Source organism: Amphibalanus amphitrite, unplaced genomic scaffold, assembly GCF_019059575.1.
Source record: "Amphibalanus amphitrite isolate SeventyFive unplaced genomic scaffold, NRLGWU_Aamphi_draft 000035F_arrow, whole genome shotgun sequence".
Lineage (NCBI taxonomy): Eukaryota > Metazoa > Arthropoda > Thecostraca > Balanomorpha > Balanidae > Amphibalanus > Amphibalanus amphitrite.
This window is the reverse complement of record NW_024881531.1, coordinates 454,226-741,049: the sequence shown is the minus strand read 5'-3', so window position 1 is coordinate 741,049 and position 286,824 is coordinate 454,226. Positions and strand designations below refer to the sequence as shown.

General features: G+C 50.1%; 11 protein-coding genes and 1 long non-coding RNA gene across 27 annotated transcripts in view; 8 read left to right on the top strand and 4 right to left on the bottom strand.

The window, feature by feature from the left end:
- Positions 1-242, bottom strand: part of LOC122371002 (partitioning defective 6 homolog gamma-like) — a 6,595-nt gene extending 6,353 nt beyond the window's left edge. The window contains exon 1 of the mRNA XM_043347037.1: positions 198-242. The gene's annotated coding sequence lies outside the window, so the exon portion shown is untranslated. The remainder of the gene's footprint in view (positions 1-197) is intronic.
- A 30,225-nt stretch (positions 243-30,467) lies between these two features.
- Positions 30,468-42,602, top strand: LOC122370989. Of its 2 annotated transcripts, none has more exons than XM_043347018.1 (9): positions 30,468-30,643; positions 32,402-32,960; positions 34,555-34,732; positions 38,039-38,123; positions 39,786-39,849; positions 40,189-40,302; positions 40,649-40,807; positions 41,253-41,431; positions 41,980-42,602. In XM_043347018.1, exons 2-8 carry the CDS (start codon positions 32,406-32,408, stop codon positions 41,391-41,393), a joined length of 1,296 nt encoding a protein of 431 aa, XP_043202953.1. In that variant the 5' UTR covers positions 30,468-30,643; positions 32,402-32,405; the 3' UTR covers positions 41,394-41,431; positions 41,980-42,602. The 2 variants fall into 2 exon arrangements, with proteins under 2 accessions (XP_043202953.1, XP_043202962.1); XM_043347027.1 differs by lacking the exon at positions 30,468-30,643 and adding an exon at positions 31,847-32,230.
- A 14,321-nt stretch (positions 42,603-56,923) lies between these two features.
- On the bottom strand, positions 56,924-60,812 carry LOC122370981 (recQ-mediated genome instability protein 1-like). Its single transcript, XM_043347007.1, has 2 exons — positions 60,761-60,812; positions 56,924-59,019 (listed from the first exon to the last, which is right to left on the bottom strand). Exon 2 carries the CDS (start codon positions 58,912-58,914, stop codon positions 57,157-57,159), a length of 1,758 nt encoding a protein of 585 aa, XP_043202942.1. The 5' UTR covers positions 58,915-59,019; positions 60,761-60,812; the 3' UTR covers positions 56,924-57,156.
- A 190-nt stretch (positions 60,813-61,002) lies between these two features.
- On the top strand, positions 61,003-87,288 carry LOC122370977. Its single transcript, XR_006254647.1, has 3 exons — positions 61,003-61,234; positions 69,882-69,996; positions 84,449-87,288. It is a non-coding gene; the product is annotated as an uncharacterized LOC122370977 (long non-coding RNA).
- Positions 82,284-87,288, top strand: LOC122370972 (transcription factor MafA-like). The gene has a single exon (XM_043346985.1). The coding sequence runs from the start codon at positions 82,839-82,841 to the stop codon at positions 83,913-83,915; it is 1,077 nt and encodes a 358-aa protein (XP_043202920.1). The 5' UTR covers positions 82,284-82,838; the 3' UTR covers positions 83,916-87,288.
- A 22,347-nt stretch (positions 87,289-109,635) lies between these two features.
- Positions 109,636-203,582, top strand: LOC122370934 (kinase D-interacting substrate of 220 kDa-like). Of its 10 annotated transcripts, none has more exons than XM_043346912.1 (34): positions 109,636-110,354; positions 151,834-151,954; positions 158,520-158,618; positions 165,574-165,672; positions 166,660-166,857; positions 168,168-168,266; positions 169,558-169,749; positions 171,547-171,651; positions 172,309-172,407; positions 172,972-173,115; positions 173,388-173,520; positions 173,997-174,161; positions 175,059-175,266; positions 175,744-175,878; positions 176,279-176,427; positions 176,765-176,939; positions 177,378-177,542; positions 177,804-177,894; positions 178,179-178,358; positions 179,398-179,549; positions 179,924-179,975; positions 180,279-180,427; positions 181,302-181,423; positions 181,683-181,848; positions 182,174-182,352; positions 182,606-182,727; positions 183,039-183,095; positions 184,265-184,390; positions 184,755-184,928; positions 185,195-185,465; positions 186,991-187,088; positions 192,346-192,478; positions 197,931-198,063; positions 202,200-203,582. In XM_043346912.1, exons 1-34 carry the CDS (start codon positions 110,311-110,313, stop codon positions 202,672-202,674), a joined length of 5,010 nt encoding a protein of 1,669 aa, XP_043202847.1. In that variant the 5' UTR covers positions 109,636-110,310; the 3' UTR covers positions 202,675-203,582. The 10 variants fall into 10 exon arrangements, with proteins under 10 accessions (XP_043202847.1, XP_043202856.1, XP_043202890.1 ...); XM_043346921.1 differs by lacking the exon at positions 109,636-110,354 and adding an exon at positions 124,557-124,836; XM_043346892.1 differs by lacking the exon at positions 109,636-110,354 and adding an exon at positions 129,586-129,791.
- A 563-nt stretch (positions 203,583-204,145) lies between these two features.
- Positions 204,146-215,709, top strand: LOC122370908 (ribonuclease P protein subunit p29-like). 4 transcript variants are annotated; one of them, XM_043346871.1, is made up of 5 exons: positions 204,146-204,209; positions 213,198-213,378; positions 213,540-213,748; positions 215,187-215,374; positions 215,572-215,709. In XM_043346871.1, the coding sequence occupies exons 2-5, from the start codon at positions 213,295-213,297 to the stop codon at positions 215,706-215,708; spliced, it is 618 nt and encodes a 205-aa protein (XP_043202806.1). In that variant the 5' UTR covers positions 204,146-204,209; positions 213,198-213,294; the 3' UTR covers position 215,709. The 4 variants fall into 4 exon arrangements, with proteins under 4 accessions (XP_043202806.1, XP_043202815.1, XP_043202804.1 ...); XM_043346880.1 differs by lacking the exon at positions 204,146-204,209 and adding an exon at positions 204,229-204,256; XM_043346869.1 differs by lacking the exon at positions 204,146-204,209 and adding an exon at positions 207,322-207,365.
- An 857-nt stretch (positions 215,710-216,566) lies between these two features.
- Positions 216,567-219,827, top strand: LOC122370890. Its single transcript, XM_043346840.1, has 2 exons — positions 216,567-218,858; positions 218,889-219,827. The coding sequence occupies exons 1-2, from the start codon at positions 216,648-216,650 to the stop codon at positions 219,411-219,413; spliced, it is 2,736 nt and encodes a 911-aa protein (XP_043202775.1). The 5' UTR covers positions 216,567-216,647; the 3' UTR covers positions 219,414-219,827.
- LOC122370860 (vacuolar protein sorting-associated protein 8 homolog) lies at positions 219,745-242,073 on the bottom strand. The gene is made up of 26 exons (XM_043346815.1): positions 242,018-242,073; positions 240,423-240,558; positions 240,000-240,122; positions 239,308-239,424; positions 238,767-238,951; positions 238,434-238,548; positions 237,711-237,929; positions 237,189-237,368; positions 236,607-236,768; positions 236,306-236,392; positions 235,711-235,959; positions 235,345-235,460; positions 227,204-227,372; positions 226,354-226,534; positions 225,717-225,918; positions 225,081-225,231; positions 224,786-224,878; positions 224,305-224,444; positions 223,828-224,014; positions 223,482-223,621; positions 223,093-223,219; positions 222,814-222,927; positions 222,337-222,490; positions 221,930-222,067; positions 221,477-221,663; positions 219,745-221,201 (listed from the first exon to the last, which is right to left on the bottom strand). Exons 2-26 carry the CDS (start codon positions 240,507-240,509, stop codon positions 220,952-220,954), a joined length of 3,873 nt encoding a protein of 1,290 aa, XP_043202750.1. The 5' UTR covers positions 240,510-240,558; positions 242,018-242,073; the 3' UTR covers positions 219,745-220,951.
- Positions 229,419-233,541, top strand: LOC122370900 (2-acylglycerol O-acyltransferase 2-A-like). The gene is made up of 2 exons (XM_043346852.1): positions 229,419-230,732; positions 232,761-233,541. The coding sequence occupies exons 1-2, from the start codon at positions 230,016-230,018 to the stop codon at positions 233,061-233,063; spliced, it is 1,020 nt and encodes a 339-aa protein (XP_043202787.1). The 5' UTR covers positions 229,419-230,015; the 3' UTR covers positions 233,064-233,541.
- Positions 242,074-256,465: 14,392 nt separating the features above from the next.
- On the bottom strand, positions 256,466-283,179 carry LOC122370844 (DNA primase large subunit-like). Of its 3 annotated transcripts, none has more exons than XM_043346792.1 (11): positions 283,023-283,179; positions 262,001-262,187; positions 261,492-261,607; positions 261,119-261,276; positions 260,813-260,885; positions 260,448-260,681; positions 258,666-258,989; positions 258,372-258,558; positions 258,035-258,205; positions 257,568-257,729; positions 256,466-257,224 (listed from the first exon to the last, which is right to left on the bottom strand). In XM_043346792.1, exons 2-10 carry the CDS (start codon positions 262,170-262,172, stop codon positions 257,569-257,571), a joined length of 1,596 nt encoding a protein of 531 aa, XP_043202727.1. In that variant the 5' UTR covers positions 262,173-262,187; positions 283,023-283,179; the 3' UTR covers positions 256,466-257,224; position 257,568. The 3 variants fall into 3 exon arrangements, with proteins under 3 accessions (XP_043202727.1, XP_043202734.1, XP_043202743.1); XM_043346799.1 differs by lacking the exon at positions 283,023-283,179 and adding an exon at positions 262,526-262,632; XM_043346808.1 differs by lacking the exon at positions 283,023-283,179 and adding an exon at positions 262,396-262,576.
- Positions 268,625-280,205, top strand: LOC122370837 (cyclic nucleotide-gated cation channel beta-3-like). Its single transcript, XM_043346777.1, has 18 exons — positions 268,625-268,825; positions 271,435-271,856; positions 272,552-272,654; positions 272,855-273,003; positions 273,278-273,475; positions 273,721-273,819; positions 274,126-274,286; positions 274,449-274,535; positions 274,838-275,025; positions 275,173-275,314; positions 275,641-275,800; positions 276,089-276,270; positions 277,653-277,807; positions 277,947-278,048; positions 278,186-278,300; positions 278,538-278,735; positions 279,031-279,164; positions 279,541-280,205. The coding sequence occupies exons 2-18, from the start codon at positions 271,688-271,690 to the stop codon at positions 279,905-279,907; spliced, it is 2,709 nt and encodes a 902-aa protein (XP_043202712.1). The 5' UTR covers positions 268,625-268,825; positions 271,435-271,687; the 3' UTR covers positions 279,908-280,205.
- Positions 283,180-286,824: the final 3,645 nt, after the last annotated feature.

Below are 286,824 nucleotides of genomic sequence, written 5' to 3'. Positions count from 1 at the left end.
TCAGCACAAACCAATCAAATTTATGCAAAACTGAAACATTGGTCAAAAGTAGGCTGAAGTAGGAAGTAAGAAACCTACACAATTGAGCATAAAAGATAAGAAGTAAGTAGGCGCCACTGGAATTATTCTTCTTGAAATATCATGTGAAAATATCTAAGATGTTATAAAATCAGAAAAATATGTGAAACATGTCATACCAAAAAAAAAGTTGCTGCGACGCACACGCCGCAAACCTCACAAGAGCGCCAAATCTTTGACTTCAAGGATTTCACTATTGTAATCTACGGAATCGGGGAGTTGACCAAAGCATCATGACGTCATTAAAACAATTTTGAGAAATGGGAAGCAATCACAAATTTGCTACAGTGTGAAAGAACATGGGCGTCGAAAGCCAGGGGGACGGGGGGGGGGGACGCGTCCTCCCCAGTCGAAGATTCCGGCGGGGACGTCCCCTCCCCCGGAAAAGAAAACACCCGAAAATGCTTACAAGTTACAAAATGACTTCTTGCAGGCTGCAGCGATCATTAGGTACAGTCACCAGCACTTGCTACTAATCACCTCGTTTTTGTTCAGTAGTTTGAAGACCGATCAATTCTCAGTCGCGCAAGATACGTCAAACGAACCGTTTGGTCCTCCGATTTTCGAATATCTAACTTGTTTTTGTATATTCGAAGCATTTTGGGATGGGGAGCCAAAAAACCTCTTTTTTGCCCTTAAGTGTGCCCCAAGAAGTCGTAGAACCTAGCCCCGCCTCTGATCCACAGACCACTAGTGCCATCTCTTGTCAGCCGAACAAGCCGCAGACGTAAATAATGTCACGTGACCTTTGCACACGCTACAATTACTACGCAGCTGTAGTGGGGAAGCGGGGCGGAGGCGTGGAGAGGGACGCGATCGGTCGGCTGGGGTCAGGTCGCCGAGGCCAGAGGTCATCCGCCGGAGGGTGTTTGAGCGGTTGGGCCGTGTGGGCTGGGGCTTGCGGAGTGGGGAGCGCCTGGACCTGTCTGGAAACAAGCTCTACAACGCTGTGACGGTCGAGAATATTGTGAGGAAAGAGAGAGAGAGAGAGGGAGAAGGAGAGGGAGGGAGAGAGGGAGAGGAGAGAGAGAAAGAGAGAGGAGAGAGAGGGAGAGAGAGAAAGAGAGAGGGAGAAAGAGAGAGGGAGAGAGCAAGAGAGAGAAAGAGAGAGCGAGAGCGAGAGCGAGAGCGAGAGCGAGAGCGAGAGAGAGAGAGAGAGAGAGGGAGAGAGAGAGAGAGAGAGAGAGAGAGAGAGAGAGAGAGAGAGAGAGAGAGAGAGAGAGAGAGAGAGAGAGAGAGAGAGAGAGAGAGAGAGAGAGAGAGAGAGAGAGAGAGAGAGAGAGAGAGAGAGAGAGAGAGAGAGAGAGAGAGAGAGAGAGAGAAGAAGACTGGAGGGAATGGATAAGGACGGGAGGAGAGAAAAGAGAGAGAAAAAAACTGAAATGGAAAACCAGAGAGGGTTATATGAGAAAGAGGGCAAAATGGGTAAATCAGTGAGAGGGAGCGAGAGAGGAAACATCTAGTTGTGTCAGCTTGTTTCACATGTAAAATGTAAATTTGCTTTCCATCATTACAGCTTCGGATTGGAAATTAAATCTTAGCATCCTTAAATGATAAACCCACGTTGACGGGATGCAGTAGCGGCAGAACACCTACAATTAACCCTATTAGTGGCAGGGGGGTTGTTTTCATCCACCCCTCAGGTTTTTCGGGAATATCTCCGAAACCGCTGAAGCTACGATGCTGAAATTTTCTGACTTTTCCTAAAACTAAATTGGGCACATTCCCTGAAAATTTCAAGCTCATAACTTTACCAGGGGTGGCTCCAGAGCACTGGGAATTGAGGGGTCCTATTCGTGAAGCGAGTCATTTGGGCGAAGATCACGATGCTGATGTATTATATGTAACTGTATGCACCAGTTTTACGAACAGTGAATGAAAGGTATCATGTGATAACATATACAAAGTTATTGTGCATCCTCTTTTGACACGTTTTTGCTATAATAGGCGGATCCAGGCGTCCAAAAAGGGGGGTTATGTTTTAACTCCCAACATAGGTGCCCTGACAACGTCTATGCATGACCAATACAATTGTAGTCGTTCTCTCATAAGAAAATTGTAACATAACAAGACCATTACCACCCTTTTTAGAAACAGTACCAACAAAAACCTTATTTACTATACTTTTTGTGTACCCCCAATCTCAATGATCTGTATCCACCTATGATTTTTGAAAATGCATATTTTTAGGATCCATGTGAATTCCTGGTTCATTCTCTATCGATCGGCAAAAGTTGCGTTAAGATTGGTTCAGAAACCTGGCCGTGATAAACAGTCAAAAATGTATCTGCAATTTGCCCGTTTTTACCCCCCTCTACCCCCCTATTGACATTTTTTTAATTTTTATTTTTTAGAAATGTAGATCACGTTGAGCGAAATCGAATGCCGTTTGAATTTTGAAAATCGGCCCGTTAGATCTCGAGATATCAAGGGGGGGGTCGTAAACAGCCCCCCCTGCCACTAATAGGGGTAGCAAGGAGCCTGCCACTAATAGGGTTAAGGGGGGGGGGGGCACTGCCGACTTTTGGTCCTATTATTTCCATGCAACGCTCATAGGGCTAATGTTGAAATGCCAAAATCAAAGGGGGGCACGGTGCCCCGGTGCCCTCCCCCTTCCGCCGCCTATGACGGGATGGGGACGCTTTTATGGTCGTCGTTGGGAGCTCGGCACTAATAGGGTCTTGGGATGACTGTTGAAGGTTTCGCAAATGCTTCATGAATGAGATGCTATTTTTTGCGCAACCTATTAAACATTTTTTTTACCTTTGCTATGAAAATGTTAGGCCCAGTTCCTTCAAGATGAGGTTTACGACTCCACAGCTTACAACAGGAGCTAGCTAACATAACAATTAACCCGCGCCGTTTTGGTGGCATGCACTTTCCATCGAGTGCTGGGGGGGGGGGGTCACGCCCCTCCATCTAACTCGGCTCCTGGACCACGTAGCGACACGCAATAAGCAACAATCGAAAAAGCGTCAAAAATAAGGAGGAAAACACTCGGTCATTTTAAGGTCAAGGCAAAGGTCAGGTCACCAGGGTTCATCAAAGGTCATATTTTGTTGATTTCAACGATTCGGAACAACCGACGGCTAACTCGGGAACCAATATAGCTACAGCGCCGCGGAAAAGCGCATTCGATAGCTCTTTTAACGCTCTTTCGCCAACAAATTCTAAAATTTGATAGCTCATTTGATAGCTCAAATTTGATAGCGCATTCGATAGCTCTTTTAACGCTCTTTCGCCAACATGTCCTCAAATTTGACCTCAGATCAACGGTTTAGCCCCAGAGGGCACCTCTATGATTGATCTCAAATTTGACCTCAGATCAACAGTGTTTTCACCGCTCTAGCACGTCTCTGTCAAGAGTCAAAGAACTGCTGAAGACCGTTTATGTCCTAAAATGACCTCAAGGGCACACACAGGAATCACAGGTGCAATTTTCCGATTCAGTGTGTAATGTTTACCTATGAACCGATGTTTGAGAGGGTGTAGAACGAAATTCGTCCAAAAAAAGGCGCATTTCAATTTTCTCCCATTGACTTATACCTAATGTGGCAGTCGCAAAATTGACCTGACCTTAGGTCACAGACAGAAATCCGAGGTATCCATTTTATACATACTGTTACCCTAAGCAATTACTGAAAGTTTTTAAGTGATCGCCCAGTCGGTGTAGCTACAGCGAGCTTTCGAATTTCTTTCTGAGGTAAGGTCACTTGACGTTACCTGGTGACCCATGACCTTGAATGACGCTACGCGTCGCGTCGCCGTTTTTGAGATATTCGCGAAAAACCTGAGGGGGAAGGGCGTAAAAACGCCCCCCCCCCCCCGCACGGCGCGGGTGGTCGACATAGCGACTCTGACTGAACAAATGTCTTTAACGTTTCAACGGTTGAACAAGGTGAGAGGATTGAGGTAGGCTTCGGCTTGTATCGGATTTTCTTCTGCTTGTCGGTAGTTTAGGTTGAAGTTATTTTCGCGAGCTGTCCATAATCATTCAAGAGGGAAAATTCAGCTGCACATCGTTCGGGTCAAAGTAATACCAAACATTCTCAAATTTTGTAGTAAAGAGCCATTAGTCTACGAATATATTCAAAAAACAATTAGAAAAAGAATAAGCGGACCGGTTTCGTCTATCAAAGACTTCTTCAGCGCTTTTTCAAAAACGTATAAGAAGAAAACTAGCAGTGACAATCGTTTGAAATAAAATTGGATTCAGTAAGAACTAAGAACTTCATTGTCCGAAAACCGCTGACAGTTGATAGCTCAATGACACTTAGACCCGTGCATAAGGAGGCGTGAAAACACTCTCCTCATCTCATTCTATTACGAGAGGACCATGTCATGGCGTGAGAAAGGTGTTCTCAAAATAAATGACACCGTATGAGTGAATAAATATTCCGCGCCCCCTTGGGCTATTGGCGTTACCACCTGATCGGGTGGTGCAGCCGTTTCGCCCTCCACCTGAGATCTCGGAAAGTTACCAACCGATTTTAAACATTCAAAGAGCGTTCGATAGCCCCACCAGGAACTACCTTGTTACCAGGTTTCGTTGACCCAGGTGCAACACATGACGTCACAAGTCAGGTCAAAGGTCGCATTTTTTTCACCGATTTAGTCTAAGGAATGCGTTACAGTCAGTTAACACATCAAATAAAAGGCATGTTATCGAAAAACATCGATGGAGCGTTGGTTGTCTAACACATATGTTGGCTAAAGAGGTCATTGATGCCAGGTCAGTTCACAGAGGTCAGGTCACTAAGGGTCACAATATGAACCCAACTATGCTAGGGTCGTGTGATACATGTTTTATGGCCAATTTTACATTTAAAATTCAATGGTGGGGGCTAGACGGCCATTGGGGCCAGTTTATATTACATTCTGGTGGAGTTCAGGTCAAGGCCAGGTCAAAGAAGGTCAAATTTCAAAGTTGATATTTTGCATAAAAGGGGTATCTACTCGATGCAGCTCATCACAGGAAATCCAATGGTGGTCTTTGGCTTGCTTTGTGTGTTCTGTCTGTGACGGCTAAAAATTGAATTTGAAAATTTTACGTAATACATTTTAAGTAGTTCTTTTTTGCCATAACTTTGCTAAAAATGGAGCTATCGAGTTTAAGTTTGGCATTTCTAAAGCAGATAGTTATATAACATATATTTCAGTTTTAATTTTGAAAGCTGTTGGTATTTTTGGGGTGTTATACTTCTATAGTTTTGATGGTCAAAATCAATTTTTGTTTGGAAATAAGAGTTAACACTGTGGTAGCGCTGTTTATTTTACATCTTTTTGATCTTGAATATTTTTCGTTATCTTCAAAACTGTAAGCGTGACAACTGTTCCTGCTAAACCTTTTATTTGGGTCGAAAATGACAGAACATGACATCCCTCTGACGTCATTTGTGACTAACCTTTCATAAGAGCTCTGGAAAAATTTGGTCACAAGGTGTAAAAATGATGCCCGGAGGGGTCTTGAAAGTTTGGTGGCGACATTTGCTATACTTTAGGAGATATCGACTGAAAAGGAGAGAGGGGGCCGTTTCGCGCCGCCCTCCCCCCCCCCTCAACGGGGCTTTCAGTTGCTGTTCTCACAGAACTCTTGGTTATATTACAACGTAGTGGAATTGCAAGTATGTCCGTGAAGTTAGCGTCAGCAACAGCAACGAATACAGCGTCGGATTCAGAATCGCTTCAAAAACTGCCATCAGGTCAATTGGGGGACGGGGAACACGAATATGACATTTATTTTGCCCTAGCTCCCTTCCTTCATCCCTTAATCGTCCCTTAAAGGACGGGGCGCGTCAAAAGTGCCCCAAGGCTTCGTCTGATCGCCAAAATAATGGTCGCAATCGATTCCTCGGGTCAAAATCTAACCTCAGTCGAAGGTTCCAGACCTGTGGCTCCCATCCCTCATCCCTTAATCGTCCCTTAAAGGACGGGGCGCGTCAAAAGGGCCCCAAGGCTTCGTCTGATCGCCAAAATAATGGTCGCAATCGATTCTTCGGGTCAATATCTAACCCCAGTCGAAGGTTCCAGACCTGTAGCTCCTATCCCTCATCCCTTAATCGTCCCTTAAAGGACGGGGCGCGTCAAAAGTGCCCCAAGGCTTCGTCTGATCGCCAAAATAATGGTCGCAATCGATTCCTCGGGTCAATATCTAACCTCAGTCGAAGGTTCCAGACCTGTGGCTCCTATCCCTCATCCCTTAATCGTCCCTTAAAGGACGGGGCGCGTCAAAAGTGCCCCAAGGCTTCGTCTGATCGCCAAAATAATGGTCGCAATCGATTCCTCGGGTCAATATCTAACCTCAGTCGAAGGTTCCAGACCTGTGGCTCCTATCCCTCATCCCTTAATCGTCCCTTAAAGGACGGGGCGCGTCAAAAGTGCCCCAAGGCTTCGTCTGATCGTCAAAATAATGGTCGCAATCGATTCCTCAGGTCAATATCTAACCTCAGTCGAAGGTTCCAGACCTGTGGCTCCTATCCCTCATCCCTTAATCGTCCCTTAAAGGACGGGGCGCGTCAAAAGTGCCCCAAGGCTTCGTCTGATCGCCAAAATAAGGGTCGCAATCGATTCCTCGGGTCAATATCTAACCTCAGTCGAAGGTTCCAGACCTGTGGCTCCTCTCCCTCATCCCTTAATCGTCCCTTAAAGGACGGGGCGCGTCAAAAGTGCCCCAAGGCTTCGTCTGATCGCCAAAATAATGGTCGCAATCGATTCCTCGGGTCAATATCTAACCTCAGTCGAGGGTTCCAGACCTGTGGCTCCTATCCCTCATCCCTTAATCGTCCCTTAAAGGACGGGGCGCGTCAAAACTGCCCCAAGGCTTCGTCTGATCGCCAAAATAATGGTCGCAATCGATTCCTCGGGTCAATATCTAACCTCAGTCGAAGGTTCCAGACCTGTGGCTCCTATCCCTCATCCCTTAATCGTCCCTTAAAGGACGGGGCGCGTCAAAAGTGCCCCAAGGCTTCGTCTGATCGCCAAAATAATGGTCGCAATCGATTCCTCGGGTCAATATCTAACCTCAGTCGAAGGTTCCAGACCTGTGGCTTCTATCCCTCATCCCTTAATCGTCCCTTAAAGGACGGGGCGCGTCAAAAGTGCCCCAAGGCTTCGTCTGATCGCCAAAATAATGGTCGCAATCGATTCCTCGGGTCAATATCTAACCTCAGTCGAAGGTTCCAGACCTGTGGCTCCTATCCCTCATCCCTTAATCGTCCCTTAAAGGACGGGGCGCGTCAAAAGTGCCCCAAGGCTTCGTCTGATCGCCAAAATAATGGTCGCAATCGATTCTTCGGGTCAATATCTAACCTCAGTCAAAGGTTCCAGACCTGTGGCTCCTATCCCTCATCCCTTAATCGTCCCTTAAAGGACGGGGCGCGTCAAAAGTGCCCCAAGGCTTCGTCTGATCGCCAAAATAATGGTCGCAATCGATTCCTCGGGTCAATATCTAACCTCAGTCGAAGGTTCAAGACCTGTGGCTCCTATCCCTCATCCCTTAATCGTCCCTTAAAGGACAGGGCGCGTCAAAAGTGCCCCAAGGCTTCGTCTGATCGCCAAAATAATGGTCGCAATCGATTCATCGGGTCAATATCTAACCTCAGTCGAAGGTTCCAGACCTGTGGCTCCCATCCCTCATCCCTTAATCGTCCCTTAAAGGACGGGGCGCGTCAAAAGGGCCCCAAGGCTTCGTCTGATCGCCAAAATAATGGTCGCAATCGATTCTTCGGGTCAATATCTAACCTCAGTCGAAGGTTCCAGACCTGTAGCTCCTATCCCTCATCCCTTAATCGTCCCTTAAAGGACGGGGCGCGTCAAAAGTGCCCCAAGGCTTCGTCTGATCGCCAAAATAATGGTCGCAATCGATTCCTCGGGTCAATATCTAACCTCAGTCGAAGGTTCCAGACCTGTGGCTCCTATCCCTCATCCCTTAATCGTCCCTTAAAGGACGGGGCGCGTCAAAAGTGCCCCAAGGCTTCGTCTGATCGCCAAAATAATGGTCGCAATCGATTCCTCGGGTCAATATCTAACCTCAGTCGAAGGTTCCAGACCTGTGGCTTCTATCCCTCATCCCTTAATCGTCCCTTAAAGGACGGGGCGCGTCAAAAGTGCCCCAAGGCTTCGTCTGATCGCCGAAATAATGGTCGCAATCGATTCCTCGGGTCAATATCTAACCTCAGTCGAAGGTTCCAGACCTGTGGCTCCTATCCCTCATCCCTTAATCGTCCCTTAAAGGACGGGGCGCGTCAAAAGTGCCCCAAGGCTTCGTCTGATCGCCAAAATAATGGTCGCAATCGATTCTTCGGGTCAATATCTAACCTCAGTCGAAGGTTCCAGACCTGTGGCTCCTATCCCTCATCCCTTAATCGTCCCTTAAAGGACGGGGCGCGTCAAAAGTGCCCCAAGGCTTCGTCTGATCGCCAAAATAATGGTCGCAATCGATTCCTCGGGTCAATATCTAACCTCAGTCGAAGGTTCCAGACCTGTGGCTCCTATCCCTCATCCCTTAATCGTCCCTTAAAGGACGGGGCGCGTCAAAAGTGCCCCAAGGCTTCGTCTGATCGCCAAAATAATGGTCGCAATCGATTCCTCGGGTCAATATCTAACCTCAGTCGAAGGTTCCAGACCTGTGGCTCCCATCCCTCATCCCTTAATCGTCCCTTAAAGGACGGGGCGCGTCAAAAGGGCCCCAAGGCTTCGTCTGATCGCCAAAATAATGGTCGCAATCGATTCTTCGGGTCAATATCTAACCTCAGTCGAAGGTTCCAGACCTGTGGCTCCTATCCCTCATCCCTTAATCGTCCCTTAAAGGACGGGGCGCGTCAAAAGTGCCCCAAGGCTTCGTCTGATCGCCAAAATAATGGTCGCAATCGATTCTTCGGGTCAATATCTAACCTCAGTCGAAGGTTCCAGACCTGTGGCTCCCATCCCTCATCCCTTAATCGTCCCTTAAAGGACGGGGCGCGTCAAAAGGGCCCCAAGGCTTCGTCTGATCGCCAAAATAATGGTCGCAATCGATTCTTCGGGTCAATATCTAACCCCAGTCGAAGGTTCCAGACCTGTAGCTCCTATCCCTCATCCCTTAATCGTCCCTTAAAGGACGGGGCGCGTCAAAAGTGCCCCAAGGCTTCGTCTGATCGCCAAAATAATGGTCGCAATCGATTCCTCGGGTCAATATCTAACCTCAGTCGAAGGTTCCAGACCTGTGGCTCCTATCCCTCATCCCTTAATCGTCCCTTAAAGGACGGGGCGCGTCAAAAGTGCCCCAAGGCTTCGTCTGATCGCCAAAATAATGGTTGCAATCGATTCCTCGGGTCAATATCTAACCTCAGTCGAAGGTTCCAGACCTGTGGCTCCTATCCCTCATCCCTTAATCGTCCCTTAAAGGACGGGGCGCGTCAAAAGTGCCCCAAGGCTTCGTCTGATCGTCAAAATAATGGTCGCAATCGATTCCTCAGGTCAATATCTAACCTCAGTCGAAGGTTCCAGACCTGTTGCTCCTATCCCTCATCCCTTAATCGTCCCTTAATGGACGGGGCGCGTCAAAAGTGCCCCAAGGCTTCGTCTGATCGCCAAAATAAGGGTCGCAATCGATTCCTCGGGTCAATATCTAACCTCAGTCGAAGGTTCCAGACCTGTGGCTCCTCTCCCTCATCCCTTAATCGTCCCTTAAAGGACGGGGCGCGTCAAAAGTGCCCCAAGGCTTCGTCTGATCGCCAAAATAATGGTCGCAATCGATTCCTCGGGTCAATATCTAACCTCAGTCGAGGGTTCCAGACCTGTGGCTCCTATCCCTCATCCCTTAATCGTCCCTTAAAGGACGGGGCGCGTCAAAAGTGCCCCAAGGCTTCGTCTGATCGTCAAAATAATGGTCGCAATCGATTCCTCGGGTCAATATCTAACCTCAGTCGAAGGTTCCAGACCTGTGGCTCCTATCCCTCATCCCTTAATCGTCCCTTAAAGGACGGGGCGCGTCAAAAGTGCCCCAAGGCTTCGTCTGATCGCCAAAATAATGGTCGCAATCGATTCCTCAGGTCAATATCTAACCTCAGTCGAAGGTTCCAGACCTGTGGCTCCTATCCCTCATCCCTTAATCGTCCCTTAAAGGACGGGGCGCGTCAAAAGTGCCCCAAGGCTTCGTCTGATCGCCAAAATAATGGTCGCAATCGATTCCTCGGGTCAATATCTAACCTCAGTCGAGGGTTCCAGACCTGTGGCTCCTATCCCTCATCCCTTAATCGTCCCTTAAAGGACGGGGCGCGTCAAAACTGCCCCAAGGCTTCGTCTGATCGCCAAAATAATGGTCGCAATCGATTCTTCGGGTCAATATCCAACCTCAGTCGAAGGTTCCAGACCTGTGGCTCCTATCCCTCATCCCTTAATCGTCCCTTAAAGGACGGGGCGCGTCAAAAGTGCCCCAAGGCTTCGTCTGATCGCCAAAATAATGGTCGCAATCGATTCCTCGGGTCAATATCTAACCTCAGTCGAAGGTTCCAGACCTGTGGCTTCTATCCCTCATCCCTTAATCGTCCCTTAAAGGACAGGGCGCGTCAAAAGTGCCCCAAGGCTTCGTCTGATCGCCAAAATAATGGTTGCAATCGATTCATCGGGTCAATATCTAACCTCAGTCGAAGGTTCCAGACCTGTGGCTCCCATCCCTCATCCCTTAATCGTCCCTTAAAGGACGGGGCGCGTCAAAAGGGCCCCAAGGCTTCGTCTGATCGCCAAAATAATGGTCGCAATCGATTCTTCGGGTCAATATCTAACCTCAGTCGAAGGTTCCAGACCTGTAGCTCCTATCCCTCATCCCTTAATCGTCCCTTAAAGGACGGGGCGCGTCAAAAGTGCCCCAAGGCTTCGTCTGATCGCCAAAATAATGGTCGCAATCGATTCCTCGGGTCAATATCTAACCTCAGTCGAAGGTTCCAGACCTGTGGCTCCTATCCCTCATCCCTTAATCGTCCCTTAAAGGACGGGGCGCGTCAAAAGTGCCCCAAGGCTTCGTCTGATCGCCAAAATAATGGTCGCAATCGATTCCTCGGGTCAATATCTAACCTCAGTCGAAGGTTCCAGACCTGTGGCTTCTATCCCTCATCCCTTAATCGTCCCTTAAAGGACGGGGCGCGTCAAAAGTGCCCCAAGGCTTCGTCTGATCGCCAAAATAATGGTCGCAATCGATTCCTCGGGTCAATATCTAACCTCAGTCGAAGGTTCCAGACCTGTGGCTCCTATCCCTCATCCCTTAATCGTCCCTTAAAGGACGGGGCGCGTCAAAAGTGCCCCAAGGCTTCGTCTGATCGCCAAAATAATGGTCGCAATCGATTCTTCGGGTCAATATCTAACCTCAGTCGAAGGTTCCAGACCTGTGGCTCCTATCCCTCATCCCTTAATCGTCCCTTAAAGGACGGGGCGCGTCAAAAGTGCCCCAAGGCTTCGTCTGATCGCCAAAATAATGGTCGCAATCGATTCCTCGGGTCAATATCTAACCTCAGTCGAAGGTTCCAGACCTGTGGCTCCTATCCCTCATCCCTTAATCGTCCCTTAAAGGACGGGGCGCGTCAAAAGTGCCCCAAGGCTTCGTCTGATCGCCAAAATAATGGTCGCAATCGATTCCTCGGGTCAATATCTAACCTCAGTCGAAGGTTCCAGACCTGTGGCTCCCATCCCTCATCCCTTAATCGTCCCTTAAAGGACGGGGCGCGTCAAAAGGGCCCCAAGGCTTCGTCTGATCGCCAAAATAATGGTCGCAATCGATTCTTCGGGTCAATATCTAACCTCAGTCGAAGGTTCCAGACCTGTGGCTCCTATCCCTCATCCCTTAATCGTCCCTTAAAGGACGGGGCGCGTCAAAAGTGCCCCAAGGCTTCGTCTGATCGCCAAAATAATGGTCGCAATCGATTCCTCGGGTCAATATCTAACCTCAGTCGAAGGTTCCAGACCTGTGGCTCCTATCCCTCATCCCTTAATCGTCCCTTAAAGGACGGGGCGCGTCAAAAGTGCCCCAAGGCTTCGTCTGATCGCCAAAATAATGGTCGCAATCGATTCCTCGGGTCAATATCTAACCTCAGTCGAAGGTTCCAGACCTGTGGCTCCTATCCCTCATCCCTTAATCGTCCCTTAAAGGACGGGGCGCGTCAAAAGTGCCCCAAGGCTTCGTCTGATCGCCAAAATAAGGGTCGCAATCGATTCCTCGGGTCAATATCTAACCTCAGTCGAAGGTTCCAGACCTGTGGCTCCTATCCCTCATCCCTTAATCGTCCCTTAAAGGACGGGGCGCGTCAAAAGTGCCCCAAGGCTTCGTCTGATCGCCAAAATAAGGGTCGCAATCGATTCCTCGGGTCAATATCTAACCTCAGTCGAAGGTTCCAGACCTGTGGCCCCTATCCCTCATCCCTTAATCGTCCCTTAAAGGACGGGGCGCGACCATTATTTTGACCGAGGTCATTATTTTAGACCGAGGAATCGATTGCGACCATTATTTTGGCGATCAGACGAAGCCTTGGGGCACTTTTGACGCGTTTCGTCCTTTAAGGGACGATTAAGGGATGAGGGATAGGAGCCACAGGTCTGAAACCTTCGACTGAGGTTAGATATTGACCAGAGGAATCGATTGCGACCATTATTTTGGCGATCAGACGAAGCGTTGGGGCACTTTTGACGCGCCCCATCCTTTAAGGGACGATTAAGGGATGAGGGATAGGAGCCACACGTCTTGAACCTTCGACTGAGGTTAGATATTGACCCGAGGAATCGATTGCGACCATTATTTTGGCGATCAGACGAAGCCTTGGGGCACTTTTGACGCGCCCCGTCCTTTAAGGGACGATTAAGGGATGAGGAATAGGAGCCACAGGTCTGGAACCTTCGACTGAGGTTAGATATTGACCCGAGGAATCGATTGCGACCCTTATTTTGGCGATCAGACGGAGCCTTGGGGCACTTTTGACGCGACCCGTCCTTTAAGGGACGATTAAGGGATGAGGGATAGGAGCCACAGGTCTGGAACCTTGGACTGAGGTTAGATATTGACCCGAGGAATCGATTGCGACCATTATTTTGGCGATCAGACGAAGCCTTGGGGCACTTTTGACGCGCCCCGTCCTTTAAGGGACGATTAAGGGATGAGGGATAGGAGCCACAGGTCTGGAACCTTCGACTGAGGTTAGATATTGACCCGAGGAATCGATTGCGACCCTTATTTTGGCGATCAGACGAAGCCTTGGGGCACTTTTGACGCGCCCCGTCCTTTAAGGGACGATTAAGGGATGAGGGATGGGAGCCACAGGTCTGGAACCTTCGACTGAGGTTAGATATTGACCCGAGGAATCGATTGCGACCATTATTTTGGCGATCAGACGAAGCCTTGGGGCACTTTTGACGCGCCCCGTCCTTTAAGGGACGATTAAGGGATGAGGGATAGGAGCCACAGGTCTGGAACCTTCGACTGAGGTTAGATATTGACCCGAGGAATCGATTGCGACCATTATTTTGGCGATCAGACGAAGCCTTTGGGCACTTGTGACGCGCCCTGTCCTTTAAGGGACGATTAAGGGATGAGGGATAGGAGCCACAGGTCTGGAACCTTCGACTGAGGTTAGATATTGACCCGAGGAATCGATTGCGACCATTATTTTGGCGATCAGACGAAGCCTTGGGGCACTTTTGACGCGCCCCGTCCTTTAAGGGACGATTAAGGGATGAGGGATAGGAGCCACAGGTCTGGAACCTTCGACTGAGGTTAGATATTGACCCGAAGAATCGATTGCGACCATTATTTTGGCGATCAGACGAAGCCTTGGGGCACTTTTGACGCGCCCCGTCCTTTAAGGGACGATTAAGGGATGAGGGATAGGAGCCACAGGTCTGGAACCTTCGACTGAGGTTAGATATTGACCCGAGGAATCGATTGCGACCATTATTTTGGCGATCAGACGAAGCCTTGGGGCACTTTTGACGCGCCCCGTCCTTTAAGGGACGATTAAGGGATGAGGGATAGGAGCCACAGGTCTGGAACCTTCGACTGAGGTTAGATATTGACCCGAGGAATCGATTGCGACCATTATTTTGGCGATCAGACGAAGCCTTGGGGCACTTTTGACGCGCCCCGTCCTTTAAGGGACGATTAAGGGATGAGGGATAGGAGCCACAGGTCTGGAACCTTCGACTGAGGTTAGATATTGACCCGAAGAATCGATTGCGACCATTATTTTGGCGATCAGACGAAGCCTTGGGGCCCTTTTGACGCGCCCCGTCCTTTAAGGGACGATTAAGGGATGAGGGATGGGAGCCACAGGTCTGGAACCTTTGACTGAGGTTAGATATTGACCCGAGGAATCGATTGCGACCATTATTTTGGCGATCAGACGAAGCCTTGGGGCACTTTTGACGCGCCCCGTCCTTTAAGGGACGATTAAGGGATGAGGGATAGGAGTCACATGTCTGGAACCTTCGACTGAGCTTAGATATTGACCCGAGGAATCGATTGCGACCATTATTTTGGCGATCAGACGAAGCCTTGGGGCACTTTTGACGCGCCCCGTCCTTTAAGGGACGATTAAGGGATGAGGGATAGGAGCCACAGGTCTGGAACCTTCGACTGAGGTTAGATATTGACCCGAGGAATCGATTGCGACCATTATTTTGGCGATCAGACGAAGCCTTGGGGCACTTTTGACGCGCCCCGTCCTTTAAGGGACGATTAAGGGATGAGGGATAGGAGCCACAGGTCTGGAACCTTCGACTGAGGTTAGATATTGACCCGAGGAATCGATTGCGACCATTATTTTGGCGATCAGACGAAGCCTTGGGGCACTTTTGACGCGCCCCGTCCTTTAAGGGACGATTAAGGGATGAAGGAAGGGAGCTAGGGCAAAATAAATGTCATATTCGTGTTCCCCGTCCCCCAATTGACCTGATGGCAGTTTTTGAAGCGATTCTGAATCCGACGCTGTATTCGTTGCTGTTGCTGACGCTAACTTCACGGACATATTGCAAGTGGCAATATAAGCTTCCTGCCAGCGCCGGACCAGAGTTTAAACATACAGGCTGAATTTTAACATTTAACTTTTGAATTTTTAAACCGTTGAGCTTTTTAGAAGTTGTATGAACTGTTCAGCTCCTTTTTTGGTCCATCACAGCGGGCTTGTATGTCATTTGTCAACCAAAATCGAATTAAAAACTTTTTATTTGGTCTGGCTACCTCGCCAACTTCTTAACTGGATCGTTTAGTAGCTTTTGATTGGGCACTGCCCACGTTGTCTGTCTAGCTTTTCGTGTCATAGACACTGTCTATGACACGAGAAGAGGCTGCTGACATCGTTTGTCGCGGTTGGATAATACCAATCCACGTTCCAGTGGCTGCTCGATCGCACTTTCCCTGGCCCACCTCTCCCACCAGGCTAGACTTTGCCCGGCACAGCCGTCGCCTCAGTGCCTCGGGCGGTGACCCGTTCAAAGGGGCTCACAATTCGTATGGTGCCGTGGCTCTCAAACCAATACAGAACAATGAAACGCAAAGGCTCACTTTCCATATAAGGCGAACGGCTGATTCTGGCGCCGGGGCTTCATTCATGCTAAGGCGCCCAATCACAGCGCCGCATTTCAGTTAGTGTCGGGCGCAAAAGCTACTATGCTCCGCCCCTCCATCACGTGACCCTGCCCTCACGTGGCCTCAGTCACGTGGTGTTTCCACTTCTTGGCGCATGGCGGCGCTAGTCTCGCAGGGGCGGTGGTAGCTTGCTCCCCCGCCGTCCGGGGGTGATGGGTAGCAACTGCTGGTGACTGTACCTACTACCTACTCATTGGCAATAGAGCCTTGTTAGTTTAGTGGAAATGAGCCTTTAAAAGAATGGTGGTTGCTGATCGCTGATGCTGGCCAGTTCCACCGTAGGTACATACACGAAAAAGACCTCAGGTGAATGCAAATGTACCTGAGCAGCTTGTGAATTTCGGACCCTCCAGTCGCCAGAGACCGGTAGGCAAGGTTAGGGGGGTGTAATTTTATATCTCTTTGTGGGGGCAAATGCACCCACAATCCTGAAATATGCCCCCACAATGATGAAAATACACCCACAAGTCTTCTTTTACAAGCGCCCTTTGGAGAGCACGTCACCCTTCGCCTGCTCTAACGGCGTCCTCCTGACCGTCTCGCGTTCCTGGATAATAGGTATAACGTTTTTAATCCCTCAGCGCCCTTCTGGGAGAATGGCGCCCTTTTGACAGCACTGCGCCCTTCTCATGGTCTAACGGCGCCCTCCTGACCGTCTCGCGCTCTTACCTATGTCTCTGTTCACCGTGCATCCCTAGACTGTTCGGCGCCCTTCTGGCCTCTCAACGCCCCTGGACCACATAGCGACTACACCTTTTTGCACTCAAAATAGGCATCTTTTCATTCAATTTCGGCAAATTGCATTCAATTTCAGCGATCTCTCATTTGCTTTGAATAGAGAGATCGCTAAAATTGAATGCAATTCGCCGAAATTGAATGAAAAGATGCCTATTTTGAGTGCAAAAAGGTGTAGTGTTCTCAATCACTCGGCGCCTTTCTAGGAGAATGGCGCCCCTTTTCATGGTCTCACGGCGCCCTCGTAACCGTCTGGCGCCCCTACGTCCCCACCGACTTAGCACTACTGACTGTTCGGCACCCTTCTGACCTCTCTGCGCCCCTGGATCATATAGCATTTTTAATTACCTGGCGCCCTTCTGGGAGAATGGCGCCCTTTTGACAGCACTGCGCCCTTCTCATGGTCTAACAGCGCTCTCTTGACCATCTCGCGCCCTTATGTCTGTGTTTACCTTGCACTCTTGACTGTTCGGCGCCCTTCTGGCCTCTCAGCGCCCCTAGACCATTTAACGTTTTTAATCTCTTGACGCCCTTCTGGGAGAATGACGCCCCTTGTCATGGTATGGTCTCATGGTGCCCTCGTAACCTTCTCGCGCCCCTATGTCCCCACCTACTTAGCACTACCTACTGACTGTTCGGCGCCCTTCTGGCCTCTCAGCGCCCCTGGACCACGTAGCGTTTCCAATCATTCGGCGCCCTTCTAGGAGAATGACGCCCTTTTCATGGTCTCACGGCGCCCTTGTAACCGTCTGGCGCCCCTACGTCCCCACCAGCTTAGCATTACTGACTGTGCGGCGCCCTTCTGACCTCTCTGCGCCCCTGGATCATATAACATTTATCTTAATCACCTGGCGACTTTCTGGGAGAATGGCGCCCTTGTCATGGTCTCACGGCGCCCTCGTAACCTTCTGGCGACCCTACATCCCTTAAGCGGCCTGGCGCTCCTACAGCTGGGCACCCACAATCATTTTAGGAAAATTACACCCTTGTTAGGGTGGCGCCACAAGGAAGAGGGGACGGAGAGATTTCCGCTTCATAGCATCACCGGCGCATCAGCATTAGAAAATTCGTGGCATAACTAGATTTTAGTCACGTAAGTTGATGTAACTGACGTCTGACAAGTGACAAATGTACGAAGGGTGCTTTACCCTTCATTATTATTGGATGAACATAAGAATTTGTGTTGTGGCGGAGGGATCTTGCTTCGATAGCGGGTACCTAAAGGTCTGATCAGTCATCAGAGGGCGTAAATGCACATCCGATTATCCCGATGACTGACAGAAAAAAAGACTCGGAAAAGCCATCGACAGATCTGAACCAATAGGAATTTCCCCAACAAGGCTCCAACAAGGCAACAAGGCCAATTTTCGATAACCTGCCTACTGATCCATTGTCGCTTTTACTTCACATAAGATCGCATGGACATACAAATCCGCCTTATACGAACTGCTGGCACTGATCCCACTCACTGAGAGGGACCAGGAGGTTTTAACACTCAGTGTGACTATGGGCCTATACATTGGCCTGGTCCCTAAAACCGCCATGGCCAACAGAATCTCCAGCTCTTATCTCAGATATCGGTCTTTCAGAGGTTGGTGTTATTTCCATACCCAGAGCTGCAGTCTCTCATAGCACGTGCCGATTACCCCAAAACGGGTTAATTATATTTCAAGCGACCGATGCCAGCCGGTAGCTCCGCGATACGGGACCAAACGCTGAAAATGGCAAGAAATTCTACCGCGCCGTTTTCGAGGGATTCAAAATGACCCAATTTCCGGCAGAAACGCAAATGTCCCCCTAGAGAGGTAGTTCAGGTTGGGATTTTCAATAGAAAATCACAATTCTAAAGAATAGTGATTGTCTTAATTGAAAAGTCCCAACCTTCGGATATCACTGTTTGGAGAGAGTGTATGAATCCAATCCTATCGCACGGATTGGTGTTATCTCCATAACTACAGTTGCAGTCTCTCTATTAGGGGCATTGGCGCTATTTTCATACCGACAGTTGCAGTCTGCCAGGGACATGTGTTACAATGACTATTATCCACACACAGAGTTGCAGTTTCTCAAGGGATTGGTGCTATCTCCATACCCATTATCCATCATTGCCTTCCAGTCTCTCGAGGAATTGGTGCTTTTTCACACACACAGTTGGTCTTTATGGTGCTATCTTCCTGCCCATAGTTGCAGTCTCTCGAGGGGTTGCTGCTATCTTTATACACACAGTTGCAGTCTTTATGGTGCTATCTTCCTGCCCATAGTTGCAGTCTCTCGAGGGGTTGCTGCTATCTTCATACACACAGTTGCAGTCTCTACGGTGTTATCTTCCTGCCCTGAGTGCCCATAGTTGCAGTCTCTCGAGGGGTTGGTGCTATCTTCATACACACAGTTGCAGTCTCTACGGTGTTATCTTCCTGCCCTGAGTGCTCATAGTTGCAATCTCTCGAGGGGTTGGTGCTATCTTCATACACACAGTTGCAGTCTCTACGGTGTTATCTTCCTGCCCTGAGTGCCCATAGTTGCAATCTCTCGAGGGGTTGGTGCTATCTTTATACACACAGTTGCAGTCTTTATGGTGCTATCTTCCTGCCCATAGTTGCAGTCTCTCTAGGGGTTGGTGCTATCTTCATACATACAGTTGCAGTCTCTACGGTGTTATCTTCCTGCCCTGAGTGCCCATAGTTGCAGTCTCTCGAGGGGTTGGTGCTATCTTCATACACACAGTTGCAGTCTCTACGGTGTTATCTTCCTGCCCTGAGTGCCCATAGTTGCAGTCTCTCGAGGGGTTGGTGCTATCTTCATACACACAGTTGATGTCTCACAAGAAATCGGTGCTATCTTCATGTCAGTAGTTGCAGTCTCCGACGGATCGTTATTCGGTAGGTACTTGCATTTGTGCCTTACTGCCCACTGGGTAATAAGTGATTGCCAAAGCGTCCAGTGGGAGCTACTGACCGTCAATTTACTATGTCACTCAGCAATTGGTTAAGCGGTCGCAAACAGAGAGTTCATGAAGGTTCTCTTGCCCATGTAACCCACGGTGTGGTGCAAGGGTCCTTGCTCGGACCTGTACTCTACTTGCTGTACGCAAATGACTTTGCAGAGTACATAAGCGATGCTGAAGTCGTCATGTACGCAGATGACGTCCAGTTTCTGCATGCTCACTCCAGTGCCGACCTAGCTACTCTGCAGGCGCGGGTGGCGAACACCCTCAGTGAAGCGCAGTCCTGGTTCGTCAACAATAGTCTTAAAATTAATCCGAAGAAAACAGAAATCATATTGTTTAAGACACGCCAGCGTCGTCAGATTGAAGAGTTCTCTGTTGACTTAGACAGTGTTATCTTGCGTCCTTCCCCTTCAGCAAGAATTCTAGGGTTGGACATTGACGAACACTTATCATGGAAAGCGCAAGTTTCTCTTGTAGTGAAACGGTGCTATGCAACACTTCATGGGCTATCAAAATTCTGTCGTGGTCTATCAGCTGAAGTTAAAACATTTCTGATAGAGGCGCTTATTTTTCCGCACATTTTATACTGTTTGAGCGTCTGGGGTGGATGTGGTATCACCCAGAAGCGTCGCATTCAGCGTGTGATTAATCATTGTGCCCGTATCATCTTCTGCAGCCGGAAGTCAGAGCATGTCTCACCACTCCTGGCTTCGCTTGGTTGGTCCACCATTGACGATTTGATAAGCAAGAGAGACATGTCGTTCATCAGCAGACTGATGAGCCACCAACATGCACCACAGATCCTACAAGAGTCGCTTGTTTACCGGCACGATGTATCTGATAGAGGTACCCGTTCTACTTCAGCTGGCCTTCTACAATTGCCCCGCGTGCGTACGGAACTCGCAAAGCGTTTCTTCAACTACCGTGCAACGGCCCACTGGAACGCCAGTCGTAACGGGTAGCCGTGTGTGACTAATGACTATGCATGCATGCATTCATGATGTGTAATGGGCAATGTTAAATGTAGTATTTGTGTTTACAAATCCGTACATGCGCGGTCTGAAAAGCCATCACATGGAGACCGTACGCAAATAAATACAAATAAATAAATACAATCTGTCGGAGGACGAGCAAAAATAAGTAATAACAAAATGCTCATGAAAGAGGCTGTTACTAGCTCTCCTGTGTTTTACCATGAGCGGAAAAGGAGCATTTGAATGTTTTGTCCCGTCTATCGCCGATGCATGATTGCATACTCCAGCGCTTTTCACATCAACAACTTTGGTCCGGGTTTCATCATTATTTTCCCAAAGGCGTCTTTTAAAAGTTAAGAGCATTTTTTAGCAGGCTGGTATGTACAGGGTGTTTCTGAAAATACTGACACATTTATTTCTCCTATATCTCTCATGTGTATTGACGCACACACATTGTCATAGGCTACAACTAATCATTCATCATTGGAAATTCACATCCATCGCCAATGATCACTATTTGACCCCCTTCCCGGAACCTAGAGCAGGTGCTCGAAGTGACCACCACTTCTGGCCAAACAGCGTTCGGCCCGACGGCGGACTGCTTCCAGCACTCGGCGGCGCTCCTGGGGCGTCACCGCCCTCACGCACGCGCGGACCGCAGCCTTCAGCTCGGGAATGTCTCGGGGTTCACTCTTGTAGACTCTTTCCTTGATATGACCCCAGAGGTAGAAGTCCGCCGGCGTGAGGTCCGGAGACCTCGGTGGCCACCTGGTGGGGGTGCCTCGGGACATGAGCCCTCCCCCCCCCCCCCCGAAGCGCTCCTGTAGCCACTGGAGGGTCACAATGGCTGCAGGAGCGGGGGCACCGTCCTGCTGCAGTCACTGCTCGTTGATGGTGTCTACACACTTCCTCTGGAGCGCAGTCCAGAACTTCTTGAGCACGTCCTGCAGATAGCGCTCTACCGTCACCGTGAGGACGTCGCCCGCGTCATCTTCGATCCAGATTGGGCTGATAATGCCCGTGCTGCCCACAGTGCACCATGCAGTGCATCGGGGCGGGTGCAGCTGATCTTCTGCGACCTCGTCCTGGGCCTTCTCGCTCCAGATCCGGTTGTCCAAATCAGATCCAGATCCAGATCCAGATCAGCGTCTTTGTGTCAAAACAACTGAATTGGCTTCGAAATAGAAATGCACTATCTTAGCCTTTTCCTTCGTGTCAGTAAAACGGCGTGATTAATGAAAGCACCGATGCTGTCAAACAAATGTCCTAAAACTATTCTTTCCTCTCGTGTATTGAACACGAGCATTTAAATGCAGTAAATTCCTTCAAATATCAAAACAAATGTGTCAGTATTTTCAGAAACACCCTGTACAGGTCTCGCGGGTTTTAGCGGTAGGTTTTGCACCTAGAAAATTTAGTGTACTTCAGGCTATATCTTCGTCGTCTTAAGCTTTTAAGTGTTGAAGATGCGATCGACTTGTTGGGTAACAAGCCGGCCATGATCGTGTAAAATGGCTTCATCGTAGATCGATTAGTTTCTGAGATATAACCGGAAATGTAAAAGTGCAAAACCTACCGCTTAATCTCGCGAGACCTGTACCTACATAAAGGTACCAACAATATAAGTTATTACTAGGCTTATCACAAGTAACTATTACTCACATAGTGTGAGTCATACCATGAGCAACAGCCAGCGATTTCTCCGCGATTTATTTATATCACCCAGCATCGAAAACTCATGCTCCACAGATTCCAAGCAGAACAATCGAGTTCACGATAACCTAACCCAACTCTGCACGAAGCGATTCCGATTACTTGGTACGCCATTGGCGGTATTGCATATGACGTCACATTATGACGGCGCATTCAGCCGCCGTGCGCTTGGCCTTGGATGACGTCACACATGGTGACGTAACAAGTTGTGGGGCGGGTTGATGACGCATCGCGGCAATGCCGTATCTGGACGGTCTGAGCCGATACTTCATAGAGTTAGTGGTGATATTCACGGTCATAGATACTGGTGATATTGAGAGACAGCCGCGAAACGAGTCGAAATAGAGGAGGGGAGAGAGAGAGAGAGAGAGAGAGAGAGAGAGAGAGAGAGAGAGAGAGAGAGAGAGAGAGAGAGAGAGAGAGAGAGAGAGAGAGGAGGGAATGAGAAAGAGAGAGGGCTTAAAAGATAATGCGCTCGAATATAACTGACACCATTATACGGTATGAAAACTTCAAATCTTCTCCGTATTTGCAAATCTATCACTCTGACATCCATTCACCCAGCAGCCGCGCTCGAGTGTTCAGGCCGGCCGATGAATGCGCGACCCTTTCCACCCAACTATGCCGCCCACTGTGTGTGCTGATGAGTCCCCGGTGACTCTCAATGACTCCAATGACTCTGAATGGGTGTTCGGTAGCGCGGCAGTGTGTGAAGTACCTGTCGTCATTGTCGCCGCTACCTGAGACCCATCCGTGGTCCATCGGCCGGCCAATGACACCCCTAACCGTCCGTAGGGCCGCCGCGGCGCATTGTCGCCCCACTGCCCGCCGGACCCCGCGGGCGGCTCCCCATTGTTGGTCAGACCGTGAGGGCATCTCAGACCATAGTTCCGAGTCAATGAGACGGTGACTCTCTCCAACGAACGATCTTCAGGACAAGGATACTGGGTGGGTCCTGGGCCTGGGGGCCGGGGGGTGCAGTTTAAACCGGCAGAAGTCGCGAAGTGGTGCGGAGGATATCCTGTGCCAGTTTGGCTCATTGGAGCCGGCTGGCGACAGTGAACACGGAAAGAAACAGGCTTTTATTTGTCACTGTTTGCCGCTTATGGTGGATGTAAGTCATATCAAATGTGATATCTGACACTGATACCGAAGACAATGCACTATTCAGCATAAGCACATGTGATCGGTGCATCGTTCCTACAGACTCTCCGTCGTCCGATGCTGTTGAAACAAAACCGGAATTGGTTTTGCCGTGTGAAGACTTCGTGAAAAATATAAATCAGGTGCCTTCTTTTTGTTTGCGATTTAAGGAAGTGTCTGTAACCGACACTTCCACGACAGAAGACACCACGAGCTGGATATCTCATATTTTTCTTTGAGTTACCTACCGCTTCTATAGATGACGCTTGCCATAAAAACATATCTGGGTATAAGTACGTCTTCTACGGAATTGAAAAAAATCACATATACCTGTGATTTTTACCCGGTACCTATACCCGGTATTGTGTCTCGTCAACTGAACAACTGTTTTATCATCATCTTTAAATCCAAACGCATCTACCTCTTCTACACTGCGCCGCACCGTCACGAGATCCGGATCCGATAACCCCCGACACGTCTGCTCCGGCGCCATGTGACCTTGAACGGGTCACGTGAGCGCCGTCAGCTGGTTAGAGGTCACGACCCCTGCCACCCGGAGCTCATGCCGGCCGTGTTGGGCCGGAGATGATCCTGTTTACGGCAAGGGCGTGACAGAACCCGCGGATTCGAGTGTTGTTCGAGTGTTGAAGGGGAAGCAAAGCAAACCGGATCGCTGCTGGTCCGAACAACTGTAACGGACTCGCTATACTGGCCCTGTGGGGGAAACACTACACTCGGGCAGGGTTATGAAAAATGCAGCTCGTCTTTGACTGGAATGCTTTACAATGCCCGCGCGGATTGATCAGTAAAATCAGGCCTAGTCCAGCACCGTTAGATAGCGGGACCGGTTGTGGCCAAAGAAAATATCAAACGAGCGAGTTCGCTCACAATAGTGGTATGATCTGCGACTTAAAACGGGACTAAGCCGGATCGTGGCGTTGTAACTTTTTATGTCCATAACCATCAACAATGGGTTATTTTGAACTTGCACTGCCGACCCTCTCTGCAGGCGTCGTACGATGCTCGGCGTACGGCATATGTATGTACGCTGTTCGCTGGCCAGCTGTTTTTGTAGTTATGCTATATTACACTCAAAGATAAAATGGCACATATTGCTCAAAATCAATAATTGTTAGACTTTGAAAATGGTTACTAAGGTAAAAAGGGGGTTAAAATGGCATTGTTTATTTACAGCAAATATAAAATAGGTATCGGTTACATTCTCCATTCACTCAGGAACACTTCAAAGCTGAAAAACGCCTTTATTCCATGCCATGATATTTCAGCTGATTGAAGCATGACTCTGTGTTCCTCTTTGTTGGCATAGCAGCAAAATATGTAAGTGCCGAGTCACTGATCTTCTGTTCACGGCACTTCTGGGTGACTCGTGTTATTTATATCGACGCCAATTTATCTCGAGCACCCCCAGCATCTCTCCATCCGTGGTGATCAATTTACCTCTCTGACGACCCCAGAGCTGGTGCTGCGATCGTAAACTGATCGGCGATCAATCCGGCTATCATCTCTTTATCCTGGTAATCAATCCCATTATTCGCCAAAATATCTGTCAATAAAATATTATGTCTATGACTGAAGCATACTTGAGACCTAAAAGTTCACATCATGGAGCCGTCTGGACAAATCATGTTATGGAAACTATAGAAAATCTGCTGAGTGACCTGTCCAAAGCATCTACCTACTGCCTGTTGAACAATCAAAAGGAATTTCAGAACGATTGACAAAGGCCATTGACTATCTAAAGTAAACAGTCTTTCCGGTTTGCACCTGCCACGTTCGCTCAAATAACTCCTCCAAACAATCGCTCCATCCATCCAGCCATCAGCCCTGAGCCCAGTGATCCATCTACCACCTGCTCCCCGAGGTCACACCGGGTCACGGCAGGTCTCACAGTCGGAGCTCGCTGGTTTGACTCGGCTCATGGACCATTCAGGATGTCCCGTTACGTCAGGCACAGCAGTCATCTTTAGGAGGTCTGACTGGCGCTGGGTGAGGAGATCGATTTGTTAATGTGCGCGGGAGCTGGCATTTGATTCCGTGCCTGACTGTTGATGGCTTATTTTGAGGAGTCGACAGCTTGACCACAAGGAGTTTTAGTCGCATAGTTCGGCATAGCGGAACTTTAGAGCATAGTCGATCAACAGAGGCAAGGTTTATTATTATTCAATCGAGAAAGGGCTGGGCTTAATAAAATCTGAAAACAAGGCTTAGGTTTCGCTGACTCTCTTTTTTACAACAAAGAACACAAATCCAATTATTTCAACCATTGCGTTTGCGATTAAAAATATCTACAGCTGGATAAATACAATTGCTTTGAATCCATTGTCACACCCGTACCAATGATGATCCGGTTATAAATGAATCAGATATTGCAGCTTTGATATTGATAACGATACCGTATTATGCCTCGGATTACAGCCGTTCACCAAAGGAGACCGCTGGTAGGTTACATTGCATGAGCAATACAGCCCCACCGGACCGCACGCTCTAGGCCTTTATTCACTCTCCGTGTGAGCAGGCTCTCGTCTGCAGGTGAATCAACGCCATCGACCTCTGTCCGAATGAAAAGGAGCAAAGAATGATGACGAATTGAAGAAAGGTGGGTTCACGCTATTTTACTACACGTGAATGTCACACGAATCTGACAGTGTTTTGACTTCGGGCTGTCTGGCTTATGTCTAAAAATCTGATATGGTGTTGACAGTCATAAAGGATTATACGCTAACCCTGTAATCAAATTGCAGTTAATAGAATATAATTGGCGAACTTCCCAAAGGTGTATCATTCCATGCTCATGACACAAGTATAGGTAATGGCCTACGATTTGTGATTGACGCAGTTTCCGGTGAACAATCATTGCCGGAACACACAACAAGCTGTTATGGGCTGCAGTTACTCGTTGGCTTTAGTTTATGATTTGCTTGGTTGGACAGGAGGCATCGAAATTATCTAAGCCATCTACACACATCTGAAATCATCTACCTAAAGCTAAGCATGCAAACTTCCCAAACATGAATAACCCTTGACACGGAGGTGTAACAGCGTCATTTGTAACAGCGCCAACAGCGTCGACTGACGCCAAGAGTAAGACAGCTTACGTGAAACGCAAGTGAATCGTCTCAGTACTGTCCGTTATGCTCATTTGCTCTAAAAAAATCGAATGATTAACATTCTACCGCAGAGCCACTGAAGGCCACACACTGACCAAAAGGTCTGTCAAAAAGTGTGCGCGTCCAGCCGCAGTCTATTGTCCACGCATGCCCGGAAAATGTGCGCACCCAGTGACAACGCGTCGAGGATCCGGGACAGTTGGAGGACCGCTGGCACACCCCTCTCGCTCGCCCTTGCACCAATGGTGGTTGCTAACTGCAGCGCTAATGACGGACTATTTAGTCAGAGGGGAGGGGAAGGGGTGAGGGGCGAAATAGAGCACCTGGAGGAACATCGTTAGCAGAGGAATAAAATGTACAGCAGGGAAAACCCAGCGGCGCCTTAGATAGCTTCGACCGACGGCAAACGCCATTGTGCACGTACAAAAACTAATGGGAGCTACACGGGCGATATTTTCTGACGACAATAATTGCCAATTCGAAATGCGTTTTGAAAACTATATGACGAGCACGTATGCTATGAAGAAGTAAAAGTGGTACTTGATGTCTACCTACATATACTACCGACAGAGGTAAGTGCGTACCTATACATTGTCATGGTGGATATGGTCCACCATAACAAACATTTTTGTTATGAATTTACATCTGCTTTAAAGTTTTTAATACGAAATGTATTATCAAACTGCAGCTAGTTACAAGGACGTCCTCTTGTAATACAATGACCTCTTTTATCAATTCTGTATCCAAGAACCGGGCAGACGCCTTACTTAAGGACAAACATTTCCTGTTATTTGCGATTTTCTGTGGCAGTGTTGACACCTAGAGGGGCATTATTTATGTTTTGTTTTTGCGATCTGCCACGCGAGGTGCCGCGAGGACAGATCACTGTAAATATGTACCGAGTGTATATCCTACCGCTGACATGCAACGAGTGAGTAGCCATCTTATGTATGCACATATTGCACTTTGTCCTGTCAAAATGTCAGTCAGCGAAGGTAGATAAATGTGCTTAGCAGTTATTTGCCTGTTGCCATAAAAACATTCACCGCAGTCCCCCTGGTCTCTCGGTCTGAAATGCTACTGAATACTTTGCCTTTTGCCTACATTTTTTGGTCCAAATCTTTATCTGAGACGGCAAATAATACCTAGTTTCAGAACTCTTTAAGACGATATGTGATATACCGGGTGTCCCAAAAGTAAGGTCATGATTTAAAACTTAAATATCTCGAGAAGTAAGAGTCCGAATGACTTCCAATTTTAACACGTGCAATGTACATCCATAGAATTATTTTCTTGCATGCTTAAACCATTTTTGATCATAACTACACCGAGCAGTAGGCATAAAACTGAGAAGGTCGAAATTCAACTCTTAGAGAGGGTCCGTCATTAAAACAAAGGGTAAATACCGCCCAGTTTTCGGCCCTAAGCAGACCCTATCAGCTCGCCCTATCTCTGAACTCATGCATAGTTTCGCCTCAACCGGTAAAACGTCAGAAAAAAGGTATAATGTACGCACAGGGCATGTATACTTAGCCACGTGTGCTTCGAGGTCCTGAGGACGACAGCGGGAATCGGGTGACAATAAATCAAGTGAGGTGGCCGAAAGTCCTCCCACTGGTTCTTCCGCTCGTCGCAACGCAGCTGTGCCGACACCATCAGCCAGCAGTGGTTTCAGCAGGATGGAGACTATGCTTGCACCGTCCTGAAGATCATGCATTGTCTCCGAGAGTGGATGTGAGATCCCGTAATTTTCAGTCAGGGCAACGCCATTGAATGGCCTCCGCGGTCACCTGACGTTACACCTTCATATTTTTATTCTCTGGATACACAACAGAAAGATTGTCTTTAGGACAACCCAACGAGCCGGGAAGAACTAAAGGATGATCCCTTCGAGCAAACATAGGCGGCATCTCACCAGAGAATCGCTCCAGAATAGTGGAGGAAGTCAAACGTAGTCTATTCATGCACGCGGCCCAAAATGGTAGCCATGTAGAAAAGCAGCAAATGTGGGGCTACGAGCCAATGTATTGACTCATATGTATGTCAGAATAAAATTTTATAAAATGCTCTTTCATATGATGTCCTATTTATATCTATCCATCGCGTATTTTTGGCAGTGTGGCCAAAACAAATGATGACCTTACTTTTGGGACACCCGGTACTCAGTGAAATTAACTACCAGTGCCTGCAAGATTTTGAGGGAATTCAAGCAACGAATTAACAGTTTTTCACCCTTTTCCTATAGGTATATACTTATACCAGCCGTTTTCACGACGGCCATCTGGTACACATTCGGTGCAGATTTGGTCTAATTATACATTGTATATGTCGTAGGCATCGGGCGAAATCCGGCATTTCATGAAATGCCTAGGCATTACATGGAATGCCGGCAAAAACTGAAATCTTCGTAGAAATAGGGGCGTTACAGCGAATGCCTGAAAATTTTAGGCATTTCATGAAATGCCAGGCGGAGGCCAGGCACTCCCTGAAATATGGTCAAAATTAACTGAGTACACGCCTTGCCTAGGCATTACATGGATTGCCCAAAAGACGACCGGCACTCTCTGTAACAAAACTTTTCGTACGCGGACGGTTGTGTGCATATACACGCCGGCGATCGGGAGGGGGAGGGACGTTATCGTATTGGTGTAAAATGGGCTAACGCTACGAGATATTTCACGGATCGTGATACATAATCCACGGACACGAGACCAGCCAAACGCCCACCGATCGAAAATACCCCTTATTCGCGTTGCGGAGCAAGCGGGTCACCCTAGCGGGCCCCATTCAACCGGGGGCCCGGGCCCTATCCACACGGGGACCCGGGCCCCGTCCACTCGGGGCTCCGGGGCCCATCCACCAGGGGGCCCGGGCCTCATCCATCCGGGGGCCCGGGCCCCCTTCTCCCGGGGGCGCGGGCCCCATCCACTAGGGGTCCGGGCCCCGTCCACCCGGGGCCCGGGGCCCGCTCTCCCGGGGGCCCGCACCCATCTACGGGGTCCCGGGCCCCATCCACCCAGGGGGCCCGGGCCAGTTCTCCCGGGGGCCTGGGCCCGTTCTCCGGGAGGCCCGGGCCCGTTCTTTCGGGGCCCGGACCCATCCACGTGGGCCCGGGCCAGTTCTCCCGGGGGCCTGGGCCCGTTCTCCGGGAGGCCCGGTCCCGTTCTCCCGGAGGTCCGGGCCCCATCCAACCGGGGGTCCGGGGCCCGGGGTCCGTTCTCGCTGCGGTAATCGTTTCAGAAAGTGCCGGCCGTCAGTCGGGCATTTCATGTAATGCCTAGGCAACGAGTGAACTCAATTGGTTTTGACCATATTTCAGGGAGTGCCTGGCCTCCGCCTGGCACTTCATGAAAAGCCTAAAATTTTCAGACATTCGCTGTAACGCCCGTATTTCTACGAAGATTTCAGTTTTTGCCCGCATTCCATGCAATGCCTAGACATTTCATGAAATGCCGGATTTCACCCGATGCCTACGACAATGACATATACATACATTGTGATTCATTGTAGCCGTTTTCACGTTAGGATGTCTGGCGAATGCACCTAGTTTCACCAAATCTGCACCAAATCTCTTTTACAACAAATATTTTTAATCTTCATATTATAAATCTATTCCAGTGCTTCAATCCAAAATAATCCGAAAACTTAAAAAAATGGGGTCTATCATCTGCATTCTGCGCAACCCAAACTGACAACTTAAAGAAACACAAGCCGTTTTCACGACGGCTATAGCCCGTCGTGTAAACGGCTACTATGAACTCGCATGTGTTGGTACGATGACGAAACGAGACGGAATGTATGTCTCACCTTGTTACGACAGCGCTGCGCAGTAAAAACGCAAGCAAACATCAATTCACCCACTCGAAACATAGGGTTGAGAGCTGATCCGGTCGAATTTTGGGCTCGTCCCGCCCCGGATCTTCCGGTGGCTCCCGGTCTGTGACGTTACAGCCACCGGACGCACAGATCCGGTACCCGGGGCCACCGAAATCGCCGTCTCACCTGTGTGCGTGACGTCACGACCGGCGGCTGTGTGACGTCACACGCCGACTCCGGCGCCCGGCGCGGCCTGTGATTGGTCGGCGGGCGCGTGACGTCGGCGGAGTTCCAGAGCCGCTGCTCTGAGCGGCGCTGGGCGGCCGGCAGTGAGTATAGCCTTGCAGTGAGTCAGTGGCAGACCGGTGACGAGGGTGAGAGGTGAGCGCTGGGCTGGCGGTGAGAGTGCAGAGAGTGATACACACGAGAGCGAACCGAGGGCGGCGTGAGACAGGAGGCGACTTCTGCGTGGAGATTCGGGAGCCATCCGATCGGACGGTTAAAGGTGAGTTAATTTTTCTTTTTGTAGAATTGATATTATAATGCTTCGCGTCGTATGCTATATCCGCATAATTCAAGCATTCTACACTTATGTCAGTCAAGCATACTCATATAGGTAGAGCTGGTTTCTGAGGCATTTACGTGTCACGACATTTGCTTTACTGAAGAATTAAACATTTGGTTCATCGCTTGAATTCACTGTTTCACGCTTCTCCTTGCACTATAGGTATGTACCTATTTAGTGGAACCCTAATAATAGACACCAACCAAATGAATATTCCAACTTGGGGTCACCTTTCATTCATGATGGCAGCAAACGCATGCATGATATAACATTAGGTAATGGTAATGACCGATAATAATAATAACCGATGTTCAACCTGTCACGGCTTCGTCAAAACGACTGCAACGCGTCACATGACTACAACACCCACTCAACTGTCCAGTTCTCTGCTAGTCGTCCAATTTCTGTCTGACCAACCCGTCCGTCATTTCCATTTGACGCGGACCCGACATTGACCCCATTCAGAGGTGGTTCACAATGGGCTGCGCTTGCGCGGCTCGTCATCCATTCTCCTTGCAGAAATGCCGATCTATCGTGCGATACAAGTCGTATCATCTGCTGAAGAACGTCTCATCCAAAGGCGGCGTAACGATGCAGCGCGCCTGATAAATCCAGACACAATTGTGCGCCCGACTGGCGCGATGATCAATCATACCTTTGACGTCTCCGCTACGTTTGTGCCCCGGCGCCCGCTGCTCCTTCCGAGGTCATTTGTTGGCCATCAAAGGCGCGTGCCGAGCCGTTACCGAGTTTTCTTCAAAGGGTCCGAGAGGAGGTATTACAAAACCGCAGCGCCGGGCCATCGGTAATGATATGCATACGAGCTCCGAATATCTGCGTACTGAGCTGTGGAAACTTCGAGACAGCATTGTACCTCAGCTTACGTCATCTGGGAAGCGTGAGATACCCGTGAATGCACCACAAAAGGCGCCGTGAGATCCCGAGCTGATAACCGGAGTTCGATCGGCCGTCTATTTCATGTGCTTCCTTTTCTTCACTTTCACCTGCATTGAGAAGAGCAGGAAGTGGCCGGTTCGTTAGTGCCTTTCGCGCACAGGGCGTCACATCGATGGCGTAACGCACGTGGCGCGCAATTATATTTTTGATGCTGCTTTTCAAATTCGTGACGGACGCACAAAGAACGGGCCACTTTCTCGGGTGGAACTTCAGCCGTGCTAAATTTATGATTCATATGTGACTGAAGGCGTGGAAACTGGAAAATTAAAAATCCCGACAACTGTCTAAGTCGAAAGTGACAATGTTTACACAATAATTTACATCCTGACTATTGGCTCCAATTCATAAAATTGTATATTCCCACTGACTATGTTCACAATTACACAATGTTACATGTCGCTATCTGCTAAGATCCGAGGTATAATTGGACGGTGACAAGCGGTCTGAATGTGTAAACAAGCCATTGAAAACTTGGTGGTGCAATCCAAAATAGAACATAGGAGCTGTTAACAGTGTCGATGACGATCAAACAGGTCACCGGATAAAAATATGAAGATATCGGCGGCGCGGATAGTGTGATTATTTATGTTTCCGTATTATTTACTGTGTTGCACTGTAAACAACAATGCATGGAGGAAACAACAGTGCATGTATTTGTTACCCGTAGGCGCAAGATTAGTAGCTTATTAGATCAATCCTCACCCACCATCCAACTGATCATCGCCCTCTCCCCATTCGCAGGACAATGCTGAAGCACGTGCAGACGAGCCCGCGGCGCTCGACGCTGGCCCGCGCCGGCCGCACGGCAGACACCGTCAGCATCGACTCGGGGCGCAGCTACAGCCCGCTGCGCTCCACCCTGAGCCGCGCGCCGCGCGCTACCCCAGACACCTCCAGCACCGACTCCTCGCGCGGCCACAGCCCAGCACGCGGCTCCCTGGCCCACAAGTTCGACACCATCAGCGTGGGCTCCTCCCGCGACTTCAGTCCTCTGCGCGCCGCGCTGAAGGGGGACGTCGACTCGTTCCGCGGCGGGTTCAGCACGCTAAGGAGCTCCCGGGCGCGCTCCAGCCAGCGCTCGGACACTCCAAGTGTGTCCTCGTCCTCCTCGGGCAGTCTGAGTCCGCGCCGGTCGCCCCGTTCCCGCTCCACGCCGCGCGAGCTGGTCAGGGACGCGGTCAGGGCGCGCCAGGCGCTCGGACACTTCGAGGGCACCCTGTCGTCGCGCTCGTCATCCTACACGTCGCTGAATGATACACTGAGCAGCACGGGCAGCGCCAGCGTGCCCGACACACCCACGGTGAGTGCAGTTCGTCTTATTATGGAGTTGTGTTAACCAGCGAGCTGAGCTAGCCAGCAATTTGAGTTAATTATTGAGGTAACACTCACCGAGGTAACACTCAGGGCATGGATTTACTCCATCATTAACTCGACTTGGAGGGGATAGGTGTATCGGTGGGATGCATATACATGTGTGGCCTGTTGCTAAGCCCTAAAAACACACAGAAGTCAGCCATCGCTGACAGAATTCAAATGATTGGATAGTGATAGTTGGAGCTACCGCGGCTCCACAGGAAACGCTGCCTAAAAACAGCATCATTTGGGATGAACGCTTCTTGCCCACTGTTTTTGGGTGGTGACTTTTTGTTCGCCCACGGTCCGCCAGTATGCATGTGCTGTGTTTTGTGGTGTGCCTCTCAATTCATCATTACCCTTTCGACACTGACAGGACCACACGCAGTCATAGAGGCGAATGGAATTATTCCACAAGTAATTTGTTTCTATCAAAGGGCTTCATGGGTACATGTAATTTGGCCAGTCTGGCAAAAACGTAAACAAACCGGTGGAACTGCGCATAAATTTTCACAAATATTAGCTCCTTCCCTTTTATCTCCTTTTCGCATTTTTCGCTACAAGTGAGCACACATCCATGCGAGATGACTCAATTTTAATCCACCACGGCTCATTAATCCCACGAAGTACCACTCTGTCCAGCATTCCACGTCGGTCTGAGTCACTGGAAGGCACTCCCTGACAGAATCAGTCGTATATGCTGGCCTCACCTGCACTGTCTCACACCACTCCTCTCACAACGTGCGTCACACATAGACCACTGGACACACACCCCTGCATGTGGGAAAAGTTATCTCGGCGCTCCCATAGGCTGGGCTATCCAATATTAACGCACTCCCACTCCCTCTAGTCCGCTTCGCCGCGCCTAAACCATGACCCTTCCCAGGAGCTAACCAGCCCAGTCCTGCATCATACAAACTCACCCGACCGTCTAATCAACCCTTCCCTGCTCCTAATTGGGCGCTGGCCCTGTCCTGTATTTTATTGACACTTGCTATCCCGAGATGCGCCGAGCCACACACCTACCTAGTTAGCTGTAGTAGTTAGCCCCCACCAGACAAGCTAAAGTTGACGTTGCGTTGACAATACGACGTCGTCGTGTTGGCGCTCGGCGTTGCGTTACGGCCCGTTTGTTTGTCGCGCTATGGGAACAGCGCCGCGGCGTGCGGGGAGCGTGGAGCGCGTGGGAGCTTTCGAGGGGAGCGTGCCTCCCCGGGGACGCCGTGAGGCTCGAATGTCACGGTCGGTTAGGGCTCCAAACGCTCAGTGTGTGTGAGGGAATTAGGGATATTGTAAACACCACGGCCGCCTGGGAAGGTTTCCGTCGTCCGCTAACTGTAAATAAATGTCACGGTGAATGTAATTCGTTAGATAAATGACACAGTTCTTGCACGCACTCGACGTGGAACATCGCTGTGCTGAGTGACAGAGTGCTCTCACACGCCGCCAGACAGACTCGGTGTTTATTCCTGTCGCGTCGTCTGACGCCGGTCAGACCCTGTGGAACCCGTCATAACGCCCACCTCATCACCCTCCGCCAGGCCACGCTGCGGCTCTACACGCGCTGTATTCGGCCCGACCTCGAGTACCGCACCATGAGTGTCAAGTACACCACCACCTGCGGAGAGATCGTCCGCCAACTGCTGGCCAAGTACCGGCTCAAACACCGCGACCCGAAACTCTACAACATCAGTCTGGAGGTGGCCACACGAGGAGCAGGTCAGTTCGATCCCGCGGGCACACTGGCGGATGATATAGCTGAAACGGTAGCCTTGCGATAGTTCAGTACTTATTAACTCAGTCTTTGTTAATTATATTTTACCTACGGATCCTCTATCCTATAGGTACTACGGCAATGTTCTTGATAATTGTAACGAATGATGGTAATTGACCACGCATAAGTATCATAGGAAGTCACGAAAGTTCCGGGCTTTTACAATGTTGCGGCGTGGTGGTGTCTTTATTGTATACGGCCGCAGCTCAAACCTTCCTCGCCTCCGACCCTGGTAATGCATTCTCGGCTGTTCACCCCGGCAGTTGAAGTCGGCCTTGCACCTCCCCACACCCCGCACTCAGCCCCGAACACGACCCCTTTCCGTGACACCGGCTTTGGCGAGCGGCCTCGGCGGTGAACTGGCGGCCACTGCCCCCGGCACTGCCACAGACCCTGGTCCTGCACCACCCCCTGCAATCCGCCGTACCTGCACCGCCGGCGCACAGGGCGTGTGACGGGCGCAGCGCCGGAAGTAGTCTACTTCCGGTGCTCCGCTGGCCCACATATGTGGCTGCGCGCGCTACCCCTGCTGGCCAAATGACCGGAAGTTCACAGCTCTGGGTCAAAAGTCACGCGGGCGATGTTTTGCCGGTGAACGTCGGCCGGCCATTTCGCCGCTAATCTGTCTGTGAATGGTGCCAACAAACGGTGCCATGTTTTGCGAGCAGAAAGTTCGTAGCTTTCTACGCGCAGACGTGGTGTCTGTGCTGCTTATGAATGCAATTAGTACGTGCTGTCCGAGCGCTCCGATGTCATGAATCGGAGATACAAAAGAGCCATTGTACTTCGTGGACGAGCTGCAATTGAATTTTAGGTCAATCATCGATCCTTGCACGGATGGTTAGGCAGCAAGGCTAGAGATATTAGCAAGACAGGTGTTTTATATTCAGCATTGTTCCGATTTAATCAATGAGGCGTGTCGACAATGACCCAGATGTTTCCAATGAAAATTCGTACACGATCATATCTGACGGCTGGGATACCTAGCGAACTAATAACTGGAAGAGATGACGGACTTATGCCTCACCTAGGTCACCGGGGAGAGATGGAAAGGTCGACAGGTCATCGACGACTCATCGATTGGAGCTAGTTATGACGCACTGCTGGGGGGATGTCTCAGAGACGACGGCCGCCGATGGGAGCGGTCAGCCGAGACAGGGAGATGATAGACGCGCGTGCTGGCGCTGGGGACAGGTCAGCGGAACTGATGAGCAATACATTAATCATTGTCATAATCGTCTTGCATGGAAATCCGTCAAACAACCAGTAGGGTCGCGTCGGCGATGGAGAATAAGTAAAATAAACTGCTGGGCGACAGCGGTCTGGGCGGTCGTCCGACTCTTTATCACTTTCAGAGTGTCTTCTGAACATCTCGGAGAGGAACTTCTCCACCGGTCGACCCTGTGACCGCCACGCGGTGGGATGAGCTCACTGGATGACGTAGCTATCGAACATGTATCAGACGCGCCCGGGGGCATCGTTCGGCCTCTGCCGCCGCTCTGACGGACGGCCCCTGTCAGCCGGCAGCGGACCGACCGCAGTGGCCGCTACCGGTCCCCGCGTGGGGTTTCTCCCTGACCCCACTAAAGCCGCTCACCGCTGCCTGGAACGCTGGTGTCAGTTCGCAGAGCTCTGACACAGCACATGTCGAGTGTTGACACCGGCTGACACACCGTGAGGTGACACGGCACGAGGCACCGCTGGTATGCGACGGCAAATGAGATGCTGATTAGAAATGTCGCGGGGATCGATGCTGATATCATGTCGGTACTGGACGATGTTGTCGGACCGACCCTGGCATTTGAGCTGACCAGGAACATCGACCACAATAGCGGGAATCACTTACATGGAATGATGGAACGCTGAGGTTGACACAGGGGCCAGCGGCCGGACCCGTCTCGCATCCGTGTAACGCAATGCGCCGCGGCCTCTCCGCTCGCCGGAACTCAGCAGCGGAGCTGGGTCAGCCGCCGTCGCGACAGACAGCTCTGTCCGGTCGGAAACCGTTTCGTAACCGGAGTCAATTGAGTAACAAGGTGTGATGGAATTATCTTCGCTGCGGTTTTGTATAATTGTATGTGATGTGAAGGCTGGCGTGAGGCTGTCGGGTTTAAATAGCTATGAGCGGAAACGAATAAAGATGAGAAATATCACGCTCGGGTTATCTTCATTCAACGCATCGCCAACGTTGGTCAGGCGTTTTAATCATTCTTTTCGGAAATGGATATGAGTTATAAACTCGTTAATGGTGATAAACGACTTCACATGAGTGAAATCTCGGCATGGTGCTAAGTGGAAACTACCGCTGCGGGCAGTCATCATGCATATATTCAGAGGCGAGTATAGTGAAATTACGACGACCGCCACACCATCATGTATGCATTTCGTTTTCACTTTTTTCGCTTCACTCAAGTTACCTGGGCTTGGCTGGGTTGGGTTTCGGTAGACTTTTCTCCTCTCAACTACGCTCGATCCAACGCGACCCACTTGAGTTGATTGGACTCACTTAACTCCACTTGATCGATTCGACACCACTCGACAATCGACATCACTCGACTCAACTCTTCTTAACTCTACTCGACTCTCCTCAACACCACTCAACTCTTCTGGAACCTACTCGACCTGTTCATCGACCGCACACAGACAGCGGGTCAGACCGGTGACGAACCATGATTCAGCGTCCGTACCGCACCGCACCGCACTCGACTGCGGCCGCCAGCACGGCGCGGAATGCGGCCCTCGCCGCGAATGTAGGACTCCGCCCGCAAAACACCGGAACCCGTTTGTCACTCGGTGTGGCCGGTCGGGGCGGTACGGTTCACACACCGATCAGCGGTGACCTGGGGTCAGCCATGGGTCGGTCGCGGCTCACACAGAGGTCAGCCGCGGGCCGGCCGAGGATCCGCCGAGGCAGGCGGAAGGTCATTCTGGGGAGGCTTTATTTCAGTTGATGGCATCCTTGGGACGCTCCTACTAGGTCAGCAATGGACTACCTCCTGACCGGCCACAGTGAGCACCGCTCCGGCAGCGACCACCAGAAGCGGAAGTCAGCACCGCTCGTGCTACTTTTTCGCTAATGATGGGACTGACCTGACACCACCCTGACGCTGACCCGATGTTGACCTCACTATCTTTGACCTCAGTGGGACCACCGCGACCCAGACCGCTGACCCAAGACCAGCCTCTGATGAGACCAGTGACCGATTATCCCGCTGTGGTTCTATTGTGACCGTTGGTTTGTTCTTTTTCAGGTGCCACGGTACAGACGGTGCTGGATCTAGATGACGACGCGTGCCCGGCCCAGCTGCAGGCCTGCTACCCACGCGCTGACTCCAGGTTAGATGGGAACGATATAGAGAGACACAGGCGAAAACAATAGAACGCCGTCACAGCTGCATGTGGGAGGTCAGATAAAAGGCTATTGTAATAACGTTAAGAGCATAAATGACTCAAGTGTAGACGCAGTCGAAAAGAAACCATCTATTCAGCCCCAACGAATAAATAACGGCACTAAAAGCTAGAACTAGCATATAACCACCAGTTTAGTCTGTCAGTACACCTCAAAGTTACAAACCTGTGGTCTATACATGTACAGACCACAGGCGAATGCCGGTACACCTACACACCTCCAAAGAAAACCAGTGGAACAGACCACAGGAAAAGAGCCGCGGTGGAATGCATATCCGGGAGCCGATCCTCTCAGGGTGCCCGGCCATGAAGTCCGGACAGTGCCACACCAGGTGGCACAACAAGGCCTCATAATGCCGACATTCTAGTCGGTGTTTGTATCACTCCGGCTAAGCACAAGCTCCTGGTACTGAGTTACCCGGAGATTGTCAGATCGCTCTGCAACAAGGAGAAGTTCTCATTGGACTCTATGCCTACATAAGAAGTGACTCTCCATTGATCATGTAACCGGATAGGCAGAGATTCTGACAAAGGAAGGAGAGTCAGGGACGAGCGAATCACGCCAGAAAATCGTAAAGCAAAGCACGGAAACGTCTCCCGGCCACGCCCGTTTCCATAGTAACGGTGACCGTCTCTGCGTGCTGCCGTCGGTCGCCATTGCTCCTGACCGCTGAGCACGCTCCGTTCGACCGTGATACGTCACGTGTCTCCAAACAAAAACCGTGCAAAAAGTGACCGACCGGCGCGGCGGACGGCGCTGACCGGTACCGGAAGGCGGGCACACGGTGGCGTGACCACAGGTAGCTCCAGATTCGGCTTAGCCAGGTCAAAGTGCCCGCGTAAATCCCATGCCACGCCGGTATGAAGTTAAGTCGGGTGGGAAGGATCAGCAGCAATGCGGAACGTTCAAGACGGCGCTGAATTGGCTGTCGGGCTCACAGGTCGGGAGTTCTGAGATCTGAACAGTGTCCGCCGAGGGATGGACAGAACCGTTTAGCTCTGTGGCTCGGCTCGCCGGTACGTCCGGTAGGGAGATTTGGAGGATTCCCTGTGAGGAGTCGAGCGGCGTGGCACGACCGCGAGGATGATTCACCTTATTCCCATGCATGCTGCTACCACTGAGCCATTCAGCTAAGCGACCCGAGTCGCTCTCATGTATAAAAAAAAAATGACTGGGACTTTCTGGCATTCAAAGAAAATAAGTAGACTTGCCTTATTTTCTATCCTAAACTGCCTGATTACACTTGGTGGCCGCACACTAACATAGCCAATGATGCATAATTTTAGGTCACATATATATACCTATTATATGATGCATTTAATGTGGTACTGGAAAACCCACCGCTATTGAGCAAAAGGCGATTTGATAGACTTGCACCTGGTTGTCAACTATTAATTACATCGGCGTTTACATTCCCACGAAACTGTCAATATTTTCAACTGACAGCATCCGGCGCTTTTGTCTTGCAGTACTTATCGCCCGTCATCGCGTACACTCCTTATCAGATATTTCACTGCAGATCGTGTAGGTACCGCCATGTCTGCCGCCGATCCCTACCGCACGCAGCTGACGTTTTTCGTCTGTTGCAGGTTTATAGTGCGACCGCGCCCGGGCGGAGCGGTGAAGGTCATTGACAGCATCCTCATGGCCGGGGTAAGTATCTGCTCTGTCATACCACTTCTCTGAATATGATATTCCCATTCTATCCACAATAATCAGAACTCTCAGGCAGCCACGATTTTTCTGACTAATTCTCGATTTCCCCAGCATTGTACCGACGTTAAATTCTGATTGTTCTCGGTCACTAGCCGATCCCTATCTTAGCGTCGTGACCCACAGCCGCCTTAACCTGTCTCTGGTCACCATGGAATGGAACACAGACGTAAAACTTCCCCGAAATCCCGTCCCGACCGGGCACGACCGCCTCTGTCCACACCAGCGTCCAGCCACGGCCGTCTGCACCGGCTCTAATTGGACGTCGTTCTGTTGCAGTCGCTCTACAAAAGTCTGATGATTTCGGAGCGGACCACGGCCAGAGAGGTGATCCAGCTGCTGCTCAACTGTTACGACTCCGATGACAGCCCCAGCGGGTACTCGCTGTACGAGGTGAGTGGGCTGTCAGTTAAGTCTAAACATCGGATTTGTGATGGCGGCGTTATGGTTGTCGAATAACGGGCTATCAGATGCCAAACGAAGTCATCATATTGTGTAAGCGGATCACGGTATCTGATGATTTATTGCATAATTTCGCAATGATGCTATCGCGTGCCATAAGTTTTATAATTCGCAAAGTAAAACTGCAAGCTTTGAAACATCTCTTTTGGTGAGAGAGAAATATTACTTCTGGTGAGAAATGTGACCACAAAGGCAACACCTCATGTGCTGTTAGCACGGTCTCCTGTTACCCAATCACAGCCGGTCCAAATTATAACTCCACCCCATTCTCTCCCAGATGTGTAACAACCTCAAATACGAGCGGAAACTGCACGAGGACGACTGTCCGCTGGCGCTGCAGCGTGAGTTCCCCGACGTCTCCGACTACAGCCTCATCATGCGGAAGAAGGTGGCACTGACGCCGCGTACCGGCCGAGAGTTTCCCGTCCGGCAATCGGTGAGTAATCTGCTCGCGACAGTTGATATAAGGCGCGGGAGATTCCCGAACCCTTCCTATGGAAGTGATGAAGATCGTTCTTCCCTTTGTTGTTTCTTATATTAGGAAAAAAGGTTTATTGGATTTTTGCTCTCGGCCTGTCACTGGGCAGCCAACAGACCGCTTTTTCAGAGGCACAATACTTTCAATTTATTAATCGAAAAGTGGACATCTTTATGGTGCAGTTACAACATCCAATATACATTCAGCAAGTAGGTACACACTACACACTAATCTAAGATCCGATTTGCTCCCAAATGAGCTAATCAGGCACTCCTGTATCGTGAACTGATTGACCAGTGACCGTCTTGCTTCATCAACTGTCACTTCAAATCACTTGTCAAATGTCAAAAATCACTTCCATCCTGCCTCAGTTAACTGACCCCTCCCGTGTCTCTCGTCACAGTTTGTCCGCTGGAGTCGGAGTCGGCAGTCCCTCCGCCCCGTGGAGCACCAGCGGCGCAGTGCGCCACGTCTGCCGCCCACGCCACTCCTCTCCTGCGACAGCGAGAACGACAGCGACGACGACGACGTCTTCTACATCTGAGTCGGCGTCGTCGGCCGCACACACAGCTGGAACCAAAGGTGAGCCTCGCCGCTGTCCGCATGTATATCATTGGGTGTGTGGTTGAGATGGAATGACTGAGGAGATTTGTTCGGAGCGGAGTTGAGCTCGTTGTCCGCGTGAGAGAGATGTTATCAGAATAGATAGTGAGAGAAAAATGTTGTTTCTTGAGGCTCGTCTGTCTGAAAGAGAGTCGGCGTTTGTAGGCGTCTCAAGGTTTGCGCCGAGCTGCGAGTCTCGGTCGGTTTATTGTGTTGAGTGTCAGAATAGAGACGGCTGAACCGGCACGCAAATCTGTGAAAGATCGCATATGTAGTGCGCAAAGCTGACCGGAATTTTCCCGGGCGGTTTCATAGATGTGACGCGCTCGGGCGACGCATCAGTTCATCGGCTAGTAAACTGCTTTCAGGGTATCACCAACGTAACTCGTTTTCAACTAGACTAGGCGCGTTCCGAAAATTGGCGACTTGGGTCGAGTGTTAACTATCCGCGACCCGACACCACCGTTAATTCTTGAGACATTCTCGAGGAACCGTGCGTCACAGTTCTGCATTCCTGGCTGTTTCAGACAATCTTCTGGCGGCTCCGTTCACCATAATAAGGACGGACCCGCCACAGAGGATAAACCCAGGTCGCGCCGGGGCAAGATCTGACGCTGTGAAACACCAACACCTTGCCGGATTGAGGGGTAACTTCACGTCGGGTACAGCCGACCTGGCGGTTACCGAGCGTCAGAGCCGTTGGATCCCTGCTCCGACAGAAGACAGTCACGGATCCGTGGATCCGGACCCGGCACAGAACTGGCCGGATATAAGGCGGTAGCGATTCGGTCCCGTCTCTCTCGCTCTTAGAGAGAGGCATGGATCCGAAGTGATTTAGCTCGCCGAGTCTGACTACTTGACGAGTGTGGACCAGAATCTCGCGTCTGAAGTGCAGCGGTGGAGTGGGGCGGTATGAGCCAGTTGCTGATATTCAGGAGAGCACACAGGCTCAAATATGACTGGTTGGTTATTGTGTTAAAAGTGAAGGTGACCGGCAGACAGCCGCATATTATATTACCGAGAGGTGCTGATGATATATGCGCCTACAAGTGTTATGTAACGAGATTGAGGTGGATGTGTCTAGTCAGCTATTTGTTGCGGCTTGTTGTTGTGCGCTAGCTGTTCGCAAAATATAGCGAAAGTGACTTAATTGCTATTTTGCCCGGAGTATCTGCGCAGAGGGCAAGCCAGCGTGGTCGGAGCCGAGTCTGATCTTTCATTAGTCGTGACACCGGGTCGTTGGCTGCCGAGATTGTGCGATTCCTAGGTGCATCCGGCGAAGGAGAAAGTAATCCGAATCTCACGGCATTTTCATGTTCTTGACGTCTCTGGCAGATGCCTGCCAACACTGGCAGGTGGTGCGACATTAGCGCCTATACATGTGCGCAAACGATCCAGACGTACATTTTTTTCGGAACGTCCGAGCACTCCTTTTACTTCGCAGGAACCATTTATTACCAGAGCCTGGAACCATTAAAGGAACCATTAAATGGTAACCATTTATTACCATTTATTACCTCTGGCAAATACCAGAGGCAACATAAAATTACGGACTGAAGAAGGAGGAAGTCCGAAAACATTAGGTACCTGGCTATACCTGCTCGAAAACAGGCAGCATAAAAGGCACTTAAATCACATGCAACCCTTCTAAGCTCGGCTTAGCGGAGTATCGATGAGATCAAGGAAGTAAATAGTTATTTACACGAATATTAAGCGTCCTTGCGTGGCAAATGATCCTTCTATTACGCTCTTATTAGGTGCAGTTAAAGTTTTAAGTATCAATGAGCCATTTAGCAAATTGCTTGCTATGAACACCGTTTACTGCATGTCGAATTAAGGCCGTGGATACAAACAGTAGGTCAGTGGGTATATCTGGAACTGGGTCAGCTATCACGAGTACTGACTAAACATGACCGACCACCGGGAGCGCGGTCCGCTACTCCCCCGCCACCGTCCAGCCGAGGACGACGGGTTGGCCAACCCTGCGCGAGACGCCGGGCTCCTTGACGGTCAGGCGGCCCCTAGACAGCGCTCAGGTATTTTACTTGACGGCATTTTGCAACCTTCATCGCCAGCTCGCGAGCTTATCCCGAGAAACACGCGGTGGAAGGGGGAGGAGGCATTGCCTCATGCAGCCATGCTGCTGACCAGTCTGTGGCGTAGTTCTCCACCAGAGTCTTTCCCTGCTCGTGATCTACCGAAGAGCCCGCTGCAGGGGACGGGATTTTTGCGTCACGAGACTGCAATCAAGAACGGTGCAGCTGCGTTCTTTGCACTTCACGAGCAGGTCTCGACTCGGTGACACTAATTTCAGCTACCAGACCATGCAGCGGGACACGAATACGAAAAGGGACGGCATTGACCTTTCGATGGGGATAATGGATATTATGTGGCATGGAAACGAAATAGGGAGAGCTCGCTTAAGCGGTTGAATGCTCTTGTCGAGAAAAAATAATTACACACAGGTAAACTTAATTAGATTGGAGGAACCCGTGAGCCTCGTGGCATGGTAACGCTCTCAAGCCAGCAAAACGTTGAGGTGAAGTCGGGACAGGTGACAGCCCATTGGCCACTTCAATTCCCTCACCGAATCCCCGTTGGCTGCCTCTCATCTCTCAATCTTTCACGGATGCCGTATTTCAGTCGGGAGTGGGATAATTACTCCAATAACTCGCCAGTAGCGCCAGCAGTACCGACCCAGAAGTCGTGACGTCATCAGAGGCCACCGGGAGATTCCGGCTACCGATCAGCCACCCTCGCCCTGGTGACGTCATACAGCGAAGGTCGCGTTCACCTACAGCCAGTAGCTGTCCGTTATCAGACTGATTGCATTCCTGAGGGGAGTAGGTATGGTGTCGTGGGTTGGCGAGTGTTGGAATTCGGGCCGGTTCAACAATCGTGATTTGCATCTGAACCTTGCTCTAAACAAGGTGAAGGCAAGACATAACAGTTACGTGTTTACGAATGGCATGCTTTTGAGATGAACCAGGAATACTGAAGGTTGAGGGGTGAATATATGACTAGCTGCAGGCGGAGCGTAAATGCATTATCTGATTTCACTTCGGATGAATACCTGCGCACTGAGATCACTGACATGCTTCTCGGCATGCGAGATATAAGTATGCTGATAGGGCATGCGATATATAAGTATGCTGATAGCTATCTTCTCAATGCTCGGTTTATGTGAAGATTAACTTAGACTAGAGGTACAGGTTTACGCGATAACTGTATGTTTTGATTTATGTTATGTTACGGGTGCATTAGTTTGGGTGATTGACTTGTATTTTTATCTGTATTATTTGGGTAGATTTGGGTAGCTGTTTTTAATTAAACTGTAAGGCGGGCCCGGGCCTTGTCGAACAGCTCTGCGGATCCGAAGGTTGGGACTTGAATTGTGAAAAACCGCCCGCCCGCCGCAAAACGCAAACACCGCAAAACACGCAAAACGCCAACGCAAACTTCGCAAAAAAGAAACAATCGCCCGCCCGTCGAAAACCGCAGAAAAACGCAAAAAGCCGCAAAAAACGCCCGTCCGCCGCAAAACGCAAACACCGCAAAAAAAAACGCAAACACCGCCGCCGCAAAAAAAGCCCGCATCGCCCGCCGCCAACCGCGAAACGCCGCAAAAAACGGCCGCCCGCCGCAAACCGCAACACCGCAAATAACGGCCGGCCGCCGGCAACCGCAAAACGCCGCAAAAAAACGGCCGCCCGCCGCAAACCGCCGCAAAAAACGGCCGTCCGCCGCCAAACGCAGACACCGCAAAAACACCCGCAACGCCCGCCCGCCCGCCGCCAAACACAAACACCGCAAAAAACGCAAATACCGCCGCAAAAAAACGCCCGCAACGCACGCCCGCCCGCCTACCCTACCCTACCCTACCCTACTCTACCCTACCCTACCCTACACTACACTACCACCGACAGTCCAAGTTTCAGCTAAATCGGCCCAGAAACGGCTGAGATATTGCAAAAACAAATTAATAGTATTTACTGGCGAATCCCCTTGGCGAGCGGTGCCTTGTGTCGGCCTTCGTTGTCAAAGGTCAATGACCTGCCGGCTCTAATGCTTTTCACTCAGTTTTTTTTAAGCGAACAACTGAGCCTAAAGCACGTGCCCTCTGCTCGGCGCCGGTCGCGGCCCCACCACGTGCACACCGCTGAACCCGCACCCTTGAAAAGTTGATACGACAAATGGGTGCACGCATCCGACTTTCCGTGAAAATTTCACCCCCGTAGCCCTTACCGTTTCCGAGCAATAGCGTGTTTTTGCCAATTCTAATGTTAACCCTATGGGCGCGCGAGCACGCGCCGCGGGCGCACCCCCGGCCGCATCATGCCCAAAATTTAATATGACCTACGTGTAAAGGTGGCCCACATCGCTGTAAAATTTCACGGCCGTAGGTCAACGGACGCCGCCGCAATAAGCGCTACAAAGTGACTACGTCGCACACGGCGGCGGGGTACTTTTTAGGATTTATAATATAGACTAGAGGTACAGGTTTACGCGATAACTGTATGTTTTGATATGTATGATTAACGGATGCATTAGTTTGGGTGTAGAAACTTGCATTTTTATTGGTATGATTTTTGTAGAACTGGGTAACTGCTTTTAATTGAACTGTAAAGTATGATGGTGATGCATGCGAGTTGTTCGAGCCCTTTGTAAGTTAGGATGTTACTGAACGCAACCCTACCCTACCCTACCCTACCCTACCCTACCCTACCCTACCCCTACACTACCCTACCCTACCCTACCCTACCATACCCTACCCTACCCTACCCTACCCCTACACTACCCTACCCTACCCTACCTTACCACTACCCTACCTATCCTACCCTACCCTACCCTACCCTACCCTACCTACCCTACCCTACCCTACCCTACCCCTACCCTACCCTACCCCTACCCTACCCTACCCCACCCTACCCCACCCTACCCTACCCTTACCCTACCCTACTCCTACACTACCCTACCCTACCCTACCCTACCCTTACACTACCCTACCCTACCCTACCCTACCCTACCCTTACACTACCCTACCCTACCCTACCCTACCCTACCCTGGCCTACCCTACCCCTACCCTGGCCTACCCTACCCCTACCCTACTCCTACCCTACCCTACCCTACCCTACTCCTACCCTACCCTACCCTACCCTTACACTACCCTACCCTACCCTACCCTACCCTATCCTACCATACCCTACCCTTACACTACCCTACCCTACCCTACCCTCACCCTACCCTACCCTACCCTACCCTACCTCCCCTACCCTACCTAACTGTACCCTACTTAACTCTACCCTACCCTACCCTACACTACCCTACCCTACCCTACAATCCCCTACCCAACCCTACCCTACAATCCACTACCCTACCCTACCCTACCCCACCCTACAATCCCCTACCCTACCCTACAATCCCCTACCCAACCCTACCCTACAATCCCCTACCCTACCCTACCCTACCCTACCCTACACTACACTTCCACCGACAGTCCAAGTTTCAGCTAAATCGGCCCAGAAACGGCTGAGATATTGCAAAAACAAATTAATTGTATTTACTGGCGAATCCCCTTGGCGAGCGGTGCCTTGTGTCGGCCTTCGTTGGCTCTGATGCTTTTCACTCAGTTTTCTAAGCGAACAACTGAGCCTAAAGCACGTGCCCTCTGCTCGGCGCCGGTCGCGGCTCCACCACGTGCACACCGCTGAACCCACCCCCTCGAAAATTGAATACGACAAATGAGTGCACGCGTCCGACTTGGCTTGAAAATTTCACCCCCGTAGCCCTTACCGTTCCCGAGCAATAGCGTGTTTTTGCCTATTCTAATGTTAACCCTATGGGCACGCGAGCACGCGCCAAGGGCGCACCCCCGGCCGCATCATGCCCAAAAATTAATACGAGCTACGTGTAAAGGTGGCCCACATCGCTGTAAAATTTCACGGCCGTAGCTCAACGGACGCCGCCGCAATAAGCGCTACAAAGTGACTACGTCGCACACGGCGGCGGGGTACTTTTTAGGATTTATAATATAGATGAAATTCAAGCTCTTCCAATTTTGATAAACAACGCAAATAGCTCCCTTGCTATGCTCATCCCAATGCATTTCAAAGTCGTATTTGACGACTTCACGTGATGTTATAGCATAAAAACATCAGTATTAATTACAGAACGCGCAGAACTGTGTCAATTAGTCACGACTGCACCTTCTTCTAAAAGTCGACCTGCTGCAACACCAAAAAAGTTGACCTTTCATCGCCTCGGTATGCCAGGCGACGTGTTGCTGATACAATTAGATGCTTCACGCGCGTGCGTGCCACAGTCAATGTTTTCCTCCGGCCGGGCTGCGGCAGATGTTCGAAAACAGCCCGGGTTCATCACGAGCCGTAACATCACCGGAAATAACCCCGCACACGGCACGTGATGCAATGGTAACGACAGCCATTTCCGTAGCTCATCCGTCAATAACCCGGTGATGTCAGATGAATTTCTTTTTCCTTGGGAAACATGTTTACCTATATGATTGCTCAATGTCCATGCTTCGTAATCTTGCAAGGTGAAATTGAGCAACTGTTTAGGTACAGGGCAGAAGGTGGCAGAGAAATACCGAATACGTTTTTCAGTTGATAAATGCGAGCGTCTGTGAGCTTATTTTGCATACCTACCTCACTCACGTAAATTTCCACGTGTGTTACGCGCAATAGATAATTTAACTAATGCGGAAAAAATAAGCATATACCGGGTGGCCCAAAAAAAAACGTTCCCAACTTTGGAGGCCTATATCTCAAATTGGAGTGCAAATAACGAGCCAAAATTTTCATCAAGTTTGCATCACTTCTTTGCGCATTGGCATGCCAAATTGTAACACTGTATCATCATTTTCAAGCCAGCAATCTTATGTTGAATCAAGTAAGATGTTTTTGCTTTTTTTGCCGATGTTGAACGGAAGTGATGATGGGCTTAGACGTACTACGTTAGAAAGAGATAGAAAAATAGAACACGTGAATGAAACCAGCACGTATGTTGTTATTTTAAATATTTTTTTATCCCACTTATGTGCCAAATATTCAAATAATGAGCCAAAATGGTGTTATATGGATGCCATTCGTTTCAACGCTAAGTCCTGTTTCGAGCAGAAGGAGTGGCACGGTGCATGGGTTACTGCTCATCGCCCTCCCTTCAAGAAGATCAAACAGTAAATCGACCGAATAAAGAAAAAAGCTAGACAGAATGTATCACCCTGAGGCCTGAACCATCAATGAGTCTAGTTGCCAGTAGCAGTCATGGCTGCAGGCCGTGGTGCCGAGATGGAAGTGGCCCGTTCACTCACATTTTTTTAGTAAACATCTGAGCAAAAAAGTAATTTTTACATGGCATGCTAGAAACACGAACCGTTTAAAAAGTAATTGACCGAATAACATAAAAATCATACCATTCACTGAAAATATATGCCGCATTGACTATTGGAAGTTTCAGTGTTGCATCTTTATCACTTTCTGAGAATTATTGATTCAAAGTTGGGAACGTTTTTTCTGGGCCACCCGGTATGTAAGCTTTAATATTGACATACCTACATTTATCTTATGCAAAGGGCCATAACAAATATAAACAAACCAAAATAATTGCAGTGTCCGCTACCTATAAACATTAAGGTACCAATAATACGCACATGTCCCTCATTAGCGGTGACATCACCCATGACCGGAAGGAACGTGCGACCTAATAACAGCCCCCCCCCTGGCTCCATTTGTACCCCTATTGATCCCAGTGCAACTAATACCCCTAATGACGTCACGTCACGTCTACAGCAGCACCCGTTCATGCTGTGCTCGGCGCTTCTTTCAGCGTCTACGTCTTCAGCTCGGTTCGACCGTGCCATCACGACGACTAACGAGATCTCCGCTGCCGGTACAATTGACAGGCTGTCGGATCGGGGGAGGCCATTAGCCGGAGCCGACGGCCTTGGCAGTGACGATGTTACTCTGTGACCGGTGTTAGGACCCCCGGTGGTGTGTCAGGAGCTATTCGCGGCCGCTCAATGCACGGTTCGTCGGAAGGTCATCTCAGGCTCAAAAGAAACGGTATATACCATTCGAAAGCTGACGGTGAGCTGAATCCAAAAATGTATTTTTTATCAAAATCGATCGATGACCTTTTTTGAAAATTGCGTTTTTGTAAAAACTTTATAATTTTTTAATCAACGGGCTGTCCCGGGCATTCTTCAAAAAATACCTAAACATGTTTTTTTCGAGTTCTAGTGAAAGCTGAACGCCAAAAGAACAATATTTAGCGAAGCAATATTTCCTAGCATTAATATGCGTCTCCCACAGCCGACAATAAGGCGCAATCACACAGCTCAATGTCACGATGGACCAAAGCCAGCCACTCAGAATCGTGAAATGACCCTTATCGACTCACAGACCCGGCGCTCTCGGCCCGCCTGACCGGCCACGGAAAGAACGTTCGGCTCTCGTTCTACCTACTAAACAATTGTCATATTTGTCAGTTTAACTGTCCACATCGCTATTAAAGTTATTCAGGATACTTGTGATGAAAATTCATTGTTCTGCTTGATTTACAACATGCTTTAATCTACATTTTTCTTATACATGTTTTGTTCCATCCAGCTGCGATCAGTGCCCGCGCAGGGGAAGTGAGCGGGGTTTCACTGTCAGAGGCTGTACTGGTGACAGCTGCTCGGCCGTGCGACCGGTCAAAGGTTACCCTGCCCCACCGGGCGCTACCCCCACTCCACCGGAGCTGAGGCCGGTGCAACCTCTGACATTTCAGAGCGGCCAATTTTCCTTATATGGGCATGATACCAAGCTCAATTGAGCAAAGTAGACATGAACGAATGTAAATTAATGCATGATGTGAAGATGACAGGGCAATGAATTTTCTTCACAGGTATCCTGAATAACTTTACTAGCGATGTGGACAGTTAAACTGACAATTGGTCCATCGTGACACTGAGCTGTGTAATTGCGCCTTAATGTCGGCTGTGGGAGACGCAAATTAACCCTCGCCAGCACATGCCATTTTCCCATCCTAGAACGCACATGGGGGGGGGGGGGGGGGGGGTGGTGGTGGTGGTTGCCACCCCCACCCCCCGCGCCGTTTCGTTCCTGTTGGAGATAGAGCTTAGCGGTAAAGACCAAAAAGATTCTTTGGGAAGAGACGAATCCATTGATACCCGATTTTACCTTCTCAGGTCAGTCATTGACCTTCCAGGTCAGGTCAAACTAAAAAATATTGCTGTTTTGGGGGATATCAAGTGCGCTGCTTATCATATACCGATGATGATGCCGTTTTCTGGTGCCAAGCCAGCTAGAACCTCTTTGTCACACTACCCGACCAGATTTTTGCTGCTGAGGTCATTTCAGGTCAAGTTAGGTCAAGGTCAGTTATATGTGTTTGTATGTCTGTGTGTGTCTGTGTGTATACTGATGTGTGCACCGATTGTTTTTGTGTCCATATTACATGAAATCATGATCTGAGAAGCTTTTACCAAAAATGCAGTCAAAAAAACTTCACAAAAAGTAAATTCAGCTTGCCTAAAACGCAATTATCTTAGATGACCTAGGTTGACCTTGACCCTGACCTTGACCCCTGTACATCGTCGAACAACATGTTCCATGATAGGTGGGAGGTAAGACTGGCAAATAAGGTCGAAATCAAGGTGTCAAAAGCTCACAAGGCCCATGGCAAACGCAAGATGTTGAGAATTGGCCATTTGGGTCATGACATGACCTAACAAACAAGGTCATATCTCCGAAACCAAAAATCACAGAAACTTGAAATTTTCAGTGGACATCGAGAAAGGATAAAGGAGCAGCTATACCAAAAATCAGCCTTCTAGCTCTAAAAATGTTGAGTGCAGAGCAGAAAGACTACCTGGGGGGGGGGGGAGGGGCAACCACCCCCCCCCCCCATGTGCGGGCGAGGGTTAATGTTTGGAAATATTGCTCCACTAGATATTGTTCGTTTGGCATTCAGTTTTCGCTGGAACTCAAAAATGCATGTTTATATTTTCAAGAATGTCTGGGACAGCCCGTTGAATAAAAAATTATTAAGTTTTTACAAAAACGCAATTTTCAAAAAAGGCCATCGATCGATTTTGATAAAATTACATTTTCGGATTCAGCGCATCGTCAGCTTTCGAATGGTATCAATCGTGTCTTTTCAGCCTGAGATGACCTTCCGACGAACCGTGAATGCGCAGCACGTGCAGTGGAGAGGAGGGTCGGACGCATAGGCGCGGGAGCCGGGGGGGCAGTGGGGGCAGTTTGCCCCCCAACTCTTGGGCCGTGGGGGCGGTGCCCCCACAGCTTTGAGACGGAATACCACACTTTTTTTGCAAATGTTTTCTTTTTTTGTTGAAAAAGCCGAGGGGTGAAAAATAAGTGGCCTAAAACCGATGAGAAAACTAGATTTGGGGGTACCATAGGTTAATCTCTATTATGGTGTGCCCCCCCAGTCGGAAAGTAGTTCCCGCGCCCCTGGTCGGACGGATGAGGTGGGCTGAGGGGTGTGGATATATTATGGAGAAGCAACAATGCGGCATGCATAACGCCGGCAAACTGTAAAAAGAACGTGACAATTACGTTTACAACAAATCTTTTAGATACGACGAAGTGTTGAGCTGCTGCCTGCTAGTAGTGTCCATTTTTTTGTGACTTCTCACAGCATACCAATTACAATCACAGCCGGATCAATAGACATTTTTCATGATAACCACAGGTAATATCCGATGTAAGTACCTGCACCTATATTACCTACATGAAGATAATTGTCCGCACTCGAAGCACGGTCTGGCAATATCATTGGAAGGCATTAGACATTATTGAACAGATATCAACACGTCGGAGAAGCTTGCAAAAGGTTGGGTCGAGACTCGAGTGCAAGACATGTCACAACAAGGCAAGCCGTATTTTCGATGTAGATTTACCGGAGCTAACGTAGGTAATATTATAGGCATATCTACTGTGAACAGCTAGGTAGGTGTTACCAGCTTAACTGCGTAAGCCGAGCAATTAGAGGATATAATTTTCGGACCGAATTCCACTTATTAACACCGTAAAGTGTCACGCATTGCATTATTAGTTCCAATAGAAAAATCTATGTTCATGCACGATAACGTTTTCCAACGGAAATTGATTTCTTCATATCTCATTTCATACCTAAATCATGCGAACATTTGCGCTGTGCTATAAAGATTATGCACATTCGTGACGAATTGTTCGGCAATGCCTCTCGCAACAAAGAGCATGTTTCGCACGGTTCATCATGAGAATCATGGAGATAAGAGGCTCAGTTCGGAGAAGATGACCAAAGTCTCCAACTATAGGTAAATGCATCCTATGGCCTCATACACAAAGAAGACTCTTTGTTTCGGAAAGGCGTGCAATGCGGCATATGGCCATGAAACACCGCCACTATTAAACAAAGTGTAGTGACACTCACATGGTATCAGCCATCAGGGGGTGGTTGAACCTAACGGGCGGGGTGTGACATTGAGCTCCGGTGCTGGGGGATAAGTACGGCCAAAGCTGGGTGGGGCGGCGGGGCTTCCTAGCTCAGAGACCGGAACAAAGCCGCGTTCAGTTCCATCGGGGCCAGGGCCGGTCACCACGCGGCGATCCGGCTGGGGGACAGGGGAAGAGGATGGATTGTATGTGACATATAGGCATAGGGTTACCTACATATGTAGGTAGGTATAGCCTATCGGGTTCGAATGTAGCAGGGGGGGGGGGGGGGAGGCGTAAGTGCTAAGACGCGACCCGATGAAATAGCAATGTTTTCCTCCGGCCGGGCTGCAGCAGATGTAATAAAACAGCAAGACTGCGTTAGAGTTGGGTCCGTTCTTTCTTTTTACTATTACTTTCGCATTGAAATCAAATGCAGTGCCAGCATAGACCACAGCAATTGTAACATGACGAAGTATATGTACTGTACCGGTTTCGTCCATCATAAAATGAGCTAAAAGGTTGGGATGGAGGTTGGCGGAGTTAAATGCCCGACCATAACGCGCAGAAACAAATTAACGTAGGTACTTTTGAATAATAACGCGTGTTTTCAGGCAATTCGACGAGCTTGCAACAGTCTACTTTTTTGTTATTGATAATAGTCGCTTTTGCTACGTGGGGACCGTGGGGTCATTTTTGTGATTGTGATGGTGCTTTGATCTGCTTGACAAATGATGATAACATAACTTGTATCTCCTTAAGTTCCAACTCCAGTCCGAATGTCTCACTGAGCGCACCAGCCAACACGGGCAAGGACACGTGCTCACGTGTAGCGGCCACGGGGCAACGTGCTAAATCGACATGGGCTCGCAAGGAACAATGGGCCGATCGTCATCGCTTCACGCTCCAGTGAAAGATCAGCTTGCAATCATAGCGTACCTATCCATATCTTCATCGATGAATGCCTGCGAGTGTCTACCGACTGTGGCAGCAAGCACCTATCATTTCTAGCAGCAATATAATCCATAAAATGATCCTAATTAAGCACCGTATTTGTGGCTGCGACACTGAACTCTATATTGGCCTGCGATGTCTCTACGAACTTATTCACGTGGTTCGGAAACTGTAGGTATAGACAGTGCACTGTTACGGTTTTGGGAGCAGAGGGCCAGCCACACCATTCTAAACGCTTTTTGTTTCACAAACAAGTCAGTGCCGACTGCCGAGATTTGTAAAGTAATACGCGATTTAAAGATTTTCAAGGCTTTAGCTACCGCTCGTTCCATGCCAGCCAGTCTAATCTCACACCTCATGGAGTACAAACAATGATATGAACTATAGAAGTAATGGTTCGGTGGTACCTACCAATAATAAACGACATTCAAGACCCGTTGATCGACAGACAAATGCAGCTGGTCATGGTCCCCAAAAGTCACGTCTATTTGTATTACTGGTAATCACTCATACCCTGTAAAAAGGCGTCCAGACTGTCCGGATACAAGTCCCAGGAATGTCGGAAATTTCCTGTATCGCCTAAGTCTGGCAAAAAAGCAGTGCGCTCGCAGGAATCGTGCGGTCGTATAGTACGCGTGATCACGGGCTGATTTTTGTTTCGTGAATCACGTGCCCGCGTGGGCGGCAGGAATCACGATTCACAAACCACAGTGACGATGTTGGTTGGTCAGTCTGAGCGGAATGTATGCAGGTAACCCGCAGGTGGGCCGACGCCCCACACCGGGTGTGTCATATGCAGGGTATATTGAGTTACAGTGTCATATGCAGGCGGTTCACGATGGGTCGCATTGGTAATGGACAGGGAAGGATATGGTTGGTGTTACGACTCGTCAACTAGCCATGCTTATTATCAATAATATTTTCTTACGCTCTATTCCATTCGTGATCGCAACTCGCAAGCGACCTGGCATAGTTACCATCGATACTTCGTAATATGGTCTATGGATCGACAAAGACTTTGAAATGGGACCGGTAAGGCTCCGTTACCGGTGAGGCTCGAACCCACTACCGCGAGGTGACGGGGGTTACATAATGCTCGTAAGCGATGTTAAGGAAAACAAGTTACAATGCATCGGGAAACCCGCGCCTATTTATGCAATTATTTCTCTAAGAAGGTAGCGCCTATGTTTCCACAATCAGTAGCAATCGAGCATGACATGCTTGAGAGGTTAGACTGCAAAAAGTCTACTATCGGCGTTTTGTTAATGGCTGTAAGAACCGCTTCATTTGGGACAGTCCAGTCGTCTTTTCATAACATGACCGCAAAAACGCACAACATTCATTTCTCCACATGAAACAATTAGGCATGCTTACCGGCCTGAAATCCAGGGAATCTATTTAAACTGGATCATACAAGCACGCTCCACGACAAATTTCATACTTCAACCATCTGTAAGTAAATGGACCATCCCATCCTGATTCTCACGCACCATGCAGTCAGACGCAGTACCGTGGTCTACATTACTCACTACGTATGGCCAGAGAGACAGATTGAATGAAGTAAAATGTCGACCACTTTTATGCGGTTCTTTCCGCCATCCACGAAAATTGACAATTTACAGAAGAGGGATAGCTTGGCTCCAACGCAAAATGTTTGATCTAATCCGTCTAACCAGTTGGCTTGATAACATAGGTGCTGTATATGTAGAGCAAGAACCACACTCCAACCGCCCTCCCTAGCCCTCCAGCGAGATCCCTAAACTTCTGAGAAGCTTGGGACAGACCCAACACCGTCAAGCGTTCAAGCAGTCACTGGACACTGGAGTCTGTACAGTTACGTTGACAGTCGAGTCGCGGGGGTGAAGGTGTCAGGCCCATTTCTGTCCGATGCATCTCGTCGAGTCTCGATACCCTGAGTTAGACTAACGACTACAGCGCCACCAAATAAGCTAGGTGGCGCCGAGGTCGGAATGACGCCTTAGGTAGGCCGCTGTATACTGAGGTCTAACACGCTAGCTAGCTAATAATGCTGGGCAATCACGTCAAGCACACTTTATCGTGCTGTTATGCGATGATCCCAGCAGACCCATGACAAAACACTTCATAAGAAAGGAAAGGTTTGAGTGAGGAAGTAGCATGTCGTCAAGAGGCATTACCCGGCATTTAGGTCCAGACTTATCCAGTACTGACGCACAAAGCCAAACAGTAGACATAAATGCTATGATTTTTTCCCGCACGTTGCTGCTAAAAGAACATTGCATCACCGGAGCAATCTTTTCAAATTACTTTCACCAAAGCGAACTACCGCAAGGGCGAAATGTCACCGAATTTTACAACGTCCGCCTTTAGATATCTATCCTAGACTGTGGCAAGGGGAAGCGGCACCGCGTCGCACCGCTAAGCCGTCAACAAACTATTCCACTGAGCCTCGTGGTGACGGGCCATAGGGGTGCGCCGGGGACATCATGACGCGGCGAAAGACGCCCTTTGCATAACACATTAATCATGCATGCATTAGTGTCATGATAGCTAGAGCTCATGTTACCTACATGCGATAAGTCCCAAAAAATACCAGGAAGTTGGCAGAGAAAAATTTAGAACACTACCAAAGTCCCCAAAATATGCATTTGTCCCGGGATTTCGGCACTTATCTGTTGGATGGAGTATTTGTGTTTCAGAGAGTGCAGTTCCCGATTCCCTCCCCTTCTCCGTGCCTTACCACTCCTTGCGCTTCGGAACGAGGACAAGGGCTAGTTGTCTGTGTCTGAGCCAAATGCTTGGCTGATTTGGCTCACAGCAACTGTGATAATTTCACAGTTGTGATAATTTTACAGTTGTCGACCACATGACATCAACGAAACAAAATGTCACAGATGTAATGAATAAACTGCACTATTTTACAGCTAAAGGATACCAAAAATCCAGAATCAAAGTTAATCAATACTTCTAATCTAATAGTCAATCAATACTAATAGTACTTCTAATCAGAATCTAATAGTCAATCAATACTTCGCAGTTCACGTTAAGGGGTAAAAGGATAAACTATTTAAGTAGATACATCATAGCCATGTATTTTTACTGTCAAGCAATGGCGTACACATCAAAACAAGTTACTTTAGATCACTTCACTAGCCGTCGAGCTGTGCTCTTTCCTCTATCAACAAAACATCATTTCATGCCCCGCCTAAGGAGCACGAATTCCCCTCAGCTAACCCAGCCCAGCTCATATCACAGCCTCACAGACCCCTCCCACTCTCCCCGGCGTGCTCCCACCCTCTCCCCTCTCACCGGTGTGAGTCGACGCACGCTCGGAGCGCGCGCACCGTCTCCGGCCCCACCTCCGTCAGACGGGTGATGAGCGGCGGCCCGTCCGGATCCTCGCCCGGTTCCAGCCGCATCAGACAGCTCAGGCGAATGATGGCCGTCTGGGCTCTACAGAGAATTCCCCTCAGACGGTTACGGGAGGCCGGGTCCGTGCGACCGGCCGCGCGCATACGGTCCGCCTCGGCCAACGACAGACCGATGATATCGCTGAGAATTGCGTCGGTGAGGACGGCATCCGCCGAGCGCGTGCCGTCGTTGAGTTTCACCTCGAGTCGCCAGCGACCTCCACTGATGTTCAGGCTGCTCGTCATCGTCATGATGAAGGCTTTGACAGTCAGCGACTGTCCGGGCCGCCACTGGGAGAGGTAGCCGAACGGCGGCTCCGGCGGCGGAGCGGGCGGCTCGTCCGGCTCCAGCCACGAGGACAGGTCAAACGAGGGCGCCACGCGGACCGGAGAGGCCGTGTACCCGGAGCTGCGCTGTGGGTGATCAGGTCTGGACGCTGGAGCCGACACGGACGCAGGAGCAGCTTGTGATGACAGCGCACCGGAGCGGATGTATGTGTCTAGGCTCTGTTGACGTTGTGTGGGCTTTCCGCGGCCCGATGAGGCCGTGACACTGCTATCCAGACTGCGCGGTGCACGGTTCTGGGCCGGAGCTGGCCTGTCTGAGTCCCACGGTTCTGTTCGACGCCGCTTCACGGAGGCCGGCGCGGACTGGGGATCCGGAACGGCCACCGGCTCCGGCGCTACAGCACGCTCCACAGCAGAGTCCACTAAACTGTCCAGGTCCAGCGAGGCCAGCTCGGCGTCATCCACGTCATCGGCGTCATCGAACGCTGCCACGGCTGCCGCTGATGACGCGGGGTCGCCCGCACCCACAACGGCGTCCCCGTTCGGCATCTCCAGGGCGGCTAAATCGGCGTCATCGATGCCGTCATCCGGGATGTCTGGGATGGCGGCAAGGTCGGCGTCATCCAGTCCGTCATCGAACAGGTCGGGCTCTGGCGCGGGCCCGGCGCGCGCCACTCCCGCCTGGTCGCTGCGGTAGCCGCTGTCCTCGTCCGACGGGCCGGGAGGGAGGCCGCCGGCGGCGCGCAGCCGCTCCTCGAGCACACGCTGCTCGGCGCGCGGGTCCTGCAGCTCCTCCACAGCGCCACCGAGCACTGATACCGAGCCGGCCGAGAGCAGCAGCACGCCGCGCCGGCACTCGAGCGGCGGCCGCAGCAGCAGCTTCAGACCGGCCGGGGAGGCGGTACTGAGCGCCGGCAGTGGCTCGCACTCCAGCGCCGACACCTGCTGCACGCCGTCAGTGAGGGTGAGCCGCAGCGCGCGGCTGGCGCGCGGCTCCCAGGGCGCGCGCGGCTCGCCCACCTCCGTGTTGGAGCTGTCGACGCGGCGCAGTTTGAGCAGCTGACCGTGGGCCGGCTGGCTGACGTCGACGACGCTCAGCAGCTGCACGGCGCAAGGCTGGCGCAGCGTCACCAGCGGCTGCTGGGCCAGTCGCGGCGGCAGCACGGCCACCGCCAGCGCCGCCAGGTCAGTGTCCAGCCACTGGTCCAGCACCAGCCGCTGCAGCTGGGCAGTGGATGGTGTACCACCCACCGAGCCAGCCACATGCTCCAGACAGGCGGCCAGCCACTCGTCTGAGACAGCAGTGATGCCCTGGCCATGCAGCCATGCCCGCACTGCACCCAGCTGTCTGCCATTCGCCGCCATTGGACCAGCACAGGGTTCAGTGAATACAATCAGTAACCCTCACGGTACCAGTGAAGGCATGAGACTTTATAGCCCACCAAGGAGTCAGCCATTGATAAGCGATTTCTGAAAAAGACAGCAATGGTTTGGTTAGTAAATAGTAATCATGAAATGATTAATGGCATGTAAATGTAGCTGCAGACATGTCTCTGCTGCAGTGCACTGAACTGATAGAAAAGCCTGACCAATCACTTCAGCACTTCAGTCAGCTCTGTTTGCAAAAAAAAAAACTTTTAATAGTTTAATGAATGTTCTCCAGTTTCCACATTTCAGTTCCATCAAAGCTGTTATAAGCTGAGTGAGCTGGAACAGCCAAGACACCATAAATTAGCACATTTTGCTATTTGCTGTTGCTTTCAATTAGGCACAAAATAAATTCTAATTTAATATTCTAGCAATTAGTGAGCAATCAGTTTCAATCATTAAAGGAAAAAGTTCACTTTAAACATGGGATTTTGAACTGAAATAGCAGTTTTGTAGCTTGAGCTGAGACAAGCACAAATCAGGAGCTTTTACAACCCAACAATCACCCTAGACAAAAATATTCGATTTCTCGTTACGCAAAGAGTGCCTTGCAGCCCGACTGGAAAAAATGCCTCCACTACGCTGAAGTTCTCGGCGGAGGTGATGCGCCGAAATTTCGGCGCAAGGGTTTATGCGCCGAAATTATTTTACCAAGCCATGCTTCATGCGCCGAAAATTTTCCAGGCTTACTGATGGCTGCAGGCTGTAGCCACGCACTTTTCGTCGAGGGGGGTGGAGGGGGGGGGGCTGGCGTGTGTGTGTGACTGTCTTCCAGTGACTACTGTCTACAGACGGTTGTTGGCACGGTCGACGGGATCGGGCAGACAAAAGACATCAGCAGGCCATGCGGGACCGAGCACCAGGGTTCCCTATCACAAAATCTCCTGACTCACAAACTCACTGGCATGTTCCATAACGTAACCTTTATTTTGTTGCCCGGCTCTGATCAGCAGTAGTGCCCAGCCGGTGACTGACGCCTGACGGGGCCTTCAACAGGCGTGGTGCAAGCACGGCCGATGGGATCGGGCAGATACCAGGCCACGCGGGACCGATTGCCAGCGTCCGCTCACAAACCACACGCCGGAAATACAGGAATCACAACGGTCAATAGGTACGCACACGATAGCATACGTTATCTGAACTAGGGGATTCGACAATCCATAACCTCACTCTGGATCGGTGAACTGTTCCCGCCGTGGGAGAGTCGCAATCAGGTTCACTGAACATGACTTAAATACCCTGAGACGAACACGAGACAAGATAAGTGATATTTAAGATCTTTAACTCCCGAAGACATTTAACCCTCGCCGGCCGAGGGGGGTTGGTGCCACCCCCGGACGTTTTTTTCGCGATTTACGCCGAAGTACGCCGAAAATTTCAGCACAAGCCGTCGATTTACGCCGAAGTACGCCGAAAATTTTCGGCGCAAACGCCCAACTACGCTCGAGTTCTCGACGAAAGCGTGCATTTTTTCCAGTCGGGCCTTGCAGAGGAATGTTATGTGTGCCTTGCTGAGGAATGCAGCCACGTCATCATCAGCCATGAATCAGCATGCTGCTTGCAGCCAATGCAGCATGCATAGGTTTGAACTATGCAATGATTGGTTAATGCGTGAAAGCCTCTGCACCAAACATTACGAAAGTGAGCAAGACACTCGGACCCTTTTAGTTTTAGTCTTATCTTCCACCAGGCACCAAGACATGCACCAAGGTATGCTACACCTCAATCTCATAAGCATTTCATAAATATCTCAATTTGGCCAAATTTATCATCAAACACTAACCCAAAGCTTTCAAAACTCGGAAAATATACATATTTTCCTTTGAGGACTCCAAGGGAGCCGCATTACACCGCAGCTTACATAAAACTTTTCTAATTTGTCATAAAATATTTATATTATGAGCCAATCACCACGCACGTTAATTTGTTAGTGGCACTAACCACCAATCAAAGAACGTCTTTTTGCTCACGAATATAGGTCTTATGACGTCATTGAACTTTATTTGTCAATCAACAAATATATACAGTGAGTGAGGATTTGGTGGCGCGGGAGCGGCGGGGGCGGGAGGTTTGAGAAAACAAATTTTGTATAACAAATATATTGCAAAGTGCAATACGGATTGTCAATATGCACTCAAAGATTCACAACGTGCAGCAATCAACAGCTTAATTCGCCCATCGCCGTCGGCGTCCTCTCTTTTTCTATTCCCCGATGAAGACTAATGATGACGAGGCTTTTGACTGGATTGGGATCAAGGTAAGAGCAAAGGGAAGCTGCTCCGTAATGTATTGGCATGGATAACATCATTCGAATTCACCTTTTCAATGACCTTTTCACCTTTCACTTTGAGAGAACGAAAGACGATCATCCGCGCACGTAGATGCATCAGCTGGAAAAGTGCCAAAACAGCATTTCCCGAAAATTTGCATCTCCTCAAGCTTCTAGCGCCGCTACGCTCTGCCTTCTGAAACTATCATTTGTCGATTTGTCCGCTAGGCGGCACTGGCTGTCGGACGCCTGGATCGGCACGTGTTGGCAGGCGCGATTGAATGAGTTGATTTTGCGGAGCTTGCTACTAGGGCGCGGACGGCTACTACGTGATGGGTCAGCAGGAGGCGGCGGTGCCGATGGTGCCTCGCTGGCGTCTTCGGCAAGGTCAGGCGCCAAGACAGCGCCGGGGCCGCCGCGTCAGCTGCCGCCGGGCTGGACGCGCCGCCGGAAGGCCGCCGCCGGTGCCAGATCGGCTCGGCGAGGGCTGAGACGGCACCCGTCAGCTGGCCGACCTGGAGACCGGCCACGCGGCCCGGCTGGACGCTGCAGTCGGCGATTCGGTGGTCGCCGGTCGGTTCATCAGCGGAGACCGCTGGCTGTGCGTGAGCCGCCCGCCCCTGGATGGACGTGGTGAGGGGCTGGGGTCGCAGCTGGCAGAGCCCTGCGTCCCGCGGCGAGCAAAGGAGGCCACTGGACACGACGCTGACTTTGGATCGATGGTTCGATTGAGGACAACTGTCAGCTGGTACTCGGGCTGTTGATATATCGTGTGTAGTGTGCCTATAGTCGGTGGCGAGTGATGCACGAACTGAAGCAGCGACTTTGTCATAAAATGACCGGTTTACCGGTAAATAACCGTTTATTTGTTAAAGATTCTTACTTTCGCACAAACGGGCTCAACCAGGGCTGGAAGCCAGTGAGGTGTTCTGGTGAGGCCAGCATTTTGCAGTTCTTCCGCGAAACGTGCCGGCCCGCTGTTCCTGCTCGCGGCCGCCGAGTGCGGACATTTCCGCTATTGCTGACGCTGAGTTGAGATGAAATCTGTCAACTGTTCAAATCGGGGCGCACAGGAAGTTAGACAGGAGATCAAGTACTTCCGGGGATACGGAGCTGTGCCTTTGGGGCTGCCGGGTTCCTACATATAAATAGGTTAGCTTGATGTCTCTGATCTTCGCCCAAGAGAAGTGTCATTATCTGCTCTCATTTATAATACCCTTTCTTTTCGCATCCCTGGGCATACCGCTCTCCCTCAGTCTCAGCTCCCATTTGCCTCCGCTAACACTCCCCACCATTCGTCCCCTCGTCACCGTTCGGACACCCCACCCCTCCCCTGTCGTCCGACTGTATCTCTAACCGGTCGCCGTCGCTTATCAGAGGGCTGGGGCTGACCGCACCGGCGCGGCGCGGCGCCCGCTGCCTTCCGCACCGCCGCCCGCGTGACTACCGCACTCCGCACAGCCAGGAAATGGACTCCCGGATTGTGTGCGGAAATGAGCGGTGCGACCCGAATCCCGATGTCCGCCGAGCATGAGCCGGTGGGCCCGGCGGGTTCAATCACTCGCCGAGGGCCGTGCGGAGAGCAGAGGGGCGGATGGCGAGGAGGGAGAGGGTGAGCGACTAACGGGGCTGGTGTTTGGCTTGTGTTTGCATCAGTCGGTACGTAGATATGTGACTTATAATGTCATTGACTCCTATGGCCTGCTGAGCTGATATTTAGTCGGTTCATCATTCAAACTTTGACAGGGTCCAACCATAAACTTCTACCGTGAATGTGAATTGTGATGACAAATAACCTGGCTCAATCATGCCAGACATGTGAAAAAGCACGCGATCCATCGGGCCGACCTCTAGCAATGTCTAGGTCTCAGTAGGCTTCCTCTCTTGGGCGCAGTTCATCCCATTGCGGTCGTCAGAGGCCAGAGCTGTCAGGGTCACATGACCATATCAAATCGGCCGGTGAGTTATGGATATAAGGGTATATCTGTGTGATTGTGTTGTCTTCATGTGCTGCGGGGGAGGGGCTGCCGCCGTGCGTTTGGTGACCAGGGACCAGGGTGCACACAGTCCAGGGCGGTTTGGTCTGAGGGCGCCGGCCAGGGTGCTGGTCTGAGGGCGCCAACCAGGGGCGCCAGTTATAGAGGGTGGGGTCAGGGTAGATGGCACGGATAAATCACGTGAAGCAGCCGTCTGCCACAGGCAAGCAGACAGCAGCCGGCGGCGCATATTGCGCCGCTGACGTATTGCGGAGCATTGACTTGTTGATGGTACCTAACCATGACTTTGCTTGGGCCTATTTTAAATGGGGGAGGGGTGTATGTCCAATATATTATGTAAGGCATCTTAATTATTTTTTTAACTGAGATAAAATATGGACCTGACTAATCCCCGTCACACTATTAGATATATCGGACTCACATAGCATATACCTCTTAATCAGCAATCAGATGATCCTACACGGTCCAGCAGACCGCCTCCCTGTCTCCATTACACTGCTCCTTTGGACCACACCAATCGAGGAGGCTCAGGACCGATACGAAACATTTGTCACTAACTCTGCCATCTGTCCCAAACTGCCGCCTCTTGCTCTCCCTATACCTGCCGCAGTCAGTGAGCCCAAACACCCGTGAAAATACACTCATAAGAGTCTCACTTGCCGTAATGAGACCGACCACAAAAACTGGCGGCCATCTGTGAGCAGTGCCACTAATCCGCACGTGATTACCAGCAGCGGCGTCCCCCGCGGGGCCGATCGGCTCGGGCCGGGCTCATTGTGAACAGCGCCGGATCGGCTCGGCCCGGCGACAATAACGACAAGTGGTCCTGGTCCGAGGGGGGAGGGGGGGGGGGGCGCTCTGGGCAGAGCTGTGGTCAGACGCGGGCGCCGGTGGCGGCGATTACTAGAGGATTACACGACACGGGACCGGTGGCGGCGCGTGCGGGGACGGATGTGGTCACCGGCTATAAATGGACGACGGAAAGGACAATCTGGCGATGGGTCGCTGCTTTTAGAGAACGCATCGCTTCGTAGCTTGAACCTTCTAGGTATTAGCCGGACTTGGAGGGATGCCGATGGCTACATCTGCAAGGAGTTTAGGATTCGCCATTCAGGGAAGTTACTTTTTTTCGTTTACTCTGACACATATCAATATGTTCAATATGTTTCAGGTACTTTCCGACAGTAAAATCTATTTCCATTTTACATGTCGGCATATCAATCCGGTTCATGTCCAGGGAACGCACGATTTCGGTGCTAATGCCTACTACTACCGTTGACCTTCACGATCTTTCCAGTTTCTCACCGATCAGTGATCATTGAATGGAAGCTTGCCTGAATCAAATGGCAGCTGAATATGTTCAAATTGTTAATCGTGACTGCGTGTTTTTCCTGGTTGCTTTACATGAACGGATACCGTCATTGGCATCTGCATTCTGCATATAAAGAGTTGATCGACTAGGGTTACCCGCGTGCTCCGCAACGCGAAGAAGGGTTATTTTTGACCAGTGGGTATTGGGTTGGTCTGTGTCGATTTGGTTGGTATCCATTTCGTTCGATTTCTTTTTGACGGCCAAGCATTTTGTAATAAAACAAAAAAGATACATCGCATCGAGGTGCCCGTGTCGTATTATCATGCGTTCTACTTTAGAATGATTCGAAAACTGACGTGAAGTCTTTTGAGGGCCATCGATGAATTCCGGTAAAAATGACAATGTAATGGTTTGTAACATTTACATTTTTAAGAATACTGTTGATCATTATGCAAAAATGAAGGCTGAGCCTTGGACAGAATTGAATGCTCTATCCAATGGTACCATATTCAATTGCCAAAGGTATCAGGTTATGCAGCAAACCCCGTGTGATTAATAAAGTGGCACAAAATTGACAAACACCATTTTCTCCTGTGATTTGCACCACCTTGATTTGGATCAATCAGCTTTTCACAATTTTTATATGAGAGGCGGTACCTTTCTCTTGCAAATAGGCGTTGATTCAACTCGCTCCATTTAACGGTCACCTAAAAATAAAATTAATTCCAAAATCCCTCAAAAACCGCAATTTTTCAAATAAAAGTGCCCTCTCCGGTGCACGTGGCGCGTGCTATCCTCTGCATTGCACACCATTCAATAGCCCGTTCAATTCTGTACACGATGCTGTTTTCCCCGTGCCGGTCGGACCCCTGGTCACCAAGATATTGCACGGGAACTGGACCCATGTCGGCCAAAATTAGCCGTTTTCGCCCGATTTCGCACGCCGATTTATACATGTAAAGTCTATGACGCGAATTTGCACTTTTTGAGCATGCGCCACGCGCTCCCTATCAATCCGATCGAGCTGAGTCCCCTCAAAGGCACGTCGCGCATCCTTGATCTATAAGTTGTGCAAATTTCACCGGGCTAGGTGCAACGGTCTGGCCTGTAGTCCACGCAAAGCACCACCAAGTCGGGACCTCGGTAACGGACAGACGCACCCTCCTCAAATAGTAATATAGATTTCAGGAGGCATCATTCTAGATCGGTGACCGCTGCTGCAAGATTCAGGAATGAAGGTGAGTTAGCCGCATAATTGAGAGGTCTTTCTACGGCAATAGTAGTTTTATATCTCAATGATACGCGATTTGCTGCACTATATGGATATAAATAGGTGGCCATTTTATAGCATCTTGCTAATTGCTTTCCTAAGAACTTAAAGTCTTGTCATTCTATAAAAAAACTGCTGACCTCAATATGCATTGTTCTTTTTTTTTCATTCCAGCGAATCGTTCTGCTGGTTCTGCTGGCCCTGGCCGCTGGAGATCGGCCATCGGCTAATGGATACCAAGAAAACTTCAACGCTCCATCTGGTTCAAACGGAATCTCAAACGGAGGAGACTACGACATCCTCCCTCTCAGCTCCTATGAATTCTCCAGCGGTGGCGAGGGCGACTACAAAAGTGACTACACCGGCGACTACTTCTCCGTCCCCGACTACGTGGTCGAGTACGGCATCAGTGACCCCTACTCGGGTGTGTCGGTGACCTCCCGTGAGGACCGTCTCGGGGACCGGACCGAGGGCTCGTACGCCGCGCTGCTGCCCGACGGTCGGAAACAGGACGTCACCTACCGGGTCCAAGGACCGTCCGGGTTCGTCGCCGATGTACGGTACACGGACGACAATGGAAGATACGGTACTGAGGATAATGGCAACATAGAAGAAAGCTACGATTTCCCTGATGCTAGAAGCAATGGAGGAAGCTACGACACTCCTAATATAGGCAACGGTGGTGACTCCAATGGAGGAGGCTATGGTGTTCCTTCTGTTACTAGCAATGGAGGCTCCAATGGAAGAAGATACGGCGTCCCTTCTGTTACCGGCAACAATAGTGGCTACAATAGAGGAAGCTACGGGGTCCCTGCTGTCACCAGCAATGGAGGCTTCAATGGAGGAAGCTACGATGTCCCTGCAGTTACCAACAATGGTGGCTTAAATGGAGGAAGCTTCGGTGTCCCTCATGTTGACAACAATGGTGGCTCCAATGGAGGAAGCTACGGTGCCCCTGCTGTAGGCAACAATGGAGGCTCCAATGGAGGAAGCTACGGTGCCCCTGCTGTTATCAGAAATGGAGGCTCCAATGGAGGAAGCTTCGGTGTCCCTCCTGTTGACAACAATGGCGGCTCCAATGGAGGAAGCTACGGTGTCCCTGCTGTTACCAATAATGGAGGCTCCAATGGAGGAAGCTTCGGTGTCCCTCCTGTTGACAACAATGGAGGCTCCAATGGAGGAATCTACGGTGTCCCTGCCGTTACTAACAATGGTGGCTCCAATGGAGGAAGCTACGGTGTCCCTGATGTTACCAACAATGGTGGCTCCAATGGAGAAAGCTACGGTGTCCCTGCTGTTGCCAACAATGGTGGCTCCAATGGAGGAAGCTACGATGTCCCTGATGTCACCAACAATGGTGGCCCCAATGGAGGAACCTACGGTGTTCCTGCTGTTACCAACAATGGTGGCTTCAATGGAGGAAGCTATGCTGTTCCTTCTGTTACCAACAATGGCGGCTCCAATGGAGGTTCCTACGGTGTCCCTGCTGTAGGCAACACTAGTGGCTCTAGTGGAAGAAGCTACGATGTCCCTTCTTTTACCAACAATGGTGGTTCTAATGGAGTAATCTACGGTGTCCCTGCCAACAATGGTGGTTCCAGTGGAGAAAGCTACGGTGCCCCTGAATTTGGCAACAATGGCGACTCCAATGGAGGAAGATTCGGTGTCCCTCCTGTTGACAACAATGGTGGCTCCAATGGAGAAAGCTACGGCGTCCCTGCTGTAGGCAATAATGGAGGCTCCAATGGAGGAGGAAGCTTCGGTGTCCCTCCTGTTGACAACAATGGAGGCTCCAATGGAGAAAGTTACGGTGTCCTTGCTGTTACCAGCAATGGAGGCTCCAATGGAGGAAGCTACGGTGTCCCTGCTGTTACCAACAATGGAGGCTCCAATGGAGGAAGCTTCGGTGCCCCTCCTGTTGACAACAATGGAGGCTCCAATGGAAGAAGCTACGGTGTCCCTACTGTTACCAACAATGGTGGCTCCAATGGAGGAAGCTACGGTGTCCCTGCTGTTACCACCAATGGAGGCTCCAATGGAGGAAGCTTCGGTGCCCTTCCTGTTGACAGCAATGGAGACTCTAATGGGCGAAGCTACGGTGTCCCTGCCGTCACCAACAATGGTGGCTCCAATGGAGGAAGCTATAACGGTGTCCCTGCTGTTACCAACAATGGTGGCTCCAATGGAGGAAGTTACGGTGTCCCTGCTGTTACCAACAATGGAGGCTCCAATGGAGGAAGCTTCGGTGCCCCTCCTGTTGACAGCAATGGAGGCTCTAATGGGCGAAGCTACGGTGTCCCTGCCGTTACCAACAATGGTGGCTCCAATGGAGGAAGCTACGGTGTCTCTGGTGTTACCAACAAACAATGCTGGCTCCAATGGAGGAAGCTACGGTGTCCCTGCTGTTACCAACAATGGAGGCTCCAATGGAGGAAGCTTCGGTGTCCCTGATGTCACCAACAATGGTGGCTCCAATGGAGGAAGCTACGGTGTCCCTGCCGTTACCAACAATGATGGCTCCAATCGAGGAACCTATGATGTGCCTGCTATTACCAGAAATGGTGGCTCCAATGAAGGAAGCTACGGTGTCCCTATTGCTTACAGCAATAGTGGCTCCAATGGAGAAAGGTACGGTGTTCCTGCTGTTACCAACAACGGATTCTCCAAAGGAGGGAACGTCAGACTTATGTGCTCCTTCCGTGAACAATGATGGAGTGAGATATTTGTCATTGAATAGACCGTTATGCCCCTTTAGAAGCAGCAATACAGTTTGTCATTAAGTTTGTGGATTTAGTCGATTTACGGTTTACCTATACCTTTCCCTCACGATATATGTACTTACCTATGCTAGGTGTGTAAGTTGCCCTGTGTCATTTGGTGGCATAATTTATTTTGTGACTTGTGATTGCTTCATCCTTCAATAGCTTTAAATAGCAGCTGTCAACAGCTATGCAATTTGGTTGTCAGATTTATGGAGAAGTAGTCGATGTATTTTTAGTCATATCTATGTTTTGTCCATGATGTTTTATGTCTGTTTGTCTATAGCCCTTGCTTGTTTGTCTAGATGTGTGTTTACCAGCTGTAAATACATTATTTTATCTCAGCCCGTTAAGTTTTAGTGGAGGAAAACCCCCATGGTGCGGGAACTTTTGTTTGCTTTGTTGGGTTAGGCCCTTTCGGTCCCCAATGAGACCATTGCACAGCCGGGAGGATGATAGGAATTAGGAGGAGACATTCTGGGCAGGCACTCTAGTGAGTCGCTGGGGCTGAGCCCATCCGTTAGGACAGGCCGATCAGCCCCCCAAGCACTCATTGCACCCGGCTACGGGCGGGGTGGGCTCCCTTTGAAGCTGCGGTGCGCTCCAATGGGAGCCGCCCGCAAGCGATAAAATTGCCTGTCCAGAGAAGAGGTTGCGACGCAGAGGAGAAATATTTGAATATCCTGAGGATGGGAACGGCGGAACGGGTGTGCGGGAACAGTCAATTCGTATGCTTTCATCTCAGCCATGTCTGCCCGTCTTCCGCGTTCCGTTACGGTCAAACTCGGTTCGCCCGGAGCGGGGTGACTGACCTGATGGGGGTCAGGGGGCACCCGCGGTCACCGCCCCGGGGCGTGTGGCGCGCGCCGTTCGTGGCGCAGCGGCGGCAAACAATGGCCACTGCTGCGCCACGGACGGTCAGCGTGGCGCAGCGGCCGTCACGACCGCGGACGGTCACGTGATCGAGTCTGGGTCACGTCATTGGTCGGAGGGTAGGGACATGCGGGGGGGGGGGGTACGTTTAATCCTGTGCGGCTTGGCTCCCCGTAGGATGGAGGAACGTGGATTCATTGTAGGAGATAAAACTTGACCTTGTTTGCACGACGGCCTGACTGAATGATCAGATAAAAAAAAAACTGAACTTCGTCCCTTTACGTGAATATGTGCCTATTGTACGTACAGCAGCCTGCAGCAGCAATTGTCTCGCTGGTATTATTTGCTGCTATATTCGGGAAACACAGAAGGTGCGGTGTATCCTGTCAGGCTGCTTGATTGACGAGCGCTTACTGCATTTCAGGAATGGACCGGATACATCAAGCGACAAGATGCTATGTTGGAACTCACTGATTCGCCGTGCATCGTCTCGGTACAACATGTTGCGACAGAAGATGGGTTTTCCTACCACGAGAGAGGTCAGTCCTGTTTATTTTCCTAATTCCACTTTAGCATCACGTCCTATCTGGAGACACTCATCTCAAACCTTCATTTTAACTCTTGTTGTCCTCAACTTCTAGGATTTGCGGCTGCCCGTGACAGCCCTTGGACATCTCCATTTGTCGGCGGTCACGTTTACCCTTTCTCCGACCCGCCTTTTGGACACCTTACTTCCTTGTGGCGGACCGTTGGAAGTCGGTCGTCACACCAGCATTATACCATCAGCGATAACCACAAGTCCGGAGCCGGGGCTGGGCACTGGGCAGGTAGCCGATAGTTACTTCGATACCTAGTTACTACGATAGTTACTACATCTTTCACAGACTTCGTCGCTCTTCACTCCGCCATCGTGCTCCACGCCGTCGGGAGGCACGGCGCATTGCAGGGCGCCTAGCACAGGGCGGTCATTGACCAACCCGACCAACCCAGAGCGGTTTGCACCAACCGTGACAGAGCTCGATAAGGCAGTCGCTTTCGCCTCCGTCCGGCCTGGCTTCTGCCCGTCGGACGGAGGTGAGACCTCCGTCCGACTCCGTTCGGTCTCACTCCGCCCGTTAGCAGGCTGGATGTTTCAGGCAGTTTGCACGAAATCGAGCAGCGCGCCCTGTGACCGATCCATGGTGACCTCTAGGTGACCGACAGTGACCTCGACTTGATGTCCTTACAACTCAGTCACCTTAGGAACTCAATGATATTGTAGTGAACACAAGGTGACCACCGATGATCTTCAGGTGACCCCTAAAGATACCTGTGACCACAGGAGCCCCGGTGACTCAGTTTACTTCGGTTACCATCAGCCTGACCCTAGTCAGCAGTGGTTGAATATCAGATACCGGATGGGTCGCACCCAGTAACACCCCAAACATTGTCAGAAGACATCCGCCCAGACGCGCCCCTTGTGTCGGTCTACGGGCACTAAGGTGTCTCACATCCGTATCTGATATAACAGACCTTTTTAGTTGATAATTTCATCCTAACCCGTCGGTCTTTTCGCATATTCCCTCTGATATGCATGAGTTGAAACACACTTGATATTTCTATGACAATAATTAAACAATGTAACACAGCTATTTGCGCCCTTGTCTCCGGGTGAACCATTCGGACACGTTCATCGAAATGTTTTATAAACACTCCTATTGCGACATTTGGGTAACAGGCGAGCTGCTTGGCCCCGCCTCGTTGGTTGTGCTGTGGTGTTGACAAGTGAGGAGTCACGACCAGGCGATTCGGACGTGTCTAGTGATGTTAGAACAGAGGCGACAGCTCAGTCGTGACCTCCCTGAGACAAAGGACCTCAGGTTGATCACCATTGGCCAGTAGGGATGGGTGCAGCTGGGCGTAGCGGACACACGATAGATGAAAATCTCGCATACATATTGTGATGACCAAAAGGCAAAGGAAATTTGGTCCTCTGTCTTCGCCATATTTTTTCTTTTTGTTATTCGTTCTCTCACACCCGATTGTTTCCCAGTAGGGGAGAGTGGGGTAATTTGGCCGCTTTTTTACAAAACGATGTAACTAAAAATCGACAGCACATTTCTGCATTTTCTCAACGCTGACAGGTGTGGCATACAATTTACTTTCTTGGACAGTAAACTTGAAATGATAGAGTAACTACTTATATTGAAATTGTGGCGTATTACAAAGGTCTGCAAAGCGGCCAAATTGCCCCACTGGCAGGGTTATTTGGCCGGGGGTGTGGGGCAATTTGGCCGGTGTTAGTTTGAGGCCATGATTTTTGTTATAGGCGAGTCAGCTTCACATTCAGCAATGACGCGTGTCCTACGACGCATTTTAAGCATTTTGGAGGTTGACTCAGCCGTCACAGGGGTCGAAAATAGTCGAAATAGCGGCTCTAGATGCGATGACAGTTTTTTTACGAATAGCTTTTGAAGTAATCAAGCTAGGCCAAAACTAAAAGTGCCATCGCAATTCTCTCGTCATTCCGCATCGAAACATGTATGTGTTGACCTCGAGAGGTCAAGGTCAAAGGTTGACTTCAGGTCACGTTACCTCAGGTCGCTTGACCTCAAGGTTACGTGAGTTCAAGGTCATCATGTATATCATTCGATTCGCCTTGACGAGCTGAACACAATGACACCATTTGCGCGGCTGTATCTTTTTTCTGTACCTAAGCATATATTAGCAAAAAAGCGTTAGGTAACCTTTGATTGATGACGTCACATGCCCTTACAGCTGTCCAATAGGAAATATGGCATCAAGGTAGTCAAATTTGGTCATGAATTATGTCCTTTATGGTATAATTGACCATGACAACTCGGCCGTCCCAGCATAGTGACTCTGAGCGCACCGGCCAAGTTGCCCCGCTAGTCCCGGCCAAATAACCCCACATTGCCATTCTGAAAATTTTTGTCTATAAAGTCGTCATGGCTGTACAGAACTAGATGAAATTGTTCTTGGAACCGCTGAACACCCTCAAAAATGGCGCTATAATGTTGGAATTCGTTTACAGCCCAAATACTACATGTTATACAATTTTTTAAACGGAAGTAAAAGTTACCATTTTCTAACGAAATTCACCTTTTATTGATTTTGAATAAAACTAAGAGGGGGAAATTTTTGACATTTGTTCTCGAGTTAGTTCTGCCGACGACAAATGAATAGAGACTAAAAATATGTCATTCACTTTTATCAGCTTTCGTACAGGTGGGGGCGGCCAATTTACACCACCGGCCAAATTACCCCACTCTCCCCTAACTCTCCCGGTGTTTACCTCTTGCCGTCCCTCTGGCCGGCCGGCCGGCGGTGGTCTGATGGTCCGTGACCCCTCCCTCCCCGTGTGTCGGTGGGCGGGCTCAGGGCTGTTTAGCGCCCTGACTTGTCGGGTGGTCCCCCTCCTACCAACACTCACACCCGTCCAGTGACTGCTCTGAGCCGTCCACCGCTCCTGTCTGGACTCCATCGAACCGACACGTTTTTTACCCCTTCTGCGATCGGCCCAATAACGTTTAGGTTTTTACTGGTGTTCTTATCATTCGTTATGGCGCCTTTCAAACTACAAACCGTCAAATATAGACAGAAGGGTGGCATCTGGTGGTAGCTGTTATCGACATACGTGGTATGGCCTCGATGAAAGCGAGAAAAAGTGCGGGACATTTTCTAATATAAACGCCACGACTATCTATTCTTAATCTTCGTGTATATTAAGTCCATGTGCGTTGAACTCTGCTAGAATGTTATCTTTATTCTTTTATTGCATAACCGCCATAACATCGAATTAGTTCCTGTAGATTTGTTGTTTCTTTTCATTCTTTCCTGTCAAGCCATATCTTGTCCCTGCCCGCCTGTAAGATCCTACACGGTACACCATCCCGTCCCTCATCTTATCAAACTGCCCGATCCTGTCCCGTCCTATCCCGTCCCGTCTTATTCCTTACATTGCCGTCCCACCTCATCGTTTCATCCCGTCTGTCTCGCCCAATCCGTCTCCTCTCGTCTGTGCCATACCAAATCACACTCAGTCCCGTTTCGTGCCGTGCCGTGCCGCCCCCGCCCCCGCCCCCGCCGGGGCGGTCGGTCTGGGCGGCGGCCGCCGGACGACAGACTGCCACAATGCGCCCTGCTGCGGCGGCCTCCGCCTAATCCGCCCCGAGCTCTGATTGATTCGCTGGGAGCGTGAGCCGACTGGAAAAACGCTGATGATTGGAGGAAATAATCCCGCTTTGGTGAGCGACAGAGCTGGCGTGACCCCGCAGACTGGGCAGACACTGCCCGCCGCCCGCTATTCGCCCCTGGTCGGTCGCCGCCGTTATCCGCCTCTGACCGACCGCCGCCCTTGCGACCGCTACCGGTAGCGTCATCGCTTCCATCACCGCCCTCATCGCCGTCACCGTCACCGGCATCGCCACCGTCATCGTCATCGTTATCACCTCCGCCCTCCGTGGTCTGCGAAGAGATGAGCTCTGTGTGTGAGTCGCAGGGATGCCGGATAAGGATGCAAACTGAAAGCAGATTGGTACGGGATAAGACATCCTGATTGGGAATTGTATCTGAGGATCACGTGTCGGATAGAAAGGACCTCAGGGAGATGAGGAAAACTGTCAGAATAGTGGAGGCAGATATGTGTCTTGTCGTTGGGGACAAAACGGGGTGCAGCATAGATATTTGAATCTGTGTGTCGGTATACCTGATGATTTAGCTCTAAAACAAACCACGCGAGCCGAAAACAAACTATCGGTGATCTTTGACCTAGACTGTTCGGTAGTTGAGGCTAGCCACCGGGTCTGCTATCTGTTTCGTGTTTAGGCATTACATCAGCTGATCATTTTTCCCAGCGCCTCATGCTGGCTCAGGCTGAGAGCTATATGAGACTGAATGCATATCATAGCCACAATGTGCCGCATAGGCAAATGTCAGGATGTTTCCCGGCGGAAGGTTAGGTCGATTGAAACAAAATCCCAAGGATTACACGAGCCAGACTGGATCGGATCATATGCATTGGAGCCTGGATTGTGAACTAAATATGGCTCTGAAATATAACGCAGCGCAATGCCGGCGTTGCATGCGGATAGGTATATCGCTTTGGTTTTCACTGCATTTCGCTCCTCATTGGCATGTCAATTCAGAATGTTGCGTTGCACATCTTCACTTCGATGGGACAAATCTCATAAATCTTGCTGGACCTCATCGTTAAGACTCAAGACCAAGAGATGTCAGGCTGTAATGCGCTCATTGGTCACTTGACACCATGTTGTGATGGCGGTAATTCCGAATTCGCGAGGCGGGCATGTTGGTGGACTCGGCATTCATGTAACTGTGGAGCGAAATGCCCATTCCGATAATGTTTTTCATTCCTATAAATGTTGTCGGTTATTGGTCCCCCTACGTATTCACAGAGACTGCTATCCTACCAATATTGTTTTTTATACTGGTATTGGGCACTGCATCAATGACGTCACCACCGTCAACTGTCAGTGACGTCACTGGAAGGGACTGATGGGAAAGGCTTCCGCTGTCTGTGTGGGGACCGGCAAACAGCAGGCAATGACCCGTGATACAGACATGGGCACCGGGTAAAGTAATCTGGGGCGCTGGCAGCGGGGGTCATACCGCAGTGGTTGAGAGATTGGGCCCGGGATGCTGTCTGACTTAGCGGACGACTTCTGTACGGTTTGAAGTTATAGGTACTTCATTATTTTATGTTGGACTTTAGTTATTTGATACTGGATTTGAGTTATTAGAAAACGAGCTTCATCTTTCCTAAAAAGCTTAAGAAGTGTAGGAGTATAGAATATTTGTATGTCTTTCAATCTTTTCGTCTTTTATGTGACCTCTCATTGTAGTTATATAGGTACGTCCCGCATCTATAAAAAGTTACCCGATTTCAATGCTTCACTTTTGCGCAGAAAAAAAAACTGTCGCCTTTCTACTGGACCTTGTCAATGAATGCTATGTAATATGCTCCCATCACTAACAAATTGGCAGCATTTCGAAACTCCTTTTCCATGTCTCGCTGCCGCTCCCAGTGTTCCCTCAGGTCCAGCCCCGCGGCCGCTCGCCAGTCCGACTACCCCTATCGCGTCGCCACGCCTCTATGCAGATATACGACGCTAAACAAATCGAGATCGATCTGCGCGCGACGCCCGGCATTGCCGTCGCCGCTTCTATTAGCCCTCTGGCCAGCGGCGGCACCCCTCGGCGGCCAGATGACTGCAGCCAACACCGGAAATAATGCCCCTACCGGTCATTTGTATTGATATTCATCGGCATGATCGGGCGCGGCGCGGGCGGCGTTCGCGGCGCGGCCGAGCGGCGCGCGCGGCGTGTGACGGCGCAGAAGGCCAGATGCGATTAGCGTGGAATGTGCGTGTGGGGAGGGAGGGATGGAGGGAGGGTGGACAGCCAGTGACGCGTCTTTTGTGGACGGCTGCCGGCAACACGCAGACGAGGGGACACGTAGAAAAGAGGACTTACATACATATGTAAAATTACGAAGAGTTAGGGATCGTCAGCGCGTGTGCTAGGGGATCGGGAACACGCAGAACAGTTAGTTAGGAGGGTATATATCAGATTCCGAGCACACAGAACAGGAACTGGAACAGAACAAGGACCAGAGCCACGCAGGACAGGGCCAGAGAGAATACGGAAGTATTTATGCATCAATCAGCCCTTATTCACGGGACAAGGATTGGGAGCACGTAAAATAGGGATAACCTGCTGAGAAGATGCGGTGACTTATTGAAAAGTTTAAAAGGTTAAGTGGCGAAACTCAATTTAAATTGCAATATGCTTCATTCGATGAAGGTTTGCGTTCAACCAGCTAAACAGCTTAGCCCCTGGCTCAACTGTTTGGGGTCGGCTTTAGTATTTTGAGTTATGCCGTAAAGCTGACCCTCTCGCCACAGCAGACGGAGCGGCACCCCTCGCGGCCGAGCCACGCGGCACGTTAATTTTTCGCTTTGCTAAACGGACTCGTAAAGGCGCTCTCCGTCGTCTCGCCAGTTGGGTTTTACGCGCGTCCCCGCTGTCATCGATATCGACGATATGTCCGCCGATATCGCGACCAATCCTGGCCGGACGGAGGCCAGAGTTACGGCGCCGCGCGCTGATAGAAGCTGGCCGCTGTCCGGGCCCGTCCCGCTGGGCTCGGCCGCCTGCGGTCGCTGTTTTTTATCGCCGGAGGGCGCGTCTCGGGGTGGCTCGGTGCGTTGATTGTCGACAGGGGAAGGACCGGAGGGTGACCCTGGTCGCCCTCGGAGACGCCCCTCGAGGGTCCGTCTCCGTCCGGGGCCGTGTCTCGGTTCGACAGAGACAGTTCTGTCTCGACAGAGACAATTCCGCCCAGTTCCAGCGCCGGGACGGGACGGCCGACGCTGCCACGCGCGCCGCTCCCCAATCAGATTCAACTAGCAATCTGCCCCCATATTTTCATCTTTGATTTCTATGGGCCATAAATATAAGTCCCGATAAGCTTTGAGCTCGGATGAATCTAAATCAAATAGCGTGGGCTGGCGTTTGGCCCGGGAAGCGCGCCGGAAGCCGTGCCGTGGCTCGCCGTGGTGCGCACGACTGAGCTCGGGTCTTCTCAGGAGATGTGTGTCTGTTACGCCCCGGTCTGACGGGCAGTCGCCGGCTGCGCAACACCGTCCATTTCTGTGGTTTATTACCGTCTGGAGGAGAGAAGTGCGGGGAGTGAAGAAAGGTTTGGGGTTAATTTTTGGTGCCGTTTGAAGAACTATTTACATATAACCGTCCGTCGGGGAAAGGGCGCGTTTGTGCATGTTAACGTTGTTCCCACAAGTTTGCTTTGTTGGCTTCGGTTTATTCACATTTAATGGTTGCGTGAAAATACCAGCCCACGGTAATCTGCTCCCTAGTCGACGTTGATTGAACTACGGCCAATTTATCGGTAGAAGAAGAATCTTTGCATAAATGACAGCTATGATGTCTTCAGACATTTTTCGTCGTATGTCTTGTAATTTCACTCTGAACTTGACGATAATACGTTTGGCTTAACAAAATCACTTAACTTTTTACCGTCGTCTTTTTTGATGCCCTAGAACCTCACCATTAACGCCACTCTAAACCGTCAGCTCGCTCTCCTCTAAATCTCTTCACCAACTTTAACCAGCCCATTCTGCTCGGGATCGCAGCTCGTTATCTGCGTCACCTCCCACCGAGTCGGGCTCTCAGCTCGCCCTCACGGCCACTGCCGATCCGCCTGGCGCCGACATCTCTACCCCTTATGACGTCATAGCGAGCCAGCTGACTGCGCCGGCGATCAGTCCCGTCCAGGCGATGCATCGGTTTGTCCCGGCCGCTCTATCGTCATGCATAGTGCATACGGAAGGAGGATGGCCGGCTAAGAAGCTGTCCGGGAATTGGGCGATGCAGTTGGTGATATTGAGGGCCGCGGCTTAGCAGAGATGGAAATTTTATGGTGGATTGGTCTGATAGCGGTGGATTGGGCAGAGCTACCATTGCCAGCCGTGCATGGAAAATAAACGGATCTTCGGGAAAAAACGATAGTGTGCTAGCAAGGACTTGTTCTTATGGGAAAAGCAACGCTATATATATGTGATATGCATCATATTCATGCATCAAATTCGTTTTCGAAAATGCTACATATTAGGTAACCTGGGATAGGTTATCAGTTGTGATGCTGTGAAAAAAAAAATCAACCAAACAGGGGTTTATCCAAGTCGCCCATTGATATACATCTGAAGACATTACTATTTCCAGAGTGGCCTCTCGAGGCGACTGTCTCTTTTCTGGTGCGTTCTGGCTCTGTGTGTGTCCCGCGGCGATTGGCGGATGGCCAGGAGTGGACGTCGGAGCGTCATCGGCCTCGACGATCGGTCGACGTGACCGACGCGAGGGTCCGGGAGGGAGGGGATTTGCCTGTCCCCGCCCGCTCCGGCCCGCGCGGTCCCCGCATTGTCCACCTGAGAGGTATGCTGTCCCGCCGACACAGTGTGTACTCCGGGACAGTATACCAGCGCAGGTGAGAAGCTATTGTTTACGGCTCATCACAAAAGAGCGGAACGGTGGAAAAAAGGCTGGCTAGCCAGGGAAGTTTCCCGGGCAGTCGGGGTTGGTGGTGCGCAGCCTAGACACATTTGCATGCTTAAATTATTCTTTTGAGTTTTACTTATTGTTTTGACGTCTTTTGTTTATTAAACTCTCGACAATCCTACACACATAGGTAGCTTCATGACTGATTTGTAGAGCTTGAATTTACAATGTTTCCACAATGTTTAAACAATTGATTGTAACAGTAATCGGTGGAGTTATTGATTAGTTTCAGACCAAGCCTTGCCACGAGCCCCATCCGACCGTCACTTCCTCAAAGCCGGCATATCGAGTACCGCCCGCCCCTAGGCAGCCGAGGGACCGACACCCTCCGCGCACGGTCGCCACCCAGGCCGCCGGTAATGCTTCCTTCCTGACACACGATGGTGGCGGACGCTTCCGCCGCACTCGTCGGCTGTCGTTTGCCGGGCCGCAGACGCCGCGGGAGGGCGCGCACCGGCCCTCGACAGGGGTGAGAGCACCGAGTGTGTGCGTCCGCCGTCCTCCGGGAGCGCAGAGTCACACACCGAGGCTATATCTCGGTTTACGATCGCGGAACAGCCAGCATTGTGACCGCTCTGGGGACCGTGTTTTTAGCCGGGTCTACCCCCGGCGTTTTATCGCGCGTCTGGGATCGCTCATTTACCGTGATCGAAGTGCGGCGATCTCACGCGGCGGCCGCGCGCGGAATGTCTCGTGCCGCTGCGGCTGGGCGCAGTCCGGAGCTGGGCGTTAGTTAAATTCTGGCAGTGATTTAAGGGCGCCGCGCGGCTGTCATCCGCGCCACTAATGGCGCCGGTGATCTGCGCCGCGGTGTTCGCTAATGGTGTGACGCACACGGCGGCACGTGCCCGGCTCACCAGATAAACGGGCTGAGGGCGCCGGCACGGTGCGGGGCCGCGGACAGCTAGCAGCGAGACACAGGAGCGGCGAGCCGCCGCTCCGGATACCGCAGGGCGCAGGGCGGGGATAGGGACGCAATCAGGTGCGGGACGAAATCGAAACTCATTTAGCCTTTAGGGATCTGTTTTTTTTTTTGCTAACGTTTATTGTTCCATTTTGTGAATTAAAGGTGGAGATATTGTGCAATTTATATTGCTTTCCTGTCAACCATATGGTATAGCTTTTCGGTTCATTTTTTTTTTTTTATTCAGGCCTCCCTCCAACGGGCTCTTGTGTTGTCCCAATTATAGGAGGGCTCCATCTCCTCCCGGCCACTGTACCCCACCCCCCAGGCTACGGCTGAAGTGGGAGCCTACCCCACACCTGGTGACACAGCCGGGGACGACGCCCGCGGAACGGGCGGAACCGGGAATCGAACCCGAATCCGGCACCGCCCGCACCGCGGGTCGACGCCTTAACCGACTGCGCCACCAGGGCCGCTGAAATGAAATTAAACTTGAAATGGGCTCAACTGTCACGCAAATATCGTCTCATATTCGGACTATTCCAGACGGCCAGATCGTGCGCGAGGGCCGAGAACTATAGTAGCACCATTAATCACTGCATGAATCTCCCGTCCCCAATGCCAAATCAATGCCATATCTGGGCCGATATCGAATCGCTATGCATTGGAGACGATCGCCGTCGCATCTGTAGGGCTGTCAGGCCGTGCGTTCCTTCTGTCTTGAAGCGATCGGTCTGGGTCGAAAGATGAGCCCGTCTCAGTCGTGCTCAAAATCGAAAACAACCCTGTCATAGTCAGCGGAGGAACTGGACAGTGGACAGTCCTCTTTAGCTGGACCTGGATGCTAAAACCAAAACTGGACAACAAAACTACGTGAATTGCAGTCCAAACCGGACAGAAAGCTCGTGTCAGCTGTGGTGCCAATTTGCCGACACCGGATGGACTGCTGATTTTGAAGTTGTTGGGGTGGCGTAGCTTTACAATAATTTTCTGAAGTAGCTGTTGAAAAGTCGTGACATTTCTGAGCTGAAGCTGGCACAGTCGTTGACATCGTTCTGAAGTGAGGTTGCAGCTATATTTTAAGGTCATTATTGGTTGAAGTGAATGTCATAAAAGTAAAATTCGTGTGAACGTGTGTTGCCTTATTCCAAACAGTACACAAATACCAAATGTGCATGTTGGGAAAATGCTTACGCCGAAAGGCGATATCCCAATGCGTCACTTATACGCCACGTGACCATTAGAGCCTCGCCAATAGCCCGCAGGCAAAGAGCTCGGGGTTTGAAAAGACCCGCGGTTGGGTTCGCGATAGTTACAATGATCGCACCTGGCATTAGAAACAAACCCGGGAAATCGTGCCGACGGTTCGTTACGGCACGTTTAACGCTCGATCCAAATCCATACTGGCCATCATGGGGCGCGAGCTATGTGGTCGAATAGTGGATAGGTACGTGGTGCCACATACAAATGCCCCTTTCGGAAAAATGTGATACACTTTCCTGATTGATACTCTTTTCGTTACAGCAAAGCTTTGTTCTCAATAGCTCCAGCATGCCCGCTAGTTTTTAAGTACCATACAACAGCTATTTGCTATGACTTCCTTCATGAGACTCATCCTTTCCCTTCACAGGAGGCAGAGTTTCCCGTTCCACTCTCCCCACCCTGTCCCGTTTCCGACACCTTTCCTCCGCGGTGCAGCCCGCTCTCAGTACGTGCCGCCGCGCCCTGTTCGGTCGATCCCACAGCCCGCGGCGGTGGGACAACAGGCCGGTGCAGCTCTGCTGTGTCAGCGAGCTCAGTGCCGGCGGAGAGGGGCGACCGAGCCGACTCGCTCTGTGGGCCACCGGGTCTCTCCGATACTCTCCCTGAGGGTGTGGGATCTCTCTCTCTCTCTCTCTCTCTCTCTCTCTCTCTCTCTCTCTCTCTCTCTCTCTCTCTCTCTCACTTTCACCTTCCCTCTTTTTTATGAATTCATTTTTGCAGATGAAGTGCTGACATGGTTGTTATAAGGTGCCTCTTTTAACCTCATTATGAACGATGTCATTTTTCTCTTCGTTACTCCGTTTCGGGTGGTTTTCCTCAATTTTCTTGGACTTTTTTTTTAATATGTCACACAGAATGTTGGTACTTACATATTCTATTGTTTCATGTTGAAGTAATTTATGCAAAATGCACCAATTTGCAACGGAAAAGATCGGTTTTCTTCACATGCATTTCGCTTATTTTTCACACTAGAGAGGCTGGACTTTCTTAGTCCATGATTCGCTCCGAACCTATGAAGGCTGGTAGAGATTAAGGAAAAGTTTATAGGCCATCCGCTGCGCCTTCCGTACGTATGGGAAACTCGACTTGTTTTCTTCACCGACATGGAGGAGTGCAGGGAGTGGAGGAGCTTTTGCCCACGTTTGCTTTGTGGCTAAGACGAGGTGTGCCGTCATTAGATACCACCTTGTCCATACACGCGATCCTCAGTGGCCATGTACTCAGACATACATCTCTGTCGGTGCAGTGCAGACCGCTCTCCTGTCGTGTTGATCATGTTACCTCTGACCGTGGCGCCGGCCGGGAGCGGGGGCGGGGGCGGGCGTCGGCCATGGGCGGCCAGGCGCCGCCCCTGACCGGCTCGGTAGCCGTGGCGTCGGCGGCGCCCAGGTGAGCTCCGACCTGTATTGTCTGAGGGGCGCGATACACGCTCTGGTCACGGCGCCGGCCGCAGCCAATGGCCGGCCGCCGGCGCTGGAACGCCACGCCCCCCGTCCAGCCGGGCCGAGTCGATAGGCGCGGCGGCGGCCGGCGGCGGCCCGCCCCCGGCGCTCCGCCGCCGCCGCCGCCGCCGCCGCCCACAGCTGCAGACCGCCGCCGGCAGTGAGTGCACGCGCACAGACACCCGCGACGTCCGCGACGCGTGCCGTCCGACCGTCCGCCCGTCCGCTGCCGACGCGACGTCCGTCCGTCCTCGGCGCCGGGCCTCGCGACATTTGTCCTCTGACGTATCGGTCAGTGCGGGCACAGTGCCAGATCAACGCTGCCAAACTCGTATCCCGCCGTACGTCAAAACTACCCCAATAGTATGCAGATTAATGTGCCGACGCGCGCCGCGCTGAACAGTCCTCTCGAGGTGGGTGTGCGCGTCTGTGAACAGTGAGAGACCACCAGAGCCGGACAGTGGATGGTTCGCGAGCCGAGCCGGCTGTGACTGAGTCAGTGACTGCGTCTGTGACTGAGACTGTGGAGTGGTGCGGCGGTGCCGGGGTGGAGGGTGACTCTGTGAGGAGGACCCTCTGCGAGGAGGTGGCGTCCCGGTGGCGCGGGGGTGAGGTGGGCCGACCGGTGGCACCCCCCGCGGGCTATGTGCAGACGTCCGGCGCGCCCGCCCCAGTGATGGCAGACGAGTACGGAATGGACTACGGCTTCATGAACGAGCTGCAGATGTCGCACGCCGGCTTCGCCGAGCACGTGCAGCCGTCGGCCGTGCCGCAGGGCCACATGATGTACGGCGCCGACCCGGCGCTCGAGGAGATGATGTTTCTGGCGCACCCGGGACCGGCCAAGGGCGGTCAGCTGCACGCCGCTGCCAGCACGCCCGGCAGCCCGCCCGAGACGCCGCCGGGCAGCTCGCCGCAGGCCGGCCTCACGCCCTCGCCGTCGTACGCGTCGCTGCCGAGCCACGCGGCGCCGGCGCAGCTGCCGGCCGGCTACATGGCGCACCACTGCGCCGAGATGGAACCCAAGCCGCTGCGGCTGGACGAGCCCGGCTGGATGGGCGCCGGCGCCGGCCTGGCCTACCCGCTGCCCAAACAGCCGCTGGACCTGCGCGCCACCTGTGCCGGCGAGCTGGACCCGCGGTGGCTGCAGCACCAGCAGCAGCAGCATCAGCACCAACAGCAGCAACAGCAGCAGCAACAACAGCAGCAGCAGCAACAACAGCAGCAGCAGCAGCAGCAGCAGCATCACCACCCCCAGCAGCACGGCACAGTGAGTCCGGGCAGCGCGCAGCAGCGCGGGTTCGGAGTGGGACTGTCGGGCGGCCGTGTGTACCTTCCGCCAGCTCCGGGCGGCCGACACACACCCGAACACCTCATCATCGACGACGAGGAACTGGTCTGCATCACAGTTCGAGAGCTCAACAAACGGCTCAACGGCCTGCCCAAGGACACGGTGGTCAAAATGAAGCAGAAGCGACGCACCCTCAAGAACCGCGGCTACGCGCAGAGCTGCCGCCAGAAGCGGCTGAAGCGGCAGATCTCGCTCGAGTCCAACATCCACAGCCTGAAGGAGACGATAGCGCAGCTGTGCCACGAGCGCGATCACTACAAGAGTCTGGCCGAGCAGCGGGCCAAGGAGCTGACGGCGGCCGCCCTGCGGCCCGTCAAACACGAGCGGCCCGGCGAGGAGGCGCGCCCGTCCCCCGAGCGGCCGCCGCCGCCGGCGCCGGCCGACTTCTACCAGCCCAGATGATGGTAAGCGGCAGTGCGGCGGCCCATGCCGGACTGCCGGACCACCGTACAAACGGCCGGCGGGACGCGGCGGCGCCTCTCCGCCGCCCCTCCTGGCTGTCATAATGTAAATATACCTGGCGGCGACTCGACGGCCGCTGGCGAGACTTTAGTGTCGCGTGCCGCCGGCCGACGCGGCCCGTCGCGACCGGCGCGAGCTGTCAGCTGCGGTGAGGTGTCCACCAGACGGGGCGCCGCGGGCTCGGACTGACACAGAGGGTCACTGACGAGAGTGGGCGCTGCGGGGGCGTGTCGCCACTGACCTCCGTCAATGTCAGACGCGGCGAATTCGGAGGGCGTCCGTGGTATGTTTCGGGGCTGTAATTACGAATGCTCTGTCCCCCCAGATGTGAAACTAAATCGACAAAGACGGTCTCACTAATTTACCTTTTTTGCTGTCTGAGAGCATACTTTCTTGTCTCATCTCCTTTGCTTTCTTCTCCTTCATTTCCTCCTTTCATGTCTGAAATACCGAACTTATCTCTATCCTTCCAGCCTCCGCCACCGCCGTCGCCTCTCTGTCTGCCACCTTGTTTGTCCATCTGCCGCCGGGACCTGTCATGGACTCCGCTCGTGCCATGTCTCCCCGGGCGACCACCCGACAGGCCAGGCGTGTGGTCTGTCCGACGCGGACAGGGCGGGTTACATCATTCACTCGTCCCGGACCGCCGCGATCAGCCGGTGGACTCACATCGACACCCGCTCCTGTGTTTATCGAGGCCTTGGAGACGCGGCGCGGTAGCAATCCGGTAACACTCTTTTTTACCGTGTTCGATCACGCCCGGCGATCGTGGTGTGCGAACTCTGGGCTGATGAAGGGACACGAGGTCAATAGGGGAGCGCGACTGCCCCGGCCTCCGCGGTGGTGCAGGGTGGCGTGCGGATGCCGATACCAAACGGGCGAGCTTGCATAGCGCGCTTGTTAATGCCGGTGCCGATGTTTTGCGGAAATCTGGATAGCGTCACCGAATTAAATTCAACTGTTAATCCGGCTGGTAGTTTGATTGGCCAAAGGCTGTGGTTTTTTTACGGCAGCGTTTCGAGTTGTTTGCCTAACTTGATGCACTGGGCAGAGCTGGTAGCGCTTTGCGAATTCCCGAAATTCAGAGCCAGCTGAGGACCACTGTTAGTATAAACGTGGCTCGGTGGTTACGTGTTGTGTTTTCGGTCGATACTCGGACCAGAAACATCGTCGCGTCTGGCCAGCATCATGGCAATGACCTTGCAAGGTTCGGGCGTGCTTATTCAGCTTTCAAATATTGGCATTGTTTGCAAATTCCTCGAACGGCTGACGCGCATCGCGACAGCGATACTTTGAGGCTCATCCACTGAACGTTTGTAGTTTGGACGTTTGCTAAATCAATTTTCCAAAACTATCGCATAGCTGGATAGCTCAACACCTGTCATCGATTTCTTTGGTGCTTTGAAAGCATATTTACCTACCATTGGAGACCTAGCTGAAGTTGGCGTCAGTACCTATTAGCGCGAATCAAAAATGTTAATTATGTAACTATGTTGCTAGCGGCTGAACTTTGGCCGTACATATGCCACCCAGGGGCCTGTGGTCATTTTGGGAACTGCCAGGGTTTGACAAGCGCTCACATCAGTCAAGCTATCCCAAATCTGTCATTCGTATAACCTTTCTCGATAGGTACGTGCTGCCGCCATTTTTTAATACATATGTCTTTTATGAACGCTGCTCGACTGATAGCTTTGACGTTTGCTTTCAGCCATGACTGTTCGTTTTGTGCCAAAAATTAGACTGCAACAGCTAAACACTTGTTAAAAGAGTAGCAAATTAACGTCTAATGGTTTTTCTACCCGATGCTATCCAAACACACGCGCACTCCTCCCTAAAACATAGCACACTGCTGCTAAGCTCGCACTTCTCTGGCGCCTTCTAATCGTCGCTGACCCCCTAGCCGACCCCGGCTCCCCTCTCAGCCCGCGCTCTGCCCACTACTCGCTACCCTGTCCCATTCCCCTAATTAGCTGTGAAAACTGGCCGCGTCTCCCGTCACCACCCGTCACCACCTCGTAACGTCGACCATTGTGGCGGCCGTGACGATAACCGGCGCGGTGTTTGCGCGTCATGTGACACCGAGCAATGTCGGCAGTCGGTACTGTAACGTCGTCCGTTACGTCACGCTCGCTATATTGCTTTTTGTGGAGAGAGGGGTGAGCTGAGCTTCCGCTAGGTCAGGCGTAAGAGCTTACTGAGGGGAATTGTTATGTAGTAGTTATGCTGCTGTAATCTGCCTATTTATATGTCACAAGATGTTTGGCTTTAATGCACAGGAAAGCACCCGATATGTATCTGCCGTTATTGTATCGTAGGATTATCGAGCGAGCGACAGTTGCGGATATGCCGTGCGGGATAATGTGCAATGGCTGTCTTACGCAGATTGCAGTCGATGTGTGTTAATTATTTCCCGAACTTGCCGTCCGCACACCGTCAAAAAAGCGTTCTCTGTGTGTAGACCGTCCGTGTGATGTTTTTCGACCCGACTGAGCTAAGGGCTGGTTCGATTCCGCCCGGTCTCGACTTTTCGATCCGACCGGGCACGGTCTATGCTCGGCTCTGTCGCATCTGCTCATTGTATGTATAACGATCGCTGCGCCGTTTCATAGTCAGATTTGAAACGAACTTCTCTCGTGAGCGATGTTTGCGGTCGACGTGAGGCGCAGCCCCTCATGATAAGCTATAGGTACTACGCTGCAGCCAGTCATGTGCAAGCAGTTTGAGGCGGCCCAGAAGTGTCGCTGTGTGCTGTATCTACATATTATATATCTGACAGTGCGTGTAAACTGTGCTCTCTCGTCGTTTTGGAGGCTGCCGGGCGGTGACGGCTATTCGCCCGCTAAGTGTTGACGTGAGCTTTCGCCGGCGTCTGAGTTTTGACGAGAGCTGCGCAACACAATGTGTTGTCTATGAGCAACTAGTCTTATTTTGCAGACTATTCGTGATATATCTAGCCAGGCGAGCATTCCGAAGGGTGTCGAGAAGAGATCGCTCGCCCTGCCGCGGCGCCGGCGTCGGCGTCGACAGATATGTTGGCTTATTTTTTACTTTAGAGCCGTGCAGCAATCACTGGCAATTGTAAAGCTCGGTGTGAGGTTTCTTTCAATATTGATCCTGCTCGCTGGCCGCTGTTTCTGCCGTGTAACTGTGTGTGATGGAATTGTGACATACGAAAACAAAGTCGTGTAGGCAATATGTGAGGCGTGGAAAGCGACTTGCGCCAATGTAAAATGAATGTGTCAATAAATATAGGGCTATTATGAGGTAGTATGTTTAGACTGTTTAGAAGAAAATAAACGATACAGTTAATGTTGCTGCTGTTTTTTATTTATTTATTCTAAAGCATTATGTCGGAATGACTTGTTCAGTTACCTCTAGGAGATGTGCGAATCCCAACGAACAGAATGGACTTCCACGAAGTTCGCATGAATCGTCAAGGATGAAAAAGTATACTGTTTTCAGGTTGTTAGGTAGGTACAACATTTTCAGCTCTGTACTTATGTACTTGAGGTAAAAGCATCAAAGTCACTTAAGTCCACCGAGGAGTAGAGACGCAAAAGAAGTAATTAGGCTCATAGGCTACTATCTGGGAGTGAACAGCTACTTGGAAAGAACATAAACACTACTTTGAACTTTATTGGAGCCTGCTGTTTTTAAACGTTACACTTTTCAAGACGCGTCTTCTTATCATGATTCTCTTCTTGTTCCCTCGCTCCCTCAAACAGTTATTTTGATTTTCCAGTATTCGTATACGTATTCTACATCCTTTTTTGATTTCTTTCTTTCCATCCCTTCCTCTCTCTCTCTCTCCCTCTCTCTCTCTCTCCTCTCTCTCTCTCTCTCTCTTTCTCTCTCTCTCTCTCTCTCTCTCTCTCTCTCTCTCTCTCTCTCTCTCTCTCTCTCTCTCTCTCTCTCTCTCTCTCTCTCTCTCTCTCGACACACACACACACGGTGCCTTTCGCTAGCCCCGACCGCTCCACCGCTTCGTCGTTCTCGACGGCTACCCGCTCCGGTAGTCTGCAGAGCGGTGCTGAGTCGGCACCGACACTCCCGCCTCGACCCACCGTCGGAACCGTCGCTAGACCAAGTAGTTGGGCGGGAGTCGGAACTGTCGCTAGACCTAGTTCGGACGGAAGTCGAACCGCGTCGGATCGGAGTCAGACTGGGTCGGGTTGGGATTAGACGGAGCTGGCTACGAGTTGGATTGGCTGGTTCGGGGTCAGACTTGGTTAGACTTGAGTCGAACAAGTTGGTTTATCTCTTTGGGTGCTTGTCTCTTTTCGTCATGAAATTCGGACTTGGTAACATTTTTACACATCTGGCGATGCAAATTCTACAGACCAAAAATTCCGATCGCCCGCATATGCAACCCGTCAATCAATGCGTAATCACTTGTCACTTACCGGTAACATCAAAGCAGCGCTTACTCTATAACCGAGGCTGAGTCATACTCTTCGTGCACTGAAGGCTCGGGTTTTTGTTCGGCAGACCGGTGTCGCAAGCTGGCTTTTGTGACAATGCAGAAGTGATGATACCTTTGGCAAAAAGCACGCACGCTATTGTGTACGGTTTACAGCTTAGTGACGACAGGTGTGCCAACTTATTTCACATCAGCACAGCAAGAAAGCTCGGCAGTTATTTGACACCTGTAGTTAACGAATGGCAAATAAGGTAGAATGTTAGCTGTGTATTTAGGGCCTTGGTTAACTGAATCTTTCGATATTCAGTCATTGCGGATTGCTGAGTTTCAAGCTTTGATATTGTTAAGTGGCTAGTGCAATTGCTATTTATTTTGCGGGTGGATTTGGATTTTACTAATAAATTGATTATAGGAGTAGAGAAGCACTGGTCAACCCCTACAGCGTTCGTACCCCATGGACACCCCGGGCCGACTACTAATTACAATAAGAGCCGGGCCGTCGCGCCGCCGTCCTGCCGGGGGGACCGTCACTCTGCGCGATTCGCGGGGTGTCGATGACACTCGTCAGCTCCATTTTTCAGTGGAAGCGCCGCTCCTCAGCCAGCACACAGTGTCGTTTGTTTCCATCGTTTCCCGGTTACGGAGTCGTCCGTGCCGCGCGCGCTGCCGGCGCCCGCGGGGTGGGGCTCCGGGGACCCTGCCAGCTGGACGGCGGCCCAGAGCCGGCCCTCGGGCGGCGCTGCCCGGCTGGACGACCCGCGGCGGCTGACCGGCCGCCGGGGGCTGACACGGCACCGGACGACCTGTGGAGCGCTGCTGACGCCGCTGCCGCCTCACCAACTGACCACCTACCAACGGCCAGCGAGGAATTTTGCAACTAAGCGACCTTTTTCGCCGCCGATGCCGATCGATCGCCGCGCCTGCGGTATCTCGGACGATCGCGGCGCGAGAGGGACGAACGTGGCGCGGGGGTTAACGTGGCGTGGGGAAACTGAGGTGCACACTGCACAGGACAAGGGTGGCTACAGCGGGACGGCTAAAAGTTACATGTGAAGGGCCAAAAGCGGATGCCTTATGCCGACGCGATGTTCCAGTCTTGCACTTAAGTTATCTTTGAAATGAAGCGCTCCGAATCTCGCCCGTCTCTTGCATCTATTTTGGGCTTCAGAATTTGCGTAAGATACGGACACCACCTTTTATAGATTTGTCGTTGATCACCGCCTTAAAAAACTGTAAAACTTGGAAATACTGTAGGAAAAGAAAAAAGTGATTCCTTTAAAACAAAATCCTTTCACTCACTAATCCCACAGACGTCTGCGGCAACTATGGTTCATCCTGATCGATCGCCATTGAATCTACCATTGTCTGAGGCTGCTTTAGTCACCGTTCCGAAACCACTGGCTTGTATGTGTTGTTAGAGCCCGCCAATCAGCTCCATCCTATATAGTTTTGGAGCTCCCAACCTACTGCTCCGCCCCCACCACTTTGCACCCACCCTGCGCTCGTCTCACAGTGCACAGTCCAGATCTCGGCGGCCATACTGGCTCTCTCTCAGTTGTGAGTCACCCATCTGAACCGTGCAGCGCGGGTCACGAGGGCCCCTCTGAACAATGGCCGCCGTCCACTGGTGACGTCACGCCTGCTGTCCCGATGACGTCACCCCTGTACTCGGCCCGAGCGAACAACGTTCCGGCACGGCCCGACCGCAACGGGACACCACGCTCGTCCGGCCGCCTGACGCCGACAAATCGAGGCAATCTTTCTTGCTTTAATTGCATAATTTGGTGGAGATGAAGTGGCGTCTGTGGCTGGAACGAGCCGTGTTTTTCTCCGGGCTGTCGGGCACGCTTCGCGCTCGTGGTGTTCTCTGACCGAGGTGTGCCCCCGCTCAGCGCGCGGTGACTATGACTCACTCAACGCTGGCATTTAGTCCAGCGGGTCAGTTTAAACGACGCTCATTTTTTATGCTCGAAACAAGTGGGAGTGATGCAACGTCGCACATCACTCAGATATTTCTTCATGCAAAGTCTAATGACCTATGCCAACCAGAGCTCTTCTCCTCACTTTATAGTCGCTCGCACATTCCAGTCCTGACTCAGCCGTCATGATGCCAGTGCCGGCGGCGTCACAGACAGACTACAGCGCCTTTGTCACGTGCGTCACATCACACAGCACGTGTCACGCCTGTTGTTCCGCCGCCGCCGCGCCGCGTCTGACACCCGGATGACGTCCAATGACGCCTCGATGACGCTCGGATGACGCCGATGACGCCGCGGTGTGACACGGCACGCGCCGATGCCCGGCGGCGGCCTCCCAGCTGGAGCCGGCTCTGACAGAAGTCAGACGTGCCGCTGATCGGCGCAGCGGCGGCGGACGGTGGCGCAGCGGCAATTACGGCGCACATGCGGCCGGTGACGCCCCGGTGGCACAGTCAATGAGGCGACCGGAGCCCGTTTGGCGGCACGGTGGGAGTCGGAGGGGAGGGGGGAGGGGAACGGCTGCAGTCGTGATCGACAGGAAATGAAGTGGTACGTTTAAAACTGAATTAGTTAGGTATGCGGTGGGCCTAAAAAGCGAGATCAGTTTTTTATTCCCATCCAACATTTTCGAGACTTATAAATTGATGGCAATAAACTGTCGGCGCGTCGTACTCGTAAGCTCATGTGTGTTCTGCGATTGGCTGGCCGATATATTAAGCACTTCTGCATGTTATGATTTGCTTTGTTTTGTATTGGATGCCACATGTGAGGTGTTCATATATGCATGTGTTATACCTAACCTATTCTTCTCTTCACCAAATGTCAGCTGTCATGGGGCGTGAAACAGCTGTGTTCAACGCTCGCCCCGTCACACACACACAGCCAAACGCTCGCACACCCTAAACGCCACTCATCAATCACAAATTACCGACCTCGGCCGACGAGCCGGACCGCCCATTCAGACGTCCTTTGATCCGCGGCGGCGCAAATTACCGATCGACAATCACAAATTCAATCTGCGGCGGCGCTGGCGGCCCTCCACGGCCGCCGGCCCGTGTGTGTCGCGCCGCATTCCGTTCGGCCCCCCTCAGCTCACATTAGCAGACGGCTCGAGCGAACTCCGCGGCCGTAACGACCGTCTCCCGCCGCGGCCGAGCCCGACCCTCCGGGCCGCCGATCGCGCGCGCCGCTCGCTAAAGTCATCTATGAGCTGCCACAGCCCAATTTGTCGTAAAAGTGAGACATTTATATATGGCGGGCTCTGAAGTAATCCAGTCGTCCGGGCCGTACTGGGGTTGTCGGCCGGCGGCGGGGCGCGGCCGTGGGGTGAATTTTCCCGGCCATTAATTTCGTCATATCGCGTTATAACCGGGATCGGCCCGCTGTGAGGTTTGAGAAGTCGGATGTGTAACAGGTGGAAGGAAAAAGAGGGGAATCAGTGGGATTGTCCGCTGAAAAGAGTTGGTAATGACGCCGGCGAGGCCAGTTAGTAGACGGTTTATGATTAAACTGGCTAGTAATGAAATGAAATCAACTGATAACTGAGAGTCAACGTGCTTAAAAATCATATTGTTGTGACTTTCACGCTTGAAAAAGATTGCTCACGGCTCATTGTAAAGCGAAGCTCATCTCACATTCAGCAATAAAGGGACTGAAAAGGTTGATGATAACAGGAAAAGACATATCTCTTCTAAACCAAAGCATACTCTCCTTTATCCTTATTATGCCGGCCTCGCCGTATCCGTCACTGCCGGTGTGTCGCACTCAGCGGGTCCTGATCTCACAGAACAGTCGTTAGCTCCCTCCAGTCTACAGACAGCCGTTCGGGCCCGTCTGAGAGACGGGGAGGGAGGGGGTAATCGGTGCGTGGTCCGAGGAAGAGATGACCGATCGACCGCCCGCGGAAGGGGCGCCGCCTGTCGTCAGTGTCCGATCGGGCCCGGATGAGGCCCATCAGCCACTGCGAAATCGGCGACCGCTGGACACTGGACAGGATACCGCACATAGGGGTTGCCAGCCCTGTCGCCGTGTGTGCTGCGCTGCGGGCTGTGCGCAGCTGTCACACAGCTCAGTAGCCTGACCTTTTACATTTTATGAGATAAAAACAGCTCATATCATCACCTAAGTGCAGCTTGTCTGACATCCACACTGCTGTGACAAAAGCCCACCCCTGCCTTGCCGTCTGTGGGGGGCAGGGGTTGATAAAAATATCGATTAGATGGCGAGTGGCAAATAACTAGAAGAAAAACACGAATTGCTGCATAGCTCATATGATTTATTTTTTATTTTTGCATATATTTGATAACTCGATAAGTCACATCTCGCACAAGTAATGCTTTAATTTGCATGTGTATACGACAAGCTCCATTTTTGATCGAAAGAGGAGGCACTGCAAGCAAATAAGCGGCACTAAAATACGAACGCGCTCTTTTCATCATGACATTCCGCAAGAAGCCAGCCGAATGACATTCATCCTGCCTGCTATGCTGGCTAGGCTTGAGTTGCCGGGTCAAACGTTACCGATTAGTCAGTGCCCATAAATTCAGCCCTATTGAATAGGATATGATAATAATCCTATATGGGTGGGCACAGTCTCACTACCTTGCACTGGAGGTCCGTTAACCATTCACTCACTCTAGCCTCCGTACCGTGCCGCATGTCTCTCTCTCTCTCTCTCTCTCTCTCTCTCTCTCTCTCTCTCTCTCTCTCTCTCTCTCTCTCTCTCTCTCTCTCTCTCTCTCTCTCTCTCTCTCTCTCTCTCTCTCTCTCTCTCTCTCTCTCTCTCTCTCCCTCTCTCTCGCACACAGTTCCGCCCTTCTGTGCCATTCCCACTCACCGGCAGCCGTGCGACCCAATACCGCCGGCGGATTTCAAACGGCATCGATTCCTGACCCTGATCGATCACCAATAGCCGGGAAACAAAAACAGCCGCCACCTGGCGGCAGGTGCCTCTCTCGCGGCCGCACCCCCGTGGACCACCCCAGACGCCGGCAGTGAGCTGGGGGTATCCCCCTACCCCTCCCCCCACAGTCGAATCAACTCATCGGCCGTCAGACGGCTCCAAACGACCGTAAATGTCATCGAAGCGCCACAAAACTTTGCCGACTCCAATTACCCTAATTCGACAATGTCCGACATGCGGAGATCGGCGAACTTTTTCATAAAATCTGCCGACTGGTGCTGTCAGAGGATGAATATCCGACTCGGCCTCTCCCCTCCTCTCCCCTCCCCGCTAGGTCTCGTGCCGCCCGCGGACCTAATGAGGCTAATCTGGCGGCGGTGGGCCGACCGGTGTATCGCCGACGGCTATTTGCCGGGTCGGCTCTGGAGCTGGGGCCGGTGGCCGCCGTCCGCTGCCGTCCGTCCGCTGGTGTCGAGCTCTTCTCAGGCGGCGCACGTCGCAGGGGGAGAGTCGGTAACAATGAGCAAATCACGCGCCCGCGCCAAATAAAATCCGCGAATTGGCGCGCAACGCGGCGGCGGACCGGCGCGCTTTTTGCGAAACGAAAAATATTCGACGGCCCGATATGGTGGTGGTAGCAGTCTGTCTCGGTAGCTGTGATCCATCTAGTATTTTTGGGCGTTCCGATGATGTAAAATATATTCAACGCGAAATTGCACTATGCATATTCATTATTCCTTAAATACTGAAGACGAAAATATATGTTAAAATTAAATCATAAACCGATTGTGAGCGTGTAAAACAGCTACAGGTACATTGACCTAACCGTTTGTATTTTCATTGTGTTGCATGCCGCTGCCGCTGTCGGTGTGTCATTATCTGTTGAGCGAATGCACTGCACTAAACCGTGCGATTCCCGGTCTGCTCGCCGGCATCATCTGGCCTGCAAGTGCATAACGCCGCGACCGACCACTGCCACTGACTAGGAGAAATGGATAAATTAACACTGATATGATTCAAAACGAACTGGAACTTCCTACCGAGTACCAGCTCTTCTACCCCGGGTTTCCCAAGTCTAAAAAATCCCATTCTTTTGAACAAACGAGCATATTCCTTCCCACCGATGTCACTGGCACACTCCGCTGTATGTATGTACCTATCGACCTTCTGGTTCACTATGTCTGTCTCGCCGCGTCACATCACAAATCCGTCACGTCACGTCACAAATCCGTCGTGTCACGTCCGTCATCCACCGTGCCATATGCGCGTCGGTGCCGACACATGTTCGACGCTTCGGCGGCGGGGCGGCGGCGCAACGGGTTTCCACCATCGTGTCCGTCGGGCCACACACAATAGGTACGGCCGGGAAGACACCTGTGCTGCCTGTGGCACGGCGAGGCACAGCGTTTGCCCATCCGCGCACAGCCTTGACAGCTTGTGTCTGCTAACTGACTGCCACTAAACAAAGCCACCCAGGTGGAGGCCGCAGCTGCCGAATCCGCCCGAGTGAGTGTGAGGACTGGAGAGAAATATAGTCTGTCAGCATTAAATGATGTGCACCATTGAGAGGTTTGCGATCACCGGTTCGCGTATGACGCTGCTTTCTTGGAAATTATGTCTCAGTAGTCAATGGGGATGATCATTCAGTAGGTACACTGAAAACAATTTAACCCAAGGCCCGCGAGTAAACCGGTGTTTTGCGGGTACCCCTATCCGCAACCATTTTTAACCACCCTCCCAGGAGTACAGTAAGATCCCATTGCAGTGTAGTCGTCCCTGCTCTCAGCGGACTTGTTCGCTGACAGCGGTTATATCCGGTCAGAGTAAGTACGACTACACCGCAATGGGACCCAGCACTACTCCTGGGAGGGTGGTTAAAAATGGTTGCGGATAGGGGTACCCGTAAAACACCGGTTTACTCGCCAGCCTTGGGTTAAATTGTTTTCAGTGTATGGTAAAGGTCACCGCAGGTCAGACTCAGGACTTCGGGCTGCCGGGCTGAATGGATGGGACGCGGGCTAGACCGCCGATCGACCCTATGATTGTTTTACAGGAATAATGTTGCCTTTTACTATTTAGAAATGTTTTCATTGGAATGATGCAACTATATGATAAACGAATAACGCGACTTTTCGGTGGCTGATTAATCCGAGTCTCCAATGAAGCTATGCATTATATTTTTGGCGTGTGTTTAACCTTTGTGTTTTATTGTGTAAACGTTCTATTTACCATGAACATCGAAAAGTTAAATGACTGGGATGTATTAAAGTTTTGGGCATTATTCTATGTGTGCCTTAGGTCTTTTGCATTCTCTTTCACCATCTGACTGAGTTTCAGTGTCCGGTGTTGTGTTCCAGTATCCGATGTTCTATGTCCAGTTTTGTGTTCCAGTGTCCGGTGCTGTGTGTCCAGTTTTGTGTTCCAGTATCTGATGTTCTATGTCCAGTTTTGTGTTCCAGTGTCCGGGACTCCGGTGTTGTGTTCCAGTTTTGTGTTCCAGTGTCCGGTGCTCTGCAGAGGCCTCCCGCTCCATTAGTCCGCCGCGCCCGGCGCTGTTCCCCACTGCTGACGGCGCGCAATGCAGCCCGTGTCCGTCCCGGCAGCCCAAACAGGGCTCTCCGCTTCCCCGGAGGTACCGATAGGGGCGGTCCACCCGACCCGGGCCGGTGTCAGCTGCAGGGCCGGTCCAGTAGACCCCGCCCCCTCCGGTCCGGTCAGCCAAGGTCACCGAAAGACGGGGATGAGTCGAGTTATATGGGGGATTTTGGGCTTGGGGTTCGACGAGGAAAGATCATTATGAGTTAGCTTGCCGATCTAAATGTATGACGGGTCGATTGGCTTGAGGTCAGTCAATGGATACCTTGGAAGCCTTACTGTGTCATACTCATGACTATGAAAAAGATGCACTGGACTGCCTTAAGAAGCTCGATATTTTTTTAGACTGATTCTCGAATGCGTAGCCAAGAAAACAGGATTGACTTAAGAAGTGAATGGACTACCTATAACCTAAATGGTTTGCACGTAACCCTCATCTTAAACACCGCTTTTCCAGGTTTCATAATTTGACCTCTAGGCCATGATATCGTCCTCCTCCACACAATTGTCGCACCAGCGCCACACTCGTCACCAGTGCGGCGCGGCGCTGCGATTCGCCTCGGGCGTCATATTTCAAACGTGACGATCGCGCAGCGGTTGTCTCCCAGGTCACGTCTAAACCGACCCGCCATAAAATTTTGTTACCTTCAAATTGGTTCAAAGGGAGCATGGATCAGAGCTGCGTCGCCGGCGGCGCAAACACGCGCCACCCTCGCCGCGCTGTCGCCGCCGACGCGTCCTTTTTGTCCACCGGCGGCGGCCGAGTCGTGGCGGCGATATATTGAATCGCGGGTGTCAGCGAGAGGACCAGTGAAGGAGCAATAACGTCGGCCTGTCGCCGCACCATCTGCATAGATGCTGGTGGACATTATGGCTCTTGAGCGGCTCGGCGGGCCGATTTGGGCCGGATTTTATGGGCACTTGTTACCGACTCTGAATGGCCGGGACGGCGCGGCGCGCGTGCTGACTCGAACTGCCGCCGGCCGTTCAAAGGAATCGGACCGGCTCTGATCTGGGACCGTCGGCGGTGACGCCGTCACCGGCACGGGCCTGAACTGCCGCGGTTCGGACCGACTGCAATATGTCTGGGCAGTGTCACGGAACTGTCGATTGATTGTCATAACAAGTTTGTTTATGTCCATACCACTCGTAAAATGCAACACTCTCTCTGCAGTTAGTTATTTCTACTCCGAAAGAATAACGCTGCATATGAGACGTTGGCCGCTTAGTGACTATCTGGATGGGTTAAAACAATGAAATGTTTGAATTGAGTTTTATTCTCCAAATAAAATGAGCTTATTTCCAGGGAGCGACGGCTTTCCGTTTGGTTAGGAATGCAATGGTAATGTGAGAATTCATTTGTTAACAGCACATATTGGCCTTCCAATCAAATTATAGAGCACATCCCCGATGTTTGTTGTTAATGCCTTTTGTTCTTTACAAATGACATCATGTTTAGATACCACATGTTATGTGGCAGTCTCTCCTTCTACACTTTGATCTGCCATACTAAACCTTCTGATACCTGATACACCGTACTCATACCCATCCATAGCGCCATAGCAACACCATCCCTGCTCTACCCTCACCTACCATACCGCGCGTCACCATACCGCCGTGAAGCTGCAGCGTCGTCACTCCGATGAAAAACTCGGCCTGCTAACCTGCTCAGTCCATTCCGGCCAGCCGGCGCCCCGTCCGCCGGCAGACGGCCGATTTCATCAAACCCCTCCGCCGTCTCAATCGTCGACTTCGACGGCGCCGACGGGCCGATACCGGCTCGGGAATGTGTCGACGGAGTGGGAGAAACTACAGAAGTAAAGTGAGGAGGTGTATGCGTTTGCTATTGCGTGCGAGGGTAAATGTGACTTGTGAGAGGGTGCGAAGGGACGGTATAGCGCGTGGCTCGTAAGCTTGTTGAGTTCTGGCGCGCTGGGCTGTCGCCGGCCGGCGCTGCTTCTCTCTCGCCCTCGCCTGCCCCGGGAACCCAGGGGGGACAGCGAGGCTCGTCGAGTCCTCACCAGTGCGACACATTATGGAGATCCGGTCAGTTGATGGGGGCTGTTTTCGATAGGGTTAGCCAGCGGGAGAGAGTTAAACTTGTCACGCTGGATTAACTGCGCGGCCAGCGGCCAGCCTGCAGCGGGGGAGCGGGGGAATGGGAAATTAGGCGAGCGGCGAGGGGGCTGAGGGCTCCCCTGTCGGACGGGGTGCGGTCAGCGGCGGCAACTGTCCTCTCTGAGTGTGACAGCTCCCCCGGGGCTACTGCCGGGGACGGCCCGTGTCGCGAGCAGTGATTGACTGGACACGGTCCGCGATTGACTGGACACGGTCAACAATTGACTGTATATGCTCAGTGCTGTGGGAGACGAGTGCGTCTGCTGTGAATGGCTGCTCTGGTGCGGTGGGTTAATTCCAGTCCCGGTGCGTTTGACATGTGGTCTCCTCTGTAGCTCCTCTCCTCTGTGAAGTGGACTGTCCATTGCTATTGAAGCATCAGCTAGAGGATAGCTATTCATAAATTGAGCAGAGGCTTGGACATTTCTTTTTCACATTTACGGAGCTCTACTTAGTGCGTGCTCTTGTTCCTTCATTTCGTGTTGATATTCCAAAAATTAGGTGAAAGATTAGCAAATAAAACAATTGGACTTACGCACAGAATACCTATTTGAATTTAATTCACCTTTGCTCCACCTAAAAAAAAAAAAAACATTGTCGAGCTCTGTATATATTCGCACACCAGTCTGCCAACCCATCACTCCCAATCCAGTCCAGTGGCAACCCCCTGACTGTCAGTCTCGCCACACCGGGACACCGTCGCGTCGTCCGTGCCGATTTTCGTCAGTGTCCGCCGCCGCTGTCGAACCTCCTCGACCATCATCAATCGGTGTCCACAAACCCCCACTTGAAATCGAATTAGCCAACTACGGCGCCGGTCGGCCGGCCGCTCCTTTGCCGCCTAATCCAATCGCCACTAACAAGTGGAGGTTGATATTAATTTGCGTCAGGGGCGGCGCGCGGCGACGGACGGCGCGGCGGTGACGGTGACGGCGCGCCGAGACGGTCGCGGCGCGGGCGGGGCGATAAATGGCGCGATGACGCCCATTCTGACAGATGGAGGCAGCGCGGCGCAGTCAGCAGTTCCGCCGGCCGGCCTCTCGTTTTGGCGTCTTTCAGCGGCGGCTGTTGCTCGCGGGCGGACGGTCAATGGCGGTGATTTGCCGGACCTGCTCAGGGCCCAGGTGATGGCCAGGAGGGGCCTGCGCAGGCGCCCACACGCCATAGACATCAATGGATCAGCTGCTGGAGTGATGGGTAAATAAAGTAAATACATGCTTTTATGTTGATTATGTAAGGACATATTTGTGTTATGAGGTTATCGGTGGAGCCAACAAATTTTAGAGTGATTTAGAGTAATTTCATTTAGTTATTTGTTGGCTCCACCGATAACATCATAGCACAAATTATGTTGTAACAATTTTAGCAGTAATGTGCGAAGCATTCTATTCAGCGATGACCACTATTCCAATACCTACGCGAGTGCAAAACTGAGGATGATTCTCATTATACGTGATTTATAAAACCAGAAGAGTCTGGCTGACGATTTGATTTTCCCCCACAATCCACGAATAACACCGCTGTTTGCGATCGGCGTCTGGGCGACACCTCCCCGGCGACCGATCGTCTCGCTGTGCCCCTGTTTACATTTTGTCTCCATGTCACCCCCCCCCCCTCAGTAGAGTGAGGTGACCACCGCGGGGGCCCACCCCATACAGGGGCACCTCCGGTGGTGGCATTCTGTAACTGACCGCCTGTTCCTGACAGCCGGGCAGACATCAGACCGAAACGGCGACACCCCGGCATGGACCGCATGGACCACACTGTCCCAGCCTGTCACTGCCCTGGTCCGGTACATAGGGCGTCTGAGGTTATATCACAGAGCTCAAAGGTCGGCATCGCGGTTTGTTGTTCTTCGGCGAGACGAGATCCGTTTCCACAGCGGCGCGAAATGTGTTTTGATTTATTTCCTTTAAATGATTGTCGAAGACCGTTGGTTATGTTAAGTTTGTAATTCCCGAAGTCTGTGTTTGTCTTTTCCTTAGCATCCATGTTTCTAAGCCTTGTAAGTTGGTGCTGAGATAAACTTCCTGCCTTCGTGACTTCATGCTTGCACACAGATGCAAGTAGTTCCATTCTAAAGAAAAAGAAAAAGAAAAAGGGTAAGTAAAGATCACAATTGACGGCATCATGGTCATAGCCCCTGTTACCGCAGGAACACACACACTAGACACACAGCCTTATGTAAACGACCGCCCCCTTCGCTTCTACCTGCACATTCGTCCCCTACATTCCACCTCTCCTTCCACCTCCCTCCCCGTTCACCACTGTCTCCTCCGTTATCGGCCCCACAGCCGCCCGGCCGGCTGGCTGTCGCGCTGTATATCGATGTCTGGCCGGTGGCCGCGGGCACGACGCCCTAACTACATCGCCGCCAACTGGGATGGTAACGACGCGACCGGCACGAATACCGATCAGACTGTGGCTGGACGGTTTTAATGCGACACCACACCGCTGCTGCCCGCTGGCGAGGCAAGGGACGGTGGACAGCGGGCGCGGCTGCCGGACTTACGAATAAATACTCGGCGACCTGCAGTGTGAAAGTCCGGAGGAATGGTTGTTCAGTAGGTTAATTATCATTTGAACTCTGCATGGTGCGACATATGTAAGTTGCTTTAACAATAACGGGGAACGTCAGACGTTCATGAGGATAATAATCTTCCTCAAATGGTGGATAAACCTATAGCACAAATTCATTACCGCAATTTATTTTCCCGTCCAAATTCCTGTCATTGTCCGACTACATTGTGTCGTGAAACCGCCTTAACATGCATCATCTCCTTTTTTCGTGGGAGGTAGCAACTTTAGTCCCGTGGGCTGCTCTGCTGCCGGAGTAGCTGTTGACTGTCTCTCTGTATATTTCCGCCGTCCTGTCTTCTCTCTCTGCCGTTCCAGCGCTGCGTCTCGGCCAACAATTCCAAACTCTGTTTTGCGCCATCAAAGTCAGTCGCTCATCTAGGGACTCGTGCCTCATTTTCCGGATTTTTAGCGGCGCGTTTTCCGTCTGGCTGCTCCGGTCTCTCGCAGCGGAAAAATCCCTCTGATTACGACAAGCCTGGCTGATGACCAAATTGAATCTGGCCCCAACGATGATTTCTTGTATCCTTTAATTACCGCGCGGCCGGATCCCACTTAATCGCATGTGGCATGCTTAATTTGGCGCTCGCTGCGGCGGCGGGCTGCCGGCTCCCAGCTGCCGTCTAACGGCTTCTTCAGCAGGTCTTCTAGCGTCTCGTCCCGGCAATATTGACGGTCGGAGCCGCGGCCGGGGGCGGGCCGGCGTCGAAAGGAGAATTACAGGGCTTGGCCAGCTCATATCGTCTGGATTAGGGCGCCGCAAAGGGCCCAACGACCACGGTGACACAGATTTAACGCATGTATTACACGGGGGCGGCTCAGCGATAGTGGCAATTCGTTTCATCTGCGCCTGGAAGCCGCCTCGATGAGACCGAACGGAAGAAAGCGCCCTCGAGGATCTCGGGATGGGAGCTGAACGGGGGAGGGGAGGGCCGGACATCGCGAAGGAGTCTCAAGTTCTTGCGCGAGCCAGTTCGACGAGCTCCCATTTTCCTATGAATTATGATTTTTCCAGCCATCCGGCACCTCTGTCGATTTCTAACTGTCCTCGATCCCCGTCTGAAGAGCGCTCTGAGAACAAAAACTGAGCAGCAGGGCCGGGCGCTCCGGCCGGCTGCGCCGTGCCATTCAGGCACGCACGTCCCTGCACAAAGCGCCGCCAGCTCTTCATTAGCCCCTCGTGGTGCCGAGAGCCGCCGAGAGTCCCCGAGAGTCGCCGAGAGTCGGCGGGCCGGTGCGGACGATCGTCATCACATTATCCGCGCTATCGGGCCGACCGGCGCGGCGGCCGAGCGGGCATTGTGGAGCGCCGCTCTGGCCCAGATAGGGCGCGTCGACGTGACCTATCCGCCGGCAGCCATCAGCGGCACAACAATGCGCCCCCCGACCGGCCGACCGGCAGGTCCGCCGAGCGGTCGGCGCGACACCGGCCGATCGGCGGTGACTCCATGGTCTACCACCATTGCACGCACTGCGTGGTGTGGCATTTACATGCTTATAGGTTGCAGAGCTGTACTGAAGACGGTGAAGCGGCATGACATGTAGTCGGTGGACGCAGCATCAATTTAAGTTCCATGAACCTGGCTCATGAGCACTTCAATAGTTAGATGATTTTACACGTCCGATTTTACCGCAGTTTACGTGGAATATTCATATTATTTACTGAAATGAAACAAAAATGTAATGGTGTTTTGCTTTCAAAATTATTCATCATGAGCCATTTTATTCATGCAAGCTGCAATGCAATCGGTGAATTCTTAAGATTCTGATGTGGTCATTCCTTAAAACAGCATCGTCTACTCTCGCCATTTGATGTCTATTGAATTCCAGTTTCGTTTCGAATCTCTCTGAATACCTCCATTTACATTCTAATTATCGATATTCAATGCACACAGCTCCACTTGGACTCGATTCCTGATGGACCCTCCCGACTTCCAACAATCCCAAACGGACGCCGCACCCGTCACAGGCCTGTCCAACATCCTGAGCCGCGTGACTGACCACCGGGCTCAACAATGGCGGCGGCCGGGGCGGCGGCGGGGGCAGGGCGGCGGACCCAGGCTCCCTTCCGGTCGACAGCGCCCGGGGCATTCAGTCGACCCGTGTACCGTCCGGCCGGCCGGACGCCGGCGCCGCTAGTGAGGTGTGAACGCACCCCCGCCGACTCTGGCCACCGGAATGGGGCGCTACGGATGTTTCCGGTCACTTCGACCGGGGAGAGGGGCTGGGAGGGTGGTTTGTGTAGCTTGTAGGTAAAGTGACTTCCGAAATCCGAGGGCACTCGTATAGTAGCTGTATTTTGATTTGTCCTAAGCGCTGGGGTCCGAGGTGGCATTCACCATTATTGGATGCCGTGACACAAGAAGCTGGCTCATGGTTGAACAATAAGCGCAAACGGAGATTGCAGGCGTAACTTGATACTCATTTTTACCTCATATCTTGACTTTGCTGGCAGAAAACTGACAATTTTCCGTTTTAAGGTGTAACGTTATAGGACTACGAGGATGAATCATCTACCTACGCAAGGCAAGGCGTCCATCTACGAAGGTTCGCTGTCGTGAATCACTCGATGCACTGTGGCTCTTGCATCAGCAATGTTTCCGTTGGATTGACGTCGCATAAAGACACTTAAGCTAAACATTTGCAGCTTTAGACACCTATTACTGCGAAGTGCGATGTTGTTACGTGCCTACACACATTTAATTCGTAGGTAACTTGGCATGCATTTTTCAAAGACCACTTCAACCTGTTGAGACTAAGACCATTGGATACCACTGAGGGTTTAGAACATTTTAATGCAATTTTAGGGCAAAAAAGGCAAGAACTGGCATATTAGGGAAGCTGGTGCGTCGGAGGCCTGCAGTAGCTGAGACTTTTTCCAATTCTGCTGGAATGAGCTGTCACCGGTGGAACAGACCCCCACGAACGGTCATTCTGATTACCGAAGTCGTATGCCTGTTTCTGGTAAGCCAGCCACCTATGCCGTTGTCTGTTGAGTGACCTCCGTCCTCCAACCCAGACAAGATAATGAGATCCGTAAGGTTTACAAAATAGGGAGGAAAGATGACGGGTGATGCGACTTTACTTATAGACATTTTAAATGTCACATTTATGGCCACCTCTCCTTTCAGCATAATTTTATGATACCTAGCATCGTAGGGAATCTGACGATTCAAAACTTAAACCCAATAAGCCAGATTCACAGTCAGAATTTAACACCTCAAAGCCCATCCCTCAGCTGTGGTAGCGATGGCCCAGAGTCCAGAGAACTCAGAACGGACAGACTGAGATAGCCTTGGATGTCAGCGCTCATCTTCCGGCGCACCCGACGCGTTTGGGTCGGGGCATGGGTCGGGGCAACCGCGGACGTCATCTAGCGGCGAGCTACTAGCGACGCTATGCGGGGATCCTAGCAACTACTGTCTTTTTCGTTCGGCAATGTATGTACGAGCATTCGTGTGCCTACGTCATACGTGTCATGCCATACCGCCTGTTGCGCATGAATGTGTAATTTATTTAACCGGCACTTTGTTGTGCTACCTTTCATTTATTAGACTAAAACACATCCCACATATCCTCTGAAGTGCCGCGGTGGTAAACGGTCGGGTCGGTCCAGCCGTAGCATGCGCATTGCGTAGGTAATGCGGTGCAGTATGCTTTCAGGCGTTTTTGCGAGTGCCATCTAGGGGCAGGTTTATAAGTAAGTGGAGAAGAGCAGTGTTATGTTCGAATCGAGTGTTTCAGTATCTTTGCTATGCATGACCCTATATTGAGACGGTTAATTGTGAACGGTTTTTATTCAGGTTTTGGTTTAATTTGCTGAGTATGTCCTTAAGACAGTGAGGCAATGTAAAAACGGCAAAATGGATGAGCGGAACATACACACGATAATTTCAGGGAATATGTAGTTAGTGGAAACAATGCTTTATCTCATTATGTAAATGGTATACAAACGTGAAGGTGAAACACTATTTGACGAAAAACCACCATAGTCACAACACACATTATGACAAAACATGTCACTGTTGTCAGTCTGGACTCATCAATTGAAAATTAATGCCCTCAAAATCAATGCCCTCAAAATCAATTGAAAATTAATGCGCATTAATTATTGAAAATTAATGCGCAGATCAGTCAGCGATCAGTAGCAGAGGCCGGGCTGGCCAAGCCCTGCGGGTCCCGCATTGGCAGAACGCGCACCATACCCGCCATTGCCCGCAGTGCCATCAGGTCTGCCCTCGCTGCTAGACCTGCCGCCTCTGAACCCACCCCGTCCAGCTGCAGGTACGGCTATTCCTGCCACCACGTCTCCAATGAGTCCAATAGGTCCATTGTAGAAGCTTCTCTGAACCTCAGCAGGGACGCTGACTCTGGGTACTTCTTGGTACTCTCGGGGCTCTTGGTCTTCTGCATTTGCTAGATTATCAGCTGCCGCCTGATAGCTAGGATCATTGTACTGTACGTCGGTGACGAGCCCGGACGGTCCTTGGACCCGGTAGGTGACGTCCTGTCTCCGACCGTTGGGCAGCAGCGCGGCGTACGAGCCCTCGGTCCGGTCCCCGAGACGGTCCTCACGGGAGGTCACCGACACACCCGAGTAGGGGTCACTGATGCCGTATTCGACCACGTAGTCGGGGACGGAGAAGTAGTCGCCGGTATAGTCACTGCTGTAGTCGTCATCGTTGTACCTTTTGTCGCTGCCGTAGTTGTCACCGCTAGAAAATCCACTAGAAATGGGAATGACGAAGTTTCCTCCGTTAGCGGCTCCTTGGTCGCTTGCAGCAGGCACATCATAAGTTTCTCCATTGTTGGTAACAGCAGGAACACCGTAGCTTACTCCATTGTTGGTAACATCGGGAATACCGTAATCTCCTACGTTGGGCCCACCATGGTTGGTAACAGAAGGGACGCCGTAGTTTCCTCCGTTGGAGCCACCATTGTTGGTATGATTAGGGACACCGTAACTTCCTCCATTGGGGCCACCATTATTGTCAACAGGAGGGACACCGTAGCTTCCTCCATTGGGGCCTCCATTGTTGGTAACAGCAGGGACACCGTAGTTTTCTCCATTGGAGCCATCATTGTTGGTAACAACTGGGACACCGTAGCGTCCACTATTGTTGGTAACAGCAGAGATACCGTAGTTTCCTCCATTAGACCCACCATTGTTGGTAGCAGCAGGGACACCGAAGCTTCCTCCATTTAAGCCACCATTGTTGGTAGCAGCAGGGACACCGTAGCTCCCTCCATTGGAGCCCCCATTGATGGTATGATTATGGACACCGTAGCTTCCTCCATTGGAGCCACCATTGTTAGTGGTAACAGCAGGGACACCGTAGCTTCCTCCATTGGAATCACCAATGGATCCACCATTGCTGGTAACAGCAGAAACACCGTATCTTCCTCCAGTGGATTCATCCTTGTTCCTTACAGCAGGGACACCATATTCCGTCCCAGGGGAATCTCCATCGATAGAATGTAGATTTTGACAATTCGTTGCGGGCAGGTCATACGATATTCTGCTATCAGTCTCGGAGCCTTGGGCAAGTACGAACGGCTCAGGAGCAAAGTGTCTGTTGATGATGGGATGAGCACCATCCTTCTGTAGCCCACCACTGTTCAAGGACGAGTCGATGTATCGCCCTTGATAGGTGTCATACAGACTTCTGGATAGCCTGCTGTCTCTACCGTCAACTCTGACGGTGGCCGTGAGGACCATCAAAATAAAAACCTGGAAACGAAACAAAAATATATCAGACAGAGGGTGCTTGCATTTGAAGCGCTGAGATCAACGGCGAAAGCGACTTTGATGCGTAATTTATTACAATAAATGATGAATAGCTCAAGCCAGTCTAGTTCATAATACCTACCGGCTTAATTATACGAAGCTCGAAGCCATTTTATTAAAAATGTCATGGAAGCCTGCCATCACGTCTTTTATTGGGAGCTTGTGTGAACAATCATACTTGCGATTATATATTCCGATATAAGAACTATATGAGATGCAGTTCGATAACTTACTTCCATGCTTGAAGCCGAAGTCCGCCGGCGAATGAGCTGCTTTTCTCCATGTAGCTCTGCTATTATATACTCCGCTCACTGCCTACTTGTCACGAGTCTTACAGCAAAAATGACCTTTCGCTTTGGCTTTGGGAGCACGATGCTTCTCGTCAACGTTAATGCATGCCGACCGTCGTTGTTTCCGTTTCCTCTATAGGTCGGTGATCGGTGACTGATCCCATCTCTGTGCAGACACCGGACACAGTCCACCAGTGTTCTGTACTCACATCGTGCAGTGGGTGACGTATAGGTAAGAGTTGTGTGACTTTTTATTTTTGGGTACAAGAAGTGCTTTTCTTGTGTTGGTGGAGCTGTCATGTCAAAGCATGGATCACCTTATATCATAATGTGGTTTTCATGACTATGTTTGCTATTGTGATGCTTGAATACCTTTGGTAACACAGCGATTTAAACTGTTCCGCCGGTCTTATGTACGAGTATGCTGCTTTATGCACTTCAATAGATGGGGGAGGACTGCAGATTCGATCCCCGCCGTGCCGGGTCGGTCGTTTACATCTCATTGATTGATCTAATAGGGTAGGGGAGTGGTCGCTGCTGAGTGTGTTTAAATAAAAGCGCCTTTGGGTTCTGTATTTTGCCCTCTCTGCCCTTCGCCGTTCTCTTTCCCTCATGGACCTCCCGTTTTCTCCCCCAATCCTTTCAACACACGAAGTTCTCAGACTTTTTCTTTCTTTCTCCTGTGTCTTTATTTCTGTTTTCCCTCCATGCTTTCTCTATTGCTCTTCCGCCCTTTAGTCCTCTGTCTCTATGCCCTATGTCCTCTGGTCCCCGGGTCCCCGCCTCTGACTGTGGGCTGAGGACAGCGGACAGACACGACGGCTCGATACCTCAGCTCCATCTCCGTTCTGGCTGTGACTCAGACAGCGCCGTCTGGCGGGACTGCCAGACATCGCGCGTAGGAAATCGGTACTGTCCGTCAGTGTAGGCTGGCCAATGTAAAAGACTCTGTGGCGAGTTCAAAGTTATTCGAGCATATACCATGTCTAAATATCCAAGTTACGTATTGCTGTTATATCTTCAATTACCTGAAGCATTTTAAAGTGAACTGCCGGTTACAAGTGTGCTTCACAAGCTCACAAGTTCACAAGTGTGCTTCAACCAAGTTATATTTTCCACAGCGGACGTATCTGTTGTCTTTCCCAACTCGTCGTTAAATGGGCATGGGTTACATCCCCTTTTCAATTAGTCAAAAGTGCATTGGGTCTTCTTTTTGACGTCTCTAAACGCTGGGTTCACCTTTCTTATTAATGGGATCCTCTAAATTATGAAAAGCAAATCCGCCACTCCAAATAATTTATCCAACGAAAACGTTTCTACAGCAGCAGTTTGAGCTAATCAGACAGCATTTAGCAGACATCACACTGCAGGACGTACTGACAGCTCCAGTCTCGTGTCCCAGCCGTCGAGCCACAGACGGCACGTGCCATACTCACCTCCGTCCTCAACCGTCGCAGCGGGGCTGATTATAATTAAACCCAGCCTCTGCGGGCGGCGTCTGGTCCGCGCTGCGAATTCCTCTCTCCGATAGATGGTCCAGCGGTGGACGGACAGTGGGCGCTGGCAGGTGACCAGGGAGCTGCTGCGACAGATCAACGGTGGACCTGGAAGGACGTCTGTGACGTCAACAGTGTGTGACGTCACATGCCACCGGCTGATGATCTGAGGCACGCTAGATTGGTCTTTGACTGAGGTGGACGTGTACTGTTTTGGTCATTATTGCGTTGTGTGATGCCCGGGGTGACTGATATTCCCTTTTACAGTCTGAGATGTTTGCTGGAGCTCGAGATGAATGAAAACTCTCTCATAGTTTGGGATGTTTGCCGGAGTGGTATCCAGTATTCCATTCGAAACGTCCGTCATCAGTGACGCTGACAGATGATGTCCATTAGGCCGTGGGAATAACAGCAGAGATTTGTCGATATTTTAGATACGCTAGACTTATTCGCTTACAGTCGTTCTTTCAGACATTTTTTCTGTGACCATTCGTCATCGCTTACAGCAGAAAAGGGATGCTTGTGTTGGATGCCACCACACATTGTGATCGAAAAGCCTGGCTGCGATGCTTTAATACAATGCTTTATAATGAATGGCCATTATAGTGAAAATTCAAAACTTCGTCTTATTATGCACTTAAGGTCACCGCTGAGCCGCATCCCGTAACTTTTAGGCGTTATTTTTAGTTCCCGAGTTTACTGTCGATAAAGTAACAGCTCACGCCATTCTCACCAGCTCTGGGCTCTCTCAGGGAAGCTGAGGGCCTACTGCGGGAAACCCCTCTTTTACGTAAGCATCAAACCACATCACAACTCTGTCCTGCCGCCGCGGTGTGGTGTGAGGCACGCACAGGCAATTTCTGGGCTCATGATTCCATCATTCTTGTTGCTTGGAAAGTAACCCAAACATCTTATGGGAATTTCACCGTTTTAAAGCCTTGCTATCTCATCCGTGTCACTTCTGCGTTTGTTTTCTTTGAAACTCTAGCTCTTTCGATTTAATAAGAGAAAAACCTGTAAGTTAGACATTGTAACGCTATGGGTGCCGGATGGAAACATCGGATTTATTGCACCACACAGGTACGGTCTGGGACCGGAGTGCGCCTTCGGGAAAGCCCGCCCGCCCTGCCACTTAAACGGTCACCCCGGAGTGGATGTAGTCTAGCCAAGGAGTTGCCCTCACCACCGGTTGTCTGGTGGGGGGTGGCCGGGGTGACCGTCAGCCTGGACAAGATAATGTGAGTGAGAATGCGGATTGGCTGGTCCTGAGAAAAACAATAACGGATTATTCACTTGTACGAACGAATCGCTGCCTCCCACATATCAAAGGCCTCCCACTTGTGAAGCAGTCGGTACATTGCAATATGTTGAGGAGGGTGTTGCATCCCTGCATGAACTCACCCTCGCCTCTGATCCGGCAGAGCTAAACAATTATGCCGCCGTATATCGATCGAGCAAAGCGCCACATGTCGGGCCGGCGAGCGAGCCCTTCCAGCAAGTGGCGATCGGCCCATGTGCGGCCGCGGGCGGACGATGACACGATGTAATCCGAATGCAGAGGGGTGGTGTTTCGAGCAGCGGCAGTTGCTGCCGAGAGACGAGCAGGGCTGCACTGTGAGTCGCTCTGGGTGTGAAGTGGGGTCGGTCGGACGTGAGAGGGGAGTGGTGAAGTGAGCGTTGGTGAGGCGGTTAGACTTGTGTTGTCGTGAAGGATTGAATAAGACTGAGAGTTCCACGTATGTCGTGTGTGCGGTGATGTATGCAAACGTGCTGCGAAGCGTGCATATTTGATGTTCATTTGGCTTTATACGTAGAAGGCTTTCTAGCACAAAGCTTGTAAACAGCCACTTCATAAGAAAAAATTTGAACGAAGACGTCTGTTAATCCCTGCAATGCGGAACACACAGCGTTAACTTTAAGTATTTATCGTGCACTTCAATTTCATTTTAATTATACACTTTGCTTATGTAACACAAACCTTGTTATACGCGTAAGAAATACACTTTTGCTGATACGTTTTACAAGAAAGATGGTCATGCATGCATGCCTACATGCGTTCGCACCGTTGTGACCATTTATGCTGGTTCCTGAGCTGCGACAACCAGCGTCTGAAGTGAGTGGTCAGAAGCCGTCGGTTTGAGGCACCTGAAACGACTCCTACACAGAATTCATGCCACTTCGATACAGCTGGGCGGATGACCACCAGATGAGCACGTGAGTATCAGACGTCTGTTTGGCCGATACGGACGTTAGTTTAGCAGTGGGAGAGGTTGTATTGAATGAGAGTGATAATTGTATGCGCTGTATAGTTGCATTGCATAGTAACAATAACTGATTTCCACTTGCAGAGACATGGATTGCTTAGCAGCATATGTTACAACATTTTCAGTCCAAGCTCCTTTTAGCCTATATTTTCTACGAACACCGAGATATCAGTTACAAGTGCCTTCTGTATCAGTACTATGAAAAGCTTGAGCTATTGCGTTACTGATGACCTTTTAGATGCATTCGTATTGGCACCATTACCTATACCTATAGGTATATGGATGTGAAGCTCGAGCTGTGTCTGAATAGATTAACATATAGGTATTACACTTCTATCCGACACCGTTAATTTATACGGTGGCGTCTAGGCTCTTTGATCTTAGCGACATTCAGTTTTAGTGGTACACTCGTGGGCAGATTGATGTTCTACAACTCTTTATTCACCGGGTTCCTATGGCTCAGCATTGGCAGCAGCCGCCTGGTACCGATAGACTGTGCCGCTTCACTTACTTGTCAAGCGGCACAGCCTACCCACACCGTATGACACCGGTCTGGGTCGGTGGCTGGAAGGCGATGTGGGCCGCCTGTGACGTCAGCGCAGCGGTGAGGGCCGAGCCCGGAGGCATGGCTCGGGTCGGCGCGGCGCGGCGGCTGGCGAGGGCTGGGGAGGGCGGCGGGGTGGGAGCATGGACCATCGCGCGGCTGAGCGAGTGTAGTTAACTTTCGCGTCTCAAGGCTCCAAGTATTCTACCTAACAATTGCTCTAAAGCATTTGTTAAAATATCCTATGCTCAAGACAGCGCTTATCATCATACTTGCCATGTGCATTGCGACACACTTTAACGAAGCATTGGGACAGCCGATAAAATTTATATCACACGTGCATCGAGTTGCGGAGCTGCATTGTTTATAACAGATAAGTATTAAGGCCTTGATTGAGCTCATTGGTCTCTATTATTTTGCACAGCAATCGTCCAGAGGCGTGGGAACTGCAGTTTTTGGATAGCGCGGCAGCCAACGCCCGAACTTTAAGCGAATCTCACTGTTCCTCTAATGTGTGATCGCAGCCACCAATAGCAAACCGGTCTAACTAGGAGCAAATAATTCGCGCACCTGGGACGGTTCGAACCGGGCTTCTCCAACCGGTCACCCTACGACTCTAGCGTGCATCCACTGAGCTACCGAGACCAGCGACCACCCCGCCGCGGTCAAACGGGATCAAATGTCACAAAACTGTCATTGGCGGTCAGCGGGTGAATGTCATTTTGTTTTGTGCCGCTGGGGACCATTCTCGTTAGCTCAGTGGATGAACGTTCGTATCGTAAGCTGACCGGTGGGGAAGCCCGGTTCGAACCCTCCTGAGCGTCCGCCTTTTTGGCTCCTAGTTGGAACGGTTTGCTATTGGCGGCTGCGACCACATATTAGAGCAACAGTAATAATCGCTTTAAATTGGGGCGTTGGCTGCCGCACTATACCCATAACCCCTAGTTTCCACGTCTCTAGACGATTGCCGTGCGAAACAATAGACACCAATCTGCTCAATTAAGGCCTCAATACTAATATGTTATACAAAATATAGCTCCGCACCTCGATGCACGTGTGACATAAGTTCTATCGGCTGTCCCATTGCCATGCTTAAGTGCGTCGTAATACGCATAGTCGCATAGCAAGTAAATGATAGGCGCTGTCTTGGGCATAGGAAATTTTAACAAATGCTTTAGCGCAATTGATAGGTAGAATAATTGGCAAATGGAGACGCGAAAGTTAACTACGCTCGCCAAGCCGCGCGATGGTCCATGCTTCCATCCCGCCTCACTCCCCAGCCCTCGCCAGCCGCCGCGCCGCGCCGACCCGAGCCATGCCTCCGGGCTCGGCCCTCACCGCTGCGCTGACGTCACAGGCGGCCCACATCACCTTCCAGACACCGACCCAGACCGGTGTCATACGGTGTGGGTAGGCTGTGCCGCTTGACAAGTAAGTGAAGCGGCACAGTCTACCGGTACCAGGCGGCTGCTGCCAATGCTGAGCCATAGGAACCCGGTGGATAAAGAGTTGTAGAACATCAATCTGCCCACGAGTGTACGAAGTACGTACAGTTCGATGGAATTCACAAGGGAGGCACTTTCGTGGGTATGCATGTTTGTATATGCAGATCGTGGTAAGACGATCCATACGAAAATGGCTATAATTATTGGCTCCCAATTCAAGTGAAATGAAGGTGGTGGATACAATATGACACACATTACACACACGTCACACCTACACGTAAGGTGGTCACTTAACACATCGTTCCTAATAGCAGAGTTTCATGTAGGTAGTTGTATCAAAGCACTGATCTTATGGTATGAAATATGAATACCTGTCCTGGAAAGTTATATGCCTGTCTCACGGGGCGGGCTCAATTGCGAGACGGTGTAACAAGCGGTGGGTGTCTCAGTCCAAAGTCTTCCCTTTGTCACTTTATTATCACATGGCCATGAGAAAGTCTTGTTAGACCGAAAAGAATGTCCCACCCACTAAAGCGGAAAGCTACAGTCATATATTATGTGCTTGCCGATATAAAAAGCCCTGCCCCTAACATTTTCCAAATTAACTGTCAGATATTCCTAAAGTAAAGTGTAATGGCCGAAGCGATTTTTGGGTGAATATGAATTAGATATATGCCCATCTACCCATAGATATCCTAAATGTGTGAGATAGTTAGGAACACCGGTCATACCACACCGGCCATGGATAACCATCGTGGTCGATTTAAAGCCATTCGATCTGGGACGTGCCAGCCGGACTCCCCAGCGGTCCCTGCCTCCTGGCATCAGTCCCATCCCAGCACCGTTCTGCAGAGCCGTCAGATCGCCGCCAGACGAGCTGACAGATGCGCCGCTATCGTCCCACCTGCGTCACGCCGGCGCTCACCGGAGATGCGCCGAGCTGGTGCCCGTCGCCGGGGATGCGCCGAGCTGGTGTCCGTCCGGCCGGCCGGCCGTTTGGAGTGGAGTGAGCCGCTGCGCAGACGTCGCTCATGACGCAAAGCGTGTCGTGATGCAATGGGGGCCGTACAAAAATATCCCTAATTTGGCCTGACGCGCATGTGTAGATAAAGAGAGCATTTGCGGCTTTCAGAGGCACGTTTTTAATAACTCGCATGCCAAAAGAACAGGTGAGGCGTAGGAGTTTTGCGCACAAACTGTGTCTTTGAAACGTTGAACGGCATTCTGTCAGAGTTGGTGTCGCGGCGCCGACGGCAGCGACGGCTGGGCCACCGAAATAACTCGGCTCCGTCGCCGACTTCGACGAGCGCTGACCCGAGTTGACGCGCGCCGCTACCGGCCAGTCTGGGCGCCGCGGCCGACGAGCCAGCGTCGGTGGCGACGGAACAGCGCGCGCGCGTCGAGTGCCGGTCGGGAGGTGTGCCGCCGGTCCGGTCGGTAGTGCGGGAGAGAGCGCCGTCGGATCGGTGACAGGCGGTGTCGGCAGAGCGGGCGGGCTGAAGCGCTCGGGTGAGAGAGTGGGTGTGAGTGGGAGCGATGGCTCTGGCGGCATGGCGCGGCGCCGCGCGGGCGTGAGGCCCGTTCGGGAAGCGGTGCCGGGTGGTGGCAGCCCGGTGACGCCGCCACCGCCACCGCGCGCCGCCGCCGTGCCCTGGTGGCTCGCTGCCATCCGGCGTGTCAGAGGCCGCGCAGAGTACACACGGCGTCCGATGAATAGCGACAGAGCCGCCGGCCGGGGGGAGCGGCACTCCCCGGAGGTTGCCGAGCGGGCGGCCGCCGCCAGCGGCCTGGCGCTCCCGCCGGTCGTCGGTGACGACAAGCCGAAGATTTTCTTCATCAGCGACTCTCCGGACCGGAGTGAATCGTCCTCGGTGTGTGAGAGTGACCGCGAGCGGCGGGACCGGGGCGCGCGGCCGGCCGCGAGCAGGTCGGACAGCGCCGACTCGTCGCCGGAGGAGGACAAACATTCCAGTGCCGCCAGTCCTGCCGCCGGTCTGACAAGCCTGGTGGTTCCCTCGAGCAAAATCCCACCATCCACGTCAGCCGCATTACCTGGATCCGTTGTTGAAATTAACGTCGGATCACAATCATCAGCTTCAAACACGACTTCACATAATGAAGACCATCCGTCTCCCAGTTCTGACCTATCGTCGCCCACTGAGCCACCATCAATATCACTAGAAAACCCTTCATCATCTGCCACAAACTCACCATCATCTACCGCTGACCCTTCCTCGCCCACGTCCGACCATTGCTCTTCTTCTCCTCCCATTCCCATTGTCACCGTCACCTCCGACCGTAACGTTGTGCGACGCATTAATTCCTTCTCCCGGTTCACCGTACAGCCGGTTTCGGGACTGGAGACGCCGCCTCTGGTGAGGTCCCCGAGTGCGAGCAGTGAGGACAGAGGCTCAGCAGGTGGCACCTCAGGCTCAGTTAGCACTGGTGATGGAGATGGTAGTGGTGGAGTTGCTACCGGTGGCAGTGGTGGCAGCGGTGGGAGAGGAGTTAGTGGCACCAGTGGAGGAAATGCTAGTAGTTGTGTGGACGGTGCAGCGGCCTCTGGCCTCCAAGCAGCAGCGACTGACCCGGTGCCACGGGCCCGAGCCCACACCCTGCCCGGCTCGATACCCGGCTCTGCGGCCGGCTCCAGAGCGGGCTCAAAACCCAGCTCCAGGGCAGGCTCGAAGCCCGGCTCCAAGGAGAACATCACCGTGCCGGACTCGGTCAGTCCGCGGCTGCGGCGGCCGGCCAGTGACATCCCCACCGGCTCGGCTGCGCGGAAGGCGTCCACGGCCGGCCGGCCGGGGTCCGAGGACGGCCTGCTGCACGGCCTGCAGCGGCCTCTGCTGGCTGTGCCGACCATCCTGCGGCGCGCCTCGGCCTCCCAGCTGCACGACATGGAGCGAGGCGGAGCGGCGGGGATGCCGAGGAGGCGCAGCTTCAACCAGTGGCTGCACTCCCACATGCACCACAACCATCACGGGTAGGTGGAGACTGGAGAGTCCTACACCAGCCACAACCACGGGTAGAAGAGTCCTACACCAACCACCACCACGGATAGGCGAGGTGTCCTACACCACAATCACCACGGGTAGGCGAGGTGTTCTACATCACAATCACCACGGGTAGGTGAGGTGTCCTACACCACCACAAGCACCACGGGTAGGTGAGGTGTCCATCATCACCACATGACCACCAAGGGTAGTTGATCAATAACATATATTACGTTATGAACCATCATAATCGCCACGAGTATTTAGGTGGCACTCTGTGCCTCGATTTGGAACTGATGAACAAATAGGTATTCACTTAATCGAAACGCATTCATTTTTATCATGTTTTATTTTTTCATTTTTAAAACAAAAAATTATGAAAGTAAAATCGCTGGTTGAATTCTAATTCGTGTAACAAAATTAGCTTTATGGTATTCGCGGTATTTTCCTCGATGCAGCCACAGTTAAGAGCCCAGATGTTTATTAAAGGGACAGTATCACCATTTTGATGAAATTTGTCATTCCATAGGCCCCACCTTTCTGGTCCAGGAACTGAAGACCGATCCTCGAAGCTCCACACCGTTATCCCGCTATCGCCGCTCAAAGTACGAAAGGTGTACTACACTTTGAATCGTGCTTCACTATCTTCACTGTTTAAGTGTTTGCGCCGTTTTGAATTGACCGCCAGTAATAAAACTTTTACCCTGGTCATTTCATCAAATTTCATAAAGCCAAAACGTTTTTCGCACTTATTCATCACCGTTAAATTCATTAAATAGTCGTAGGCAATTTCCGCTGTTTCCTTCGGATTCTAGCGGCTCAACAAAGGAATTCCTCCAGCTTGAATCACAATCTCCCTCCAATGTATGACGTATATGTATGACGTCATCTGATCAGTCTCGATCTCAACGACAACTCAATCAGAAGAGCGGCCGCGTAAGCGTAGCGTCAATAATGTATTATCTGCGCCAGTTCTGTAGTAATTTCGCAGGCTTCCAAAGTGGCGGCCATGCTTGTAGTGGTGGTTCGCTCATGAAAATGACTCGCTCATGAAAAAATATTTTTCACCGAGTTCGGTCCTCAAACTATGTTTTTCTGATTCAGAAAAATAAGAAATGCTAGTAAAAAAAAAATCAGCTCCATACATTGATTTTTTTTCGATGATACTGTCCCTTTAATGTATGTTCCATTGCAGCCGCTTCATTACGAGCTGTGTTCCGACGGTACCAGCGTTCTACGAAATGTCTTGTTCAGAAAACACCTGCCTTTCAACTATCAGGAAAACGTGAACAAAAACCAGGAATTGAGCAAAATATCAAATTATGTTCCAAGAAATTACCAGATCTTCCGTCACCTTTTCCATTAAAAGATGCCGTTTGGCTCAATCAATCTCAATCAAAGTGTCGTGTGTAGTTTCACATCGCTTTATGCCATTTAAAAGCGACAGCGAGGTGCGACCGTTTATTTAGCCCATTGGAGTTGACTTGTAACGAGAGAGGTAAATGATCAATACTGGATCCGGGATAAACAGTAATCGGAGACAGAAGTGCCAGGCGAAAGCCATTGGGGCATCGCTTTCCTCGAAAAGCGTTAGATCAATGCGGCTTAGATCAATACGCTGGATGTCAGGTGACAGCCATGTCATTCGATGCTACAGCATGGACAGGACGGGTGAATACTTACTTACCTATATCATATTGGCAGACAGTGAGGCAAATACATAAATGGAATAGAAGTTAGAACAGCATCTTGGCTTGATGGAGATTGGAGAAGCTTTAGAGTGGTGCCTAGCACAGCAATATTATGCAATATGGGAGAGGGAGCGGAGGTCGTATGTCCATCAGCTCTGGTCGTTATGGATCTGACTACGCTAGCCGTGAATGATTGGCTCATTTCGTTAAGCCTAACTCATCTAATTAGCCACACCGAATGGACTAATGGTCGTTATGGACTGAAGTCTAAGCGTTCCATTTGAATAGGGTGGCACCGCCGTTTCATAAGCCGCTCCAGCATTTACATAGGTAGGTATGGTGAGCGCAACCTCGTTTAGCCATAGCTGCAGCTATAATTTTCACGTGGTTTTCAGGTGATAAGTTTAGATAACAAACTACAGTTTTTTGCAAAGATTGCCTCCACTATCAACCATCGTCTAAAAAAATATGCACATAGGGTCTCGAAATTTGTAATGGAATGTAAATGCGTGCCTCATGCATCTTAAAAAATAATAGTCGCATTGTATGACTTGCGAGTGAATTTATTATCCACATTAAACCATCGCCAAGGTAGATATGAACATATAGGTGAATGTGGATAAATAATGAATTGGACCAATTGATCTATGGCCTATGACGACCTTGGTGTAGCATACCCTAAGTCAGATTGATTTGTCGAGATGTGTCTGTGCCTTATTTTATGGGAGGGGTGAAATATGAGGATAAGATACCGATATGCCACAAATATCGTCTATATTTACATAGAATGATATTTGCACTCGCACAAGCTAATTTATCGATATATCTATGTACATTGAGCCTTGAGGCATCAAAGCAACCTCGGCCGTGCGCTATCAAAGAAACCATAATCATTAATCAATTAACCGATGATTTTTTCTCAACCTGTGGCCGTGATTGGGCGCCTTCATTGAATTTCCACGTTTGCTTTATCTCAGCCGATCAGCCCAGCAGTTTTCTCAATTTTAACCGTTGCAGTCATATTCCAGCAACGTATACCACCGTCACTGCCCGTTGATTATTTTTGGCGCGACGTGCAGGACCCTTGGCGGGCTTTTGAGCTGGAGCTGGGCCAGCCGGGCCCCACTCCATATACCGTGGTCCCACTAATCACGCGGCGCTTTGACACACCTCCGGATGGCTCGGATGTTGGACGTCAATAGACGCGCAGATGAATGGTCGGATACCGACGCCAAATCCGCAACTACAGGGTGTTTCACAATAAATGTTACTTTTGATAAGCTTTTAAAATGACCTCAACTATTCGTATGCCCATAAATTCTATATTCATTTTGTTGCAAATTCTTTCGGGTTTTTTATCCTTACAAAAACTATGACGAATCATCAAGTGCATTCTTTATGTACGTGCAATGTCCACGCCATCAAAACGGTTCAATTCGCTGTTAAGCTTCAGGGTCCTTCACAATGAATGTTGCTTTTCAAACGACGATGTTTCAGTGACATGTATTACATATGGCTCATTAGTATTACCACATGAGACAGCAGAACAGTAGGACTGATGAACATATAACTTTCAGTTCAGCACCCTTCACGGGTTATCCACTATGCCACCCTTCCGTCTGACTTTTTCAACCAGATTTTCTGGGATCGCCGTCCGGCCAGGAGGCGGGGCTGGTCTCGTGTTTCCAGTCTTCTGGAACCTTTCTACCACCCGTTTGAAAGACATTTTTGACGGAATATCCTTCCTCCTTTTAAAATGGCTACCGAAACTCCGTCGCACTGCAGTCAGACTCCGCAAAGCGCCGTAATGCATGACCATTGACCACCCATACCGCCTCATCATCTGTACACGGCGAATTGACCCGTTTTGACGGTGTTGGCATTGCACGTCCATACAGATGGAACCGTTGACGGTTTGTAAAAAAAAAATGTAAGGACTAAAAACCGCAACAAATTTGCAGCAAAATGCATATAAAATTTACGCGCTTACGAACAAGTAAGATCTTCATTTAAGCTATTCAAAAGTAACATTTATTGTGAAACACCCTGTAGGAACGATTACGCAATCTGTAGCTAGTTACCAACATATATTGAGGTTTTGCCTAATAGCGTTTAGAATCAACAGTTATTACATTTAGCCCTTGCACTTATAACGGGGCAGAGAGGGCGAACGGGTCTCTCGGGTTTTCACAAATAACCCGCGTAAAAGCAATGGATCGCGACGAAACTATGAGTACCATAGAGCCCACCAAGCATACTTTTTACGAGTTATAAGCATTACTTTAAAAAATGCAAGCTTATCTTTGCTACCAACCGTTAGTGTGGATGCCTATTGCCTATCCCGCTGGCTATTTCGCTATTCGATCGCCCATTTATGGCTCATCCGGACGGGCCGGACGGAAGCACACGTTCCGAAGTAAACAGACAGGAGCTGGAGTCAGGTCTGGCGCACCGACTGTTCCGCTGCCCTTGCCAATGTGGGGCACGGCCAGGGTCATTGTGTCACTGTGATCTGTCCACCATGAGAGGACAGTAGGCTGATGGCCAGAGGCGGAGACAGAATTAATCAATTGAGACATCAGGTGCGCTGATTTACCTATTCAAAAATATGAAAGCGGGTAAATTGAACAAGCAATAACAAAGCTACCACTACCAATTTTCCAAATCGCTGGTCGTTTTTTCTACAAGTGCTATCCTCCCTGAGCCTGGCGGCGCCTCTGCGGTCCCACCGCTCTGGGAGTCTGGAAGGTGGAAGACGGACGGCTCTGAGCCCCGCGGGCGATCCGCCGCCGTCGGCGACACTCAGTTCTGACAGCGATGCCGTCCAGGAGGAGCGGGCTCAGCGCGTGTGTGTCCGGACCGCCACGCCTCCCCCTCAGCTATGGCACCTTCGCCGGCGTGCGGGCCAGGAGGACCTCCTTCCTCAATGTGTACGCCTTCCGCAGGTAGGCTGGCCACTAAATCACTGGGTTACCTAGTTCCAAACAGTGCGCGCTGCGTCGGTGACGGGATTTGAAGTTGTTCGGGTGTTCGTTGACCCTTTAGAGCACCTATAATGTTTGCGTATACCTCTTTGTTTCGTTTTCCATTGTTAGTGTAGAAAGTGACCTGTTTTGGCGTTTTGGGCTGATTTTATACGATTTTGATTCATTATGATTTTGCTGATTAAGTATTCAGGCGTCGTCTTAGCATGCATAAAATCCTATACAATTTTTTCTTCTTCCAGTACCTCCAGAACAGACTGCCGACTGGTATGGTTGGATTGAATCTGAACCGAATCAAACATGCTCAAAGACAACGGCATTCCTCATTCATCAGGCATTAACTGTGCAGTTTCTGGGGCGGTATATATCATAAGGGGGAGGTGGGGGGCTCTTCGGTAGATAAATGTGACCGCCCAGATGAAAACAGGGGAGACGTGATCTGTGTATCATCAGGGGAGCAAAAGATCTGTGTATCCTGATAATACATAGAATAGAAGCATCAGAGGGCAAGACAGACCATTGATTATTATAAAAAAGATAGCCGTCAACCAGCCCGGAGGCGACACTCAGTAGCGGCGGAACACCTTCAATTAATCCTCGCCGGCACAGGCCATTTTGAGTCCTTCGACGGCACAAGGGGGGGGGGGTACGATCCCCCTCGCGTTTGGCCCCTGATGGAGCTAGAGCTTTGCGGAAAAAAAACCGAGCGTGTTGCCCGTCACGAGAGGAAGTCAATGATATCCAATTTTAAGGTACAAGGTCATCGGTTGACCTTCCAGGTCAGGTAAAAATCGGGAATATCAGGGCCTGTTAGAAAGTCGTAAAGCGTGGCTGCTAAGGGGTTTTCCGGGGTGCTGATCACGAATATCGTGTTAGTTTTGATCACAGATGATGTCGTTAAGCGTTTAAACCAGGTCGGGTCAGGTCAGGTCAACCGGTAGGGGTCGTGACGGGTATTCGTAATACGTGTCAACCGCCTCTGACAGCTTCGTAACATGTTACGAAGGCACCAAAACTACTTCGTAAATGTTCAAATGGTTGCTAAATTCGAATTCAGCTCCAAAAACTAGCCTAGAAACATGTAAAACTCGAAAAAGTGAACCAAGGTCACCAAAGGTCAATGACCTGACCTGACCTTCAGGTGACCTTGACTCCCACCCTAATGCATGGGAGCAACATCAAAGCACATGTTTGAACGTTTGAAACCACGAAAAGCTTGCAAACGCGCGGCTAATGCGAGCCGACATACGTCGAATCGCGATTTCGGCCAAACATGGTCACGGAAAAGAGGTCACAGGTCAAAGGTCATTGGGGTCAGGGTCATGAAATTTTCAGGGTAGGTGTAAAATTGATCAATGCGAGGGTACTGAAAGTGTCGTCGCAATCGGCCGCTTTTTACGCGAGTTATTCGCGAAAAACCTTAGGGGGGTGCATCAACTGTTGCAACAACAACATCAACCCCCCTCCCCCTGTGCCGGCGAGGGTTAACCCGCGCCCGGCTGGGGGTCCTGTATTTCCACGCCCTGCTGGGGGGGGGGGGGGTGTTTGAACACCCCCCTTCTAACTCGGCTCCTGGGCCACGTAGCGATACGGGGAAGGCGGCGTTCGAAAGAGCGTCAAAAATAATGACGGAATCACTTCTGTCACTTTTTTGGTCAGGTCAAAGGTCAGGTCACCAAAAGTCATTGAAGGCAAAATTTCGCCGATTTCCAGGTCCTATGTCGACAATTTCCAAGAAGCCAACGCATAACTCGGGAATCAATAGAGCTACAGCGCTGCGGAAAAGCGCATTCGATAGCCCTTTTAACGCCCTTTCTGAATAATTCTCTCAGATTTGACCTAACGTCAACGGTTTTGCCTGCAGGGGGCAAAAACTGCAAAAATAGCCGATTTTTTTTGGAAGCAGTTTTTCTGCAATAACTTTTGACCCGAGCCTTGCACGAGCTTACTTTTACCGGCATCGTGTTCCTCTCTTCAAGACGCATCGAATGAACTATAACTTGACCTTGAAAGGTCAACTTAAAACTTTGACCTCAAGTCAAGGTCATGACCTGACCTGAAAGGGTCAGGTCATGATCACGTGACTTCTTACTTATTAGTCATAGTGTGACCTCTTACTCCTTAGTCATAGTTCTTTCTTATGAACCGATTTTATGTCTATTGTTCTTGTGATTTTATCTTGTACTCAATAACTATATACTCCTGCCGATTATAAATTTACCGTATTTATCACATTTTCTTACGTTTACTCTTATGTAGGTACTGTCATCTTGTGTATTGCTTGTGTGTAACTGACTTCGTCAGTAAAAGGGCGATGGGCCCGTTGGCGATCTAATAAATACAGAATACAGAATACAGAAGGGTCATGTTGCATATCAGTCGATCCGTATCGTCGAGCTGAGCACATCTAAGGCGTTTTCATCGCTCTAATATGCCTCTATCAAAAGTTATTTGCGAAAAAAAACTGTTAGATACCATTCGTTACCTGAGAGATGACCTCGGCGGCATAAACAGTGGTCACGGACACCATTTTCATGTTCAGTGTGTCTGAATGACTTGTAATTCACTGTTTGGGAGTGTTTATAATGTCGTTCGTCCAAAAGAGGCCCATTTCAATTTTCTCCCATTGACTGATAATGGGGAGGTCGCAAAATTGACCTGACCTTAGGTCATCGATATCAAAATTCTGAGATATACATTTTGTACATGTTATTGCTCTTAGCAACCGCTGAAAGTTTTAAAGCAATCGGTCACTCGGTGTAGCTATGGCAGACATTGAAAGTTTTTATGAGGTGAGGTCACTTCAAGTGACCTGGTGACCTGACCTTGCATGACCTTGGTCTGAAATTTTCACAACATGTGTAGAATTGATGTATGATAAGGTGTTCCAAAAACGGCGGCGCTCCGCGCCGACGTTTTTGGTATATTCGCGAAAAACCACAGGGGAGGGTGTGTGTGTGTGTTCAAACATCCCCTCCCAGCAGGGTGCGAGTTAAGGGGGGGGGGCACTGCCGACTTTTGATCCCAATTTCCATGCAACGCCCATAGGGCTAATGTTAAAATTGCAAAATCAAGGGGTCGCGGTGCTCCGGTGCCCCCCCCCCCGTTCCGCCTATGTTTTTCCTATCCCCCCCGGCTCCCTCATTGGCAGTATACGAGCGCCCTCGTATACGAGCGCCCTCATCGGGTCGATAAGCTCGATAGATTCAACACAAGGCTACCGTTAGTACCGTTTCGTGCTCGGTTCTGGCCCTAACGTTTCTCACACTTCAGCATGAAGCATCTTCAACTGGCTCCATTCAATCTAATGCTGGCCCCTCCTCCTTAGCCCGCGCACCGACGGGGGTCTGCGCCAACTTCGCACCGACGGGGGGGGGGGCGGATGACCGCCCCCCTGAGATCTCGAGAACGAAGCAAGATAGCGACAAGCGGTAAACGGCATCGGATACGCACGGTCAAGATCTACAATTTTTACAAAGGTCATTTTCAGGTCAGATCAAAGATGACGTCACAGGGGTCGAAAAAGTCAAAATGGCGGCGCAGTAGATATGGAGAGAGTTTTTCTCGAATAACTTTCGAATTAGTCAAGATAGGAACAAACTAAGGGCATCATCGTGATCCTCTCGTCAATCCACATCGAATGATATATATGTTGACCTCGAAAGGTCAAGGTCAAAGGTTGACCTCAGGTCACGTGACCTCGAAATCATCATGTATATCATTCGATGCGTCTTGACGAGCTGAACACAATGAGACCATCCGCGCGGCTGTATCTTGTTCCTGTACGGAGTTATTGGCCAAAAACCTTTGGTGACCTTTGATGACGTCACATGACCTCACAGCTGCCCAACAGCAAAACAGACCTCAAGGTAGTGAAGGTTGATCGTATATGAAGTCATGTATGGTATATGGGGCCATTCCGACCCGTTTTAGTGGTAAAAACAGGGAGTTGATTTTTCCCCCATTGACTTATAATGGGGAGGTCGCGAAATTGACCTGACCTTAGGTCACCGATATCAAAATTCCGAGATATACAAATTGTAGCTACTAATGACCTAATAATATCCTGCGACTTTCAAAGGTCTCCGACATCTACTGTAGCTCTGGCACGGTGACAAAGTTGCAAAAAAGTGACTTGAGGTTGGGTCATTCAAAGTGACCTGGTGACCTGACCTCAAAAGGTAGGGTAGGAGGTTCAAAATTGCACACCATGTGTAAAATTGATGAGGGAATAGTCGTACCAAATTTCGCGGCGCTACGCGCCGCGGTTTTCCCGCTATTCGCGAAAAACCTCAGGGGGGGGCGGATATCCGCCCCCCCGTCGGTGCGCGGGTTAGCTACGTTACCGCACCGCACAAACCACGCAGTCCTGAGAGTATCGTGTTGAACGAGCGCGTTATTCGTAGCGGTGAAGGTTTTTAGGATTTGGTAGCGCTACCAAATCATCGAACCTGCGCGCGCATATTTGCGCGACCTCGACGCTCGTGGCGCAGCAGTACAACAGTGGCGAATGAGTGGTCAGCTTTGTGTATGATCGTTCCGTGATATAGTGGGATAGGATATGTTGTTTGTGCGTGTGCAATCTATTTTTGCGATATGATAGGCAGAGCTACTTCTTATAAGTCTGTTCATGCACGTACTCCTGTTGATGTGGACTTGTCAATGAGATATTGCTGGAAACCTATAGTCTTCTGACTTCACATCCCAGATCACAAATTCCACTGCAACTTGAACTGAGAATATTTTCATGTGCAAAACATCTTCAAATAAAGGTGGGTGCAGTGTTTACTGCTGTATGTGTGGTTTATCCGTTTTCTGTGTAAGTTACACAGTTAATGTACTATAGTTGCTGTTCTATTCAGCTTTCTAACCAGTATGTTTTATTTAAATGTATATTTCCAGCCTAAAAATCTCAACTTCAAGGTTTTATTTTTAGTGCTAGTTCATTGTGAAAATTTTCCACATTTTGCCGTTCATGATAAGGCATTGCTAAATTGCAGTAACCTTGGAGGTGTACGGCTGGAACGTGTGTTCAGTATATTATTGCTCCCTTTCCTATACTTGGTATTAGAATTGTGTTATTGAAATAATGACCTGCTTGATTGTATTTAGGTGTGTGTCCCATGGTCATAACAATTTCATTGCTCCTTGTATAAAAAACTTACGGCTCGAAGTCGATCTTAGCTGACTGTTGTTAAAAAATGTAAAAGCTGATGCAAGTTTTAGGCTAGGCACAATTCTGATGCTTATTTGTAGGATAAAGTTATGATATTTTATCAATATTCTGGTAAAAAATCTAGCATTTATTTTACATTTCCATACTGAGCTTGCTGTGGCCTGGTTAGGTGTTGTATCATCGCAGCACCATTGTGCAGCAAATTATCTCGCAACTATTAATTTGACTTGATTAACTTTGTGATGATTGTTGTTACTGATGAGCATTCCTTTAGCCAAGAGTACAAATGAATTCTTGTCCTTTTCTCTTGATGGATATCATATTAATGCAGATGATGTTCACTTTCATTTGATAGTTACATGGAAATGGAAACAAGCTACTTTAGTCTGATCCTTGTTTGGGTTAGGGAATGCACTGACATCTTGCCTCTAATATCTGATAGAGGTATTGATTAATTATTCATGCTTTTCATAGAATCAATTGATCTTCAACTGAGCAAATATAAAAGATAAAAATGTTAATCTTTTATGTGGTCAGTCTGTGATGGTACTCATATGTACTGGCCTGTTTCTTGTGATAATCACCTGGTAGCGTTCTGGGGCTATGCATTTAGTGACATCAATCTACCATCTGTGATAGGTGTTAAAAATAGTAACTTAACTTATGGCTCTTGTTGGCTGAATATGTTTATTCTGTTTGTCTTTTGCCAACCTATTCAGTGGATTGTGTTAAATTAGGATTCTGAAAATGTCTGGGAATTTTATTGAAAAATCAGGTACCAAATATACGAGGGAGAAGTGATCAATGCCAATGACTTGGCAGCATTACATCCATAAGGATAGATGGGCAATGGACATAAACATTGCACACTACAGAGCTTTGTAAATTGTAATACAAAATAGATAAAGGCAGCGGTTGTGGGTGCATATCAAAAACGAAATAATTATCTATGCGACTTTCACAAGGTATCAGCGCACATAAGCTCACAACACCTTTGTTTACTACAACACTTCTAACACTGATATGGGTGTCATAAATCATGATAAAGTGTCATTGTTACATCGTCTCCACCATGTCACTTAGCTCAATGCTTTCAAATGGCTGACGTAAAGCTTGTCTGTCGGTCGCCTATTATCTTAATTACATTTTTGTGTATCTGTTTCTTCCATGTTGGAACGATATCTGAGACCAAGAGACCACGCTTTCACGCGGGGACCTGTTTTTACGGAGCGAGCGAAGCGAGCGTAGTCTTTCCTTAGATTAACGGAAATTTCTGAGTATGAGCGGCCGGCCGGCCGGCCGTGCGGACGCTTTTGCGAGGCTTATATCTCAGCAACCACTTGACCGATTTACATGCGGTAAATTTTGTAGGGTAGTTTCATTCCTTCTACCGAGTATTGGACTATTCCCGATGCATGTGGGTGACCCCTTATGCACGTGCCACGTGCAAAACGAAGAGGTGTCAGTTTTGTAATTGTTGCAATATCTCGGTAACTACTTGGCCGATTGCGCTGAAAGTTGGCATGTAGGTAGACACCCACTAGGCACTGCATATCCATGTGCCAGAGTTGGGGTGCTGCTGCACGTGCACACGTGCAGGGGTCGTTTCCAGATCTCGAGAACGGCTCGACCGATTGCGCTCAAATTTGGTACACAGTTAGGGACCGGTTAGTAGGGTGCCATGCAGAAGTCAGTCGGGACCCATTTTGCACGTGCGCACGCGCAGGGTGCCGCTTCCAGATCTCGAGAACGGCTGGGCCGATTGTGCTCAAATTTGGCACATCGCTAGAGACCGGTTAGTAGGGTGCCGTGTACAAGTCAGTTGGAGGTACCCCCTCGCAATTTCGCACGTGCAAGGCCCACCCTCTCGCTCGCTCCGTTAGTCGCCCCAAAAGGCGTTATACTGGTGGTACAGTGGACGGTGCTAGATAAAAAATAATAGGTAGCTGATAGCTCGAATGTATGAATGGACGGATTGACAGAGCCGAGGCCCACGTTAAGCAGAGCTTGTTGCGTAGACCCCGATCCCTACCGTCCGATCGCGCAATTCCGGGTAACGGGAGAATTCCAATGTCAACGTTTAGCGTGCCTGTCAAAGCCTGTCCCTCTACGGTCCGTCCCTCTCGGCTGAGCACAACTGATTGCGGATGCTTCACCAACCGCAAGCAACGGGTTATCCGTCCCGTCAGGAGCCTCATAATATCAAGCGCCGGATTGACTCGAACCTGGGCTCTCACTACCGGGAGTCCAACGATCTTCCAGCTGAGCTACGGGACGGACAAACTTGGGACGGACATCGGACTGAAGGCATTTTCGGGTCTTTATAAAACTGGGCCGCTCAGTTCTAGGTGTTCTGATTTGTTAATACTTACCAATGGTAATGTATCCGCTGTGAGTGTCTCAATTCTACGGATTGAATTCGTACGGTTTGGAGCTGTAATGTCCGAAAGTATTATCATCGCAATTGACATCATTTTCCAAATCCGGTATTATTGTTGAAAGTAAAGGTGTAAAGGGTGTTTGGTGAATAACCAATATCGAAGGGAAATGCCGGGATTGCCACCTACATTTCGTAGTTAAATTGTCTACCCAAGTCAGTTAAGCCGGACACAACTTATAAGCGTCTCGCTTCCGACAGCATGCAAGTTGTTTCTTGTGAACTGGGTGTAAGTTCAAGTTATCAACTTGTAAGCCGACGGAATCTGTCAGGTGCGCTACAGCACATGGGCTTAACAGGGTTTTACCTTCGCAGCGATCTACACACGGTTCCGGGCTTGTTGGAAGCCAACGCTGAGACATCGTTGCCGACTTCCTTTTCGCAAGCGTTCGAAAGATGGTGTCTCGATAATTTGACCGGAGTCTTCCCCAATTGTCGACTTTGTACCTATCTTATATTCACCCGAAAACAATGTGGTTTCGGGCTAAATTGCTTGTTCCACTCCTCTCGGCCATGTCCATGCATTTGGCCTAATGCTTATTGCTACTAAACCCTTTCAGCCATGGAAGTTCAGTAGACGTTCTTCAAATAGTAGTTCAAGGCAGGTCATAAATGACTAGTCTGATTTGTGGAGTGTGATGGCGTTTGCATGCCAGCCATCTGGAATATGTGTCGCTCCAGTCTCAGCCGAGACCACAACCCGTCCCGGTCGAGCGCCGGTGTTCGTGTGAACCCTTGAAGCAAACTGGGTACCGGATGAGGTCACTCCAGGTCATTGATCCGGATGATCTGAGGCATTTTCAAACTTTCAAGTGTCTGAGCTCGGCTGCTAAGTATACCGCCCTTCATCACCTGCTTTGTCGCCACTGTCGCCGACAAGCTAAAAGTTCCAGAGCTGCAACCGGTGATAAACCAGACAGAAGCTCTGCTTTGTGTTTATATCTTGCTGTTTGTTTCTTTTTTTTTCGGCAAAGGAGCTTTTTATAACGGTCATGTGGTAAGTGCCAAAAACTTCAGAATACGGATGTCTTTGCTCTTGCGAATTCTCCACGCACCATTAGATGGAAGACTGAACGGGACAATGTCTATTATTTCCTATTTGTGTCCGAACATAGGCCATTTACAGGCACATCTCGGTCTTTTTCTATGAAATGTGGTCCAACTAGGTATGTGGTTCAGACTGCCTCGGCTATCAGACTGAAGAAACCTTGGACCGTTGACCAGTGACCACCCTCTCTCAGGTCGGCGACCGTACCGCCGCGCCCCGGGCTGCCGGCTCTCCACAGCCAGAAGAAGTGAGGCCGGGCGCACCAACCATCCCAATGGCCCGCGGCAGTATTTACGGCCGCCATTAGCACTTCTTGTGGCCGAGGTGGGTCACCCGGCCCACCAATAGCCACGTGGGCACGCCGTGCGCGCGCGCCTTGTGATGTAACGGCTCCTCGTGTTAGAGATAAAGAACAGGTCCGGCACAACAGTGCGTTGATGATGTCTGATAGGCCGGCGAATGTTTCAATCCGACACCAATTACTACCGCCGACGGAGTCTTTTTGCTTCATTACAATTCCTTTTCGACGGAGGAACGTCGGGCGGTATGGACATCTATTGGCTCTGAGCGTCGCCCACGCATCGTCGACTGACGCACAGCTTTGATCCTGATCTGATTTCTGCCGTATGTCGATCATCGAGCCGCTCCGGCCGGTGGAGCGCGGCGCGGGGGCGTTGTTTCTGTTTTTGTTGCTGGGTGTGGGTCCGGGGGGAAGTCCCTGCGTTCCGGACGTTCCCGGAACTGGCCGGAGGCGCGCCATGGAACGGCTCCTCACCGGCTCCGGGCGGCGGCGACGCACGGCCAGGAGGAAGGCGCCGCCGCCGCCTCCGCCGCCGCCAGTACAGTGGCTCGGCAGCGACGCGGCGCGTCGGACCTGGGCGCGCGCTGTGTCCGCTCCGCTGGACGACATGGTGCTGGACCCGGGCGTGGTGCGTGCCATCGGCGCCGAGCGGGCTGCGCCGCTGTCCCTGCTCGGCCAGCAGCGGCGCTCCGGCTCCACGGGAGGCGACCAGGACGGCAGTGACTCGGGCTCCTCACAGGGCGAGCGGCGATGGCTCCTCAGACGGTGGGTTTGCTGAACATCAGGTCGTACTTGGATCGAGTTCACGGCGTGGTTGGTTATAGCTGATGATCGGGTCTTGCTGGGTTAGAATGCAGACCGTGTTTAGCTGGGTCTGCATGATGAGATATATGATAGTGTTTCGTCTAAGATGAGGCGGGACTCTTGCTGCGTCCGAAAGAGCAGTCTCGCTGGTCAGGTGCCGCTGGTCCTGCCGCTGGTTAGGTCAAGTTATGGTCACAAATCCTACCGCTGATCAGACAGGGTAGAACTTCTGTGTTGCTTCAAGGTCAGGTGAACGTCCGAGGTAGCTTTAAGTCCAGTCGGGAGACGTTTGATAAAGACATACAGAGGGCTGGCTTCAGCTGCCATGGAAGGTGTAAGGTAAACTGGTGGCGAAGGTGTCAATGGCGTCATCGTTTGGCCTTCCCAGCGTTCACTTCGGAAAACTGCTATTTGACATGGAAAAGCTGGGACAGGAAAAGCACTGCTTAATGCTTATGCTAGTAATTAAAAGTTCCAAATTAATATGTTGGAATTTGGAACTTTTGTTTTTCAATTTAACCCATTAATGCCGCTTGGGTCATATATGACCCAAAAGCAAAACCTTAATGATTTTTCTCAATGAAGGCAAGTGGCACTTTGAGGAACTTGTGCGTGTGTTTTGTTGGATTTGTGGGTTCAGTGGCGAGCGTCGGAGCCGCATAAAATTTGTGTGAGCTCGTCCACTGAAGTTTCTGGAGCCAAAGACGACGGGACTGCACAGTCGCCGGTCACTGGCAATGGCGCGCCGCCCCAAAAAGTAATATTATATTATGTTTGCACCTTACTATCTGTTGAATGATCGTCCACCTGGCATTTAAACTTGTCTGAAAAAGGCACGATGTATATTTTTGCCCTTCTTGTCGCCATCGGATAACTTTTTTTCCTCGATAAATATCATTGGGTCATAAATGACCCAGCCGGCAATAGTGTTGTCAATTTTCTCGTATGTTGAATACAAGGGAAACAACTGATGATTATACGATTACTTATTTCTGGGGGTTGTGATCAGATCCCAGTGGCGGATCCAAAGGAGGGGGGTCATATGGGTCACTCATGACCTCCCTTGGGGCCCGGGGGCACCACCGACCTATCAGGGGCACCACAGGCCTGACAGGGGCACCACAGGCCTGACAGGGGCACCACAGGCCTAGTGCTGCGATGTTGGGATATCATGAGCGGACCGGTCGTGCGGGGCCGTGACGCGGGGCGGGCCGGCGACTCGGCCGGCCGAGGGGCACCACGGGCCTGTCAGGAGTACCACAGGCTTGTTAGGGGCACCACAGGCCTGCAGGAGCACCATCGGCTTAGCAAGAGCACCACAGGTCTGCCAGGGGGCACCACAGACCTGCCAGGGGCACCAGGAACCTGCCAGGGGCACCATCGACCTCACAGGGGCACCACCAGCCTCGCACGGGCACCTTGGGCCTGTAAGGGCTCCACGGGCCTGTCGGAAGCACTTCGGGCTTGTCAGGGGCACCACAGTCCTGCCAGGACCCAGGGGCACCAGCGGCCTAGCAGGGGCACCGCAGGCCTCCAGGGGCACCACAGGCCTAGCAATGGCACTGCAGGCCTGTCAGGGGCTCCACAAGCCTGTCAGGGGTACCTCAGGCTTGTCAGGGCCCAGGGACACCACAGGCCTCTCAGGCCTATGGTGCCCCTGACAGTGTCAGGAGCACCAGAGGCCTAACAGGGGCACCACAGGCCTGCCACCGGCACCAACGGCCTCGCCAATTTGACGTTGCAAAGCATTGCAATGCAGTGCCTCTTAATATTGTTTGGCTGAGACCGCTATACAGCATACACATTACACAATAAGGTATCTAGCTAAATCGGTTTTCGTGATAACTCCTTATTTGTGACTATACTAATGCCGGTTGGGTCATTTATGACCCATGCTTATAACTTGAGAACCGATGGAATAATTTTTTTTAAGCTTGCAGAGTTTTCTTACTTGGACCCGTGTGGCTAACATTTGTTAAGGGCAACTTAAGAATCAAAAAATAAAAATTCCGGCATTAATGGGTTAACTCCAGCCTCGTTTTATCGAGTCCCCTTTAAACCCGGAGCTCGGCTTACGAATTCGTCTGATGCACTACATTCTTCCTCCCCTTTCGACTCGAAATATCCCACAGTCCGGAGTCATGGACGAAACGTGACCGGAATCACAGATCACACACAGAGTTCACTCTCATGGCCAGGGTCACTGGCAGGGTCACCAGGCGGCGCGCTGAGGGGTCACCAGGCGGCACGTTGAGGCAGGTCGGGAGGTCGGCGGCGAGACCAGTTGTTGCGTCAGCACGGGGATTCTCTCGACCGCCGCCGCCTGTGCGAACCTGGAAACATGTGAAAAATGTGGATAACCTCGTCAATGATCCTGTTAACCATACTCGTTTTGCTCTTGTGCTTAGCTAAGATAGCTTCCGTTCTTCATGAAACTTGTCTTTGTTTCTGCAATTTGTCCGCAGAAGGCTGGTTCTACTTGGCTGGGTTTCGCCTATCGCTGTTTATCGCTAAGGAAACTGCGCCCATATTAGACGACCTGCGCTTTGCTAACGAAGGCCGGTGACTCCTTCTTCGAGGATGGCATCCACCTTGGGGGCATGTCGTCTGGCCCAACATGCACTTTGTCCCGCTCGACAATGCTACTATTTTTATGCAGCGAGGCTGCGGCGCTTCTCCTTATAAGTTTCCGTTAAAAGTTATTAAGCTGATGAGGAAAGGGGAATAAACAACAACGGCGGTCCCCACGCCACCGGCGGCGCACTTTTGACCGGTTAACGGTGTTCCTGTGGCAGGGCTCAGGAGACCTACTCCTGGATGATCCGACGCTAGGAAATCCGGTATAAATTGCGAATCCTGCACTAGGGGTTAATATGAGAGGTTGCCGGTCAAGGTTCATTCATTTTTTTTTTATAAATTTAGCTCGAATGTTTGAATGGACGGATTGACAGAGCCGGAGCCCACGCTAAGCAGAGCTTGTTGCGTAGACCCCGACCCCTACCGTCCGATCGCGCAATTCCTGGTAACGGGAGAATTTAGATGCCAAAGTTTAACGTGCCCTTCAAAGCCGGACACGGCCTGTCCCACTCAACTGACTTCAACTGGCTGCGGCTGCTCCCACCAACCGCAGACCATCCCCGTCAGGAGTCTCAAATATCGAGCGCCGGAGCGTCTCGAACCCTGGCTCTCACTACCGGGAGTCCAATGCTCTACCAACTGAGCTACGGGACAGGCCAAAGCTGTTTTTCATGCCAAAGCTGTTTTTGTTTGTGTTGTTTCCTGCCTGTTTTTGGGACGGTTCTGCGGGTCCAGATATCGGGAGGTTTGATAATTACAATCTGTTGATTCTGCTTCACATCTTTATGGACATTCGGAGCCTACATCGACGCTTGCTGCTTTTCACCGTTTGCGTGTGAGAGATAGGACTGATTTTGTCCAACTTATCACTGGACGTAATGAGGTGTCGCGTAAGTTTCCTGCAGTTTATAGCAACGATTGATCTTTTCGAAATGTAATGGATATATCATTAGGTATTAAGTGATTTATTTTACTTTTCCCTTAAATGAACTTGGCTATCGGAAGCAATTCAGTTAAAAATGATGCTGGTTTGACCATATGCGCTCCCGGTTGTTCCACGATAAAGTGCGATTGCCTTTCAGTATTGTAAGAATCTATGACGTCAAGAAACCTGAATCATTGAACGTAGTGTTCGTCACTTTGAATGAAGATAGTTGTTGAATATAGTGATCTCTTTGTCTGTTGTTGCTTTCTGTTAATCAACAGCACGGACAGTCGCATTTAACTTTACCCGTGCGAAAGCCTCAAATGGTACAAACTGCGTGTTTGAAATTGCGCAAAGTTGACGTTTACTGCCTGCTGAGTTAGTTTAAATCATAGCTTATTTCTTTAGAAATGACAGATATACGCAAAACGTGTTAAATACGGAGCTCGAACGGCTTATTGGGTGGTCGATCGGCCTTGTGGTTTTATCCTGTCCGGTTCGTTTCCTCTGTCTCCCACCGCCCAGTGTGACGAACAATGGTCATCTTTCCATCTTTTCCGGCTGAGCCTCGCCTTGTCTGCCGCCCATCTCTGGTCGATCATATCGTGCTCTGTGAGTCCCCTGAGCTCCTGCGAAGAAGCCAATGTCACCGACAGCTGTGCTCCTTACACGTCAGCCGTTTTCAGCTGGGAACATTACCACGAATCGGCGAGCAGTGACGCATTAAGACCTTTCGCGACAGCAACTGAACGGCCCCGGTTGGAAATAATGCCGCTCGGAATACATAGGAAAAGGGTCGATAGGTGACCTTGTGGGTCGTCCAGTTGCCGGCTCTCCGCTTTTGTTGTGACCGCGTTTCCTTGATGCCGCCCTGTGGCGCAGCTGATCAAGACGCGAATGTTCTCGCTCAGTAATCGTAGTTATTTGATGCTTTCTGATATCCAACGATCGCATCAGAGTTGCATCGCTTGCGTGGTAGGTTTTGACTTCATCACCAACTCAGGGCAACACAGTCTGCTAAACATTCAGTCTACTACCTATCAACACACATAACTCAATTTCTAACCTTTATGGTGTGTATTCATGATCTTCATGTTTCTCATGAGTTTTATTGCTAGATTTTCATATTATGTACTAACACGAATTTTACCTGATGTAGGATCTTGAGGTGCTACAGGAAGGAATGTGCATCAGTAACAAATCCAGACTTCCGATCGGCGGACAGAGAGGAGTCGAGGACATGGCTCTGGGCTCACGTTTGGTTTATCTTCTGCTTCGCACCTTTCTCTCGCGTCGATCTTTATGTTCGCCAATAAAAAGACATCGACCTCTTCGTGCCAGCGTCACACTATTGAGATTCAGAGCGTGTCAACAGGTGATGGATTCCCGCACGGAGAAGGTCCACATAGCCCCACGTGGTCCCTCACGTGATCTCGGCTGACGAAGGGGCGCTGAAGGGTGCATGTTCCTACAGAGCCGACTCACAGGAACTTGTGAAACCTCGCTGGCAGCCGGCTCTTGCCCCCGTGTTGGACACATCGATGTGTCCAATGACTGGCCGTTCGGTGGGGCCTCTGAAGGCGCCCATAGCATCAGCTCACGTTTTTACCCGACGAAAAACACTCATCGATATGGTAATGGCTGTGCACCCCCTAGATATGACTTGGCTCACCACATGGATCCGTGTCGCCGGGGTGTGGGAGCGGACAAAAACTGTTGATTATTCGTGCGGCGGCTGTCGCATGGCGCGGCGGGTGTTGTCGTTTTAGCGGCGTGTGCTGTGTCACCGCCTCCAAACCCGTTCGTTATCGGCTGCGGTGTCAGCTCGTGGACGGCGCACACACCACGGGTTGTCTGGGAAGGCGTGACTCGGCGCATTTTGGGCGGCCCGACTTGGGTGATTGGGCGTCTTTCACTGTATCCGGGTGAACCCGGTGATGACCCAGGACATTTCGGGTGACTTTTTTTGGTGACTCGTTTTTTCAGCTTGGTGGGACAAGCTCAAAAATGAATAGAAAAGCGAGGTGGCAGATTTGGACGTTGACCCTCCCCTTGACTTTCTCCATTTGAGGTCTTTGAGAATGCGAGGGTCACCGACTTTCTCATTCACTCCATGTGCCTCGGGGTTTCTATTATTTACTTCATAGATCTCTTGTCAACAAGCATCTATAACTTTTTAATTCTTCATTGCGTCAGCGCGATGATGTTGGAGCTTTCGGCATGTGTAAAATACCTTTTCGTTTTCCTGTTATTACGTAACTTAGGTACTCAAAACAGGAGACTGGTGTATTTTTAACATCCGTGTCATGGAGTTAAAACAAGCCCGTTATGTTTTACAGAACGATATTGCGCCATTAGCCGTAATGCGCCATGAAAGCGATGTAAAATTGATAGAAATGGGCAAGCTCCGTGTCAACATTAAATTGGTAGGCACACCATAGCTACCCGAGTCTACATCATCATCATCATCATCGCATGTATTTGAACATCCAGACGCATGTATGAATTAGTACAAAAGCACTTACGTGCTTAAGTCGAGGTACATCATTCACACTGGTCCATGATAACTGACAGCAAACACCCCACATCACACATCACTTTTCCGTGGCTTTCCTACCTTTAACAAATCATATTTCTTTACGGTATCTCATATTTAAGACTTAAAGCGCTAGGTTTCCCTGATATACTTTTGTACCGAACTAATGAGCTCAACATTTTGCTAATGAGGAATAGTAAGCTGTATTTACTGGTCCATTCGCACCTCCCCATTGTATTGTGAGGAGCTGAAGAAACAATAGCTGCTGTATTTGCCAATACCAATACAAATAATTTGTATTTGTAATAATCATCAAATTCTGGCACTTCGACATGACATGCGCTTCTAGGTTGCACCGTTTTGTATTCTATGCTGTGTTTGGGCGGATTTGTCGTGTTATCCAGGGTGTTGCAGATAAGTTGGGACAAATTTAAAGGTAGTGTGCCACCTTCCAATGATTTCCCATTTTATTTTTCCTAGGATAAGAAGCTTCTGTTTTTACCTAATATCGCAAAAAGATCAAAAATGGGCCTGGAATAGTGCCTTTTTCGCCTAAAAGTTTATCGGTTTTTCGATATGTATAACAACTGTAGTGGGCTGACCTGCAAACAGGCGTCGGCAGCAATCGCGAATGCGGCGCACATGTGACAATAAGCAAAGGTCATTATAGAGTTACGACGTACGGGAATGAGTTATCAGCTGTCTAATCGTAGACAACACAATGTCGAACTTAAACTGTAAGCCTGTATTGGTATTGTTTCTTTAATTTGCCTGTCGAACATTAATTTATGGTTTGAAATATGATTTTATGAAAAATAATTGATATGAAACAGCCGTCTCTTAAGTTATGGCCCCATTTCACCACACGCAAGTGGCAGAAATGACAATGATCAGCTGACGCATTTTTTTGGCCGAAGTCAGAGCGTGCGGCCCGACGCACCACCACCGCACCACAAAGTAAGCATGAGCAGCGTATTTGGAAATTCCGACCTCGACGAGCATCAGAAGCCACCTAACAGGCGTGTTCGAAACCGCAGGAGATGATGATGAACGGGTTTATCGAAACTTGATTGGATGAGCCTATCGGTAATAGCGATTTTAGTGTGTGCATTTATTGTTCATAGTGGTGTGAAATGTGGTTGGGGTACGACCGACAACCCGTCGGGGCGAATTTCGCACTGGGGTACTCAAAATTTGAAGAATTTAAGACGTTTCCATGAGTTTTGAAGGTATGGATAAATTCTAAAAATCCGGTTCTCCTTATCCGGGTCATTAACTCCATATGGTCCAGGAAAGCTGGCACACTACCTTTAAACTTCCTCTAAAACTACTATGTTTTGAGTAACTAAAATAATTTCTTGACATACCTATAGGTTAATAAATACTTTTCATGTTTATGTATTTAAGTTGCGTGGTAATTTTGAGTCGGCTGGTCACAGAACGTGGGTTCAAGCAGACCGCCATCATTTTTTACCGCGCTGACATGCATGCAAATTCTTTACTTATGCCTCATCAAATGTTTAAAAGTAGTGTGTAATGTGTATCGAACCTTGGAGGAAGAAGGGATATTGACTCATCCTCTTATGCCTATTGCATGGACACCGGCTGCTCCCTTAGTTTCCCAGGGGGGGGGGGGGGGGGGGGGGGGTTAACCCGCGCGGGGCTGGGGGGGGGGTAAATTTTACCCCCCCTCGCGAATTTTTGCAATATCTCAAAAACGGCGGCGCGCAGCGCCGCCAAACTTTCAGTACCTTTTCTTACATCAATTTGACACGTTCCCTGAAAATTTTAGCGAAATCCGTCGGACAATTTTTGAGAAATTGACGTTTTAGTGACGTCATGTTCGCCATTTTCGCCTCAAAAACGGCAAAAGTTCAAACGCCGCTAACATCTTTATTTTTAAAGGAATCAAGACGTAACAAAAAAGGATATACGTAATTCTACTTTGTCTATCAAATGGCTATCTCGGTTTTTTGAAAATTTTGGATTTTGGCCGAAATTTTTTCAAAAAACTGACTTTTTTGGGAAAATAGCTATAAAATTCAAAATTTTGAGTGTATCGAAAAAACCGGAATATATGTCAGAGAAGTGGTCTATGTGCACCTACATACCAAGTTTTAGAAGAATCGCTTCAAAAATGTGGGAGTTATTCAAAATTGTATGACGTCACGACACACAAAAATTTTGAAAAAGGACTTTTTTTGGAAGTTCTAGACCTCGTACGGAAACAAAAATAGCACCACTCGATTCGCCGTGAAAAACTGCATCGGATAGACACCTTTTTAGGCCTTAACAACCAACTTCAAAATTTGACCTCACTTGACCTGACCTTGACCTGACCTCGACCTGAAATTCATCCAGAGGTGGTCCATATCACTTATTGAGTGTGCCTATTGAATTCTATGAGTAAAATGACCCATAAAACATGTGTCGCACATGCCCTTTTCTAGATTTTGTTTTTGGTGACCTGACCTGACCTGACCTTGACCTTGACCTCTGAATGATATTGTATGCAACAAATATTGTCTTGGTAGCCTAAGAACACGTTTTGGGCGATCAGTATCAGTCCATGACTCCATTCTTCGGCAACTACGGTGCAAGGCCGATACTTTAGGAACTTGCAATTTGTACCCTTGACCTGACCTTGACCTTGACCTCAAACTTAAAATTAAGTACATGTTTTTAGCTGTTCGTGATGAGATCTTTCGATTGGCGTTTGAATTTTCCAAATCGGACCATTAGTTCGGGAGATAACAGGGGGGGGGTAAAATTTACCCCCCCCAGCCCCGCGCGTTCGGCTGGAGACCCCAGCCCCGCGCGGGTTAAAGGCAAAATTCAGTGAAATCAGAGGATCCCCGCGAAAACACTTGCGCGAGCTTACGGTGTATTCGGCCGCGGCATGAGAAAGCGATAGGGAGAGTGGGGATAACTGGGACGGAGGAGAAGTGGGACACCTTCAATATCTGGGTGACCGATTGGACAAACAATTTTGTTTTTGCATATTTTCTCATGAATTTAATCGGCGCACGTCACAACCAAGCGGTTTCCTTTTCCGGTTGCCTGTCTCTGAGATATTGAGTGGGGGCCTAAAATGTGATTTTTAGGCATTGTACCCTAATTCAATTTGCCGTTTACTCAGCGATGTGAAATGTTCAGGCCGTTCACCTTTGGGTGTCAGTGAAGTCATCTAAATATATGTAGAAACATTTTTATGTATCTGTTATACTTTTGTGTGGGAGAGCAGTTGAAATAAAAATGACGACTTGGGGAGAACTGGGACAACGTGCCTAAACCTTGTCCCAGCTCTCCCGCGTGCACATGCATGGGAAAATTTCCAGGATACTCAGTGCTGTCAGTGTAGTTCAAAAAAGATAATCGAGGTGATTTCTTTAAGTGTCAATTTTTAAAACGCCTTCTTCTTCGTGATGGGTCATCAAATTTTAATTGTATTCCATTTAAATCACATTTCTTGACCAGTCCCAGTTCTCCCCATCATTTGTCCCACTTCTCCTGGACGTTTCCCAGTTCACCCCATTGTCAACCTTTCCTAAAATTTAAATTTGAGAAGTAACACGTGAACAAACACGCATAAAACAGTAAAGAATGAAGTAGAAATAAACTGTTTACCAGTAAATGCAATCAATTTACTTAAATCTTAGATATTCTATTTTTCATGATTTTTCAAAGTTGACGTCAAAATAATGGCCCACTTCTCCCCGGTCTCCCCCCGGTCCTATATCAGCACCTCATACATGTACTCTTATGCATTAATGCTTATTAGCCTGTTAGCATAGATGTTCAAGTAGCTGTGCCGTTAAAAGGATTGTTTCCTCTTGAATGGCCTGGAGAAGCGAGCAAGCACGTTCATATTTTTTCGACGATTGTATCTCCATTACCGAATGTAAGAACAACGCGCAAACACCATGTAACATCGCCGCCGGCCCATAAGACATGACCTTAGTTCCAAAAAGTGTGCAACAGACATCAGTGACGGCGCTTCTGTTGGTGCCAAGAGAAGTAACATTTTTAACTCTTTAAATTATATCCTTGTTTGGCAGCTCTTTAACTCGTGTTTCTTCTTTACGGATTAAGATGTAGACCGCTGCATTTTTTTTGTGCTTGCTGGAATAAAATTTTAACTCATTTTTTGAAATGGGCTCCCCAGAGTCGGTGACAATGAAGCCCCAGTTAGCGCCGTGTATGAATTCTTTCAGTTGCAGTGGCTTCTGTAGAGCTGAATGGCTGAAATGTTGCTGGCAGCTATGTCACCACATTTTGTGTTCTTAGTTGCCCCAAAATCGAGCACGAATCACGTCTGCCTTTGGGGGTTGATCATGCTTCTCTCCAACAAAGTAACTGATGAAGAAATGACGCAGGACGTTAGGTATATAGGTTTGCTGTCACCATCGACAAGGGAAGCTTCCTAGCTGGACGACAGCCATCTCTTGCTAGGGCTTATTGGAGCGTACTTAAGGTCAATCAAACGGAGCGCTGGACGTTTCGATAGTTTGTTTCATGTTTTTAAGAACTCTTAATTTTTTACATGTAATTCAAAGGGGTCCTTTATTATACATGCTTTTTTGTTTATATTCTTCTTGTGAACAATTATATTTATATGTGGAATTATTTACGAACGCAATTGCGTTATCATATAACTAAGCAGGCGCGTGCTTAGGCCCACCAGTTCGAATTTACATACATGAAGCAGCTATTGTTTTAGTTTGTTCGTTAGAATTTAGAATTTATTATTATGTTTTCTTAATGCATTCTTTTCATATTTTCCCTTACTGTCTGGTTAACATTTGCTCCCTTTTGATTTTATTTTGTGTATGCTTTCGTTTCTGCCGGCAAAACAGGGGCTTTGTGGTGACCCATTTTGGGGATTTACCCGACTTCAGAAAGAACGTAAACAACAGGATTGACTCATTGCCTAAACATGCTCTCTAGTTAGAAGATCATGCAAAGTGACAAATGCTGCAAACATATATCAGCATTCAGCTTACATGTGAAAAACTCATCTCCATTACATTATATGGTCAACTTCCAATTAAGTTAACTAGAAATATCAATGTTATTTGCTAACGTCAATCAACATACAATGCTAGCATAACACGACACTGGTCGTTTTTATGTGGGCCTCATTATGCCGTTACGAGCCGCTGACAATGGCCAGTTTCACAACTGCGCCGCACTCTGGTGTGACTCCCGAGCGTCGCTGCCAATCTTCCGGAGGCGTGTTCGGAAAACCGTGCGGGAAACTGGCACCGCGCGGACGGCCGCGGACCATCCTTCCGCCGGCGCACCGAACTCGTGGTGAGCTCCGTACTGTTGTGTCAGGCGCGTGACTCGCTTTGCGCGACTGTGGGGTTCAGCTGATCACCACCACGCCACTTCTGATTTTTTTCTTTTTGACAATTCGCATACATGCCACTTTGATGCACCTTGCGAATGAATCGGTATGCATCATGCGACCTGCGAAGATTCAGTTTATGTTTCCTTCATCCGATTTATAGAAATATTTATTCCTCACAATTCTCCCAGCTCTTGCTACCCAAAGTTGCTTAGGTGTGAACTATTTTCGTCATCTGTATGTACCATCACAACCGAACAGACTAACCTAGACCATAACCTTTCAGACAGATCTCGTTGACAGTGCCCCTTTTAAGCTTGCCTGGGAACCCATTTGCAGGAGTCTTTCAGCTCGTGACACTTCTCAGGAAGCCGGGTCTGTATTCAGTTCAGCGTCTCGCATCTCCTTATTCAATGAGCTTCGGAATCATATTGCTCTTTTCTTGGGCTGTCCCGTCGATGCTGAACCTAGTTTCGAATGTTTGATATACGACTGTTTACGGCTGCCGAAAAATAAGCACGAACGTAGTGATTCTTTCTTTCAGACAAAATATTTTGCGTTATCATTTTTGTTTGTTTGTTCTGATTGTACATCTCGATCGTTAGGACCGACAGCTATCTAAAGAGCCGCTTTGGTGGCTTCAATGTGATTGGCGCACACCGCCGTATATATGAGTCTAAAATTGTATATCAAAATGTGAGAAGTTGTTGTTAAGAGGGAAGACAGATTCGAAGCATAACCATTTTATTCTGCGTTTTATGCTTTATGATGTTTAACTGAGATCATGTAAAGCAAGCTTGCGGAAAAAACAATTCATGGTTGTTTTGTGTTGGCCTCAAAAAGGCCTCGTTGACTATCCATTATCTCCTATAGAAATTGTTGAACTATCTCTGTGAGGTTTGGAACTTACTCATGGTTTACGCTAGTAACTGACGTATGCATAGTAAGATAGATTTTGGAAGCTAGTTATGAAGACGGCCTATCTTTGCTTCAAATGTGGAACGTGGCAGGATTTCATTAATCATGATTTTGACCAATGGTCATCGAACCTCATACAGGGTGTCCCATAAGTTCGTTCTCACCTTTTATTTGCATGTAAAACATAGTACATTGCGTTTTGATATGTTTATAACCCCTCAATGTGCTCCCCATTTCATAAGCAAACACATGAATACATGCTGCGACATGCCAACCGGCATGTTTGGCAGCATAGCAGGCTTGAAGTTAGCCCAGACTGACTTGGCATGCGCCGTGAGCTCCTCAATGCTGGAACACCGCTTCGCTTCGACGAGCCTCGATTTCAATATTCCCAACACATTTTTATGAAATTTGGATCTGATGAGTTGCCTGGGATGTGATCTTGCCACACACGCCTATCACAGTCTCCTGGCACTGCTTTTATGCTTTGCTTGACCTCTGCACTGGTGCACTGTCTTGCTTGAAGATGGGCCTACGACCTCCCGGATGCCATTTTCTACTAAAAAAATGTGGTCATACTTGCGGTTCAAGTTAAGCTAGAAAGCTGAAACTCCTCCTAGATCTTCTTGGAGAAGCATTCTGCGTCCCAAGACTGTTTCTGGAGCATCATTCGCAACGTGATCAGTGTCTGGACGCATATTACCCCACATTACCGTGACCCTGGCCTTTTGCATAGGAATAAAGCTGGATGACACAAAGGCCTTTTCCGTCGCCCATATGGGACCGTTTTGGGGTTTGGACGGGTGTTTTATCTCGAGCACGGACTAGGTAGTCCAGATGACCACATTGATGTCATCGACCCTTCAGTTTTTTTGGCCTCAGGCATAACGAAACACATGTTTGGCCATTTTAAGACGTTTTTGACTGTTTTGAGCCCTCCGGTAAGTAGAGCTTAAGTCACCTTGAGTTAGGTACCCCGAAATGATACTCTTAGACAGCTGGTAATACATCCTGAAAAGCCTGTTTACCAACTTTCTAACGCTAAGACCTTTTTGACGGCCATTTTGGCGCCACACAGTTTTGGCCACATGGCTCACTCGTGAAAGCTGACAAAAAGAGAGCATAAACTTGCAGCGATTGACTCCCGACAAATCATCGGCGTCACTTGTTGACTGTGCGTCCAGTTAGCGACAGACATTGGCTACATACTGGATGGCCTCAATCACCCTCAACCGTCGTGAATGGCCCAGTGCGGTCTAAATACCGAGACGTTCCCGTATCAGAGACCTCTATGTTGCGGCGTTAGCCGTCTCCAAAGGAAGTGAACTCTCTGGCAAAAAATATTTTGTCTAGACGAATTAGTTACCGTGGAGCACATTCACAGTTGCCATGGCAACCCCAAAAGCTCAGTTACAAAATAAACTAAGCGTGGCTTTAAATAAGAGAGCCTCTTAAAGGAAATAGTTCACTTTTAACATGGGGTTTTAAACTGGAATAGCAGTTTCGTAGCTTGAGCTGAGACTAGCACAAATCAGGAGCTTTTACGGCTCAACGATCACCCTAGACGAAGATATTCCATTTCTCGTTCCGAAAAGAGTGCCTTGCAGAGGAATGCGTGCCTTGCACAGGAATGCAGCCACGTCATCGTCAGCCAATCAGCATGCTGCTTACAGCCAATGCAGTATGCGTAGGTTTGAACAACGCAATATGATTGGTCAACACGTAATAAGCTTCCGCGTCAAACATTATTTTACATAGAATATAGTTCGTCCTATATTAAAATATAGAAAATAATTGTTTTTACAAAAAGGTTTTATTTTGTTTCATGATCATTTTGAGCATAAAAAATCATAAATCAATAGCAAAATACTAATTTCAGGAAAGTGAACTGTTTCCTTTAAAGAAAAATTTAGGTGAGAAGGAACTTATGGGACACCTTGTAGATCCCGGGAGCCGGGGTGCGATTACATGTGTCTCAATTACTGGATTTAAAGGCCAACTGGCTTTGTCGTGCCCAAAATAGCACAATACTCTTCAAGTAAATAATATTTTATGTTGGATAGATTTCGTTGGTATTCAACAACATTTTAAAGCTCTGTTTCCACCCAAAATGATAACAAATTTAGTAACGATGCTGACATATTTCCTAGGTTTATTGTTGTACCAGTTCCAGCATTTTGTTTCATCGAAGCTAAGCACCTTCCTTCTTCGCCACACGTATCATCACAGTAAGGCACATATTTGCTTAAGTGCTGATACGTATGTCTACAAATATAAAGCGGCACTTACATACAAACCACGGTAATGTTATAATGGTGAAATGTGGACACATTTGAACCATGATGATGCATATAGGACATCACTTTATTGTTTATTTATCTCGTGTATAGCTCAGCTGCTGTAATATCGCACTGCAGGTGATGATAGCCCGAGCTCGAGTAGCTCCGGCGCTCGATCTAAGAGACTCTTGACGGAGATGGTATGCGCCGGTGTGGCTGGTGGGAGCAGCCGGAGCCAGGTAGTGACTGGGACGGACCATGTCCGGCAACGGTGGCACGCTAAACTTTGACTAAGACAACCCGGATTTCCCGATCGGACTGTTGAGGTCAGGGTCTACGCAACAAGCTCCGTTTGGCACGGGCATTGGCTTCAATCCGTCTGTCTAAAACATACGAATCGAATATTCTAAATCGCTTCCGACGCAGCTCATCTCTTGGTGTATTGGCCGGATCCCTTTACTGATCTCATTTTCCCGCGTGGCTCGTTCCTGCTCGTGGCTTATTAGTCTCATGGCTCAGTTTTATTCTGCCCCGGCAAAAACCGGCGGCGAGCGTTCGAGGAAAACTGTGTGCCGATTCGCGGTGATGGGTCGGCTCCGGCCGTGCAGGATGGTAGACTGGTGTGCCGAGGTGGCCGGCCGTCAGTGGTTGGCGGACGGGCCCGCCGGCCGCAGCCCGCCGCGACTTCTCCGTCGTCTCTCCGTCGTCTTCGTCGTCTACCGTCTGCCGTCTGCCGTTTGCGTTGATCGCCGACCACCTGTATTGTTTTGTCCTATGCCCATCGTCGACTTTCCACTGTCCACTGCCCGCCGTCCATCGTCCGTTTATCGTCATTATTCTCTTGCCCTTCATCGTGATCTATCAATCGTCCAACGTTCATCATTCTCGTCTACCATCTAACGTTAACTCATCTACCGTCTACCGTCCAATCATCTCCGCCTGCCCTCCACTCTAACAGTCTTCCGTCCACCGTCCCCCTTTCACCGCCCACCGTCCACCCTTCCACATTCTGCGGTGATTGCTCGGTGGGCGATCGCCCACCTATTGTCGCCGGCTGGGGCCGCTGTTTCCTGGTGATTGCGCCGAACGGTGCGCACCGCCAGCCGCCGCGCCAGTCTCATGTCTGACACCATGCAACTCACTCCGGACCTGGTGCCGCTCATAGTCGGCAAACTGCTCGGCATGGACAGGTACGCCCCGCCCCGCCCCCTCGCCCAACGCCCTTTTGGTGACGTCATGGGCGAGTGCCGAAAATATTCATGTTCGAGTTCCAGTTTTGCTGGTGCTAGGCCGACGCTCGTGACGGTGACGTTTTGCTGCTTCCGTTATCCGTTGATCTTATGCATTATTTCCTGTTGAAGTTTGCCAACATCACGGTATAGTGGACGTCCCCGTTTGGTTTGTAACGGAAGCTTTTTTTGTTGGCTTAAGTGGTTGGTGACAGCCGGTCAAGTGTGGTTCAGTATTGCCCAACACACGTCCAGCTGCCTCATTAGTGATCGACCGTAAGCTATTTCGATTATGTCCCAGGTTCGTTTCCATATCTGCGGAAATGTGATGAATGTCTCCTGCCGGTGACGTTCCCGCGTGAGCCGTCTCATGAGCCAGTGATGTCGAGGTCGCCCGGTACGACCCCTGTGGCCCCTCCCCTGCTCCCCTCCCCCTTGTGATCCTCCCCATCTCTCCCCCTCCCCTTCCCCATGTGTCCCTCTTCCCTTCTGCCCCGCGTCCTTTCGAGGGAGGAGCTGGCTGGGATGCGTGACGGGGCTTTAGATTGACGTGCTGCGGTGAGGCCAGGCAGTGAAATAGACTGGATCGATGCCTCGAGAATCGATGATTGGGATGGACCTAATGTATCATGTAGCATCTGTCAGTACAATAGGGAGGCCTGCAACAGCGCCGCGTAATTACTCGAGCGCCTGTATGTGGGATTGCTTTAGACGCGGACGTAACTGACCCACGTATAGACGCTGACTTTGCCGAGAGCGTGACGGCATTGTTCCTGCGCAATTTCTGCTGTTAACAATACCAAATATTTCTCAGGTACCTGCCTTTTATGGTTTTGTACGATCGGACACTGTTTTTTTTCTTTTATCAACCAACTTTCGCTACAAGCAGCTATTCAAAAACTCGACAAACTGGTGAACTCTTAGACCTATTTGAAACACTGCCAATGGTATTTTTTTGCTCCAAGACATGTTTGAAACCTTTCTGCTTTAGTAAGCATGTTTTATTTTAGATCCTTATCAGCCTTAAAACCTTTTAGGTATTTGTCTTTTTGAGGGGGGTAGGGGGCGATTTTCCTGTCTTCAGTTGAAACCATATTCAGATTTCAGTATGTTGACTCACAGACATCTGTACATATACCAGAGGCCTATGGTTGGAGCCAACCATAGGCCATAATTCATCCACCTCCCACGGCCACAGGCTGGCTGGTATAGCCCTATAACAGCCAGCCTGTGGCCGTGGGAGGTGGATGAATCGTGTGTTCCTAAGCGGGCAAATATACATAGAGCTGCATGTTTTTGTTAGACTTTCGACTTACGTTATTAATATGTTTTGCTACGCTGAAATGGTTTCCATCTTTCCATTCAAGAAAGCCTTTGCTGTTGTCCGAAACTTTTTAAGTCGCTGATTCTATTAGTGGAAAGGCTGTGTTCTTCTTCGAAATTTAATGGGTCAATTTATTTCCTTCCAGCAGAGACAAAAGCTTAACTAATTACTCAACCAAGTGCAAAAGCTAATTTGTACAAAACTTTTGTAATTTCCACGGTCGATTGACGAATGCCTGTTGGCACGTTGTATTTTTCCGTCTCGCATAATCCATCTATTCTCATTCATTACGTAATGATTTGTTGAATGCCTTCGAATGGCGCATTTCGGATTCACTTTCTGCTTGCAAGCGCAAGCTTCCTTTCGCCTCTAAACGGCTTTGTTTCTACATAAAAAGGCACATAACGTTTTTGATGTTGATTTGCTAGGAGGGCTCTACATTCGTAGAATCTGCCAGCGTTCAGCAAGGACAAAGAGACCGGGCTCTCGTGGCTGTCACGGCGCTATCCCTCATCGGCGTGCCCTCCGTTTCCAGCCGGTCTCACAGTCCGGCATTATCTGCCCCGGTGCGTCGAGCCGGGCCGGCGCGGCTGACCTTACCTGGCCCCGCCGCCGGTGGCCGGCGACCGTCACAGGTCGGTCGCACCGACGCTTGTCCTCCGTCCCCGCGAGGAGGACCGGGACGAGGGCTCAGGACTGGAGGGTCAGCCGGCCGGAGCGCGGCGCCGGCGGTCAGTCGGCCGGCCGCGCTCTCGGCAGTATCTGGCTGGCAGGCGGACGCTGATCTGGCCGGGGCCGTGCTCTGATTAGCTGCGGGCGGCGCGGGCCGGTCACGGGGGTGTCAGTGCGCGCCGCGAGCCAGAGCTCCGCGGCGGCGGCGCCGCGAGCCACAGTGAGTTGTTGAAGACGAGTGGGAGGTGATCGGTGGAACTCGACTGATCGGAGAACTCCCAGAGACACCAGGACTCACGTCGGACAGGCAACTCGTGAGAATTCTGGGGTTGTCACATTGCTGTTTTATTGGACTGTGGTGTGCTTTCGGTTAATGTCCTACTTTTGACGATCTTACACCGATTTTTGCAGAGTTTTGCAACCGACCAGCTGCCAACCTATGTGTTCATTTTCTGCTAATTGGCAAACATCATTCCTGACCCGATCACTGAGGAATATTGAGCATAACAATTGCAATTATACAAGCAGAAACAAAGCACCTAATCCTCGGAGGGTGTGCTACTTCCATGCCAACATTTTTGTCACAACAAACTGAACTTTTCCTTGTGATGAGCCGTGACGCCTGGTCTGGTCGACAATGTTCTGTTTGGCCCGGGTTCTGTGAACCCGCCGGCACTGTTGTTCATGCACCGGGGCCGTGGTCTGCGACTTGATACGGCGGCCGCCCGCTCCGGTCACGGGGTAACCCGCCGTCGAGTTGATACGGTGTGTGTCAGCAGATACGGACCGTACCACCGGATACGGGTGCACGTGGTGGCGTGCAGTTCGTCTCAGAGAAGTACGGTGGTGTGTAAAGGTGGTGGCTTTCTGGGCTTGGGTGAAGGGAACTGAATCCTTCGTCAGGCCGGTATTTAACTAAATGGTGGGACAAGTCCCTGACAATGAGCTTATGGTGGGTTCTTGCTTTGAGTGGCTTCCATAATTCACCCTTGAGCCGTCTGCACAGGACGGAAGCCTGCATTCAACACGTTTGGAACCGGATGGCGGCGTTAGCCGCTCCTTACACTGAACGGAAGCCGTTAATCTGCGGTTAACCGTAGCGATTGCGTCCAAATGATAATCGACTCACGGGCTGGACTCATGGATTGTAAGCCGTGATTCGTGGCCTGTGATTAGTGATTCGTGACGCCAGTCACGGACGTGAATCTGAGTCGTGACAAGATGTCTCCACTGGGTTTACCGTCAATAAAACTGTGAACGCAACAGATGACAGCTCGCGAGTTTTTCATGCGATCCTTGAACTCGCCGCTGCAGAAGCACAATTTTCTGACTTCATCCGTTTTTTGTCCAGAGTATTCCCGTTAAACGGAACTTTGCTAGTCGAATATGGTTGCATGTTCATATTTTTAGTTCACTGGTATATTGAATAATTAGTAGGGCACGCGAACAACAGTTTCGGAGTGAATGACTCGTCGTTGACTCATAGGCTCCGTCTGGCACACTCAGTTGCTGCCGTTGTCGATGGCGTGTTGCAGGTGACGGATGGCACCTGTGCCGCCGATGTGGAATCGTGTCGCCGCTCGGAGATCTCGCCCGAGGCTGTCTGCTCGGTGGGGCCGGGTCGATAGGACACTACCTGCGGGCACGGAAATAGGTCCTCTCCTGCAGGCTCATCCCGGGGAATTTTCCGCTGAAATTCAACCACAAAGGTCAAACACGCGTTAATGCATGTAGAGATGAATTATTCCATGGCGTTATTGATAGGAACCAGCTTGTTTGGCCGCGCAAAGTGCCTTAAAGTTAGACAAATTAATTATATTTTTTCCCTGTCAATTTTCTTCGTATTTAGCTACCTTTAACTAAAGCTAGAGCATTAAAAACCTTCCACGTAATCTCTTGCTTAAATAATTAATCGACTGTCCATTGAAAGAACGTTTTCAAAAATACAATTCATGTTGAGCAATGAATAGCATCGGCCGCTGCGGTTTCTCGTCATATCTCAAATACATCGCTCGCCTTCAGCATAGGCGAGCCGCCGAGGCATCGGCTGGCTCTGCGTCCCAACCACAGCCAACTCGTCCCTTGCAAAACCTTAGGGGCTGAATGCACCGACGCTTATCCGTTCACATTAAACGTACTGAAATTTACGGACGTGCTTACCAGGCATCTGGCCGAAGAGCTCTGCGGGGTGGTATTGCACAGCACTCGTTCTCAAGGTTCGTACTCGATCTCCTAGCTGGGTGTGGTGTGTGCTATGGGATAGGCTTTCTACTGCCGTTGTGGTGTTGTGCTGATGGCTCGAGTTGGCTGTTCCGATGGTGTCTGTAGTTATGATGTTGTATGATGCAAGCTGATGGTATTCAGTGTCTTGCTAGTGTGTGTGGTCCGGTGTGATGCATTTGTGTGATATGATGGTGTGTTGTGTTATGGTATGATAACATGTCTGACGACATGATGCTATGTTATGTGCCTTAGCGCAGTTGAACCCCCACATCGCTTTGCGCTTTGACCGCGGCACACGCTTCCCCCGCTCTCGCCTCTCACCGCTGCATCCTACCTACATGTCAGAGGCGGTATCATGTGTCACCATTCAGGGTATACCTCTGGACACGTGGCTCGCCATAATGGGGGAAACGCCCTCTCCTAGTCTGCGGACGTCTTCTTCGGCACGTTTGATCTCGGAAGAAAAATAAACACGACTGTGCTATTCTTGCACAGCTTAGGGTGTCTTTTTGGGGGGGCATTGCTCTGCGTGGAATGTAGGCATTAGGTTTTAAACCAGAACTCCCAACTTGCCATTCTTGTCAGTTGTTATCGGCAAATTTATTGATAATTGTCGCACAGGCATTTGAAATTACACATTAATAATTCCAATATCAATCAAAAAACTTTACGGTTCAGTTCAGACTTCAGCACCCTTGTATTTCTCCGCCATGATTCATAACCCATTCTTTCGCTGGGTTGCGGGCAGTGAATGCCACTTGTTGGCCACACGCCGCCCCAGTCTGTCACCGTCGATCCGGGTTCGCTATCTTCTCATCACGAGTACGTCAGTCGCTTCCACACGGAACTCTGCCGACTGCATACGACCATCCAGGAGCGTCGTACCAGTGCGCGATGTCGCCGACCCCCACCAGGAAAGGAAACGGGGCGACTCCTCGGGCGTAGATGTTATCTACAGCACCACTGATATTGTTAACCTATCCAAACAGTTCCGTCGAGAGGATAAACAGTCCGCTGTATTTGAGTTGTCGCAAGGAAGATATGATAATGTTAGACATTAGCGAATGACGGGATACTATTATGGACGCAGGAAAAGCGTGCAAGCACATTATGACATGTGATGCTTGGGTGTTTTCGCTTTTTTCATTTTTTACCCCCGAACCATTATCCAACGAACATTGCATTGAACACACTAGCGCGATTGAAGACTGCAAATCACGTATCATGTATATCAAAACATCCGCGATTCTGTCATACCCCTGAAAGACAGCCGTCTCTCCAACGTGGCCCTGTCTGGGAAACGATGGTTTATTTGCACCAAAGCTCGGCTCGTGCCGTGTGAGCTCGCCGGGAGTTCGGCCCTTCTCCATATCGCGCGTCTGTGCCTCAGCTGGAGGGGTGTAAACCCCGCGGACTTGGGCCCTTCGCTGCACAGGGGATGCACAGGGGACGACATTGTATTTGTTGGGGAGCGATCAGCACGCAGCGTCGGAACGATGTGGTGACGATACTGAAGATCTTCCCAGTCGGGAAATGCCGCAGCGATCAGCTCCGCTATCTTTTCCTCACGTGGACGTGTGTACACAAGAAGCGATCAAGTGGGACAGCGTTACTGTTTGGACAGAGAGCCACTGGTCACGGCGAGGCGTGTGGACAAAGATAATGAGGATATCGGAAATCTCGGAACTAATCTCGGAACGATTTCATTCCGCTTCGCCGAAATAGGGGCGTGGGCTCTTCAAACCGTTCGCACCCTCAGCATGGCCTAAGGAATGTGGGACAGTGATGACTTGCCCTGTCCTGACGTGCCTTGCGCTGCCCTGTCCCTGTTCTACCTTGCCCGCATCGTCTTCTTGTCTCGCTTTACCCTGTTTCACAGTCGCCGTGACCTGATGGCTGACATGACCGTGACCTGAGCTGCCCTGAATTGACCTGACCGTGACCGTGACCTCCCCCCTCTGCGTCCACAGGCGCAGCACCATGGTGTCGCTTAGCTTCACCTCGCTGACGACACTCATCAACCGGGAGGACCTCTCCGCCTTCACGTCGTTCCTCAACAACAGGAATGTCGCCGTCGACGACCGAGATGAGGTGAGTACAGGAACGCAGCCAGACATACACACATTGACCTCAATGTGATGTGATGAACTCTGGTATACGAATAGCTCTTCCCGGCCAAAAGTATCGACTTACGATATTTTTATAGGAATGCTGGTACTTCATTTGTAAATAAATTCGTAATATTTTCTGACGTAGGCATTAGTACCATCCTAGCGCAACTGTCCCTTGAGCAATAAATTATCATTCAATCCGGACAATGAAGTTTGCCTACGCAGTACATAACTATTTACTATCCGAGTAGTAGCTATGATAAGCTACCTGTCCGGGGTCATGTCCTTGGTGAGAAGCGGGCCCGCTATCCTCTCAGGGCATTTAGAGCCGATTGTTTCGTGGTAACCGTGTCGCTCCTTCTTTGTTTGCCAATTAGACCGGGTCCATATTATTCCTAATCAGCAGAGAGTGGCGCCAATGTGTTTGGTTTTGCCTGTTTGGACTTGGGACCGTTTTTTGCTCGTCCAAATTTGTGTCCTTTTTTGTATTGCCTCTCGTGCATTGTTTGGTGGGCCAAGCTTCCTTGAGAGGCTGACCGTCGCATATTGCTATTGTGCTGGCTTTCCTGCATATTGGATGATGGTGGTACACGCCGGGTGAACGAGTTAAAAATGGCCACGGACAATTATCACAGCGAAATCAGTGGGCAGGGGAATGACCTGAATTTTATTAATAACGTACCGTGATTGATGAGCGTGATTAATTGTTTACCGTCATACTCGAAAGCCTTCAACTTGATCACATTTTATTATGATGTTGTCAAATATCATTTTAATAGTCTATGCATTGCTTGACAAAACGTTGCAGCTGTCATCAAGTGACACAAAAATTCGACAAGTTGTGAATACTTGCGAGGACAATGACTGCCTGGATAGCTCGACGCAGTGATCACACAGTGATCAAGTGTGATAAAGTTGTACACTATATTTACATCATCGGACGTGAACTCTTGTCAAGAACACCATGGTGTTTACTGAATAGGAATGCGGATGTAAACATATGACCGTTGCAAGGGCCTTTTTAGGGATAAGACATTGAGCGCTTGGAAGCGCATATGGACGGAAATGTCCGCCCAAAACCCTCAACAACACACAGGCCTGGCATTGGCTGGCGAACCCTGGCGAAACACTGAAGTTTGAAATCATGTGTATTGCATGCCTTGAATTCCTTTTAGGATCAAATCCACGGTGGCCTGATGACCGAGTCTGTTACTGATGTATTTGCTGACTTTGATCGGTCACAGTCGGTTTGTTGAACCATATGCTTTCCAAGAAGACTGCATGCTCAGTGATGCCTTTTTGGTAGACAGACGGTGTCATTATTTTAACGAACCAGGGGTCCATTCCTTCATTATCTACTTCAATCCTTTGATGTTTTCCTCTAAGTCGGCTACATCTACTGCTGTTGGTCAGCTTCTTTCGGTCTCCGGTCTTCTAGCTATCGGTGCGGCACTGAAGACAGAGCCACCAGTGGCCCAAGAGGCTCTGCCTCCAACCCGTCCCCGGGAGACAGGGTGACGGGGAGGGAGGGGGAGGGGGCGCCGTACCCCGCTGGGTATGCGATCTCAATTCGAGACAGTTGGCCGGCGACACGGCTCAGTGGTGCCGGGGCCATCTCGAGGGCCGGTGGCGCGGGAGACGCGCCCGGATCGTACCCGGGGGTGGGGAAGAAAGGGAGGGGAGGGAACGTCCATCACCGCTTGACGGCGTCTGAAGTTAGATTTGTGTCAACACTGATAGGCACGTCACGCTGATACTGAGAAAAAATGAAGGATTGTGAGGCACGATCAGAAACTTGTGCTGGTTTTGTCGCGAAAGTTATCAAGGTTGTTGCCTGTATTCTGCAATTTTCTGAAATTTTGGTATTGTGTTTTCACACAAAAAGACCTACTTTTCTGGCTCTCATTTTTTTCTTCTAACAGGCACTTGATGCATTGCCGGAAGGTAGATTTCTGCTAATTGTTCAGCTGACACATCACGTCATGAAAGCCTCGCGTGTTCTCCTTTCTCTGTATGCCGCATTATTAATCAGACAGGGCAGTTGATGGCGTTATGTAATGAACTAATGTTGCCATGAATGTATTTTTATGGTGGGGGAGTTAATGCCTGTGAAAATAATAGATCATCTGAAGCAATCTTTAACAGATTCTGAAAAATGAAATCACATGTTTGGCTGGTTCAGAGAAACGTCGATGAAAATGTGTTTAAGAGACCGCCAGACGTTCATCAAGGAGGTGACGTTTGGATCAAGGATCTGACCTCATCAGGATATCTTCATACGTCATTGGACCCTGTCCTCCTGGCCCTGGCACCAGTGACCGTTGGTGCACCGTTTGTCAACAGAGGCGTCCGTTCCGTTTGAAAGGATAATTGTCCGCTCTCTCTCTCGTGCTGCCACCGCCCGTATTGTTTCATTTTCACGCCACAGTCGCAGCTCCATGGTAAACGGTCGCCTTCATTGTGATATCTGAGCCTATTTTTCTGGACACTGGCACTGCCTAATTGTTTTGGTTTGCCTTGTTTGATCACAATATGCGGTGCAATAGGCTGCCGACAAATTTTTGATGCTGTTGTTATGCGCTATTATTGCCTTTTGTTTGTCCCGTTTTCTGCTTGACAGAGCTGCTGATATTCTATTTTGAAGCAGCCGTGGCTGCAGGTTTACATTTTGCCACACTAGCTCGCTCATATTGCGGCATAATTTTTGTGTTTACTTGCATTCTGGTAGCCAAACATATATGCTAAGAACTTACAGCGATTTCTTTGCTGCTTTTGTTTATAGTAAGAAAGACATCATTGTTTAGCCGAACAGTTTGTACGGTTTTTATTTTAATGCCCTCTTTGGTGTACAGAAGTAGCACTAAACATGCAAAATTGCATTTGCATCATGCCTTGCTTTCCGTCGGTCTTTGTGATGCATTACATTTATTTGCTATCAATGTGTACAACTATTGAATCTCATGGCGCCCATTCCCATTCAAAAAGTTCGACCATTGAGGAAAATCCTGTAGCCTTGGAACAGTTATTGTGGCCACCGCAGAGGGGTCATTTCAGCGCCATTCACGTCATTTAATCGCCAGAATGTCTCGGCTGCCTCGGGCACGGATTTGCCATTTCGCTTATCAGCATTCACAATCAGTGCAGCGATCGTCCGCACGGCTGCCTGGTGTGGCTCTGGCTCCACCAGTTCTTCTGTGACGTCACCAATCCATCTGTGAAGTCACCTGTCTGTCTTGCCGACGGTGGGGGTAGGGGTGGGGGAGGGGTGATCCCCGGTGTTCGGCCCTCGGCCGGAGTGCCAGTGAACTGCATGACCTCGACTCCGGCGTCCTTCCGAGTCGCCTGTCTGCTGTCTCGGCGCTCTTCCTCCCCTATCCAGGCCTGTGTCGGCGTGGGACCCGCTGACGGACGCAGACAAAACCTGTCCTCTGACGGACTGCTGGCAGCCTCCGACAGACTTCTCGTTTGGACTAATCTCTGTCTGCCCCCGCCCCCTCCTCACCTGGCCCGTGCCCCTGTCCCCTGGCCCGCCCGCCCCGGCGTCCTCCGCTGCCGGTCGCCGGGTCGCTCGCCTTGTTCCCATTCCTGTGTCCGGTCGGAGGAGCGGGTGTGTCGCCGGGCTCACCGCGCCTGTCAGCGCACGCTGTCCACTCCTGTCCGTGCTCGGATGGCGGCGAACCGTGCCGAGCAGCCGTACCGCCGGCCCAGTCTGGTCATTAGCGGCCCCGTGTTCGGCCTTGGCTCTTCGGGCAACCTTTTGTCGTCCTTGCCCCTACCCCGTCCGATAGATAGAAACGAGAGGAAAAGAAACCAGCGGGATCGAGGGTTATATTTGCTTAATCCTGGAGGTTCAAGCTACTTCAAGGAAAAGTGATTGGGCATCAGGCGGTGGCCATCATCTTGATGGATGGCTGATCAAAACAGCTATTACGATCAATGATGCCTTGGCTTTCTTGTTTTACTCCCAAGTTTTATATGATTTTAGTGATGTCATTTTTCTTCAAACCACCACCATTCCGATTATCACTCATCAATGTAAAAGGCTCGTAAACGGAATACCGATCAGTTACAAGTTTTCTGATCACGTCTGTAACCAATTTGAGCTGATCAGTTCCAGAGAAACGGTTACCGCACAATGTCCCGTGCCATGCTCGCCAGTGCCTGCGTGATTTCCAGCGTTCGGCCGTTGCGCCGCTGATCGTTGCATATGCTAAGTCCACCCTTCCCGTGAGCGTCCGTGAGAACAATGGTTCGGATCCGGCTCGATCGCACCGGAACTACATATAGGGAAAACTTAGCCAGCGGGACCAGTTCGCAGAACACTTCTGGAGACGCTAATGACTGCACATTGTCGAGACTGTCCGTTTTCCTGAGACGAACTGATGAGGGGTCGCAGCGGTGCCCCGTGGCGTCAGGTCGGCCAGGCACAAGCATGGAGGTGTTGTTCCATGAGCGCCTGGTGGAGAGTGCAGCCAAAATACACACGGGAAGCGGTGCATTTGTCTCGATAAAGGATAGAAAACGATTTATCGATTAGGTGGCTCAAAGGTCAGTGAAAAGGATCCATAGCAACGAACTGTAAACAGTGGCAATCGGAGATGTGAGCAAGCGCATATCGCCAACCGCGGTATTCAATATTCATAGGATCGAAAACGAGCTGCGCTAAAATTGGCCTGTTTGAATTTCCTGAATTGTTGAAAAGCATGTTACGGGAAAACATCGAAGGTGTGATTGGATCGCTTTGAAATTATGATTTGTTGACGTTGGTATCTAGCGTCCTTCCACTGATACATGCATCCTTCGTGTATCGGTTGACTATTTTCCCTGTTTCAATTAGAGCATTCATTAGCTCGTCTCCGCCGTTCTTTAATATTGACACAATAACTTTTGCATCTCACCTATCATCGCCGTTACTTCATCATAGACAGTGCAGTTGCTACAGCATCTGCTGACTTCTGAGAAAGTGATTAATTATTGAGTTACTGTAATAAATGTTATGGTATGGAGTATGGACGACTCACTCTTGTCCTAAGTATAGACCCCACTACTGCATAACGATCACGCCGTCTCCGTACCATATCTTCCACTGCACTGCCTTTTCTGCTCGGTCCGCCCTGTCAGCGGTGATCGCCCGCCGAACCATCGGCCCCGTCACCGGGCGTCCATGCCTAACCAGATACTCAGATGCTACACGGTCACGCCACCTGGTATTGACACCGCCGTCGCGTCGCTGGTGTCGAACTGATATTGCTATTCGGAAGTGCTAGTAGTAACTAATAAGGTTTGTAGTTGTGTGCAGGAACTCGTATCTATATTCGTTTTGCCGAATTTTCCACTTGGGTGCAGTTACACATACACATTTTCTATCCTCGTGAGAAATCAGTTGCACCTGCATATGCACCTGAATATGCGACTGTTGGGCGAAAAACATCGTCCAAACACCGGAAGCTACCTGTCTGAGTAATTCTTTACTCAGTGGGACACCCGAAGCCCCGCATTAGCCCGTTTGCCGATGACTCGCCGGTTCCACCCGGACGCCACGTGCACATGTGGTGCGGCCCTGCCAATACCGACCCCTCCCCACCAGCGCCGCCGTCGGTCTGGGCCGGCTTCCGTTACCAGATGGTTGACCTAATCACGCCGCTGCAACCTCCCCCCCACATCCCCACGTTCACCCCCTACTGCCGTCTCTGCCACCACCACTGCCACCACCGCCCCGCCAACGATCGCCGCTGTGCTTCCCGACAATCTTCTGCCGTGTTTTCCGCTGGGACGCCATTGTCCGCGGCTGCCAGTGATCGGGTCGCGTCCGCCGGCCGTTGGCGGACGTGTGTGGCGGCCTGTCACTGAGTGTCGGCTGTTGACAGGCCACTGAGCCCAGTGTCCGGACGGTGTCTGGGTCCGGATGGAGTATCAGGACCATTTGTTCACGGGATTATAAACAGTGCAGCAGGCGCTGAGGGCTGTGGCCACATACTGACCCTGCAATGGACGGCCGAGTGCCGGGCTGCTGCGGCTGTGTTGAGAGTCAGGTTGCTGTGTTGTGATGCATATTTGCACAGCTCTGGTATGATTTGTTTGATTTAGCGACATACGAGTACGTTCATAGTTGTTGATGCTCATGATCCTTCGAAACGTGTTTTGTCTTCCAGCTCTACCAATGATGTTTTACAGCTTTACTTCTGGGTTAAAAGAAAGTTCAGCAAAAGGCTGATGCGAACAATTAATCTTATTTTTGCAATGTGTTTTTCCTTGAAATTATTTCGCATATGCCTCACATACTGATCTCAGGCAGCTTTTGCCAAATTGTCAGGGAACTCAGATTTGTTTTTCAATAGAAAAACACAATTATAAAGAATAGTGTTTTAACTATTGACAACAAACCTTCGGTTATAACGGGCTTTTGAAGCTGTCTATTTATACAGCTCGATTAATTCACACACCAAAACTAGCTCCAACCACACGCCGGCTAGACAGTCCCGCAGTTATTTAGTCGTCGTTGCGTTCCTCCCGCTGACCTGACCTGACCCGTTTGTCTCCGACAGAACGGCACGACGGCCATGATGGTGGCGTCGGAGAAGGGCCACTCGGCCTTCATCCACGCGCTGGTCGAGTTCGGCGCCGACGCCACCCTCTCCGATCTGGTGAGTGACCCCGGAGGGATCCGTGACCTCAGTGTGACCTGTGACCTTAATGTGACCTGACCTTATTGGGATCCGTGACCTCAGCGTTATCTGACCTCGGCGAGATCTGTGAAGTGGGTGGGATCTTTCAGTTCAGCGAGATCTGTGATCGTAGTGGGATCTGTAACGGAAGCTAGATGTAATTATAGCTTGTAGCATCATTGAAATTGGTGCTAAATTGGTGGGGATCAATTGCCTCATCGTAAACTCCGCATTATCAGGACCTTTTATATCAACTGGTGACAATGTCATGAACCCGTACCTTGGATCTCGTGACCCGATGGCCCGTGACCTCGACACCTGGCGGACCAATCACTCAGAGCGGGCTGGTTGACGGATGAATGGGATATTAAATCTGACTTTTACCACCTCCAAACCCCACCATCACCCAGGTGCTCCTCGCCACTGTGCTCTCCGATTGTCTATTAGGGGCAGCCCAGTCACCTTATATCGACTCGTCCTTCATCCACGGACGGTCATTAGGTCACCTCTGTCCAGCATTAACGCCGAGATGGGATAATGTAGTACGGAGCCCGTCTTATCAACTCCACACCCCAGTGACGTAATGCCTATTAGTGACGTCACCGGGTCTCGTCGTCTCTCAGTTCTACTGGCGGGTCCATCGGTTGACTTGGTCGCGGGATCGAGGTCTGTAAGGACGTTACCTGTGAGGACCAGCTGAAGTTCCCGTGATTTGTGATGGCTGGGTTTGACCGAGCTGATCACTGGTTTTTAGGTGTACCGTCCTAATTTGATAAGCTACTTGAGTGCTCCCCGTCCGTAACAGAGGCATCACGCACTGCTCTGTGCCCAAGTCGTGGTGATCCTTTTTTATTCGTATCCAAACAAAACTATCTCCCACTCTAGTGGCTGACGCTTGACCCAGTGATCCCAAAACCGGCTAGTATTGGTGTCAATAAATAGTAGCGGGATGGTCGTTAACAAGGTAAATCTAAGCGGAGTGCATTCTTCCACTGCACATAAACAAAACACGACATGAAGCATTGGACAAGCATACGTTCGTAGCACTTGAGTCGCGAGAATGCTCACGAATGCCAACAGTCATGTTATGATTTTTCCTTAAGGCCGTGTTACACTACCGAATTTTGGCCACGACCCTATCGCCGAATCACGTCGTGTAGGAAATCGGCGAACAGTTCACCGACAGAGGCGAACAGTTCGCCGACAGAGCCCGATTTGCAGACAACGAGTGGGGGCCCCCCTAATCGTGCGCGGGTCGAAGCTGATCCATGATTCGGCGAACATCGCGAATGAATGGCGAATCTGTTGCGAATAGTCGGCGATACCTTGGCAACAAGTCGGCGCACGTAGCGACATGTCGGCGGTGACTCGGCGAGTGTTTGGCGATCATGTTCGTTTATTATAAGTTCGGCGAACGGCCACGAAATTTTCATTTTTCATGAAATATTCGTGGCGGTCGTGACGAACCGTAAAAGTCGCGCGGTGGGCACAGACTGGTCTGCGAAATGCCAAGACCGTGGAAGAAAGATCCCGAATCGGTCCGCGACATAGGATGACTTGCATATTCGTGCACATTCGTGTACCAAAATTCGGCAGTGTAACAAGGGCTTTAGCGAATAGGGATATAAGATTCTTAAGCTTTTGGCATCTCGATATTCCTAATGAGTTCACCAGTATTTTACACCAGTATTGTACATTGTTTCTTCATATATTTGCGAGACCCTTTGATTAGTTATGGAGAAGGTCAACACTTTGTATTCTTGTTGTGGTATTTTTTGTTGTGGTATTCTATAACTTATCAGTATCAATTATCATTTCGCTGCAATCCGGAATTCGGTGCGGCCTTGAAATATCGTCTCAGCGGCGTCACGTTTCAATCAACCTAATTACATACTTGATTCCTGGCAGGTATTTCCGATATTTTTTTCAGACCGCCTGTGTTTGTGCCAAAACTTCAAGGCCTGAGTTTTGTCTAGTTGTCGGCTCAGCCTAAGCATACTGACCATGGACAATTTTACAGCCAAACAGAGGCAATAAACGCGTCTTTCGCGTCTCTTTATCCGTGTCCGGTCGTGTGGTGTCGATCGTTTCTATGGGCTGTGTCAGCCGACGTGTGACCAAACTGGTCAGTTGGTGACGCCCGCACGTAGCTTCTCTCCAAGGTCGCTTCCTCGATATGAGTCTTCTTGGTAACGAATCAGCCGTGAAATGGCTTAATTGTTTACCGCCTGGCGGGATACGCCTTGAGGCCGAACTGGCATCGGTGGCCTTTCCGGTTTTTGGCATGCTTCACAAAGTGCTAAGGCCGAAGACCAAACTAAAAGACCAACATACTCGTAGTGCCTACGCCGAATCTCCTCGTACATGTTTCAGGCTTTTAGATGTTTGACTAAGTTTTTGTTTCTGGTCAGAGTTTGATTAACTTCTTACATGAATAACGGTTGGCTAGATGTTACGTCAAACATTCTTTTCCTACAGCCTGCCCACGTGCTTGTTGATTCTCAGAAGCTTTGTGATAAATGGATTGACACTTGACCAATTAGAGAAGTCGTACTTCCCTTACATGGAACGTTGATCAGAGATCGGGATACCTCTCGGTTCTTATCAGTTCGTCAATCAGAGACATCTGCCTTTTATTTACCCAAGGACAATTATTCCAATAGTTATCTGAGTCAATCTGCTGATAGGAGGGACAACTACGTGTGCCTAGGAGATAGTTTACAGTCCATCTCCGTCCTTGACGGTCAAGATAATATTACTTACAGCTTATGCGTGGTTGTGGTTTTTCGATGAGTCTGATCGAAGCTTGAAGAGATCTGATAACATTTTCGACGAATGCGTCCTCCGGGATGTGAAGGAACTCGTTCGTATCTTTGACTGATCTAACTCTATTTTCGTGTGACGTTTTGTATTGATGCCTACCTAAGGTCTGCCTCAAAGTCTACAGTACTTCCCCATCTGTCAACTGCAGACGGGTATTCGGACGTCAGGACCAGGCTAGGAATGTTTGCAGTGCGTATTTCTGGTCCCAGACACCCTGCTACTTCCTCTATAGCCGAGGGCTGCCAGACTACCGCTCTGTGTGATCGACCGGTCCGGCCTGCCTCGGATAGCCGTGGAATGTGAGGACCACGACCACGAAATGCGCCCCCGGCGTTTACGGCATCGCCGGCACGTTTTTACGCCCCGCCGTAAAAGTTTGTGGTCATCACATCTCGGCTGCCGGGCCGGCTCGGAAGACGGCCGCTGGATGGCGAGATGGTTCGTATTTCTACGGGCCTTTGTCGGATAAACTTTTTGTTGACCAGTAAATACAGACCTGTGACGTGATTTCATTCCAAAGTTAATGCTTAAAACCTTTTTTGTAAATCACCATTTTATTGTTACGATTTTCCGACGTAGTAATATGACGCTTAACGCGACTGAAATTTTCAGCTCAGGTACGTTTGCATTATCATGCCCTGGTTCAGTCTCGTTGTCTTCAGCATCTTCAGCAACGACGCGTTGTCTTCAGTGAAGAAATTGATCGAAAACTGTCGGTCTGTTCTAATGACGTGAGCCTCGCTGACGACTGAATGCAGCAGCATCCTGCTAACGCTACCTGCTCAAACATGCATCCACTGAACAGTTGAAAAAAGGTAGTTGTGCTCGCATTGATTCTTCTTTTATCTGTACGATCGATGCGCCGAGTCTTACTCACAATCCTGTCCCGGGCGCTCTTCCGTGTGTGATAGTGCCAGCCCGTATTGCCGGCGCAGATCCGTGTTATGGAGCGCCGCCTGGCACCCCGCTCGCGTGGCTGCTGACCGCAGAGTCCTGTTGGATCCAGCTGCCGGCGGCTGCCGCCCACGTAACGCCATCGAACCCGACCAGCTGGTGCCGTCATCGCGTCACGTGACTCACCCCGGAGACCGACCGGGCCGGTCACTGATCGCTGGTCGGTAGGTGGTGGAGGGCCCTGGTCCTGGCCCTGGTCCTGGTCCTGGTCATGTTCCTGGTCCTGGTCCTGGTTCTGGTCACGGTCCCGCTCCCGGTGTTCGTTGCCGTTCCGAACTGGCTCAATTCCAATAGGTTATGGTATGTAGGATAGTCATCGGTAACGGCGTATTGACGTGTGGTTCCGTCGCGTTGTTTTCATGTGGCGACGGCGCGATGAGTCAGTGATTTTTGACAAGTTGCATGAAGTTTTAGCATGTTTCATGCGACTTATGGCTATCGCTCAGCTTCATGGAATTGGCGTTCATGTTCTGGGAATCCAGGATACTGCAAAACAACCATCGATGGCTATGCTATTATCCGCTTAAAGCAAGGCTAATGTGTTAGTCATTTAAATCGTGATTTAGTGTGACTCAGTGGGAGGATTTCTTATTCCTTGGTGCATTATTACAATATTTTTATATCCCGTCGTCTACTATAGCTGTCCGTCAGCCCCCACAATGTCGATGTCACTGTCTGTGCCATTTCACGAAGCACAGCCACAGTGCTATGAACCCAACACCGTCATTCATCGCCTCATCTCACGCATCCCTGTGGTCCGATTGACCAGGAGGAGTTTATTTATCGACTGACCCGTGATCACAAAGGTCGCGGATCACAGAGTTCCTGCATATTTCTTCCCCGTCGGGGCCCGCCCAGTCATTGTGTCTCACTAACTTTTACGCTCTAGTTCAATTCTCGCTTCTTGCTCTGTGTTTTTTTCCTCCTGTGTCCACCCATCGTATCTCCTTGCCAACTTCTGGTAACCGGTCCTTGGGAAGGTCGCTCGGGTGCCCTTGTGAGTCACCCTGTCGCCGGCGCCCTTCTGCCGTCTGCGCTGCCCCCCGGCACATGTGGCGGGCCACGAGGTGACCCCGTGCCGCCGCTGTCCGGCCCCCGGGTCATAGGGATAAACTGTGTTTGGACTCGCCCGCGTGCTGTCTTCTCAGAGAGACAGACGGGTGCGACGGACGCGCCGTGGTGGGTGGGTCAGTGAGGAAATGGCGCGGAGTGAAGGAGCAACGGCCGGACGCCGGGCGTAGGATGGGTCGAGACGACACGGACCGACCTGGGACAGACAGGGGATGGGACAGACACCGAGATGGGACTGAGATGGGATAGACAGGGACGATTGAGGAGCGGCACTGGGCGTGACATTACCAGAGTGCTGTATGGACAGGAGGGTCGGTTCTGACATGAGTTATGACAGCTCTGTTCCAGAGGCGGCATGGTAAGCGCGCCTGCTTAGTGACAAGCCTTACTAGCAGCTTCCAGTCCCAATCGAAACTGTTTCGTATAAACAGTTGGTGGCGCTATCGCCCAGCTGTTTGACTGGTAGTCAGCGCCGGCTGTCGCTAACTGGAATTTGCACTGCTGATTCACAGCAAATCGTTAGCAACAATATGCTATATTATCAGCAATTATTTGATACCCGTGGCTTTATAAAACACTGTTTTCAATAACCCGTACCTGTGGTGGGGATATTATCCAGACTGATTACATCGACAAGGACCGAGATCTGAATGACAAGCGTCATCCATGCTTTTTTGTTGTCATCGGCAACCAATATTGGGAGGACTGCTGACGTGCCGAGCCCCAGCAGCCATTGGCTGATCGATTCATTCACTATTGATTTCCCGATGCTTTGAGCGTTCGATTTATCGATTAGATGAATGAACAAATAGCACCGACCAAATGCCGCCGGACATGTACATATGTAATACCGTGGCGATCCGAATCATTATGGGATGGTAGATGTTAGCACTATGATGATTGGTAAAGTTGAGGTCCGTGTGCGAATATCGCCTGGCGCTGGGCGTAACTGGCGATTGACGGTTTTGCATTGCCTGTCAACTTCATTTTTTTTTTTTCAACCGTTTTCGTACATTATTCACTTTCGTTCCTAAATGGGATGACAGAAATAGCTATGTGGATCGCGGGCATCAACAGTCAAGCATTCATGAATCCTAAATATTTAAAACAGTTTTTGACACTAAAGACATTCCAGTTAACAGGTGTGTGGAACATGTGTATTCTCATGTGTATTCTAACCTAGGCTGATCCTCGTAGTTTAATTTACTCAACAATGGCCTGCTTCATTGCCCGCTATAATCAGATCCTACTCATTCAAAGTTCAGTGGGATGAGTATGGAGGAGCACACCTACTGCTAAGCTAACCTCTTTGGCGGAGGTCAACAGTGTGGCTGCTGCTAGGTTTTCTATACAGAATGTCGTTTCCCGTCGGCTTATGCAGGCTGACGACTTTCATATATTGTTTAAGATGCCGGCTGCACCTTTTGTCTTCAAGCACGGAGCTGAGATATAGCCCTCGATCGTTTTCGTTGCCGTTCACCGTCTCTTCCTTCTGACTTGCTTTGTCCTTCCACTGCCCTGCCTGGTCGATGTCCTACCCCCTGATAGAACTGTTACCAGGCGCCACACTTCAGTCGACCCGCGCCCGAGCGGCTAATGAGAGCTGTCAGCCGTCCCTCGGCCCTCCTGTCACCAATAACGGCTATCCACGCCTGTGAAGTGCAGTCACGGGTCACAGAGGGGGAATAATGACCTGTGACGTCTGCCTGTGTCGAGCGGTACCGGGACAGGGCGGTTTGAACCGGTGCTGGCCGGTTGTGGAGTCCTAGAACCGTTTGTTGGAGGCGGGGTTGGGTTGGAAGCGGGATACCGGTGCGGTATGATGGTGAGGCGTGGCGGGTTAATGGTAGGACATGAGTTATGGACGGTAGGCGTCGTGTTTTCTAGGAGCGTCGCGGGGATACCTACATGGGAGTGTGTCGGGTAGAATGCTTCTCTGTAGATGCTGGTGGTAGATGTCTTGCGTGGGATCTCAGACATTGACATCAGATGCCAAATGATGTGTAACACTGCTAGCACCACCCGTGTTAGGTGGCTCTGGTTCTCAGTGAATTACTGCTGACTGATGACTGTGTTTTGTTCGCAGGATAACTGGACGGCGCTGCATTTCGCGGCGAAGGAGGGTCATGTCGCGTGTGTCCGAGAACTCCTGGAGGCGGGAGCCAACACAGAAGCCAAAGACATGGTCAGTGAGCGTCACGAGTCACCCCCTGTGGGCTAGGAAGGTCGCTGGTCGGCTGTGATACCGCCCGCATTGGGTAACCTCGGCCTCTTTGATTCGACGAAATTGCAGGTAGTGAGATGTCCGTACTTGTCTCGGAGTTTCTGAAGTGGACTAAGTGGGCTTCGTCATCGTAGTTTGTTATATCTTCCGATCGGACGGCACTTGGCAACGGTGCCATATCGCGGGGATTGATCAATATCAAATCGCAGATATCGGATGAGATGGCGAGGGAGCTCGCTATCCTCTGAATATAGGAAGTGTCATGTGATAAAGTTTTGATTGACATTCGCAGTGATTTAAATTCATATCATGTAATTCACTGTACTTGTGTCATTTTCTGATCCCCAAATTTGTTATCCGTGCCACCATTATCCGCCCTTATATACGTGAAGCTGTGATGTAATACGCTGTAGGTATGATCCAAGCTACGGTATTGGCGAGCCCAATCCTCCTGTAACGCCGTCGGTGACTCGTCTATCGCCGTTTTCTCTGGGGATCAGAACGTCACCCTCCCTCAGACCGAGTGACGTTTGTGACCGGTCACTGGGGACGGTGGAGAGTGGTGCTGTGGGGCTGTGGGGCTGTGGTCGGGGTTTAGGAGTGTATGGTCTGTATGCGGGATCCGTGTGTGGTCGGAGGCAGACCGGGGCGGTTATCTGCCGCTTTGATGTTTGTTACCATGTGTGGTGGGTGGTATCTGGTCAAGGAGAGTGCAGGTCTCTGTCACTGCTCCGACCTAGTTTTGAAGTACCTCGTCCCTGGTTAACCCTGGCTATCATACTGTGATAACCAAGGAACTGTGATAATATCACAGCATAGTTAAAGCACTATCTTGTGTTTATATTTTCTTGACCAGCGCCGCATATTCTCTAAGCCCCCGATGGCTGCCCTCCGCGCCTACGTGGCTTTCATTCTACCGTCCCCACTGACCTCTCCTCTCTCCCCCAGGGCGGGTGGACACCTCTACTATGGGCCGCCTACCAGCACCGAACCGAGACCGTACGGACATTACTGGAGGCCGGCGCTAACGCCAACGTGCCCGGCCAGCACCATATGACGGCGCTGGTGTGGGCCGCCGGCCGCGGCTACCTGGACGTCGTACAGGTGCTGCTTCAGCACGGCGCCAAGGTCAACATCAACGACAAGGTCAGTGCACGGGTCACGAGGTCACGACACTGGGAGGCGCGGAATACGAATGCGGGCAACTGTCGTGTGTGTGGAATTTGAACCGCTCGTCTGATTGATGGTTTGTTGGAGGAAGCTAGACGAGCATTTGCTGTAGCGTTTGTGTGCAAATCGGGACGTTTTTTGAAGATGTTCTCGTTCCGTTATCGGCCCCTCCGTGTCTGTTTGCCGTACGGCCGTGTGCCAGTGGTGCGCGGTGGTCGGAGGGTGGCGACTAGCCAGGACCGCTCCGCCCCTTATCAAATGGTAATTCGCGTTCAGAGGCAGTCGGCCGCTGCTCTGGACCGTATAATGCGACACGATGCAAATACCGCCCGGTCGCGCCGGTGCCGATGTAGCGTTATGCTGGTGTCTGCTCCCTACCAATCAGAATGTGGATCAGCGGCCGTGACGTCATCCGGTGTTTTCAGTCCCCACAGCCCGGCGGTCTCTCATCTAGACACGGTTCAGATCGCTTCCCCGTCGTTTTTTTACTAACGCTTTGTTTTGCTTGCGTTGGCTGTGGCCGGGAGTTGGAAACCATTTGGCAAAGCGTGCGTGTAATATTGGAATAGGCGCAACAGTGCGGTTTCGTTAGAGATTAAACAACCCGAAATCACACTCGTGCTATGGCGAACTTGAAGGCTATGCCGCCTCGATAGCTGCACAGTTCGATTAGTTATCATTTCAATGAGACTGAGAGTGTCGACGGACCCGTTTCAGTGCACGCGACTGACAGTGTCCGTCTGTCCATCGAAACTGCGCAACGACAAGACCTCAGCAGCCGATTAGGGCATGTGACGAAGCTGGTGGACATACATGCGCAATCCGCATTGCATACGTACAGTCTTACGCCCCCGAGTGTCCGTTCTGTGGAACTGATGCTTCGTTAGCGCCAATAGTGTTTTGGGGAAAACCCTGGGGTTGGGAGAAGTGAATATTTTAAAGTGTTTCCTGGTATTGCTGGTGGGAGACAGTTGCGTAATTGTTCCTTGAGCAGCCTTCGGTCGACTGCTCTTACGACTATCTCGGTGGGCGATAACTATAACAATGCTTTTGCTGTGTTGGAGCGTGATTGAGATGATTGTGTTGCTGTCCAACATCTCACTAGGCACTGTTTGAAATAGCTTCCGTACCCGGAACCGATATCGGATGACATCAGACCGTCTGGTCATCTTACCGCCGTATCTTACCGTCAAACAGCTGCGTCTGACCATCTAACCACCGCATCTGGCCATTTGTCCGCCGTTACCAAAGGCTCTGTGCCTGACACCCCTGCTTTGTATTCCCAGTTTGGTACGTCGCCGCTCATCTGGGCCTGTCGGAAAGGTTTCACCGAGATCGTCAGCGAACTACTCAAGGCCGGAGCCAATGTGGATGCCTCGGGAATGGTGAGTTGTACACACAACATTCTAAACTATAAACATTCTAACATTCTAACATTCTAAACTTATAGCATACGTGGCAAGCAGCACTGACAATAAACACGGGTAACTTAGGGCTATGTCTAATGTGTTTTAATCCATATGTAGCGTATGCCAGTCGAACAGTTATGCTCTGTTGTCAGGTACAGGAGAGTTGGGTAAGAGTGGAGTGAAGGGGGAGGGGATTCTGATCATCCGTTGGGCATTGATAGCATCTATCAGATTGTCGTCAAGTACTGGGATCGTTGTCAAGAGCAGAGCAGTCACGTCTTGTACTTTGTTTATGCTCGTGTATCATTGGAACCCTTTCGTACATTTCTCGTAATAGATGGTTCACCATTTTGTCTAAAATACTTGTTTTCACCGTCGACTCCTCTCCGAAGCCCTACCCCTTGCTGTCGCTGCCAATAATCTGGCAGTACTATCGACATCACATCAGGAACCAGACGGCAACTGTGGTACCGATATCCCGACCCGTCACCCTATCCGTTTGTTTGTCCACGCGACTTCTCTGACCGATCGGCCACCCTTTCATGCCTTCTCAGAACATGCAGATTGTGTCGTCATCGATTGCCGCTCAGTGCTCACAGCGCCTTACTCTGAACCGTTCGGTGATTGGTTGAACTGGGTGACGATATACCGAACACGCTGTTGTGTCGCGGGCCCTTCTACAGTGCCCAGTGCTGATTGCACATCTGTCTTTCTGCCCTGCCTTCGCCGCCCCGACCCCACCCCGCCTCCGGATGTCTCCTCACTCCCATCCTCTTCCGTTTCGCTATCTGCGGCAACATTACGAAACAACCGGTCTCCACGGAAGCTCTTCCGGCCATGACTGCTCTTATCTGCCGGCTTCTACGTATTTCAGACTCCTAATTCTGTAGCATTCGAACTAATTGTCCCGGCTTCATTCCGTCAGGTCCGGTGACCTAGATTGATCGCCCTAATGATCGCTAGTTGTTTACAAACAGCTAACGAGCAGACGCTCATCCCTAATCTCTCTCCCCGGGCGGCCTTGCCTTCCACATTCGCTCATTTTCTCCCTCCACCCTTGAGTTCACTTTGCCCCTTTTCTCCTCCCTCCCTCCATCTTTCTTCTCTGCTTTAGTACTCTGTATATTTTACCGATCTTTCCACGCATCTCACTACCTTTGATACCCTTCCATCCCTCCGCACTACTGCTGCACTCCCCCCCCCCCCAGCTAACTACCACCACAACACACACTCGACTCTACCTCCCCACCCCGTCCCGTTTCCGCAGTACTCGTGGACGCCACTGCTGCTGGCCGTCAAGGGCGGTCACACGGACATTGTGGACATGCTGGTGGCGCACAAACCCAACCTGAACGTGACGGACAAGGACGGCATCACTCCGCTCATCATGGCCGCCAAGGAGGGAAGCTACGAGATCGTGTCGACGCTCGTCTCGGCCGGCGCGTATATCAACCTGCAGGTGAGCAATCGGGGTGTCTGATCTCCCGTATGAGAGGTTGTGAGGAGGGCTGGAGATAGGGATGAATAGGGAGGTCTGTGTGGAGGCATACGGCTGTGGTTGTGTCATGGAGAGAATGAATGACGATAAATTGTATGTAAACCGGCTAGAAGATTGATGTACTGTTCTAGTGCTATCTTTCAGTAAGTCGGTTTGATATTTAGACTCGACTTCAGTGTCTTGGATGTTTCCTTTCGCCACTAAAATGACGCCAGGTGAAGTATGGTCCGTCAGACGTTACATCCGACCCAAACAGACCTGCGACCACCCGGTGAAACCAGTCCACACTGATCCTCTGGGCGAGCCAGCCGTGCTGACGCGTTAGCCTCTGTCGCGGGTTTATCAGGAGACGGCTGTCGGGCTGACCGAGTGGTGCCCCTCAGCGGACACGCTGCGTTAGTGCGGGTCCGTCCCGGTATCGGGTCACCTGATCAGGATCTGCGGGCCGTATGAATATGCGGGCCTCTATGGGACGACGGACTGAGAAGCGGATACGACGTCCAGCCTCCATGGGGACATTTAATGGCACCAGGTGATCTGACATTCGCAATACCATTAAAGCGCGGCCATAAACAACATCCTGAGCTGGTAGATGCTGGCTGTGTCCCCAGTGGAGATGTGACATTTAGAGCGGGAAGATGCCTGGTATATGGCCCGCCATGTGGACGCTGCCCGGTGTTTTAACGATCGATCGCTGCAAAATAAGGGTAAATATAGATCAGTAGAACGTTTATGGCTCCCATGGGAGACGCTGTATTGATTTTAGTCGGTTTTATCCGTAGAACGTTTATGGCTCCTATGGGAGACGCTGTATTGATTTTAGTCGGTTTTATCCCGAAAACGTTCTGAATAATTGGTTCGTTTGCTGTGACGTGTCAGTCATCATTCATTGTAGTTCCATTGCCAGGTACGGTTTCTACTATGGAATTCATTACACGACACGTTCCAGTCAAGTTCAGATTAGAACATCCCGAACAATTGGCTATTACTGTTCCAGGTCAAATACATTCATAAAGGATGAAAACCACAACCACGCACATCGAACCGGACACTAACACAATCAAACACTTAACATACCGAACACATGTAAAACGGCACGATCACTATGTTTAAGTAGATCTAAAACAGATTTAAGAACAGCGAACCACGCTACATTGCGTGCACATGTTGTGCGCATTCGGCGCCGCCATAAAAGCGCTCATTGTGGCCGACTCCCGGACAGACGGTGGTAGTGAGTTCCACGCTGAGGCTGCACGGCGAGAAAGCGCATGCACTCAAATTACATCTGTGCAGCAAATGTAATTCACTCCTGTCCATGGCTGGCGTGCATCTCAGCGATGTGTTACTCCATCGGGTGAACATTTCCGGGATCGCGACCGGTGAGTCAGCGTAAGTCAGCGCGCTAAACACTTAGACAAGATCATGACGCTCTACCAGAGTCTCGATCTTTGACCACTTAAGCTGCTGAAGAGCCGGTGTAACGTGCTGACCCTCTCCCCTCCTCTGCAACTCTCCCCAGGACCGGAGCGGTGACACGTGCCTCATCTGTGCGGCCCATAACGTGCTGATCCTCTCCCCCGCCTCTGTAACTCTCCCCAGGACCGGAGCGGTGACACGTGCCTCATCTGTGCGGCCCATAACGTGCTGATCCTCTCCCCTCCTCTGTAACTCTCCCCAGGACCGGAGCGGTGACACGTGCCTCATCTGTGCGGCCCATAACGTGCTGATCCTCTCCCCCGCCTCTGTAACTCTCCCCAGGACCGGAGTGGTGACACGTGCCTCATCTGTGCGGCCCGCGGCGGTCACGCGCAAATCGTGGAGATTCTGCTGAAAAAGTACGCCGACATCAACATCATCGGAAAGGTGAGGGGTTTAAAGTCTGCCAGTCTGAGGTGGCATCAGACTGGCGCTCATACTGCATTCTGTCAGTCTGAGACGGCATCAGACTGGCGCTCATGCAGTAGAAGACTGCAGTCTGTCGTCTGAGCCGGCGTCAGACTGACGCCCGTCACAGTGGAAGTTGTAGGTTTTGATTTCTTTGTATTATGACTTCGAACTTGCACGGCCTTTCAGGAAAGCCGATACAAGTTGGTTAAGAATTGGCCGTTGTCCGTCTTTAGAAATGCTTCATCGCTTCAGATTAATGGGTCTTTCTTACTTAGAAAAGGTGTCAGGTAGTCCCAAACATTGCTGGCATTTCCGATCGGTATATTCGGTAGTTTACCTCTTTTTCAAGAGGGATGTGGTAGTTTATTTCAGTTATGCTTAGCTCAGAATCGTTCACGCTAGACAGGGACATAAAAGATAGCGATATTGCGGCTTACGGATATTAGTCTCATCAAATGATAAGTCTTGATAGACCTCGAAGACTTCAGGACATCTGGAAATGGCTCGGTCATTCTGTCGGATTTTCCATCTGTCCAGTCATGTGCAGTATACTTTAGGCTATTTAGCATGATGTGCTGCGCTGTGCTGTGCTATGCCCGCCGCTAACCGGCCCGTCTGCCCTGCTCCGTCCAGGAGCACAAAACAGCCATCTACTGGGCCGTCGAAAAGAACCACTATGACATCGTCAAGATGCTTCTCGAGGTGCACGCCGACACCGAAATTACCACCAAGGTGAGAAGTCAACACTCCGTGCTCAGCGCCGAGCACTTTTCACGGTGATTGTGCACAGGGTGCAGGCGTTACTTGCACACAGAGGCGAGGTCAGTAGACTCGCCTCTCGGGGCTGTTCGGATAGCACGAACCCAGAAGGCTGTAGGTGTTTGCCGTGACCTGCACTATGGCGCTGTTGTGCTGCATCATTATGGCCATGGTTTCCCTGTGGTGATATTGAAAGGAGGTGGTTCCGTGGTATTTCCAACATCTGTCTATGCCTCTCAGCACTATGATGGTGCCTGCGAAAATAGATGAGACTTTGCTATATACAATATCACATTTAATTACGCAATTAATTTTACCATGTTCTGTGTCATTTATACATAGGCTGATATCCCAAGCGCAGCATCGGAATGTAGTGTAGACTAGAAAACTAGTTTGACCTAACATGTTATTATTCACCTCTGTGGGCTAGAGTAATTTCGTTTTACTTTACGTGACCCCTCCTGACCTTGTGCGACCTCGGCTGACCCGTGTGTCATGTCTGACCCCGTCTGACCCGGTGTGACCTCTGGCCGCCAGGAGGGCGACACTGCGCTGCTGCGAGCCGTCAGGAACCGTCAGGCGGAGATGGTTGAGCTGCTGCTGGACCGCAAGGCGCGCATCTCGGCTGTCGACTCCAAGGGGGACACCTGTCTCCACATTGCCATGAGGGCCAGGTCGCGGGTGAGCTAACTGGGACGGTTCGACTTCTGTAAGGAATTGCCTCCACTGGCTCTTGATCTCTTGGAATTATCGGCCGCCATTGAGCGATCGATTTTTTTTTTTTTGGGACCAACTCGACTTCCACACAATTTGATGCGTAAATGTTAGTTAAACTTGCACATCCTTGATATAATAAACAACAGGTGTATTTGTATGTGTATCGTGAGCGATCCACGTTTCGCGTGGCGATTGGTTTATGAGCGCTTTTTTAACCATGCTGCTTTCCCCAACAGCACATCGTGGAAATTTTGTTGAGGAATCCTAAGCACAGCAAGATGCTCTACCGACCAAATAAGGCCGGCGAAACTCCGTACAATATCGACATCGCCCACAAGCGGGCGATTCTGGGCGACATTTTCGGCGCCCGTGAGTTTCGCCCGATCTCTGTGCCGATCGCCTCTGAGGAGACACTCAGGGGTCGCCTTCTCGCCTCTGCCCCCGGTGATCAATAGTCACCTCTGATTGATTTGATATCTGACGATCGGAGAGCACCTCAGCTCCGACGTTTGATCAGTACCTCAGTATTGGTGCGCGGGTCGGGTTCTGAGAATGTCTTCATCGTGGCGGCTCCCTTGTCAGTGTCACATCGGAATGAGCGTGCTCAATATGCGCATACGATCCGAGATCGAGTCGCTTACGCCTGTGTTAGATCAAATGACACGCTCTGCACTGCACGTAGTACGTAACTCTGTATTACCCGCCACTGTAGCATTGTGCAGTACGTACCAGTCACTCGGCTCGGCAGTCCAGTACGCTCTCAATCTAGCTCTGATACATTATTACCAACCTTCCCGACACGGAAGCTCCGCACGGGACCCGGCTGACCCCAGCTCCTCCCCCAGGGAAATTGAACACGAATGAAGAGAACGAGAACCGACTCGGGTACGATCTGTACTCGGGCGCGCTGGCCGACTTTCTGTCAGAGCCGGCGCTCACTGTACCCATCTCAGTGGGTCTCTACGCCAAGTGGGGCTCCGGGAAGTCGTTCCTGCTGGGCAAACTCACAGGTAGGTGTGCAATAACGGCGCTTGGCTGTGAGCTTGGGGAGTGAGCGAGTGTGTGCTTGAGGGGAGGGGTAAGTACGAGTATTGAAAGGATAAACATAAAGATGTTGTTCGAAATCGCTCTGATATGGTGTAGGAACTAGGAAGCATTTGAAGCTAGACGTCCTTTTGGGCAAAATATATGAATAGGAGGACTTGTGCAATAGGTAAAACTGTTGAGGAGCGGCCATAGGGTTTGATCATGGTTTCTGTTTGCTTTTCATGGGACGCGCTTGGCTAGCAATCAATGATGCAAGTTGTTGTTTTAGTACTAATTCTGCCGTCCGAGCGCTGTTTTGATGATTTATGCTTGGGTTTGAAATGAGCCGCCGTCTGTGAAGATGTGTTTGTTTATTTTCTCTGAAATTTGTCCGGCCTTCTCTTCCTCGTTCGCGGGCGGTTCCGTGTCATGTATAACGGACCGCTGAGCCGACATTTGGCATCACATGTCATCCGAATGTCTCCGCTAAATGCGCACGTCGTCGCCGGGCCAAATATTTGGCAAATAGCTCCGCCCTGTCAGAGCGTGGCTAGCATTCGTTCGCTGATTTGCCTGTCTCAGCCATCTTGCGGGGATTTTTTGCTAGGCTGATTTAAAATAAGCGCTGATTAAGACAAGACATCGCACTCTTTCCAGAGAGCAGAAGATTCTGTAAATTCAGTTATAATTATTATCTGGCGTTTAGTCTAGTACAGCAGTAATTTCATGTTAATCATTTTTTATTTTTCCAAAGGAAGCATGATCAAGGGAGGTGTGACTTCTACATTTTTCCCCAAGTCCCATGAGTTGTCGCCCTTTTGGAACCCCATTAGTCGCAAGGGCGCCTGATGACGTTTACTTAAGGCGGCTACCTCGGGCAGAGGAGATGCGGAACTTTGCGCAGCAGTGGCTGGAGCCGGTGCTGGAGCTGTCGCCGTTCTTCGTGTTCCTGCTGTTCAACCTGGCGCTGCTGATGGGCGTGGCGTTCGGCACCGGCTTCTGCAACGTCACCGTCGGCCTGGCCGTCGGCTGCTCCGTCTCCGTCCTGCTGATCGTGGCCGTGTTCGTGCTCAAGTTCTTCGGTACAAAGTGAGCGCTGCGAGGGAGCGAGAGAGCTGGTACGGACTGGGTGGGTGGTGAGGGTGGTCTATAAGGGCTGTAGTTGCTTGTTTATGGCTCGTGAGTGAAATTTAGGTGGGTGGATACTCTTTTAGACACTTATCAGCAAGCTGCTAAGTTGATTTCGTAACTTTTCATTTTTTAAGCTCACAGTGGGTGGAGACTTCCACTGCGTCTAACTGAGCAGACGCCCAAGTTGGCGTCTAACTTGGCGTCTAACTGTTGGAAGGAGACTTCCGAGCTAGACGCGTCTACAGTTAGCCGTCGCCAGCTAGACGCAGCCGCCGTCCAGCTAGACGCGTCTAAGACTTAGACGCGTCTAGCTGACGCGAAGTGGAAGTCTCCACCCAGTGTGTTCTAAGATGGTAATTCGTAGCTTTATATCGTCGGTGGATTTTTTCGTGAGTTGCGTCGCTGGACGACTGACTGACCCCGTTGCTCTGTCAGGTGGGAGTATGAGGGTCTGTGTGCGGCTAACGCGCGGGTGGCGCGGGCTGTCGGCTACCTGCTGCTGCTGGCGCGTATCACATTCTGTCACCCGCCCGGTCCAAAGGCGCGGCGAGACAAAATGAGGCAAATCAGGTCAGTAGAGCCGACAATTACCGGTGAACATCTCAGCGAGTATCGACGCTTAGCGGGATTTGGCAACAATAAACTGAGCTCATGTCAGGTGATTACCGCTATAATGTTAAGTTGTGTGGAATAATGGCGCATAACTTCGTCCTGTCCCCTAGAAATGAAGCTAAATTATTCTCTCGGCATTCTATGTGGACAATAACAGAGATTCTAGAGGTTAATAACTCACTTAAATAGGCCATTAGTCACCATTGTGTCGTGTAATTCCCGCTGTTTAGCCAAAACTAAAACCATGGCTTTCCTCTACGGGTGGGTACCTTCACTCTACGATAGAAGTTATACACTAATGGTAAACCTACATTATGTCCCCTCCCCCCCATATCTACCCTCGTCTCCCTCCACACAGGTTTTTCTTTGCTGAGCGCGCCAGCGTAACCTCGGCGGGCCGGGGCGACAACAGTATCGTGCAGATGATCAGCTCACTGTACGAGGACATTGAGCAGCACTGCGGCCTGTTCGCGTGCCGCCTGTTCAGGGCGTTCCGGCCACAGCCAGGTGAGGTAACTGAGAGACGGGTGGTGGCTCGTAGGGCGCCCATCTCGATAAAGTGGCCTCACTGTCGCAGGGAGGCATGAGGATTTGAGGGTGCTGATCTGTGTCAGGTGGATAGAATGCGATAGATTAGAATAAAATGGGCATCAAACGGGGAGACGACAATCAACATTTGTTTAAGAAAATACGAATGATGTTATCAAGCGACGTGTATTGTGTGACGTTGTTCTTTGGGAGCTGTTGGTTTCGATGCTGTCATATCTCTCGTTTCTCGCGGTGCCGTCACCGTTTCTCTCGATAACGCCCTCTCGGCCCGGCTGCGGCTCACTTTTTGGTACAGTGTCGCCGGAGAGCGAGTCTTCGTTCCGGCACCTGTGTCTGGTGCCGTACGCGTTCATCTTCCTGTGGACGCTCTACGTTGCCATGGCAACCATCGTGCTGACGGTGCACTTCTTCACCTGGGAGCCGATTAAAGCGATGGTTGCCGCCACTGTGCAGGCAACGCACAATGGAACGTGAGTCCATTCATTCATTCATTCATTCATTCATTCATTCATTCATTCATTCATTCATTCATTCATTCATTCATTCATTCATTCATTCATCCATTCATTCATTCATTCATCCATTCATTGTTTATTCATTCATTAATACATTCATCCTTCCATTCATTTAGCATTCATTCGTTCAATCATTCATTCATTCGTTCATTTATTAACAGTACCCTTAGCATGCTCATCCATTTCCTCTTTTAGAGCGCCGTTTAAAGTTCACGCATATTCTCTAATGAAACGTCGCCCACCCACACGACGGTTCTATTTCCGCTGTGGCTATTCACATCCGAGCTCAAACTCAATTTCCTCCCGCGGTTTAAATCACATATGACAATCGCATCAACCCTATTACATGGTGTCAATCACGTATAACACTCTTCTCTCCGCGTACGCTCGCAGTCACTCGTCGAGCAACGTCCTGCCTCCGGTGGATGTGGAGGGCGGCACGTACGAGACGATTGAGACGCTGCTGATCGTGCTGTCGGTCACCCTGGGTATCGTGGTGCTGGCCAACATCCTCACCATTGGCAAGGTGTTCTACGCGCTCATCCTGCCGCACCGGCTGTGAGTTGACGCGCGGGGCGTGCCGGGGATGTTTGTGTGTTCACGGATGGATTTGTGGATGGAAGAGGAGGTAGAGAGGGAGCAGCTAGTCGTTTTTTTAGAGCTCATTTTTTCGCACATTGTCTTGTTTCACCTGGTACATTGCTTTAGGACATTTTTAAAACAACTTGCACCGGAGCATTCTCAGTTTTCTTCTTCTCGCATTTACGTGTCGCAGTGTCCTTATAGACAACTAATATCACCTTGCTCATTGCATCTCAGGTACCTGAACAAGCTGTCTCACACCGGTGGTCGGGATAAGGACCGTTACGTGCAGGCCCTGAAGGACGAGGTGCAGCTTCTCATCAATATGGTGAGAGACAGGCGCGACTGTGTCATGTAACATGAGATGCAAATGCTTTTGTTTTTGGAGTGGCCGGAGAAACATAATTTTTGTTCAATTTGGTTATTGTTTATTTTCATACTCGCCGTCGAGATAGACGTCAAGTTTAACCAACCATTGTGAATAGCTGAATGTCACTCGTATGCTATAACTAGCCAAACCTTCCTTTATTATAGTGTCGCGGTCTGACCCTGGTTTAATCAAGCCGCTAACCCCAGCATAACTGACGACCCCCCCCCCCCCCCTCCCCCCAGGTGCGTTGTATGGACAGTCTGACGGACGAGCAGACTCGGCTGGTTGTGGTCGTGGACGGCCTGGACAGCTGCGAGCAGGAAAAGGTGCTGGAGATCCTGGACATGGTCAGCACGCTGTTCACGGTGCCCGAGGCGCCGTTCGTCATCCTGCTCTCCATCGACCCGCACATCATCTCCAAGGTGGGCCGGCGCAGTGACAGGAGCGTTACGTTTGAATGGAGCGACCTCTAAGTGCGTTCGTTGAGTTTATAGTGATGTCTTGCTTTAGGCAAATGCTTAAAACAAGAGTCGTATTAGGATTTGAGTCCACTTTTTTGCCTCAAAACACATTTGGTCTTGCTCTTACCGTTGCTAGTTATGCAACGCCTTTCTTGTACCCTTAATGTCTGACTATTTAGTTATGACTATAGTTCGTTTTTCTTAAGTTTGCCCCTCACTGTAAACGTCTTTTTGAACACAGCACGGGAATTGCTAGCTGAATTACTGAGAAAACTGGTTGGCGCACATTGATTTCACCAGATTTCACAGACGATCAATTTTATCAAATTTGTTTACTATTTCACAGACTCATAGTTCGTATTTACCCATGCCTACAGCTCCACAGTGATAGACGACTTCTCAGGAATTATGTCTGAACTAATTAATAAATTGCACGGCGTTTAACATTAACGTTACATCGTCTGTGTTCAAAACTTATTTTGAAAATATTATCCATATCTCCAATACAATGTGCGCCAACCAGTTTTCTCAGTAATTCAGCTAGCAATTCACGTGCTGTGTTCAAAAAGACGTTTACAGTGAGGGGCAAACTTAAGAAAAACGAACTATATTTAGTTATATTTAGTTATTTATTATCCGTCGGCTGACGGATGCGTCAGCCGACGACGAGGCGAAGCGGTCCAAGCAGGAGAACGGCCACAACGGCGTCAACGGCCAGGCGGCGCCCCTGATATGCGTCCGCCCCGACCTAGACCCGCTGCCCCGCCCTTCTGATCTGGTTCACCCGTGCATGATGTCTCGCCGCATCATTTTATTGTGCTGTTAAATGTATCTGTTTTGGTGTAAATTTAGTTTTGCCTAATTTTTCAGATTATCTTGTTTCAATGCTGAACTGCTAGATCGTGTGCTCAACGATAGTTTAGCGTCCGAATCTCATGTAGCTACCCTTGACCGTCACATTTAACTCCTGTTGTAACTCCACCACCCCCTCTCTGCGCAGGCTGTGGAGCTAAACATCAACAAGGTGTTCTCGGAGACGGCCATCAGCGGTAACGACTACCTGAAGAACCTCATCCACCTGCCGTTCTTCCTGCAGAACTCGGCGCTCAGGAAGGTCAACCTCGCGCAGAAGGTGGCCGCCAGCCGCGAGAGGTACGGTCGCGCTGGATTTTTGTTTTTTTGTTTTTGTATTCAGCCCTCCCTCCAACGGGCTCATTGGTCCCAATTATAGGAGGGCTCCTCCTCCATTGCAGTTGTCGGATAGAATTAGGGCGTTTTATGTCCGCTATTTACATGTGTAAGCTCGACTTAGAAGAGACTAAAAAAGCATGGTGTCGTACGGTCGTACGGGAAAGTCATAAACGATGCAGTGTTTTGAATTTGGGTTTGTGGATTGATCCCATCTGGCAGTTTATATCCAGAGCTGTGTGTTGTGTTGCGCGAGACTGATGGAAATGGATGATGCTGATTGCTTGTGTTGCATTAGTGTTAGGGTGTCCTTCATCTGGCGTTTGATTTCGTTCCAGGCGAGATACGTGGATCGATACAGACAATGAGCCCAACATTCAGCAGCACGCGGTGAGATGTGCTTTGATCTCATCTGGGGGCGCTCAGACTGGGTTTTCTAATTACAGTCACTGCTTCAAATGTTTTCGTTGTTTCGAGGTAGCAGCATTGCGGTGTGTTTTGCGTGAAATATTTCCTGTTTGCTATTCATTCAAAGACTGTTTCTCAGTATGCTAGCCCATCCAGCCCTCATTTCTTAAAGTTTTCCCTCGGCGACCTCGTCATTTCGTTACTCACTATTCTGCTTCCGTCTTTCATGTCCCATTGTTGTGACCTCTCACCTCTTCTGACCCGTCGTGACCCCTCTTTTGACAGATGTCGGCGGCTGGGGCGCGGCGGATGTCTGTGGAGTCCGTCAGTACCGGTATGAGTTCCAAGTCGCGACTGAGGCTGCCCAAGAAGCAGCTGTCCCGGCTGAAGGGCACAGAGAGTATAGCCAGCAGCGTCGCCTCCAACCTGAACAGGTGGGTGGCACAGATCCGAATCAACCTTTGCTCCTATCCTTTTATCCATATTATCCTTTTCTTTTTAGATAGGTAAATTTTTTCATTTTTTCATGAGATATGATACCCTGATACCTATTTTCTTACCATCTTTCCTTCATTGGTGTCCGTATTGAGACTTTTCCACTTGTATCCGAATTGTACCGTTCTGTCCCTTTTTCTTACCATGATGCTGTCCCCACTTTCTCCATTTACACCTCCTTTTTCTTGCTATGCGCCTTCATTTCCTGCCCTCCCCCATCACTCACCGATGCTCCTCTATCCTTCTCGCTCCTTCCCTCCTCTCATCCTCCAGCGTTGCGGAGCTGGGGGAGTGCTCCCTGGACCCGGAGGCGCCCGGGTACAGCGCCTGTCCCTCTCCTGAGGAGCTGCTGTCGGGTCGGCGCGGCGCTCTGACCCGGCGGCTCACCTCGTTTGGACTGAGTGCACTGGATATGACCGGTGCCGTCAGTCCAACGGACAGACCGTCCCGCAGTATCGCCTCCAGGAGGCCAGGGGCCAGCGGCAACAGGTCAGGAGGAGGTCAGGAGTCAGCGTCCAGAGGTCATGGGTCAGCGGTCAGAGGTCAGGGCATGCCAAAGGTCAACGGGCAAAGATTGAGGAATGCCAGGATTGGAAGACAAGAGGACACTGTAATAGCATTGGAATGGTTTGATGATGCTAAATTAAAACTTCCTGTGTACACATCCTTAATCCTATCTTCATGCATTCTTGTCTTTTTCATGAGCCATCTTCCCATCGTTATCCAATATTCCCCGCCAGTATACCCAGGAATCTTCGTCCCCTTCAAACCCAGTTCTCCCCCGCTGACCGACCCATCACCTCTGCCCGCCAGGATCGGCTCGTCTCTGGTGACGGGCACCTCGGACCTGAACCGGGTCCTCCTCACCGACGACTATTTCTCAGACGTCAACCCGCGCAGCATGCGGAGGCTGATGAACGTCATCTACATCAGTGGTGAGTTACATGACGGTGGATATGGTGTCGTGGTGGCTGACAGTCGTCGTCATCGTGAGTAACTACCTCCATGACTGTCCATTGCAGCTTGTGCGACGTGCATGTTTAAAACGTTTAATTCATCATATTGAAAGCTCTTTATCCCACTAACTATCATATAACTAACTGTCTTTATTTCCCCGATCTTTACCGGTGTTTTCCACATACTTTGTTCCGGAGCATGCACATTTTCACGCCACTATCTGTTGCCCGTCACCAGGTCGTCTTGTGAAGGCGTTCCACATCGACTTCAACTGGTACCACCTGGCATCTTGGATCAACATCACGGAGCAGTGGCCCTACCACACCACCTGGATGATTCTCTACTTCGAGTTCAACGAGAGCAAGCTGGAGGATCGGATGTCGCTCTATGAGCTGTATACGAGGAACGCAAGAAGCTGGGTGTCGGGGACCTTGCTAATGCTCATTCGTATCATTTTTTTTTCATATAAAACTTTCATATCATTTTTTCATATAGTTTTCATATCATTTTTTGTCATATTGTTTTATGTTGCGTTGGGTAGATATTGATATAAAAATGTATGGTTGAGGCATTCGCTATGCGTTTCAGATATAGTAGGCTGCTTTTACGAACTCATGAACGTGGGTGAAAACTCGACATCTACGACGTCTCATCTGCCGATATCGCGCCACACTATGGTCCTCCTGTCTCATCGTACCCCTCACTTACACCCCACACGTCGTCTACAGGATCCGGGTACACATTCCGTCGAGTCGCGAGGCGGACCCGCTCTCTGAGTACGACCGTGACGAGAAGAAGCTGGACGTGTTCCTCTCCTTCCACAAACACACGCTCACGCTGGCGGACATGAAGGTGTTCCTGCCGTTCACAATCAACCTGGATCCGTTCATCAAGAAAGTAGTCAAAGGTGCGTGGGGAGCTTCATGGGGTTATAGTTGCTGATCCGATGCTGAGACGGTAGAACGGAAAGCCTTTGATGGAACGGAATATGTTAGTAATGGGAGTTTTTGTGGCAACACCTTTGGAAAGGTGACTGGTCTTGGTTCTAATTTTTATTTTGGTTTCATTTCTATGTGCGCATTCTTGCAGTACATGTAATACATTATTGTCATTCCACGATGCCCGGATAACAGCATCACGCTATCCTGTGACTGTTTCAGAGGAGCATTTTGACCCGGTGAACGGCCAGCTGGACGGCCCTGCCCCGGCGCCGGCGGCCGCCCCCGCCCCCACCCCAGCCGCCGCTGCCGCTGCCGCCGCGGCTCGTCTCCGAACCACACAGGTGAGATAACATTTCGTGGTGAGCGGTGTAACTCGATTATACTCGACAACTATGTGCTAGGTGGAACTCGGCAATGCTAACACCGGAGACGATAAACACTAGTTTCCATTTATGGATCTTATAAGGCTAGTTGTAGAGCTAGAAGCCCGAAGCCATGTAATGACCCAACTCCCATTCACTCAGGACTAAGACACTGGGTTTAAACCACTCTAACCGACTAGTCTAAGCTTTGAAAGTGTTGGACGTTTCGTGTCTTCCGTGTCTTCCCATCCGGTCGTTCTTCTGGTGGTATAACCGTGCGGTGCTTTCAGCGCGTGTCTCCGCCGCCGGCCGCCCCGCCGCCCGGACAGCCGTGGTTTTATCACTGGGTCAGTCACAGTCGCAGTCCGTCAGTCTGTCAGTCTGCGGCAGTCTTGTCAGATCTTTGCACAAAATACGACGCCAATGCAGGGTCGTCATTGTCTGCGGTTACCTCAGCTTTTCCCCTGTATTTTCATTTTGTGCATCTACTCCTCTCGTTTCTCTTCTGATTGTATTTTAGCCGATTGGTGTGTATTTTTACGCCTCTAGCTGTGTGTACTGAGCGCTGAATGCTGCAAGTTTTGCTGCCTCAGTTTGTGGATTCTTGCACGGCTGGAGCCGCTTTGACGCTGCTCAGAACCAGACTGTATTTTCCCGTGTGATGCTGCTCCAGCTCTCTGGTTATCTGCGAACTGTTGTATGAATAGATCGGATCGCTCTCTTTATCTGAGATAGCGGCTGATAATGACATTCTACACTACAATCGGTAGTTAGAGTTTCTAGTCAGTAGTCACCTTTGTCGTTTTTTGGTAGCTAAATATATTCTATCCTTGAAGTTTACAGACAGCATCCTGCATGCATCATTGCTTAGTTTTCACGTAGCCAACTACGCCGTTGATTATCTATTAGCTATTTCCATTCATTTCTCATTAAGTAGCTAGAAAAGTAGGTAGAAGTAAAAAACTCACGGTTCTGCAGGCCTCCAACGATCTAGTCTTCGCAGCTACCCCGCTTTTGCATTTAATGCTCCTCGCTGCCCATGCAAAGCAGTGACTTCGTGTGATTATTGCCTGAATAAGTGGTTGACATTTGTAGATGGCCCACAGATGCATGACCCAGGCTTGTATAATGTTAAGTTCTTTTTCTCCTCTCCAGCCAAGCTGTGTGATGCTTTTTTTCGTGTGATTGGAACGGTGTTGATATTGTTATGAGGCGCTCTTTTTCTGTGACGTTCTTGCGATACAGATTATCAGCAATATGCGTTTTTTTCTTACTAATCATTGATTGCTGCCGAGTCAACATCTACCAACGCACTTGGCGACTCGTGGCTACATCACAAGAAGTTTAGCGCTTAATTGCAAAATAACCTTACGACCATTCTTGTGTGCCCATGCGAGCATGCAGACATGATCCATATTAGTTTGTTTGTATCTCTAAAGGTATTTGTGTATGAAGCATTTCGTAAATGTGCCTCACCCAGAGACTAACCCCCCTTTCCCCCTCTGACCCTTGACAGCCGGTGGCGGCGCCGGCGCCCGACCTGGCCCAGTGGGCGTGGCCATACGGCAGCATGCCCGCCTGGTCTCCGCCCATGCCGCCGGCCGCCCCGCCCCCGGCGCCGACCCCCAACATTCAGCTGCCCGTGAGTGGACGGGAGAGGAGAGTTGGATTGATGTGGCGACGGTTTAGTTTGGGTCTGATGACAGTTTGAGCTCCATGTGGTGAAGCAATTATTAAGTGTTCGCTACTTTGACAGTATTGTTTCTACCAGCGTCAGAACGACGTTTAAAGCCACATTTGTTAATAATTTATTTAATTAACATCAACTGAATTTCGCTGCGTATCTTATAGTCAAAGTAAGTCAATATAGGTAGTTTTGTTTTGTAACTAAAATACAGTCAAGATAGCCTTTTACTACACAAAACTTCACTGTCTTTTATGATCTATTTGCTCGTTCAGATCCAACGGCCCTCTGACCGTCTTCCCATGTCCCCCCTCCCCCACAGTCGGTGTGCTCGGACCGGCCTCTCAGCTCTCTCTCGGTGGAGGACGTGTGTCAGCTGGTATCTGACCTGGCCGGGATCAGCGCCGAGGCGGCTGCACGCTACCACCGCACCTTACGCTCCAATAACATCAGCGGATGGGTGCTCTGCGCCTGCGAGATGCCCGCACTCAAACGGGTAGGTACCGCGGAGTGTCTGTGAGGAGGGCTAAGACGTTTTGGTTTAGCGCTTAGCGTTTTGGAAATCGTAAAATAAAGGGATGAGTGTATCCGGAGCCAACTAATGCAAGGAATGGGGGCATTACCATGCAGGCTTTTAGTAATTACTCTTCAGCTCTATGTTTTCCTTTCAAGTACCCTGACGATCGACCTCTTCAATACCACGTCCGCTGTGCTTCTCACCCTCCTCCACGCCTCTGACCACCTCCTATCCACTGCTCACAGACGATGAAGATGACGTTCGGCGACTGGGAGACGTTCCGGGCGGCCGTGGAGACGCTCCGAAAACGGGAGGCGGCCGGTCCCACCGTCCCCTGCTCCTCGGCTGCCGACCCCGCCGCCGCCACCTTCACCGCCTCTGCGGCGCCCGTCACCTCCGCCGCCCCCACCTCAGCGGCCAGTGACGCCGCGGAGGCGCGGAAGATACGCTTCCAGTTGACCACGGATAGCGGGAAGGTGACGCAAGCCAACAGCGCGACCTCGAGCACAGTGACGAGTGAGTACGACTTCGGCGCAGAGGGAGCGGGAGTGAGGTTTGGGGGCTGGTGTTCGTATGTGTGAAGTTGTTGCGTGTGGGTTTTTGTGGTCGAAAGAGTAACTTCGTCTGTTGCGTCTATTGCGTCTGTTGATAAAAACGGAAAGAAGGGCTCATTTTCAGCTATCCTGTTGATTGTGAATATGATAGTGATTCCCATGATAGACTTGCAACGGGCCTTCACATACAATTTGTTGTGGTTTGGGCAATGTTGCGAATGCTGCTACGGATTTTTTAGTCTTGTGTGAAGATGTGACGTGGTCCAGATGTTGACTTGGGCGCTGAATTTATCTGTAGCTTGCCACCTCGTTCCATCCAGTAATTCGTTTTCTTTGCGTGTCTGCATATTGTGAACACGCAGCTTCGGAATCGGCCAGCTATGAGACGCCCTCGCGGACTGCCGGTAAGGATCGTGGCGGCCTGGCACTGTTCGATATCGTCTGTGCATCGTGAACTGGAATACCTGCGGTTGGGGAATTTCTGACACGTTTTGACATTATCTGGATGATGCCCACATCTGCCACTGTCCGTCTCACAAGACTCCGCCCACGCTCGGGTGCCTCGCGCTGTTCCAGCCTGTTTTGTGGGCTTCGACCTGCGCTGTGTCTGCATTATGTGCGGCTGTATGCAAATATTTACGTTGTACGGTGATAGGTCCTGGCTTACTGCAGCTGAGGTGGAACTGGAATGTCAGAAACGTTTATTTCGTTTCAGCGAGAGCCGATTCTTTTTTCGGCGAGTAGTTATTCTGCTGCTGCTGCTGCTGCTGCTGCTGCTGCTGCTGCTGCTGCTGCTGCTGCTGTCGCTGTCGTTGCTGGTTTTGTCGCTGCTGCTACTGCTCTTGTTGCTGAGGCTGTTGCTGTTTTTCAACTGCTGCTGCTTCAAACGGCATTTTCAGCGGCCTTGTTGCGACATCTTTTTGGTGTTCAGCTTTGGAGAGCCGAGAGGGAATCGGCTGCTGGTTACACGAAGATACAGGTTGTGGATTCCTTTCAGTTTGTTCGACGTTTGTTTCAGCGATTGAAATTGACCCGATACCTACAATGTACAAACCCGGCTTTTTATGAGAGTGAGGTAGACTAAGTGGATCATTTGCTGCTTTCCTTGGGAAGTTTGCCTTTTTCTTGAACCGCATGCTTGTGTTCTTTGTGATGCGGTTGCCGTTTCTCCAAACACATTCACGGGAACACCATATGCGACAGTTCACTATGCGCCCAGCACAAACGGTTTTCAGACAAGTGATGCGGTTTTCACTGCCTGGTTTCTGTAGGCCATTTGTCTTGTGAACTCTGAAGTGCTCACGTGCTACACTCGCGCCTATCAGTAGCTCTGTCCAACTTGCTTGTCTGCCTCTGGCTCTGTTTAATTTGAGGAACATCCCTTTGTATTTGTCCGGTACCTGATGTCCTGTATCCGACTATCTGGTACACTTAGTGCGTCCTGTAGCTCCCCATGTGTCTGACCGGTGTGCGTCCCCTCTCCTCAGGTCCGCTGGTCTCGGACGGCCGGCAGCCGCCTCCCAGCTCCCAGAGCAGCGGCTCGGTGCGCCGCCGCAGCGGGCCCGACAACCACCTGGAGAAACAGGTCAGCCAGCCGAGACCGACTCCGCCCAACACCCCCACCGACCAACCGGGGCCTGATCCGTGACCTGATCCTCACCCGGGACCCGTGACTGCATCCGTGCTCAGATCAGTGACCCGGGACCGGACCGTGACCTAGTCCGACTCATGACCTTTGACCTGCCGTGGCCTCACTCTGAGTCATGTGTTCCTGCCATCGTGCGGCGTTCAGCTGCGTTGCAGCGCCGCTGAACAGTGCCATACCATTACCGTCCGTTCCTCGGTCCTATCGTATCGGGAGACTTTGCCGAGTCAGGTGAACATACGCTTTGTGTGTGCCCCTACGCGAATGCCTACTGTACTTTCGCCACCTTGCATTGTGTGTGTTCTGTGACTAAACCATGGTTCATATGTGTCATAACCCTGGCATCCAGCGCGTTTGCACGGCTTTTACTAACCGCTCTACCGTATAATCGTTTGTAGTAGAATCATGTGAACGTTCCTTTAAGCTCGTCTCAGGAAGCTGTCTATAGTAAATGTTTGTTTTAAGCGTGAACATGTCTTCCATATGACGTGATCAAGGAATGCTCAGTTCACCCTGTAGCGTGCCGAAGCGTTGTGCTTTTGGTCTTGAACACACGTGTTTCAACGTAGGGAAGTTGCTTGACAATATGCTCGCGATAGGAATACTCAGCAATTACGATTTGCGTGCAATACTTAATCAATATATCAAGTCGATCCAATCTATTTTTGCCATTCAATAGTGTCTTTCATAACACCGGTTGTCAGCCAAGCACGTAACAATTTCGTGTTTGCATGTTAATTATTTTAGGTGGCGTTGGTGAATGTGTTAATCGAGTGCCTTCGTCATTACCTATCTTATTGAGACTCTATATGTTTGGCTGTCAGGCACTACTATGACAAGCCTCCTGTGAATGAAGTTTTATCTATGCTCTTTTCCCGTGTCTCGGTATCTCACATATCGATGTTGTTTTATGGTGTTTAACCAGATGTTTATCTGTGGCTTAACCGCATGTGAGCAAAATATAGCGCATCAAAGGCACAGCTGGCTGTTACAATTACTACGCTGCCATTGCAGGAATTCATTCATTGCAGGGAAGAATGATTGGTTTTCTTTTTAAGCAACGCATACACGTTGGTGCATATTGAGCAAACATTACTTATGTCACGGAAATTTCTTAACGCTTTTACTTATCGCACAGAACATCATGGAATGATCACACTAGCTTACTGAGGCGATTGACAATCATTCTTAGAAAATACTGGAATTTTTGCTTGGCGGCTGCTGCTGCTGTGCACGTTCAACATTTGGTTCTTGATTCGATAGCACATTGGCTCATGGCAGCCATAAGTGCTGTCTAGAACGAATGCTGCTTCAAGAGCGAATGTTTACTGGTCAAGCTTACACATGTATCAAGTCAGATGCAACACTAAAAAAAAAAAAAATAGTTTGATGATTGGGCGGAAAGCGTTCACATTTCAACAACATGATGGGTCAAAGATGCGCTTCGAACGACATTTTATGGTCAGTAGCTTGCCGGAACCTTTGATCGAACTGAAAACATTGCATCCTTCGGCGCGAGATTCGCACGTTTGCATTGGTGGTGGATGCGCGGTGGTGGCGGTGGTTTTGGTGGCGGTTTTGGTGGCGGTTTTGGTTCCGGTTTTGGTGTCGGCGGCGGCTAACTCCCCGAGTGACCTGCCTGCACCGTCTCCGTCAGCTGATCAGAAGGCCTCCACTAACACAGATCGACCGGTGAGTGTGCGGGTGGCGGGCGCAGCCGGAAACACCTCCGCCGGTCCGGCCCCCTCGGCTGCCGACAGTCGCCTCTGTCCACAGAGATTGGATAGACCAGACTTCGTCAGAACGGTCTCCTGGTCCGACGATTGTAAAGTTAGCCTTTTTTGGTAAGTGACCAGGCTTCGTAACAGCTCTCTTTCGGCTTTGGATCTGGTATAACACAACACTAACGCTAGCGTAACTTCTCTTACAACTCATTTCATAGATTCCAAATTTCATACAAACATTTTCTTTTGAATGAATCTTATTTAAGGCAAATTTCGTTGACATCCTGGACTGGCGAACCAGTATCCCCGCCTGCGTCCATTGATATAAGAATGGAGTGATGCGCTCCCTCTTGCGACTCCCCCCCCCCACCCCCTGTGGTGTTCGGTTTGGTAAAGCCCCATTCGCACAGTGCATGATAAGGTAAAGGTGGAGGAATTCCGTGCATTTGTCAGCATCCGGCGGTTAATGGGCTGGGACCGAGTGGATTGTCGAATTCCCTTGCCCCTTGTTAAAACATCCCCGTGAAAATGGCATGCATTTGCATGCAAATGGTTTGGCATCGGATACACAAAAAGTTGTTTGTTTTGCTTTTGATAGCAGTCGTCGCTGCTTAGTATAACGTAGCTCTTTATAAGTGATGCCAATACTTTATTTGTAGTTATCACCCTAAAACTTAACGCCGTTTAAGTTCAAGTCACAACCATCAAAATTTGGATCTCCTCAGCATGTCATTTGGTGCGTCTCTAGTTTGGCTGCTTTAAATGTGTCTCTGACATGACTCGCTATGATCCGACTCGCGGTGACCGATTCGGCGGCCGTTGCAGACGGACGAGCGACGCGGCTCTGCCAGCTCGCAGCTGACGGAGCGGCGCGTCAGTTTCGAGATAGACCAGCGGCGCGGCTCGCTCGAGCTGGCCCGTCTCTCCCTGCCGCGCGCGGGGCCGCTGGAGCGCCGCGGCTCCCTGCCGCCGTCGTCTCGGCGCAGCTCGGCGTTCCGCAGCGAGCGGCGCGGTTCTGCCGACAGCCTGCCGTCGCCGTCGTGCGACCGGTTCGACAGCGCCGCGCTCGGCGACCTGGTGCACGCCTCGTACGCTGAGGAGTTCGACTTCTCCCACTACCTGGAGGAGGAGGCTCTGCTGGAGGAGCGCTCGCGCCGCGGACTGTACCCGATCCTGGAGGGCGGACGGCCGGCCGACGTGACCGTTAACATGGAGGACACGGCCGAGGCGCTGGAGCTGGAGCTGAAGAAGGGCGCGCCCGTCGCCCTGGTGGTCGATGACGGAGAGCATGTGACGCGTGAGAGTGTCGAGACGCCGACGATGGACAGCTGCCGTGAGCTGATCGAGGAGGATGAGAGCGCCGACGAGCAGTATGCGTATGATAACGAGGGGTATGATCGGCTGTAGACGGACGTCTGGGGGAGGCGTGAGGCAGCGGAGAGGGAAGGGAATGGACAAGTCGGGAAGAGGCGAGCGTGGGGGCGGATTTGAAGTGCGATATTGTGTCTCTTGGACCACGCAATGCCAGGACCAATAGTTGTAACGATTCCGCCCCAGAGCTGTGTAAGATAAACAAGCCAATCCGCTGCCAATGAATCGCCTTTCACTGCTCAGGGTACGGATTAGAAGGATAAGCTGCTTTTGATGCCTACTGAACTGACGCACGTGAACGCATTGACGCAAACTATTCTTTTAGCATGCTTGTGACAGCTATGTTGCACTTAGAGCCTCCGTGAACTATGAGCCGGAATAGCCTGGACCAGGTATACATGCTGACATGGGTTTCATGCATCCAACTATCACTATCGATGCATTTTCGCATCCTCAGTAAATTTGCTACGGACGCTGCCTGCCTTTGATATTAGTTACATCCCAAGTAGGGGTGGATTGCTTTATCCCATAGTGGATGCCTTCACGCTGTAACCTTCTGATGTAATATTGATTATGCTCCCATGGTGCCGCTGCGCCTCCGCGAGGTGCTGTAATTATCTCATCGTTCCTGCTAATGGATTCAGTCGCGATTCTCAGTGTCACTGGTTGTAGTGACGGGTGCCGAGTCTCCGCCGTCTGACGCCGGTTTCCGCTTGTCTGCAAGTGCAAGTGTTAACTGATTTAGGAGAAATACCTCGCGCCGTTAGCCGCTACCCGGATCGTTTTCTGTTTCGTGGATGCTCCCCTTTAATTTTGACGGAAGATGTCAACTTTTGCCTTGCTAGTGACTGCCGTAATTTTAGTGGCCTTAGCACGTGCGACTTAACTGATGGAGCAAATATGCCTCTCAAATTACTTTGATAGATTGTTTACCCTCCTTTCGTGACTTGTCAGCAGTGAATAGAAGAGCATATCTGGATTTTGTATATGCGTAACTGTTTCGTAGCGTTTTACTGACGTTTTATATAATCATCTCCGAGGTATCCGATATGTTTTATCGTAACCGTGATGTTACCGATGACATTCTGTCCGACCATGTCACGCGTTGGTCCTGGCATGAGGCTCTGAAGGCAACTTTTAGTGGTTGTGATGCTATGACTTGTCGCTCCGTGCCATCTGCCGCGCGCGGAGTGAATCCAGTGTCACCCCGGTGCCTAGTGGCCTCTCGAACATCGTCCTGAGCCGCCGCAGCTGTGTTGCTGCGCGCGGCGACCATATACTCATCCTATATACTCATTATGTGTACGTACATTCTCAGCAGTAGTGTTCGACGCCAAGCTGAGTCTCAGCATTAGCACGCCGCGCGTGACAGTGAGTGGACCGCTGTGTTTTAGTGAACGGCGCTCGTGTGCGACTCTGTGCGTGCCCTAACACGTCGCCCGGTTATATGCACCGTAGATATGTCACTGGTGAATGTTTTCTATTTAATGTGCTCTGAATATGTTTATGTTTCAATAAACGAAGTGCTGGAATGGCCAACAAAGGAGTTTGTTTTGTTTTTGTCCTCTCGCTGCATCGTGCCGGCATGTTGTCTGTGGCTTAGCGCTAGTGACACGCTTTTCTCTGCCGCTGCACTGGCAAAAGCTCTGTGCGAGGCTGGTGTCTGTTCTTTGGAGCTGCGTTCACTCCGTGTTTGCATGCCACAGCCTTTGTGTGTGTTGTCCGTACACGAGCAGAGCCGCACTGTGACGCTGGAACGCTGCTCTGGCACAGAGACCTGATGGGGACGCGCAGGTACGTAGCTCTGTCACACTGCCTTCTTTGTGTGCATTTTTCTCATTTACTATTTCTGTTGATGCGCAATTCTTTTGTTTATATCCTTTCATTTTTATTTCATTTTGCTTGTCTTGATCTGGCACATCCCTGGGTCACTACTGCTGACATATGACCTAACTAGGTCTCACATCCCCTCCAGTCCAGGCTCCATGACCTGTTGACCGTCTGACCTATGTGACCAGAGTCTGACCTCTGTGACCTGCGTCTGACCTCTGCTGCCCGTCGTTACTCTGTGTCCGCTGTTGACCCCTGTCTCTGACCCTCAGGTGACGCTGGAGGAGCAGATGATCTGGGGCGCACTGCAGACTCTCAACGAGGACGCCTGTGAGGACCTCAGGGAGGACCAGGAGGTGATGGCGGAGGAGGAAGAGGAACAGGGAGAGGACGCCGCCGCGCAAGGTCAGTGAGAGAGGACTCGATGGACGAGCTCATACACATGCAGACAGACACAGAGACTTATGCAGACAGGGACTGACAGGGACAGAGGCAGAGAGACGATCGTAGTCACAGATTCAGCTGCAAACACAGACTGGCAGAGTCACACACAAAAACAGAGGTAAAGACGGGCTTAGTTACATTTGTGCAAGCCTAGACACATATGCAGAAGGGCTTTTAAACGGAGGGTGTCGTGCACTGGCACACATATACACATAGTCGTGAACATAAAACAGCCGATCGGTATAAAAGCGGTAAAAAGCGCCAATGGCTGTTTCTGAAACAGTGACTGCTGGCGCACAGCTGGGTGTTCAAGTTTTTGGATCGTTTGTAAAAAAAAAAAAAAAATCCATCAGAATGGGAAAGTCAGCATGACCCCATTGTATGTTATGTTTTCGTAATATTTTGGGGACTAAGGGTAAACTCTATGGCCCAACTCCTGACGAGCCGTGTAGCCGGACGAACCGACCCCTGAATACATATTTTGCATCCATGGACCCCTGGAGGGGTATGTGTTCGACTGACCTCAAAGTACCACGACCCAGGTGACCCCGCAGGGAGGCGGCCTCAGCGGGGCGCGGCGGGCCGACGAGCCAGATGGGCTGCGACACCGGACTCATACCGGGGTTAGATTTCTGTGTTTTGTGTTATGACACTCTGCCCGTTACACTTGTCAACCGGTCTCTAGAAACCACTTTTCTGGCCCTTTGTAATTTCATCCACACGAATACACGATTACCTGTGTCTATAGATGATCACCCCACTCCTATGCATTATACGTTTACTAACATTCATTAAAGACGAAATGCATCTATAAACAATTGAAATGCATCAGCACAGCTCTGGCAATATCACCTCGTAGAAAATGTTACAACTCACCAGGTCACTAGTCAGTAGGATGGCGTGGTGATAATGCTAGTATTTTATGTGTCTGGAATGTGGATGGGAAGGTGGAAGGTAGAGGTGGCAAAAGATGAAAATTTTGGGAACCAGACTCGAACCAGACCCGGCTGGATATTTCTGGAACCAGTCAGACCCGGTCTTAGTTGGAATCGGAACCAGTTGGACCCGTTCCCCAAAAGTCAATTAATACAAACTACTTGTAGGTATCGTTAGTTGCATCAAGTAAAACAGCCTATTTCCCACTGGGAATACTCACGAGCTATTGTGTGCAAAGAAACATTCACTTCATTCACTTCATATTTTGCAATAATGTGTAGTGTGCAATATGTATAGTTTATGGAAGGACCCGGTACTTGGACCCGACAGAAAATTTCCTGGAACCTGTCTGTACCCATATGGGTCCAGACTGGTTCTTTGGACCGGGTCCTCGGGTCCACATTTTGCCACCTCTAGTGGAAGGCATGTAGCCCTGCCTCATTCAGACTGTACATGTTTGCTATTGCACTCGATGCGCTGATTTTTTTGTTGTTGTTGTTGGGTTAGGCCCTTTCGGTCCAATGGGACCATTTCAGAGCCGGGAGGATGATAGGATATAGGGGAGACATTGGTCTGGGCAGGCATCCTAGTGAGTCACCGGGGCTGAGCCCGTCCAGAGGACAGGCCACCCAGCCCCAAGGTACTCACTGCACCCGACTACGGGGTGCGCTCCCTCGGGAGCAGCGGTGCCGCTCCAAGGGAGCAGCCCGCATGAGATAAAGTTGCCTGTCTAGCCCGGAGGAGGGTTGCGGCGTGGAGGAGAAGGATTGTATCCTGAGGATAGAAGCACGGAACGGTGGATGCGCTGACGTCCCATCTTCCTTATAAGTGAATGCCAAGAAGTGAATAATGCAACCCCTGGCTAAATCATTGGCGGTGTCGGCTAAGGGGAGGAACAGTTAAAGTGATGCGGCGCAGCAAATTTTCAGACGTTTTTAACTGGCGTCATCTAGGACAGAGGCTTAAGCTCGATGTACTGCGGCACAGCATACGCCATACTTCCAGGCGCCCACCGCTATGGCACCTAGCGGACGATTTTGTACACTTCAGTGTAGTGCGGTACAGTATGCTTTCAGGCGCTTGTCGCTAGTGGCATCTAGCGGCAAAAGTTAAAATGTGAAGTTTCATGTGTTGCGGCACAGCATGCTTTCGGGCGCTCATCGCGAGTGCCATCTAGTGGTGAAGCGTTGAACTCTACTGCAGTGCGGCACAGCGTGCTTTCAGGCGTAGTAACGCTATTGCCATCTAGCGGGAGAATGTTTAAAACTAGTGTATGGCGGCGCACCATGTTTTCAGGCGTTTGTTTCGAGTCATCTAGCGGGAAGCGTTGAACATTAGTGTAGTGCGGCAAGGCATGTTTTCAAATTTCAAGTTTCAGGTGCTCATCGCTTTTTCCATTTAGAGAGATGCGTATCGCGTGTACCTCTAAATTCAGTGTATTGCATCCAGGGGCGTCGTTTTGTATAGGCCTGGTAGGGCCCGAGCCCTACCAATGTTTATTTGGGCCCTACCAGTGTTCGCTGAGCTCTACCAATCTTTTGTCACTTATCAGTTGGTAAAAAATCAAAATAAACAGATAAGCAAATAAGCATATATGTACATTCGTCACAGATGTGTGTGGCCTGTGGGCCGTAGACTAGGAGCTGCTGTCGCGAACCCTTCGCAAGCCGGCAGGGGATTCTTAGGGAACGGCAAGGTGTCCTCACTCCTCAGGCCGGCAAAGGGTCTTCAGAGGCCGGCAGCACCTTCAGAAGTTCAGTGGGGTCCTTAGAGAACGGCACGGTACTCTCAGACTCCGGTGGGATCCTCAGAATTGCCGGTGTGGGCCACGCAAAAGTCACTGGTGGGTGTCCGTCAGATGCATATGTCGCCGGTGAGGGCCCTCTTAAGCGCCGTTTCGGGGCCCTCAGATACACTGGTTTGTGGCCATCACAGATATGCGTGGGACCCTTAGAGCTGCTGAGCTGAGTGCTGGTGCGGGCCCTTCATAGGACGACAAGGGGACCTCAGAGGTCGGTGGTGCCTTTAGGAGCGCCGAGGGGGTCCCTTTAGACCGGAATAGTATTCTCAGACGCCACTGGGACCCTCAGAGTCACCAGTGTGGACTCAGTGGAGCCGTCAGAGTCGCTGGTGTAGGGCCTTAGGAGCCTCTGATGAAGACCCTCAGAACTGGGGGAGAAGGGGCCTCAGAAACGCCGGCGTGGGCTCTCAGAAACGCCGGTGTGGGCTATCAGAGGCACTCCTCACAGTTATTGGGGCCCTAAGAGAATTGGTGTTGGACCATCACAGGCGGGCATGCAGCTCGTAGAGCCCGCTCCTAATAGGCCGGTAAGGGCCCTCAGAGGCCACCAATAGGCTCTCAGAGCCGAGGCCACCAATGCGCCCTCAGAGCCAAGGCCACCAATGGGCCCTCAGAGGCCAGCAAGAGATTCTCAGAGACCGTGAGGGGCAGGCTGGTAAGGGGCCCTTGGCGGCCTCTTAGGGCCTTAACTGGTGACAAGGGCTCTAAGAAGTCGGCGTGGGGCACTTACGAAGATCTTAATACGCCACTTAGGGGCCCATGAGATGCTCTGACGAGTCCTGTGGGGTCCCTTTGAGACGAAATATGGCCAGCGTGGACCCTCAGCGGCCGATTGGCGCCGCAGGGACCCGAAGGGCCCCCTGGACCCGATGGGAGGGGCACGCGCCCCCTGTGCCCCACTTGGCTACGCCACTGGAATCTATCATGCTATGTTTAAGATCTCTGCAAGATGTATCCCCCGTTTGCTGACACTGCAGAGAAAAGACAAGCTCGTGGAATCTCGAAGAAATTGTGGGCGTCACACGTTGACACTAAGGGACACCGTGCCGAGTTGCGCAAGTGGAAGCACAGTGCACACCGAGTAACGGCCACCAAATGAGTGGTACGAGTTGAAGTTAGTCGGCAAAGTGATAGTGGTTACATTTTGGTATGCCGACGGGGCTCTGCTTGTCAACTTTCTAAAACAGGGGCGCACAATTGATGATGTGCGTCCATTCGATAGACATCGAGGAGAGGCTATAGGGAAGCTGACATAAAGTGTGCACCTGATCCACGGCCACGCACCTGCGTACTTGCGCGGGGTGACGATAAGTTAAGTGATGAAATGTGGCTTCGAGTTGTTGTCGCATCCACTTTTTTCCGAACCCTGCACCCTCTGGTTGCCACCTCTTCCCCAACATAAGGAAATTAGCAGTGGCAACTTCGCTGACTGCAGGGAGACTAAAGCAGCCGTCTTGGACGTGGGATGGGTCCAAAACCCAATTGATTATGGAGACTTTGAGGGCTCTCCCGAAGGCCGAAGCGCTGCGCGAAATGTGTTTGTCTTAGCGGTGGTTATTTGAATAAATGAACTTTTTTGTCTAATAAGTCGATGACGTATCTCTCTGCTTCTTCATGGTCGGGCATGTAACTTTCTGAATGCCGGCTCGTACCGTCATCCTTTTATTTTGGCAAGCAGGTCTTTCTAACTATCGTGGTGTTTCGAGACCTCGTTAGTTGTCGAACCCTGCGATTGGCGTGGGCCTTCAAAGCCGTTCCTGGCCCCGTAGCCGTCTTTTTCATTCGGCTTGGGCCATCAAAACCGTCCCTGGCCCCTTTCAGCACAGCCGTGCTTTTAAGTCGGCGTGGGCCTCTTTCAGAATGGCGTGCATTCCTCCGACAATATTATAACTGCCTATTTAACTGCACGTTTTGTGCATGGAGCTCGTTGAGGACCTAGACTTCCAAAATGTTTTTTTTTAGATTTTGGTTTGTCTTGTCAATGACCAGGGCGAAAAAATAAGTGGCCGAAATCCGATGAGAAAGGCAGATTTGGGGGTACCCTATACCTTTTAAGCCCCGCCACATGTGGCCGGCCGCCGCCTTTGGGCCCTATCAATCATTTTCGGAAAACGACACCCCTGTTGAATGCAATTTTCTCAATAAGTGAAGAAAAATGTTGGTAGTTGGTAGCTCAACAACACATTGGTAGTGCTCAGCTGAACATTGGTAGTGCTCGGGCACTCCCAGGCCTATACAAAACGACGCCCCTGATTGCATCATAATTTTAGGCGCTTACTGCCGGTGCCGTCTAGCGTGGAGAATATAACCACCGGACCAATAACGGCTTCTATCCAGCTGATGAAACATCACAATTCTATTATTCTACGTGCATCATGCACATACGTTATGACAACACAAATTGCTGTGGACACCACGGAACACCACGGATCACATAATCACGGATCTTGTAATCCGCGATAACACTGAGTTTTTACACCGCTAATGATCAACTTCATCATTATGGAAACATATAATTTTGGTGCCTACTATCAACATTGCAATCGGGAATCTCTCTCTCTCTCTCTCTCTCTCTCTCTCTCTCTCTCTCTCTCTCTCTCTCTCTCTCTCTCTCTCTCTCTCTCTCTCTCTCTCTCTCTCTCTCACGTCTGACACTCCTCCCCTCTCCCCTGGCAGAGGAGGAGGCGGAGACGGCCGTGCTCTACCTGCAGCGCTCCCCCGGCTCCCCTCCCGTGCCCAGCGGGATTGAGGAGGTAGTCGGCTCCAGTAGTCACGGCCTCTCGCGGTCTGGATCGGTGCTCTCAGTCAGGTAAGGCGTGGGGGTGGGTGATAGCACTGACTTTGGACTCTTGTCAGGGGCGACAGTTAACTTCAAAAATATTTTGGATATTTATCCTGGGGCTTTATTCTTTTAACCCATTTACGCCCTTCGTTGCGTTTTCGCAACGCAAGCAAGCGTCGACGTGATCGAAGCTTGAGAAGTGTGTAAAAGAGACTAACCGATGAGACAAGTTTCAGCGTGTGTAGCATGGTTGTGCGCATGATACTACGCAGTTACAAGTCTGTGCGGCCGGTAAGTTACTGCCTAGAGCTCCCAGAGGGAAGTCGAAGGTTTTGTGAGTGATGACGTCACGAAAACCAAGATAAGTAGGCTAAGTGCTTAATTATATCGTAATGAAAATTGTGTAAACATATTCTGCAGAGTCCCTACAATAGCGTAGATATGCATTTTGTTAAGAAATAATGCTACAAAAAGGGTTTGTGACTATTTTCAAATATGACTACGGTCGCGTTGCGGGAACGCAACGAAGGGCACATCGGAAAGACAGCGGTGTTGCGAAAACGCAACGATGGGCACATTGGCAGGGTAGCGGAAGTATGAATATCAACAGTAGACTTCACTCGTGATACGCTGTGGGTTCTCTCTTTCTCTCCCCCATCTTCCTCCCTCTCCTCCTCGTTCCCCAACTCTCTCCCCCTCTCTCTCTCTCTCTTTCTCTCTCTCTCTCTTTCTTTCTCTCTCTCTCATTTTGTAGCCATGAGGCTGTAGCGGCGGAACATCTTCAATTAAGGGGGGGGGGAGCACTGCTGACTTTTTGTCTCATTCTTTCTATTTCCATTTCCATGCAACGCCTATCGGGATAATGTTAAAATGGCAAAATCAAGGGGGCACTGTGCCCCGGTGCCCCCTCCCCCCGCTCCGCCGCCTATGCCATGAGGGACGTATATAGGTATGTTTAGTTCAAGGTGCGCTCGCACGTAAAATGTTGCGACACATTTCACATTTGCTGGCTCAAACAGCCACAAACACTCCTTTCTTTTTCTCTCGCAGATTTTCGGCCTCGGGCTGTTCGTTCACTAAGCAATGTGTTCCCATGCATCTGAAAATCGCATGGTAGGAAAAGGACCCATGCATCAAATGGTCGGCGATGCTAACGGAGCTGAGAGATAATTAGGTCCTTTGGAAATTGGATCTACTATGTACATTGTGCATAAATAATGAATAACGGGGATGTATTCTGGTATCAGGCGACAGATAGGCATCGCCATTCTCTGGATAGAATCTGCTGACTACCAGCATTTACGTTAGAAAAGATAACTGAGGGTCGGCAAATAGTGGGATAGGCCCCCTCTGAGGGTAGCTGAGCCCTTCGGCAGGGGTAATGAGGGCGGACCCATGGGAAAATAATAATTTTTAGGATTCATAACTCGCATAGATTCATAAGCTGCTTGATGTGGAATATACGCCTGTTTTCTTACTTTGATAGGCTTTTTATCTAATCAGACCATTTTTAGAGCTAGCAGGATTATTGGAATTAGGGGAGACATTTGTCTGACCGGACACGGTCAATCGTAGACTGGAGACTGAGCCCAGCCAGTGGGCAGCCGCCACCCATGACCCACCCCCTTCCCCCCTCCCAAGCACTCACTGCACCCGGCTACAGGCGCGCTCCTATGTGAGCTGCCCGATTGCGATATACGTTGCCGGTCCAGCCCGGAAAAGGGTGATGCGTGGAGGAGGATTCAACTATCCTGAAGATGGAAAGGACGGATTGACGTCGAATCACCATTCTGTCCTGGCATTGTCTCGAGAAAGAGGTTACACGTGAAGGTCGCTGAGAGTGGGGCCATGAAAATTTTGGATTAGGTGTAAACATGATAAACTGGGACTTGGGAGTCGATTTGTTGTGATGCGCTACGCCTTACGCGAGTAATTTGTTAGAGCCGGATCGGTCCTTTTTTTCTTTTTGCTGAGAGTGGGTACGACTAACCTGCAATGGAATTTAACTTTACTCCAAGGAGGGTGATTAAAAATGATTGCGGATATACGCGCATACGAGAGGCACTGGTTTACTCCCAATCCTCCGTTTAATTGTATTCAGTGTGCACTGTGCAGGGTCTGATAGGTGGAGGTAATGGATCTGTCTAGCTTCCAAAAAGAAAGCATCAATCACCCTGGATACGTGTCGACCACAACTTTAAATGAACAGCAATGGACAACGTAAATGGTTGATAATGACCGTGTTGCCATCTCCCCGTTCGCGAATCATGAAGTTATGCTTCCTCACTGAGGCTCTTAGGCGGGTTATAGAGCATGACGGATGTGGGTTCCGCATTTTCAAGCAATAGTTGTCAACAGTTGATTGATGTTTTGTCAAAACATATTAGCATATACGGCAGTTCAGTGTACTTTATGTCCGTCTGATGTGCCCGTCGTTGCGTTTTCGCAACGCTGATGGCGCCCGGTGTGCCCTTCGTTGCGATTTCGCAACGCATGTTTTTTACGTTTTTCTCGAGAAACTTTTGCTGCAGGCAAAAATTATTTTCGATTCCATACAAGGCCCTGGTAGGAGCATAACATATTTTGATTTCGTCGATTTTCATGATGGTCAATATTCCTGGGCATAAATGGGTTAATGGCAAAGCCTCGCTTTTGTTTCGCCTCTGGCTTCATTATTGCTATGAAAACTTATGTATTGTATTCGCCAACCAACCGCATCTCGATTTTGCGATCATTATCATTTGCCCCACTCTTTCACCAGAACATCGATTTATATATTGTTTTCATGTCATAGATTAGTACACCTTTTTGCGTTGTTCGATGGCCAATCAGCAAAAGCCATTCGTCCGATCAGCACATAGGTGGCGCCAGTGAGAGGCATTCCGGCAAAACCTTCGGCATATGGGCAAAACGGAATGCTGATCCCACTCCACAGTTCGTCAGTTGGTATTACCTTCGCTATTCGCCATAACTGATTGAGTTCCGGCAAAACCTTTGACGATTTGGATAAATGCTTCGTCATTCGTTAATATCCCTTCGTCGTTCACCAAAACATCCCCATGCTAATTTCGGCATTCCTCATAACATTTCGTCAAAACTAAAAACAGATCGCCCCTTTACAGAGAAGTATAAACATGACCGCGTTTATACAGTGCAGTGCGAGGCATAGGTGGCGAAACTCGTAGACCATTGATCCACATAAAAATCGGTAGCGTTCATGAGCGCCATAGGTACAATGTAGATGGACGTATAGCTGACATGTTATCGGCTGATTGATAAATGGACAGGCAACAGAGCAACAGGCTGGATAAGTTAACCCCGCCTCAAATACCAAGGAACAGGCAACAGGCTGGATAAGTCAGCCCCGCCTCAAACCAAGGTGTCCGGCCGGCAGGGCCCGGCTTGCCATCTGTCAGCCATTCCCTCGCGAGTCCGACCGGCGCGGCCGCCCGAAGCGTTGTCCCATGACATCGCACGGGCAGTGACGCGATAATGACGGCCGACTTCGTGGTTTGTATCGAAGCGTTTAGGAGTCCGACGCTCAAGAACCTACATGCCTACTCGGTATGGCGCCGGCAGTCTCCTCGTAGCTATGGCATAACTGCCTTTTTCGGAATTCAATGGTTGGTTGCAATGGTTGCAAATTGCGCTGGAACTGTCATAAGCCTCATCCCTGAATGCGTGATTAACGTTAAACATTGAATATGGCTAGATAAGCACTACATCATTGACATTTTGATCATTGACGAAAGTTTTAAATAAACAGTCATTGTTTACGCACAGTACCGATGAATTTTGCACATCGACTAACCATTTTGTGAAATGTCGAAGCATTATGACAATCTGACAAAGTGTTTTGCCTATGACGAACATTGTGCTCAATGACAAAGAGTTATGCAGAATGGTTAAATGGAGTCCAGCCTGTTTTGCCGACCGTCAAACAGTGATGCACGTCGCCGATGGGTTATGCTGAATGACGCTTGTTCAAACTGATGCCGAAACGGTTATGACGATTGGCCATCGAACAACGCAAAAAGGTGTATTGACCCTCCGACTATTGTTTGCCACCGTTCCCATCTGCTGGCTCCAACTGCCCGTCACCTAACCCTTCATGCACCTCTACCGAACTCCCCGGCCCTCACTGACCCGTTCTGTCTTTTCAGGGCCAGCTCGGTGGGCGGCGCGGCCAGTCCGGAGCGGCGCCGGCCGCGCACCATCTCGGTCCGCTCCGTGCGCCCCTCCAGTCTGGTGGGCTCCTCGGTCGACCCGCGCTCACCGCCCTCCGTGCCGCTGACCTGTACGGACGACCCGGACCGCCTGTCGCTGGGGTCCTGCCACTCGGAGGCAGCCGCGACGGCGGGAAGTCGGGCCGCCACGCCCGGCTCTCCACGCCACAAACTAAACCAGCTCAAGGAGTATCTGTCTCGGACTCTGCCTCAGCGCGCCCGGCCCACTCCGAACGGGGAGGCCCTCAGTGAGGTGACCCCTCTGGTGGAGATTGTCAGACCCGAGCTACACCGGCAGGAGAGCTTCGATAAGAAGTCGGAGAGTCGGGAGGGCACGCCACGGCGGACGACGGTGGTGGAGATGACGCCGCTGGTTGGAGAAGAGCGTTCCGTTACCGACTTGGATGTGTGAGATGGTGGGGAAGGGGATGTTAGAAAAGGAAGACTGTGAGATGGTGGCGAGGGTCTGTCTTGGCTGGTAAGAGCCCGAATGGCTGGTGAGAGCATGACTTGGCTGGTAAGAGCCAGGTCAGAGTGTTGGAGTCTTTGAAATTGTATCTGATGTGGATCGGACTGGAGGTCGGTGTGTGACACCGACCCGCGACTAGCTGCCTAGAGACCAAAGATCGACGGTTTATGGCTGTGTGTAGCGAAGTTCAGCAGACTGAGTCTGAGTTCAGACTGCGAGACAGTCTGATATTTTCTCGGATGCGCCGAGCCAGCGAGCTTTAATGCCGTACGCTCCATTCCAGGAGCGGGTGGGTCGAGTCTTGTGGTTAAACTTGTACTCTATACGACCGGCTAGTGTTGTCATGACGCCGTATCCATGACTCAATCTGTGGACTATTCGTGATCCTTCTTGTGCTTGTCATGTCTATCAAACTCTGTCGTGCCTCAATCGAAGTCGTAGGCAACTCATATCTCACCTTCATATGTCTGCAGTGATCAGCGATTTTCATTCACGCGCACACGACGTGTGCAAGAACTTTTGCCTGTGCATCGTTGCCGAACTAAGTACTCTAGGTGAGCGAAGACATTCGCTTCAGCGCCGACCTGTGATTGGATAGGTACACGCGCGGATGACGTCACCTGCTGCCGTTTGTAATATCCCTATGGGATGATGATTCGGTGAGCGGGAGAATAGGCCCTGGCGGGGGTGTACGGGCGAGAGGTTCATTTGTTACTTACCCTGGCCCAGTCGGTGCGAGGTCGTTTCCGAGAATGTGCTGCGTGTTATGTGGCGGTGATGTTGTGCTATGATTATTCTATTGACAGCGTGCAGACGACGATGTGCAATACCAAATACATGACGCTTATTTATCGAGTCTGTTGACGGAAAATAAAGATGCGCGGTGGCGTGGCCGCGTGAGCTACGCTTGAAGATGCTCGTAGTAGTCGTGACGCTTCATTAGCTTTGAATGCGTTGCAACAGCCAACACGTCACACGAGGCAGTGGAAGGGCTCGGAACTGGTTATGTGGCATAACATAAACGTTTCGCGATCTTTTTGTAGCAACTGCATAAAGTCTTTACTACACTGAGTCGCGATCTCCTTGTAGCGACTTATACGGCCTTGGTAGCGAGAGCGACCATATGATTTCTAGTGTGATCGCCTTGGTGGAAAAATAGGCGAAAAGTGCCATCGTCGGATTTCTGTACCCACAAAGGATTTTCTTTTTCCTTCCATATGGCAGTATCAGTTTCGTACAAACATGACGCGGTAGGTACGATACAATTGTTCGCAAATAGAAGTAGCTTCTGTTCTCAATAAATGTCTTGGCTTTTGATTCGATAACAGCTTGCATTTGCTGTCGATCTACACCTGCAAATTATTGATAGAACAGAAGAATACACGAAACTTTTGACACACGTGATTGGTCTTGTTGTTGTTGTTGTTGAAGAGTTAGGGCGCGCATCAGCTTGGCTCAAGCGTCCAACTTCCAAGTTGGTATGTCCTCTTGTAGTCTTCAGAGTTGCAGTTGGCGTATGGTTGTGGTACTAAGCGGAACTAAGCAGGTTTCCGGGTAGGGATGAGGAATGACTGGGGAGAGGAAAAATTGCGATGGTTAGGAGATAGCCTTGGTAGGATATGTCCTGGGCGAGGAGAGAACAGAGAAGTTAATATTAGTTGTGAATACTACAATGCTACTTACAGTCTTAGCTACTTGGGGATAGCCAAACAGCTCGGTAAGCAGGAAGAGCAATACAGCTCATTCTTCAAGGGGGCAAAAGGCGCTCTGGGAGAAGGCATGGTTCTATCTAGAAAGAAAAAAGAAAAAAAGACACAAAACTTGGGTCTTGACATGGGGGTTACACGATACTTAGGGATTTCACTTCACAGTATGGGGGTGACATAGAAACACATAACATACCCAACCAATTTCAGACATTTCAGACAGGTGTTCTTACAACGTGACCATGGATGAAGTATTGCTAAACCATGAATGCATGAGCTCGAGTAGTAATCCACTCTTTTTAACTAGAAATACCTAATCCATGGTTCTTGGATTCAACATAACATGAAGGATTGTATCGAGCTTATCTGAAGCCATAGCACATATGGAAACAAAATACATTTCATTATCATCACTTAGCACCCATAACGCCTCTACGTCCTTTGTTCAGAGTTTGTCGTATAAGTTGCACTGCCGAAGATAATCGAACACTGCATCCACCACCGTGGGTTCACCGTTTCCCAGGAGAATCCCCAGCGACATGCGGACGCCGACATCTCGACACGCCTCTGCGAGTCTCCTCCTCGCTACAGTGTACTTTCGGCATTCTAACAGTATATGTTGAACATCTTGGCGACATTGACACAGTTCACAGACAATAGGCGGTAGTTGGTCAATAACATGCGAGTGAGTTAAAATAGTGTGTCCGAGTCTCATCCTACACAAAACCACTTCCTCCTTTCGACTGGCACGTACACTAGAATTCCAATGTCCTATATCTGTCTTAATCTGCTTCAGTAGAGTTGGACGATAATCTAACCACAGATTTTCAAATAACACACGGACGCGACTCTTCACCAGTGGCACAAATTCCCGATGTCCTATTTTTACATCAGTCACATTAGGTTTATCATGAGCCTTTCCCGCCCAGTAGTCAGCTCTGACATTACCAGCTATGCCACTATGTCCTGGAACCCAGACAACGATGCAATCGATGCCATCTCGTACATTTTTATGATTTATCTCTAGGATCTCCACCAAGACCGGATGATCACGGCTCTGCACTGTGAGAGCCTTGATAACCGCTTGGGAGTCACAGCATATGAGCGCTTTGGGTACTTGGTTACGTCGCACAAACTTCATCGCTTCTCTTACAGCTACCAGTTCAGCGGTATACACAGATAACCCATCACGCAGCTTATGTGAGAAAAAGGCACTGTTCACTGTGAAAGCACATGCTACTGAGTTGTTCCGCTTGGATCCGTCAGTGTACATTTTCCTATGGTCCGGGTATTTGTCCATCAGGTCGTGAAAAGCAGTCAATATATCTGTCTCAGTCATATGTCTTTTGTCTTGAGAGATGAGCATCTGTGTGGGGACGGTGTGCAACACCCATGGTGCTGTAATACCATTTTCCTTAGACAATATGTCGGGAGGATTATAGTCTATTTCGGTAAAAAGCTTTCGCAGTCGTAGTGATACTGGGAGACCCGATATCCTCCGCAAGTAGCGGTCGGAGAGATCTTCATATAGTTCATAAGCGTCTAAATCCATTATGTGGTAGCAGGGGTGGTTGTGATCACTTTTTACTTTCAGGTAGTACCGGGCTAGTAAGTCTCGGCGTCTAATGCTGAGGGGTTCCACGTTCGTGTCCACTTGTAATGCTCTTACAGGGGAAGTCCGCAAGGCACCAGTGGCAATGCGGAGTGCCGTGTTCTGAATAGTCTCAAGGGACTCCACAAGCCGAGTCCCTGGCCCATCCAAAATAAAAGATGAATAGTCGAGTATTGGTCGGATCAGGGATTTATACATGCGTAATAACACAGTTCTGTCGGCACCGTAGCTTTTTCCGGCAATGCTTTTCAGTATCGACATTCGTTTCTGAGCTCTTCCTTTAACATATTCTATGTGCCCATTTAAGCTCAGTTTCGAATCAAGTAAGACGCCTAGATAACGGACCTGGTCCACAATACAAATAGGGTGACCGTTGAGTTTGAGAGTAGGTAGTTGGTTCTGGTTCACTCGTTTTAAACCTCTTCTAAACAAAACGGCGTTAGTCTTCATGGGGGAAAATACAAAACCGTTCCGCTCTGACCACTGTCCTATTCTGGTTAAAGCGTTTTGGATTTTCTGAAATATAAGTGGGATATCTTTTCCCTGCGCCCAGATAGTGCAATCGTCTGCGTATATAGCAGCAGAGACCTCTCTTGGTATTGCGTCAATCAAAGAGTCAATCACAATATTAAAAAGCAATGGAGAGATCACCCCTCCTTGGACAACGCCATATTCCTGCTCAAACGTATCTGATACCTCTCCGCACCTCACTTGGAATGTCCTATTTTGCAAGTAGCCTCGAATGAAATGCATGATATGGCCCCGGAAGCCGATATCATACATTCTATTCAGCAAAACCGTTGGGGAGACCATGTTATATGCTGACTTAATGTCTAGGAACACACCGAGGGTGGAACAGTGGTGAAGGAATCCTTCCCGTATGTGCGAATCAAGTCTCACTAGGTGGTCCCCAGTAGACTTTCCTGATCGGAACGCACATTGATATGTCGATATAAGGTCATATTTCTCAAGGTACCATGACAGTCTCTTACCAATCATCCTCTCTAGTAATTTGCACATACAAGAGGTAAGTTGGATAGGCCTGTACGATTGCATTTGGTTGCGGTCTTTCCCTGGCTTAAGGATGGGTATGATGTAAGAATGTCTCCATGCGTCGGGGAACACGTCATTCACCCATACATAATTATAAAAACGAAGCAGTTCAATCAGCTGTGTCTCATGCATATGTCGGAAGAAATCATAGTGAACCTTGTCCGGCCCGATGGATGTAGAGCCAGATCGTTTAATAGCGTCAGTAAGTTCTCTCATTGTAAATTCTTTGTTGTAATCCTCGTAGTTCTCATCCCCAAATTCAGGTAAGTTTTCTGCTAATTCACGTTCCCAGTCAAGAAAGGCTTGGGGGTAGTTCGATCTCGAGCTCATATTCGAGAAATACCTCCCGAAGTGATTTGCCACCTCAGTAGGGTCGTCAATAATCTCGTTATTATGCATAATAACTGGGAGAGGTCTCATGTATCGATGCTTCTGCGAGAACTTACGGATTATATCCCACAGTTTCCCCATCGGGGTTCTGTGGTTAAACACTGATAGCAGCTCCTGCCATGAGCGGATCTGTGCATCTCTAATAGTCCGTCGTGTCTTAGCCTTCGCTTTCCTATACTCAATTCGTAGGAATTGGGAATGAGGGTCTCTCCTCATTCTGTTATGAGCTCTCCTTCTAGTCAGAATTGCGTTCCTGCAGTCATCCGTCCACCACGGACACGAGTATTTGGTGTTACCATTTCGGGTGGGTATAAACTTCTGGGCAGTGTCAATAATAGTTTGAGTTATTTCATCACAGTTCTCCAGTCCAAGGTTAGGATTGAATTTGAAATCACATTTCATTTCAAATTCCGTCCAGTTAGCTTTCCTCGTGTTCCATCCATAAAAAACAGGGGGCAAGTTCGTGTAGACAGTAGGATTACCGACATCTATACGTATGGGGTAGTGGTCACTGGCATATAGGTCTTTTTCAGTGTCCCATTCAAGTATGTGAGAGATATCGTTTGATACCACTGTCAAATCGATGTGGGACGTATCTCCTGTGGATTCATCCAGTCTAGTTGGCTGTCCATCATTCAAAACATGTAGGTTATGATGGTTGACAACATCCATCCAGATGCAACCCCGTCTGTCACATTGCGCAGCTCCCCACATGAAATGTTTGCTGTTTGCATCTGTACATATTACAAATGGTTTAGGGAGTTGCTGGATTAATAGGGATATATCCTGAAATGAGAAGTTGTCAGTTGGGGGCAAGTACAATGAACAGAATGTAATTCTTTCCCTCTGTAGCCTTACGGAGCAGGCTACCACCTGTAAATTGCTCTGTATAGGTAATACCATGTGCGGCAGGCGATTTGATACATATATCGATACACCTCCTCTCCTGTCACCTTGAGGTGAGTATGCGTTGTATAAGGAATAATGTGGTAAGTCAAAACAATATCTGTCATTGGCCATAAAGTGAGATTCCTGAATACAGATCACCTGGTAATTACCGTCCAAGAACATTTGTTTGGCTTCTGCCCACTTTCCGATCAGTCCTCTGGCATTCCATTGTAGGACCCTTGTCAGAGTTTCTTAGTCGAGCCAGAACACAATTCACCACTCATAAGTTCCCACTCCTTGGGAATAAATGGGCTGGCTGCTACTATCTGGTTCGTATCAGTCATGATGCTGATATTGTACCATTTTCCATAGGAAACAAGATAGCTGATCATCAACCACCTCAGCTTGTGTGGTTGTTTGATCAGCACATGTAAGTTAACAAACCGAAATATAAGTAGAAATAAAGACGTCTTGATTCTACGTTAAAAAAAAAGAAAAAAGAAGAAAAAAAGAGTTTTGTGTTTTAGTGCTAAAAGTTACGTTAGGGTTTGGGTTTCCTGGTCAGGCTGGGCATTCGCCTGTCCCTTCCAGGTCTCCCTCCTTGACGTTTTTTGACAAGCTCAGGGGATGGCGATACCCCATCAGCAGGGATATCTGATGTCTCTGTCATTGATGACTGCTCAGAGTCAGGATGGGCTTTTTGGGTTCTTTCACTCCTCTCCTCGACTTCATCTGTGTTCTGCGTCACCTGCGGTGTCCAGCTCTGTCGGATCACTCGCTGAGAGGAACCAGCCAGAGTGTCTTTGTTTGTTGGTGGAGTGCTCCTCTCAGTGTCTGAGGGTGGTGAGGGCTCCTGTGAGCCCTCTGCCACCAATTGGGATTCCATGGGGTCCATGAACATGTCAGGCTGTGACTGGGTCTGAGTGTCCTCAGCACCTTCCTGCTCTCCTGTCCCCGTTTGCACTTTTGTTGGTGTTTGATTTGCCTCAGCCTCAGTCCCTTGAAGCTTAAGGACCCTGTCCAGAAGAGTGATCATTTTGTCGAGTTTCTCCCCAATCACACGGAGTTCAGTCTTAACCCGCGCCCCACTGGGGGGGGGCTATTTATAGCCCCCCCTCCCGTTTTTCTGCAATAACTTCCAAACCACTTGCCGAATCGACGCCAAACTTTCAGTACCTTTGGCTGCACCAATTTGACACCTTGTGTCAATATTTGAACTTCATAGCTACCATAGGTCGGCCGGAAATGACGTCAGAGTGACGTCATGTTCGTCCGATTTCGACGCAAAACATTGAACCACGGCAATCGCTCCCAAGAGCTCAGTTTTTAAGCTAGATCCAATTTCTTTGCATGAAAGGACTCAGAATTGACCGCGCTATCAAACTGCTATCTCGGATTTTCAAAATTTTGAAAATTTTGAAAATTTTATATAATAATATTCAAAATTTATATTTTTATATTTTTTCAAAAAGTTTTTGACTTTTCGAAAAAAACCGGAATATATGTGACAGAACGCATGATTATGACTAACTCTAGCAAGTTTTAGCTAAATATCTTCAAAAATGGCCAAGTTATACGCATTATTGCAAAAAATTCACAATTATTAATTTTTCAAATCAATTTTTCAGTACGTATTTGGCATCGTACACCAATATAAATGGCACCATCGTGTTCCTGAGCTCAAACTGCATCCAATAGACACCTTTTTTGTTGAAAAATTTCAACTTCAAAATTTGACCTTTTTTGACCTGAAAGTGACCTGAACTAAGCTAATTTCGACTCAAAATGACCTTGAATGGCACAGACGACATCAAATTCGAAATCTATGGCCTAAATGGACCATAAAACATGTGTCACGTGACCGACGCATGATATAATATTTTCGTGACCTGTGATGACCTGACCCTGACCTGAAAATCAAAGTACAAGTTTGGTACCCTCAAGGTATCTAGAGCATCTGTTCACGAGTGTGGAAACCAAAAATGAGCCTGCTTTGACTTGTAAGCCGGCGGCCAGAGCCCAAAATGTGAACAAGCCAAAGTGCTAATAATTTTTACTTTGACCTGACCTGTGACGTCATCGGTGACCTCGAGGTCAATGAAATTAGGTTTCGCTCGACAGTTTTTCCGGGGCTATCAGACGCCGTTTGAATTTTGACGATCGGCCCAGTAGTTTCGGAGTTAGGAGGGGGGGCTATGAATAGCCCCCCCCCCCCAGTAGGGCGTGTTATACACAGACCCCAGTGGGGCGCGGGTTAAATGTTGGGTCGGATGGCGGATCACTACTACCCCTTACTACCGAAGCATAGGATCGTAAGGTAGGGGAGCTGGTTTCAGCCGCGATGATACGGCGGGCGTGTGCATAGGACACATCTTTTTTAACCTTGATTTCACATACACGCTTCTCCTTTTTCCACACTTCACACTGCCGAGAGAGCCCATCATGCCCAGTATCCCCGCAGTGGAGACATTTCTGCTCACATGTGCCGTCATGTTTTTTTGTCCCCGCATGTGAGGCATTTCACCTCTGATTGACATCTGGCCTGAATGTGGCCAAATCTCCCACACTGTAGACACATCAATGGGTTCGGGATATGCTGCCTCACGTTGTAGGTCACATAATCAAAGTCAAGTTTTGTGGGGCACGTGGGTCTGTTGAATGTAAGAAGGATAGTTGGGGTTCTTTCGATACGGCTTCCGGTTCTCCTGGTAAATCGCCTAGCGGCCACCACCCCGAATTCCGTCAGCCATCCAACAATCTCTTCCTCAGACAGATCAATCAGGTCTACTGCATGGATAGTTCCCCGACTCTGGTTTAGTCTCTCCTCTCGTTCTACAACACATTCCATGTCTCCGAACATCCGAGCTTTGAGAAGTTTCTCAGTCTGGGTGCTAGTCTTAGTCCTCACCAGCAACCGTCCATCACTCATGAAGCTAGCCTTTTCAACTTTCTCCGTGCCCCCAAGAATCCCTCTGATGCATTGTTGTATCCATGGCCATCCCTTTTCTCTAGGAGATCTACCTGCTAGGAGCTTCACTGAGAGGTAGGATCCAGACTGAGACTCCTCCTCCCCCCAGAAACTATCAGTCAGATCATCGGCCCTTACCCTCTTACTGGCCCTATTAGGCCCCATCTTAAGTCCTATGCCATCCACACACCTCAACCTTACCTTCCGAAAGCGTAAGAAAGAAAAAACCTTTTCAGTATATAATTGAAATTATCAATGGAAAGATACAAATCAAAAAGAATCTAAGTGGAAAAACACCGCCTTGTGATTGGTCTTATAGGTATCTTGGGTAGATACTTGATGTGGTAATGTCCGTAATGTCATGTGCGGTGCTTAAAATAAATTAAATAAAATAGCGGGAGGACGCGCTTCGTCTCTTGTTACATTGAGTAAATAATCTCTGAATACAAGTGAACCTGCTGCTATACAAATTATGCCCAAATTATAGTGGATAAATCAACTTGGCATTATTGTAGAATTTTAGTCCATCTAATTGCTAAGCTCTGAATCAAAATGCATGTGAATTGTTAAGCTTAAATACCTCTTACACTGGCCAGCTCAAAATTTTGTCCTTATTTTGATTTTACTTTATAGCTTGCTATTCATTTCAATTGCTTGGCTTTTATTTATTTTGGGTTAAAAGGCCTGAGGCCAGTTTTACCAACAGAAAAATAGCCGCCTGCCAGAATTTTTTGCCTTAAGACTGCTTCACATACTGAGCATAAAAGACAAAGCCCTATCCGCTTACATGTCCATTGGGTTTACGCTCCATATGTGAAGCTGTCTATAGACAAAAATTCTGGCAGGCTGAGGCGGCTATTTTTCTGTTGGTAAAATTGGCCTCTGATAAGCTTCAATTCGATTGTAGGACTGAGCAAGCCTTAAATCAGGAAAACAAGCTGTAATTTTCAGGCTGAAGGCCAGATTTCTTGGTTAAACCGGTTAAACTATATTTATTTTGGCTCAGCCATCAAGTCAGAAGGCTTCTACTCTGGGATGTAAAGGTTATAGGTTGTGCCCTTAAGATGTGGGTGCTACTGGACAGGACAGGGTACTGAAGGGTATTATCAAAGGTATCAGGTCTGTGTCTCTACATCAACTGTTGATCACTTGATCACTTGATTGATCACTGAGTCAGTGATCAACAGCAGGGGTGCTCGCTGGCACTGCTCATGCTGTCTGGCTCTGGCTTAGTGCTAGTCTCTGAAACTGAGCTAACACTCCTTATTCCCCAGTTATTTTCAGCGATCTTCTGCCAAGGCCAGATTCTCTCTTCTGTTTCAGACAGTCAAGTGAAAAGGCTGACAGAGTTCAGCCTTGGTATAGAGACTTCCCACACCAAACATGGACAAGGGATCCATTTGCCTACTGTATCACAAATGTGATTTGACCCTGCATGCTGCAGGTTGTGCCATAAATTAAATTGAAATTTTAAAGTCACTATCTAATTTGAGCATCCACTATCCAGCAGGCCACTGAAAATCCATTGAAAAAATGTTTGGCTTCACCTATGCCAAGTCATTTTATCTAAGCTAACAACTTTAAAGCAGATGAAATGATGAAATTCCAGGATAATATTACTTTGATTTCATTCTAAGACAGCATTTCCCTAAATTCAGAGAAAGCGCTTTAGTGAATGTTTGGTAATCATGCATGCATTTGTAAATGTGACATTTACCAATGTCTCAGTGTGTGTAGCTGAAACCTGAATTTAGGACATATGAACTGACTGTTGACCTCAGGCCCAAAACCAAAGCTTAATGGATTGGCCATGATAATTTCCTAATCTGCAATGCTATTTACTTTCCAGCTCGTTGTACTGAAGAAGTAACTCAGAACCTTCATTGAATTTGGACATATTTAGCTCAAAGCTGTTCATTTTTCTCAAGTTCTTCATTTGGAAGACAATGGCAGAACTGGTTAAGAATTTCATCAATGCCAATGTACCAAGCAAAGATGCCAAGAACATTGAAGAAGGATTTCTGACAAAGGTGAGATCAGTGAACTTACCTCAAATTACTCACCTAGCATTATCCAAATTGCGATTCTTTGTTTCAATTGTCCTTTACATTTAACCCTTACAGCTCCTTTTGTGTGTTAGTGATACGTGCGCTGGCACAGTTCCCCTGCACTACTCTACCATTTTCCCCAGAGTATCGTCATGTCCAAGAGGCAGAAGCCCAAGAAGAAGCCGCAGGTGCGGCTGCGGAAGGGGGCGCTAACGTCCCGCTCCCGTCGCGAGCTCGGCTTCCACAAGCTGGACCGCACCGGCCTGAAATACGCCGACTACGTGCCCCTGAACGATCTGTGGCACCAGTATATGAGGAACTACCTCGACCTAGACACACTGAATCGGTCGGAGTGAGTAACGGAACTGTGGGAAGGGTTTGACAGTCTGCTATGCAGGGTACTAGATTGTATCATCGTTTTCACACCTCAATGCTTTATTTGTTTGGCACTCCTCGACTGCTTATTCGTTGAATAGGGGTGCGGTTTTTCTGTTAACGTTAACCCGGTTTACATAGCATATTTGACGAGGCTCTAGCTTGTTAATTTGGCGATAATTTCGATGCAGTGGTCTTCAAATATTTAGAGGGGATCATTTTGTAAATTGTTAAGCACCATTGACATCTTTTGCAACATCACGGACGGAGATATAAGCTTGCAACAAACCCTATGTAAACCGGGTTGTTAACCCGGCAGTTGCTGGGGTATTTCGCCACCCACCGTTTGCTGGGGGGGGGGGGGGGCGTTAAACGCCCCCAGCCGATAACTCGAGAACCAATAGGCGCAGCGAAACGCACGAGGCGGCAAACGAAAGAACGCGACGAGACGCTTCAGATGAGTACTTTAAATTTGAATTTTGAGGTCACAGGTCGGGTCAAGGTCAGGTCAAACACCTGAAATCGGGCTTTCAGTAGCATGGACTTCAGGACCTCGCAATGGGCGCCTCTCGTCATAAACTCTGTCAAAACGGTGCACAATCCATCATATAAGGCCTACAAGAGTGACAGCTCCATGTAGGGGTCAGTCAAGCATAGGTCAGGGTCAAGGTCAGGTCAACCGGGTAGGCACATATCCCCGAAAATCAGAACTGATATTCGCAGCCTGTGACACATGTTTTATGGGTAATTTGGGGCGTAGAACACGATGGTGACATTAATTTTATCATATGTGTACGTGTTTGGCTCAAAAAGTTAAATTTAAGAAATGCATGTATCATGGTCGTGAAGACGTCACGAGAAATTGCCAAGATTCACTTCAAGATTTTGGAAAATGCGGAACGATAATCAATAATCGAAGATAGCCATTTGATTGTTCATAGTATTGGCAGTCTGATGGCTTTTACGGCATGTCTGTATATGTCTATTCTGTGATTTTATATGATTTTTTGAACATATGCCGTTTTTGGTCGAAAACTCAGAAATCATGACGTCACTAAAACCTCGATATCTCAAAAATTTTCCGACCGATTTTTTTTTAAACTTTGTCAAAATAAACTTCAATCGATTCCCTACAGGTACGCAAAATTTGGCGCGCCTGCGGCGCGCCGTTTTTATGCTATAGCCCGGCGAAAAAAGTGGGGGCGTTTAACGCCCCCCCCCCCAGCAACTCGCGGGTTAATACGCTGCGCGTTGGGCAACGGGAGTGAGTCTTGCAACGGTAGAGACTTCCGAGCATTCTCAATTTCATTTCGCCATATGCCATTCTCTGGCTCTTAGCGCTTCATCAGCAGACTGTCTCTTGCCGCTGCCCCCTCTAGCTCCGCTCTCCCCACCCACCCTCACGCCTGTGGCAGGTTCCGCGCGGAGCCGTGGGACACGCGCACGGAGCAGCGTCACCTGCAGCTGTGCCGCGCCGACTACCACGGCGCGCGGCTCACGGTGCTCCGCTCGCGCTGCCACTCGTTTGTCGGAGTCACCGGCATAGTGCTGCTGGAGACGAGAGGCACGTTCCAGCTCATCACTGCCGATAATACCGTGAAAAGTGAGTCAGCGTGATGAGAGGGTGGTGGTGGGATGGTTCTAACAGCGGAGACCTTATCACTGATTGAATATGTAGCTGGTGCACATGTGCAATGTGCACTAGCTAACATAGGCATTACAAACAGCTTGACTCTGACCAGTTTGAGTGACACCAATACCATGTGTCGAATTAACTGTTACCGTTGATCCCCTTTGCAGTGATTCCGAAGGAGCACAGCGTCTTCGAGACGCGCGTGGACGGTTTCAAGATTCGTCTGTTTGGGAACAACCTTCTCACCAGGGCGGTCGCCCGGGGAATGAAGAAAATGAAATCAAAGAAGACCATCGAGCTGTGAGCCGGACACTCGCGGATGGCGCAAGGCTAGTGACGCGGGGACTGGGGGATCATGTGTTGTTACATTTTTTTCTGATGGTGTCATATGCTAGTATTACCTACCTTTTTTAGGAGTTGGGAGATCCTGGTATTTGGCGACGTTTACTAGCTTTGCAAGGCATTGAGGTCATGAGTTAGCACATCGGATGTGTAGGCCATCGATTGATGAATGAAAATAATGACGGTATAATTTTGACGATTTTCATTTTGATTGGGAGATTTGATGAGGATTTTGCATTTGAATTCGCCATGGTTTAGACCACAAAAACTTATTTTTTACGTGAATTGTCAAAATATCGCAATATTCCACATCTTCACTTTGTCCCGATGGGCCGGCTGCCGAGTATTCACTGTTGCTGGCGGATGCTTGTTCGATAAGCCTCCACATTTGGAGGGGGCTCCAGCAGGCAAGTCTTACTGACGCGCCTCTCGGGCAGAGATCCGGAGGGCGGTAAGTCCTTTTGTGGTTTTGCTACCGACGTGCCGCGGATCGTTCGGAGAAATTGTCTTTCCTCGCTCTGAGATCGCTTTGTCCCTTCGTAGAGCGATGGAAAGACGTTGGTTGGAATAGTCATTTGGGTACTCTAGGCTAACGTCGGTGTAGGTGGTGATGGGCAGACTAGATTTATCATTCCATCAGTATGTGTGGTAAATTAGGAAATGGCAAGCGGAACAAATGTTGAAATTCCAAGCGCCTTTGGTCGATGGCTGCGAAATTCTGAATTCATATTCCTTCAACCAGCCTTCAACGACAAACTGTGCAATATTACCCCGGGGACTAGACGCGGTTTTTGCACGTGCTAAAGCTGCGTACATCTGAAAAGGAAAAGAACAAGGCCCAAAAAGACGTGCAAGCATTAACATTTTTTGCCTTTTATCTCTTTTATTTTATGTTGTAGTGATGACACGTAGGAGATACAGTAGCTTAATTATTGTGCTGCTATTGTCAGCAGTGATAAGAATGTGTGTCTGCCGAAATATTCTTCCTTCTACGAAGCGAACGGACAATGAGCAGTCGGAAATCCAGCATATTTCCCTTTCATCCCCAATGGTCAGCGCAAAAATTGCTCGTTTTTCCGATCCCACGGATGATCTTATGCACCAAACAATAGTCTCAAATGGAACGAGACACTTCTTGAGGAAATTCAAAACATTAGCAACAGCTGTAGTCAAGAATAGATCGGAACTATCAAGAATGCGGCGAGCACTGAAAGAAAGTCGGTTGGGCTTTTATGGCCTTACCGGATCCAAGCATGGGAACGGGCTATTGCTTTACAATCAGTTCATCAGCTTGGAAAATTTAGGGGAAGGTACAAAGGATTTTCAGGACATCGTCGATCAAAAGCTCTTCGCGTGGCCCATGAGAGATGACAAGGTCACAATACCGTACTTTTTCTCGGAAGCCAAGCCACCATTCGACAGTGCCGAGAAATGGATGGCGATGGCCTTCGAGGAGGTAAACAGCAAGACGTGCGTGGTGATCGAGCAGGCGCGCGGTGTGGTCGGCGGCGACTGCAAGACGCCCGTACCGCAGGTGACCAACGCCATCTGCATCGAGTCCGGGGACGGCTGCTACTCGCTGCTGGGGACGGGCTCCAACCCGCAGCGGATCGTTATCAACGAGACGTGCCTCAGCCCGTCCATGTCTCTGCGCCTCATCACGCTGGCCGTCGGTCTCGGCTACCAGCTGATGCACTCCAACTTCATGCTGGCCGATAAGGGTGTCCGCGCCGAGCACGGCTACTGCTTCACATCTGAGTCAGAGCTCAGCGACCGGTTCGACGTGAAGAGCGCCAGCGCCGTGGGCTTTACGATCGAGGCCGGCTCGTCCGACTACGAGGCGATCCACGTCACGCCGCGGCCCGAGGACCAGGCGCTGCTCCACAACAGGAAGAACACATTCTTCGGGCTGCGCCGCGTCGACGTAGCGCAAATCAACGATTTTAATAAGTGTGAGGAGAAGGTCTATGGGCAGAAATGTCGTAGCCAGTTGCGAGTCTGCCAGAAACGTACCGCCAAGTATCCGAATGTGATGGGTCTGACCAAGGACTGCAAGTGCCGCTGCCGTGACGGCTGGGAGGGCGTCACGTGCAGCGCCGCCTCCAAGAAGGAGGAGGTGCCCAAGGGGTTCTACGGGTGCCACAAGAAGATCCTGCTGCGGCGCGGCCACGCCGGCGGCGTCACCTACTTCCGGTTGAAGGACATCGAGCTGGATATCGTCTCCGAGCCGCCCTACCTGTGCACCATCACCATCCAGTCCAAGTGGCGGGACCTGGGCTTCTACTGCCGCGGCTACGCGCCCGTTATCCGAGTGGACGCCAGCGCGCTCTACAAACAGCTGCGCTCGCAGGGCGTGCTGCCGTTCTCGATGCGTGACGCGTGCGAGCGGTTTCGTTTGTACTTCCAGTCGGGTGTGCACAAGTACCGGCGGCGCGTGCTCTGCTCGGACGCCGTTCTCCAGAGCGGCGGCTACATGATGCTGCGCGCGCGCGGACCCAACACCACGCTCTTCTTCGTGATGAAGCCGGAGAACGAGACGGAGGCGGAGGCGCTGCTGCAGATCCAGGTGGGCATCCAGAAGCGGCTATACGTGCCGTGCGACACGCTGCTCTACTACCGTAACCCGCTGTCGTTCAACGTGCACCGCTCAGAGTTCCAGTTCCACGCCAAGTACCTGATCGAGTTCCTCATCGGCATCGTCGTGTTCATGGTGATCAGCTATGTGGCCTACGACTACTGGATGACGCGCCGGCGCGTGGAGCAGATGCGCCGCAGACGACAGGCCAAGCTGGCCGCCGAGAAAACCGAGGAGTCTTGCTCCGACTCGTCTGAGCTGGAGATGAGCTGCGGCTCGTCCAAGTCGACGCACAAATCTCAGGAGTCGATGGCCGGGAGCCGGAAGTCGCCGGGGGCATCCGCACACGTCTCCAAGACGACGATATCGCTGAGCTCGGACAACCAGAGCGGTGCGCCGAGCACCAGGGAGGCGTCGCCCGAGCCGGACGACTCTCCCTCGAGCTCCAAGCCAAGCAGCTCCATGTGGAGCAGCTCAAAGTCAAGCTCCAAGCCGAGCGCCTCTAAGGCGAGCTCTGGCGGCCCGAGCGCCTCTAAGGCAAGCTCTGGCGGCCCGGGCGCCTCTAAGGCGAGCTCTGGCGGCCCAAGCGCCTCTAAGGCGAGCTCTGGCGGCCCGAGCAGCTCCAAATCAAGCTCCGGCCCGAGCATCAAGGCGCAGCGGCGGCCGACGCTCAAAGAGATCGCCGACCAGCAGCCCAAGGCAAAGAAGAAGAAGGAGGAGAAAAGCGCCCTGCCGCCGATCCTGGCGCAGAAGGCCAAGGTGCGGCAGACGTCGGACCTGGACGGCGGCTCGCGCTCGTCACCCGACGTCGAGGAGCCAGCGGCCTTCCTCAGCCAGCTCTCGACCAAGGCGTCCACGCCGCCTCCGTCAGCAACACCGCCCCAGCAGCAGAAGAGGCAGATGAAGCGACTCTCCACCCGGAAAGGCAAGAAGGCGGGGAAGAAGAAAAAGGGCCGCGGCGGAGGAGGTGGAGGTGGGTCGTCATCGTCTTCCTCGTCGTCTGACGAGACGTTCAAGCAGGCGCTGAAGCGGTACATCAGCGAGAAGATGCATCCCTCGGAGAGTGAGGACGATGAGTCGGCGCCGGCGTGAGTCATCATCTCCAGTGAAACATGAATCAGTATGTGATTAATTCGTGCACCAATGAAGATGCTGCCAGGCTCCACTTGTGTTGTGAGTGTGAGCGCAGCGAATGTTTGACTACCATAGACATACGGAGTCGGTTGTGGTAAGTGTGACGGCCTCCAGCCCTTGCACCGCCCGGGTTTCCGGCTCCGGGTCGCGAAACCCGGAGCCGGGACGGACCCCGGTCGACCCGACCTGAGCCGAGGTCAAATGCGATGTACCGCGACGGGTCGGTCATCGTTCATCCGTCATCTGCTCTTGGATGACTTCTTACGTAACGCTGGTAAAAGCGGCTCAGTTGATATGAATAATGTGTATTTGACATTCATGCGCGTTTGATACTGCACCCCTGGAATAGCATGCATATTTCTGACAAATTGACTTCAGGCAGTTTCTCCAGGAGGGTAAATCTCCCTGGGCGACGGCAGGGAACATCGATTAGCAGCAATAGCATAACCTGTCGGTCGGAAAATCACTCGTACTGGGCTATATCACGAGCTACCTGGACAGCAGTTATATAAGAGGTCCGAACCAGGCGCTACCAGACGTTTGCACCCAGACGCAGCGGTCTCTGGTAATTCATCGTATTATTTGGATGAGATCCGTCCTACCAATAATGTACTCGCGAGCTATTCGTTTAAAATGCATACGATGCGGCTACGTTCACAAAAAGTATAAATAAGCATGGGCTAAAGGCTGGGACACAGCTTTCAAGTGTACAAATCACGTCTCACCACCCTTCCATTTTAATGCATGAATATTTTCCGCTCTCAATTCGTAGCGCATTGTGCCGCGAGTTGGGAGCGGACACATATGCCATGCATTACAACGGAAGGTGCTGAGACGTAATTTGCACGCTTGAAAGAGCTGTGTTCCAGGCTAAACGATATCGAACCTCACAAGGAACGAACTTGATCACAGCTGTTTAACATAAGATCACGGTATATCGCAAAAGTGATCACGGTATATCGCAGAAGTGATATAACAACGCAAAGTGATTAACAACGTAACAAACACAATATATCCTCATAATCACTTGGTCACATGCTGTTCATAACACGCTGGGTTGTCACCTTAAGCAAATAACCTTCATCTGATTGGCAGCCATGGTTACACCACAAGCTAATGCATACAAGCGCAACGTTGTACGATGTGAGCATTTAATGACTTGGAGAAAACAAAACAGCATAGCGTATCAAAGTACCAACAGCTAATGCAACATTGGAGCCAGCGAAAGCGAAATGCCTTTGACGCACTGAAGTTTCGGCAGCACAAGGACAAGCTGCAGTGCTCACCGCTGTTTCCCTAAGCTCGTAGGTCCCAACGCACTGAGGCAGACAAGGCTGGTAATTACTGAGACTGTTTACACTTTGGTAGCTAGCATGGTAACACGCCCTCTATCTCTAAAAGTCGCCCGCGCTCCAGCCTCGCCGAGTATGAGCTATTTCGCGTGTCTTTATAAGTAGCGACCCCTGAGGCGCGTCCCCGCCCCTCCCCGCACCAGACTACCTCCCCGCCAGTACCAGGTCGGTCAGACTAGGACCCGTGATTGCCGTGGGACCGGCCCGTACCACCGCGGGGGCGGCGGGCCCGCTCCCACCCCCGCCCGAGTCTCCTGAGCGCTGACCGCTGTCCTCTGTGGACTCTGGTCCCCGGCCGGGCTGCTGGGCGTCTCGGCCGTGGCACAGCGCACACCGCCGCTCCTGACCGGCCTCCGTGGGCGGCGCGCAGGCCGTGTGACAAAAGTGGCCACACCTGGGAACGGGCGGGATGCGGTTAGATAGGGGTAAACTGGTTCTCCGCGCGCTGCATCTTCAGCGACAGAACACAAGGTGAAAGGCAGCAACGTGTAAAAACATTACTGGTGGTTTACAGAAGGACGACTTTAGCCTTCTTTACCAAGACGCAGAGCTGAAGTAACATAAGGTGCAATACAAAGTCATTCATGTGGAAGCCGGCGATCACCCAGTTGGTTCAAAGCCACACCAATGTTCCACCACTCTTCATTCCAGCTAGAGCAGCCCCCTCACCTGAATGCCAGCATCTGACCGGCCTGCAGGTCGGGCCGCCGACTGCACACGTGGCACCGGCCCGGCGCGCCATAGCCGCGGCTCTGCACGTGCCGCTTCTGCACGTGTCCGTGCCACGTGTCGGCCTGAGTGATGCGCCGCGCGCTGTCGTATAGCACGCGCTCGTACTCGCACGTCCGGAGCAGGTCTGGGGAGGGAAGACGGCGAGGGAGGGTTAGCTGACGGTGCACGAGGCCCCACTACAGAGGCAGGGTGAAGAGAAGAGAAACATGCTTATCACAAACAATCTAACCTGTCCATATGAGCCCCCCTCCCCCCCCTGACATCGCCTCGGCAACGGCATATCACGTTCACCTCCCCCCAAACTGACCTGCCAGGAGAGGTCGAAGCTGTCCCAGCTGTCTCAGTTCTGCCCCCCCCCCCCCACACACACAAACACACACGCCTACTGACCTGCCAGAAGCGGCCTGAGCTGTCCCAGCTGTCCGCCCGAGTAGGCCGGTTCCTTGAGCAGCCGCCTCATCACCTCCGGTAGCGGAACGTGGCCGATCATCGAGCCAACAACCATCGGCACCAGGCCCTTCACCAGATCTGAGAAGCGTATTAGTGAAATGAGATCACCACTGGCACCACGACCGTCACCAGACTTGAAAACGTAATGGACGTATACTCGCGTCATAACATGTTTAGTTCACATGCGACCTTTTGAACGACTCGCGGGTCTTGTGAAAGGCCTAAAAATCAGCCAAGCACGTCTTCACATCGCGTAAGAGTCACTATCAAACCTCCTCAACCCAAAATGCCCTCTGGCTAGCATAGCACCCTCACACTACTATACGACGCCCTCCCGCCGTCCTTACCGGGATCCAGGTCCGACTGCTGGAAGGCCACGGCCCTCTCGAGCAGTGTGAACCAGCCCCTCCGACGGTGTTCGTCGGGCAGCCGGCCGGCCGAGCGCTGGCAGAGCCGGATGGCCGCGCTCAGACGGGACACCAGCCGGGCGGCGGGGACGCTCTGTGGGCAGGGACGGGGAGATAGTCAGTGGGAGGCTGAGTACTGATGGAGCCGGATGGTCGCGCTCAGCCTGGACACCAGACGGGCCGTGGGGACGCTCTGTAGAATAGAAGGGTGGAAATGGGTCAGTTGGGAGGACGAGCGCTGGTTGCTACCATCAGCAGTTCATGGCAAGCACCGGCTGGAATGGTTTGAGAAAAGCGAGCGGGATAATAATTGTTCTTAATAACGATCTCAGCGTATCGCGGAAAATAAAAATCCTACCGATGTCACATAATACGGCATGAGGTAGTTTTTCATATAGAACACAACGTCTGGCTCACCGTCCGTTCGAAGTCGCTCAGTCCGTCGATGAGTGTTTGTAGGGCGGCAGCCGTGTCCCCGCTCCGCTCCAGTAGGTGCGCCTCTCCCTCCCTGTGGCCGGCAGACCGGCAAATCTGAAAACGCGACGGTCGGACCGGCGTGAGAGGAGCTGAATGGAGACACATTATACGATTATGATGGCTGCTACAGTGGGCCGAGTCGCGGACGTTATGGACATTCTCCGAGATCGATCGTTTCTAGTCATTGACTGTTTTTGATCTCTATGACTGCCCGCTCACCTTGAGGTAGTTCTCGTCGTCGAAGGTGTCCTGTTCACTGATGAACTGCGTCACCCGGTCCGGTTCGAGCTGACACATCAGAGTGAGGTATTGTCCATAGACGGAGCCGGGGAGCACCATACTGGAACTGAACACGATACAGACGATGTCAGGTTGAGAAGCCCAGAGCACTGCCATAACACCACAGAGAAATACTTCGTCTCGCTTTAGTGACATCACTGACATCTCATCAATTCTCTCCGCACGCCTAAACCAGCAGATGACTGATACAAACCGGTACACTAGAACCATGAACCCTCCAAGCTTCAACCATTCCCAGCGACCGCACCATGATTGAGCCCAGCCCTGATCACTGTCGAGTTTGCCGACATCTCATCCTCCACAACCACCTCTGCTGTAGGATGGCCCCCAGGAAGCGGTAGCGCTGCTTGGGGGACGAGTCCAGCCTCTGTACGGCCTCCTCCAGGTGACGGGACAGGCACGAGGTGAACAGAGCCGCCGTGCGGTCCAGGTCAATGTCTAACAGGTCCTGGAACACGACAATAGACGACCTAGAGTAGTAGCCGGAAGACAATTGGTAACCTTGAGAATTGGTGCCAATCTTGAATCATTGAGGAAACGGAAATGTTGAACGATTCGATTAGCAGGTGTTTGAGTGTCGGAACTACCATAGAGTCCTACAGTCATTTGGTCACGTGTTCGTATCACCTCCTTCGGTCCCCACCATCCCCTCACCTGAAGGTAGCAGAGCGCGATGGAGGCGGCGTCCCGGGGCGGGGCCACCGGCGCGGTCCTCTCAGCGGCCGCCCGCTCGGCCACGAACCGGTGCACAGAGGAGCGGCCCGAGCCGTGGCGGAGCATACAGCCGGCGGCCCGGTCAAACTCGCCGCGGCCCTCGAACAGTAGCTCGCAGATCCGGTAACTGGCGGACGGGCGGGCAGCAGGGTGAGACTAGGTAATGGGAGGGAAAATGTGAAATAAAAGCAACGTTATAAAGTTTATCACTGTGGAACAAACATACATACAAAAAGCTTTATAATAGTCACCTGTAAGTACAGCAGGACCCTCGTTCGTACAGTCCATGTTCTCTCACAGTCTGACAGTGATAGTCGAAATGTAGCATTTATTAATTTGCGGTAGGTCAACCTCGCCATGTTGTAACCGCCCCACTCGCAATTCATCAGTCCCAAACACGACAGTGTTCCCACTCACAATTTGGCGGCCTCTGCGAGCTGCGCCAGCCTCTCGGTGTCGTAGTGCTGCAGCACACCGGTGGATATGAGCTCGGCCAGCGCCTGCTGCCGCTCCTCGTGGTGGGCCGTGTCACCCGGGACAGTTAGATGGTCTACAACCTGAGGGAAAGGAGGGATGGTAAGAGCGATACCTCTTGGTGAGACGTATCACCGGGGACGGTTAGATGAGAAAGGGCAGTTTTACCCTTTAAGTCACTCATAATGCCATAGAATAAAATGACATCATTCATGGTAAATGTTGAGCACATTATGAACTTGAACAACCACTCATTGGCGTTAGAGATTTCATTTACCACTGAGGGTTTAATTTAAAAACGTTGATCCATGTTGGTTTCGGTGAGGACATTATTGAGACCACGGAGAAACGACGCCCAGGACTGACTCAGACCAGCACTGCGCCAATTTCGCTGGCTCAGTCCCAGTCCGTCACCCCGCCGTACCTTATCAAAGAGGTCCCTGGAGACGGAGACTGTGCTGTTGGGCAGCGCCATCTGACGGGCGATAAACGTAAACAGAGAGCCCACCTGGGACGCCTGCCGGTCGGAACATACAGAAAAGGTGGGTACAGTTAGCAGGCGGGCAGGGTTGTCGGCTATGAAATAGAATACACAAAACCAGTCCTGAGTCAGAAATCAAGCTTGGGGTTCAGAATGAGACTTAAAGCAGAGATCTCAGCATCTGATGATTTTGGGTAGAGAGGCGAACATAACCTGGTTTATGGCAGCCAGGACCCACCGAGTATTCCTCCTTATCGACCATAAGAGTGAGCAGGATGTCGACTATCCGCTGCCGGTGCCGCATGCCCAGCTCCGAGCAGAAGACGTCCTCCTCGAACGACAGAGACAGCACGTTCAGGAACTCGCGCGTGTCGAACGTCAGCAGCGTCCTGAAGAGATATGAGGGAAGGTAAGTGGGGAACAGGGTGGCAACAGAACCGCTCGTGGCAACAGGGGGACTGTCCCACACTGACAATACAACAAGTTGACAGCTCCTCCCCGGCCCAGAACACATCCCACATATAAATATTAACGCCAATCTGATTCGAGGTGGAAGCTCCTAACTATGGCCTCCCGCGGTTCTGAGGCTTCCCTTCCAGACCCGAACTCAAACATACCTCCCTGACGGATCAGCAACCCTACGGTGGGACGTTTCATCCTCCTGCACTCCGTAGCTCCCTCTGACCTAAGGTACTCTGTGGGAGGTCTCAGCTCTAACCTACAACAGACCTCTGCCAATTCCCGGCTCCCTATCTCTCTCCTTCTGACCTCAATCAGGAGTTTTTAACTCTCATCCCACCCCTCCCTCTCCCGCTCCCTCACCCCACCCCTCGCTCCCTCAATCTTACACTCCCTCCCTCCCCCTCTCTCTGACCTGAGGTGCGGGTACGGCCGCTCCGTGTCCGCCGCGTTCTTTGAGTGCACGGCCGTCAGGGCGCTCAGTACCGCCAGCTTCACCTCGTGGACACGCTCAGAGGGGATCTGACCGCTCGGGTAGCCGCGGCCGGCCAGGCAGCTCGAGATGTACACCAGCAGCTTGTTGCCTAGCTGGGCCTGGCCGTCCATTAGAGGAGCGCCTGAGGGAGGGGAGAAGAGTCGATTGAGAACAGATGTTGCCGTGTGACCGTGTGGTGAAAGCTTGTTCCTGCTTGTGATTGTTACCTGCCTGACGTACGTACCAAGAAGGATACACTGAATTCAAATTGTAACGAAGCTAAAAAAAAACGGCACGCGGAGAATACGTAGGTTATGGCTGGTCATGAGAGGAATGGAGCAGGGTATATTGACTTACAGAACTGGAGGGGGCTCGGGGAGTTCATTCGCACAGGAAAGCGAAAATGCATCGGCCGGGAATCGAACCCGGGCCGCCCGCGTGGCAGGCGAGCATTCTACCACTGAACCACCGATGCTTAGGATGTGGGCGTCACAAAGCAGAATAGATCAAACTGTCTCCCCTACTACCCCAGTGTACGCTACGTCACATCAGCCCTTATGCTCTTCTTTTCCCATACCATCAGCGAGTAGTGCAGAGAGCCGGCTCAGCATCTCCAGCAGCGGCGACACGTAGTCGCCCATGCCGACCGTGTGGATTCGCACGATGACATCGTAGAGGCCACGCCGCCAACACATAGGCAGCACCTGGTTAATGTCCAGCGAGGGTATGTCGACCCGCACCAGACACTCCTCCAGGGTCTGACGGGGGGAGAGGGGTCAGTAGGGGTCAGAGGGGGTCAGCGAGAGGCGGCTAAACAAACACACGACCAGCTGGTGGGGAGGAGGCGGTCGGTCAGAAAGGGTCGAAGGGGAGTATCGGATGACTAGCCGCATTCTGAAAGCGAGCGGGAAAGAGGACCGGAGCTTGAAAGGAAGGGGCAAGGAGGGGTAGGTACGGACTAGGAAAAATTTGAGAATGACAGGGAGGAACAGGGGGAGATGAGAAGGGCGAACCCATCACAGTGTCCCGGCCGTCCCATCTGTAACCGCCCCTTGTCAACCCATCAGTAGCTTGCCATGTCGTCCCTGTCGTTCCACCTGTAACTGTCCCTAACGATGGGGCCTGCCCTGCCATCCCACCTGTGTAGCCTACCTGTCGTCCCACCAGCTGTAGCCGCCCTTGCTGTCCTATCTGTAGCATTCCGTCCCACCTGTAGCTCACTGACCCTGCCGTCCCACCTGTACCCTGCCCTGCTGTCCCACTGATCCTCTCCCCTGCTGTCCCACTAGTCCCACCCGTACCCGCCCCTGCCGTCCTTGCTGTCTCACAGACCCCATGCCCTGCTGTCCCACCAGTCCCACCCGTACCCGCCCCTGCTGTCCCTGTCGTCCCACCTACAGCCGTCCCTTCTGTCCCTGTCGTCCCACCTGAAGCCTCCCCTGCTGCTCCAGGTGGGTGACCAGCCGCTGCATGACCAGCGGCGGCGGCGCGGTCAGTCGCCCGGCGCTGATGTGAGGCAGCAGGCCGTCCAGCAGGAGGGGCACCCCGGCCGGCTCCGACTCGAGCAGCGAGGTGACGCGGCCGAACAGGACCTCACTGAGGGAGGGAGAGGGGGGATGAGACGGAGCTGTGGACAGTGAGACGGAGCTGTGGACAGTGAGACACTAGACGGAGGGCGAGTGAGACAAGGGTTGAAGACACGGCGAGCTATGGGGGGGGATATTGAGGAAGCATTACTGTGAGGAAGATGAGCAGTGAAACATCGCCGTCAGACACAGGGAGTGGGGACTTGACCTGAGCTGTTCAGAGCCTGTAGATAAGCTCTGGCAAAATCAAGGGCAAGGAGAGGTCATCAGGCGATATTCAGGTCACCAATCACACCGCATCCTCCGCTTTATCTCTATTCATCGACACAGTCGGCAATCGCCGTCCACTCATGGCATCATGGCGCGTCTTCGTATCGACCCGAATAGTCAATGCACCAGGGGATCTAATAATGCCACGCGACGGGATATACCCCGGTCACCAGGCAGTATTCTGACTGATTATTCCGAGCGTGTCACTTCCTCATACGATGATCCCCATCAGGGCAGGATGGAAACGATTACCTGGCAACGGAGCCGACACGGGAAAAACAATTTCTACGGTCAAAGCCTGTCCCTGTGGCATAGTTTTTCTCAGAATATTTCTCGGCATTGCACCACCGACGCATCCGTCGTATCCCAGCCAGCAGACAATCACAGCAATAATCACCTCACCAACATTAAGGCATAAGACGCCCTTGGCATAAGGCACATAAGGCGATAATCATTAAGGCGCCCTTGATCCTCAGTTATCCTATTCAACGACAGCAGCCGGCCTCCTGCATCTATGCGGGACGGGCACATGTACGACTGCAGCATGGCCTTTGCAGGAGACGGCCACGGGCTTTTACTAGACATACAGAGTTGGCGCTAGAGGAAGTCAGCTATATGGCGGAGCGGATGTTAGGATTTATAATGCCAGCTAACCAAGTGTGCCGGGAAGCACATTGTGCTGTTTGGGTCATTCTATACCTAGTTCAGCGAAAATTGCGTTAACACAGTACATGAGAAAAACAAAACAACGGTAAACGGTTCACAGGGCTAGATAAAACTAGCCCACGGTGGGGCGAAAAATGCAAAACCAGATAAAGCACATCATCAGAAACGAACTCGCTATTTGCCTCACAAGGCTGAGCCGTATCCACAGCCAAAGATACAAATACGGTTCAAATACCAAGATCCTTGGGGGAAGCAATATTTGCTTCCGACATCAATGAGCTCTAAATCAGTCAAATCGTACACAGGACGTTGAACTACCGAGGTTGAGGCGCGTAACAGAAAGCCCGGATGCCAAACGGAGCCGGGTATCGCTGTGAAGAGGGGTAAAACGGCAATGGGTGCGGGTGAGGGGGATGTGGTTCGGGGCAGAGCACCAAGGTGGTCGTGGGCGGGGCTGAGTCCATTCGGTCAGACCCACGCCGCCCCGTGCCGAGGACTCAGCACTAACACCGGACGCCCATCGCTCTGATTAGATACACAGTCTCGAGAGAGGTCAGAGTCCGACGCCATTCAGGCGATATCGTTTACAGAAACGCTCATCGAAACGCTAAAAGGCTGTCGGATGGCCGGAATCACAGGTTGGATAAAATGTTGCTCATCATGGAAGCAATACCTGACCCTAACGCACCAAAGAACGAAGAACAGGAGAACTAGAAATGTTCTGATCCGACGCACCGTAAATCCACGGTAAACAAACAATAAATGTTTTGACCGTAAAACACCCATTTCATTTGGTTGTCTCCCAAATATTTGTCACCAGGAGCCACCGGGTGAGTTTTGAGTCACCTCACCGCCCTTCCGTTCTGACACACCCTATCACTGCAATCGGTGACGGAGTCCCAGCGCCTGCCGGGCGGTGCTATTTCCGCTTACCCATACCCCGAACCGTCTGGTGGGTCATAGTGCACCGCACCACCCCAGACCATGTGATTGGTCCCAGACGCTCAGTGGTCAGCTGACGGCGGCACGACGGACCAATACGGGAGCCGATACTCACACTCAAGGTCACGCCATGCACTCAGCTCTGCAGTGCAGCTTTGCAGTATGCACCATGCAACCCGGCGCGGGCTAAATAACAAAAGGATATAACGTACACCAATTGAAACCTAATTATTCGCATGCAGAATCTTTCCATTCTCCTGCGTCAAGTTTCGCGGTGCACGGAAGTGAGTACGAACTTATCCAAAGCGTATAAACAATCCACTCAACCATAAACAGCCAGCTCTGGATGCCAGAGCGGCGAACGGACGGCATAACAACACGTCTCCCCTCCCTCCCTGTTCGCCCGCGCCGAGCCGACCGACGCCGCGCGCAGGTCCAGGAGAGTTCGACGAGCGAGCTAGAGAGACAGGAGAGGGCGGTGCTGGAGAGCCACAAGCTCCACCGAGCCCCAAACAGCGAGACGCGTCGCCCAGCAGCGGTATCGCGGCGGCTCACGTCGAGTAGTGGGGAGGGGCGGCCATAGCGGTCGCGGGGGCGGGGCGGACGGTCGGCCGGCCGTCACCACGCGTCAGTCCGCCCGGGAAAGTCACGGGGCGCGGCGGTACGGCCGCGGCGCGGGCGACGCCGTGCAGCGGTGAGTGAGAGGCAGTGGTGCGCCAGACCGCGACTAGTGAGTGGCGAGTGGTGAGACAACGGGAAGACACCAGCGCCCAACATGAAGGTCCTGGGCGTGCAGTTTGCGCCGTGGCGCATCCCGATGCGGCGCCGGCTGCAGACATTCGCCGTCGGTTTCTGGATCTGCACGTTCGTGTTCATGGGTCTGGGCGGTCTGTTCCTGCTGACCTACCTCTTCCTGTTCACCCGCTTCTGGTGGATATCGGCGGCCTACTGCGCCTGGTTCTGGTACGATAAGGACATCTGTAACCGCGGCGGTCGGCCCTGGCAGTGGGTGCGGCGCTGGACACTATGGCGCCACTTCCGTGACTACTTCCCCATAGACATCGTCAAAACGTGCGAGCTGTCGCCCGACAAGAACTACCTGCTCGGCTCGCACCCGCACGGCATCCTCTGCGCCGGCGCCTTTTGCAACTTTTGCACCGAGGGCAACGACTTCTCGGAGCGCTTCCCGGGCATCACGCCACATATGCTCACCCTGGAGGGCAACTACTCGCAGCCGTTCTACCGGGAGTTCTTCATGACCTCGGGCGGGGTGGCGGCCACGCGCCGCTCCATGGACTACCTGCTCTCGCTGCCCACCAAGGGCCACATGCTGATCCTCGTGGTGGGCGGCGCGCCCGAGGCGCTCATGGCGCGGCCCGGCGTCAGTCAGGTCTACATCAACCGGCGCAAGGGCTTCATCAAGATCGCTCTGAGGAACGGCGTCTCGCTGGTGCCGGTGTTCCATTTCGGCGAGACGGACATTTACAATCAGGTGAGGGTGGAGGGCGGAGGGCCGGGGCGCAGTATAGAGGCGACCAGAGAGAGCTAATCCTAGTCAAGGTCAAGGGCCTATTCACATGACGGACCTAATCAGTGGTGTTGGCCGTCGCCGGGCCGAGCCTCCTAAAAGCGTGACCTCTCAACAAAAGCTCGTGTGCACATTTTCACGCACAAGAGCCGAAACAAAAGCCAAGAAACTGCCAGGGAAGACCATTCGCTTATGAACGACTTCTCATGTCCTACAGTTTCTTTGGTTTTTCTGTTTGCACATGGACACACTGGCTGTTCATTTCCCTCTGTTCCCTATAGGCATTAGTATGTTCCAAATGAAGCTCATGGCCCGTGCCCCTCGCGCAGCCACCAGTGCATGAAATTAAATCTGGGTCATAAAAAAGAACTAAAGAGAAACCTTTTTAGACAGAGAATAGGTCAAAGAGTGGATTTTAGACCACGATAGCTTGGCATTGAAAGGAATTACATGTACTATTGGCACGGTTTCCGCTGTATGCTGCTCCAAGAATTACAAGGAGGATTGAAGGAGCTCGTGGTGTCATGAATGTACCATTTGCGCGGGTCGACACTATGAAAGGTTCGCTTTTTGTTAGGGCACCCACTATCATAAATGAATTTATGTTCGAGATAACAGATTTGGATTTGTTTCACGACTCAATGCGGGATGTTCGGGCTAAAGTAAGACGACATATACAAAACATGTGAGTCCTGGTGTGAACCGCGTGACTGTATTTATTGTGTTATGCATGTACTGTATGGACTGTGTGATAGATATGGTTGGTATATCGAGGGATTGTATGTGTAAGAGACGAAAGACTAAAGGCAATGTTTACACTGCTCCGAACGTATAACTGCTATGGACTGTTACTGGGCGTCAATTCGCCTGTTGTTCCATGACATCGAATAAATAAATAAATTATGTGCAATAACTTACTTATCCGCATAGGGCTCAGACATACAATTTATCATGGAAAATGGACGACAAATGTTAGCCTTTAGGAGAAGGAAAATGAATGTGGGAAGAAAAATGAGTCGTAAATTTAACGCTGAAACTAATCTATTTTCACCCAAATATACTCGTATAAAACCACAATACAGTAGAAGCTCATCACGATAAACGCTCTCTGAGTGCGACTAGCCCGTACAAAATAGTCATGGCTTCTCTGTTACAGCGCTGGTCAAGTTCTCTCTCTTGACGTTTCCGGACAACTTTGCAAATGAATGTAATAGAAACTGTCTTTATCTTGGTCTAAATCTACCAGTGCGGGTGCCATAACTATCTGGTTCCCGGGAGTAAATACCACTGGCAAGCCCAGTCAAGCACGTCATAGTTCAAGATACCTCAGAGTTTTGGCTCCCACAGCACGTGAAAGGAGAAGTGCTCACTACGCAGTTACTCTTCACCGTACAGTCAAAATATGTCAAATCGTCACTTAGTGACTAGAGGCGAAGGGCAACGATTTATGTGAGTGGCGTCATCTGTAATGCTATCTCATATCACTGCTCCCAACGTACGACGCGATATCCGATAACCTGACTACACCTTTTTAGGCGCAATCTATATATGGCCTTGGGCGCAATTTCAAAAATTTAAAGACCAAATTCAAAAAGTTTACATTCAAAATGCACGTGAACGTTTTGAATTTGGTCTTTAACTTTTTGAAATTGCGCCTAAAATGCTGTAGTGACCATATGACGATAGCATCCGGTCTATTGAAAGCCATCACACGGAGCTAAGTAAATTAGGTGTCCGATTATCACCAGCATCATTTCACTACTCACTTAAAAAGCGATTAAACATAATCCACAATATTGGAAGCATAATAACGTTGATAACAGCGCTATGCTTCAAAGTCTTATGAACCGAACCAGTAGTGAGTAATGAAGTCCAAAACCAGTCATGAAATCACCGCTATAGTTGTGGCATATGTATAGACGAAAACTCTGTGCTCCTTGAGTCTCGTCACAAGCTCTTTCTTCAACCACTGACCCTCACCTATTCCAACAGGTATGGAACCCGGAGGGTTCGTGGCTGCGCTGGCTGCAGGAGACCATGATGAGCTACATCGGGCTCGCCCCCGTCCTGTTCCTCGGCCGCGGCTTCCTTCAGTACAGTTTCGGCCTGCTGCCTCACCGGCGGCGGATCACTACTGTGGTCGGCCGCCCGCTCGAGGTCGAGCGGCGACCCAACCCGACCCAGGAGGAGATCGACGACCTGCACCGCCGCTACAAGGACGCACTGAAGGAGCTCTATGACGAGAACCGACACAAGTATGCGCTCGACCCCACTGTCGAGCTCGAGTTCAAGTAGAGAGGAGGGGAGGTAAGGTGGCTTCCAGTCAAGTCAAGTCAAGTCAAGGTGTGTTGTTTTCAGTGTGGGACACAGCTGGGGTGAGTGTATGAAGGAAAATACCTGAAGATGTATTGAAGATGCTTAACGTGACGTGTTCACTGTTCACTGAGATAAATGATAATGTTAACGCCATGGTGGTGGTGTGCCCAAGACATGCATGAGATGTAAAAGAAACGAGAAGGACTTCAGCAAACAATTAGGACCTAAGTTTGGTTCATTTGAAGGCGCGTGTGTTTGCAGTTAGCATTGATAAATTGCTTCGTGGTGGCCGTGCAATGCAATACGAAACTTGACCGAACGGCGTCCGGTAGTCCAAGTGTGAATGCTGCAGACAATGTCAGCAGTTCAGGGTATCTGGTCATTGTTGATAACGCTAAAATGTTAGCGCCCCTAACGGATATTTACCCGTGACATAAAAATATATGTAACGCCGATACTCTACATATATTCAGGTATTGGTTTGTTGTAAGATATACGAAAGGCGACAAAACGTTTTTACATTCTCTTCCGCTAGTCTATCTCATAACCATAGGGATTCTCTTTTACATTCTGTTTGTCAAGCGCTGATAACAAAAGAGGTATCAATAAACCATAAATAAGTTACCTGTAAAGCTTTCAAAGCGGTATCAACAAGCATAAATGCGTCAATATTTACCTTAACATTAGCTAGTTTATCATTCATTATGCGAATTCAAGCAGTACATTAATGGAAGACGCACTGTCTCATAGAGGTCATACCGCTCAGGAGCATTCAATTTCCACATTATATAATGCATGAACTCAGAAAGCTTTGCAAAGTTCCGTCGCCTCGATGCCAGTTCTCCAAAGTATCGACAACAGTCTCCGTAAAGTTATCCCACTGCGGCGACGCCGAATAACCTTTCTGTTCCGCTTGGCGTTTCTGAAAGTTCTTCCAAAAGTACGCCAACTCTGAACAAGCAATAACTAGTTTCTCCACAAGCTTCAGGAAACAGGAAGTGCTCTGTAACGGAGTTTGTGTATCGCCATCACTTACTGTAGGTTTGAAACTTCGTGCCCAATGCCCATGGGTCGTAAACCCATACGATCGTGATCAATAGAAGAGGACCCCTTCGCCTAGTTGAACAATAATTTTTAACACGCCAAAATATTTAACGATACTACATATTCACGTAGTCTGTGCATACAAAATTTAACTTATAAATACAAAGGTGCTTTACATCGCGGCAAAAATATCGCAGCGTAAACGACATAAGCACATCGAGCCGATGTTATTGAGCCGCTCTCACTCGCCAATGTCCGCCGGTGGCTGGGCTATCTCAACACGCTTCAAGTGCTCAGATAACACCGCCAATACAGCGTACTGTCCACAAGACCAAGGTCAGGTGTGGAACTGCTTTTCCGCTGTGGAAAGTAACAGGTCGAGAGCTGTTGTTCTAGTGCATGCTCAGATTGGGGACGACGGTAGCTCAATCAGGTAAAAAGGTGTTACTAGAGCGATAAGAATGGTTCACGCTCAGATTGGGGAGACAGTAAACGGTACGAGGTCAATTAGACAAAAAGGTGTTAGGTGTTGTTTTCAGGCCGCGGATGTTGTTACTAGGGCGACAGGAATAAGATCATATGCTATTGATGAGGATAGCGGACATGCCAAGTACGGCAACTTCGCGACTGTTCATTAGAGAGACGACCACATATTTCCCGTTCAATGAGTCTCCGGCTCCTACTCTACCACCGAGGCAGTGAGCGACTGTCGGAGATCGCCGGTACTCGCTTTGTTACAAACCATCACAGCACAACGGCCCTGGACGCCGCCATTCATAGCTCGTTGTGATTGGGAGTTTACGACAGCTTTGCCCCCCCCCCCTGCTCTCTCATTGGGATACTGGGTCGACGGGTAATGATTGGTGACTGGTGTCAGCTGATTGAATGTCAGGGTCAGACCTAGCAAGGTGCGAGTTCTGTGGCCCCATTACCAACGTTGTCCCGTTGCCTTACACACATGTACATTAGACTTGGGAGTACGGAAGCGACAAAGTGCCGTCAGCTGTAGCAATGCTGCATCTTGGATCGGATACGCCGACTAATACCGTGAGCTAATCGGCTGTTACGACGTCCGGTGTAAAGAAAAAATCCTCGAATTCAGCAGCCTTAGCAAATACAGCATAGGTGTTTGACTGGTTAGTCGATGCCAAGCAGCATCAACAAAGGCTATTCAGCACTATCTTGTACCCAGAGCCAACCGGTACTTTACACTCACCTTTCGCCGAGGTCCAGTAGGTACTGCACACAGGTGGGCACGGCCTGAGAGAGCGACTGCTCCGGACTGGCGGTGCGCAGACAATACTCGAGCCACTCGTCCACGAGGGAGAGCATCTGGAGGCCGATGGATACGGTTAGCGACGGGTACGACACAAAGGGGCTGGGTACTATATATGGAGGTTTTCTTTTCATGCACTGTGGTATTCAATGTCGGCAATGGTATAGTACTTGCAATAGATGGCGCAGCCTTCGCTGTTACCTTGCGCCTGGTCACACCCACTGTCACATCCGTTCACAACCCAACGCAGAATACCCAGCCCTACCCAGCACGACCTCTCTGAGGTAACCGTTCCCTCGTACCCACCCTCTCCTTGATGATGGCCTGCCGCCGACCGGAGGATCCCTGCAGTCCCATCATCGGCGCACTTCGCTCCCCGTACAGACTCCAGGCCAGTCGGAGCGCCGCGGCAAAGTCGCCGGCCCGCACGTGCGCCTCCACACGCTCCAGCCACGTGCGCAGAGTGAGCACGTGGAGGCCACGTGTGCCGAGCAGCATCAGCTGGCCGCCAGAGACCAGACACGACTCGTAGCAGGCCTTCTCACCGGCCACCGCCTGTAGAGAGGGGGAGCGGAGCCGTTAGGGGGCAGCTGAGAACAGGGCCAGTTCAAGAGATCCCATGGATAATCAGAAGTCAGTTAGGAAGAATAGCTTAGCCAGGTCATAGCTGGCTAAAAGAAACGATGGAACTCAACTTAACGTACGACAGAGTGACAGCTACAGACTGAGCTTTTCGTATAGCTCATAAATTCCGACAACTCTAAATTCTCACAGATGTCAACAGGATGAAAAAAAAAACAGGGCAAGTGCATCGTTCGGAAATGAAATATACGCCATTTGCTCGAGCTAAAAGCTGCAGCAGTGTGCAGCAAAAGCTTGGTAGAAGCAGAGAGCAGCCCACCATGGCCTTGCTGACATTCCCGCCAGTCGCCAGGCCTTTGAAATAGCTGGTGGAGTAGACCATCTTGACAAACGACAGATCCAGCGTCTGAAAACATCAAAGGGCATTAGTTCATTTGGATGAAACTAAGGAGGGAGTAATAATGTGAGTAATAATGCCAGACAATACAAACACATGATATTATGAGGTACAGGAATTGGAGCAACGACCAGCACATCGGCCTTACCCAAACGATTCCTTTCACATACAGTAGCTGGCCTCCTCTCTCACCTAGTCTCTCCCCCTCTCCGACTCTTCTCACCTCGAGCTGCTGCTGCCCCCGCACGTCCCACAGGTGCAGCTTCTCCTGCGTGTCGACCAGCGCCAGCGTCCGAGAGTTCATCCACTTGATGTTCTGGATGACGAACGGAAACTCGACCCACTGCAGCGGCACGAACTTGGTCTGCTCGGACGGACAGCACACCTGGAGAGGTCGGAGGGCAGAGGGTTACAGGTCAGATACTTCAAAAAGGGTAAGGCGAAGGTGCGGCGAGCTCATGCCATAAACATGGGGTGAACAGTGAACAATGAACGTGAATTGAAAACGATTACGAGGCAACCTATGCCGTGTTCGGTGACAGAAGAAGGCCGAAAGTGAAGCACAAAAAGTGTTGGGAATTCTCACTTAACAGCTAATCTAGTCTCACAGCACTGTGATCATGTAGCTCATCTACCGAACAATGCCACCACTTGTGGGCTGACCTGGTACTTCAAGCAGGCGATCACCTTCCACCACAAATTGGCAGAAATAGAAAAGCCCACCCATCTCACCTGGTAGAAATAAGAAATAGACGGCTGCCTCCTACCTTACTTAATAAAATTAGACGGTGGACTTCCACCTCACCTGGTAGAAGTAGACGGTGGACTTTCTGGCGAACGTCAGCACGGGGTCGACCATATTGACCCCGCTGCCGACTCGTATCACCACGAACTGCCAGTCTAAGAGCGGCACGTGGATGGGCCCGGCCTCCAGTGGGTGGGTGAACAGGACGCGCAGCTGCGGACGGGCGCTCACCACAATCACCTGAGGGTGGCAGGCGAGAGGTCAGGGGAACCAACAGAGAGTGGAAGACAAGAGGACAGTTCGCATGGTGAGGCTAGAGAACCACGGTAGATGGCGTGATCGCTTTTCATACTGCTAGGTGGAAGTGGTTGAAAGAAAAGAAAATTGCGTCAATTGATAATTACCATTTAAAAAGAACATTTAAGAATGAACACATTGCTGGCAAGAGCAGCTTGTGTAGCGATGAAAAAAATAGAAGCATAAAACGACCGAAACATTCCCGCTAGAGCATCATTCCACAAATCAGCACCAGTCACAAACCTAACCCAGGCCCACCCCCTCCCCAGTCATCATCACCCTCACCTTGGACATGGTTGCCATGGCGACAATCATCTGCGGCTGCAGGGGGTGGGTGGGGTGCTCGGCGGTCGGCAGGGGTTCCATAGTGACCACCTCTCCGCGGCTGCCCGAGAATAGACAACGGGCGGCGGCCGAGCGGCGGCCCAGCGAGCGGCGCAGGCGGAGTTCGAACACGGAGCCGCCGCTGTCCGAGAACAGCGCCACGTCCGGCACGTCCGTGAACTGGGGGAAATAGAGACGGAGACGTCAACTGGTGGAAACGGAACGGGACAGAAGGTGAACTGACGGACACAGAGCCGCCGCCGCTGTCCGAGAACAGCGCCACGTCCGTGAACTAAAGGACACGGAGACAGACTAGCGTCAACTGGTGGGAACGGAACGACGAGGGAGCGTGAGTGAACTGACGGACAAACCGACAGGAGCGTCAACGAGCGGGAACAGAAAAGAGCGTCCAAGGGCGGCGATGAAGTGGGGACAGAGCGTAAAATCCCGGGCACAGATGGAGAGGGACGTCAACTGGATGCTAATGAGCTTGTCGGCAAAACAGGAAATATGGTCATTAGAACACCCTATGGTCCATATTTGAAAGAAAAAATCAAAGATGGACGGTTAAAAAACTGCTCAAAGACGCTACCATTCACGCAGGTTTTAGGGACAGCTACGAAAGTTACACAGCACAATCGCATTTCTAAATTCTGAAACATCTCGAATAACACTGCCCATTACCCGGAGGTGTATGATGGCGGTGGAGCGCTGGTGCGCCTCGTCCACCTTCATGACCAGTTTGCCCTGGGCGACGTCGTACAGCTGGATGTGGCCGCGCGCGTACCCAGCAATCAGTCTGAGAACACGGACAGAACGGAGTGGCTGTCAGAAAATGAGTAGGTAGCTAGCTACTCTATCATGAGAACGGTCGTAAATATAATAATTCGTCAATTAATAATTGCCACACCGAGGAGGCAACGTATCGAGACAGACATAACTTCAATATGTATGTGTACCTACTCAAAGCATCACGTTCACCCAGGAATGGCCCATCTTCATTCCCCGTCCACTGACCGAGTGCTGTCCGGTGACAGGTCCAGACAGGACACTGCTCCCAGCTGCTGTCCGCTGCGACTGTCTCCCAGACAGTAGCGCATCGCCTCGTGTGTCTCGAACACCAGACAGAGGCCGTGCGAGGTACCGACGGCGATCACCGCCCCGGCCGCCAGCGCCGTCGGAGCGCCCGCCGAGACGCGGTCCTGGGGACGGGAGACGGGGTGTGAGAAGTCCCAGCGTGCCCACGGTCATGCCACAGGGGCTCTACTTACACTCCATTATCACAACCACACCCGACATGTGGGTGGCCGAAAGGGTAACCACATATGGCGAAACAAAGATCATGTGAAGAACCGGACCCGCTATCTACAGCCCTGAAACTTGTTAAATGATGAAATCATTTCAATCGTGACTGAAATTCCATATAAAAATAAGTCAATTAATCAGCGTTAGTGAAAAATTAAACAATACTCATCAAACTGTCGCTGCACTCCCCACTCAGCCACCCTCCCCACACCCCGCTCGCGGCGTTGGCTGTCGGGCGTTCCTAGCTGCTTACGGCGGCCGACTGGAGCTGAGAGGAGACGCCCAGCAGTGGTGTGTGTCGGAGGTGAGTGGGCGCGCTCTCACCGCCCAGTGAGTCGACACTGCCGCAGTCTGACACCGTATCGGCGCTCTGTGAGACAGGGGGAGGGGTCAGTTCTGTGACACAGAGGGAGGGGGCCGGTCAGCGAGTCAACACTGCCGCAGTCTGACACCGTGTCGGCACTCTGTGACACGGGGGAGGGGGAGGGGGGTTAGCTCTGTGACACAGGGGGAGGGGGCCGGTCAGTGAGTCAACACTGCCGCAGTCTGACACCGCGTCGGCGCTCTGTGGGACAGTAGGGGGTGTCAGAGTCGACACTGCCGCAGTCTGACACCGCGTCGGCGCTCTGTGACACAGAAGAGGGATGGGTCAGTCAGAGGGTCAGCAGGAAGGAACTGTGGGCGGTACAACGCTGGGTGATATGTGACCCGCTTTCATCTCTCTGCACGACATACATGTCGTCCAGAGAGATCTGGATGTGGATAACCACAACATCTGCCACAGGGTGATGTGGTGGCTGCCTTGACTGCCGGGTACCACCGCTTGTACCAGAGCAGAACTGTTTTGGATCAAATTGACTGGGGCTGAGGGGACAAAGCGTCAACAGTTTCATGCAACACAAAATTTATACAAAAGGTACTAAAGAGTTCACAACGAGTACTGACATGGTGCTGAGCAGAGCCGCTGTTTGCTGGTGAAGCAGTGTTGCCCTGGTCATCCTCGCCCAGTATGCTCTCCAGAGTCGGCAGGGCATCAACTGGTGGTAGTTGGAACTCTTCAGTGTCCAGCTGGGACAGAAAAATATACACGGCAATTAAGATCTGTCTTTTGCACACTATAGTAAGTAATTAACAGATACAAAACATCTTGAATTGGAACAAAATGTCTTGAATATGGAAAATAAGGCAAATTTATTTCCCTTTGAAGTCAAAATTCACTAACTGCTTGGAGTACTGAGAATCAGCTAAACAGTGCAACTAGGTACTAGCCATGAAAAAGCAAAAACAGATGTACCTAAATAGCTTGTTTCTAAAAATAAACCTGTTAGCATAAGTGCCGACCTGTATCATAAATCAGTAGGTACTTACAATAGCAATATCCTCATTAAGTGTTGTTTTTAGATCCAAAGTCTCCAGCTTACTAAGAAGCTCTTCATCATCTGAGAGGCTTGACATGTTGGATATCAATATCCAAATGCCTTTTCAATAAAAGATCAGGTTTCAGCTGGGAATAGGAAAATACAGGGTGTCAGTTCATAATTCATCAGTCAGTGGAAGTTAATTTGAAAATGCCAAAATCCATGAGAAGGAGTGAGAGTAATATGGAGAACTGAGAGGAAAATGGGGAGAGGGGACAGGATGGAGAATAGAGGAAGATGAAAAAAAGATAGTGAACAAATCCTAGAAGACACAGTTTAGTGGGGAAGTGAGGAAAGGGAATGGGAGGGGAGAGAAATGGGATGGAAAAAGGGAAAGACTACCTACTGGTATACCCAAGTTAAACTACAATTATTGAAACATAAGCCATGCCCATTTGTTCTGGCCTCAGCATCCCAATAATCAGTGACCAATTTTTTCATGAATTTTTCATTTCATTTCATCTCTTTTTTTTTTTACCAAACATGCCAACCACTAGGTACCACTCCCCTTCTAGCTGTTCCAGAATGAATGGCCTCAGCCGCTGTATTTTGCTGTGATACAACCACATAGCAATCACTGCATTAAGCATTTTGCTGCACATCAGCTAGGTAGGCACTGCCCTCCAGCAAAAGAGTGGTTGGTTAGCCTATGTGCTTTTGGTGTAATAACTTTGAATGACAGAGACACTCCTGACTCCTGCAAAATGACTCAATAGAAATGAGAAGAGGGTTCTTGCACACACTTCTGACTTCGGCAATGGTTTTCAACAGCCATTAGACGTATTCATCAATGCAGATCACTTATTGTGATGTTGGCAACCAACCACTAAATACCTGGAGGGCCGTACCTACTAGAGCTGCTTCACGGCACAATGCTGCAGCTTGATACGCGTATTGGTGCCAGCGTATTTGGGTTTTCAATCCATGGGAATATAAAAAACTCAGATGTTCACAATGTTGCAGTATCAAGCAGAATTTTTCTCAAACACTACACCACTACAGCAGCGCAGCATAGCACACCGCAGCATGATACCATGAAACAGGGCCTACCTACAGCCTAGGTCTACAGGAAGCAGATCAACAGTTTGCCCATTGACCTGGTGGAATATGAAAATAGGGTGCCAGAGGGCATTTTTAGTCATGGGATTATTGGGATATTCTCCCCCAATTGGTGCCTTCAACAGGCTAATTGTCACATGATTAGGTCAAGCGAATTTCAAGATCCTTAATCAAATCGTCCCAGGGGCCCTGTTTTCAGATTCCACCATTGACCTGTAGATCACAGACATATTGCAGGTGACAATGACACATTCTTAACAGATGGTTAAGGCTTGCTGAAGCTAAGAAATAAGAAACCCATTTCCATCAACATGAGCAAGGCAACATGAATAGGAGCGAGAAGACGATTCAGATTAGATTACAGCTTAGCTTGGCCTTGATCCGAAGCCTAAGCCATTTATTCACCAAAAGCATGTGAAAAGGTAAAATGTCCAGCTACTGGCATAAATATAGGGTCTTCGCAGTTTCGGATTCACTACCTCTTACCTGAACCCTCGACGGATAACTTTCCGCTTTTCGCAATCCGCCCCCCAAAAGTTCACGGGACCATAGATATACGGGACTCACAAACAAGCTAATACCCTGTTCAATTTTACCCTGCTAATAATACCCTGTTGACTAGCTTGGGCTTCAGTTTTCTGTCAACCCTCAGTTGATTGGTCAACAACTAGCTACTAGGTATACTACGTCATCAAAAGCGCAGAACACTGGAGCGTGGAACAGCAAGAAAATGTTTGACTGTATCAGCTGCGCAGTTTTTGTAGAAAACTGGCCGATAAAAAGCTGCATTTTTTTTTCTCACTGCAAAAACACAGCTAAGCCAACGAACTTTCCGTAAGACAATGTGGGAAACTTTTCCCCTCCAACGCGGCCAGGCCGTGGCTGCCGCCGGACCCGGCGGACCGCTACGCGACCGCATCGTCACCCCACCAGCTGATGGGCGTAGAACCATCCCTTCCGCCCCCCATTGCCGGAGGCCGGGGGCGGAATGCGGCAGCGGCCGCGCTGGGCCGCGCAAACATCCGCAGGGGAGGACGCGGCGCGGCGAAACCACGGAGCGGCGCAGCAGCGCGACCAGCGGAGAGTCCATGAGACCCAGGTGCCTCCGCCGGCGCGGGTGGACCCAGCCGGGCCACCTGGCACCGCCCCTGCGAGCTCATCTTCTTCATTACCTGTTACGATCACCTGGCCGGCCGACTCCCACCGTTCGGCGCCGCCTGTCACTTGGAGGGGAACAACAACAACCCCTCTGGGCAGCAATCAGGGCAGGCCGGCCGCCGGACGGACCGTTACTAGGTCGAGTCGGCGGCACCATCTACTTCCTCGTTCTGCTCTGCACTGTTCTGCTCTGCACTGTTCTGCTCTGTCCTGTTCTGCCCTGCCATGTTCTGTGCGCTCTGTCCTGCGGGACTAGCCTTGCGTGCCGCGCCCGAGGCAAATGCCAACCGCCGGAGGCGCGGTATATAAGCTGAGTCCCGCAGTGATCTCTCTCTCTCTTCGCGCTCCTCGGGAGCTACGTGTTGGAGTCGACTGCCCGTGCGCGTTGTGCGTCCCTCATACCTACGCACTGCAGCCATGTAAGTACTAAGTAGAAGGGTGCGGCCCTTATTGGGGCTTTGTATATAGCCGTGACCAGTGTAATAATGTGTGCGCATGTAAATAATTACCTTGAAAACTTGCACAGTCTGTTGTGGGACAAATGGTGGGGGAGAGAATGAACGGCGAACTGAACTGAACGGCACCGAACTTGGCAAACGTAACATAGAGCAGCTCGGAAGCTCAAACAAACGCTACCTTTTAAACGACACAGTTAACTTCGGCACGCCACGCTACCAATAGTAATCCCAACCGTAGCAATGATAGAAATAAGGAACGTAACAACTTATAGAGAGAAAAAATAGTTTCACAGTGGTGGCAGCGGTGGGATTACTAAAAAAACTGACTTATTTTATTTTAAGCACGCCTGAGGCGAGCTAATTAATTTATTGTCGGTTCCGCTCCAAACAGGGCGGCGAACCCAACGTTTTTTTGTTTGTTTGTTTTTATTGCAATATATTTTTTATATTGTGATTTGGTTTTGCCTTTAATATTAAATGTACGGCATGTATGTAGGTATCGGGCCGTTCATGTTCGCAGTGGTTCATCTCCCCCAACCTGTCACGGCCAGTGGGCCAGGCGGGCGGCTCGGCCCTCGCGGTCAGTCACCGCGGGGTGCCAGCGCCGGCTCGCGGCGGTCCCGCGGCAATTAGGCCCTGCCCTCCGCTCTGTCTGATTGGTGTAGGGACGGAGGAGGGGCGTGGCCAAATTGAGTGTGGGGCTGAGGGGTGCCTCTGAGGACAGTGTATGTCCAGGTGTTCTTCCGCGTCATTGCTGAGGGTTCTCGGGCCCATTCGTGCATTGTGCTGAAAGCAACGAAATTTGAGGTGAGCGATGGAATTCGCACTTATCGAAGTCGCGATTGCCCTACCAGTGACCCGGGACGATTGTTTATGAGGGACCGGCTACCGTCTCATATTTCAAGTGTACACGACCCAAAGCCCATCAACTGAGCGGTAGGCCAAGCGCGGCTTCGGGCCAAACGTTGTGTGGGGTGAAGCGCTGCTCCACGCCTGATTGGGACTGCAGCCCATCAGAGCAAAGTGGGCATAAACAATCGTCCTGTGTGAGTCAATACCCGACTAGAGATGGGTTAGTTTGGGGGTAGAGGCCGTGAGTCCATGACGCTACTCGTTTTATTTTCGCTTTCAGCACGATGACCGATCCGGAGTCCCAAGAACAACAGGCGGGAGGCACCACCGGGACCAATATGTACTCGGAAAATTATTACACCCTCCCATCAGAACGCCCGCAGCCGGAAGCTCCTGTGGATTCGTCCGGAGCCCCAGGTCAGTCCGGTATACGGGGAACTGCTGGAATGGGCGGTGTGGTGGAAGGCGTCCGTGCACTGCAGTTAGGAGAGAGCAGCGGTCAACACGTAGAGTCCTTTTTCTTGCGTCAACTGGGTCATTTTAAAGGAGAATACAACGGCGAGGCCATTACAGAGTGGACCGATAAAGTAGAGTTGTTGAAGGAGATCGCGGAAGCCTCTGATGCGGAGATTTTGCGTGTCCTTCCGCTCCGCATGTCATCTCGTGCGGTTCAGTTCATGAGAGGATTTCTAGCCTCAAAACCAGTCTCAGAGCGAACCTGGAGAAATGTTAAGAGTGCCCTTCTGACCCAATTCGGAGGGAAAATCGAACCCACTCAGCTGGTCAACCAGCTACAGCAGGCGAAAATGGGAAGGGACACTCCCGTCCGTGAGTTCGCCCTCCAAGTAGGTCGACTCGCTCGACTAGCATACCCCGAGTTATCAAGTGATCTTGGTACCCCCGAGCAAAAGAAGCTCCAGCATACCATGTTTAACAGAATTGCTCTTGAGCAGTTCACGGCCGGGCTTCCTCCGCTCTTGAGCCGTCCCATTCTGGAAAACCGTGTCACAGACTTCCAAGATGCTGTTGAGTTAGCGGCACATCATGAAGAGATAAATGCCAGATACATGAAAAAGTCAACCATTCACGCAATGCATGAATTCGAGGCAGGGTCTCACCCAAACCAAGCTCCCAACAGCAACAGCTCCGGGAGAAATAGCTCGGGCCCTGAAAATTCGCGTGGTCGCAACAGGACCCCAGGCCGGCGCAGTAAACCTTATCGCAACAATAAGCCAGTGATCTGCCATCGGTGTCATAAGCCAGGGCACTATAAGAGGGATTGTCAGGTCGGGATAGGTTGCGAGGTCTGTGGAGAGGCTGATCACATTATGGTTGACTGTCGCAACATTGTTTGCGCCCTGTGCAAGGGAAACGGTCACCCTGCCAACAAGTGTCCTTCAAAAAACTCCCAGGGCCCAGCGCCGAGCCGGCCAAACATCAGCTGATGCAGCTCAAGGTCGGGCGGCGCGAGCTGTATGCTCTGGTGGACAGTGGTGCTCCGGTTTCACTGCTCAGTGCGGAAACTTATCGCGAGCTACAGCCAAATGGTGACGAATCTCTTTTACCTCCTAAGGTAAACCTAAAATCAGTGACAGGTCAACAACTCGAAATATTAGGCACGGGAGAGTTGCTTTTTGAGATTTCCGAAAACGTGACGGTGAAGCATCAGTTTCAAATAGCAAAAAATCTACAGCCTTATGAAGCGATTCTAGGATTAGACTTCTTGGCCGACCCCAGTCGACAAATTCAACACGAGTTGTCAAACTACGTCCTTACATACAACAAACTTCCCATTCGACTTTTCAACTCGGATCACCACCGACCATGTGCAACCGTGATACCGATCAGGGCTAAAGGACGACACCAGTACGTTGGGCCCCATTCGGTAACATTCATCAGAGTTGAGGCCGAGAAACCCACACCGGACTCTGCTCTGGAAACCGCGGAAAATTTTGAGTTTCAACCTCACATCGTTTCCGCCGGAGAACCTCAGCCCATTCCGTGTTTGTTCGATCATCAGCAGTACCACTCAAATGACCTTTTTGTAGGCTTTCTCAATATGTCTGACCAGGGCGCGGTCATCAGAAATGACGAACCAGTTGGATTTTTGACCTCAGTCAGCGCACAGCCATTTCATGACCTTGTGGCCACCGTCATCCGAGAGAGGGAGAAGGGAGCTCCCGGCGAGAAGGAGACAAAAGGTTCAGCTCATGAAACCGGCACAGCTGGTGCTGATGCATTCCTGAAAGCATTCGAGTACGGTGAGCTGACTTCGGCTCAGCTCAGCGATGTACAAAACATGCTACTTGAGTATCGCGATTGTTTTGTCATGGATGGAGATGAATTGGGTCTGTGTAATCGCGTGATTCACAGAATCGAAACCACCGTCGACGAACCAGTGGTAACCCAACCATATCGGGTCCCAAAGGCTTTAGAAGCAGGAGTCAAAACGCTCATTCAAAAGATGCTTGATCAAAACTTGATTAGGAAAAGCAATTCTGAGTACAGTTCACCAGTGGTGCTGGTCGAAAAACCAGACAAAAGCTTACGCTTATGCGTAAATTATCAAAAGCTAAACGCGATATGCAAAAAACGCATGTTTCCCCTACCAAACCCTGACGAGCTCTTGGCAAAGATTGGCGAAAACCAGCCAAAATGGTTTAGTTCCACGGATTTAGCGGCGGCCTTTCATCAAGTCCCAATTCACGAAGGCGACAAGCACAAGACTGCTTTCACTCTACCATGGGCAACCTATGAGTGGAACATTCTACCCACAGGGCTTAGCTCGTCCCCAATTTGTTTTGCCAGGCTCGGGCAAGAAATTTTTGGAGACCTTCTGTCGGAACAAGGATTAGTTTTGTTTATAGATGACCTATGTATGTACGGGCCAACTTTTGAAGATCACATTCAGACCTGGCGCAAAGTCCTAAAATTACTGAGAGAAAACAACTTGAAGCTAAAGCCGTCGAAGACGCATTTGTTCACACAGGAAGGGCTGAAATTTCTGGGACATCAAGTGGGGCCAGGCGGAATCGCACCGAACCCACAAAAGATCGAGGCCATTAAAGACTACCCAACCCCTGAAAACGTTAAGAATGTCAGGTCATTTGTTGCGCTTTGTTCGTACTTCCGCAAACATGTCCCATCATTTGCAGCACTAGCAGCCCCCTTGAACAAACTGACCAGAAAGGGACACAAATTCCAATGGACTGAAGAGTGTGAAAAGGCCTTCACCGGAATGAAAAATGCCTTGGTGAACGCCAATCTGTTGTCATTCCCTCAGTTTGACCGTGAGGTTTCGCCATTCATTCTAGCCACAGACGCCAGCGATGCTGGTATTGGGGGATGGCTGAGTCAAGAGATTGATGGAGAAAGACGGCCAATCTCGTTTTATTCCCGGACCCTTACATCAGCAGAATCAAACTACAGTACAATTGAGAAAGAAGCATTGGCCATCGTTGCAAGCATCAGGGCTTTTCATTATTATCTCCATGGTAGATTCTTCATACTTGAAAGTGACCATGCTCCACTTCGATACGTCCTATCAAACGAACAAAAGGGAAGGGTCCAAAACACGAGGCTCGAGAGGTGGAAGTTGGCCTTACAAGGCTTAGATATGCAGATCAGATACGTAGCCGGTCCCAAAAACACAGTTGCGGATTCGTTATCGAGAAGCCCCTTACCGATAGACTGGAGAGAATTCCAGAAACTCCCCGCCATAGACGACCCAGACATTGGCATCACCCTCGCTACCCTTTTCACCGACGCCGAAACAGACCAGCCTCATCCACGGGTGGCGGCTGCCGATCCGACCCCTCCGACAGCAAGCCCTGTCGAACCACCCGTCCGCCCCGGCGGTCAGCCTGATACGGGGGCAGGCTCAGAGGTCCTAGGCCAGCTCCAGACGGACGCTAGCCAAACAAGGAAACAAACAGTCGACATCGGAACGCTGCAGAGGCAGGACGACCTCTGGAGCCCTCTGATTGACATCCTGGAGGGCAAACGAAAACGCGGGACGCCAAAGCTCTGGAGTCAACTCCCCGAGTTCCATCTCGATGACTCAGGTGTCTTGGTTCATCAGCCGCAGGGCGCTAAACCACGCAAGGTGGTGCCCACATCTCTCGTTTCACAGCTCATCTCGGAAAGCCACGACCACGCGCTCGCTGGGCATTACCATCCGAAGGCTGTCCATGAAAGATTGAAAGAGCATTATTACTGGCCGTCAATGTGGAAAGACATCAAAGCATTTTGTGACAGCTGTGTCAGATGCCACAGCGTCAAAACAAATCACAGAGACAGGCCTGCGCAGCTTGGCACCAACCCACCCGCATATGGACCGTGGGAAACCCTTCATACCGACATTCTTGGACCACTTCCAGAAACCCCAGAAGGATTCAGATGGGTTCTTTTGGTGGTATGTGCCTTCTCCAAATTCGTAGAGCTGGTGCCGCTGAAAGACACCACAGCTGAGACGGTCGCAGAGGCTCTAGTTAACACCTTCTATCGGTACGGTATTCCTCATGAGCTCATCTCAGACAACGGCGTCCAGTTCCGGGCGAAGCTTCTCAAAGAAATTAACAACCTGCTAGGAGTCAAACACATCTTTATTTCGGCCTACCACGCACAAGCAAATTCAAACGCTGAGCGCATGTGTGGGATCGTCAAAAATATGATCGCAACTTCCCTCAACCGCTCACAACGAGAATGGAATCAGTTTCTGGGTGCTACACAGCATGCCATCAATGCTTCCTACCAAACAACAAACAAATGGAGCCCAGCATTCCTCATGTTTGGCAGACATTTCCAACTTCCAATAGAAAAAGCCATGTCATCTGAACTGTCTCCTAACTCAGGCGAGTTAGAAGATTTGGTCACGATTCTGAGGGAACGTCAAGCTGATGCAATTACGCAAGTAATTAGCAATCAGAAGGACGCCCGGAAAAAGCAACGAGAGTGCAGTACAACCGCCGCGCGCGTGAAAAGGGTTTCGAAATTGGGGATCTGGTCTATGTCTACACGCCTTCAGTTAAAACCGGAAACGCTCGAAAGTTGACCGCAAAATGGCTCCCAGGCTTCGTGATTGAAGGAAAGCATCGGAACGGTCTCACGTACGAAGTCCGTAAGCCGGGCTCACACAAACCAGCAGACGCAGTGCACGTGGACCGCTTGAAGCCCTGCCCGCAGTCCCACGTATATCGGGCTGCTGGGAAGGCCGGACGGGTTCTCGGGACCAACCGAGCCGTTCAGGCCCAAGAGACCCTCCGTAGACAATTAGAAAAGCCGGGACGGGGAGATGACGGAGAAACTGACGGCTCGACCTCGGATGAGGACAGCTTTTTCCCAGGTCGACGCCAGACCAGGCGTCTGTCGGGGACAGGGACCGCTGCTGGAGACGCCAGCAGCGGCATCACCACGGTGCTGGAGGCGGTGGAGGAGCCGCAGCTCCAGGAGGGCTTTTCGTCCTCCTCGGGAGCAGAGGCCCAAAGTGACTCCACGTCCACAGGCTCCTCAGGAGAGGAGGGGTCGGCACGGCCGACCCGGGGCAACGCCGTGTGGCTCAGGAGGTCCCAGCGGGAAAGGAGACCCCCTGACCGTTATAGTCCCTGAGGACCTATATGGCCTTGCCCTGAGGAAACTGAGTTGGGAGTAAAGTAAGGATAGCTTAGCAATCAGTTTACGCCCCAGTATGATGGTACATAGCTTCAAGTGTATAAATGTGTTTATAAGGCGAACAAACATTCCCGTGGATATTGATTTCAGTGCCTTTAGCACGGCTATCGTTAGCGGAGAAACAAGTACGCAGGTAGGTAACAGACTGTAGGGCTCGCAAGTCGCAAGTGTCTAAAACATTATTGATGGTTTAATATTGCTTACTGCCAAACATGCAAGCGTTGCAACATCGGCCAATCAAGTGGTCAGATGCAAGGGTATAGTGCATTAGCTGCTAAAGTTACCGTAACAGAAATATGATTAAATGTGTTGAATCATTTTGCCTAGAGGAATATGATGTTGTTAATGAATGTTAAGGACGTGGTGGCCTACTTGATCCTAACCTTGTCCAAGGTACAGCACATTTATTTTACCAAATACCGTCTGCATACCTATGCCTTCCGGCGAAGTCATGTCTTTTTCAGTCAGTCTAAACGGAGTGCCATGAATAAGAGTGAGCGCTGCCAGAAGGCCAATAATTGCATCCGAACGCTGAACTGCCGAGACTAACTAGAACGCCAGGTAACGGTCATAAAAGTACAGCTCTATCGAAAAAAAGCATATTTGAACAACTAGACCAATTCTGCGGCAATGTCCATCCCTGGCCGTTAAAAAATGACGAGATTTGAGCAACGATGTTCTGAGCAAACTCAGCCTCCCGCGATATCATGACTCACACCTGTCCGGTGTATGGAGCGTCGGCTCTAGTTGCAGTACTTGCAGTGGCAGATAGCCAAGAGCCAAACGGTTGCAAAGACAGCCCAGGCAGCACAAAGTGCACACCTGCTGCTCGCTTCTTGGGTCCCTACAGCAGTGAAACCCATCGGCGTCCACAGCGGTGGTCTCCGTCTTCAACATGGGTCGACTCCATTGCAGATAGGAGGAGTTCGCGTCAGAGTGAGCTATCACTGTCTGGAAGGTCACCATTAGCGGGCTAAAAGGGTCACAAAGTCATGGCAAACTGTCCAAGCACAATGGTACTGGCACCTGCACACCGGCAGTCTTGTGTAGTCCAACAAATGGGACGGTCAATTACGCTCGGGACAGAGATGCTCGGCTGTCACTAAAATGGCATCAGTGATGGGACGTCACGGAGTCGCCCAAAAATTACATTAATATACATATAAGTTGTACAATGCTTAAGGACTAGAATCCAGTGAAACGTTTGTTAACGTGGCAAGGCAAGAAGCCGATACTTTGTGTTTAGTTGTCCGAGTTTGGGATAAGGATGCGAATTCATTATGATCAGACCGGTTTCGGTGTATTAACACCATCATCAGTGAGTAAAAATACAAAAAACATACAAATACATCGCAATCATTCAGTCGTTCGTAATATATGCATTCGAGACACTAATGCAAGAAACAAGTACAATAATTCGTGCTACACAATACACATGACAGTTATATTTGGACGCCTCTGTTGTATGAAGCGTCACTTATAGGTCACTCATAACACGATATTGAGTGGCAGCGCAGAGTTTTGGGAATTCAGTTTTGGTCTATGTTTGTGGATGTAGAGAGACTCTAATAGCCTAAGGTCAAGCTCCAGGTAACTCCTCTGCAGAATTGTAAAATCGTTAATTGAGAAGGCGGTGCCACACTCATCAGAGTGGTCTTTAACTGAAGAGGGCTTTGGGCTAAATACCATTAAGCCAGTGCGGTCAGAAATCCCCATGTGCTGGCACACTCTAGTAGTGAGGCGTACATGAGTGGACCCAATGTATAGTCGGTCAAATATGTATCTTTCCCGGCCGGCCCTCCCCAAGCTGGGCAGGTCGGTAACTTGGCTGAATCCGCCGGCCGCTGCGAGTACTACGGAGGGGAGGGGACAGGTTGTGCGGTTGCCGCGTCGGCCAATGAGCGCGGACCTGGCGAGCGGGCTGGGGCCACGGCGTGTTGACCTAATATGGTCAAAGGTTCATGCCCTGCGGGTATGGTCTGCGGCCAGCTGGCCCACTGATTGAGCCACAGCACCGGGTCGCGGAAAGGTTTCGATAGGTATCTGAATTGGAGAGTGGAGACCGTTAGCTTGAACTTGAGTGTAGTCGCTCTAGGTTTGAGATGCCGTATCACTGCACCGTTTTTGAAAAGGGGAGAATTATTCAGTTGAGTGATGAGGGTAGAACGGTTGCAGAAATCTTTAGGAGGGTTGGTTTAGGAGGTTGTTTTAGGAGGGGGCGGTTTTACGCCCCCCCCCCCGTCTAACTCGACTCCTGAGCGTCGTAGAGACAAGCGGTAGGCGGCGTTCGAAAGAGCGATAAAAAACGTTTTTACTTCTGATACTTTTTCTTAAATAGCTTTTGATCCAGACAAGATAAAGGATCGATTCGAACGTCATCGTTCTTAGCTTGTCAAAGCGCATCGAAAGCTATATCATGTGACCTCGAAAGGTCAAGTTGAAAATTTGACCTAAGGTCAAGGTCATGACCTGACTGAAATAGGTCATGTTGCATATCATTCGATCCGCATTGATCAGACAAACATGATAAACGTCGAACGGAGTCTCTATTTCTATTCACTCAAAAGTTATTGCAGAAAACCCCCGCTGGTGACCTCAGGTGACCTCGGATGACCTGGCGACACCTTCCAAAGGTCACCGGTGACATCTTTCGGTAGAATGACCACCAGGGACCTGCAACACCATGATCCTGAATATATTGTGTGGATCGGGTGGCATTCAGATGAAGTTGAAATTTATCCCATTGACTTATAATGGGGAGGTTGTGAGATTGACCTGACCTCAGGTCATAGATAAAAAAATCCGAGACATACATTTTGTGGATATTGTCACCCTTACTAACTCCTGAAAGTTTCATATCGATCGGTCAACAGTTGTAGCTTTGGTGCAAGTTCAAACTTTTTGTGACGTTAGGTCACTCAAACCGACCTGTTGACCTGACCTTAAGTCATATAAGGTCAAAATTCGCACACAGTATGCGCAATAGATGGAAAAACAGGTATGCAAAATTTGGTGGCGCTGCACGCCGCCGTTTTTCGGCTATCTGCGAAAAACCTGGGGGGGGGCGCAAATCGCCCCCCCCCCCCGGCCCGGCGCAGGTTAAGATTTTCAGTAGATATGGCTTAACGCTTTCCCGTTAATGCCAAAAAAAAAAATGAAAAAAGTTTTTGCTTTATCAAAAAATAACCGGTCATAATTCGATTAAATATTTCTCTTGCGCTAATCATCATATCACCAAGCATTTAATCGTATCAAGAGCAACCATCTTAATTTTTAGGTCAGCGACCCCTGTTGAAACACCAGATAATCCTTTGATAGCTCATAGCACTCAGTCTACAATTTACACGGCGCATGAAAGCACAGCCATCATTAGACCATCGCGCTGCCCTCACATTCGTTAGATTCCTAACGCATCCGCTTGCTCGCCTCTCCCGGCCAGACCCGCCGGAGCACCCGGCGGCGAGGCCGTCCAGTGCTGGTCAGCGGTCACTCTCCAGCCGGCCGCTGTGTAGCTCCGCCCCCCGCGCGTGACGTCACAGGGCCGCCAGAGCCGCCAGGGCAGCTGGGGTGTGGGCTCAGCCAACTATCGAATCCAGACCGTAGCGCCACTTGGCGGCCGGGAAAGATACATATTTGACCGACTATACGACTCCCCACACGAGGAGCAACAAAACTGGTATACAACACCAGAGCGGCAAGCTTTGGGAACCCTGTCTTTGAAGTGGAAGATAGAACCGATGGTGAAGGTGTTTCTTAGAATCACCTTGGGGTCAAGATAGGGATAGAAGGACGTCAGTAAAGTTATGAGGTCTTTTCGCAGGCTAAGGGATTGTGCACCAAAGTAAGGTAGTACTAGGTACTTCTCCAGCTTGGGCACGATGACTTCGCTCGATATTGCTGCATATTGTCTGTCAAGGAACTTTCTAACATGAAAATCAAACATGTTTGTTGGAAAGCCATTGTTTTGAAAGAACTTTCGTAGGAACTTGAGTTCGCTGTCAAACAGTTTAAAATCAGAGCAGAGTTCCTACGAAAGTTCTTTCAAAACAATGGCTTTCCAACAAACATGTTTGATTTTCATGTTAGAAAGTTCCTTGACAGACAATATGCAGCAATATCGAGCGAAGTCATCGTGCCCAAGCTGGAGAAGTACCTAGTACTACCTTACTTTGGTGCACAATCCCTTAGCCTGCGAAAAGACCTCATAACTTTACTGACGTCCTTCTATCCCTATCTTGACCCCAAGGTGATTCTAAGAAACACCTTCACCATCGGTTCTATCTTCCACTTCAAAGACAGGGTTCCCAAAGCTTGCCGCTCTGGTGTTGTATACCAGTTTTGTTGCTCCTCGTGTGGGGAGTCGTACATTGGGTCCACTCATGTACGCCTCACTACTAGAGTGTGCCAGCACATGGGGATTTCTGACCGCACTGGCTTAATGGTATTTAGCCCAAAGCCCTCTTCAGTTAAAGACCACTCTGATGAGTGTGGCACCGCCTTCTCAATTAACGATTTTACAATTCTGCAGAGGAGTTACCTGGAGCTTGACCTTAGGCTATTAGAGTCTCTCTACATCCACAAACATAGACCAAAACTGAATTCCCAAAACTCTGCGCTGCCACTCAATATCGTGTTATGAGTGACCTATAAGTGACGCTTCATACAACAGAGGCGTCCAAATATAACTGTCATGTGTATTGTGTAGCACGAATTATTGTACTTGTTTCTTGCATTAGTGTCTCGAATGCATATATTACGAACGACTGAATGATTGCGATGTATTTGTATGTTTTTTGTATTTTTACTCACTGATGATGGTGTTAATACACCGAAACCGGTCTGATCATAATGAATTCGATACAGTGCCTAATCTTACGATTCCTAAGGATGCGAATATACGGCAGAGCTGAGAGCGCTACTCTCACACTCAAAGGCACAAGAAAAGAATAAATTTAAGCAAAGTCATAACCAGTTATTACTGAGGCACGACTGTTTGACGCCATTCCGCTCCTCTCACGACCAAGTTTAAATCCTAGTCCACATTGGTTCCAAATGGCCATTTATTTTGTAAATGACGAGGAAGTAACGCATGTCATGCAGTACCAAGGCGACAGCAACGCAGTAACGCAGTAAGAAATATTAAACCATAGTTGAGGATCTAGAGGAAGCAGTACCGGGGCAGAGCTAGCTATACTGAGCTTTTGGATCTCCCAATTCAGTTGAAATATCAACATGTCCAGGATTTGACAGGTGCTCTATGACCCACAGATCTACCCGGAGTTCGGAATCGCTCTGTCATCTATATTCATCGGAGGGATGTGGGAAACTTTTCCCCTCCAACGCGGCCAGGCCGTGGCTGCCGCCGGACCCGGCGGACCGCTACGCGACCGCATCGTCACCCCACCAGCTGATGGGCGTAGAACCATCCCTTCCGCCCCGCATTGCCGGAGGCCGGGGGCGGAATGCGGCAGCGGCCGCGCTGGGCCGCGCAAACATCCGCAGGGGAGGACGCGGCGCGGCGAAACCACGGAGCGGCGCAGCAGCGCGACCAGCGGAGAGTCCATGAGACCCAGGTGCCTCCGCCGGCGCGGGTGGACCCAGCCAGGGCCACCTGGCACCGCCCCTGCGAGCTCATCTTCTTCATTACCTGTTACGATCACCTGGCCGGCCGACTCCCACCGTTCGGCGCCGCCTGTCACTTGGAGGGGAACAACAACAACCCCTCTGGGCAGCAATCAGGGCAGGCCGGCCGCCGGACGGACCGTTACTAGGTCGAGTCGGCGGCACCATCTACTTCCTCGTTCTGCTCTGCACTGTTCTGCTCTGCACTGTTCTGCTCTGTCCTGTTCTGCCCTGCCATGTTCTGTGCGCTCTGTCCTGCGGGACTAGCCTTGCGTGCCGCGCCCGAGGCAAATGCCAACCGCCGGAGGCGCGGTATATAAGCTGAGTCCCGCAGTGATCTATCTCTCTCTTCGCGCTCCTCGGGAGCTACGTGTTGGAGTCGACTGCCCGTGCGCGTTGTGCGTCCCTCATACCTACGCACTGCAGCCATGTAAGTACTAAGTAGAAGGGTGCGGCCCTTATTGGGGCTTTGTATATAGCCGTGACCAGTGTAATAATGTGTGCGCATGTAAATAATTACCTTGAAAACTTGCACAGTCTGTTGTGGGACAAATGGTGGGGGAGAGAATGAACGGCGAACTGAACTGAACGGCACCGAACTTGGCAAACGTAACATAGAGCAGCTCGGAAGCTCAAACAAACGCTACCTTTTAAACGACACAGTTAACTTCGGCACGCCACGCTACCAATAGTAATCCCAACCGTAGCAATGATAGAAATAAGGAACGTAACAACTTATAGAGAGAAAAAATAGTTTCACAACAATGCATGTTAGATGCTTTGTTCTAAGCAAAGGACGCTGCTCGTCGAGCCCCTAGAGCACTTCTGAAGAACCTGGTTACCCTTTTAATGCCCGTCAATCTAGCAGCAGCTTGATATCCGTGAATCTGCTGCTCACAGTCAGTCATTCGGCCTGGCCAAATAGGCTGCTCTGGCAGTGGACTCGCCAAATGTCCGTCTGCCAGCAGCAGATTCAGAAATTCGGCTGCTAGATTAAGGTACACCCAAACTTCAACCCTCAGGGCTTAATCAAAGTGGGCATTGGTCCACTCCAAACACTGGAAACCACTGGAAGCAGGTCTGAGTTTTCGATGTTTACTGGCACCAATCTTTGAGCTTCAGCTCCGCAACATTGGAGGAACTCGGAGAAGCCCAGCGTGTTCAACAAAACGAGTAAGCATACCTACTCATGTATTATACGAATGCATTACACCATCATTACGGTCATTGTAAAGGCACACATTCAACAGACATTGTAAAGACAGACAGATTTAAGACAGACAGATTTATTTAAGAGATAAAGACAGACAGACAGATTTATCTTATATTTATCCATGACTTCACCTGTAACCGGGTTTTATCTGTACCTGTTGGTGATGAGCAAATAAACATAAACATAGACATTCGACAGCGAGCAGTCAAACACTCGAACGCCGATCGAACACCATGACAAAAAGTCTGCTGACTTCTAACAAATGTACCATTTCCAACTGCCCGAGTTGCGCCTTTGAGAATAACTTCATGAATATGTGTCTGACGCCTGTCCCAGTAATATTGGTCTGCCCTTCTGAGTGGAATGAGGCTGGGCTCTCGTGCTGTTCGTCCGTAGTTCACGCTCTAGCTAACCTTCGCAATGCCACAACTTTGGCTGTAAAAATATACCTGTCAATTAAACACCTGACAATTTTATGAGCAAACTGCGAACGTGACCTCAAGCCTTCGTAGCAATTGCGTATTGACAACTGCTATCAATGAGTCGACATCTCTCACTTCTCAGGTCATCCCAGGACGGTTGATTCAGCAACTGCAAAACTCAGAGTGTGGTAAGGCAGCTCGTAGTAGTCCACGACGGGAATGATGACCAGCGGACGAGTCGGCGATCCATGATCGGCCGCAGGTGGAGATGAACCTCACAGGCAGATGCAGCGCCGATCTGAAGAATAAAAACAGAATATCAACCACAGGTGCAGTGAAGCAGACGAATAATAGACCATATCGCATGACGAAACAAATATGCACGCAGATCAATCGAAACGGCCGTAACGTCACTTTGGGGTTTATCCTTCTTTGGAACTATTATTGTCCTTGCGGTTAGAACTGAGTGACAGTCACAGGTTTACAAACGCAAATCAGTTTACAAACGCAAATCATCTCACTTCGATCATCTCACACGCGCATCGCTAATCGCGGCATCATCACATCACTAAATACACCCCTTCCCCGTCAAAGTACCGCATCAGTCAGCCTCGCAGAGTCCCCTGTTCAGTTTCACCGACCTCATCCAGTAGCCTCCAGCGACTGCAGCAGGTCCTCGCTCATCTCCACGTCACCGTCCTCGTCCCAGACCGCCTGGGTCGCAGAGGTGTTGGCAGCAGCGGCGCCCGACGGCGACGGCTTCGCCGGCAGCGAGGCGCGGATCACGTGACTCCGGTCCAGACCTGACGCGGGCGGGGATGGGGCGGTAGTTTAGTTACATGATCAGAGGCAGGGTAGGGAATGTTTTGAAGATTCTTTGATACCATTTGATCTATTTTACCGATGACTGGACGAGCTGATATCGACTCGACTCCAAATTTAACGAACTACTTTTGTGGTAACAAAATAGTGATCCTCGCTCTCTCATGAAGGCATTACCAAAGCAAAGGCATTACGCCTTTTCTTGTGGAAATGCTACCTTATGTCTCCTATCAGCCTCATCAGCAAAAGCATGACCCGGCCCTCTCCATCCCCCACCGCCACTCACCCCTGTCGGTCTTGGCGCGGTGTCCGCCGAACGTCTTCCTACTCTCCTCATAGTACTGGTTGGGGTGTTGCATGGCGCCCTCGAACGGCGTGCGGTGCACCAGCTCCCAGTACTTCTGACAGGCCAGCTGAGGCTGCGAGCGCTCAGTCAGCTCGAAAATCTCCGAAGAGCCTGCGGAAAAGAGGTCAGGATAAAAAACACAAGCAGGTTGACAACATAGAACTAGAAGACTAGCCTCTCCAATGTCTCGACTGATACGCTGTTCTGTCCACAATGCACCATGCAACCATTCATTCCTTTTCACGTCCCTCCGCACCGCTTCTTTCCCCCAGCTTACCGGTCTTATCGATACCGTGGGCGCTGAGCATCTTTCCCAGATGGTCTCGGTCGTAGTGCTTGAACGGACACCCAGAGTCGTTGGATCCCGACATTAGGATCTTGCTGCAGGGCATGGCGCTGTAGCTGGCGCGCTTGCCCTCCTGTCCGTAATTGTGCCGAATGTTGTACAGGTACTGCTTGTGGAACTGAAAGCATGGAGACAGCGGCGTTAATCTCAGGCCACAAGGTACCAGCTCGCAATAACCAATGCCTTAAAAACACATAACAAGTAACCAACACCGCAATTTCTCACCTTATCATTATCCATGACCTTGGTGAACTCCTCCCTCCAGAAGATGATGGCGTTATCCAGCGACATACCGACGGCCTTCAGAAACAGGCCGTACTGCTGCCGACCGCCGTGGAAGAGCTTGTGGTTGGCGCGCAGTCGCTCGTGCAGCTCGCGCATACAGGGCGGGAACGACTGCCGACTGAGGTCGTCGATCATTTCAGGCGTCACCGTGTTGTCGTCGCCCTTGGCGGAGTAGTCGCGGCCCGTGTAGCGCTTGTCGAAGTCGTTTAGCATGCTCTTCAGCCGCGAGTCCTCCTCGACTTCGGGCAACAGCCGGCGAGACATCTGAAGGCACGGAGAAGAGGGGCGTCATAGCGGGTCTCAGCGCTGGTACGTAAGCGAGTGAGCAATGTTTAGGTCCGGTCGGATAACTAAAATTATTTGAATCTGTTTAAATGAAAAAGGACAGAGCAAACTACTTAGCGACAAATCCGTCCGTATGGTCGAACCACTGAACTCTATGATGTGGAATGCGCATCGGCCGCCAGATGGTGTCCAACGGTGCCGCCATGCTGCGCAGACCAGAAAGCGGCCGCCGCCTGTGTTGGGGAATAGGGAATTCGGGACCTCGATTTACGTTTGCGGTCGCTGCATCCGTTACGTTCAAGCTATGTGGACACGGAACCCAGCATCTTACGCAGAATTGAGTGGAGAACAAGATGAAATCCTAAAAAATCCTAAGATATAAGGAACTAATACGTTAAACCCTTATAAGTCAATGGGGAAATATGAAAATTGCTATTCTGGCGCCGAGAATGATCTGAAACTATCTCAAGCATATAGAATCATGATTTCATGCACTCCTTGCAAAGTTCTATGCTTCATATTTACATTGTTGCTCTTGCGTGACGTCATTTGTGACGTCACAAGGGTCACAATTTTTCTTCAATAACTCCCGATCAAATTGAGCTAGCGAGTCGGGAAAGCCACCAATGGACTCAGGAAGACCTGCCGAATCGAGTGATATGCGACATGACCTCTTTCGACCAACTTCGTGACCTGGGGGTGCTGACCTGACCTTGACATGAGGTCAACACCCTAAGTTGACCTGACCAGAACAAAAAGTATATCATTCGATGCGCCTGGGCTAGCTGAACACGATGATGCCAAAATCGCGGCTCTACGGCCATTTTTGGCGAAGTTATTTACCAAAAACCGAACCCTTGCCTTAGATCACTTGACCTGACCTCAGAGGTCACCGGTTGACCTGAGACCTTTACAACGGGTTCCTACCAGTCACTCTGCATTATACTTTGCCGCATACGACCACTTAGCCGCTTAATTCTACTTAAATTAGCGGCGCATTAGCGAGGTGGGTTCAATCAACCCCCTCGGCCGGGGCAAATGTAGGTCCGGCGAGTGAATTTGAGGAATTCTGAAGATACGATCGTCTTCCCCACTCAATTCTGCGTAAGATGCCGGGTTCCGTATCTACGTAACTTGAACGTAACGGATGCGGCGGCCGCAAACGTAAATCGAGGTCCCGAATTCCCTATTCCTCAACACAGGCGGCGGCCGGTTCTTGGTCTGTGCAATATGGCCGCCACCGTTAGACACCACGGCCAATAGGATTGAAGCGGCAGTGCTCCCCTGTGGGTCGAACAAAGCATCTAATATAATAAACGAACGGCAGCTGGGAGAAATTCATTTCACCGCTATCCAAACCGCAGTTCCATTTACCATCAGCCACGTCCAAAAGCCACCACCATCCCGCCACCCACCCTCCCCGTCCGAAACTCTCACCGCCAGAGCGTGCTGCAGATGGGCGCGGAACTTGGCCGCCACAATCGACCCCAGATCCCGTGCCGGGATGTAGGCCATGCCGGCTCGGAGGAACACGCGCCGGCCGCGCACCAGGTCCAGGGCCTCCACGAACGGCACCGTGTACCACTGGGTCAGCTCCAGGGTGTCGGCCGTGACGCGCGCCGTGCCGTTCACCAGCGGCTCGCGCAGACGGTCCCGCTCGGCCGCCTCCACCTGTCCGGAGAGAGGGGGAGAGGGGGTCAGAGGGAGAGGCAAGAGAGCAGACTATAGAGTGCAGAAATGAAACATATGCAGAATACCACAGCCAGCGCTGTCAGGCATTTGTTTTACCGAAACGCCGTTACCTCGTTCAGGTGAATCCCGTTGTCGGCGAGGAACTTCCCGACATCCGGATCCATCGTCCTCTGAGATTGGAAACTGAAAAAGACAAATTGATAAAAATAACCTCGATGAATACTCACGAAAGGCTCTGCTGTCGGTTCCTTGTGTGTAACGACCAACCAGCTTCATCATTAACTACCGCTGAACCCTCGCACCTCAACTAAGTAAACATAGCAAAATCATAACCACTTTTCATTCTGTATACTTCTAACATCAAGAACTACGCCCCACTAATTCCCTATACCCTGTCAAACGGGTTACCCACTCACCGGAGTCGGAACATCTCCACCTCGTGCTGGATGAACCAGGCCCGGAGCTCCTCGGTCCGACAGTAGGCCAGCCGCAGGATAAAGTGCGAGATATGGTCGCGTCGCAACGCCTCCGCCGACAGCACCGCCGCAGCCGAGGAGTCACCGCGCCGCGACAACTGGGGGGCGGAAAAAACACGGAAGGTGAGAGACATGGGCATGGGGGAAGCAAGGCTAAAATGGCATGGATAGATGGAAGACAGTGTTTGGTGACAACATGCGGGATGACAGATATTGAAAATCACTGTAATCTGTATAGAACATGATATAGATGACCGGTAACTTTGGAGTGAAGAGCGTATTCCATTGTGACCCAAAGACGACCCCATCTCACCAGCTGGTAGTAGGCGTTCAGTTTTTGGCGTTTCAGGTCGCTCAGAATGAACTCCTCCCACTCCACCGAGAACTTCTGCTTCCCCACGTGACCGGCACGCTCGAATGTCCGCAAAACTGACGGTAAATCAAACGTGAACAGGGCACTGACAGAAAACACATGCCTGACTCATGACTGGTAAAATGTGGTGGGATCCAAATGAAGAGCATTTTATCAAATAAATGCCTGTAACACAACTACACAACTGCTGAGTGCCCAGCAGTAATGGGTTCAAACCCAAATCACTATACAAAACAAAACAGGCAAAAAGCCAAATAAAACAAAAGCAAAAACAATTGATCAAAATGGGAGGGAAATTCCAAATTTGTCAAAATCTGGAGCAAAACAAAACTAAGACCAAAATAATGCATGGAGGCTCCAGCACACAATGGGATAGGCACACAGAGTTGTAAGGGAGCTCGGACACCAGTAGCACCACCAACATCCTCCTGTCTCCAAGACCAACATACCCTGGAGCCTCTCAGCAGCGAGCGCGTCAAACTCCTCCAGCGTGACATCACCAGTGGGCGGCACCAGGTACATCTGCAGCGGCTGGTCCTTGGCTGATTCCGCATCCTTGGCACGGGCGCGCATTGACTGCCGCCGCTGCTCAGCTGACCATGGTGACTGTTTGAACTCCATCTTGCATCAAGCGTGCTGGAAGAAGGATGCAGCAGTGAGCAGGTGATGGTAGGTACCTACCTAACTAGCCACTCTGGATAGCCGATGCGGATGGCATGACTTTGGAGAAGCAAAGAAAGTGCAATCTCAGTGCCATGTAACCAGACCAACAAAGCTCATCACCATTAACCAATTGACCTCTGTTGTACCTATAGATACCTACAACTTTATTTCTGCAACATACCGGCTATTTAACTAAAGAAAAGCTAAAGTAATAATCATGGTTGGATGTTTTCATTTGTTCTGTTCCAGTTCAAGCTTGGAATCACATCAAAGTATACATGTCACATAGGCACAACAGTATGAATATGTACCACAAAATGTAGAAGGCGGCGTGTGAGCGATCGACTATAATCACCACGCTTGAATTTCAATCAAATACATCCCGTAATATTGGACATGCCTAAGAGCAGGGGGTGTCGAAGTCTAGTAGGAAAATCTGGCAAATTCCCTGCGTGACGTCACGTCGGGACTGACCGACGGCACCTTGCACTGAAAGATACGGCAGAACGGCTATTTTTGAAAAATGATTAAAAATACTTTTGTGCTGTTTTGACACATAAAACGCTTATCAGCATGTTCCTCATCATGTGATAAAGCCATATCCGTGGTCGAAAATAGCTGAGCCCCTCCCAATTTCCAACCACCGACCTCATAAGCAAAGGATGTAAGCGTAATCCTTAAGGGTGACTTTCCAATACATAATCGTACATATGCGTCCTTATGGAAATCGGAAGTGTGGCGATTGGCGACGCGCGCGACATCTGTGTGGCGACCAAGTGGCGACTGTGGCGACACCTGGTGGCTGCTTTTCTGCTGTATGTAGGCATAGGGGTTTTGCCAGTTATGGTTCCTACTGCTACACAACTATGTTGACCCAATACTAGAAAGTTATTTTGCCAGTAAAAGGCAAGCAAATTGAAAGTCAATTTATAAAATTGCTTATTTATGATAACGAGAAAATAATAAAGAAGTTTTGATTGAATATTTATTAAAATATCCAACCGTGAAACTATTCTGGTAGGTTTAGTAGAAATTAGTCCGTGCAACCTTGTATTTAGGGCCTTGCCTAAGAGCTGGACTTTTTGCACGCGTTCCCCGCCAGGGGGCGCCACTGAGGAAGCACCCTCTGACGTCACCATAAAACTGCGCGCACTGTGCGCACGGTTTTGTAAGCAAGTAATATAGTGGTGGTTTGATGGTGGAAATTGGAATAAGTATATTGACGTTGTAAAATTTCAAGCCGTTTTTGTAAAATTAATTAGTAAATGCATTTCAAAAGTATTTATTTAAAGTGTGAAAGGAGAATAATTAGAAAAACATGGATGTTTTTGTTCCAATAGCTTATTATGTGAGACATGATCGGTACCAACGGGTACTTCTAAGAAGTAGTGAAGAAGTACCAAACAGCCTGCTCGGCTCCGATCGTCAGCTGTCCTTTGGAGCTGGACTTCAACGCTGTAAAAAAAATGTGTGCTGAATTAATTTTTAGTTTCACCAAAATATAAGAAATTTATCATTTCTTTTTCACTTTTGTAATTATTGTTGAGTGAAGAGACATGTTGCTAGTTCTGACAATATAAATTATTAATTAAAAAAAAACGAAATGCGACGGTAAGTATCTGCTACTAAATTATCAATTTAACCAAATACATGGAGAATCTTGCTACCATTGCCTATAAAACGTGCTTATCAATACACAAATGTTTTATTTCAGACAAGAAGGATTTATTTGCCTGAAGTCTTGCGTCATGTGCTACTGCTTTGATTCCAAAGACGCTCTCCGGGTCGGAGTAATTTAGTTCTTCATCGATCGATAAGAGATTTTGATTCCATTGATATCCAAATTGATAAGCTCGGCACCATGGAGTAAGGGCGTCCCCACAGGGGTGACGCAGGAAATATGAATGGCGTTTACACCGACAGTAGTTTCCCACAGCCGGCAATGGGAATCTGTCGATGTAAACGCCACTATGTCTATAGTCCCATCCAACTCAAACACTGGGGAATATCCTCGCACTTTTGAGGACGGAAATCTATGGACCTGCTCGAAAAATAGTGGATAAAATACGGCGAGCTTTCAGTTTTATGGTTGGGTCTCCCTTCCGAGGCACATATTTACGGGGGATATTGTGTCATATTCCCCCGGCGTCCCGATGATCGGCGCCCAGCTCAACGTCGAAGGCGCCCTGATACGCGGCACTGCTATCTGTGAAGGTGCCCAGGTTGCTGCCGCTCGAATTTTGGTCGCCTACTTAACAAAACCTCCGTTGGTGCCATCTCAGTTTCCTCGAGGTCAAGCAACCTTCATACGCCGTTGGCTACCTTGGCTGGCCGGCGACTCGTTCCCCTCGTGGCGACGCTCTTGACATCCAGTCAAAAGTTGGAGTGGCTGGCGCCCCCAGTGGGGGCCGGGGAAGGGGCAGTGGGCCTCCACGTTGCTCTCTTCCCGAGCCTATGGTGACTTGGCTCAACTCTCCTCAATAGAATCTGGATTCTGCACGCTGTATTAACATGGGCGTAGACACAACTACGGACAATACGGACAGTGGGTGTGACAATCAGTAGTGCCATTCATATAGAGCGTGTCATATATGAGCGGAGAGGCAACAGTACAGCTGAGCGGAGAGACAACATTAAAATAACAGTACGGCTGGCGTTGCATGGAGCTGCAGGCAACCGGACAGCGGAGGCTTGCGAAAAATAAACAATTCGTCACTTCAACGTATAAACAATAGTATAAAAAGCAACATAAACACATATTCTAATGGTCGAACCCATGCACCAGCGGCTCACGGCGGGCACAGGCACGCAGTGCGGTAGCGGTACCAGATCACACGTCATGGGCGTTGTCTCAGCATAGGTTGTTATGAGCGGAGAGGCAACAGTACAGCTGAGCGGAGAGACAACATCAAAACAACAGTACAGCTGGCGTTGCATGGAGCTGCAGGCAACCGGACAGCGGAGGCTTGCGAAAAATAAACAATTCGTCACTTCAACGTATAAACAATAGTAAAAGCAACATAAACACATATTCTCATGGTCGAACCCATGCACTAGCGGCTCACGGCGGGCACAGGCACGCAGTGCGGTAGCGGTACCGGATCACACGTCATGGGCGTTGTCTCAGCATAGGTTGTTATGAGCGGAGAGGCAACAGTACAGCTGAGCGGAGAGACAACATTAAAACAACAGTACAGCTGGCGTTGCATGGAGCTGCAGGCAACCGGACAGCGGAGGCTTGCGAAAAATAAATAATTCGTCACTTCAACGTATAAACAATAGGAAAAGCAACATAAACACATATTCTCATGGTCGAACCCATGCACCAGCGGCTCACGGCGGGCACAGGCACGCAGTGCGGTAGCGGTACCAGATCACACGTCATGGGCGTTGTCTCAGCATAGGTTGTTATGAGCGGAGAGGCAACAGTACAGCTGAGCGGAGAGACAACATCAAAACAACAGTACAGCTGGCGTTGCATGGAGCTGCAGGCAACCGGACAGCGGAGGCTTGCGAAAAATAAACAATTCGTCACTTCAACGTATAAACAATAGTAAAAGCAACATAAACACATATTCTCATGGTCGAACCCATGCACTAGCGGCTCACGGCGGGCACAGGCACGCAGTGCGGTAGCGGTACCGGATCACACGTCATGGGCGTTGTCTCAGCATAGGTTGTTATGAGCGGAGAGGCAACAGTACAGCTGAGCGGAGAGACAACATTAAAACAACAGTACAGCTGGCGTTGCATGGAGCTGCAGGCAACCGGACAGCGGAGGCTTGCGAAAAATAAATAATTCGTCACTTCAACGTATAAACAATAGGAAAAGCAACATAAACACATATTCTCATGGTCGAACCCATGCACTAGCGGCTCACGGCGGGCACAGGCACGCAGTGCGGTAGCGGTACCGGATCACACGTCATGGGCGTTGTCTCAGCATAGGTTGTTCGCAATCTAGTTGAAGCCTAAGAAGACGGCCAGTGGGGTCTCACTGCTGCTGAGGCGACCTCGGAGACGATGCGTCGCCCCTCCTGTCGGCGACCTGCGGTGAGCAGGACTCCAGATAGCTGTCTGGCACGTTGCCGACACTGCCAGACGCTGTCAGCAGGCCTCACTGCTGCAAGTGATGTGCAGATGGACGCCAGGTGACTTCGTCTGCAGGCGATTCCAGAGACCGCGGCCTCACCAGGCAGTACCACCTGCACCGCCATGTCGGTGTTTCTAGAAATGGAAAAATAACAGTATCGGTGAAGGACAAGCAATACAATGTATTCTGTTTTCCTCTCTTGCAGGTATACGTAATCTACAATTATCATTGTTCCTATTTCATTCAACTGAACCTGAAAATTCCACATTGGCACATTGTTTGACTAAATTTGTGTAGTTGGGAACAGGGGCGACGCCACGGTGCGACGACTGGAGGGGACATTGACCATTTTGGAGGGGACGAGGACCATTTCAAGTCGATTCTTTCCATGCAACGCCATAGGCGTAATGTTAAAATTTTAAAAAGTGGAGGGGACGAGATCCCCTCCGTCCCCCCCCCCCGTGGTGACGCCCTTGGCTGGGAAGCAGATTGTTTGAAATACATGTTTGGCTGAACAGTGCGGAAAATATTTCATTGATCACTATAGCTGCAACAAAAATACTGAGACAGAAAACATTTGCGCTTACCTGGCTCCTTAGTCAGTCCCACACCACGGAAGTGGTACCATTTATCGCAGCCATCGCATTCGACCATCGGTGCTGCACTGATGCTGCTGCACTCCCCACATTCCCAGTACCTTAGGAGCGTCTTGGCTGTGAAAAGATTACATGAGTCATGGCGCATACATGAATAGTAAGATGTTTTATATGTTTAACATCGCATAGCAAAGACACAACAGCTGGGAGTCAAGTGTAAGCCAAAGTGTAAGCCCTGCCATGTTTTGCAGACTGGATTTTAAGCAAGAAAAGCTTTGCTAAAAATGACGCTTGACGAAGCCTCATCCTACTGGGCTGTCTGACATGTCTCCCTGTAAAAAGCATGTGGCCCTTATATTGTAAATATGATGAATGTTAATAATGCAGAGAAAACACAGTATAAATTATACCCAACGTTTCATCTTAATCGACTTTGTCAAGGGTGTTTGAACAGCTTGAGATGAGTGAAGTGTAAGGGTACCTAGGTACATCTGAAAATAAACCGAATCTGCGTTCAATAAATATTGATTTTGATAATACATTTCACAAATCAAACTGCTAATAACAATCATACTAAAATCGCACGACAGATAACTAACAATCGCATGAAGAACTTCTTGACTCGCCTCAAATTCGCCTTGACATTTGTCGTCCGAACGAGAAGTTACACATTTGTCTTTTCTGCGCAGCATTTATGTTTGCCATTTACCGCACCAATGTTCGCCAGCGGTGGTGACTTTTCCTTACCTGCTCACGAAACGTCACACACGACATGACGTCACCCGAAGACGTCATCAAAAAGTCCAGCTCTTAGGCGTGTCCGTAATATTGATATCCGCAACCATCGCCAGAATCGGTGCGTCGCCCTCTGTCACAGGAGCGTCAGTTTTATTTTCGCGCGATATTTCTCTTTCATTTCGCACCCCGAGATGCCTTAAAACACTGCAAAAATTTGTTTTGCGATTATGAGACATCTGCTGGCTGTGTCATGAACTAAGCTGGCTTGCGGGACAGTATAACTGCAGGCGTTTGTGATAGAGCCATCTATCGGTAGGAAAGGAATATCACCTCGCGCGTGGTTGACTGCGGTCGCGAAGCGGTGGACGACGCTCAAGAGGACGGAGCGGACACGGGCAATGGGCGGAAAGAAAGGACACGGTAGCGGGACATCCTTTGGCTTGTTTGTTTTGTTGGGGGCAAGCTCTTTATTGGACTGTGCGGACCACCGACAGTGCGCTGCAGCAGCAGGAACCGTCCTGATTGGCCATTAGCCAGTAGGTATGTCTTTTGGGCAGTATAGGGACTTTTCCATTGGGCAGTATCTGTCAAAACATGCACTGCGCAGTGAATGTTTTGCGGACGATTTTACGTCTAAAATCCAAATATGATTTAGTATAAAATAGCGAATACACTTTTGGTACGATAATAGTAGGCTTGCTTGCCAGTGGAATGCAGTAGCCACATAATAACAAGTTCCTTGCTAAATGACACGTGCCCGTAACCGACACCGTCCGTGCACGGTCATCAAGGTCCGTGCGCGTGCCAAGTATGGACATTTGATCAAATAATGCGATTAATTAATCTGATCTCAGGCTGCTTTGAAACATTAAATGCTAATATATGTTGAATATTTTTTTACGATAAGGGCTCGGTGACACATAATATTATGCTGAGTCACTCCTCGAAAAGTCATTGAGAGCGGCCCGGAATCTCCATTATAGCGTCATACCGATCTGAGACGAGCCGGGCTCGTCCGACGATTGATCCCGTCGCCACGGAGCCCCGCCGCCGTCTCCGGCGCCGCGGCGGTCTCTGTTGTGACCCGGTTGCCGGGGAGACGGGCGTCACCAGTCAGCCGGATGAGCTGTCTCGCTGAGAGAGGGACGTCGATAGAGCGCGGCCGGCGGGCAGCCGGGCAACAGGTGAGATCGGGACGGCGAGAAGTGGGGGGGGGGGGTAGAGATTCGAGGGTGTTAGATTTCGAACCTGTTGGAAACTTTGTGGGACATATTTTGTTACCAGAAGGCTGCATAAATAAGATACGTGGTGTTTCATGTGTCCAATTGGTAATTCAGGTTTTTACTTAGTTATTTTCTGGTTTGCTTTGCTTTCATTATTTTGTGTGAAACCAGCAATCATTTGGTTCAACGATGCCTTAGCTCGCGACCTGTGGAGGAGGGGGTGAACTACCCCCGAGTCTATGCTGCACCGCAGTCGATTCTGCAACTGGCAGAATTCGATTATGTAACCAGTCGATTCTGCGATATATATTATACCTACGTCAACGGGAGGAAATTGAAAGGCGTCTCTTTTGGACGAAGGTTATTCCGAACACTCTCAAACACCGAGGTACGTACATGTAAACATGACACACTGAGCCAGCAAATGGCACCCGTGACCCCTGGTTAATTGGAGCCCTCTCAGGTCACGAATGGTATGCAACAGTTTTTCGCTAATAAGTTTTGATATATCAGGCATGCCAGAGCGATGAAAACACTTAGATGTGTTCAGCTCGATGATACAGATCGACTGATGGCAACGCGACCTTTTCCGGTCAGGTCATGACCTTGACCTGAGGTCAAATTTCAAGCTGGCCTTTCAAATTCAAAGTATAGTCCATTCGACGCGTCTTGACGAGAGGAACACGATACCGGTGCAAGTAAGCTCGTGCAAGGCTTACTTCAAAAGGTCTTGTAGAAAACCCATTTATGCAAAAATTGTATATTTTCGAAGTTTTTGGCTTTTGCCCTTTGCAAGTAAAACCATTGAACTTTGGTTTTATCTAAGAAAATTACTCCATTTAAGTGATCATGGGAATAATTCCTCTCAAATACATTTTGTTTGTCAGTGTGACTCAAGCCCGGGAGGGGAATGCCAACCAATTAGGTATTCCATGCTTGGGAAGGGCTTCATGGTCAAACCCGATTATCTAAAGAACTGAGAGAGAGAGAAGAACCGAAAGCTCTCAAGCACTTTCAGGAGGGAAGAGATCACTTTGCTCATTTCAATAATGAGGCTATTGCTGGTTGCCGAGAGGTTAATTTTTTTCCGATGTTCCCTCATTCAATATTCAGACATACTCGTATTCTCTAACTTGTTAAAAGCTACAGCATCGCGTGGAGGTATGTACATTCATTCACAGTTTCGTTTTTCACTGATATGTCTTCAGATTTCACCTCGTTTCAAATATTTCACCTGCACTACTGGCATTGTAAAATTGACGTCTTTGTGTGTGTGTATTTTTTTATAACTTAACATGCAAACATTCACCGTGGCATCGATTTTACAAGCATCACATGTGACCTGAGGTCAAGAACTAATCTCGCTATGAAAGATTATCTTGCAATCAGATGAGCCGGATCACTGAACCTAGCACATGGCAGGTGTTTAACTGGTAATATCGCTCTAGCGTGTCTCTCAAAAGTTGTCGAAAACACATGAAGATTTTCATTTACCCTTATTGCTTTTAAACTGTAGGGTCATAAAGCTGATTTGCCTCTAAGTCACGCATAAAACGTCAATATAAAAAATCAATCAGATATAAAAAGCGGGTTGGTGAAAATGGTTAACGTTTACTTTGCTGAATGTCTCGCAAACGTCCGCATCACTTAGTCGCCATAGAATTCGTCCAGTGTTTCAGCTATTTCTGCTCTCCTGACTCCTGTCCTAATCTGTCCGTGAATGGGTCATCACGCCACATCACTGGATGACCATACGAGCGTGATCGCTGGATGCGTGCTCGATTTCTGCGTCGTTCCGTTCAGCCAGCACGCCATGGAGCGTCCCCATCACGGCCCTATTGATTGCACCAGCTACGATAGTCGACCTAATACACTACCGCCAATGAGCCGAAAAATGACCCAGCCTGATATGTGGAATCGATGTAAATTGAATCCAATTCTCGGGGATTAATGTCGGTCTCCGATTCCATTGAATGTGTAATCACGAAAAAAAATAATGGTTATGGGTGCTTGATTTGCTTCGAGATGGTTTCAAAGTGATATTGAGGGATTGGCCGTTTCTGGTAAATCAAATGGTTATACCATATTAGAGACAATGAGCGTCGTTTATATATCACCGAAATTGTGTATGGAATTAGACTGCAGTCTCTCAAATAGCTGGTAATTCATTCATCAAGTAGCTTGGTAATGAGATGCACTCGAAACTGTCGTTTGCCTATTTATTATATTCAACTTTGGCAATGTAACTACTGTCATTTATCCATCGTGTTAACATCGAGACGAAAGACTTCTATATCCTTCCAAAAAGGCTTTATTCATGAATCGAAAGCACTGCGTTTCGAAAACGACAATTGGCATGAAACATTTCATATTGGCGTTGATAAGTTCAGCTTACTGTCATTTCTACTTTAAACAAGAAAAAAAATGCTTTAGGAATCTCGATTCCATGAATGAGAATGAGCAAATTTATCTGCCATTTACGACCTTCGTATGTTTTTGTGTGCCTCATTACCACTCGAGCCTTCAAAAATCGATGTGTGTCAACTTGTGCTATGCATTGTGTGTTACAGAAGCAGGGGACACATCGGACCATTCATGACAGAAGATAAGAACATGAAAGCAACGTCATCTACACAAGTGTTGGATCGGTATTGATTCGCAAATTTGAAATAAATGCGTGCTACCAAAGGTACCACAGATGTTTCCTTCAGTTATACGCTAAGTTCCTAATATCTTATCTCTAATCTGTCCTAGCCTTGAGTCCACCATCTTCGACCTTCCAGCGTCCACCGTCCACCGCCCGCTCCGTCGCCGCTCGCTCTGATGCGTCCGTCCATCGTGGTGACCGGGGACGCCATGCAGAGCCTACACAGCCGGGTCAACGACGCCTTCCTGGCCGACGAGGCCGACGACGAGTGGCCCACCGGCGGCATGGACAGCCCCACCTTCAGCCTGGACGATGAGTGCGTCTCGCCGCCGCTGGCCAACCAGGGTGAGTCGGAGCGTTTCAATGCCGCCACGCCGCCCTCCAATTACAGCATCTTGTTCAATATCACCTTCAACTATCAGTGAATCTTATCTCTAATACGTGAGGCACTCACGCAGCTTTTAAGTCGTCAGTGACTGGTGTTTTCTCTGACACCAACCGCGCATGAATTAAGGGCTATTATGCAAGCTCGCTGCATTATGCTACAAACGTCGGAAATTTGCAATTCAATAAAATGTTTTCAAATGCAGGCTGGCCAATTATCTGCCTTGTTATTTATCAAGTGATGATACACGTAAAACTCATATCGTTGCTGTTTATGTAAGATAATGTTGCAACCATTACGAAACACGTTTATTTCGAGCTGTTATGAGACGCGATGCATCAGAACAAAACAAAAGCCGCTGTTCTTCTGAGCTCTTCGTTGAAGTCAAAATCCTATCTAATCTCTTCATAGTGTTTGTTGGACTTCATTTATCTTCGACTAACCGTGCATGGTTTTTTACATGCCATATGGGATCGTGTTAGTTATATCCGATCGGTGGATGAGCTTATTGCGCTTTACCTCTGAACTTTAACATGCTAAATTCAAGCACTGACCCGCAGCCTCTGCCTTATGTTTTTTTTTTGACACGTGACTTCTTACCTCATATCTTTACCTGTGACCTCTAATTTGTAACCTATGCACCTTTCTGCGGCAGTTGGTGGTTGGAGCTCTGGCTACATGAGCACGGGACCTACAGAGCCACCGCCCATCGGCGACAACTCCAGTTTGTTCGTGCCACGAATACGCGTCGGGGGACGGTGAGTGGCGGTCTTGATTGTATTTTTGCCATCTGTCTTTATTTCATTGTCAAACATCATAGAATATGTGAAATGTGGCTCTAAGATCCTGTATTCTGTGATCCGTGGCTCTATGACCCTACAGCCTGTGACATGTGGCCCTGTGACCTCTGACCTGTGGCTCTGTGACCCTATAACCTGTGACCTGTGATTCTGTGCAGGCCGGCGGTGGGCTCTGTCGGCTCCACCATGCAGACCGTTGTTGCTGATCAGGTACGCAATCTGGTGCGACGGTTCACGATGCGCACCAACCGAGTCAAGTCGGCGCTCCAGGAGTCACCCAGCTCCTCGTTCGACGACGAGAGTCAGGGTTAGTCTGAACGAAACTTGGTCATACGTGTGATAGTCACGAGATTCAACATTTAGATGTAATCAACACATGCATAAAAAGTAAAGTTAATGACTAGACACAATGTCTCAATCACTCATCCTATATTTCATGACGCTGGAGATAAAGAGCTCACATAACATAAATTGCCACCGCAAGTTTTAGCCACATTGCATACCTCAACAGCCGCACCTAGACTGTGCATGCTCTCAGCCTTGCCAGCTCTCCGCTCGCTAACAGTCCCCCTGCCCTTCAGACGAGGACACGGTGGAGCCTCCCACTCTGCAGGTGCCCCAACCCGTGGAGAGCCTGCCCTCCGGTCCCGACACAGGCCCGCCGCCTCCCGGGGAGTATCTGGAGCCTCCGACACCGACCACCAAACGGACGGTCAGCTGCTGCGCCCCGTTCGTCTGCTTCAGAGACTACTGTGTCAACCGCGCCATCAACCCGCAGGGTGAGGGCTGTGTGTGTTCTACCGCTTCAACAGAGCCATCAACCCGCAGGGTGAGGGCTGTATGTATGTTCTGTCGGGTCAAACGCGCCATCAGAGCACAAAAATAAAAAGCAGTCGGGCTGCTGTGTATTGCCCACAAGTCACAACAATTGTAGATAGTAAGTAACACATTGTCAAAATAAGCCATTCAAAAGTCAAATTAGACAGAGTGTGTTGGCTCAGATTTTAATTTGATTGTGTTCCAGGAGTGTTGTACCTGATCTGGTTGTCCATTATATCAGCGTTTTTCACCTACAACAGCTGGGCTATTCCGCTACGCGCTGCGTTTCCGTTTCACACGCCAGGTAAACTTCTATTCTTAGTATTCCTGAAGAAATACGGGAGTTGGCTCTGCGTGAACTTTATTGCAGTGCTGCCGTATGCTACGAGGTGAATTTAAGGGAGCACTGACAACGAGGTTAAGATAAAATATTTAGTCTTTGTGAAAATTCAGATCATATGTTTTTAGGTCGGCACAGATTCGTCCAACATCTTGTAAAAGTGCATTTCATCTTTTAATTTTCCCCGATTGCTGTCGAAGAGAGTTAAGTACAAACAAACATTGCATTTATTTTGTAAACAGCCACTGAACTAAGAATGCCGGCTTTCAGAGACGTCCAAGTACTGGTACACATTTGACTACATGGGAGACTTGCTGTACCTGCTGGATATCATCCTATTCAAGTCACGGGTTATGTTCGTGAGGAACGGCTTCTGGGTGAAGAATCCTCCGGAGATCAGGCAGCACTACGCGTCACAGCCGATATTCTTCGTATGTCTGATCGTAGGAGATCTGGTTGAATGTCTCGTTGTGTGATCTTGACAGCCAGGTTCACCAAAACGTATCGGCATTGTTTTATTTGAATATGATGTCCATTTTATCTAAGCTACGCTTAGAAGCAAGTTAGAGATGAAAATAACGGTTATTTTTCAGTTGGACGTTCTTTCTCTGGTTCCGTTCGACATATTCTACTTTTCCTACGGTCACCAGCCTCTGCTGCGTCTCAACAGACTTTTGAAGGTGAGTGCGTGCAAGTCAAAGCGAAGCGAATACGGTATTACCAATAATGCCTCTGTCATCGCGTCCTTGTGTTGTGTCCTCTGGCCTTGTGAATACTTCCATTTAATAGGTTGGGACTAAATTTATTAAGAAAAATGTAAATGAAATGCATTTATAACTCGTTTGTAGGCATAGTAGTCATACTAAAAATGAAGTATACCAGCCATATTATTGTCGTTTTGTGTTGCTTTTACTTCACCAACATAAAACAGCGACTCGCACACCGTTCTCCCGACACGAGATGCCCGCCGCTGTATCACCAGATCCAGACGTACTGGAAGTTCATGGACCGGGTGGACGCGCTGCTGGCGATGCCACACTACGTGCGCACCATCCGCACCGTCATCTACATGCTGCTGTTGATTCACGTCAACGCGTGCGCCTACTACGCCGTCAGCGTCTGGGAAGGCATCGCCACCAACGGCTGGGTGTTCGACGGCGTCGGAAATCCGTCAGTGATCTGCTAGAAAGAGCCACATTTGTTATAATTATTGATTAGTGGGAATTAAATAGCTATTAAAGACGATTCAACTCAGCTGAGGGCTGTTTGCTGTCTAGTCTACTGATATGTCGAGAGTTTCAGTCTCGATTTTTCCAGGTATGTGCGCTGTTTCTACTTTGCAACAAAGACGGCCACCTCGATCGGGAAGAACCCGAAGCCTACCAATGAGTTTGAATACGTGTTCATGACGGGAAGCTGGCTGATGGGAGTGTTTGTATTCGCCCTGCTTATTGGCCAGGTGAGAGATGACGTCATTGCAATGCTCACTGTAGTTAATGAATGATCCCTCATCCCTGAAAAGAAAGGTCTCGAGGGGCTGCCGAAGCCAGTATTGTCACTGTGGGAACAAGAAAATCACACTGCGAAGGCAAGCCATGATTTAAAACTGTAACAGGGCACAAAATTGTAAAATGTTAATGCAACGAATTCATTTGAACTGACTACAACGTATATTTAGCATGACCTTATTTAGTCGCATATTTAGTATATCTAGTCTATGCATGCCAATAATTGTCATTGATGCTATGACATTTTCTGTATCATCACCCGTCACCACTGCGCCAGATTCGTGACATCGTGGCCAAGATCACGCGGTCGCAGGATGAGTTCCGCCAGATCATGGACAGCACCATCCACTACATGCAGCACCTGAACCTGCCGCCGGAGCTGCAGCAGCGCGTCAGGACCTGGATGCACTACACCTGGAGGCAGCAGAAGTCACTCGGTGCGCGGTTGAGTCAGCACAAGGAAGGCTGTTGGAATTATGGGCTCATAAGTAGCCTATCATGAATATGCTTAATACTTTTGCTTAAAGTTAAAGTAGGACAGGTTTTTATGTTTTTTAAGCACTTACAGGAAAATGAAATTTCATTGTGTATAGATTGATTAAAAAAACTCACATATATCTATGAAGTTAAGCTGATTTGCGAATGCTTATCTAAGTTTCTTTTCTGTCAATTTTCAAGATGAACGCGTTTGATACAGCTACACACATTCACTATTTTTTCCACAGACGAGCTCAAGGCCTTGGAGGTGCTGCCACACAAGATGCAGACGGACATAGCTCTGTCGGTCCACTCTGACACTCTAAAGAAGGTGCATCTCTTCCAGAACTGCGACGAAGCACTTCTGCGCGACCTAGTGCTCAAACTGAAACCGATCAACTTTCTTCCCGGCGATTATGTCTGCAAAAAGGTGAGACATGCGTAATACGTATTGCATTTTCACATGTTTTATACTCTCAGAAGTACGATTAGCGGTTCTAATGCCGATTTAACCCTCGCCGGACCTATTGGTTTTCTACATACGCGCCGGCCAAGGGGGGGGGCGGGTACGATCCCCCCTCGCCGTTTCGCCCCTGGTGGAGCTAGCGCGTCGCGGAAAAAACGAGCGTGTGCGCCGTTACGAGACGCAGAGATTGGTACCCGGTTTTAAGGTCCTAGGTCAACCGGTGACCTCTGAGGTCAGGTCAAGTGCCCAAAGGTACGGTTCAGTTTTTGGTGAATAGCTTCGCAAAAAAACGGCGCAGGGCCGCAATTTTGGCAGCATCGTGTTCGCCTCGCTCAGGCGCGTCGAATGATATACTTTTTGTTCGGGTCAGGTCAACTTAGGGTGTTGAGTGTTGACCTCAGTTCAAGTTCAGGTCAGCACCCCCAGGTCACGAACTTGGTCGAAAGAGGTCATGTCGCATATCATTCGATTCGGCAGGTCTTCCTGAGTCCATTGGTGGCTTTCCTGACTCGCTAGCTCAATTTGATCAAGAGTTATTGACGAAAAACTAATATGACCTTGATGACGTCATAAATGACGTCACGCAAGGTCAACATTGCAAAAATGACGCAGCTAACCTTGCAAGGAGTGCATCAAATCACGATTCTGTGTGCTAGAGATAGTTGGAGATCGTTCCCGGCGCCAGAATAGCAGTTTTCATTTTTCCCCATTGACTAAGGTCACGAAAATGACCTGACCTCATATGACCTTTAGGAAAAATCCGAGATATACAAGTTGTGAAACTCATAATGGATACTAGATCCTGCAAGTTTCATTTCCCTGTGACATCTCCTTTGGCAGTGAGGGCGTTGCGAAGTTGCGACATCTGAAGACCGTGCAGAGGTTCACTTATGACGTCATAGGTCAGTGACCTGACCTAACCAAAAAATGCGGTTGGTGTCAAAAGATCCGGCTTGAATCAAAGGTCAGGTATGCCAAGTTTCAGCTCTCTATCGCCAGCGTGTTCGGAGCTATCGCGAAAAAAAACCTATGGGGGGGGGCGGCACCCGCCCCCCCTCGAGGGTTAAACATTTTCTTGACTTGGTAGTTGTAGCTCAGCCCCAAATCAAAATTGTTCTTTCTATAACTGGCGCCGTGAGAGCTCCCGGCAAAAGATGCCTGCGAGTTAGACTGTACCGGTGGGCACCAGTATACGGCGGCGCAGTCTAACCGCCTGCCGCGCCTGGAATACTGCGCCGCATATCTCGCCCGCTCGCCCGGTGCTATATCCCGCTCTCTGAGACCCCTCCACCATCTACCACCGTCTAACTGAGGCGGTCTGTGTGACGATTCCTCTCTGCCTACAGGGCGAGGTCGGTCGGGAGATGTATATCGTCAAGTCGGGCCACGTGATGGTGATGTCTGGCCGAACCGTGCTGGCCACCCTGCACCAGGGCAGCGTGTTCGGAGAAATCAGTCTGCTGGGACTGGACGGACTCAGCCGGCGCACCGCAGACGTCAGGTCAGGGGAGGATGGACGTTACTTGAAGTCTCGTTATTGATTTAGGATGGCAGTATTATGTCACGATACTTTTTACGCGTTTTAGTTGCACCGCTTACTAGGGAATAGCGTAAGTTGACTTGCACTTGCTCTCTTGCAGGTCTCGTGGATACTCCACGTTGTTTGCTCTAAACAAAACTGATCTTCAGGAGTCTATGAGATACTACCCCGACGCACAGGAACTTCTAAGGAAGCGAGCGAAGTAAGTCTGGCCAGATGTGGTGTGCTCAGATCGACTAACAGTAATAATATTTGCTAGAAGAAATATCTGCTGGCTATGCATATATACCTAATGTTTTTTCGCCAACAACAGACAAACAATTCTATTCACATTTCTAGAACTCTGATAAAGAAAAATGAAGCCATGGACAAGGGAAAACATGTTGAAGAAGACGATGATGTCATAATCAAGAGGCGACCTTCAACTCCAAAGCTGCTGCAGGCAGTTCTTCAGGTCAGACTGTGATGCAACAAATCATCAGCGTTTCTCGGAACTCTTTCATTTTAAAATCCCATTTTGGAATTAGTAAGAATGGTTATTTAAAAGGTAAAATAGGATAGTAACCTGTTGGGCGGAGCAACAGCCAACAATCAACGAATCATGCTCCACGAAAATATTGACAGCTGCAGCAGAAATTTAGCTGGCTCATGTAACTCCTCAGCTCCTTGTGCTCCTTATCCTCTGCCTCAGGTGGTGGACCCCAGCTCGATGACGGCCTCGATGCTGGGCACCCGCGGGGTGCGCGGGGCGTGCTCCCAGATGGAGCTCCGAGTGCCGAGCAGTCTCTCGGCAAGCCGGTACTCGCCCATGTCGCTGCCGCCTCAGCTGGAGAACGCGCAGCCCTCGTTCAGCGTGGAGACGTCCGACTCACTCACTGAAGAGGATGAGGTTAGTGCGGTGAATGATTACAAACAGGGCAGGTACGGAGAGAGACACAGGGTAGACAAATCCGGAGGAAAAGGCTCGAAGTGGCTATGCCGACAGCCGATACATGTGATATGCATGCAAATAAATATCGCACTCGATTGCCATATGCTGCGATGACATGGAATTTATTTCCAAATGATTCATTTATGAAGTGTGGCTGTTGATAATTGCGTGAAGGAAATGCTCCCTCAAACATGACAATTCAACGTAAGATTACGCTCCAAAGCACACAGTTCATTTCATTTCTATCGCTCAGATTCTGATGGAGGCCAGAAACTCCCACCCGGGCGGCGGTGTGCGCCGTTTGATACGCAGCTCTATCAGCGAGGACCGGGATGACGGCGTCATCATCACCAAGTCACTGCGCAACTGGGCGGCCGCTTCACTCGAGTGAGGATCCTATACATATGTTGTTGCATATATTGAGCCGTGGGCGTGATTTGTGCTCTGGTAATGATGTAGGAAAATGATTTCCCCAAAGATGATTTTGCATTTTGTAATGTTCACTATGCGAAAGCCGTAAAACCGGGCAAAACAGCATCAAGATGTTACTTTTAATGTTACTATCTGGCTAAGATGATAGTGAAATCATAAAAGAGAAGCTACAAAATACAAAATGAAACAAGTAAGAAGTCTTCGGTTTCTGCGTTTTCACTGCGTTGGGTCGCAGAGACCAGTTTGTCACTCTCCAAAAAAAGACGGATATCGTACCGACATGCGTCTGACTGAGCTTCCTGACTGAAGCTGTTTCTGTTCTGACCGTCAGGACGGGCGGCTCTCTGTCGCTGGACAGCGACTGGGGCCGCCGGCTGAGCCGACAGGCGGCCATCCAGGCCGACTCCGAGTCGGTCACCGGCCACGTGCACCAGTACGCCGCCAGTCGGGCCGGCTCGCCGCCGTCCACCACCTCGCCGTCCTCGGTGCGCACCGTGGCGCCCTCGGCACCCACCCCGGCCCTGGGCTCCGGCTCGAGGACGCCCGCCTCCGTCAGCCGGTCTTCCAGCTGGAGGAACCACCGTGTCTCGGCGCAGGGCTCGGTGATCCGCTGTTCGGCTATGATACACCGGGAGAGAACGCCCACCTCGCCGGCCGCTGAGGCCGTCGGCACCGCTTCCCCGCGCCAGAGGTACTAGGCTACTCCGGGGCTGCCCCTAAGAGAGCGTACTAGAAGGGACAAACAGCGGCTGCCGAAGCTACCTCCCAAAGAGATTCGTGTGTCATGAGGCATTTGCGTTCGTGATCACCGCTGTTGCCCCGAAATATTTTTGGATGCTCGATGAAAACAAGGTAGATTTAATTAATGTTGCCATTTGCTGAGCCAAGTGTCACGATTTTTTTTTGTCAGCATTTATATGGTCAGTCAACAAGTGTCAGCAATTATTTATCCAAGTGTCACGATTGACTGTAAAATACAAGCACCATTGAATGGATGTGCCTGGTATGGAAAGGTCGGCAAACTTGGTAAAAGCAAGCAGTTCCTTGGGCTAAAACGTCTATCATTTCTTAAAACTCTGCATAATATTTTTTTCAGGTATTTGAACGTTGAGCTGAGCATTGTTAATAAGATTATTAGAAGGATGAATAACCTGTTGCTCATTTCTATCAGAAATAGAAAAAATAAACCAATATATATTCGGGCGTGGCCCTTCTTCAGTGGTACAAGATCACAATAAAACAAGAGAGACGTATGTCGTACATACGTCTCTCTTGTTTTATTGTGATCTTGTACCACTGAAGAAGGGCCACGCCCGAATATATATTGGTTTATTTTTTCTATTTCTGATAGAAATGAGCAACAGGTTATTCATCCTTCTAATAATAATATTTTTTTCTTCCAATTTTGACTCCACGCCGAGACGGCAAATGACGGAGTTTCCCGTAACGTACAGGTTTTTTTTCATAGCGCGAGTGAGTTGAGTGGCACTACTTATGAGCTCCTTCTTTCCCAAAAACTATTATAGGTATCCCATTTTCCCTCAACTCAGGAATATGTCATCGAAGAATATGTGCAGCAAAACTAAGTTCACTGACCTGGGTGTCACTGATAACGTTACAAGTCAGACCAAATGTCTGACCAAAGGTAAGGGCAGGTCACAAAATTTCACCAAAAAATTGAAGTAATTTTTTAATGTCTAATGCATAGAAAATGTGATAACGATTTTTGACAGATGTCGGGCATATAATGGCCGTTTATACGACGGGCTATCCGGCGAGTGCACCTAATTTGACCAAATCTGCACCTAATCTCTTTTACAGCAAATATCTGTATTTTATGAATTTAGTTCAGTGTTTTCAGCGATGATACTCTCTGATAATATGACAAAGCAGGCATATAAGCAATTAGTGCAACCCTAGCTGATAGCTAGTAAGAGACACTGAACCTGATTTGACCAAATCTGCACCTGATCTGCACCAAATGTGCACCAGATGTGTACCAGATGGCCGTCGTGAAAACGGCTAATAAGATTTTAGTGTCGTGTTTTCACCTGCGTCCATCTTCAGCGGGATAATGAAGTAAAAGTGATACTCGAGTCTCGAATACCTAAAAATGATCCAACGTTGAGATTGCAAAATGTAAGAAAAAGACCGAAACTCTCTCCCTCTCTCTCTCTCTCTCTCTCTCTCTCTCTCTCTCTCTCTCTCTTTCTCTCTCTCTAAAAAAAACTATGAATAAAAGATGGTATCCCATAATGGATAAGTAACACCAGGTAAATATTCTGCAGCGTAAAAGCCGTAAAGCCATAGTACACCAACCAGACACCCGACCACACGTGCAGCTGTAATAAACACCCCTGGGAGGAGCTGCAATCACATCTGAGAGGAGCTGAAATCACCCGGGCACCTCGCTGCAACTGACGTTACATCAGCACCCACACTGCCCGAATGAGGCACCAATAAACAGAGAGCAGAGTGGATCAACTGTCGGTCACATGTGGCGTGGTTACAGCGCCATCGAGAAGACTGTGCTGGCTCGCTTTTCAAGCAAACGCAATTGAGACTGAAGGTCGGCTTGATAAATAAAATCAAAGCTATGCCTATTCATTAAAAGCCTACGAAAATTCATTAGTTGTGCTATACCGCCACAACCTGTATAATAAAAAAAATATCGAATCTTTCGCAAATACAAAATGTAATGCGTGATAGTTATTTATGAGAGGTCATGCCTAAATTAAGCTGCTTATATGATCCTTTCAAATACCTACTTGTGATTGTTAGCCGGTCGTAATAGTCATACCGGCTTATGTGAATTTCTATAGCCTATAGTCACTCTCTGTCGTCCGGTCAAAATTGCTGTTGATATCCCTTCCCCCACCCGAGTTTTGTGATTCACGCTAAGCTGACAATAGGTCGTATAGAGCCGAAAGTTTGCTTACCATCTGACATCATGGGTATCCACCTGCATCTCTTGGTTAACAAAATTGCTCGGATTAGGTCACGGATGTAAAAGGCCACATGAAATCATGACATTCGAACGATTTTTCATCGAATCCTACATGCAACATGCAAAATATTATACGAATAAGAAGCTGAGTTTTCTCTTTAGCGACAAAATGTTGAATATCGATATTGACTAATAATTTTGGTGATTGACAATATGAAAATTAATTGAATACAGATGACTTGGGATGACTCCAGATTCATCATGTTACCATTCAGGAACTATAATTGTCTGAAACACAGACTTCTCTATATACATAGAGAAGTCTGAACACAGACTTCTCTATATAGAGAAGTCTGTGTCTGAAACCATCCCCAACACTAGGTTTGGAATTACTGGAACTGAATTGGTGAAAAACGTTCCTGTCTCACTTCAATGCCAATGTTTTACAAAAAAAAAAAACACACACACACACACACACAACAACAACAACAAATATACACCTACCTAGCGTATGGGCAAGCATCAACAGATGAACTTCAACATATAGGTATCACTCAGGCAATTCAAAAGGTGGATCTAAGGCCAGATATAAAAAGTTGTTCTATCACCACTTGATTTTGAGCATAGAAGGATAAAGAGCTGTTCAACCGCCCCTTATGTCGTAACGTTTAACACACGATAAGAAACGCAATAATAGAATTGTTACATATTGAATGGATTTCTTCCTCTGAGATATTTATTCAATGCTCAAGATCATGTCAAGTAGAAAATCTCTTATGGCTTCATAGCGCAAGCGACTACTTGCCCTATCATCCGTCGGACGAGGATGAATGATTCACAACCACCCGTCGCCCCCACACACACACCTCAGGCCAGGTCACCGCGTGATGACGTCACACGCCATTGCAGGTCACTGATGACGTCACTTTGTGTTCTGTACACCGGCGTGAGGGCTGCTGAAACACGCACACTGAGCAACACTCCGAACAGCACAGGCGTCCGAGCGCTACCGAACCACCCACTGAGCCAGGACAGCAGTCCAGACGTGTCCCTCCCCTCCCCTCTGTCTCTTCTCTCCCACTCAGTCCAGGGTCTCATCATACTGTGCGGGAGGACCGCCTGTCTTCTCAGAGGAGGTTCCCACGTGGGGGGCTGCTCTGCAGCGCTCGGAGGCCCTCCGCCGCGCCGCGCCGCTCTCCCGGCGCGGCGCGGCGCACGGGCCGGTTTTAGCGCACCGCGTGCGGTCGGGTACCGCCGCGTGTCGTCGCCGCCGCTCCGCCGCCGCCGCGACCGGCTACCGGCGCGGCTGGGACGGCGGCGATACCGCGGGGCCGTGTCTGAGCCGACCAGCCGACGCGGTGTGGGTGCTCTGACCGACCCAGGTCACTGCTGATACTCAGTCGAAGTCACTGCCCAGAAACGCTGGAAACTGAGTTGGGACCCGGGAGCTGAGTTTGAAACCGAGTAACCCGCCTAGGCTGCTGTTGGAACTTGGAAGACAGTGGGCCCAATAAGGCCACCTTCTGATCGGAGACGCAGGGTTGACCGCTCTGGCTGCTTCCGCGAAAAAAAAAAGAGAACAAAGGACTGGCACATGCCGAAACCCTTGTCATTGTTCTGAAATCAATATCATTGGAGACTGTAATGCTCAGCAGTGGTTTAGTCATCGTTTGAATCCACTAGTCAAGTAATTTTGGTTGGTAAATTCGGATGAGGAGCTAACAGATTCGCCGTGGTCACCGCTGAACATATACAAAAGACAGGTGACCCGGCGAGGTCACTATAATGTGAATCACAAAATCACCCAACAAAGTCATGGCAGGATAAGTGGCCAACAGACCGTCAACGGGTCAAATAGCATTAATCGTTTTAGCATAGAGTGGACGGAAATTTTGTCTGCAATAATGATGCGCAGTGCGCACGTCAGTGTGTAGAAAGAAGAGATACTTTTACGGATGTTTTTTTTCCAAAACACTCAGAGGCTGGCGACACGCAAAATGTTATCGACGGCAGGGCTGTTCGCTCTGCACAGCGAAACTGTGAACAGTTTCGCCCAATATCCGCTTAACAGCTCTACATAGCTAAGCCTCACACCATCAAGGACATTCCGCAGGTAATGGGAACGAATTAAAGGTTGCCTACGATTCTGGATGAAAAAACTATTTTATTATGCAAAGAACACACACGGCTGCATAGCAGGAAACTACGATAGCCCCTAAAGGGCTCTGATTTTTAGCCGATCATTTAGTTTGGTCCCAACAGTGCGCCGGTAAAACTAAACGCCAATTCGGCAAATCATGATCCACTTCTGTGCACCTATCCATGAGAAACACTACCATGTTTAAAAATCAGTTCAAATTAGAAGCTAATTGCTACAGACAAATGTAACGCATTTAACCGTTCAAAACATGTGCTCAGCACTTTCTCGTTTCCGGCGCTGTTTTCGGAAGGATTTTCAACATCCGCCTTCCGGTATTGCCTCACGGTCGTGTTCTCGGTCTGATTTCCGGAAAGCCGCCGCGCTGCTGTCAGCTCCCGGTGTTTCTCGGCCGTCCGCAGCTCCGGCTCGGCGGCGGCCATCTTGTGGTCGTGTCCTGTCGGCTTTGTTCGCTCCGGTCGTGTTTATAAGCTGCTCGGAGCAGCGCTCTGTCCATCTGCTGTTCATCTGTGTCCGTCCCGCTCTCCTCGACTCGGGCGTCGCCGCGCTCAAACGCGTGCTGTTTATCCTTCATTTCTTCGTCAAACAGCTGTTTACGCTATCTCAAGGTGCGGTCGCTTCCATAATTAACTGCCAACATCAACCGCGTCCATTAATTAACGCCTTAAGGCGTCTGTTTCGCCAGGTCGTCGCAGTCGACGCGGTGGCTCCGCCCCCGTCGGCCTCGCACCAATCGGCACGCAGCGACAGGTAATGAGAAGGGACCTAGAAACGGGCGAGTCTATTTTGGCCCCGGCCGTGTCTTATCCCGTGCCCGGCGGCGCGGTGGACTCGCCCTCCTCAGGGGGAGGTCACAGGCGGCTCGGCGGGGGCGGCACGTGCGCCCGGCAGGTGTAACTATGGTGATGGGGGCCATCTTGGTCGCGCCGAAAGAATGGTCGGAGGGCGTCATGTTTTGAGCGCGGGGCGGCAGTTGGCAGCTGGCGCCTGCGCCGGCACGGCCGCCGCCCGACTCGCTTTGATCGCGGCGCTGTTTCGGCGGCCTGTTTTGGGAGCGCGCCGCGCCGCATCAGGCCGACTCTCGCCGTGGCCAGCCGACCTGTGACGTCACCGGTACGCGCCGCGGACCCCGCCGCCCTCGGATACGGTGAGTTGGCGCAACCCGCCCGCCTGCGTGTAGGTCATGGAATTCGTCTGGCTGGCGATGTGTGCTTTATGACGTAACGTTCAAATCATTGTGATTGATCGTTCGAGCTTCTTCGGTCAAGTGAGCGGGGCATTTCGTCTTCAATTAAAATGATTTGCACCCGTTTTATGCCGAGAGTTGTAAAAACAAATGCCTCTCATGTTTGTATTTTGATTCCCAGTTGAAACAAAGAGTCATTATGTGCGGATCAGTCGCTCAATGACTTTCAGCGTACGACGAACGATTCTATCATATCAGTAACCCTGCCGGCCTGTAATCAATATCTACATTTTCTTGTGCTCTTAGATCAATTGTTTTCCGGAAACATCACCCGTTGATATTGGTATATCCTTTCATACTATTTTTCAATGTGTGCGCAATCTGTCGTCATGTTCTTATTAACAATATTAATTCTAAACTATCCTTTCCGACCTCAAAACCGGCGACGTTGTCCTGCAAGCGTTCCATCCATGAGGTAATAACCGGCCCACAATATGACAGACACGTATCAGATACCACTTTGGAAGCTGCGAGGGCCTAAAATGGAGGTGGCAATGGCTAGCTTCAATAATGTCTTCATTCGGAGTTATGCTTATTCCCTCAAGCTGCGAACTTCTGTGCTCAATTGATTTTTTTTTTTGTATGACAATTATATGGTGTAAGCTGTAACATGTCAGCATCATGATGATTATTTCGCATCATATTTGGCTACAACGCATAAGACAGCGCAAAAAATAAAACACAAAATGTAGCTACTAAAAACGGCATAGGAAAGGAACAGAAGAAGAAAAGCAGCGGCATTGCAACATTTTATGTTACTGCATATGCAGATGCTTTATGTGAGGCATTACCTAACATGAGACATAAATAACATGTGCGATTTCATCTATTTGGAACAGAACAGCGACCGGAGACAATCAACTGTTCCGCTAGAATCCGATATTCAACAACATCGTTTTTGGTCAACGCGATTCTTAAACAGAACGGAAGATAAAGACAGAGGCCATCTAAATATTTTTTTCTATCTAAAAATGCAGGTAAATTGCGAAATTTTGTTTCTTAACCACACTGATACGTATCTAAGTCCTGGAAGAACTGAATGATCAAAGAGCCATCATAATTTATAAAAAGTGGCAAATCGGTTTACTAATGATTCCACATTTATCAGGATATCCTAGCTTATATCCTCCGAGAGATGCGGAATAACTTTTATGAGGCTGCATCACCCGAAGTCACCGGCACCGAAATGAATGCCTGGCCAACCGACCACATGAGTTGCTTTGAATTCCACCCCCAGCTATCAGGGAGCTGCAGAAGTCTTGAA

Bases quoted from the DNA above. Each gene is read 5' to 3' on its own strand.
- LOC122370989 (XM_043347018.1), top strand. From the start codon at position 32,406: ATGCTGAAGCACGTGCAGACGAGCCCGCGGCGCTCGACGCTGGCCCGC. The intron at 38,124-39,785 runs GTTAGATGGGAA...CGTCTGTTGCAG, and splicing joins TACCCACGCGCTGACTCCAG to GTTTATAGTGCGACCGCGCC. The intron at 40,303-40,648 runs GTGAGTGGGCTG...ATTCTCTCCCAG, and splicing joins GCGGGTACTCGCTGTACGAG to ATGTGTAACAACCTCAAATA.
- LOC122370981 (XM_043347007.1), bottom strand. From the start codon at position 58,914: ATGGCGGCGAATGGCAGACAGCTGGGTGCAGTGCGGGCATGGCTGCAT.
- LOC122370972 (XM_043346985.1), top strand. From the start codon at position 82,839: ATGGCAGACGAGTACGGAATGGACTACGGCTTCATGAACGAGCTGCAG.
- LOC122370934 (XM_043346892.1), top strand. From the start codon at position 129,634: ATGGTGCTGGACCCGGGCGTGGTGCGTGCCATCGGCGCCGAGCGGGCT. The intron at 165,673-166,659 runs GTCAGTGAGCGT...TCTCTCCCCCAG, and splicing joins ACACAGAAGCCAAAGACATG to GGCGGGTGGACACCTCTACT. The intron at 181,424-181,682 runs GTGAGTTACATG...GCCCGTCACCAG, and splicing joins GAACGTCATCTACATCAGTG to GTCGTCTTGTGAAGGCGTTC.
- LOC122370908 (XM_043346871.1), top strand. From the start codon at position 213,295: ATGGCAGAACTGGTTAAGAATTTCATCAATGCCAATGTACCAAGCAAA. The intron at 213,749-215,186 runs GTGAGTAACGGA...CGCCTGTGGCAG, and splicing joins GACACACTGAATCGGTCGGA to GTTCCGCGCGGAGCCGTGGG. The intron at 215,375-215,571 runs GTGAGTCAGCGT...TCCCCTTTGCAG, and splicing joins TGCCGATAATACCGTGAAAA to TGATTCCGAAGGAGCACAGC.
- LOC122370890 (XM_043346840.1), top strand. From the start codon at position 216,648: ATGACACGTAGGAGATACAGTAGCTTAATTATTGTGCTGCTATTGTCA. The intron at 218,859-218,888 runs GCAAGCTCTGGC...GGCGCCTCTAAG, and splicing joins GCGGCCCGAGCGCCTCTAAG to GCGAGCTCTGGCGGCCCAAG.
- LOC122370900 (XM_043346852.1), top strand. From the start codon at position 230,016: ATGAAGGTCCTGGGCGTGCAGTTTGCGCCGTGGCGCATCCCGATGCGG. The intron at 230,733-232,760 runs GTGAGGGTGGAG...CTATTCCAACAG, and splicing joins AGACGGACATTTACAATCAG to GTATGGAACCCGGAGGGTTC.
- LOC122370860 (XM_043346815.1), bottom strand. From the start codon at position 240,509: ATGTCAAGCCTCTCAGATGATGAAGAGCTTCTTAGTAAGCTGGAGACT. The intron at 223,220-223,481 runs GTGGTTGTGGAG...TATCGTGTTCAG, and splicing joins GGGGCCATCCTACAGCAGAG to TTCCAGTATGGTGCTCCCCG. The intron at 222,928-223,092 runs GTGAGCGGGCAG...TCGCGTTTTCAG, and splicing joins ACGACGAGAACTACCTCAAG to ATTTGCCGGTCTGCCGGCCA.
- LOC122370844 (XM_043346792.1), bottom strand. From the start codon at position 262,172: ATGGAGTTCAAACAGTCACCATGGTCAGCTGAGCAGCGGCGGCAGTCA. The intron at 260,682-260,812 runs GTAACGGCGTTT...CTCTCCGGACAG, and splicing joins ACGGGATTCACCTGAACGAG to GTGGAGGCGGCCGAGCGGGA. The intron at 258,206-258,371 runs GTAAGCTGGGGG...TCTTTTCCGCAG, and splicing joins CCACGGTATCGATAAGACCG to GCTCTTCGGAGATTTTCGAG.
- LOC122370837 (XM_043346777.1), top strand. From the start codon at position 271,688: ATGCGTCCGTCCATCGTGGTGACCGGGGACGCCATGCAGAGCCTACAC. The intron at 274,536-274,837 runs GTGAGTGCGTGC...CTGTATCACCAG, and splicing joins GTCTCAACAGACTTTTGAAG to ATCCAGACGTACTGGAAGTT. The intron at 278,049-278,185 runs GTAAGTCTGGCC...TCACATTTCTAG, and splicing joins CTTCTAAGGAAGCGAGCGAA to AACTCTGATAAAGAAAAATG.